General features: G+C 36.3%; 2 protein-coding genes, 1 non-coding gene and 2 pseudogenes across 3 annotated transcripts; 2 read left to right on the top strand and 3 right to left on the bottom strand.

The window, feature by feature from the left end:
* Positions 1 to 4,925: 4,925 nt before the first annotated feature.
* LOC149554311 (dnaJ protein ERDJ3A-like) lies at positions 4,926 to 70,729 on the bottom strand (annotated as a pseudogene).
* A 2,874-nt stretch (positions 70,730 to 73,603) lies between these two features.
* Positions 73,604 to 86,741, bottom strand: LOC149554312 (uncharacterized). The gene is made up of 3 exons (XM_089828420.1): positions 86,642 to 86,741; positions 73,847 to 73,939; positions 73,604 to 73,749 (listed from the first exon to the last, which is right to left on the bottom strand). Exons 1-3 carry the CDS (start codon positions 86,739 to 86,741, stop codon positions 73,604 to 73,606), a joined length of 339 nt encoding a protein of 112 aa, XP_089684546.1.
* Positions 86,742 to 87,281: 540 nt separating this feature from the next.
* Positions 87,282 to 89,300, bottom strand: LOC149554313 (serine/threonine-protein kinase Nek2-like; annotated as a pseudogene).
* A 1,570-nt stretch (positions 89,301 to 90,870) lies between these two features.
* Positions 90,871 to 90,944, top strand: TRNAR-UCG (transfer RNA arginine (anticodon UCG)). Its single transcript has one exon. It is a non-coding gene; the product is annotated as a tRNA-Arg (tRNA).
* Positions 90,945 to 96,491: 5,547 nt separating this feature from the next.
* On the top strand, positions 96,492 to 232,031 carry LOC149554315 (translocon-associated protein subunit alpha-like). The gene is made up of 8 exons (XM_089828430.1): positions 96,492 to 96,606; positions 133,169 to 133,339; positions 133,492 to 133,542; positions 133,892 to 133,980; positions 181,412 to 181,489; positions 181,676 to 181,879; positions 231,215 to 231,283; positions 231,538 to 232,031. The coding sequence occupies exons 1-8, from the start codon at positions 96,558 to 96,560 to the stop codon at positions 231,604 to 231,606; spliced, it is 780 nt and encodes a 259-aa protein (XP_089684556.1). The 5' UTR covers positions 96,492 to 96,557; the 3' UTR covers positions 231,607 to 232,031.
* Positions 232,032 to 288,358: the final 56,327 nt, after the last annotated feature.

Raw genomic sequence — 288,358 nt, forward strand, 5'->3', positions numbered from 1 at the left:
TTGCTCCATTTTTGGCCAATAGTAACCAGCTCTAATGAGTTTGCAAGCTAGTGTCAAACCATTCAAGTGGGATTCACAAATGCACTCATGAACATTAATTAATGTGCATTTGGACTCTTTAGATTCTAGACACCTAAGCAGTGTTCCATTCGAGACCTCTCCTAAATAAGTCAACAGCAATAATGACATACCGTGAATCATTACGAATAAGGTAACCTTTCTCATTCTGGGTTAGACCATCCAGAATGGTTTGATTATAGAGATAGGAGTAGATGTGATGGTAGTGAGATGAGTCTTGTCCTATAATAGAATAGATCATCCTAGAATCAGGAGTAGCATAGGCAGGGTATAGTAACGCTTCCACCAGGAACTCATGTCGGAGATCATGATTGGGTATCTATAGCAAGGAGGCCAGAGTAGCCATAGTATCAGCTACTTTGTTATCTGGTCAAGGAATTTGCTGGAAGGTAATGTGCACAAAATACTTCTTTAGGTCATCAACCATGCATTTGTAAGGGATCAATTTCTCATCCTTTTTCTACTACACATCATTAACCTAGTTGATTATGAGCTGAGAATCCCCAAAGATATCTAATTGATCCACTCTCCATTTAGCCACAATATTCATGCCATTAATCAAAGCCTCATATTCAACAATGATGTTTGTACAAGGAAACAAAATCTTGTATGCTTTGGGTAATGAATATCTCTGTGGCATTATGAAGAGTAATCCAGCACCAGATCCCTGTTGTGTGAAGGACCCATCGAAGAACATCACCCACATTTAGTGTGTGAGTGTCAAAATTGACTCATTAAGGAAATCAATGTTCATCGGGAGAAGACTCTACATAGGTGCATCTTCTAGCTGATCCACAATCACTTGTCCCTTGATAGCCTTTTGTTCAACATACTGAATGTCAAATTCACTAAGTATCATGATCCACTTAGCCAATCGTCCTATCAAAGCTGCTTTGTTGAGCAAGTACTTTAGTGGATCTATCTTAGCCACCAACCATGTAGTGTGGGCAAGCATGTACTGTCTCAACTTTTGGGAAGCAAAGACAACTGCCAAGAAAGCTTTCTCAATGATGTTGTAATTCATCTCATAAGAGATTAGCATGTGACTCAAATAATAAATAGCTCTCTCCTTGTTATCGTTGTCCTCTTGAGCTAATAAGATTCTGAGAGATGTTGCAGCTGTTGAAATTTACAAAATCAAAGGCTTCCCATAGATAGGAGGCATCAAGATTGGTGGATTAGCAAGATATTGTTTTATCTATGTCAAGCTTTACTCATAATCCTGACTCCAATTGAATTTCACACCCTTATGTAAAGTCTTTGTAAAAGGTTGTGATCTATTCGCCAACTATGAGATGAACCTGTGAATAGATTGGAGTCTTCCTTATAGACCTCTCATCTGGCTATTGTTATGGAGTGGAGGCATATCCATAATTTCTTGAACTTTCTCCAAATCCACCTTGATTCCTTTCACAGACACGATGTATCCTAGTAGTTTCCCTGATATGATGCCAAATGCGCATTTCTTAGGATTGAGCCTGAGATTGAACTTTTCTGTGCGATCTAGGATGGGTCCCAAATCTTGCAGATGAGTATTATGTTTTATGCTTTTAACCAAGGTATCATCCATGTAGTCCTCCATGGTCTTATGTATCATATCATGAAAAATTGTAGTGACTGCCCTTTGATAGCTCGCACCAGCATTTTTCAAGCCAAATGGCATTACATTCCAATAGAAGGTTCCCCTTGCACATGTAAAAGCAGTCTTTTCATGATCTTTTGGTGCAATTTTGATCTAATTATAACCAAAAAACCCATCCATGAGTGAGTACATCTCATATCCTATTGTCATGTCCACTATCATATCAATGTTGGGAAGTGGAAAGTCATCCTTAGGACATGCTAAGTTGAGATCACATAAGTCAGTACAAACTCTGATAGATTTATCATGCTTGGAGATTGGAACAATGTTGGATATCCACTCAACATAATCAATTGCACGGATGAATCTAGCTTTCAGAAGCTTTTCCAGTTTAGCTTTGATGAGCAATGCAACATGAGGATGCATTTTTCAAATTTTTTGTTTAACTGGTTTAATGCCTAGTGCAATGGACAAATTATGCATAATGAGATCAGGATCTAGTTCGGGCATGTCAGAATATGTCCAAGAAAAATTTATCTTGTTCTCTCAAAAGAAGGCAATGAATTCCTCCCTTTCTTCTGGAGACAGTGACTATGCTAGATGTATCATATGAGGATGTTCTTCGGATCCCAAGTTGATTGGTTGTGTCAGCTCTATCAACACTAATGATATTTGTTAAAATTGACTTGGAAGTGCATCAAATATCTCATCTATAAGCACCTCAAAGAGGTTTTCACCCTTGGATACATCTTTTGTTTTTACTTTTTTGGGTTTCAAAATTGCCACAAAGTGGTTTTTACCATCAAACCTTTTATGTTTTTTCTTTTTAATTGTATGACTGAGATATTTGATGTCAACTTCAATCATGTTGATTCTTTTTTCACTAGTGGAAGACGTTACTAGTTTGATAGCATTCAAGTAGCAGGCAAGAGCATAATCATTTTGGAATGTGGGGACTTCACTAAATGCATTAGGATTCTAGTCTATAAGCTCATGATATGTGAGTGAAAGAGTGGTGGTAGGTTCGATTGCATTCATGGTATGATCATTAAATGCTTGGACTAGCAATTCAAGACCTAGAGCGGCTTCATCCACAAGTGTGTTTGAATGCCTTTGAGTACTAACTGTTAAGTTTTGGGATTTGCACCCATTACTAAACTAAAAAAAATTCAGCAATCCTGACTTAACATGGGGATTACTTCACTACATGGGACATGCAAATGAAATGAGACCTCTAGGTTCTAGGCCAGCTCCTTTTGACATTTCAGTGAAATCCCTAAAATACTTAATTTAAACTTGCAAGGAAAAGGAGAGAAATTGCTGAAAGTAAACCTTAGACCTATAGCCTAAATTGAGAAAGAGGTGATACACCAAAAGTGATCATGGAAACTCGAATACACTTGATGGAGAGGATTACACAACTATTTGAAATGCAAGTAAAGCACATCTTCCTGTAAAGATTTTCACAAATAATTTATAATAAGGTTTTAAGAATGAAACAATAAAAGGAGGAAAATAGATACCTTACTTTAATCAATTTCACTTTTAAATACACATATTATAACTTGCAAATAAACTTACTTTCCTACAAACAGGTGCTGAAATGAGATAGAATGACAAGGATTAATGAAAATTTTCAAGTTATTCTATCAAATCACTCAAATACACACACTAAACTTGCAAAAAGAAAGAAGGCTTAAAAGTGAACACAAAATAGCATAATCGCACTGTTGTCACTTGTATTGTATCTCCAGAAAATGAATTACAGATTTTGCAACAAAGTTTAGAACTCAGAAAAGAAGTCACAAAACTCTCTCATAAAATTAGAACTCCCCAAAAATGAGTTGCAAAACTCATTAAGTACAAACCCAACACTTGGTTCGAATCCAAAAAGGAAGCCTCAAAATCAAGGCCTTAGAAACTTCTAAAACTGAAGTCTTTTTCTCATATGACTCCACTAACTCATTATGAAGCCCATGACTCATCTTAAACTGTCCAAAAAAGTCTTTAACTGGTCATCAAGACCCCCAAACTAGCTGGATAAAGACAAATCTGACCCAAAAAGCCCATATTTCCTCCTAGAAGAATTCCTAATGTTTGCATAATAACTTCTTCTTCAAAGGAATGAAATATGCATAAACTTTCTTTTTGCATTTTAAAATAGGAATTAACATTTAATGATTTATAATTTATCATTAAATATTAAACCTTTACAATATTGGATTATTACAAAAATAAAATAAAATCCCCTTATTTGCATTTTAAAATAAGAAAATAATAAAATGATTTATATGTATCATTTAATATTATTTCCTTACAATATTTACACTTATGCAAAAAAAACATTCCTTAACAAAAAAATCCCCCAAGTCATAATGTAAACTAAACCCTCTCTCAACAAGCATATAAAACTTCAAAGGGATTAAAATCCCATTTAAAAGCCACGAACTCCAAATAATATAGAAAAGAAAATAGGGCATACAAAGGCTCAAATACCCTAAGTTTCATTCATTGTTTGCATTCTGGAAGTTGTTTTGGAGCTGCAACTAGGAGGGTTTCTTAGAGTTTTTAGTGCCACCATGAATGAAGGAGATTTGTTGGTTCTTGTTTGTTGCCACAAAAAAGATGTGCTGAATTCTTTGAATTAGCCGCTATGGGTGAACTTGTTGTTTTTGTGTTTGAATCCGCCATGGAAAAGAGATTTATTGGTATGCTTTACTTGAAGCCGCCATGGAAAAAAATTGTATTTCCAATTTACATTTTGCATCTATATCTTTTGAGTATTTCTTATTAGATATCTAGATTTTACTAGAAATTCCATTTGCATATCACTTTTCGTTTGCAATGATTGGATTTTAAGAGCTTGAGGTAGACTATCGGCTCTTCACAAAGAGCAACTTCCTTTTCATTTACTTGTTGTCCATGAAATATATGTTGAGGGTTCTTTAAGTTTTTTCCATGCTAGCTTTTACCTAGCATCATTAGATGTTTTCAAGGCTGTATGAGGCTGAGGGTCTTAAAAACTTCATTGATGTATTTTCTCATTTGGGTTTGCTGAAGCAAAAAGAATTCTGGAACTTATATTCCATTCCCATAAGAACCCAAAATGGGTTTGCTTTCATACAAGTTTTAAATGAAGAAAATATGTTGATGTTGTTGTGTTTGTAAAGCTTATATCACTATTGAAATTAACAGAAACTTTGATGGTTTTCTTCCTTCATTTTTTATAGCTAAAATTTGGAACTCAAGTTTCCATTTGTTGTTTTCAAAAGCTGCATATATATTTGCTTATTTTTCCCTGGGATGACTTAAACACCCCAATAACACAAAGGGACATATATGTTCCACATAAAAAATTTGCTATTTCCTTTGTAAGTAGAGATATAGGTTCCTTTGAACCTTGATTTGATTGAGAGCTTCATTTTACAGGCCTAACTTTCAAATTTCTCCTCTCTAAATTTTCAATAAGTTTCCCAAGTTCTTGGACTTTATTTGGCCCTAACTGTTCAAAGCCAACTCCACTGCTCATCATAACTACTTCACTATTAGATAGGATTCCAATCATTGTTGGTATTATCAGGACTCCAAAAATTTTAGCAAGAATATGTGATTGATCAGAAACCTCTACATCATAGATCATCATATAATCTACTAAGAGCTCGCCAAATTTTTGGGATTCTCTTTCTTGTGGTTAGTAACAAAACTTTTGGTAGCTTGAGTGATGTCCTCACCAACTCATCAAGATCACCATTATCTATTCTCCTTGAAAACCTTGGCAGTAGATCTAAACAATAATTTTTTACATCCTTTGCATTCCAATCACCAATATATTCCAAAAATGATCCCTTCTCATTGCTCCTTTACTATTCCTTTCAATGTTTTGGCAACTTGATCCAGAATTGTTTCCAACTCTTGGTAGCCTTTTAATGATGGAGTATAAAACATCAACAACCAAGTCATTTTTTGATCTAATACTTTCTCTTTAAAAATTTTGGAATTGAGAACCAGAATCTGCTGAGGATTCTAAGAAGGACTACTTTTTGCTTGTCCCTGTGAACCAGAAAAGCCTCCAAATAGATTCCAATTTCTTTTGTCAGTTTTTTGGAGAGCCAAAAATGTTTGAGAACATATCTCCCATGAAGTTAGATCCACCAACATCATCTGTGAAAGAATGTCCACCTTCCAATGCAGATTTTAACCCCAAAAAATCCCACACAGAGCTTCAGATATAGTGCAGCCAAGCTTTATGAAAATGGGCCAAAAATTTTCAAACGCAACCTTCAGATTTGGTCAATGGTATGGCCCAGATATCAAATGGAGAGCAAGATATCTCCTTATCACAATTACTCAATGAAACTAAGCACTTCCATTCCAATACCAAATTAAACCCTTACCTATCAAATGCAATAGAAATGATAGTATAAGTAATCTTTTGATGTATACCTTGAGCTTTGATTCAAATCCTCCTAACTTTTTCCTTCAACAACAAGAAGAATGAATTCTTTGAAGAAAATGAATGCATTTCTTTCCAGCATAATACTACTTAGATAAATCTGAAACTCTCTCATAGATAACAATTTTTTTCATGGCCAATATCAAAGACAGTTCTTTTATGATTTTCTTTGTTTCTTTTGAATGCATTGTGAGTTATAGCAATGATAATGATGATTGTTTCATAAGGTTCAAGCATGGGCTCGTGACACTCATAAAACTACTCTTTCTATGATCTGCATTTAATCTTGATTATAATGAAAGGTTTCATACTAGAGTTAATATGTGACTTTAAAATTATATTTTCTACTTTTGCATTAAAGCACTTGGAATTCATTCTACTATTTATTTTTTATGTATTCAAAATAAGAGAAATATGACATGTGCGAGTATGGAGATGATAATCAGTCATTGCTTAGATCATAAAGATCTAACCCCACCATTTTCTCTTACAAGGGAATGAAGAACCAAGAGCTTTCCAGATTGAGAGCTAGACCAGGGGTGACAAGGCGACAATAGAGAACACCTAACCAGCCAAAGTCTGAAAGGAAATGACTAGTTATCTCTAACTTTCTCCCATTTGTTTTATTTTTCTTGTTCTTAGCACATATGAAAGACAGTACTTGTACTCATGATTTGTGTGAGATATGTCATTTCCAGTACCTTTCTATTCATTTCATACTTTGTAAACATCAAAATTGTACATCTCAATGATGATTTATACAATGAACATTATATCTCTTTTGCTCATGATTTTTATATGATTGCAAAATGATGGAATGTAAATGAATAGAAAATGAATGTTTTCCTTTTGCAATGTTACTTGAAGTAAAATTTTCAGCATGTGTAAAATTTTGGTAACACTAACGTCAGCAACTGACGACTCGAGGACACTAGTTGGATCAAACCCATCTAACCTAACCCTAGATGTTTCACCCACTTCAAGTTGGTTTTCATTGACATGAACTTGGTCAATGTCTTTATCTATAGTCACTTCTAAAAGGGATTCAAAATCATATTCCTTGGAATCAGTGTTGAATGGTGACAAACTATAGAATTCCCCAATAATGATAGGGACATACTTTCCTTCATCATCTATATTTTTACACAAGTACTCAATACGTAATGCCTAACTAGACTCCCCCATTTCTAAATGAGTGTTGTGGGGATTAGTGTTGTCCTCAGAAGAATCACTAGTACCATCCATAGTGTTAACATGTGGCACAAATTCATCAGGCTCAGCAAAGAATTTAGCAAGGTCATGAGGAATAGGATAAGGATAAGGATCCTCATCATCCAAATTATCATCTTGAGTATCTAACTCAGCTTGTGACTCATTTCTAGATGAACCCTCAGACTTTGGTCTAAATTTGTTAGCCCCTAAATGGAAAGACACCTTCTTAAAGCCTAGATGAGATGTATCTCTATTTCTTTTAAGCTATTGCTTTTATTATTGCACCCAATAGGACTAGTTCCCTTATAGCCAAAGTGCTTCATGAGTCGAAGACCAAGGCCATATTTCTCAAGAGTGATCTCACAAGCTTGTTCTATTAGGTCTATTGGAGTCTCTTCTTTGTAAAGCCATGCAGTAATGGCTCTGTTTTCACTGTCATCCTCTAAGGGAATTGTAGCCTTAACAAAAGTTCCATTATACTTGGTTTGAGATGTCAACGCAAAAGGCTTCTTTGCTTTAGATGGTCTCCCATAATGACAAGGAGACTCAAGAAGAGATGTCAATGATAGCACTAGTTCGATGTGGTATTCACCCATGCTAGTTTCTTTTAGCTTGAATGAATGGTGAATTTGTTTTAGCTTGTTGTCATGATAATCAATAGATTCCATATTAGTGGGGACAAAATTCTCAATAGCTTTGAGCATATTGCAGGTATAGCTAGTAGTGGCAGGAATAGTGACTTCGGAGCCATGAAACGTCAATTTGACACATCAGTGGTATGTGCATAGCATAGTGCACATCTCATGTATCCATGGCCATCCTAACAAAATGTTATAAGCCAAGGGAATGTCGAGGACTTGACAAGTGACATCCCTTTCTAAAGGACCGACGCGAAGGGGCAAGACCACAAGACCTAGAGACTTTTGTTCAACTTTTTCATATGCTTTGATAGTGATCTTGTGGTGAGGATCAATAGATTCCTTAGAATAATTTAATTTTCTAAGAAGAGTAGTAGAGACAATTTTTAGCCTAGTGTTATTATCGATGAGTACCCAACGAACATGTGTCTAATGTATTATAACCTCAATGTGTAGAGGTTGATTGTGTGGGTGACTCAATGAGTTATCATCCTCCTCAAAGAAGGACATAAAGTAAGGTGAGGTTAGGTGACCTACCATAGATTGAAATCACTCAAGATCAAGATCTTGAGGAACATTTACCTCAGTGAGGGCTTGGTCCAGAATCTGCCTATGAGCAGGCAAGATTTTAAGCAACTCAAAGATGGTGATTTGAGAATTAGTTCATTTTAATTGATTGAGAACACTATAGCTATTTGCTACTAAATTTTTTGCTAGTTGTGCACCTTTTCTAGATGGACCAACAAGGGTTTAATCTTATTTTGTTCAAGATCAGGAGTAGAAGGTGCAGGCCTTTGAGCACATACTTGGTGTGAGAGCATGTAACAGCATTGGCACAGTGTTGCGAAGATGTATTGTCATTTGTGTGGGAAGTAGGGCCCCTCAAGACAAATGGTGTCTTTGTTTTATTGTTATCTTACTTTCCCTTGATGGTTATAATGTCACAGTACTCAAAATCCATAGGTTCAACCATATGGACTATCTCATCATCATTGTTAGACTATGTATAGTTGACCTTATTGTTAGGCTTCAATTTTGAGCTCTCTCCTTTTTCATAAGATGGGAAGGGCTCCTTGTTTCTTTTGCTACTGATTTGTTCCTTCTTTCAGCAATCCCATCCTATTCAGGTGTTTTAGGTGAAGATAATTGTCTTTTGATTACATTCTCTTCAGAAAACAAGTTGAACTCTTTAGAAGTGAACTTTCCTCCTTTATCTAATCTTAAACACTTAATCTTAACACCAAATTCATTTTCAACTCTATTCTTAAATATCTTAAATTTCTCAAAAGTTTTAGACTTGTCTTTAAGAAATGCTACCCACATCATTCTAGTGAAATTATCAACAAAAATTATAAAGTACCTTTCACCATGGAATCCTCTAGTTCTTGCAGGAGCACTCAGATCTGTGTGAACAATCTCCAATTTTTCTATAGTAGAGAAATTCTTGCTAGAAAAAGACACTTTTCTCTATTTAGCCAAAATACATTCCTTGGAGACAAGATTAGTAGGCTTAATAATCTCAAGAAAATCTCTTACTGCAAATGTACTACTAACTTTCACAATGTTATCATAGTCTATACGACAAAACCTTTTATGCCATAACCAATTGTTATCAACCATTGCAACCAGACATGTTATTTTAGTAGGATTCAACTAAAATACATTACCTCTAGATCTAGTTGTAGTACCAATTAGCTTACCATCTTTTTCTTTGATAATGTAAGTCTTCCCTGTGAACTGCAATAGATATCCCTTGTCTGCCAATTGTCCAACACTTGACAAATTATGTTTCAAACCATCAACAAAGTAAACATCAAGAGTAATATATCCAATCCTATAACATGATAGGTTGCATTGTTACCAACTCTAACAATACCTCCATCATGATTTCTAAACTTAACAAATTTATTCATGTCACCAATCATGTGATGTAAACATCCACTATCAATTATCCAATCTAATTTCTTCTCAACTTGGATAACTAGAGCTCTCTCTTCTCTAATTTCTCTATCAAGGTTATCTTCCTTAATAGCCACAAATCCTAATTCATCATTACTTTGACTTTGATCTTTTTCATCAAATTCTTCATTCTCATTAGCATATAAATAATTTCTATCTTTATCTATTATGGGCTTAAATTTTCCTCTGAATTTTTTCTCTCTTTTAGGTCATTTAGATACAAAATGACCATATTCATCACAAGTCCAACACTTAAATATTTTCTTACCATATTTTTCTCTTCTTACCAAAAGGGCTATTCCTTCTTCAATCCTCTTATCTTCTTCAAATCTACTACTGCTGGCAAAGTCTTCTCTTGCACTTGTTCTTCTTGATAGATTAGGTTGAATGTGCATAGCACTGAAAGTTGTCTCAACTCTAGATAATTCCCTAGACTATCTCATTTTTGCTTCTATAGATTCTAATCTTCCAAGCAAAGTTTCCTTTGTGAAATCTTTGATGCAATGCATTACTAGTTAAATCATCTGAGTTGTTTTCTTGAATGGTGGTGATAAGCTTTTCAAGATCTTCCATATAACCTCATCATCATGTTTAGTTCCACCAAGAGATCAAATACCTACAATAATTTATGGTATTCTTCCTATATAATTTTTGATGGACTCATCTTCCATCATCTTAGCATCTTGAAATGTGCAAATCCAACTTTGTAATTTCATTCTTTTTACATGATCATCACCTTCAAAAGTAACTTCTAATGCTTTTCAAATTTCATGAGAAGTTTGAAATGTGTTTACTTGATTGTATTCATTTTCTAGAAGAGCTGATAGTAAGGCTTCTCTAGCTCTCATGTTACACATGAACAGATCTCTTTCTCCCTCACTACATTCCTCTATATTTTATTCTTCAACAATTGCCTTCTTAGCTTTTTTCAAAAGCCAATATCCTAGACCCATGCATAATAGATGAGTCTTCATCTTTTCCTTCCAACTATAATAGTTGGCCCCATCGAGTCTTGGACTATCTTTCCTGAATGTATTCACTATTGATATCCCAAAGCTATTAAATCTTATCTTTAAGCACCTAATGCTCTGATACCAATTGCTAGAATATATGGTCCTCTAGTATAACTAAGAGTGGGGGGGGGGGGAGGTGAATCAGTTATACAATTATCATAACAAATATTAACCTTAAACAAACTTAACCATGTGAGTAATATAAACTAAAACTACAACAACATACTCATGCATAATTAACACCAAGTATATTAACTAGGGAAATGCCTGATCAGAGGGAAAACCTTGATGGGGACGGTAGCCACAAAATTATGTACTAATATAAATATTCCTTGTTAGAGGATGGACCTTGTTAGGAGTCTATTACAACATTCAGTACATATGAGTCCCCATTAGAAGACTTTGAATTCCTGTTAGGAGATTCCAACCCTATTAGGAGTTGTATCAACCCTGTTAGGAGTTTTGGAAGATAGCTAGACCCATTGTTCAAATAGCTTCAAGGTTAAGATCAAAGAACCCACTATCCAAATGATCTCTGTATGATTCCTTGTAGACTAATAGAACTGAAATGTACCTCTTCCTTTGTCTCTATCACGTCAACTAGACTTCTACTCCTTTAGATCTTGTAACCAGATCTCATACTACACATCCAATGTTCCCTTGGATCACTTGCATACATTCAGTAAGCATTCTACTCCTTCTCTAGTTGTACACTAATACTTCACATTCCACTTGATCCTCTTAATCCAAGTCTCTTTACAAAAAAGTAAAATAACTTACCTTTATACAATATCTTCATAATAATTCCTTGAGTTGGCCTTAAGGCTTTCCCAACTAATTAACATAAGATAATTAATTAATTAACAATTACAACAATATTGTTGGCTCACAATCTATACAAAACTTTACATGTGTAAAACCATGTCTTGCGCACATGCTGGCATCACCATACAATCATCCTCTATCATTGTTATCCACGCATCACCTTCATTACATCTCAGATGAAAGATAGTGATAAATCATCAAAACTCTATTTTACAATGCTTTGTTTCTATACTGCTTCTAGCAAAATAGGTGTAACTTTTGTACAACATTAAATTAGACTTAGTCCTACCTCATCATTAGCAAAACCTCAGGAACATTTTTTCCATTGTGCATCATCTAAAACTTCATTATTTCCTATGTATACTAAGATTACTGACTACTATTTTTTTAGTCTTAATAGACTTACTTTTGTGTTGACATTAATGAAAAATGAAATCATGAATCCAACATATCAATAATCTTCAATGCTTAGGATACTCCCCCAATATAATATTATCAAAATTCATGATAATAATTTTATTATATGAAGTTACATGTGAATATCTTTAAAATCAAAGAAGTGTTTGGTAAAGTTGAGGTACAGTGGGCTTATAAGGAATTGTATCTAGCAAAGAAGTTGTTGTTGGACAATGTTTATTTACCATTGTATTATTTAGTGAGGATAGTACTAAAGGTCTTTGGACAATGGGTCCATATGTCTTCCTTTCAACTCCTAACAGGGTTGGAACTATTGACATTATAGTCATGTTTGTTATTGGTGATATACACTTATTTAGATTGTAAGTATCTAGCGAGCACATTGTATAGTTAACACTGTTAACCAAGCATTTCAGTATCTACATAGTTCTACAGTTGCTACTGAGTCCAAGGGAAAGTATTCAGTTTGTACCAAGAATTTACTACCAAGGTTTTGATCAGTAGTATAAATCGAGCATCTCAGTGTATGCTAAGTTTATCAATGCAAACTGAGTTGTGCAGTGCTTACCGATTTCATATTTACTATGATGTGAGTCTAGTGTTAACTAAGCTACTCAGCGTTAACCAAGTGACTTAGTTTATACTGAGATCATAGTGATAGCATTGACCAAGCTATGTAGTGTGAATCAAGTGATTCAGTTTATATGTTGAGTTTCACAATTTTCGTCAAGTCATCAGTGCAGACTGAGTCCAAGACTACTTGGAAGTGATCAATATGGACCAAGCTTCTATGTCTACCAAGTGTATGATGATGTCAAGTATTGATAGTGGATACCAAGTATCAGAACCTCACTGAGCCAGTCTTCAAAACCCAAGTTCCTATTGTTGGGCCAACTTTGGGGTTTTTGTGTAAACTTGTATTGTGGTTGACTTTATAATTTGTAAATTGGATTAGTATATATATAATGTATTATATCATAACCAATGTATAATATGGAAGTAATGTAATAAGAACAAGAGAGTAGAATAGTGAATTACAAAGGCTATAGCAGTATAAGGAGTAGCAAAGATTTATCTATCATAGCAAGGTGATTACTATACTCAAAGGAATCTCATTCAACAAACCAATTTGCAAATTAGAGATCAGCTACTATTTCATCCTAATAGGTGGATCGGTTAAATCCTTTCACAAGGTAGACTTAACAGTCTTATATAAATCTCTTTACTAAGTGTATACTTCATTGTATGTTTGTAAATCTTTTTGCAAGGTGGATCTAGTAGTCCTTATTGTGCCTAACAAGGTAGATCATCAGAAGTGATCATTATAAGCCTTAACGGGCCAACTTTATATTGCAATACTAAAGCTTGTAGGTATCATCCCCACCCTAGTTTTACTTTCTATTTGGAAATTTTTTGGGTCACCAAATTGTGTGTCAAAGTGTTATGAATTCTTTAATATTTTTAGTTTCTCATGCATGCTATTAGATCAGAATACTCATAAAGGATTAATTGCTAATTAAGGATTAAGTTTTATGGGTTACTGATTCACCCCTCCCCTTTTAGTAACTTAGCCTATCATAATATTTCCAACAATTGGTATCAGAGCTTTGTGGTTCTCAAGAAAGAAGTTTAACAGCTTGAGCAAAGATCAAAGGCTATAGAGATATTCAGACTTGACAAGGCTATTGATAATGAGAAGCTAGATTTGGAATTGGCTATTGGACAACTCAAGAAAGCAAAAGAGAAACTTTCTCAATCTCTGAAAAGAAGAAAAGATCTTGCAATCTGAATGAATGACCAACTCTACATTGAAGAAAGAAATGAAGACATCCATTCAAGCAATTTAGATGAAGCTGATAAAGCAATCAAAGAACTATTTGAAAAGAATAGTACTCTTCAAGAAGAAGTAAGAAAACTAAGAAGAGAGCAATAAATTTACTCAGTAAGATTGTGTGAAGTCATGGAAGAGAAAAACAAGATAAAAGAAGAGATACAAGGAAAGAATAATAAAATTTAGCATCTATCCCTTCAGTAGACATACTTCATTGATCAGCTCACCAATGCAAATGAAGAAATCATGAATCTAAGATTATAAAATGAAAAATTAAAAAATGATCTAAACATTGAAAGGAAAACCAATGAGAGGATGATGAAATCTCAAGAAAACCTGAACCAATTGAATGAGCAAATCCATTACAGACAAAAAGGAAAAGTAGGAATTGGATATACAGAAGAAGGTGAATCATCTAAGTAAGGAGCTCAAAAGAGTCAAAAATCTACTTGCAGTTACTATGGCAAGATAGGCCATACATCAAACAAGTTTTGGAGCAATGGAAAAGGTAAATTCAATGGAAAGTGCTACAATTACAATCAGCATGGTCATAGGGAAAACAAATGCAAAGAGAAACCTAAGTTTGAAGGAAAATGTCATAAATGTAAGAAGCATGGGCACAAATCCTCAAAATGCAAAACTAAGATATTGAACCTAGTAGAATATATTATGAAAGCTATATTTGGTTGGGACTATAACACTTGGTGCAGATGTCATTACTATGGAGAATTTGGACACATTGGAATGAATTATGTAATACATCGCATGAGGACAAGAGACACTACCAGAAGATGTTTCATTTGTACAGAATTTGGTCATCTTGCCAAAAACTGTATGAATACTGGAAGAATTGAAGATGAAAAGAAGGAAAAAGATGATAACATCAGAAAGCATATGAGATAACAATGGGTTCCAAAACCTTCTAAGAATACAAGTTTGAGCAATGATTATAAGGTCACTCAAGAATTGGGTGACTCCACCATTTCCACTTGATCTCTCATAGGAGAACTAGAAATAGGATTCTGAAGATATCTCACATTAGTTATAGTTAGCAGAATGAAAGATCCAAATCAGCATTCAAGATGCAAAGGGATCACCGAGTAAAAGATGCAAATAATTATCAAGCATGGTTGGGTTGAACACCTTACTAAGCAAGGTCGGGTTGTAGACATTACCAAGTGAGTTTAGGAGTAACTAAGTTCAGTGTGATTACTAAGTCATGGAAGACTCTGTCGAGCATTCAATGCAAGTGAAGTAGATAACAGTCTATCATTTGAGTGAAAAATAATACTAGGCATTTATGGCAAAATTTGATGAAAAAAGGAGAAATCAAAGTCATTTATCATCTGAATTTTTGAGAGCTATCTATGTAAGGCGATCTTTAGAGCATTCAAGTGATTTGAGTGAATCATTATTAAAGACTTCCTTCTCTCAAACCCTATCGAGTGAAGATGGCATCCACCTACAGCAAATCAAAGAAAGGTTCAAACATGTTAGTTTGAGGCATGGAGTGGAAGGCACCAAATTTTAAGCTAAGTCCTACCGTTGCAAAAACCCTAGATCCAAGTGGAGCACAGTTGTAAATTACACCAAAGTTATTGTTAATCAATGATATCCATTTGCATTTTAAATTTTCTTTTCAAGATATTAGAACATTTGAGATGGATGAATCATTGAAGGAATCATGTGTTAATGATGTGTTGAAACTGGAACATCAACATCTTGAAACTAAAGGTTTAACTCGCATTCTGCATATGCCACAGGATTTTCAAATAAAATGGATAAGATGTATTCTTAGTCATGTGCACAATGGTTTGCTATGGTTGGAACAATCTATTTTGATAACTAAGAAGATGATCCATAGGATCACTAGGCTTCCTATGTTGACAAAAGCAAAAATGACCAAAACCCTAAGTTAGGTTAAATTGGAGAAGAAAACCCTTACCGAGTGGGATGGAAGGGGAATGAAGATCAGTTGTGTCATAGAAATGGAACTCAACTTCAGAATACATGTCATCACGCACAAAATTTATAGCTCAAGCAAACTAAACAATGTGTCATGTGAAGCAGTGGATTTAGCATACAAAGTGGTCAAGAATAATCTATCACTTGACCTTGCCGAGTTGATGTTGAACCAGTTCAACAAGAACATGGAGAGTATAAGAAGTTCCAAGAACAATCCTTGTAAGTTCAGTTCACCTTTGACTTGTCTATTTTTCTATGTGCAAAATTTTTTCAATCTAAAGGAACAATAGTATGGAGGAAGGATGTACTTGTTCTTTATCAGATCAATGAGTATATAGCTGAAATGGGAGAGAACTATGTAAGTATTATGGACAACTACTTTGATGCATTCAAAGAGAAGATGAATAATAGATTCAAGATTCCCATGTTACTAGTTGATGATTACAAATATGATGTTTGTTTCATGGTTGATAGTAACAAAGTATATATTCAGGCAGTTAGACCAAGGACAGTATGGGTAAAACCTCTTGGTTATGAGGTAAACATAGATGAGATCAAGGACATTATTGAGGCATTGATTAATGAGCCTATTGACCCTAAAGATGCATACTGTGGCACTTATGATGAGGCAAAGGCTAGAATTGAACTTGAAATCAAACTCCCTCAGGTAGTCAACAAAGGGAAGAAGAGAATTGCCAAACTAAAAACTAGTTCCACTCTTTTGTTGACTGAAGGCAAAGGAGATGATATTGAGGATGAAGAAGTAGATGATGAAGAGAAATTAGAGGATGAAGAGCCACTAAAGAAGAAAGGTAAGGTAATTATTACCAAGCCTATCATGACATTTACTTTAGTGTTTACAATAAAATCATCCAGGAAGAAAGTGGATAAAGAAGGAGGAGATGTAATCTTTAAGAGGCCTCCACCTACTTTTAAGGAAAGGATGAAAGATGTAGAATCTAGATTTGAAATAACAAATTTTAAGGCACTAAAGTATGAGACTAGGATTGTAGAGGAGCAGAAAAAAAATAGAGGACTTGATAATATCTAAAATGGGTAAATGGAAGTATTCTCTAGACCAACTTGCTAAGTAGATTCCTAATATTCTAATGGAGAAGATCAAGCCAATATGGGGAAATTCCATGAAAGCTACAAAAGACATAAATGAGCAGACCCTAAGGCAACTCATGTCGAGTTTGGATGACAAGGAGATAAAGGAATCACTGAAGAAAAATGAAGAAAAGCCTAGTTTGAGATTCAACACTTGTCTTGTACTGTTGAAAGACATTGAACATGTAGTGAAGAATGCTACAAACACATGGAAGAACATTTATCTTCTTCATAAGTCGAGTGACTTTGTGGTTAGTGTTAGTGAAAAAGATGAAGATGATGATGAACAAGAAAAAGATGAGGAAATTGATAATGAAGAAGTTGTACATTTTGACAATGTAGATGATGATGAAGAGGATCAGGGGCAGGAAGCTAGCAAGGAAGATTTACCAAATGTAGAAGATACTAAGGAGACTAACCCAAAGAAAATTGTTGTAGTAGTCATAACCTCACTTTCTCATTCTCCAAGCAAAGCAGTGAAAACATCAAGCCCAGAGAAAGCTTCAGTAGGATTGATTGTGACTAACACTAAAAGTGCAAGCACTCAAACAATATTTGCACCCATCCAGCTCAGTACATCATTAACTAAAGTGGCAAGCACTTCATCTACCAAGTAGCCAGCACTTCCCTCTACATCAGTTTTGGTAAATCCAAGTATTTCTACTATAGGTACTTTGGCAATAAGTGCAGTATCTATAGCTAGTCCTACTATTTCTACAATTGCTTCCATTACTGGCATGCAATTAATAAGTACAAAGATAGTTGAGACCAAGTCTCAACCAAGTACAAGATTTTTTAGTAAAGGAAAAGAGAAGGAAGAAGACATAGATCTTGATGAGGAGATTGTAATTCCAAATTGGGACATCTCAAATCTCAATCTTGATCAGATCCATGTTTTTGGAGAAATTCTTTAGAAGAAAGCCAAGCAGTGGAGGCCTAGAGAAGAAAGGAACAAGGAATTCCAAATAATAGAAGATGCAAAGAATATCCTTGCAAAGGTATTAAATATAGAGGTTGATACTTCTCAACTAATTTTGAACCAATTAGCAGAGGTAGTCCAAAAATTCAATAATGATTTGAATGGACAAGAGAAATTGTTGCAAAGAGCTAAGAAGAATTTTGAGAATAAATTTTTGGAACTTATTGCTCAACAAATTGCTATCCATCAAGTAGAATTATCTACTATTCTAGGCTCACTAGAGACTTCTTGCAACAATGTGTCTTCACTATTCAATAAACTCTATGATATCTCAAATTTCACTAAGGAAATAAAAGATAAACTATCAAAGATTAGTGAAGATTTGAAGGCAAGTGCACAGTAGTCACAACTTGACCATAGCTACAGTTCTGCCCATTACAACAAGATCATATTTCTAACTGATATGCAGGCAAAATTGCTAAGAGAAGAGGCAAGAATAAGAGCTACATTGATAGATATGTAGGGCATGATTCTCCCAAACATGAATGCATTGCATAAACACATTGCACATGCTAAAACACTCATCCATGATAACAACTTCTCCATTATAGAGCACATGATAGAACTGTCAGTAGAAGTGCAAATTGCACTGTACACATGCAAGGTGTTGCAAGAGAATTGGGACAAGACATTAGTATTAATTATGAAGGTACATTCAAATTTCTTGTCACATTTTGGCATTATTGTATACTATATATAGCATACATCTTTGGCATTAATTTCAAAAAATAGGAGAAGATGTATATTGTAGAGAAAATGTATATTGTGTAAAGGGGAGAAGATTTATAGCAAAAAGAAGAAAATGTATATATTAGATGTGAAAAGATGTATAGTATACTGTATAATATATATGGAGGAGCATTATAATATTATTCATGTACAGATAATTAGAGGTAAATCTCTTACAAAACCAATTTTGGAAAATCTCAAAAACAATATACTCTACTGAGTTAGAGACATAAGGTGATGGATAAAAGATGTTCTTGAACATTTTGAATTCAATTTTGACTGATAAGTGTTTTTGTCACTAATGCCAAAGGAGGAGATTGTTGACATTACAGTCATGTTTGTTATAAGTGACATACACTTATTTAGATTGTAAGTATCTACCAAGTACATTGTACAGTTAACAGTGTTAACCAAGCATTTTAGTATCTACCAAGTTCTACAGTTGCCACCGAGTCCAAGGGATAGTATTCAATTTGCACTGAGCAGTTACTACCAAGGTGTTGGTCAATAGTATAAACTGAGCATCTCAATGTATGCTAAGTTTATCAATGCAAACCAAGTTGTGCAGTGCTTACCAAGTTTGTAGTTATTGTGATGTGATTCTAGTGTTAACCAAGCTACTCAATGTTAACCAAGTGACTCAATTTATACCGAGCTCATAGTGATAGCATTGACTGAGCTATGTAGTGTGAATCAAGTGATTCAGTTTATATGTCGAGTTCTATAGTATTCACTGAGTCACTAGTCCAGACCGAGTTCAAGACTACTTGGAAGTGATTAGTATGGACCAAAATTCTACATCTACCGAATGTATGATGATGTCGAGCATTAATAGTAGATGTCAAGTATTAGAACCTCACTGAGCCAATCTTTAAAACCTGAGTTCTTATAGTTGGGTTGACTTTGTGGTTTTCGTGTAAACTTGTATTATGGTTGACTTTGTAATTTGTAAATTAGATTGATATATATGTAACATATTGTATCACATCTAATGTATAAGATGGAGGTAACGTAGTAAGAAAAAGAGAGTAGAAGAGTGAACTACAAAGGCTACAACAGTATAAGGAGTAGCAAAGATTTATCTATCATAGCAAGGTGATTACTATACTCAAAGGAATCTCATTCAACAAACCAAGTTGTAGATCAGAGATCAACTACTATTTTATCCTAACAGGTGGATCAATCAAATCCTTTCACAAGGTAGACTTAATAGTCTTATGTAAATCTCTTTACCGAGTGCATACTTCATTGTATGTTAGTAAATCCTTTTGCAAGGTGGACCTAGTAGTCCTTATTTCTCCTAATAGGGAAGATCATCAGAAGTGATCATTGTAAGCCTTAACAAGCCAACTTTATACTACAATACTAAAGCTTGTGGGTATCATCCCCACCCTAGTTTTACTTTTATTTGGAAGGTTTCTGGGTCACCAAATTGTGTGTCAAAGTGTTATGAATGCTTTAATGTTTTTAATTTCTCATGCATGTAATTAGATTATAATACTCATAAAGGATTAATTTCTAATTAAGGATTAAGTTTTATTGGTCACTGATTCACCCCTCCCCTCTCAGAAGCTTAGCCTATCATAATATTTCCAACAGGAACAACTTCTAATAGGAATGGAATCTCTCAACAAGGATTCAAAGTCACCTAAAATGGACTAATATGTACAAAATATATTTTATTGACTCCTAACGAGGTCCATCCTTTCATAAGGAATACTTTTATATTATTATATCAATTTGTGGGTACCATCCCACAGGGTTTTCTAGTGTAGGGCACCTCCCTAAATTTGATTTTTGGTGTGATTAGAAATTAGTTTGGTATGTGAGTGTTTTAAATAATCTCCAAGAGTCCTTAGAGTGCAACTCATCCAAATGTAAGAGCCAAGTTGCTCACTAGGTCTTAGGTTGCTCAAAAGTTGCTCCTTAAGCCATAAGTTACTCAATAGGTCAAATAGGATTAAGGATGGGAAACTATGGGATTTTATGGTTTAAATAGGTCCTAGGTGTCTTATCTATGGTCCTAGGATGGTTCTATGTGAACTCATTTGACCAAAAGGGCCAAAGAGCAAAAGTTGCTCAAAAGTTGCAAAGTTGCTTGAGCAACTTTTGCAATTTTTACAAGAAATTGCAATTAGTAGTTTTGGAGGTTGTAACTACCCATGTTCAAGTATATGAGTAGTTTAGTTCATATTTTTAATGGTTGGAAAAATTACCATTAGTTTGTGCACTTGTGGGACTATTGTATGGGCATTTTGTAGAGCTTTCTATTATTTTATGGTGTAGTACGAAAGTGTACAGATTGGTTGTTTGTGCAAAAATGGTTCTAACCTAATCACCCATGGTGGAAAATGTATGAATCTTTGTGGGTGATAGGTTAGACTATGTATATAGTGTTTTTTTTTCTCCCTTTTATGGTAGGTTTCCAATCCATGGAATGAATCCCTAGGCTAACTGCTAGGAGTATGTGAGCCTAGACAATTTTGTAAAGGATGTTGTAAAGCACACCCATGATCATGTTGGGTCTAAAAAATGGAGTTCCTAGAAGCCCTAGGATGTCATCTTAAATTTTCAAGTGGAATTGAGGTTTTATTTTAAGTTTGTAGAGCTTGATAGGTTTTTAACTGCTAACTAGAATGGAGGCCTAAAATAAAGGCTAGAAACTAGGGTTTAAGAGTAAATAAGGTTATGGGTGTCTTCAAGCTCTAAAAATTTAGAATCTTGGAGTGTTAGGAGATAGCTACTAGATTCCTAGGGTTTTTTGTGGGATTTTTTGGAAGAATTTCAAGAATGGGAGAAAAATAGGGTTACTAGACCTAGAAACCATTAGGCCTAATTAGCCCTATGTGAAGAAATTGAGTTTTCTTTGGGTTTTATTGTGACTAGAAGTGTTGAATGAGGTTAGATAGGTTATGAAGGGTATCTAAATCATTAGTAAACTCCAAGGTAATGGAAGTGCAAGATCCTAAGAGAGGGTTAGGAATTTTAGGGGAAAGAAGGACTAGTAGGACTAGTGCCTAAGAAGGGAGATTAAGTCTACACCACACCAACTACACATGGAGGCATGTTGGAGGAGAAGTCTTGGAGGATTGGATTGGTGGAAAGACATGTAACAAGAATCATTAGATGATTCAAGATTGAAACCTTAGTTAAGAGTGATTATTGTATAGAACCTTGGGCCCTCTACATCAGAGTGTTATTAGAGCCTACTTTCAATTTGGTTTATGTCAAATGAGCAAGAAAGCCAAGAAGTTGATAGTATTCCACCCACGGTAATGAGCAAGGGTGCCATAGTGGAATTGGTCTAGGATCCATTGGCCAAATCCAATTAGGAAGAGATTAAGAGTAAGAAGAGGATCATAGATTCGAGAGATGAGTAATGAGGAAGATGAAAGCCTAATAGGTGAGACATTTGACAGTGAGGATCTTGAGGTGGATCAGGATTAAAAGGTGTTTTTGAATGCCTTTAATTCTCTTCATAAAGATGTTATGGAATACATCCCTTAATATAGTGGTAGTTTGAATGGGGAGGAATTCCTCGATTGGTTGAAAGCCATAGACAATCAGTTTGACTACAAGGAGGTACAAGAAGAAAAGAGAGTCAACTAGGCTCAAGGGATCAGCACTAGTATGGTGGAACATGATGCAAGATGACAAAGTAGCAGTAGGGAAGAAGAAGATAGTGACATGGGAGAGAATGAAAATCAGAATGAAAGTATAGTTATTTCCCAGTGATTATGAGATCCAAATGTATCAAAAGGTGTAGAATCTAAGACAAAGAGACCTGACAATAAGTGCCTATACTAAAGATTTTAATAGACTGAGTCTCAAAGCTAGAAGGAAAGAAGAAGAGCTAGAAAAGGTAGCAAGGTACCTTAATGGCCTAAGACAAGGGATCCAAGATGAGATCACCATGATGGCTCCTGATAATATGCATGAATTTTTTCAAATGGCATTGAGAGAAAAATATAAAGCTAAAAGGAATAATGAGTCATATTAGAGAGGGAGAGGCAATAACAAAGGTTTCATAGGTAGAGGTAGCTATGGAAGAGGATAAATTCCTAATAGGCTTGATGAAGCTCAATATTATGATAGTAGTGGAAACAATCAGTATAGGGTGTCATCTCAAAGAGAAGGATTTAGAGGAAGGGGATCACCTAGAGGCAAATTCCAGTCACAAGGTAGAGGTATTACTATTTTTACTGGAAAATCTTACAACTCTAACCAGGTGGGCCATATTATTGGCAAATGTCCTGAGAAGGATTCCTCTTCATCTATGGGAGAAAGAAGAACATATTTAGTGCAAGAAGATGGCACTCAAAGTGTCACATCACCCATTTCTAAAGCAGGACAAACACTAGCTGGTGAGAACATGATGTTAAGAAGGACTTTATTGAAGATGCCAAATGTGGTAGAACCACCTCATAGAAAGAGCATGTTTAGGACTACTTGTAGGTCACATGGAAAGATTTGCAAGGTGGTAGTAGATTCTAGTTCCACTAGAAACATAGTCTCAATTGAAATGGTGGAAAAGTTGAAGCTTAGGAGAATACCCCACACCACACCATACAAGGTGTCATGGTTGATCAACGGTCAAAAAGTCTTGTTGGATGAACAAGCCCTAGTGGAGTTTGAGATTTAGGAATACAAGGACAAGGTACTATGTGACATAATGCCTATGGATGCATGCAACCTCTTATTAGGGCATCCATGGAAATATGATGTAAAGGCCATCCATGATGGTGAGGAGAATAGTTGTATTATAACCAAGGAAGGGAAGAAGTATCAAATGGACCCTTTGGTAGAATCTAGTTGAGAGAAACATGTAGTAAATAGTTCTATGTTATTGAGTGGCAATGAATTATTAAAGGTCATGAAAAAGGAAAAAGGGTATGTTGTGCAGTAGTTGTGAAGCCATGGGAAGAAACCAAGGAAAAAGTTAGTATACCTTAAGAAGTGCAGTAGTTATTGGAAAAATACCATGAGACAGTGGATAATGGGATACAGTATGTGGACCCACAATAATGGGTTACACTTTTTTGCCTAAACTGACACTGAACTATGAATTTTCAAGAAAACTTTCACATTTAGATGCAAATTTCCATTTAATGGTAAGGAATTTGAAGATGAAGTAAATTAGAGACTTTTACGATTTTTGTTTAAATTATAAATTTATTTTTATTTTTTTTTAAATTTGATTTGATTGAATTAATTTTTCTCCCACAAAAATTGCTATGTTAACAAAAATGTGATTTTTAAAAAGTGACATTGTTTTTGACACACATAACTTTTTTTCTACAATAGATATCAATGTGGTTCTTTCAAATTTAGTTTGCTAACATCCATACCAAAATTGTAGAGGTGATATGATGTCTTTATCCTTACTATTTCATATTTTATCAGAGTTTAAATTTGACCTAACACTAATTTGGACATACATGGCTTTTGACACATGTAACTTATTATATATTTATCCAATTTCAAATTTTCTTTTTTTGATTGAAAGAGGACTCAAATATGGAGACCGAGGTTGTTTTTCAAAAAATTAATTCTCTTAGTTACTATTTTTCCATGAGCATTCAATATATAGGTTTATTTTTTATAATGAACCTCTATTCAATTAACGTAAAATATATATACTTAAACAATTCAAAATATATCAAATCCATAGTCATTAGAAAGCTAGTTTCGAGCACACGTGTCATGAAAAATGACATATCCTATGTGCTCCATCTGAACCTAGAAATAGATCTTGGAAACCATGAAAAAAAATAGGAAATATTATAGACTTTGAAAAATTCATCTACTTTACTAGTTTCGATAGAAACTAACTTTCTATTGAAAGTTTTTTAATAGTCTCAATAGAAACTATTTTTAGTTAGTTTCTATCAAAACTATTTAGGCCATATTTTTAATGTCTAATTAGTTTCTATAGAAACTATTTTTTAGTTCCTATGGAAAATTTAATTTCTATCGAAACTATTTAGGCCAAAAAAAAAATTTAGCTAGTTTTAATCGAAACTACCTTCAAAAGTAGTTTCAATTGAAACTATGTGAGGAGTTTCTATCGAAAGTTTTGGGGCAAAAAATTTGTCTTCTGCATTTCTTAATGAATTTCTTCCTCCAAAAAAGTGTAACCCACTATTGCCCAATGCACTACCTATGAGGGAGGTAAGTCATCAAATAGACTTAATACTAACGGTAAACCTACCTAATAAGGTAGTCTACAAGATGATACCAAGCCAAAATGTAGAGATAGGAAAGCAAATTCAAGATTTGTTGGAGAAAGGGCTCATAAGGAAAAGTTTGAGTCCTTATGCAGTCCCTATAGTCCTTGCACCTAAGAAAGTTTGTAAATGGAGGATGTGTATGGACTATAGGGAAATCAATAAGATTACTATCAGATATAGGTTCCCTATGCCAAGGATTGAAGATTTGCTAGATAATTTGGGGGGCTCTTACTACTTCTCCAAGGTGGACTTAAAGTCAAGGTATCATCAAATTAGAGTGGGGCCTGGTGATGAATGGAAGACAACCTTCGAGACAAATGAAGGGTTGTATGAATGGCTAGTAATGACCTTTGGACTAACAAATTCCCCAAGTACCTTCATGGGACTAATGAATGTAGTGCTAGTAGATTTCATAGGTCAATTTGTTATTTTTTATTTGGATGACATTTTAATCTTTAGCAAGTCCAAAGAGTAGCATATGAGGCACTTAGAGATGGTATTGAGGATGCTACACTAGGAGAAGTCGTTGATTAATAAAGAATAATGTGAGCTCCTAAAAACTAAACTAGTGTACTTTGGTTTTGTTGTTGCCAATGGATGTATCAAGATGGATCTTGAAAAGGTAAAATCCACATTGGAATAGCCAACTCCCAAATGTATAGGGTATGTTAGAATTTTTCATGGGTTGGCATCCTATGAGAGGAATTTTTTAAGAGGTTTCAGTCATATACATGCACCTATACTGAACACCATCAAGGGAGGGGTGAAATTTTAGTTCAAATGGACTAACAGTAGATAGGGGATTTTAAATGTTGATGAAGAGGATAGTAGAATTTCCTACCCTTGGGTTTCCTAATTTTAATTAGTTATTTGTAGTGGAGTGTGATGCTAGTAAGCTAGCCATTGGAGTAGTACTAAGCCAAGAAGGACATCCTGTGGCATTCTTTTCAAAGAAATTAAATGATGCCAAAGAAAAGTACTCAACCTATGATTTGGGGTTGTATGCAATGGTGCAAACATTGAAGAATTGGAGCCATTGCCTCCTTCCAAAAGAATTTGTGGTTTATATAGACAACCATGCCCTTAGTTTTTTGAATGGGAAGGAGAAACTAAATTAAAGACACCTCAAGTAGGTGGAATATTTGTAGTCATTCACCTTTGTGATCAAAGACAAGAAATGTGTAAGCAACAAGGTTTTTGATGCCCTCAGTAGAAGATTCATATCCATATATGAGATCCAATTACAAAGTGTAGGAATGGAGGATCTAAGAGACCTCTACAAGGAGGACAAAGAATTCAAAGAAGCCTATGAGGCATGTGTGAAATTTCAACAAGGCTTTAAAATTGATTTTAGTGAGTATATGTTGTAGAAGGCTTTGTTGTTTAAGGGACATCTATTATGCATTTCCCAATGTTCCATGAGGGAGAACATCATCAAGGAAAAATATCAAGGCAACTTGGGAGTATATTTTGGGGTAGACAAAACACTTGAGCAAGTTTCTAGGTACTATCATTGGCCTAGATTGTGGACTAGTGTATGGAAGTTTGTGGAGCAATGCCATGTGTGTCAGAGGGCTAAAGGACATAGCAGTAATGTAGGATTATACAACCACTCACCATACCAAAAAGGCCATGGGAGTTCTTGAGTATGGACTTTGTTTTACCCAAAAACACCTAGAGGGCATGATAGTGTGTTTGTGGCTGTAAACTATTTCAACAAGATGGCACACTTCATCCCATGCAAATAAACAAATGATACTTCACATATAGAAAGTATTTTCTTTAGGGATATAGTGAGGATCCATGGTTTTCCACTAAACATTATGAGTGATAGGGGTACTAAATTCATAGGACATTTTTGGAGGACCCTTTAGAATATGTTGGGAACTAATTTTTCCTTTTCTTCAACTTACCATCCTCAGTCTAATGGGAAAATAGAGGTAGTGAGAAAATCTTTGGGCAACCTATTGAGGTGTTTGACCAAGCAACATGGTCAATCATGGGATCACATTATAGGGTAGGCAGACTTTTCTTATAATGACTCCATTAATAGGAGCATTGGAAAGAGCCCATTTGAAATTGTGTGGCTCATCCTAGGGGGATCTTGGAGTTGAGGGATCTCTGCCTACATGAAAAAAGGAGTGCATAAGGAGACTCATTTGTAAAGTAGATGATAGAGTTGCATTAGTAAGTTAGGAAGACATTTTAGAACTAAGTGGAAAAGTATAAGACAAAGGTAGACAAGACCAGGAGAGACTTGCAATTTAAATTGGGATATTCAGTACTTACCCATCTCAAGAAAGAGAGGCTACCAAAAGGACATCCAACCAAGTTGTTGATGAAGAAGATAGGACCTCTAAAAATCCTACACAAATATGGAAAAAATTCATATGAATTTTAACTTCCTCCTAACTTAGGCATATTTCCTATTGTCAATGTGTGTGACTTGTTTCCCTACAATGGTACTCATGTTAATGTTGATCACCACACTCTTGCATATTTGATAGGGGATGACTAGGTACAAGACTTACCAACACCCCAACCTTTACAACTAGATAACATTGTGGATTCTAAGGTGATCAAGAAGACTAGGAATGGTACCTACAAGACCTAATTGGGGAAATTTAAAGGACTACCATAGTTTGAGGCCACTTGGATGGCTGAAGCAGACATACTGAAGCATGAGGTCACCATTGAAGACCTCCTAACTCAAGGGACTTGAGTTCTTGTCCCAGGGGAGTATGGTGTAGGGCATCTCTCTAAATTTTATTTTTAGAGTGATTATATATTAGTTAGTTGTGTGATTTTATTAAATAATCTCCAAGAGTCCTTGGAGTGCAACTCATCCAAATGTAAGAGCCAAGTTTCTCACTAGGTCTTAGGTTTCTCAAAAGTTGCTCCTTGAGCCAAAAGTTGCTCAATATGTCAAATAGGATTATGGATGGGAAAATAATGGCTTTGATGGTTGAAATAGGTCGTAGGTTTCTTATCTATGGTCCTAGGATGGTTCTAGGTGAACCCATTTGACCAAATTTCCAAAGAGAAAAAGTTGCTTGAGCAACTTTTGCAATTTTTGCAAGAAATTGTAATTAGTAGTTTTAAGGTTGTAACTACCCATTCTTAGTTGTAACTATCCAATGAGTGATAAGTTTTCCATTTATTCTCACAAGAGATGGATTCATGTTGAATCACTACTCATGAAGCATGGGTCAATGAGTTTGACTCAAAATCACACAGTTAAATCCTGATAGCGATATCACAATTTGACTTGCTATGAAAATTATCTCCTACTTATCAATTGGTGAGCTTAAGGTTCTTTCTAATGAATGGTTCATAAGGCACAACACTTGGTGAAGGTTTTACAAATGGGGTTGCAATCTTTGGGTTTAACCATGGAAGAAACTTTGTAGTTAAGCTCAAGCTAGAGTAGTACTGGGATGGGTGACCTCCCGAGAATTCTCGATGCTTCACCCCTGTGAGCATCACCTAGATCCAATGAGTGCTAAGTGTTCCATTTATTCTCATGAGAGATGGATTCATGTTGAATCACTACTTATGAAGCATGGGTCAATGAGTTTGACTCAAAATCACACAGTTAAATATTGGCAATATCACACTTTGAATTTATTATTTGTTGCATAAGCCAAGAATATTCTTGTTACTTTAATTCTGGTAACAAGTGCAAATGTCTCTTCATAGTCTATAACTTCTTTCTATGAATATCCTTTGCATACCAATCTTGCTTTTTTTCTCACAACTTCACCTTGTTCATTTATCTTATTTATGAAAACTCACTTAGTTCCTAGAACATTTTTGTCCTTAGATCTACGAACTAATTCCCATCTCTCCTTCTTGACAATTTGATCTAGTTCTTCCTTCATCACTTGAATCCAATGATCATCCTTGCAAAATTTATGTACACTCTTTGGTTTAACTTAAGAAATAAAATGTAGCTCTTCATGTACTTTATTTCTTGTCATAACTTTGTTGTCTTTTCTTCCAATAATCTTATCATCAGGGTGATTCTTTGTTAAAATCGTGTTTGCTCTTGGCATCACTATCTTAACTCTTATTTATGCTCTAGGTTCAGATCTTGGTTTCTCTCATTGTTCCACAACTTGAATGTCATTCTATAAATCATTCTTAGTTTCATAAAACAACTCAAAATTCTCGTGATTAATCTTAGGATTAACTTCTTCATATGAATCGTAGCCAAGTATTCTCTCTTGAACTCCATACTTCTCGTCCACTTTCACATTTGTGCTCTTAGCAATAGTTTTAGTCCTCTAATTAAAAAAATCTATAAGCTTTTCTTTTCAATGAAAAACCAAGGAACATACCTTCATCACTTCTTGAATAAAACTTACTAATGTCATCATCTCTCTTTATATAATGTTCCTTCCTAAAATTCTAAAATACTTGACTAATGGTGCATCTCCAAATCATAATTCATAAGGAGTCTTGTTTGTACATTTTCTAATATGCACTTTGTTCCTTGTATACATTGTTATATTAATTACTTCTCTCTAGAATGTCTTTGCTACATCATTTTCAAACATCATAGCTCTCGTTTCTTCTATTATAGACCATTCTGCTCAGTTGTCTTAGGGGCATAAAGTTGTCTCTTAATCTCATTTACTTCACAAAAAGTGTTAACCTTAAAAATTTAATCTTCAATCTAGATTCATCCTCAAATCTATTCTTAAACAACTTAAACTTCTCAAATGCTTCAAACTTTTCTCTAAGAAATGCACCCACATCATCCTAGTAAAGTCATCAACAAGAATCATAAAGTACCTTTCATCATAGAATCTTCTTATCTTTGTAGGACCACTCAAATCAATGTGAATAATCTCCAACTTTGTTTTTGTAGTGAACTTCTTGCTAGGGAAGGAATTTTTCTTCTTCTTACTCATAACACATTCCTTGCATACACCATAAAATAGGCTTTACAATTTTAGGAAAATCCCAAACAACAAATGTACTAATTTCTTTCACATTGTTATGAAAATTTAGATGCCAAAACCTTTTATGCCATAACTAGTTCTTATCAACTTTAGCAATCAAACATGTCATCTCCATAGGATTTAGCTTAAAAACCTTACCTTTGGATCGTGTGCTAGTTGCAATCATCTTACCATTCCTATCCTTGATGATACATGTCTTCTCTATGAATTATAATTTATATCCCTTGTCAACCAACTATCCAACTCTTAGAAGATCAATTTCAGTCCATCAATGAAATAAATAGCATCTGTGTTGGTTTTACCATCAAGAGTAATAGATCATATTCCCTTGATATGACAAATTGTATTGTTGCCAACTCTAAGAATTCCTCCATCACAACTATTGAAGTCAACAAATTTATTCATATCGCTAGTCATATGATATGAATAACCAATGTCTATTATCCAATCATATTTCTTCTCAACCTATGACACTAGGGTTTTCTTTTTAGCCAATTAGCTAAATACCTTAGTAATAAAGGATTGGAAATCCTTCTACATTGACTCCATGACTAGAAAAAATCATGTATTTTCCCAGGAATAACATATTGACTTCATTTTATTTGTCAACCCAGGAGCATGAGCTTGAGAGGGTGGTTGCAAAGTATATGCTCTAATTCTTCTTTAAGTTATTATAACTACAACAGGAAATTAGTGTTGAAGGAAACTAAGCTAGGAACTAAAACAATATTTGCCTTAAAACTTAGAGTAATGTTGTGAATAGTAAATCTACTTAAATACCTATGCTACAGGAATAGTTCAATGATTCTATTATCAATGGATGCAGGAACAATAGAAGCTTACTTTGCAAGGAAATAAACTAAGAAAAGAAATCTATTTTAACAAAGCAATTCACTCACCAAGTGGGCCCCCTTGGATGAGTGAACAAAAAATAATCAAGTTTGAAGGTGGAAACTTGAACTCTATAATATATTCATTCATAATAAGAAATTACATTTGAAAACAAGATTCTACTCTACTGAATAGAATAGTCTACTCTAGTTCCTTCCAGTCAAACTAGGAAAAGATCAAAATCCCCCTTTCAAGGTTACAGCAGAAATTATTTAAAGGAAAGTTTCAACAACTTCCGACTCCTATGATCACTCCATAAATGAGGATCAATTACAGATCATAAAGTCTACAACAAAAACACTTATAACTATGTTTTAACTCCCCTAAGAATATAGCAGGTTGAGGAAGTTATCTTCATGCGCCACCATAACAGAATTTGCACTATGACCTACTTATACAGTAATTCATCAATCATCTAGTCATCTTTGACTTTAGCACTGAAATTTTGTCTTTAATACATGTGGCAACACCTACAGAGTATTAAACACAATAATTTCTACGTACATGCATTCATTTCATCATCAATACTCTTGCATATCCTATGGCTAGAAGAAGGAACCTACCCAAACATAGCATAGATGAAGAAATATTTATCAGCATGTGATATCCTTCATTAAACCATAAAAAACCACAGATTTAAGAAAACATAGAGTAACTGATCAATCTATACTTCAATCTTTGTGTCTTAACATATAGATAGCATATTCATAAAACATAAGTTCTTTTGCTTAAACCATAGAGTCATAAATTTTTTCTTGCAAGATAATTGTAAAAAATAAGATAAAAAGTTCTTAAAACAATGGCCTTTTAAAGGCTCATCATTCCCCTCAACTGAACTATTGCTAGTCTCCAACAATCATGAAGTCCAAGATCCTAGCCTGCACTTTCCAGTCACTAGGTGTCCTTTCACCTAGCTCATTCCTCACATAGTCAAAATAACCATAATTCGACTTGGTCCTCTTCCAGTGCTGAACTTTAGCTATCATGTTGCATTGTCATTTACTAGTAGTAGTGGTTGCAGGAGAATTGAAGGCTGATACCTTAATGGTAACCAATGTTTGCACTGATTTCTCCCTAAGTCAATATACCAAGGAATCCTTATTGTAGCAAGAGTCAAATTTTGTGGAGGGTGGGGTTCTCTAATTTTTAAATTCTGTGGCATTCTAACTCATCATTGCCTTGAGGCAACAATCATTATTTCTACATTATGAGATAAATATTGTTCCTAGTCTATAAAAGCCTGCTCTATGACTATACTCACCTTACGAAGTTCTATAGGGTTGCCCAAAATAGAAACCCAATCCAGATATGTTCATCTAGAATATTAGACTTCTGACCTCATGAACAAAGGTATTGTCATCTCACTGTCCCTGTAGGTTACAAATTTATGTTCTTTGCTTATTTCATTTTGTATCCATGACATTTTTTCCCTTAAGTGTACATCCCCTGCATACAGGACTAGGTTCCATTCAATGTCATTAGGCACTGCCAGATTGTGAAGATACAATTCACACAGTAAATTTTTCAAGGCCATAGGAACAGATCAAAATGCATCATAAAATTCATGTGGGGTAGAGACAGAAGGGTTAAGACCCTCTAAATTTATAGTTAACTTATAATTTTCAAATTGCTCTTTAAGAAATTGGGCATATACTGGTGATGGCGACCTACATTCCATTAACTCAGGAATCAATCTTATAATTTCCTCAATTCTTCTCTTTAGAACTTCATTCTAATCTGAACTTTGTTTCAAATGGTAGCTTCGCTCATCAATAACATGCTTTAATTTCTTTTTCTCCAAATTCCTTTGAGCTCTCTCCCATAATAGTTGTTGAAACAAACTAACTCCTACAAACAAAAGTGTGGATAAATCTGGTGGTGGCAATGTTTCATGATGAAAAAGGTCTATCCATTCATGCACCAGTTGATGAGTTTTGTTGACATTCTATGGTGTCAAGCACCCACTTTTTCTTGTTGCAATTGTTGTTTCTTCTTTTTCCTCCTTAATGGATTATGTGGCTACTATAGCTAATGTATCCAACCCTTCTTGATCTAGCTTTTCCAATACCTCTTAAACAATTTCAGGTCTAAATTCTAGATAATTTTCTAAAGGGAGTTCTACAAAATTTCACTAATGTCTTGCATAGTAGGGTTTTATTTAAATTCCTTAAAATTTTCAATCTCCTCAGATTCCATGTCACTATCGATAAGGACATAATGAATACTACACTCTACTTCAAGTGGCAGATTTTGAGTTTTTCCCTCATTTCACTAGCTTCAGTTTGTGGCAATTTTTCCCCCGAAGAGGGCTCCTTTTCACTTTCAAACAATTTCAGAGTAATTGTGGGAATAGACGCCTCAAAAACCCTATTCTCATAGACTCTTTCATTTTGCCTCATGGGTCGTGTTGACAGGCATGAGGAACTCTTTCATTTTCGCCCTCTTATAAGTGTTTCTACCATAGGTGCTTTAGGAGATTTTTGTAGGTCTTCCTTCTCTTGAGAGTGCAAGGGTTCATTAGGGTTACTCTCCTCATCTTAATTATCCTAGACTTCCTACTTTAGGTTCTAAGATTTTACCTTTGTCCTTCTCAAAGGAGGACCTATTTTTAACAGATAATGGGGCTTTAGGAGCACTAGCAGTTTCTACCTTTGTGCTTTTCTTCTTGCTAACAATGGAGGGTTTAGCCTTATAAATCCATTTCTTAGTTGGTTTAAGACTAGAAGGAGAGGCTTCAAGAGTATTCTCAAATTTAGGGACAACTTTATGGAATCCTATGGACGTTCTTTCCCTTCATCCTACCTCCTAGCCTCTAGGGCCGACCATCCTAGGCTCTACTTCTTTTAACCTACAAGAATTCTTCCCATGACCCAATTGCTTGTTTATTTAACTCTCTTTCTATAATTAAATTTATCAAACCATGATGAGAGACTAATTGATCACTACTTGACTATACCAGAGAGGCTTGTTTCTTAATAATATTGAACAAGAAGTTTGGAAGGTTTACCTGTCTATAATCATGTCGTAGGTGAGCCAACAACTTTAAATGCAAAGCATGCAAATATTTGTATCATCCCTCACATGTGAAATATTGAAAGATAAATGCAATAGGTTGAATAAAATCCATTGTCAAGGATAGCCTCAAAGTTCCTTGTTTCTTATCAATTTCCAATGGCACATCCTGGAGCATGCTAAATTGTACCCTAATCGTCTTCAATTCAAACTCTTTCTCCCAGTTTTTGCCCTCCTGGGGGAACCCAACGAATTTGGCTATTACTTCCTCTGAGAACTCAATTCTTAATCCTTTAACCACTACAACTCCATCTCTTAAGGTGGTCATAAATTGAAGGGCTACTTCTTCATTAAATCTGCTCAAACTAAGGCAATAATCCAGCCATCCCCTTCTCCTAAACATTTCACAACTAGTTGCATCTCCCAAAAGAACTCAATGATAAATAGGCTCATTCCTCTGTATGCCTCTGCCCATGGTCAATTATAGTTGAATTCTAGAAAAAAAATTGATGTTCAAAGCTTAACAAATCAAGGCTTACAACACTGGCTCTAGTTTTTCAGAAAAAATAGCGTATACTTGAGAAGTTAAATGCACCATGTCTCATAATATCCTTTTGCATCAAATTTCATGATTTTTGCGTATGTACATGTTTGTCACCCAAACATGTTACAAATCATTATTAAAAGTTAAATAACCACTTTTAATGTCCTTAATTATATAGGGATGCAATCGAAGAAGGACAAGTCACCGACATATGATATTAAATATGCACTTATTTCTAGTCATCTCAATGCACTTTGAAGGTACATGTGATTCGTAAAATGATTTAAAAAATAAAATAAAACATCCATTTAAATATTCCCCTCCCCCAAACTAAATGAAGGCATGGGTCTACCAAGCCAGGATAAAAAAGAGTGAATAAACATAAACAATATCAAATCGCAACAAAGCATGAATAAAATAAAATGCATGCAGAGTTATGTAGAAGGTACATGGAAACTGTTGCAAGAAAAATGTTTTGAAATGATCATGGAAATTAATAGAGTGATGAGATGGAATGGTAAGATGGAAAAGAGAAAAGTGGAAGTGAAATGGATGCAAAGAAAGTACTTCAAAAAGAAGTTATTATGAATGTCTTGATTGGATTCAAGAACTAGCAGGAGTCAAGGTAGAAGACCCATACTCAGTGGCTACATGAATGACAATATCCTCATTGTGTTAGAATTACTGCAAGAACTCTTCATGGCTAGCTGGTTTATGGTAAATCTTGAGGTGATGCCCATTGATGAGCAGTTTGAAGTACATAGGATCAATGGTAGATAACTGACCTGCACCATTTGGAAATATGACATCAATTTCATAGGGTCCTAACCAACATGTTCGGAACTTCCCTAGATTATGTTGGTATCTTGAGTCATAAATAAGTGCCCAATTGCCTACAACAAAAAATTTTTATTTGATAAACTTATCATGTCACTATTTCCTTTGGTGTTGAATGAGCTCAATAGTGTTTAATGTACACTTCCTCCATTCATCAAGATTGTTTAAACTCAAGATTCTATCCTAGTGGGAAATATTGAGTTCTATCTAGAATTCCAAGGTAGTTTTCAATGTTTTATATTCAAACTCAATAGGCATTACGACTGACTTACCATAAATAAGCTCAAACAAAGTAAAACTAGTTGTGGATTTCCAAGTAGTTCTATAAGCCTAGAGAGCTTTAGGAAGGTGTGTTGCCCAATCCTTCCTATGGAGTGCTATAGTCTTGGTGAGAATAGATTCTAGCTCCTTATTAGTAATTTCAACTTGACCATTAGCCTAAGGATGATAAGGTGATGATTTTCATGCCTAATGGTATACTCCTTCATAAGAGCAGTTATCAAATTCTATGTAAACTAAGTCCCTTGATCAAATGTCAATTTCCTAGGAACACCAAACTATATAAAAGTGGATTCATATAAAAAAATTGCTACATTGATATTTCTTGGGTGTTTCATGGGTTTAGCTTATGCCCATTTGGTGACATAGTCAGTGCACACCAAAATATAGATTTTCCTTGTGAAGTAGGCTCAGTGGGTCATAAAAAGTCAATCCCCCATTTTTCAAAGGGTGTGACAACTACTTGAGGTTGCAAGGGCATTTCATCTAACTTAGTGGGTCTTCCTATTTGTTGACACTTGTCACATTTCTTTGTATATCTGGCTACATCCTTGTGCAGGCTTGGCCAATAATACTTAGTTGTTAAGATTTTGAAGGTTGTTCTTTTGGCTACAAAGTGACCTCCACAAGGTTCATTATGATAGGCCTTCAAGACATCATATGTTTCATCTTCTCTTAGACACCTATGCATGACTTGATCAGGACCAAGATAGAAAATAAACCCAACAATCCATGAATCATTAAAGCTCTTCTTTGTTAGTAGTTTTCTGGCTTGGGCAAAGAAACATACTAGCATTTTTCCTGTGGTGAGGTAATTAGCAATATCTGCATACCAAGGGTTTTGTGTGACTAATAGAAAAAGGGTTCTCATCTAGAAAACTATCATCAATGGCTATAGGATCATCAGGGAGATGCAATGGAGACAAAAGGTTTGCTACCACATTGGCCCTACTAGGTTTATCAACTATGGTGATGTCAAATTCTTGCATGAGCAATAAGCATCGAGCCAATCTTCCTAAAATTACAAGTTTGTTGACCAAATATTTTATAGCAAAATGGTTAGTGTGAACAAATATCTCATATCTAGTGATATAATGCCTAAATTTATTAAGAGCATAAATGACCACAAGTAATTCCTTTTCAATGAATGTGTAATTAAATTTTGCACCTTGCAAATTCTTACTAATGAAATAAATAACATGTTCGACAGAGTCTACTTTTCATTCCAACACAACACTGATAGCATAGTCTAAGTCATCTATATGAATATAAAAAGGTGAGCCCCAATTGGGTCCTCGTAAAATAGGTTTTGTGGTAAGTACTTCCTTAAGCTGCAGGAAGGATACTGCACAATCAGAATCCCAAACAAATTTAGATTCCTTCTTGAGAAGGTTTTAGAGAGGTGTTGCAAGTTGACTGAAGTTTTTAATAAATTTTTTGTAATATCCAGCATGTCCTAAAAAAAATTGTCTATCTTTTTGCTTTTCTGGTGTCGGCAAGGTACTAATAACTTCAATCTTTGTTGGATCTACTTGGATGCCCTTTGATGAAATGAAATGGCCTAGGACTACCCCTTCCTCCATCATCATAAAACATTTCTCACTATTTAAAGATAGGTTATAGTCCTGACATCTTTTAAGTATTGTTTCTAAATTTGCTTTTGCTTCTTCAAAAGTAACACCATAAACAATGAAATCATCCATATAGATTTCCCTACAATTAGCATAAATATCTTTAAAAATACTAATGATAGCTTGCTAGAATGTGGCTAGGGCATTGCACAAGCCAAAAGGTAATAGTGAATAGGAATGTTCCCCTTGGGCAAGTAAAAGTTGTTTTCTCTAGATCTTCTGGGGCTATTTGAATTTGATTGTAATCACTGAAACCATCTAGAAAAGAAAAATACTTTTTACTAGCTAAGTTGTCAAGGACTTGGTCTACAAATGGTAATGGAAAATGGTCTTTCTTAATGGCTGAATTAAGCTCCCTATAATGTACACAAACTTGCCATTTTCCTCCCTTCTTGGGTACTATTACCAAGGGTGAGGCCCAATAACTATCGGAGATGGGGTATATAAAACTAGCACTTAAGAGCTTTTGCAATTCATTCTTAACAATATCTTTTAAGACAGGATTAACTCTCCTCTAAGACTATCTAACAAGTTTGAAGTCAGGACTGATATAAATCTTGTATGTGTAGAGCATGGGATCTAATCCTTTCATTTCCATGTAATCCCAAGCAAATGCATTTTGATTTTCCTATAGTAACTGCAACATAGCTTCTTGTTGGGAGTGTGATAAGGCATTGTTTGCATTCAAATCCTTACCTAGACCAATTTCCATCTTAATAACCTTATCTACCATGAATAATTGAGCAATGGGGGAAGAATCCATCTCATGAGCTAATAATGAATGGAGAAACTATGAAACTTCTTGAATGATTGAATGAATTTAAAGGTGGTAAAATGGTTTCTAAAATGCATTTAGCTTGAGGACACATTAAAGATTGTCTTTCATATTCATTCTAAATAATGGATGAGATTATTTCATCCTCTGCTCAATCAACTATAAATGATTATCTTCCTACTATCATCAACTGATGGATGGAATTGGCTTCTAGATCATCATTACCTAAGTCTGGCCAAACTACTTGGTCATCTAGTAACAATGGTTGAGCAAGGGAGTATAAAGTCAGGTTCCTGGTATGAACTCCATTGGATATTGTCATCTTCCTAGATTGGCAAGTTATATAAGCATCTTTAGTGGCTAACCATAGCCTTCCTAGGATTAAAGGATACCCTCCCATATTAGTTTTTTGGGAGAGAATGATAAAATCAATCGAATACTCCCAGGAATTTAGGGTGACTATAACATCTTCTATCATCCCATCTTGTTTAACGGTGGAACTATCAGCAAGTTGAAGGATGGTGGGTATTTCTCTGAAGCCAATAATATGTAACTAAGACAATACCTCCTTTGTCATTACATTAATAGATGCTCCTAGGTCAACCAAAGCATTTTGAACTTGGATGCCATGAATAATAACTATAAGTAAAAGACTCTAAGGGTCAGATTATTTGGGTACAACTGATTTATCCAACATTAAGTCAAACAACTGTCCTAGGACATGAATGGTGTTTGGATCTTTCCTCTTCCTTCCTGGTTGCTTAGTGCATGCTTCCTTAATAACTTTAGTATAGGCAGGGACTTCTTTAATATCATCCAATAGTGGTATTTTTACTATCATTTGTTTCAGCCAATTAAGAAAAATCAATGACTATATGGTTCTACTTGGAGTAGCTTTGCTTTATCAACCTATGGGGAAATGGAGCTTCTTTGGCTACAAGAGAGGTATGCTAATTTCATTCATCTATATGCTTAATCAAAGGATCCTCAACTTCAATTATTATAGGTTCTTAGGGTGCAGGAAGAGTGGCACCTAATCTTAAGTGAATATCATTCAATGAGATGGCATAGCTTTGTTGTTGAGTTGGTTGTTTAGTATTGTTCAAGTTTGGGTTAGGTTGAACTGGTAGTTGGGTCTACTTGGAAGGAGTATTAATGGATATAAGAGGAGGCATTATAGTTTGCTACTGAGTTGGTGGCAACATGGTTGGTTGACTAGATTGGGGACTCCAATTCTGAGGTTGCTTCCAACCTTGTTGAGGTTGTTGCCAACCCAATTGGGATTTTTGTCAACCCTACTGAGGTTACTACCAATCCTACTGGGATTGTTGCCAACCCTATTAGTGTTGTTGCCAACTATGCTGGGGTTGTTGCCAACTATGATTTCCACTAAAACCAATATTTTGAAATTTTTTCCATTGATTATTATTATGATAACTTTGAAGAGGATGGTATACCTTATCTTTGAGCCCATGACCTTCTTTGAGTGACATAGAGCACCTCTCCATTTTTATCAAGGGCTTTGAACTCAATTGGCATTGATTGTGTCTCCATACTTGCAACAAACTTACATCTACAGTGCTTTTTCTCTTCTCTACAATGTGGACAATATTCAGTCAACATGGCATCAGCTTCATCTTTCTTCCTTTGGGCTTGCATGGTGTCTAGCTAAGTGGCTACATTGTTAATGATGTCTTGCTTGAAGTTTGAGAGCAAATTAGATAACTCCATCTTGGATACCCCTAAATTGTCATTGAACTTATGTGGTAGGTCTCTAAGTCCCCTATCCTTCTTCACAATAGCTCTAGAATAGTTTAGGCATATACTTTGTATCTCAGTCCAAGTCTTTTGAGTAATGTCTCTTCTTTCCATAATCTCTAGAGCTTCAATGCTTCCTTCATTTACACCTCTCAAAAAAAGATGTTTCTTTGACTCCTCATTCAATTGATATTGTGTGTTACACTACAGGTTACATAAACTGGGAAACATAGTCTTCCAATGTTTCATCATCTTTTTGGGACATTTTGAAAATGCCATCTCCCTTTAAATCCTTACCCCTACAATATTCCTTATACTTTGTGAGAAACAAATTGCTCATTGCAAGACAATCTACTATAGCAATTGCACCCAACCCCATGAACCATCTCAGAGCAGCTTCTTGGGAAGTGTAATAGTAGGTATATTTTTCAAATTTTGGTTACCTTGATGAGGAGGCATTGGAAAGGGAAATGTTGGTTGAGGCTGAGCCATTCCTAGAGGAGGTACTATTAATGGTGCTTGATATATGACAAGAGGAAGTAGACTATCTTGGTATTCAGGTTTAGCAAAGAGATCATTCAGATGCAAGGATTCGTCAAAGGATGAGGGTATTCATTCTTGAGTAGCAGCGAATGGATTTTCAAATGGCTCTTCTTCATTCTCACTATGTGGTTCCTCAAGCTCAAGATTAAAAATGTCTTCCTGAATATTATGGGGAAGAAATCTCCCAAAGGGGTCTCTTCTTCTATGTATGCAAAAAATTCAAAATCTAATCTAACATAATGACTTTAGCATTGAATTAGATTGACACCTTCCCCGACAATGACACCAAAAAAGGTCGGTCGGCTAAATACCTTAGTAATAAAGGATTGGACATCCTTCTACATTGACTTTATGACTAGACAAAATCATGTATTTTCTTAGGAATAACATACTGACTTCATTTTATTTGTCAACCCAAGAGCACAAGCTTGAGAGGGTGGTTGCAAAGTATATGCTCTAATTATTATTTAAGTTATCATAACTACAACAAGAAAGAAGTGCTAAAGGAAACTAAGCTAGGAACTAATTTTCCTTAAAGCTTAGAGTAATGCTACAACAAGTAAATCTACTTAAACACCTATGTTGAAGGAACAATTCAATGATTATTTTATCAATGGTTGTAGGAACAACATAAGTCTACTTCGCAAAAAATAACTAAGAAAGGAAATCTATTATAACAAAGTAGTTCACTCAAGTGGGCCCCCTTGGATAAGTGAACAGAAAACAATCAAGTTTGAAGGTGGAAACTTGAACTCTATATTTTATTCATTCATAATAGGAAATTACATTTGAAAACAAGATTCTACTCTACTGAATAGAATAGTCTACTCTATTTCCTTCCGGTCAAACTAGGAAAAGATCAAAATCTCGCTTTCAAGATTACAACAAAAATTATTTAAAAGAAATTTTCAACAATGTCCTACTCCTATGATCACTCAATCAATGAGGATCAATTATAGATCATAAATTCTACAACAGAAACACAAACTCTGTATTCTATTCATTCATAATAAGAAATTACATTTGAAAACAACATTCTACTTTACTGAATAGAACAGTCCACTCTATTTCCTTCTAGTCAAACCAAGAAAAGATCAAAATCCCCCTTTCAAGGTTACAGCAGAAATTATTTAAAAGAAAGTTTCAACAATGTCCTACTCCTACGATCACTCCATCAATAAGGATCAATTACATATCATAAAGTCTACAATAGAAACACTTATAACTGTGTTTTAACTCCCCCAGGAATATAGCAGGTTAAGGAATTTATCTTTGTGTGCCACCATAATAGAATTCATAACATGACCTGCTTACATAATGATTCATCAATCATCTGGTTAACTTTGACATCAATGCTAAAATGTTGTCTTTAATACACACAGCAACACTTGTAGAGCATTAAACTCAACAACTTCTACATACATGCATTCATTCCATCATCAATGTTAGAAAAGGTATAATGTTCAAATAATCACTCTTGCATATCCTACGGTTGTAGGAAGGAACCTACCCAAACATAGCATAGATAAGGAAATATTTATCAGCATGTAATATCCTTCATTAAACCATAAAAAACCATAGATTTAAGCAAAAATGATATAACTAACCAATCTATAGATACTTAAATCTTCATGTCTTAACATATAGATAGAATATTCATAAAACATAAGTTCTTTTGCTTAAACCATAGAGTCATAAACTATTTCTTGCAAGATAATTGTTAAAAACAAGATAAAAAGTTCTCAAAATAATGGCCTTTTAGAGGTTCACCACTCTTCTCTAACTTATTTTTCAGAATTTTCTTCTTTTATAGCAACAAATCCTAACTCATCATCACTTACACTCTTTTCCTCATATTCATCATCATCATCATTTGCATAAAAACATAATCTAGGCCTTCTAGACTTAAAACAAATTTTGTACTTCTTCATCTTTTAGGATATTTAGAAGCATAGTGACCAAATTCTTTACAAGTCCAACATTTAAAGATTTTCTTCCCATCTAGTTCTCTTTTCAGAAGAAATAAAATTCCTTCTTCAATATTTTTGTCTTCTTCAAATCTTGATCTATTGCTACTAGCATAATCTCCACTTGTTCTTGCACTCCTTGATAAGGAAGGATGAGCACTTAATACACTAAAGGCAGTCTCCACTCTAGGAAAAATTCCAAACTATTTCAAACTTATTTTTGCCACTTCCAATCTTCTAAGAAGAGTCTCTCTAGAAAATATCTTAGTACAAGGTATCACTTGCTCAATCATCTATGTTGTCTACTTGAATGGTGGTGTCAAATTATTCAAGTTCTTCCATATGATCTCATCCTTTTCTTCAGTTCCCTCACAATCCTTAATTCTTAAAACAATTTCTAATATTCTACCATTATAACTTCTTACATATTCATCTTCCATCATTTTAGCTTCTTGAAATGAAATTATCCAGTTTTGCAATTTGATTCTCTTAGCATGCTTATCACCTTCAAAAGTAGATTCCAAAGGTTTCCAAATTTCACTAGATAACCCCAAAGATTTTATGTGATTTTACTCATTTTTAGGAAGAGGTGACAAAAGTACTTCTCTTGCAAGCATGTTACACATGAACAAATCTTTTTCATCTTTTGTGCATTCTTCAAGTTTACTTTCTTCCACAATGTTATTCCCATTCTTTGTAATCAACCAATATCTTGGACCCATGCATAGCAGATGTGACTTCATCTTCTCTTTTTCACAGTCATAATCAGCTCCATCAAATGTAGGACTTTCTTTTCTAAAATGACCCACCATTGATCTGCTTAAGCTATTAAGCTTTTTCTTCAAGGACGTGATGCTCTAATACCTATTATTAGAAAATAAAGTCCACCAAGATAACTAAGAGGGTGAGGGGGTGAATTAGTTACTTGATCAATCTAACTTGTATCAACCTTATTAAATATTAAACATGTGATCAATATCAAAAACAACCATAAGAAGATACACATACACAATAAAACCAAATATGTTAACTAGGGAAACCCTTGATCAAAGGGAAAACCTTGGTGGGGATGGTACCCACTGTAGACACCTAAAAATCTTTTAGAAAATAAAGTATTTTTATTTTCTAAAAAAGTCCCTGATGACATCATCATTTATTAATTATTTATTTATTTTATTTATTTATTTATTTTTATGTCTTTAAATCCCTTTATCTTAATTAAAAATATTTAATTAAGGAATCCCTCCCAAAAATGTTTAAATCTTATTTAAACATTATATCCTTATTTATTAATTATTTAATCAATAAATTGACCAAAAATCTCAAAATAAATTATTTATTTATTTTTTGCCCAAAACTTGACCAATTTCCTTAAGACCACTAACCTCTTCCAAAATCTTCTAATCCTTCTTTAATTTCGATTAAAGGTTAATCCCATCATTTCCTACCCCTAATCCCAACTCAAAATATTTAATTAAGATTAAATATTAATCCTCATGTTTATTAAAAATATTTTAATAAATATCTCCTCAACCCAAACCCTTGAAATAAATAAAACTTTATTTATTTTCTAAAACCCTTTTTTATCCTCATCCTAGGAAGTTCTAGACTCTTCTAGAAAGTCTTCATCCTCATCCAAAGCCTAGACTCTTCTAGAAGATGTCAATCCTTATCTTTGACCCTAATCCTAATCCCCCCAGTAACCTTGTCACATTCCCTAAACATGGGTTAAGACTTGCTAACCCAAGCCAAAGCCAACAAATATCTCCTCCTTCACCCACCCTCATTTATTGCCATCCACTTGCCTATCCCTAAGCTAATCCTAAACCATCCTAATCCATCCTCTAATCATTTGCACAATCCTAAGCAAGCTTAAAACCTTCCTAATCCAACTCAAGTCAAAATTCCTCACCCTCCAACATAAATGACCCTCAAATATCTCTTACACTCTCCTTCAATGCTCTTACAAAGCACTTATGAAGGGTCTTTATGAAGATATTATCCCTTGAGCCTCCTTTCTTAACTCATCCTTGCCCTTTTCTCCATCCTCTCACCCTATGACATGTGTCACTTCCTGATTGGTTGTAAGGAAGCACAATCCATGTGCTCTCCTCTCATTCAATTTGAGCCCTCCATAAGCTTTCTCCTTTCCTTCCATCTTAGCCCTTCATCCCTCAAGCCTCTTGCCTATAAATTGGATCCTTCCCCTTTGCAAAAACAACACAATCTAGAAATTAAAGCCATAATGCCATTTTGAGAAGCCATTTTTACATCAAATTCATTCACCAAAATCTATCAAAAATCCTCCATTGAAGCCCATTTGAGCATTTGAGAATACATACATAATCAAGCCATCTTAGCTATTAGACACACCTCTATATCAAGTGATCATCCTCATTGAGAGAGCCTATCCATGGCTCATATTCTCATTTGAGGACTTCACTTTGTCTCTCATGAAGTTATGTTAAATTAGTATGAAAATACTTTTTTATTGTTTTAATTTAGTGTTTCTAACATACTAAAGTAGCATATACATTTTGGCACACCCGGTCGAACCCCACATGGGCCATCTTCATTAGCTTTTTTAGTCAAGTTTTGTATGTCATTTGCTAATTTTGGCTAATTTTGCTTGTTTTTGTGATTGGTAGGATTGTATAAATTGGTTTTGCAAGTCCACATGAGCATGAAGAAGACAAAGTAACTCATAGTCTATCTCATAGCGTTTGCAGATTTTTCAAGCTTATAGGTGGACGGAGCACTTGGAATTCTTCTTCCTCTTCTTGTCTATATTCTTCTTCTATTCCATCTACTTCTTCTTCTTCTTCTTGAGGGATCTTGGCCTTTTTTATAAAAAAAAAAGAAGCAAAATCATACACACTTTTTTTTAAGTGCTTAAAATGAACCCCCAAATCATACTTAAATCCATTAAAAACTAAAAATTTGCAAAAAAAAAAAAAAGATCTTTTAACAAGTGAAACTAAACCAATCCAATCATTTGCATCCTTGCAACATCAAAGTTTTAGATGCATTCATGCAAAGTTAGGAACACTTCATTTTTGGAAATTTAAAAAGAACTTCAAGTTTCCATTTCAAAAGGTTCAAAATCAACACTAAGTGCACACTAAAATCTAAATCAAACTCAAAGCATCAATCAAGGATAAAATGAACCTCATTTGCAAATATTTTAAAGTTCTTTTAAAAATCTCATGAAAACTAAGAGTCCTAAATGTTTGCCAAAATTGTCCTACAAGCTTTGTTATTTGTTCCAAACAAATGTCTTGTTGGAAAATCTTGAATGTTTCCTAGGTTTTTCATGCATCAAAACAATCTAGGAATATCATTTTTTAAGGCTTAAAACATGCAAACTAGAACACAAAATCTTGAATAAAAACCAAAGTCCAAAGAGTCATTTTCACTTTTGAGTCCAAAACAATCTTGAATGATCTAAGGTTAAAACAAAGCACTTCAAAGCTCTTAAAACAACACGCAAAATCTCAATCTTGAATGCTCAAAGGAAAAAACTTGAATGTTTAATCAATTGTCTTTGAATGCATGTTGCTAAAATCACTCTTGAGTGCCATGGATTAAAATCAAGTTTTTTTTTTTTAATGAATGCATGATTAAAACAACAAATCTAATCTTGAATGCCATAGATCAAATAATCATCTTTTGGGGCATAAACAGAATCCACATTTTAGAAACTTTTTAAGTTATAAAAACAAATAAAGACACTTTCAGTGAATTTGTTGTTGGAATCACCCTCTATAATCACCCATCATTCTAACCATTGGTTGCAATATCAGTGCCATATATGGGGATGGGTCTACCTAAGAAGGTGTTAAGTGCTCCACAAAAATCAAATTCCACTCACTTGAGTTTTTATTAGTTTTTCTAAGATAGAAAATTTCTTGAATGCACATTAGTCTTGCTAACACTTCATTTGGGCATAAAAATTGAACAAATCTTGACATGGAGGGCCTCCGGGTGTGCACTTGAAATCGAACTTTACACACATCTTTTTTTTGGGCTTAAAACAAACTCATACTCAATCTTGAATGCCTTAAAGAAAATCAATCGATACTTGACGTGGAGGACCTCCGGGCACCCAAGTTTACTTTTTATTGACCCTAAATCTTCTTGGTGTATTCATTCTTCGATCACTTCTCTTTTGTTGGTGCATTTCAAATTGAAAATGAACCTTTGCATCTTAAATCACGTGTGTTTTCAAAAGGTCTAGATCAGAAAACTTAAAGCATCAGTTGGAAAAGAACTTTGTCTTTTAGCGCCCCAAGATCATCCAAGTCTTCTCTCCCCTTGTCGTCTTTCGAAGCCATCTTGGGTGCATAAGATTAGGATCCAAAATCTTGTCTTAGCTTTTAGGAGGCCTGCTTGGGGATTTCATCACCCCTTGGGATGACCTCAACTCTAGCATTCCGGTGGAGTATAAAGATCGGGAGGTGAATCCAAAGACACCTCTCTTGGGATCAAAATTTTGTCACTCAGGCTAAGCCTCAAGGAACTTTATACCCTTGAGAAGTGAAAGAGGAGAAGTGGGTTACCACTCCTCTCGATTGTGTGACATTGTTTTGGTTTCATCTATGGATTTGGGCCTCACGTACCTTGGGTATATCGAGGACTCCCTAGCTAAACCAACTATCAGCCTTATAGACAACCATCTAGGATGTTAATGTGTTTGAAGTGACTGATCGAAACATTTGTAGAATATACACACTCCATAGTGTAGTTACTATCTTCTGAGAATCAAAACTTCTATCTGGTTGTTCCTATCTATTGCTTGATCTTTTACTTGTTGAATGAATGTTTGCCAAACTCGATCAATCCTAGCTTAGGGCACACTTAGTCACTGCCTGTTTCAGAAGTTGAACAAAGTTGAAGCAAAACAACCACGATCTCTCAAAGCCAAACAGATTCAAAAATTTATGTCATAACAACCCAAACCCAAATAGAAGTTTCACAAAGCCAAACTCAATCCATCTGAGGTATACCAAGAAATTTTAGCCAAGAGACAGGAAGTAACACCAAGCCCTCGAATTACCAAACTCCACAAAGCAGAAGACAAAGCTGCTGACGAAGCCCTTCAAGATGCCTGGTTAGATTGCACTATCAAATTTAGCAAACATCTAGGAGTTAACCCTACTTATGTCTTACCAACTAGGCATGATTTCTATGATGAGGCCCCCTTGTTTCTCTACATCTTCTTGCATAAGTTTCACTTTAGAGTCATCTTTTTAGGAAAGTCAGCCATTCTAGGTTATCCCTTTAAGCATTTTAGCTCATCCATCTCATCTAGTTCCTTGCCTTAGAACCAAACCATCTAGCCAGCAATCAAAAAGTTCACATCCAAGCCTTCAAAATTGTTGTCACATTGCCAGAACTTGTTTTTCCTATCATCTTGGAAATCCACTAGTCTCACCAAGGTTATCCCTCTGACAGAGATTTGTCTAGGGTAATCTAGCCTTGTCACTTGTCATCCCTCATCACCTTGAGCTAAAGGTTGGGATCCACAAGTGGTCAATCTCGTGTTCTTCCTAAGGGATCATTAGTCTATCCTTAAGTTGACACAATCACCACCAAGCTTGCACATAGGAAAGCAAACCTTTTGTGCTTTGGCAACATATCTTTGAAGTTAGAATCCTCAACCCAGTCTTCCTTAGGTTTGTCATATAGCTTTGCCTCAACCTAGGAAATCATTTGCATAGAAAAGCCTCCCCCCTTTGCATCCATCAACATTGTTGCACCTCATCCCTAGGAACATTTTCATGCCACATGTCACTTTCTTATCCAAGAAGAAGAAGGAAACAATGGAGCCCTATCATTTGGATCAGATAGCATTGCTCCCCTTGAGCACTCAACCATCCTTCAACCCAGACAATGCTATACCATCACCTACTGACATTGAAGCTTTCATGAACCAACCAGGAAATGCAGTACTGGTGAATGCCATTATAGACAAGAACAAAGAAATAATCATGGCAAACTTTCAGAGGGACACCGTAGGAGCCTTCGATTTTGGAAGACCTCCTCCCTTATTAGATCCTTCTCACCCTCTGTTTGGGCAGCTGCCACCACCCATAGGTTCTTACAATCCAAATCATCCTTTGTATATACCAAAAGAAGAGCCTTAACCCACCTCATATGATCCAACAGACCCAAACATATCAGCCTCCACTCAAGTTGAAATCTCCATTCCGCAAGCCAATCCAGCTACCACCACTCCACCATTGGTCCATACCACTCCATCCCAAACCCCCTTCACCCAAAACACCTCATCATTCACTCCCTTCACTATTGCTTCTGCTGCTCTCCAACCCAGCCTTCCAAATCCACCCATCTCCCAAATCAGTGCTAGCATCTTTGGCCAACCTCAGTAATATACAATTGGGATGCCACCCATGGGGCCAAGTAATCAACCTTTCATCACCCCCAACTTGTTTACCTCAGCTCAGAGCACAATTCCATCATTTTCACTAGGTCCTTGGAGCTTAGTGCCATCAGCCACAAATCCACAAGCTACTACCCTCACTCCACAAAGCTATCAAACCCCACAAGCTACTACCAATGTTCTGCCAAGCTCTCAAGTGACCCAAGCTCCTGCCACCACTCTACCAAGCTTTCAAATCCAACCACCAAGCTATCAAACCCCATCAGTTCCATTTCCAAGCTTTTAATTCCCACCACCTCCACCACCAACTAATCCATTACCTCCTGTTACTAACTATTTTTCTATGCCACTTCTAAGAGGAAATCCACCACCACCAACCACCAATTACTTGGCCTCTTTTTCCATGCAGATACCCTCCCAAATAAGGGCACAACCCATATATATTGGTCAAACTCCTCAAATCCAAAGTCAAGTTCCACAAGCTCCTCGATCCTTTCCCCAAGCTGCACAACCATCTTATACCTTACCTCCACAAAGCAATCCATTTATCCCATAGCCAGCTTATGTTCCTCAATCCCAACCTCAAATCCAATATCAATAGCAAGCCTCACAACACATGTAGCAATATGTGCCACCTCCACCTCAGCAACCCATCATCCACCATTCAGTTGCCCAAGCCATGTACAATCCCTACCAACCCATACCTCAAAGCCATCCATATTGAATTGCACCATTCAATGCATATCTCCCTCAGAGTGCTCCTACAGTGAAGGCACCATAACCATCACCCATTAATTTAGAATGGGAAGCTGTGAAGACAGCTTTGAAGAATATCTAGGAGGGAAATGACCCAAAAACCTTCAAGTTTGAGAATGTGTGTCCTTACCCATTTGATAGAGACATTACCATGACACTGTTTCCCAAACACTTTGAGATACCCAAGTTTGACAAATTTAGAGGAAAAGGAGACCCTGTCAGACATATCAAAGAATTTTACATGTACTGCCAAGAAGTGACATACAGTGACATCTTCCTTTTGTGCCTCTTCCCCAAAAGTTTGGCCGGACCAGCTCTTGAATGGTTTTATAGAATCCCATATGGCACAATCAAAAACTTTGTTGAATTGTCTAAGGAATTTGTAGTCCAATATGCCCATCTTGTTGAGATAGAATTATCGATGGTTGATCTTGTCCACATCAAGCAAAAAGGTGGAGAAAGTCTTGGTGAATATCTGCAAAGATGGCAAACCCTTACCACCCACATATCTTGCACCCTGCCAGAGCGCCATTTGGTGAAAATCTTTATTGATAATGCCCATCCTAGCTTAGCTCACCACATGACCATGAACTATTTGCAAACCTACAAAGATATCAAAGAAAAAGGAATGATCCTTGAGCAAGGACTCATTAAAGATGGTGTGGTCAAGATTTACAAGGAAGCCAACCAAAATCAAACACATTCAAATGACAAGTCTAGCTATTAGAACAAAAACAAGCACGTTGCAACAGATGGGGTCACTGACACCAGACATGTGAATATTGTTGGTCCTTCCCAAAATCAGTCCAACCCACCTTATCAACCAAACAATCAACAAGCTATCAACAACCAATAGCAGGATCAGCAAAGCTTTCAAAGCCACAATCCAAAGCCCAACTTTCAAGGGTCTAACAATCAAGCTAATGCCATCAATGTAGCTGCAGGACCAAAGCCCAAGTTCCAACCTGCACCTCGAAACTATACACCCCTTGGTGAACCATTGGATGTCATTTTTGAGAAATTAGTCAAGGAAAACCTCATCAAATTTCCTCCTACCCAGCAAATCGACCCAGGCCAATCCAAAGCTACATGGTATAGAGACAATGAGTATTGCAAGTTTCATAGGGTGAAAGGGTACACCGCCCTCAGATGCATGAAGCTAAAAGATTATGTGCAGGACCTCATTGATCGAAAAGAAATCACAATTGGAGCACAAACCTCTCCCAATGCAGGCTTACAAATCTATCAAAATGCTTTTCCTCCTCACAACAACCAAAATCTTAGAAAAGCACCCATCCAAACCAACAACAACAACACCAAAAACCACCAGCCATACCAACAGCATGGGAAGAACAATGACCACACTTCATCCTACAAAGACTAAGGTAGCCTCATAGGTTGTATATCTAAGAAAGAGCCTTTTGTCAATGTTATCAATATCCAAGGCCCAAAAAATGAGTGTGCAGTCACCTCTCGGAGAGCACAATTGAACATCGCAGCCCCATCAGTCCCATCAGCACTATCAACCCCAGCAACATCATCAGCTCCATCAAAAAGCTAGTACAATATCTTGGAACACCTTGGGAACATGCCACCCCAAATCTCCATTTTAGACCTTCTCCACACTAGTCCTGTGTACAAAGACATCCTTGATAGTGCTCTCATAGAATCTTGTGTCCCTTTGAATATTAATGCTACTAATTTTTGTAATCTTGTTGGACACCTTTCATCCTCATGTGCCTTATCATTCAAGCCCACTGACATACCCATGGTCGAGCCAGATCACACCCTTCCACTTCACATAGCCATTATGGTATCCAATTTCACCATAAAAAGAGTAATGATAGATAATGGATCAGCCTTGAATATTTGCACCCTAAAATTCATAAAACAAGCTGGGTATACTGAGGCAGATATCATCAATGTGGTTATCACCATTAAAGCTTATGATAATCTAGAGAGAACCACAGAGGGAACAGTTTTGCTACCCATCAAGGTTGGCTCGGTCATCCAGGAAACAATTTGCCATGTTGTTGATCTAAACCTACCATTTAACATCCTCCTTGGACGCCAATGGATCCATGCCATGAAGGTCGTTCCATCACATATCATCAGTGCCTCAAATTTCTGCATCAGGGCACTGAAGTGACCATCCATGCTGATCTAGAACCCTTTGCTTATTGCAATGTAGTTGAAGCCTCATATACAAACCATTTCCCTGGCATCAAAATCAACCAATCCATCGCCAATTCATCCAACACCTGTAATGACCCAAAAACCATCCTCGCCTCCACCCTGTCTACCCTAAAGATCAACAACAAAGGTTGTGGAGAGTATAGCTTGTCTGATGCATTTGCAGTTGGTGCATTGCCACTTGATCCACACACCCATGGACAGCCCACATATCATAGAGCCAAGGAGACTCCACCTCTTTGATACACACAGCTTGGCCCAACAACCTTTGTATCCCCGAGAATCCCTCTTCATGAGGACCTCACTCTAGATATCAACAATTGGTTATATAAGGATGCACCTCCAAGAAATCAAGCACACCTTGATCACTTCAGCTAGAAGTATCCCCAAGCACATAAGCTCATCACTAAAAAATGGAACTATCAAGGTGGTGATCTAGGACCAGAGGCAAGAGGCATGCAGTGTCCCATCGAAGCACACAAATAGGAAAAGAAGTTAGGTCTAGGCTTTGGCATACCCACAACTAGGGGCACCAATACGAATGGTCATGCTTTTTTGAACATCCACCGTGACCTTGTAGAAATCAAAGTTATTCCAAAGGAAGTTGAAAAGAGACCCTACAATGATATCCCAGACCAAATCTCCCTAGGAGACTCTGTTCTCCAAGAACTATCCATCCATTTCATCGACCTACCACTCACTCACCCTGAACTCATAGATTGGGACCAACCAAGCGTCATACACATTGATGAATTCATAAGAGGAAGCGCTTCTTAGATTCATGGGAGCTGAAACTCCTCACAAGAAAATAAAGCTAGATTTTTCTGATATCTATAAGCTAGATCCCAAGGGGTATTTTGGAGAAAATCCCCAACCTAGTTCTGATACACCCAAAACTGGAACTAAGGTGAAATAGGGACTAGCTAAAGCAGCGAAGAGGGCCCCTCAGCAAGAAAATCCAAAGTCACAAGTAGAACATGAGGATTTAGCATTGCCTCCTCAAGATAATCGACTAGAGGTGTCTTCTATTCTAATTGAGGATACTAGAGAAGTCAACATCGGTTCTTTAGAGATCCCCAGACTTGTTCACATTGTTGCATCCCTATCGCAAGACCAAGATGATCTCCTCTTTGAGGTCTTAAGAGAGAACATTGGCCAATTTACATGGTCATATCAAGACATGCCAAGACTTGATCCAAAGCTTGTAGTTCATCATCTTGCAGTCGATCCAAAGATCAGGCTCGTCAGACAAAAGCTTAGAAAAATGCACCCCAAGGTGGCATTACTAGTCAAAGCTGAATTAGAAAGACTGTTAGTTGCTAAGGTTATCTGACCTATTGACTACTCAGAGTGGATCTCCAACATGGTCCTCATCACTAAGCCTTCTGGTGACATCAAAATCTGCACTAATTTCAAAGATCTTAACAAAGCTTGTCCAAAATATGATTTTCCCTTACCCAACATAGATATGATTGTAGACCTTACAGTTGGACATGAAATTTTGTCCCTCATGGATGGATATTTTGGGTATAATCAAATCAAGATTGTAGAAGAGGATCAGCATAAGACAACATTCACTACCCCTTGGGGAACCTTTTGCTACAACATGATGGCTTTTGGCCTAAAGAATGTTGGGGCTACCTATCAAAGAGCTATGATAGCCATTTTCCATGATCTTATCCATAGCATTTTGGAGGATTATGTGGATGATATCTTGGTTAAATCTCACACCTTCATGGATCATCTTGCTGACCTAGAGAAAGTCTTTGATAGGTTAGCCAAATATCATCTCATTCTAAATCCCAAGAAATGTGTCTTTGGGATCACATCTAGAAAGCTTCTAGGCTTTATAGTTTCTAAATGAGGTATAGAGATCGACCCCAAGAAGGTCAAGGCTATCTTAGACATGCCTCCTCCCCAGACACTGCAACAGCTTTGTACTCTTAGGGGAAAGCTTCAATCTTTCTGGCGCTTCATCTCCCAGCTTGCAAATAAGTGTACGCCACTTGCACATCTACTAAAGAAAGATGAGAACTTCAAGTGGGATTCTTTATGTCAAAGCAGCTTTAATTAGCTCAAGTAGTATCTTGCTAATCCCCCTATCTTGGTTACACCAGTTCCTGGTCGTCCCTTCATCTTTTACATATCAGCAATGTCTATTGCTCTAGGGTCACTTCTAGCACAACATGATGACTACAACAGAGAAAGAGCCATCTACTATATCAGTAGAACCCTAGTTGGTTATGAACTCAATTACACTCCTATGGAAAAAGCTTGTTTGGCAGTTATTTTCTCAACTCAAAAGCTTCGCCACTACATGCTTAGTCATACCATCCAGCTAGTATCCAAAATTGATCCTCTCAAGTATATGCTCTCTAGAACAACACTTATAGGCTATTTGGCCAAATGGGTTATGCTCCTTAGCGAATTTGACATCCAGTATGTGGACAGAAAGGCAATCAAAGGGCAAGCTATAGTAAATCACCAAGCTGATGCACCTCTAGTAGATACATATCCTTTGATCACAAAATTTCTAGATAAACATATCTATCTAATTGAAGAATAGCCCCCATGGAAACTTTATTTTGATGGCTCATACACAACTCATGGATCAGGGGTAGGAATATTGTTGGTCACACCTCAAGGAGATTACATTCCAAAAGCTTTTAAGCTACAATTCCCTAGCACCAACAATATAGTTGAATATGAGGCTCTCACAGCAGGATTAAAGATAGTCGTAGAATGGAACATCACTGAGTTACAAATCTTTGGCGATTCTCAGCTCATCATCAAGTAAGTCCTAAATGAATATCAAACCAAAGATGAAAAGCTATTACCCTACAAAGAGCTAGTTGATCAGCTAACCCAGCATTTTACAAAGCTTCAGTTTATACAAGTGCCTCGAATGTAGAACAAAGTAGTGGACGCTATGGCTACTATCGACTTGCTCTTGGAAATTCCCCAAGTAGCTACATAGTATGAGTTTTTAGCCGAGCAACTCCTCACACCCGCCTATGTGAATGAAGATTCAAATCGTGTTTGCATCTTGGTTGGTCCCCAATCCCCTTAGTAACATGAAATCCACGCTTACCTTAAAGATGGTATCATATCCCCTCACCTTACATGAACCCAATGCCAAAACCTCATCCAAAAATCATCCCGTTATGTCATCATAGCCAATACCCTATATTGTCGAGGTTATCACGATACTCTCTCTAGGTGTTTAGACCAAAACGAGGCTGTGGTGGTGTTAAAAGAAGTACACTCCAAACTTTGCAGTGCCCACACGAGTGGCATTGTCCTAGCGTGACAAATCCTTAGAGCAGGCTATTATTGGCCTACCATCGAAGAAGACTCCTGTGACTTTGTTAGAAAATGTCTCCCATGTCAGCAGCACGACAATCTTGTGCACGCTCCAGCACAAGATCTACAGCCTATTGCACCACCTTGGCCCTTTGCATGTTGGGGCCTTGATCTAGTTGGAACTATCACACCTCTCTCATCTGATGGACATAAATGGATAATAACAGCTACAGACTATTTCACTAAATGGGTGGAAGTAGTCCCCCTAGTCTCAGCTACAGGAGTTCAGGTCTCCAAGTTCATCTTGTACCATATTGTTTGCCACTTCGGCATCCCATCCACCATCTTGATCGACCACGAAGGTAACTTTGAAAATCTCAACATGGAAGAATTATGCACTTCCCTCTGCATCCATCACCACTTTTCTAGCCCATATTTCCCACAAGGTAATGGCCAGGCAAAGGCAACTAACAAAACCCTCCTCAAAATCCTAAAAAAAGTTGTCAATGATTCCGGCCACAATTGGCACCTACAAATAAATCCAGCCCTATGGGCATATTGAACCTCCTTCTATACATCCACAGGAACAACTCCATACTCCCTAGTCTATGGTGTCGAAGCGGTACTACCCATAGAGGTTGAACTTCCCTCCTTGTGCATATCTTTGCAAGGGCAAATATCAGATGAAGAATACAGAGTAGCTCGGCTCACCCAGCTAGATCTCCTAGACAAGAAGCAACAACATGCCTATGATCACCTCACAGTCTATCAATCTTGTCTCAAAAGGAACTTCAATAAGAAGGTGCTTCCTTGACACTTTCAATCAGGCAACATGGTCCTTGAAGAAAATATGAAAGTCCAAGCCGATCGAGAAAAGAACAGCAAGTTTGAACCTACATGGCTTGGTCCTTATGTTGTCACTGCCTCCTTTGGCTCCAGAGCCTATCAACTATCTACACCGGAAGGAGAACTCTTGAATGATCCTACTAACATCATTTATCTCAAGAAGTTCTATGCTTGAAGATCCTTGGTATACCTAGCTTTTGAAAAATACAAAAAAAAACAGTAAAGAGAAATAAGTGTCCAATGGTGAAAACTTGGCAATTCAAGTGCCTTGGATAGGTACCTTGGTGAAAACCTGGTAATTCAGGTGCCTTGTGTACTAAGACTAATCCATTATCTATCACTATCCTATCCCTCATCCATCCACTCACCATCCCATAAAACACCTGCTTGTTCCCTTGGTGTTCCAACCAAATATACAACATCTAATGAAGCTTGTAAATACCTCTTGTACAGCTTGTAAATCTTGTACCAAAGCTTGTATCATACCTTGTAAATCTTGTATCATCCCTTGTATCATAGCTTGTATATCCAAATCTTGTCCAAAACTTGTACCATGTTCCAGCTTGTAAATAATCTTGTATCCTAGTTTGTATCCTATCACATGCACAAAAAGAATCCCATTTTTCTTAAGCTTTTCACAAAACCATCAAATTATCCAACTATCCATCCAACACACTCTAAAACATTTCCATCTCACAAAACCCAAACATGAACAACCTTGTACATTTGTAACATATCTTGGTTTGTCAGCTTGTACATCCTCTTTAGCTTAATACCATTGTATCTATCCAGCTTTCATGTTAGTTCATCCTTAATCATCATCTTGCACACATAGCACAACCCTTGGTTAGCTATTCCAATGCATCCTTTAGCTAGATCTCCTGTCACCAAAGTGTTATCCTTCTTAGTTCATCTTGCCAGATGCATCACTCATCTAGATCCATCAGCTTAGGTGCTCTCAATAGATTCTTGTAGGATATAGCTTTTCTCATGTCTGATCTTGGTCTGTTAGTACCTCGTCCTACCCATCTAATTGGCAAACGGTTCTCTTTTGGATTTTCGCTTTCTTTTGATTTGGAATCTTCCCTTTGGGTCTTGAAGTATCTTTTCCAAGCAATCTTTTTGTTCCTTCCTCGAGGTTGCCACGATCTTCCATATCATGGTATATTGCGAATGGGGCAATTTGAGCGTAAGGTTTTGATCAGGTCTTTTGTTTATTTTTCTTTTCTACTTGTGGGTTACCCAGTGTCAGTTCCACGCTGCTTCCTCTGGGATTCATGTGTGCTACTGGGGCAATCCTTGTGTGTTTTTTTTGAGTCAAGTCTGTCAGTCCTCTGGACAATTGATGAAAAGGCCTTGATGTTCTTGGTAACCTTGGCAATTAACCAACATTCCTATAGCAAATCTAGTGCTCAACTACATGGTGGTACTTCTCTTTGAAGTATCCCCCCGCTCAAAAAGCTCCAATGGAATCCCTTCATCTCCATTATTCCCCATCCATATCCAGCATCTATCTCTCCTACCCCGGCTTATGCATCAGTATCTCTTTGAATCAATCATCACTCTTATCTTTAGGGATCCACAATCCTAGTCTTAGGATCCACCAATCAAATCAATCCACCAAGCCTCATCTTTTGAGATCCACAATCCTAGTCCTAGGGATCTCCAAAACCCATCTCTCGCCAATTTAGCTCTTTAAAATCTTGTTGCCTCAGCTTTATCTCATCCCATCATCCCTTCCCTTATCCTAGATTCCTTTTTATGGCGCTCTGCTCCTTCATCCTCCATCTCCCCTGAAGTCTTAAGCTTATTTACTCTTGTGCCACTAATTTTCCCCTTTATCATTCTCCCATAGTGAGAGTTTGAGCTAACTAAACCTCTTCTCTTAAGCCACTCTTTGTCCTCCCACCCACCAAGATTCTTGTACTTTTCAAAAAGTTGTCGAGCCTCGCTTTCTCTCCCTACCGCCTTCTTGAGGGGGCATCTCGCAGTCCATTCTCTCCTCTTCTACTCTAGCCTTGGGCATCTTATTTTCTTATCTTTGATGCCATGCCACTTGCGGCATCACATCAAAGAGGGGCAAAATGTAGACACCTAAAAATCCTTTAGAAAATAAAGTATTTTTATTTTCTAAAAAAGTCCCTGATGATATCATCGTTTATTAATTAATTATTTATTTATTTAATTTATTTATTTTTATGTCATTAAATCCCTTTATCTTAATTAATTAAGGAATCCCTCCCAAAAATGTTTAAATCTTATTTAAACATTATTTCTTTATTTATTAATTATTTAATCAATAAATTGACCAAAAATCCCAAAAATAAATTATTTATTTATTTTTGCCCAAAACTTGGCCAATTTCCTTAAGACCACTAACCTCTTCCAAAATCTTCTAATCCTTCTTTAATTTTGATTAAAGGCTAATCCCATCATTTCCTATCCCTAATCCCAACTCAAAATATTTAATTAAGATTAAATATTAATCCTCATGTTTATTAAAAATATTTTAATAAATATCTCCTCAACCCAAACCCTTGAAATAAATAAAACTTTATTTATTTCCTAAAAACCTTTTTTACCCTCATCCTAGGAAGTTCTAGACTCTTCTAGAAAGTCTTCATCCTCATCCAAAGCCTAGACTCTTCTAGAAGATGTCAATCCTTATCTTTGAGCCTAACCCTAATCCCCCCCCCCCCCCCCCCCAACCTTGTCACATTCCCTAAACATGGGTTAAGACTTGCTAACCCAAGCCAAAGCCAACAAATATCTCCTCCTTCACCCACCCTCATTTATTGCCATCCACTTGCCTATCCTTAAGCTAATCCTAAACCACCATAATCCATCCTCTAATCATTTACACAATCCTAAGCAAGCTTAAAACCTTCCTAATCTGACCCAAGTCGAAATTCCTCACCCTCCAACATAAATGACCCTCAAATATCTCTTACACTCTCCTTCAATGCTCTTACAAAGCACTTATGAAGGGTCTTTATGAAGATATTATCCCTTGAGCCTCCTTTGTTGACTCATCCTTGCCCTTTCTTCCTCTCACCCTATGACATGTGTCACTCCCTAATTGGTTGTAAGGAAGCACAATCCATGTGCTCTCCTCTCATTCAATCTGAGCCCTCCATAAGCTTTCTCCTTTCCTTCCATCTTAGCCCTCCTGTAATGTCCCCATTTTAGTAGTTGACCAAGTGTGTGTGTGTTAGCCTTGTTCTACATGGTCCCGAGGGCTAACAAAGGGTTTAATGGGATCCTGGAGTGTTTTGGCCTAGTCATTTCCAGTTTGGGCCAAAATGAAGTTGATTTACTCAATTTCAGGCATACTTACTATTTTTAGTAAGTCGACAGGACACAGTGCAGGTCAATTTTGGTGATTGGATTTGATACTCCTCAGTGAGAGCTTTCTGATGAGCTATCACTTGCATTATTTAGAGTCTGATTGCTAATACATTTTAATGCCTGAAGTTTTATTGAAGTAACATCTAATTTAATTGTAAAATATTAAAGTGTTACTTTAATATTTATTTTATGGAAATGTGTACCCAAGGGAGACATAAGGAGTATTTTAATATAAGTTTTATATACTACATATCTTTTATCCCACATTGCTCATATGAGTTGAGCGAACCCTTGGAAATAGAATAAATGGAAGCATTTGTGGCTTCATTAGCCAGGTTGAATATGAGAAGAAATTGGTGTGTGAGTTGCAGCTCTGTTCTTGGCATTTGAGGATGTCTATCCTCTCTTGTAACATTCTAGACGTCATTCCCTTGGGGTTTGGCCTTTGGAATTCTTTGTTATTGGCTTCATTATTAGGCAATTTAGTTGCATTTCTAGCTATAGGCAGATTTGGTATTTTTCTCATATCTTCTTCACTAATTTTTTGACGCTTATGCTGCTTTGAGGGAATGATATTACGAAGGTAGTGGACTGATTGGAGGACAAAGCACTGTAGCAGCAAGTTTGAAAGCATGGGTTGGAGTATTATGTCAATACTGCTGAAGTAATTAGTGAGTTGATAAATCTGCCATGTATTTGGTTTTATGAATTCTAAAAATAACATTTTATTAGCAGCAGTTCATTTTCGCTTTACATATTATTGTAGTTTCTTTCTTGTTTATGTTGTATGATGAATTCCATGCACAAAAAACAAAAAATAAATAAACGTTTGATTTCTGGAGTTATAAGGGGTTTAAAACATTAAACGGAAGAATAAGAGGTTGAATGCAAACTGTTTGACAAAATTCCTTTCAGCGAATGGGTTTAGTTTTTTGGGACATCCAGGGGTGCCCCTTACACCTCCATCCCTCAAGCCTCTTGCCTATAAATTGGATCCTTCCCCTTTGCAAAAACAACACAATCTAGAAAGTAAAGCCATAATGCCATTTTGAGAAGCTATTTTTTACATCAAATCCATTCACTAAAATCTATCAAAAATCCTCCATTTAAGCCCATTTGAGCATTTGAGCATACATACATAATCAAGCCATCTTAGCTATTAGACACACCTCTACATCAAGTGATCATGCTCATTGAGAGAGCCTATCCATGGCTCATATTCTCATTTGAGGACTTCACTTTGTCTATCATGAAGTTATGTTAAATTAGTATGCAAATGCTTTTTGATTGTTTTAATTTAGTGTTTCTAACATACTAAAGTAGCATATACACCCACAAAATGATGTGCTAATGTACAAGTTCCTTTTAAGAGGATGGACTCTGTTAAGATTCATTGAAATACATTTAGTACATATCAGTCCCTATTAGGAGACTTTGAATTCCTATGAGGAGATTCCAACCCTGTTAGAAGTTGTAGAAGGTAGATGGACCCACTGTCTAAAAAACTTCAAGGGCAAGACCACCGAACTCACTATCCAATTGGCCTTTGTATTATTCCTTTCAGAATAATAGAAATGCAATTGATATTAGAAAATAAAACTCTTTCTCTATTCTCTTTCCTTGCCTCTACTGCACCAAAATACTTCTCCAATCTCAATACCAAGTTTACAAACTCCCATCACAATGATCGCTTACTCACATTTACCAATCTTCTTCACTCATCATATATACTTGATCAATTCCATACATTCCATACATCATCACAAGGAAAATAACTTTCCTTTATACCATGTCCTCAAAATTATTCATTGAGTCAGCCTTGAAGCTTTCCCAATTACAATTATAATAGGACCTCATTAAGATAATACAATACAATACATTTTTTCATAATTACAAAACACTGTTAGCTCATAGTCTTCACAATTTCTCACATGTGTGACCTTAGACTTTGTGCACTTTCTAACATCATTTTCAAGATTTCTTTTGTCTTTTTCTAACTGCACTTAGACAAGTTCTATCCTTGTTAGGAGATATAATCCAATTACAAGAAACCACTTCTCAGGAACTCTGTCTACAAATGATATTCTATAAATCACAAATAACTCTCACCAATCTTTGACTTTCTATGCACACACTTAACCAATGAATAAGGATACACTATAAAACATGTCCCTAACTATGCTTGACCTCATCTTTAATACTCGATCCATATGACCTCAATCTCTATTTGCTACTATGTCAGTATTCTCAATATGTTGACATCAATGGCAAACATAGTCATGAATGCAACATGTAATCATGTTGTTAATCTCTCCAATGATCCAACAATGCTAGGATACTCCCTCATAGGAATATCATCAGCATTCATGCTAACACCTCCAACATCATATTCCTTACAGTATCAAGGAATGCTTTATTCCTTTTCTTTGTTATCCCATTTTGTCAAGGGGTTCTAGGGGCATACATCTATCTTCTTGTTTTATGTTCTTCATGTACTATGTTTTGAATTCTCCTGTAGTAAACTCTCCACCATAACCCAATCTCAAATATTTCAGCTTCATTCTAGTCTCAATCTCAATTTTGGCTTTAAATATCTTAAATTTATTAAATGTATCTAACTTCCTTGAAAAATGCAACACACAACATTCCATAATTATCGTCAATGGATAAAATGAAATATCTCTCATCATACCAAGTCCTTGTCTTAGTCAAACCATATAGATTTGTATGAACCAAATCTAAATCCCAGTAGCAGTAAATGACTTGTTCTTGAAGGTAGTTCTGGTTTGCTTCCCTATAGTGCATTTCTTACATAATTATTAATAGACTTTATCAGCCTCGATAAATCTCCCACAACATTAATAGTATTGATCTTCACAATGTTATCAAAATTCACACAACAAAATATCTTATTCCATAACCAACTATCATCAATATTTGCAACCAAACATGTATTCTCTCATAAATCAAGATGAAATACATTACCTATTATCTTTTTTTCTAGATGTAATCTCAATTCTTGAATCATTTGTAATAGTGCACATTCCATCCTTGAATTGTAGATTATAATATTTATCAACTAGTTGTCCAACACTCAAAATATTATGCTTTAGTCCATCAAAAAATTAAAAATCATCATTGTAATTAGTACCACCAAAAGTAAATGAACCTCTACCTTTAATCAAACAAGGAGTGTCATTGTTGGAAACTACAATTGGAACAATTATCATGTTGTCATTGATTTTAAACCTATTGGAGAGACATTTACTAATAATGTAGAGTGTCATATTAGTTGATTAATGAAGAGGATTTGAAAAGAGAGATAACTAGATGAACCAGTCAAGTTGTTGAGTGAAGAGGAGCAGGTAAGTCAGAATTACAATGGGCACTTGATCAGTTAGTCTTTGACAATGATGCATTGTTTAATCAGTGTATGAACTATGGAAGTGTTGAGTTAAACACAAGAAAAGCTTAGTGAAATGTGGTCAATTAATGAAGGAGTTGAAGCAAAAGATTAAGGAACTTAAAGGTTAGATGAGTAAATAGTGTTAGCCAAGTGATAGTTCTGGTCTAGCAAGTTCAAGTAGCGATTGAGTGTGGTGAAGATCAAGCATGATAGTAAAAGCCAAGTGAGACAGAATAGTAGAGACAAAGTAACCCAATGATGACCAAGGAGAAGAATGCAATGATTACTGAGTGTCATCAAAACAATAATTTGTGAAATAATCAAGTTTGAAGCCAACACAATTAAATTTTTGGATTATTCAAAATGCATGGATGATAAGGATTGATGAGTTGGCCTATTTAATGCATGAATTCAATTCGTTATGCAATCAAAAACAATGATTTAAAGTGAAGTTTCTAGAAGTATAAAGAAAGGAGTAGAAGGACAAAATTATTGATAGATTCAATGGATATAACCAAACCCTAAGATCTACATGTTGGAAATGAAGAGAGTAACTGAGAGGGGAGGGGTGAATTAGTTATTGCAAAAATAATTCCTTTTCCCTAGATGTCAAATCAACTTTTCACTGATAATGCAATATTGTCCACCTCAATTAAAACTATGTTCTTACTATCACTCGTTTAACAAAGAAGTCTTATGAATATTAATCTGTTTTAACCTTTAGTAACTTAGTTGTAGACACATAAAGCATAAATCAAATAACATGAACACATATGCCACTAAGATTTAACGTGGAAACCCAATTTGGGAAAATCACTATGCAACTAGTTACGATATTTTTTGCTCTTATGAAGTGAACCCTATTAGGAGCCAACCCTATTAAAGGTTACAAAACATACTATTAAGTATGACCTTGTTAGAGGATTTAGATCACCCTATTAGGAGTGGTTTGCTTAGAGGTCTTCAAATACTTCAATCTGGAAATGTCACCTTGTTTGAGGATTTACAATATGACTATTAAGTCAACTCTGTTAAGATATTTCTTCACTACTACAATGGTTAGAAGGTAACAATCATTTGACTTGATTTACAAAGCATCTTTCTTTGCAAATTCAGATCTCTTTTTTGGCTTGACTTCTGGATCCTCACTGATTAGAATATTCTTTGTAGCTTATCTTCCACACTTTCCTACTTTGTCTTTTTCTTCACTCACATATCCATATTTTTCGTGTACATTACTTGTACATTTTATCCTTACTATTTGACCTTTCATATATATCATAAGCTTTGATAAGTCGGCTTGAATACCCTTTCAAATAATCATTTAACATCCAAGTAGTCGACCTCAAGTAGTTAATTATTAGACAATTGTATTATGATGTCATTCAGTCAGTACTCAAATTGAATGCTCGATTAACAGTGGGAGTCCTTTGCTGCCCAACCACTCAGTTAACATTTCAAGAAAGATATCTTTCATTAACTGACTACCTGGTTAACACTAAATATTTTTCACTACTCAACTACTCAATAAACAATGAATATGCTTGGTTAATACTGCAAGTTCTTCATTACTCGGTTAATACTAACAATTGTGTAACATTAATGGAAACATACAATTTGAAGAATTACTTCCAAAAAACTCCCTCTTTGGCATTGATGGAAACAAGACACGTCAACATAAAAATGATATGAATATGAGAAATTAGATAATAGCCTTGGTTCATTCTAATTTTCATCTGTAGCAACTCCCTTTGAGATTCTTCCTAGATTTTTCTTAGCTCGGTTAACACCAAATATTCTTCATTACCTAACTGCTCAGTCAACACTGAATATTCTTGGTTAATATTGCAATTTCTTCATTGCTCAGTTGATACTTTCATTTGTGTAACATCAATGACAACATACAATTTGAAGAATTGTTTCCAACAAACTCCCTCTTTGGCATGGATGGAAACACAACATGTCAACATAAACATGATAATAATATGAGCAATTAGATGATATCCTTAGTTCATTCTGATTCTCACCAATAGAAACTCCCTTTGAGACTTTGCCTGGATTTGTCTCGGCTACTTCTAGATGAATTCTCTCTCTTACAACTATCAACACTCTGTTGTGCACTTTTGTCATTTTCTCTCTCTTTTCTATTGATTCCATCATCTAAATACTTTCCTCCTAAGATACAAAACTCTCCCTCTTTCTCTTTGACAACATCAACTCTCCCTTGTTAACACTAAACTCTCCCTCTTTGACATCAAATACCAAAGGATACAAACTTTGAAGTTACTATGTGCCTTTTATACTTATTCATATGAAATATGCTCTACATTTCACAACTGAATGTGACAATATGCATCAACTTGGTAGATCTTCAATGGAACTCGGTTGATGCATCACTATATTTTTTCTTTAGTGAGTATCAGATAGGGGAATAAGCCCTAGTTTACCAAATAGATACATCAATGCATTTTTAAATAAATCCTTACTAAAAATATCTTCTATCAGCTCCTTGGTGTTCACATATTCCAATCTCACTTCTTTGTCTTGACCCAATTCCCTTGTGAAATGATATTTGATTGCAACATGTTTTGTCTTTTTGTGCATCATAGGGTTTTTGGATATATTGATTGCACTTGTTTTATCACGATAGAAAAATTGGTTCCTTGATTTCTTTTGTCATTCCTAACAATAATTTATTGATCCATATTATGCTAGAATAATTGACAGTTGTAGCAACATGCTCTACCTTTTTTGTTGATTGAGAAATATAATTCTACTTCTTGCTTGTCCAAGTTATTCATCTCTTTCCAAGAAAGAATGCTCCTCCACTTGTTCCTTTTCTATCATCAATGCTTCCTACCCAATCTACATTAGTAAAGATTATTAACTCAAGATTTCCTCCTTTCTTATACCATAAATCATATTCTTCAGTTCCTTTTAGGTACCTAAGAATTATTTTTACTACCATCATGTGATTTTCTTTAGGACTAGCAGAAAACCTTGTAGCTTTGCCAACTGCCAATGCAATACTAGGTCTGGTATGTACCACATATTGAAGTTTCCCAATTATTGATATGTAGGTAGAATGATTTACCTCCTTTGAATCATCATTCTTTGAGATTTTATGTCTAGTAGACATATTGTGTTCCAACTAGTTTGGAGTCTTCCATTCCAAATGCTCTTAATGTCTCCCTGATGTACTTTGACTGAGTGATGAATATTGTAGGAAATATTATGACAGGCTAAGTTACTGAGAGGTGAGGGGTAAATTAGTAACTTATAAAACTTAATCCTTAATTAGCTATCAATCCTTCATGTACATTTTGATCTAATTGCATGCATTAGAAACTAAAAACAATAAAGCATTCACAACACTTTTGACACACAATTTTGGTGACCCAAAAACCTTCCAAATAGAAAGTAAAATGGGGGTGGGGATGATACCCACAAGCTTTAGTATTGTAGTATAAAGTTGGCCTGTTAAGGCTTACAATGATCACTTCTGATGATCTGCCTTGTTAGGAGCAAGAAGGACTGCTAGGTCCACCTTGCAAAAGGATTTACAAACATAAAATGAAGTATGCACTCAGTAAAGAGATTTACACAAGACTATTAGGTCTACCTTGTTAAAGGATTTGACTAATTCACCTATTAGGATGAAGCAATAGCTGATCTCTGATCTGCAACTTGGTTTGCTAAATGAGATTCCTCTAAGTGTACAAATCACCTTGTTGTGATAGATAAATCTTTGTTGCTCCTTATATTGTCGTAGCCTTTGTAATTCACTCTTCTACTCTTCTCTAATGATTACATTATTTCTATACATGCATTTGGATGTGATACAATACATTACATATGTACCAATCCAGTTACACAATTACAAAGTCAGCCACAATACAAATTTACACAAATATTACAAAGTCGGCCAAAGTGTAGAAACTTGAGTTCTGAAGACTGACTCAATGAGGTTTTGATATTCGGAATCCACTATCAATGCTTGGTATCATCATGCATTTGGTAGACGTAGAAGCTCAGTCCATACTGATCACTTCCAAGTAGTCTTGAACTTAGTCTGCATTGGTGACTCAATGAATACTATGAAACTCGAGATATAAACTAAATCACTTGATTCACACTGCATAGCTCGATCAATGCTATCACTACAAGCTCGGTATAAACTGAGTCACTTGGTTAACATCGAGTAGCTCGATTAACACTAGACTCACATCAGATTAACTATGAACTCAGTAAGCACTACACAACTTGATTTACACTAGTAAACTCGACATACACTGAGATGCTTGATTTATAATGCTAATCACCACCATAGTAGTAACTACTCGATGCACACTAAAATCTATCCAAAGGACTCAGTAGCAACTATACAACTTAGTAAGAACTGAAATGCTTGGTTGACACTGTTAACTGTACAATAAGCTTGGTAGATACTTACAATTTGAATAAGTGTATGTCACTAATAACAAACATGACTGGAATGTCAACAATCTCTCCCTTTGGCATTAGTGACGAAAACACTTATCAATCAAAACTAAATTCAAGAATATTCAAGAACATCTTTATCCATCACCTTATGTCTCCAACTCGGTAGGGTATATTGTTTTTCAGATTTTTCAAAATTGGTTTTGTAAGAGATATATTTATGTACATGGCAATGCTCCCCCATACATAATATACAATATACTATACATCTGATATATGTTGGAATTATGATATATTTGTCATATATGTTGGAATTATGATATATTTGTCATCAGTGACAACACTTATTCGATTATGAATGCTTACCGAGCTCATCACCTAGTCTACAGTTCACACCGAGCATTCAGCGGTTACCTTATAAATTCCACAGGTAAACAATTGATACCGAGCATTCTTTTGGAAATCGAGCATATGGGCAATTCAGCAATGTTCTCCAAGCACTTAGTGTTTACCGAGTGATCAAGGTAAACAAAGAACTTAGTGTTTACCGAGTGATCAAGGTAAACAAAGAACTTAGTGTTTACCGAGTGACCAAGGTAAATGAAGGAATCGGTATTTACCAAGTAAAGAAGGTTATCAATGGATTTGGTTTTTACTGAGTGACAAAGTATTCACTAAGTTACCAATGGTTACCGAGTTCCAAGCTACTTAGAATGATTAGTATGGACCATGCCTCTACTCTTACCGAGTGCATGACGATGCAGTGTATTGTAGTGGATGTCGAGTGTCAAGAGGTCACCGAGTCAGTTTGTGGAACTCGAGTTCTCTACCATCTGGCTGACTCAATAATATTTGTTTACTTGTGTTTGGCCGACCTTGCCAGTGTAAATATTGGAACAATATATATCATTTGAAATAATGAAATATTGAATATAGTTGATTGTGATGTGTTGCAATAATTAGAGAAGAGGGAAAGCGAATCACTAGCAGAACAAAGAAATATAGCAAGGTCAACATTGACGCAAAAAAGATATATTTGTCACATCAGGTGATCAGAGCACAAGGATCTTATCAGCAATTAGTTGCAATCAGATTCACTGCTTCATCCTAACAGGTGAATCAGTTTTCTAAATCCTTTAACCAGGTAGACTTAACAGTCTTTTGTAAATCTCCTAACAGAGTGCATACTTCATTGTATGTTTGTAAATCCTTTAACAAGGTGGGTCTAGGAATCCTATTTGCTCCTAATAGGGTAGATTATCAGAAGTGATCATTGTAAGCCTTAACTGGCCAACTTTATACTATAGTATTGAAGTTTTGTGGGTATCATCCCCACCCCAGTTTTACTTTCCAATTGGAAGGTTTCTGGGTCACCAAATCTGTGTGTTCATGTGTTAGAGATATTTATCTTTTCATGCATACAGTAGATTAGATGGATGAATGGTAAAATATTATTATGCAAAAATTGAATTAAAGTTTAAGAGTTACTGATTCACCCCTCCCCTCTCAGTAACCTTGTTAGTCTTGATTATTTCCAACAGATATATACATTTAAATACATCTTCTCTACAATCTGCAATTTTCTCCAAATCTTATTTCAATCTTCTCCCCCTTTCTCCTTACATCTCTTCCAATATTCTCCCCCCTTTTCTCCTTATATCTTCTCCCCCTTTTTGACATTAATGCCAAAGATTTATGCAATATATATTTATATAGTAATGTCAAAATGTGGCAAGAAATCTGAATGTACCTTCAAGATAAGTGCCAAAGTCTTGTCCCAATTCTCTTGCAACACCTTGCATGTGTGCAATACAATATGCAATATTGTTGCCAATTCTATCATATGGTCTGCAATGGAGAAGTTGTTGTTATGGATGAGCATTTTTGAATGTGCAATGTGCTTCTACAGTGCATCTATGTTTGGGAGAATCATGTTCTAAATATCTATCACTGTAGATCTTATTCTTGCCTCTTCTTTCAACAATTCTACATACATATCTATCAAAAATATGATCTTATTGAAGTGGGCATAGCTTGAACTCAGGTCAAGCTGCAATTGCTATGCACTTGCCTTTGAATCCTTATCAATTTTTGACAATTTATCTCTTGCTTCTTTTGTGAAAATTGATTTATCACATAGTTTTCCAAAAAGTAAAGATACATTGATGCAAGAGGTCTCTAGAGAACCTAAAATAGCAGATAATTCTACTTGATGAATGGCAATTTGTTGAGCAATAAGTTCTAAAACTTTATTCTCAAATTTTTTCTCAACTTTTTGCAATAATTTGTCATGTCCATCCAAATCTTCATTATATTTATGGATTCCTCTACCAACTGATACAAAATGGGTTAAGAAGAATCAACCTCTATGCCTAGAGCCTCTAGTAGAATGTTTTTAGCATCATTAATTATTTTGAACTCCTTGTTTCTTTCCTCTCTAAGCCTTTCCTACTTAGCTTTCTTTTGAAGTATTTCACCAAAAAACTGCATTTGATTGGGATTTAGATTTGAGATGTCCCATTTAGGAATGATAATCTCCTCATCAAGATCTATATCCCCTTGCTTTTCTTTGCCTTCTCCCAAAAAATTTGTGCTCGGTTGAGGCTTGGTCTCAACTATCCTTACACTTATTACTTGCATACTAGGAATGGAAACAATTATTGAAATGGCAGGACACGCTACAAAAGTGGATACTGCACTCGTTGTTGAAATACCAGTAGAAGGAATACCTGTTGTAGCCAAAATTGATGTAGAGGGAAGATTTTTCTACTCGGTAGATGAAGTGCTTGGCACTACTATCAATGAAGTATTGAGCTCGACAGGTGCAAAGATTGATTGAGTGCTAGTGCTTTCAGTGCTGGTCACAATCAGTCCTATTGAAGTTGTCTCTGGGCTTGGAGTTATCAATGTCTTTCTTGGAGAATGAGGAAGTGAGGCTATCACTGGTACAACAATCTTTACTGGGTCAATCTCCTTAGTATCTTGTGCATCTTCCTCGGTAGCTTCTTGCCCTTGTTCTTCTTCATCATCTTTCTTTTCATCTTTCTCCTAATCATCATCATCATCCTTATCACTTACGCTAACTAAAAAATCACTCAGTTTGTGAAAAAGATAGACATTCTTCCATGTGTTTGTAGCATTCTTCACAACATTCTCAATATCTTTCAACAGTATAAGACAAGTGTTGAATCTCAAAGTTATCTTTTCTTCATTTTTCTTCAAAGATTCTTTCACCTCCTTGTCATCTAAATTTGGCATAAGTTGCCTCAAGGTTTGCTCATATATATCTTTTTCAGTTTGCATGGCATGCTCCCATCTTAGTTTAATCTTGTCCATCAAAGCATTAGAAATCTGCTGAGTAAGTTGGTCAAGTGAGTATTTCCACTTACCCATCTTGGATATTAATATATCTTCTATTTGCTTTTGCTCATCACACTAATACATTTGGCATCGATTTGCGACGACTAAGTGTTGCAATTGCGACGGCAATGTGTCGCCACTGCGACGATAGTAGACATCATTGTTTTTTAGTCACAAATTATGACGTCTATCCTTAAACGTCACAATTTCGATGCCTATCTGTTGCAATTTCACCATTCTAACCCGGCATGGCTCCCATCGCAATTCTGACGTCTTCCCCACGCATTGCGATGGGGTGGCGTCGACATCTGCCCACGGGTTCGCTGAGGTGAGAGCCTTTCCAGTTCTTCCATGGGTGTTGCACTTGTGACGACCTTGGAAAATTGCGACGGGGACATGATGGTGCTAGCGGTGCGGTAACGCCGCCACAGCGGCCCCGCCTCAAGCATGATGCATCATGATCTGCTGATGATCTAGATTTACTGCATGACTGGCCAGAACTTGTGTTCTTTTCTAGACTTTCTGAAATGAAATTGACATTTGACAAATTTTCTACCTATTGGGATATCTTGTTTACACCTGCAACACTAAAAGAGATTGCTGTCATTTGGAAAGAATGCATGTTTTCTGTCACCTGAGGGGCATATGAATCTTGTAAGTGGTTTTCCTTTGGATGTCCAATGTTCAATGACACCCTCTTCTTTAGTTTAGAGCCATTATACTGAGATTCAGACCCACCTACTGTTTGAATGCTAGTTTTCTTATCTCATATATAGAATAGCATGTAAGCTTTCTAGGAAAGCACACTTTTCTCACTGACTGAATAGACCTAGAGTACAAAATGTCATAAGAATAACTTCAATCAGTCTAAGCAACTTCAGTATAATTAGTGTTACCATATAAAGAAAAGGTTCTACATAAAATTGTAGCTCTTTTGTGTATCCTGTTATACACAAATTATAATGAGCTTGCTCCACAAAATTAAACATGTCTTCACAACTGTAGTAAATGTATACCCGATTATCATCTAAAGCATGCCAGATGCCTGTGGATGAATGAATAAAGCAGAAATAATGACCAGAATGTGTGCTCCAGCCATCATGAACAAGAACACCATAAAGAGTGTTCTTAAAATTGCCCTCCTGTGATTGATCAATAGACAGAGAAACTAGAATATCATTCAAATGTGCAATATTTATTAAAAAACCAGTAGATATTAAAAAAACTATATTATTAGATTCCACTGAAAATGTGATCCACTGGCAAATAATATTGTAAGGGCTACTTACATGTGAACTGCTAACAAATGGTTTGAGATCCAACGTACAACCAAAGTCTACTTTTTTGTCAATTTTTCCTCTAGATCCAACTACACTGAAGCGCTTGAGATGAATTGCAAGAACATGTGGTGCTTTATCAATTTTGAGTTGTTCTAGAGCCTTCACTTTTACTTTGCATCATTCACATTGATCTCTTTTCACACCCCCATCTAACTGCTCCACTGCCTTGTAATGGGATAATGCTTTCAACAAGGAATCTGCTTGAATGATCTCTAGGCTCAAATCTAAGAAAGGATCAAATTTATTTGAGCAATAAGAAAATTGTGTGCACTTCACCTACAAGCCAGATTAAAGCAATTGTTAATGAATAAAATACTTTTCTAAGACTATAACCTAGAGTTCCTAGCATAAAAATAATTTTGAAAGGTTTAAGTGACTCAAAAAAGTAGAAATAATGACCAGAATGTGTGCTCCCGCCATCATGAACAAGAACATCATAATCAATCATTTTCTAACATCTTTTTACCCATTGTGTACCCATTGCACATCAATGTAGTATTGCTAGTTTTTTATTCATGTTATGCATGGAAAAAGCATACAGTAAGGGTCACATCAAAGTTTTCATTGGTAAGGAGAAACCCAACAAATTACCCACCATATTACATGGGCCTAAGGAAAGCTTTATGCTTGACCAAAGGCAACGCACCTGCAGCTAAAAGTCAGGATGATCGAACTGGAGTGAACAATGACTTTACAGAAAACACTTTGAAAACTTGTTAAGAAAATCTATCAACCTGCAATAAGATTTTATTAAAACTAGAATTATACAGATCCATATCATTAAAACTTAAAATACCTGTCAGTATTAGGTGTTCAAAAAAGCACACGCCGGACACCTCTTGGAATGTTCAGGGCCTCCATAACCTTTGCTACAATAAGAAAGAAATCCAAATAATATTAAATCTTTGCTGAAACTCCAATTCACAAGGATGTATAGTTATGTTCTAATAATCAAACACTAACAGTAAAAAACACAAAGCTGAAATGGATATGTAGCTAGTTTTTCTCCATTCATTCATAAAACAAGCTTGATACTAAAATGTAAGTGTTTTCTCTTTAAATTATATCATGCTGATCACAAATACTAATCACAGATTAGTTATCCAAAAGGGTGGAATAATGACAGAGGAGCCAAATACTAAAAGATACAATGAAGAGTTGCAATTCTTCAAATGATATTAAAAAGGCATTAATAACCAGTCCAAGGACATTATTCAGACAGAAGATTACTTTATATTCTATATAGACAAAGAAAATTCACAAAGACAATGATGACTGAATCAGATAGAATAGCCACCAACCAGGAGTTGATATACCAATGCAAATGGCAAGGGTGTGAAGACATGTTGCAGACAGCAGTAGAGGTCTCAAGGTGCAAAGAGAAGGATGAGAAGACAATGGAGATGAAGAGCCAAGGGAAGGCTAAACAAGGTGACTATATTCCAAGCATGGAGAAGTATGAAAATATGAGTTATTTTTGGTTAGTTATTCTAATTTTATTGCAGGCATATGAGAATATGATGGAGATTCCTAGTGTGGGGAAGATAGCAATAATTGGGAAGAGTTATGTTCTAGAAGGAGCTTGTTATTGCTTCTTGTTTCTACCTATTGTTAGTATCTTATTGAGCTTCACTTTGTTTCAAGAATAGTTTAATATTCTCTACTAAATAGGGCCAACCACATGAAGGTGGAAGCTCATTTGGCCCCACACCCCTCCCCCTAACATCACTCTACATTCCCCGTTAACATCTAACATTCATTCATTCTTTCAACCATTAATAAAATGTAACATTCAATCAATATCACATGATAACATTCAATCAATATCACATGATAACATTCATTAACACATTAGATCCGTTAACATGCAACATTCATCAATATTCTACATTAACACATAATTCATGAACATTCATTAGCACATAATTAAATTCATTGAGACATAAAATTCAGTCATTATCAATTAAAGTATGTAGATGACAATCATTTCTTTTCTTTCTTTCTATTTCTTTTTTCTATGTAAGCTCTAAGAGGAGCATCAATGTCATCATCAATTCCCCCCTCATCAGTTGTTCTGTTCTCTGTTCTTGATGATCTCAAATTCCTATGTTGTTGCAAAGGGGGGTCCTCTGCAATAACAAATAAAAGAGTTAAATTAAAATTAATTTATTATAATTGTTACAAGTATTTAATTATTTTAAATAACATAACTGTGGCACTCTTTACCTGATCTGACCACATCATTTTGTCTGGACTCAACGTCAACACGGTCATGAACATCGACCCCTCGATCCTCTATAGCTGCTATACAAAATGTTACTTTAATCCAAACACCAATTGCAATTACATATAAAAAATTTAATAGCAAATGTATACCTCCACCACTGGGATGCACATCATGCAAACCTTCAGCATCCATAGATTGTGTAGAAGGATTGTCAGGCTGCATTCCAACATCCTACGCATTGTTATCATTGCTAGCTTAAAATAGATATACTCACTTTATATTGGAACTTAACATCAAATAGACTAATTGGTAAAGTATTCAATTTGAAATAAATTTCATTTAGCTTATTTACCTGTGGCTCAGATGCATCATTATTAGAACCTTCTACACTGATTTCAGCTCGTAGCTATTCAGCCACGGCTCTATAGCCTTGTTGGAAGCCAATTCTCTTATCCTCTTCTGTGAGGCATCTCTTGAACTCTGAGCCCTGCATTTTTGCATGGTATGGTGAATTTTACTTGCATTATTTCATCAACCAATGGAGGGTAGTTAAAATATCAATAGCAAATCATCTATATCCATCACAATATAAAAGGAGAAAAATCGAGCAGTTTCGATGGAGCAATCTACTATATAAATGTTGCGTGTTTGTATGCTTTGCTTGTACCAACATATTTTCTCCAAATTCTTAAGTTGGGTAAGAGTTAGTTCAGCTCTTTGGAAATAAAAATGGTTGCAAGTGCTGCTGCATTCCCTCATTCATCACTACCTTTATTCTCAACTATTGGAGGAAAATTCAGTCTCAACCATGGCCTCCATTTGTGAGATTTCTTCATATGAGAATTTTGTGAATGAAGAGAAAAGTAAAATATTAGTGATTGGAGCCACTAGTTATATTGGTCGCTTTGTTGCTCTTGCAGTTGTAAATGCAGGCCATTCTACCTATGCTCTCATTAGACCCATCACTGCCCATGATTCTGCCAAAGAAAAGTGCCTCCATGAATTGAAAGATTCTGTGTTAACATTGTCTATGTATGTCACTAACTCTATTCATAACTAAGATTTTGTGGTAGATATGTATGGCACAGTTGTAAAGTGTGTGTACTTGTTTAAAATATTGATTTTACAGATTGTAGATTTTTTTGATTGGTCATATAGGTTTAGAATATATGATTAAGCTTTGCTTGTTTGTTCATGGTAACTACTATTGCAGCTATTTGCTAAATTGTTAGATAGCGGTCATCTCACAAATAATCATGTTTGACTATCTTGTTGTGAAGTTGGGTATTTAGAAATTATGTTAAGAAGGGGTGTTCAGTCAGTGATCTCCTTATCAATGAGTCTAATTTGGTTGGGATCATGAGCTATATTATAGTTGTAAAAATTTGTGTTGTAATGGGTTTTATTAATGTCTACATGTTCTGTAATGGGTCTTATTAATGTGCATGTATATTATAATGGGTGTTCTGCAGGGAGATTTAAGTGATCATAATTCAATGGTAAAGGCCATGTAAGGCATTGATACTGTTATTTCAATTGTGGGCGATGGTCAACTTACATATCAGCTTAAGATTGTAGACGCCATTAAAGAAATTGGCACTATTAAGGTCAGAACATAGGACCCTAACATTATTACCATGAATGCTTGTTAACTGTAATAGACTTAAGAATTGTTGAACTTTGATGCAGAGGTTTCTTCCTTCAAAATTTGGGCATGATATAGACAGAGCCAATCCAGTAGAACCAGGGCTAAGCTTTTACAAAGAAAAGAGAGTTGTTATGAGGGCAATTGAGGCATCCAACATTCCATACACTTACATCTGCTGCAATTCTATTGCTGGGTGGCCTTACTTTTATCATACCCATCCCTCTAAGCTTGCTCCTCCCCAAGATTAGTTTGAAATCTATGGAGATGGAAACATCAAGGGTGAGATTTTAAATAATGTCATATTAGTAAATGAAGGAATCTTCACTAATCTAGATTGCAGAGTCTCACTTCAATTGTTGAATTGTTTATATTGAATATGAAAATCCACTACTGTTATTATATTCTATTGACCTATTTATAATTGATGAGCTAAATAAGGGAGTCCTAGCATTTCCCATCACATTATATAAAAAATTTGATACAAATTTTCATTTACTAATACTTACAACTCTTGCTTGAAGTTTCGAAAAACCACCAGAGCCGAGCTTGTGTGTCCTGTGCTTTTCTAGTCTTGCCTTTGTTGCCTTTGATGTGTCAGACAATCTATGAAAAGTTTGAAATATGTTAGATAGTATAAATATAGAGGTTAATTAGTACATAATTAGATTCTCAACAGTATCACGTACCTTGCTGTACTCTCCACTATTATAATATTATTTTTCTTGTCAGCTTTATACTTTCCATCCAAAATCAGAGCCTGCCACTCGGCCTCAGGAACATAGGGTGGACGCTTGTACCTAGGGTTATCCTGTAAGTTTTTTCTGTACTGGTCCCTAATATACTTCAAACATAAACCAACTTTTTCAAGGACCTTGTTTCTCTCGAATGCACGAGGTCCAAAGAGTTGGGTCATGCTCTCTATAAGATCATCCTTCAACGGTTTACGTTGGTTATTCCACCTTTTAAGTAAAAAAAAACATGTTAGACTCATAAATGAAGTGAAGCTACCTTTAATATAGTTCAAGAAATGGATGAAAAGGAAAACTATTATAGCAATGATATGAAATCAAAATAGTGGTTTGGGGTTTTAGTTAGGATGTGATGTTCCACCAGATATGCATGGTGGGCCCGAATATTTGCAAACACTCATCACCAAGTTTTCTCCAAAAAAGATCATTCCCTACAAAACAATCATGGGATCATTAGTCGATGAAGAGTGATCAAAAACTAAATTACTATTCTATCACTATAGAATAATAATAACTTTAAAGTACCTGGAACTTTGGCTACTTTTAATGGAATGCCTTCATCATCGTTGATGATCAATGTGACATCCTTCACCGTTCCCGTACTAGGAACATAGGAACATCCAGGAAATGATGTTGCGGCTCCTATTGCAAAAAGTTTCATAAGTCTTTGACACGAAGTATAAAAGAACAAATGATAATTGATGTTAAAAAGTTGTAAAAAAAAACTGTTTGTTGCTGTCATAAGAGAGAAAAGGAAGGATTTGTGTACCAGTAGATGGTGCAACAATCGATGCCTGTAAGTTGCGTGTTGCTAACTCAGCAGTCGAAAAGAGATTTGTGGTTGTCCTAGATGGAGGCAGCATCATCATAGGATTCAATTGATGTGAAGCTGAAGAATAAAATTGTTAGAGCATGCATAAATATAGAACGCGTGGACTAGCATGGACAAGATTGTTAGAGAATTAAAAAAAGGATTGTTCAAGCATGTATTGTCAATGATTATGATCATTCCTATATATATTCAATGGAAAATAGAAGTGGGGAATGGAACATGCGATCTACCTGAACCACTTGCAGCACCCTCATCATGGGAACGGGGCTCAAAATCACGCAAAAAACTCTGTAAAGACAACGCATCCATATTTTAATTAATGCCATAAAAAAACATAACATAAAAACCATTATTGAAATCTTGTTATAATTAAAAATTTCATTAATACTTACTTTTAAGGTTTCAGAGGTGTGCATCAATTCAGCTCCCCTTTCTCTTATTTCCTGAGTAGTAGGCTTTATGGTTGCCAAACGTAAAATTTCTCTGCCAATTTTCTTTAGCAACTTTTTAGTCGAACCGATCGGGTCATCGGTGTCTGCTAAATCAATATAAAAAGGGTCCTCCTCAGGGGGGGGGGGGGGGGGGGGGGGGGGGGGGGGCTGCTGATCAGGGACTGCAGGTTCCTTTCCCTCCCTCCAACCACTGGCCCTCTGTGACAACAATAGTATTAGTATTATCAAAATTACTCCAATACAATGAAGAAAACAACATTAAAAAAATAGCATTTTGCTTCTATCTAGTTTGCACAATTACAATGAGTTTTACCTGCTTGTGTGTAGATGAGTCGAGAACATCGCCAGCATCCCCTTCGGGCGGTTGCTCCATATTGTGCCCCTATGTCAAAGATCAAGTATAAAAATGTTAGCCAAAAATTTATTGACTAAATGGTATGTTGGAGTCACTGATTAGAAGTTGGTTTAATAGTATGTACCACCCCCATGATAGTAGCCTCGTTTGTATCTATGCGGTTCAAATTGTAATCAATAAGAAGCTCTTCCCCTGCACGTATTGATTTTATCGCACAGATGAATACACAATTTCCCTCGCGTGCCTCAAATATGCAATTGGGTTGCTTTATAGTTGACCCAGGTCGTGTACTATTTATAAAACCTGCAATATTCCCTGTTGGTTTTGGCCTTCCATCAATGTATATAGCCACACTTTTACTTTGATTATTGTCTTGTTGTTGTATATAATTTGCTGAGAGGGCATACCTACGCATACTTTTTTTATATTTAACAATATGCATCCAAATTTTGTAATCGTAACATGGTCCAACATACTTCATCAATTCAGAAACTTTTTTGTAAGACACCTTTATGTCGTCCATAGAAAATAGGCCCAAACCATGTAGTGATGATGGTGCTATGCGATATATCCTCTCGTTAACACAAAAATCAGTGTTTATTGGAGGAAGTTCCTTGGGTACCCAATGTTTTTGTAGATGTTGGTACCTCAAGGGCACCTCAATGTCGCCTTCCGTCTCATCATCATAAGAACATGACCCCCCTTGAGCAAGGAAAATTTTCATGCATTTATTGAATTTCCTTCTAGTCCTTTGACCTCTAGTTAATCTCCCTGTTCTAGATAAACTATATGTCTCACTTTCCTCTTCTATTCCTATATTTCCCTCACTCGAGGAAGACACTTTTGAAAAATACCTATTTGCTGGTACCTGCAAATGGGAGAGATCTTAGAAGACATCAATCTTACTATTGATAAGTGTATTAAATAGACTGTCTATAAGGAGTATTGACTTATACCTGTCGATCCATGAGACTGTGCAGGATGCTCCTGAAAGGGGTTTAGTTTCCTGCAAATGTAATTCAATTATCATGAGCATAATCACATCATAATCATAATCACATCCATCATTAGCATCACATAAAAATTAAAAACATTAAAAGGTACACAATAAAACACTTAAATCAGGCTCACATTATAAGCCTACTAGGGAAGTAGGCCTAATGAAGGGCTAAAACTGGGTTTTTGTATCAGCTGATGAGTTGAGGGCTTAGTCACCTTGGGGACATGCTATTTGAAGTTGTTTGAAACTTGTAGCTTTTAAATAGATAATGAATAAACTATGTAACCATATATATAAGACAAATATATTTCTATCAAGAAATGAATATTAAATAGATTAAGGATTGATGGCATACCTCTAAATTCCATCATCATCATCCTTGTCGTCATCATCATCATCATCCTCACCATCATCATCATCGTCGTTGTCATCATCATCATCGTCATCATCATCAACATCAACATCATCTTCATCATCATCATCAGTAGCAACATCATCGTTATCATCTTCTTCTTCTTCATAAAAATTTGTGTCAGGAACATCATCCAATAACTGTCGATCGTGATCACCATCTACATCATCTTCTACTTCTTCGGTATCTTCTTCTTCCATCGCATTATACTTTATTGGCCTTCCTCTCGGTTCATGTCTAACAACAAATGACCAACCTGGTTTATGTGGAACCTCTGAGTAAAATACCTGCTCACATTGGCTTGGAAGAACATAAGGCTTATCCCCAACTAGCTCAAACGGCCTTGTATTAACCATTGTAAATCCATTATCATGTTCAATAACAGTTCTATAAGGATCATTTGGATTAAGTCGTAGCCTGTACCATTTGACAACGAAGAGTACTAATTTGAAGGAACTAAAGTCACACTCAAGTATCTCATCCAAAATGCCATAGTATTGATTTTCAGACTCTTGAGGACGTAAGTCATTTCTAGATGAAATATTAGTCACTTGAAAGACTGCAGTTATTCCTGAATCACAAGTTTTCTTCGTGTCATCCAACACTTTGACGCAAAATTTCTGACCATTACAGAACATAGCCTTGTGGTGTTTAACCTGCAATAATATGTGAAACATATCAACATTATTGTATCGTGAGTTGATAAACATACGGGTGATTAATAAATTTGTATGTACCTAGAAATCTCTTGAACCACATGCTAAATCTATTTCCCTTTGCGTAACATTGGAATCTCCATTACGATGAGCTTCTTTAACCAATTAAGATACACCTTCCCATGTTAATGTGCGATCAAAATGTTGACATCGTTCAATCCATACCATCATCCAATCAAGATTGTTTGCAATATACAAATGTAGTGCATCCCACTCTCGAGCACCTATTAAAAAAAAAATAGACAACTTACAACCGATTTATTTTGAAGATTAAGAAATAATCTATTACAATAAAATCTTATAATTTATTACCTCTCACTTTCCTCAATGTACCTTTCCCCATCAAGTACTCCCCTTCTAATTTTTTAAAAGGCTCGAGATCCCAAATGCGATCTACATGGATATTTGATGCAAACTTAGGAAGATATTCAGTAACGTACACCATAGTCTGGTATACCATATATCCCTCTACCATAGAACCCTCAAGATGTGCTCTTTGTCGAACCAAAGCCTTCAAAGATTTCAAATGCCTCTCAACCATCCACATTGACCTAGTGTGTACAGGTCCACACAATTCAATCTCCTCAACTAGGTGTATGAGGTAGTGTTCCTGTGCATTGAAAAAAGTTGGAGGTAGACACTTTTGCATTTCACATAGTAAATGAGGAATTCTTATCTTCCAATAGTTTATATCTTCTTTATGGATTTCTTTATATGACAACCACCTTACATTAAGAGATTCAAGTCACAAAAAAATATAGATATGAGACTTTACAAAATAATATACAATAGATTACATAGCAAGAAAAACAAATCACGAATATAATAAATATATACAACAAATTGAACAGATATTACTGCTTACCTCATATATTTTCCAAGATCGTATATCACTTGTTTGATGTTATTTTTGAAGTGCTTTGGGAGAGATAGAGGAAGCACGTACTGCAATAATTATAAACCAATCATTTCATTGTTTTCTAACATAACATAACGAATAGTACATGTAGTTTATGAATATATTGTAAATATAGAAGAACATAAGTTACCTTGACGAAAGTATGCCAATCATGCATTTTGAGCCCTAGCCCAAATTCACTTTTTTTTGATATGAGATTGTTTATGTTCGCAGCAAATCTTGTGGGAAATCAAATTTTTCGTATGACTTCTTTTATGGCATCACTTTGCTGCTCCATTAATAACCATGGAAGGGCACTTATATTAATCTGATCTTTGTTGCTATTTGAGTGAATGAAATTTTTCAATGCATGATTGGATTCATGTATGTCATTACAAATTTTGACAATTTTCTCTTTGTCACGCCTTCCGTCCAATATTTTCCACAATGTCTTTGTTATATTCTTTCCAATATGCATAGTATCAAACAAATGCACAATTTGTAAGTGCTCATAGTAGGGCAACCTACTAAATTGTCTAGGATAGCTTTTTAGTCCCTTTGGAAGGTTGTCAGTATTGCCTTGACGACCTTCATGATCATCAATTACACAATTAGTCAACAAAAATCACAGTAAAAATATATAAATTACAAACATAAACCATTAGGTGGAATGGCATTACCTCAACAATTAATTCTATTATATTCCAACTTCCATAGGCGAGGTGTCATTCTTCGTGGCTTTGATGTAGTCTTTTCTTTCCCATTGAAAAGAGGTTTTTCCGTACTTCGATACTTATGATTCCTATGGAGGAAGTGTCTACACTCATCAAACACCTGCTTTCCTAAACTTTTTGAATGACGAGATTTCATCTTTGGACCACAAACTAGACATGCAAATTTTCCCTTTGTTTGAAGACCTACAAGATAATGATGTAATTGGATTATTAAATATGTTGATTTTTATAAGTAGAATTAGTGTGCACAACTTGAATTCACTATAACATACCACAAAAATGTGTTAGCCCTAGGGCATCATGTATTGTCCATGCAAGTATTGCATGGAATTGAAATTGTCTTTGTCCTATTGGTCTAGACACGTCATACATAGTGACACTGTTCCATAACTCCACCAATTCGTCGATAAGAGGCTCAATATATACATTCATATCTTTTACTTGATATTTACCTACTTGAATGAACAGTAACATTACATAATTATTATGACCGTTTTACTGCAAGATTTGTAAGTACATGTAAATTAATAACTATCAAATGATAAGATACCTGGAACAATCATTGCCAACATAATGTGCTCCCTTTTTATTGACATCCATGGAGGAATGTTATTGTTGATAACAAAAACAAGCCACACCGAGTAAACAGATCTCATCTCTCCAAATGGATTAACATCGTCCGTTGCCAATGAAAGCCTAAGATTACGAGGTTCTTCTTTGAAGTGTTGCCACTTTTCCTCTATGTGCATAAATGTCAAACCATCTGCAGGGATTTGAATAATGTCATCTCGACTTCTATTGCGTGCATGATAATCCATAAATTGAGCCAAGCTACTACACCTGAATAATTGTCGCATCCGTGGAATAATGGGGATGTAACGAAGAACCTTTTGAGGCACTTTTTTTGTTAGTCGATCTGTTTGATATCTACTTGTATGACATACAGGGCATTGTGTTGTAAATTCATGTTCTTTATAATATATAATATGATCATTGGGACAAGCATGTATTGCTTCATACTCCATTCCAATATCTTTCATAACAACAGTTAATTCTCGATATGAGCGAGGTAGAATATTTGATGATGGTAATAGAAACTCGCCTATCAATTTATAGCAAAAAATATAAGTTGTTAATATAAACAATATTAGTGGTACATTATTCACCCTTTGTTAACTATAAAGACATATATGACATACCTTCCGTGACATTGTTATGTTGGATAAACCATTCATAACCTTCAAGTTCAACAACAACAATACAACAGAGAGAAGAGTTGTTTGGGAGTCTTTGTATAGGGGATCGTATGCCTTCTGAAGTAGAGGTACATCGAGGCTATCATCATCATCATGATCAGATATGCTTGGACTAGATGTGTCATGGATCAATGTATTTATACCATCCTCTTCAATTGTGTTTTCTTGCGCATGATCGTCATCTTCCATGGGATCATTATCTTCACCTTGGATATTTGCACCTCCATATTCCTCCACTTTGAAAACCATATTCTTCGGATTGTTGTGGTTCATATCATGTACTTCCCTGAGAAGATCAACCTATATAAAATTGATTAACATAAGTAAACCATGATCATCAACTCATCATCAAGTGATTTCATATGTATATAAATTGTTAAAATGATATAATGAACGACTTACCAGTGGATGATAGTCATGCCCCCCTTCAATGTGACCATTCTCCCTACAATGTCTCTTAACTGTTTTGATTAGCAGTCTTCTACGGTTTAAGCCCTTACAAATATTGCAAGGACAATAACATTTTCCATCACCTTTTCTTTTCAAGTTAGACCACAATCTACCGATTGTCTCCCTATTTTGTTCTTCACTTATATTATCTAACATGATCGTTCTTTGCAGGAAGCAAAAATCGGGCTATGAAAACTTTGGTCTACAACTTTCACAAAGTAAGCAAAACTGTCGAAAGTACACAAATCTTCTTAGACCTAGCTAAATACTTTAATATTTTAAAAATACTTTCTTTGACTCTATTCCTAAGATTATTTGTAAAACTTAGACCAACCGCCAGAAGGTCTTATTTCAAGAGACCTTACAACATTAAGTCACTAAAAGCAATTTCAAAACATATAAGCTAAAAGTCTAGTTAAAATATACATTAGAATAATAATAATAATAATTCATACCCGAGTGCGTGGCTATAACTCGTGCAACGGCCTTCTTGCTTAGCTGTCAAAGCTCTCCAGCAATCAAATTATACAAACTACAAGGCCTAACAAAAATTTCAAAACATATAAGCTACAAGTCTAGTTAAAATATACATTAGATTAGATTCAACAATAGCAAGCAATGTTATTCAGAATTAGATTCAACAAACCTTAGCAGTGTAAATAGCCATCTCCTCTAAACTGGACTCCAGACACGAGGGGGCATTCACATACTCTTCCCCTAAAGGTATCCTGAAGAACAAAAGTCACTATTCTTGAGTTTGTGAATTGCACCTTGAGATGAATGAAGCTTAAAAGGAATGAAAATTGTTTTCATACATTTAAATCACGATGTAATATTTATTCATAAGTATATACCTTGCAAGCACTTAAAATTGTTGTTATATGTGATGCGGGAAAAGAAGAAGTTTATACTTATGTATATAGATGCACTTCCTGTATGCGATTCAAAGCTCGAATGTTATCAAGTGTGTCCAATGATGGGGAGAGACCTCTGCGCAAGCAGAAGATCTGCAATGAAACAAAAGAAAAGAAAATTTTCTTATAGTAAGAACAAGTTTGTTGTGTTGCACATGGTACCAAAAAAATAGTGTATAATATCTTTTTCTTTATCTGGCTTTCAATTCAGCATGAGAGCCTTTAATAGAAAAGTCAAGTTGATAACATATTTAACAAGAGCTGCAGGGCAACATAGTTCCTACATAAGTCCAAGAAAATGTGTGAGGATTGACATAGATTTGCGTAAGTCCAAGAAGATGTGTGAGCACTGACATAGATTTTGTGAACATTTTCTATGTAATGAAGATTTTACCGCAAATGGAATGAACCTAGGGGTCGATTGGTAAACTGATTATTTGTATCAAATGGTGTAAAATTGAAACTAAAACCATTTCAACTGGCCACGCCACTCATGGACTATTCCTCCATATGTTATAATACTTTCATCATATATCACAAATATGAAATAGAATATGTAGCACACTAAAATAAAGCATTAAAAGATAGTGTCTAAATGTAATTAAATATATGGAACTGGTTATAAGAATCTATACAAATCAATCAGAATGGGTTGAAATCAATGCATCTTACTTCAACATTTCATGTAACACAGCCAAATCCAAAAGAAATCTCACAGACAAACTACCTAAGATTTATAACCTTTATCTTCCAATATCCAATGGCTCCTTATAGGCGTTAATACAAAGAAGCCAACTGTCAAAAACTGTGGCAGTGATGAACATTTTGAAAAATAAAATTGTAGTAGGTATAAATAAAAAATAGTGAAGAATGGTGTAGACTTGTAGCCAGAAGATAACACAGTGAAAATTGATGAGCTCTTTGTTATCACCCACCTCAAAGAAACGTGCATATTGACTCCAAGTGTCAAATGTCAGTTGTAAGTGCAACAATGCAAGTTTTCATCTGTGTAACTTGTTTTTCTGCTACAGTCAATGTTGATACATCCTGCTTTAACATAAATAGAGTAGTCACCAAACAAATTATCAAGAGACCCTATGGTCATCGTCATGATTATTTGCTAAGCCAATTTCAACATCAAAGCCTCTAATATGAATATAGAGGATCATAATTACATCCCATATGATTGTCATAGAGTGAGATCTGAAACATTGTGATTCAAAAAACATATACAATCTCTTCTAGAAACAACATCAAGTAAAATCTTGGATAGCAGAAAAATTGTTATGTATAACAGAAAGTTGTTTTTAAATAAACTTAAGCAATTTTTAATTTACCAAAGTTTTTGCTAAGCCCACATTTGCCAACTGTGTAAGGAACTTCATATGATGCTATGAGGAATGTGTTGATGAAGCCAAAAAATGTGATTTTTTGATTAATCACTAGTTGCCAACGTTCATGATTATGTAATTGTGAAGGACATGTCTAAATTGTATCTACTCTGATTTACAATCAATTTTCATCCTATCACTGTGAAAAATGGTAGTGTGATGTTGCTTGTATTACAAAAGGGATGTTGCTTGCCAATCTTGTTGAGGGTACTAACCCCAAATCCCTATAAGGGACATTGCCTCTTGATCCTTTTAGGTGCTCCATCCCTAAACCTGTGCCAACGATTGTCCCCAAATCAACCCTTGCTAACCACCATCCCCAAATCAAGATCCTAGGTCCCACCCTTCCCAAGACTCTAAAGGAACATAGAATTTTTTGCAACTTTGTACTTAGTTTTTAGGTTGACTTCATACAAAGGAAATTGTAATTGAAAACTATCAACAATTAGTTATCATTTATGCAGTGTGTAGTATGTATTGTGCAATACAATTTAATCAAATATAATATGAACATAAATAAGAAAAAATGTATCTCATAGTTTATGGAATAAGCTTTCATTTTATTTTATTTTTGTATCTCTATTCTATAAAACCATGTTTTGTTAATTTTTTCATCTTTATTTTATGTGTGTTGAAAATATGATTTTTTCTTGATTGATTCGTGATAGTTCGATAATTTTTGAATCTTTTGGTTTGCCTTTTTTTACTAAGAAGATTTTTACTACTATGGTAGATAGTAGGAAACCACTGCAAACTTTCATTTACATAAAATATAATGCCATGATCAATAATGTTATAGGCTCTTTTAAAAAGAGAGAATTACAATTAACTCTTGAAATGAGCTGGCCTATTACAATTAACTTTATCAATGTGCTGGACTATTAAAATTTTGATTGGAATTACACGATATAACAATGCACTTGTAGTCTGGTCTATTGCAAATTGACCACTGTTTCCAAAAGAATATGTTGCATTTTATTCCATTACATAGAATATGATACTGCGAGCCTGCATTCCCTTCCAAAAACCGCACTGTATTATGGTTATGGCACACAACTCGGGAATTTGACTTCAATTCTTTTGGCATCTTTGTTGCTCTTGTAGAAAAAAATGATATTGCAAATATATAACCATGCAGCTCAAGACAAAATTGTAAACCTGCTATATTATAAAACCCGTTGCAACCATACAAACTCAACAAGAGAATCATCCATAGGACAATGCAGGGTTGTTGTGCCTCCTACCAACATTCCTCAGGGTGAACTAAAGCAATAACCAACTCAGATCACCTTGAAAAAAGAAGTGACTAGGTTAACCCCAAATTTTCTCAACAATTGGGTTGCTGCCATCAAGCAAACCCATAGTTAAAGAAAGCGGTCAGACCAACCATCGACCGAAAAGCATCCAGCAACACCATCAGCGACTACCCAAAAATTAGATCCTATATGGACAAACAGACATCATCCATCTATCTGCAAAAAGATGCTATAGATGAGATAGTGTAAGTCGGATATAAAGAGGAAATGTTCCACTTGGAGCCAAATTGAGGGCCAAGTAATATTTACACATCAGAAAACTAGATACAAAACATATATAAACAAGTGCCATGTTGAAATATCTATATTTCTCAACCCATGTAGTGAACATCACTCATTGCTCCTTTCAGGCTTTTTGTCAACCAAATGGTTGTTTCTCTTGGGGAGACTTTACCACGTCCAAAAGGCCTCAAAACTATGCCAAGTTCTTCTAGTCTCTGCTGTTGGAGTAATTGTGCACTAAGCTCTAGCAAGCCTTCAAGAGCTTCTGCTCTTTGTTGATATGATTTAAGATCTATTCCTCCTTTTACTCATTTTTGAGAATAATCAAAATCTCTACTGGAGGTTGAGGTTGTCTTAAGGTGTTGATCTGCAATATGATGGTCAGTAACAGTTGTCCCCATGGGAACTGATAGGACATCTAGATCATTATTGTCTGCATCTAAAAATGAATTCACATCTGTTCTTCCTTGCAGCAAGCTGCTTACAGTTCCTCTCTCTAACTCAGCTTGATCTGTACCAACTCAAAAAGCACTGTGTCTAATTACATGAATAACATCATTGAAGGTTGGTTTCACGTGAACAAAAGCAGGAGCTTTTGCATTGATCTAGATCGTGCACTTCTCCTGTGTTCTATCACAGTTTGCATCATCCCTATCTGAGCCTAAGCTTGATGAGGTGGACCTTTCTAAACGCAATCCATATGGTCTACTCTCTGCTCTCAAATGACAACTTTCTTCTCTAGGAATGTCTAAGCGAGTACCCTTAACACGTTGTTTTGCAGCGGGCAGCAAATTTTCAGAAGGGGCTATGGAGAACTCCGCAATTCGATTAAGTCTGGGTGCACTAACTGATACATTAGGAGACTGCATAGCTCGAAGCCCTGAATATTTTTTTTTCTGTCAAAATACCACAAAGTGGAAGCTTTAGAAACATAAGGTGACTCAGTAGTTGCATCTTCTGGAGTAAGGTTTGATCTCTCAGTGAGTGCTTCAATTCTTCCAAATGAAGATGCTGATGAGCGTGAAGTTAAAGAAGATTTTCATGGCCTAGGTGTTACAAATTCATTGTTAACAACTTTTACTTTAGGTGTTCCATTCTGAGGACTATTAGTAATGAATGTAGGCCGTGAAACTGATGGCTTTGTTGGTAGGGGCAGGGAGGCCCTATGACTAGAAATACCTAGAGTTGAACCTGGTACACAAGATGGACGTTGAGATTGTTTTGTGTGTGAATATTTACCATCCAATTTTGGTGTCAAGACAACTCGTGGTGAAGGTTCTCCATAAGGTAGCTGTCAAATTTATGACTCAAGTTAACATTACAGTTAGGATAACAAAAGAAAATTGTAGAAATAATAAGAATTTGGAACTTATAGATTGCTTGCCTTGAGTAAGATGTGCCTTCTTTACAGAATCTGTTTTTACTCTGGGAGTGGGAAAAACTTGATCAGGGGTCTGAGGGCTTCCCACTCCAACAATCTCTTTTGCAAGTTGCTTTGTTGCATTTGCAGGAGAGCTTTTCTTATGAACCATGGGGTGCTTTACTTCTTTATTTCTATCTACAAGACTTTTCGGATTTTTTGCAAGAAAGCTATGGCCATAATGCTTATCCAATGGAACATCCTCTGAACACAAATTTGATTCCTCTGGTTCCTGCACAGCTGAATATTTATTTAAAAAAACCTTCTTGGAAGATTTTGGTAATTCCTTTCCTGTGTATGACCATGTACCTTCACTTCCAATGTTATGCGAAAGGCTATCCTACAATGCACTATCTCTAGCATTCACATAATCACGAGGGGGCCTTACTGGACAAGTTAGATCACTATTACTGGAACCTTCTCTATCACAACTGTTGTTGCTTTCATCTATATTTTTTTGTTCAAGATGGTATCCACCCCTCAAGACCCTATCTGGGGTTGGACAGTGAACAAGGCCAAAATGTGTCCTGCCTTTAGCAATGTAAGGTTGAAAATGAGGATGCCTCAAGTTAGATACTATAGACCTTCGCAATGAGGGCCATAATTTCATAACTATGCCAGATATATAATACCACTGCATTTCTGTGTAAGATACATGCAACCAAATGTACTTTTTATTACTGGCCATTTTGTGGACATAGGGCCTTTCATTTCCAATGAAAATAATGTTCTATTATTACTTTTATACTTGAATTAATGAATATTGAGCAAGGATTTTTGAATTTTATTCATTATATGAACATTTAAACTTGAATCTTGATCTCATGTAATGGGATACTTGTAACAATTTTCCAACTTGTATCCCAAATTTTTAATATATAGTCGTAAATCTATTGCTACCATCCTACCATAATGGGCTTCGAGAGTGAGATCTTACCACCCAAGGCTATGCAAAATAAAATAAGCTTTGATGCATTGGACTATGAGGAACAACAAATTTTCATGGATTTCGCATGTCTTTTTATTGACAAATCCAAGCACACTGCCATGGAAGTACGAGAGGCATCAGCATGGAGCTCTCGGCATGCAATGGAAACACTTAAAAACAAGTGTCTTGTTCAAGAAATGAAAGGGCATTCATGAGAAACATTAATAGTTATAATGAGAATGCATGACCATCTTTGGGACATGGGAAGATAAATTGCAAATAGCTTCAGCCTAGTGAACCAGAATACAATTACCAAAATGAATTTATCTCATAAAGGTTGATATTTTGCAATTTTCTTTGGTCAAATGTAGATTGCCATATTGTTGTCAAGACCATAATGTCTTATGACGTTTAAACTAGAACCTGATGTTACTGAACGTTAATGTCTTATGATGTTACTGGAGAAGGATGTGCAAAAGACATGTAGAAGAATGCATAGAGCTCATTGGCAAGAGCCTCTCGCCAAACACAACAAAAGCTCACCAGCCCCAATTGCTAATGTGAGGAAAACAAAGGATTCATTAAGAACTGGTTTTATGGCCTCTTTCTTCTCTGTGTGTACCAAGGTTGAAGTATCTAAAATGAAGAGTGTGAATGCAAAATATGTTGATAATTCCTCACAGTGCAAATACATTCGCCCACCACGACGTCCACTAGGGGGTGATCATGACAAGTTAAAACATAAGGGAGCAACATCTTCTATCACTGTAAGATAAGCATCCAATTATGGTGCAACCGCATGGATTGTTGAAATAAAAGCAGTGGAAGAACTGTAATTTGTTGGCATTTAGATTGCTCTCCTGTTCATGGGAATTAAAATTTGTTTGCCCGTAAGTTGCTTTCTAATTCAAGTGTATTCCTACTACCATAGATATTTTGTGCCTATAAATTGAGAAATATACTGATTTGGGGCTAGCTTGTTTAATCAAAAAGTGTTTAAGATGGAGGAATTTAATGATCTCTAAGGTTTTCCAAGATTCTCAAATTACCAACAAAGTAAAATTCCCATTATCTAAGTAACCAAAAATGTGTCCTCCATCTTAAAGAGAATTATTGGTCACCAACTTCTAATCTCTATATTTTCAGCCTTAGGAATGAATTTGATGTTTCACTTTTCACAATTATTTGAAGAGAAGTAGTTCTATAAGCTTCATTATATACCTACAAAATGTTGAGAGCAATTGTGTCCCATAGAATTATAATAGGCATTGAAATGATAGTCAACATAAAATGTAACAAAAACTTAATTTGGCCACAACAATCATCACATGGCCGCATAGCACAGTGGATTAGCGCGTTTGACTTCGGATCAAAAGGTCATGGGTTCGACTCCCACTGTGGTCGAGTTTGTCAAAATGAATTTTATCATTTCATTTTTGACATGTTTCTCAAAGTTCGCTGCAAAATGCGAGCACTGCTCTGCTTTCTGTGAGTTTAAAGCTCTTCTTGTAGCATGGTCTTAGGTGACACTATCAATATGGCTCTTTCCTTATCTTTTGCAACTAGTTTTATGAATGACTAGAGGATTGTTTTAAAACGTTTATGTTACCATATATGCGAAGGTAGTGATAGTGAAATGCGTATTGATGTTTGTTCATCTGTACATATTCATAGATATATGCCATATCTTAATAGAACAATTGTTTACCCTAAATGTCTACTAAAAGGCCTCTTGTTTGCCTCTTTTGCTCTGCAGTCATTAAAATACTTGAAGGAGCTCAAACATTTGGACACTAAAATGAATGGGCATGCTTTTGATCCTGAAAACCATGGAGAACAAAGGAGTAATGGGTTTATTTGTCTTACACCTTGCCGATGTGCGTCTCTGCCCGACCCTCTGAATGCCTCGAGTTTGCCTCAATGCCCCTCTCAATGCTGCTGAAGTGATCTCCCGCGCACACGCCTTTCCTTTCAGAAGAACCCTATGTCACGCGATTTCATTCAAATGAGGGATTTTGGCTTTTTTTTTTCTCTTATATCCCGCTGGCGTCGCAATTGCAATGCCTGTCATCGCAATTGCGACGGCATCGAGCTAAAATTGAAAAAAAAAAAGCCAAAACCACATTACCTTTTCTTGCCGTCGCAAATTAACGTCACAAATTGACCCCTAATGTATTAGTGTCAGCAGTCCTAGGCTCATATTTTAGTGCCTTGAAATTTGCAATGCCAGATCTTGATTCTAACTCTTTCATTCTTTCCTCAAAGGTGGGTGGAGACCTCTTGAAGATTATGTCTCCTCCTTTATTTGCTTTCTTTCTTGATGTTCTCCTTGTGAACATAGCAATAGATGTCTTGGCAGGTTTGGTAATGCTTACCTTACCCTTCTTCTTCAGTAGCTCTTCTTCCTCTGGCTTTTTCTTCATCTTTTGCTTCTTCATCCTCTCCTTTTCCTTTAGTTAACAGAAGAGTGGAACTAGTTTTCAGTTTGGCAATCCTCTTCTTTCCCTTGTTAACTACCTAAGGGAGTTTGATTTCCAATTCTATTCTGGCCTTTGCCTCATCATAGCTGCCAAAATAAGCAGCCTTAGGGTCAACAAGCTCATTTATCAATGCCTCAATTATGTCTTTGGTTTCATCAATATTCACCTCATATCATAGAGGTTTTACCCATGCTATTCTAGGCCTAACTGCCTGAATGTACACTTTTGTCATTATCTACCATGAAACAAACATCATCTAATCTTCAACTAATTTCCTTGGAATCTAGAATCTATTGTTCATTTTCTCCTTAAATGCATCAAAATAGTTGTCCATAATGCTTGCATAATTCTCTCCCATTTTAGCACTATACTCATTAATCTGATAAAGGACTAGTGCATCTTTTCTCCAAACCACAATACCATTTGATGGGAAGAATTTTTGAACATAGAAAAATAAATAGGTCAAGAGTGAACTGAACTGTTTTTGGAAGTTCTGATGCTCTTCATGTTTTTGTTGAACTGGTGAAGAGAAAGGTTATTCTTGACCACCTTATACACTAAATCAAATGCTTCGCAAGATACATTGTTCAATCTGCTCCAATTGTAGATTTTGTGGGCGATGACATGAATGCCAAACTTCAATTCCATGCGAGTGACATAGCTTATCTTCATTCCCCTTCCATGCCACTCGATAAGGGTTTTCTTCTCCAGTTCAACCTGACCTAGGGTTTTAATCATTTTCGCCTTTGACAACATGGGAAGGCCAGTGATTGTGTGGAACATCTTCTTAGTTATCAAAATTGGTTGTTCCAACCACAACTGACTGTTGTGCACATGACTAAGGATAAATCTTATCCATTTTACTTGGAAATCCCGTGGCATATGAGGAATGTGAGTTACACCTTTTGCCTCGAGATGTTGATGTTCAGGTTTCAACACACCATCAATGCATAACTCCTTCAAACATTCATCCATCTCTAGTGTACCGATATCTTCACTAGCACATTTGAAATGAGAACAGATATCATTAACTAATAGTACCTTGGGAGGAATTTGTGATTGTGCTCCACTTAGATCTAGGGTTTCTGCAACTGTAAGAGTCAACTTGAAATTCAGTGCCTTCCATTCCACACCTCGAACATAACTAAACCTCTCTTTGACTTGCTTTTGGTGGATGCCATCTTTGCTTGATAAGGTTTGAGAAAATATGAAAACTTTTAGTAACAATTCACTCAAATCGCTTGAAAGCTCTAAAATTGCTTTGTAGAAATAGCTCTTGAAAATTCACGATGAGAAATGACTTCAATTTCACTCTTTTATCAAATTTTACCATAAATGCCTGGTACAATTGTTCGTTCAAATGACAAACTATCATCCACTTTATTTGCATTGAATACTTGGTAGAGTCTTTGATGCAGGGTGCTCCCCTTAATACCATAAACTCATAACATAAACAAAGAAACAACAACAAATGTGAGAAAAAAATATGGACTTCTTATTTGCACCACAAGTGCGAAATTAGAGAATTCATAAGTACAATATGCTAACCCACATGGGCACCTTCAGTACAATAATTTGCAAGACAATCTATGAACTATCAACCAGAGTTGTCATACACAATGTTCGAGCCTTTCTTAAGTAGGCAATTTTATGCCGTCCGAGAAGGTTCTAGATGCTCAAACTTAATACCTAGGGCCGACAGACCCTAACAAAACATATAGAGTCGGCCAAATACATCTTTGACAATTACTTTAGAAGTTTCAAGTAGCCCAACTTCAGAAGGCCATAACTCACGAACCGTTGCTTCGATTGGCTATTATAACCACTTTTCAGAAATGCCAGCTTCTGCTCTACAGGCTCAAAATGGTGCTAGCACCCTTCCGTTGAATTTTTGGACCTCATCCGGACACTCTAAGGCCTCCAATTGTGAGCTTGAAGATTTTTCTGCAAATTGTTCCACCGAAAATCTGCAATAACTTCTTTGATACTTAAGTTGGAGCAATGATAATTTTATGGTAGGCTTATATCTCTAAAATGAACCTTCCTATAGAAAATGAGAACATTCCGAGCTCATATGACAAACTTACTAAAAATAGAAAGCTCCCATACATAGTAACCACCATGTCTACTAGTCCTTGTTAAAATAGAAAAGACTGAAAATAAAATATTTATGGGTGATGCAAGATTGCCCTTACACCCAAGATGCTCCTGCATCAGACACCCAAGGTAATTTGATGTAAGTGGATTCAACATGTGGAGATTTTCTACTTTTTGAGCATACCCTTTACTTTTTAAGGGTCACCTATAAAGCTCTTGAATGTTATTCTTGCTTTGATTGGGAAGAAGTTATCATATTTGATTACCAAGCCTTTTCCCTTGGCTAGTTATTTCTACATTTGTTCAAAAGTGATGGTTGCTGCTCATGTCTAGTAGTCTTCTTCTTGGGCTCTATCAAAATCTTCCTTCAAAAAGCTTGAAAAACTCTTGAGAGATTTTCATTGAGCTTCTAGAGATGATCATCATGGTTTCCATAGAGTTTTCTAGGAGTACTATTGTCCCCCAAGGAGTTTGGAGGCCTTGGAATTCTATCTACCCAAAAACAAGGATGTACATGTGCTAAGTAGGTTATTTGAGCCATTTTTGGTGATGAAACCTGGTAAATTATTCTCAATCATTACATTTCGTTTGGCTTTCTTGTCAACAAACATACTTGGAAGGGGATTGACTTTCAAACCCTTTCGATTATAAGAGACCTAGTTTAGATTAAAGACACTTTCATTGCTAAAAGAATCTAGCATGCCTGGAGACTCTCAAACCTGGCTTAGATGGCTAGGGATGGCTTTCATGATGACCTTTCATTCAACCAACATAATCTCTAGCGATCTCCACTAATTTAATCTCAAGGACTTCTTGCTAAAATCTATGGAATTCAGGCTTAGTACTTTTATAAGCACAAAATTCTCACTCCTAAAAATATTTTTTAGAGTTACTATGAATCTCCAGGCATGAGATGGTCTTTAGGTCCAATTTCATCTTTCTCACCCAGGTTGAAAGCCTTTTGACCTGGTGGTTTCAGTACTCGCTTTGGACATGCTTCACAAGCTTGACATTCATTCTATCAAGTCTTGGTGGAAAGATTGGAAGACATATCCTTGTACTGCTCTTTGTAATTACAAGCTCACGATGGGCTACCATGCGTCGGTTCCCCCTTTGCCTACCGTCTCCATTTTTAACCAATGATGACATTTGCCATCCTCTTAGAAAGCTTGGAGATTTGAATTTCTTACATGTTGGTATGCTATTGCAGAGCCCAAAGTGGCCCACTTTTCTTAGTATATTCTTTTCCAAGGCTTGCCCTTGGGTTCTAGACTTCAACATCTAGGTATGTTGGATCCCCAGTGCCCTTTTTATAGGAAGCTAGAGTCTTTCAACCATATCTTCTGGTTTTCTAGAAGAACTCAACAATATTGGATTTGAATTCATGATTTTTTCTAGCCCTTTAGGTCTGAACCATTTTCTTGGCATATGGTTTTGTCAAGAGATTCCCCTAGGCTCTCCTTCAAATTTTTGCTAATATGACATGTTTTCAAGATGTAAATTCTCTTCACTCTCTAGAAGGATAGAAATGTGGTCCTCTTCACTCAATTTTTTTTGATATTAATGTTTTTATGCACCCTAGAACATGTACAATTAATAATGCTATCTTGTAGATTCAAGTGCAAGCAATAAAGTCATGTTAGAAATGACACACTTGCAAGAGTTACTTCAACATTACGACAATGCCCTTTGTATTGTTGCCAAATTGTTGTTAGATATTCATGCCTTTGGTGACAGATCTCCACCCCATGGGCACCATTGCGATCACAATTCCTTGACCCCTCATCGCTCCTCTAGTGGGGGAAGAGATTTTTGGAGGTACCTCTTGGTTTCCCCACTCTGTGCTGGTTCTACCTTAGCTTTATCATCTATTAGCCCTACTTTGATTGGTTTGATCGACTCTAGTTGGTCAGACACTAGCGAAGTTATTTTGTGGCCCACTTCCTCCAAGTGGCTCATGTGACTAACGCAGGGAACACATAGAAGAAGATAAAGCAGATGAGGGATGGTTCCTCCCAAACCAAACTTGAGACATTAATGTATGTGACAAAAAGGATGACCATAATCCTCTCCCTTAATCTTGCTATACTCATTTTTTAATGCTTTTGTTGATGTCCAAACTTTGCCTTTTGAAAACTTATAGAGTGATTTGATATCCCTCAAACTAATTTTTTCATATGAATATGTAGTTTACATATTCATTTATATACTTAGTGGCAAAGAAAAAAAAACTTAAAAAAAAAAAAACTTCTTACCTGACCTCGTATGCACTGACGGAATTACTAGAGCTCTGCTGTTTAATTAAATTAGCGGGGTAGGTGGTTACGTTTATGACTCTATATAAAATCCGAAGTATGTTCTACAAGCCAAATTTGCAGAACTACCTGAAGAAAGAAGAGAAATTGAATTAAAGGAGGGAGGGTTTTAGTTGATTTCGACCATGGCGACTCACCGACTTTTCATGTTGTTACTCATCTCGCTGCTGTTTGGTAAGATAAATATCATTTATGCAAAGCGATCTGGATTTTCCACTTTATTCAAATTTAACTTCGCTATCGTCGAGAATCATTGTTTTTAAATTTAGAATTTGACTTTATGAGATTTTTAAATTGTTCGAATTTTGGCCGATTTCATAAGGCGGAGCACAGTCTTCATAATAGTTACGAAATAATTCTTTGCGAGAAAGAATAAACAATTTAACAAATGGTTCTTAAATGCTATTTAATAAGTTATTTTTTACGTGGGTTTTACGTAGTAGCGATTTTTTACGGTACAAATTCTTTCAGCAGGTAAATCGCTTTCTCTAGAGAGGCAAGTAAGCCTTACAACGATTGATTTAACTATGCTCATGAGACAAACTGAAGTAGTAAATTATTACGGTTTTAATAGTCGATTTTTTTAATTCTGAAGACATATTATAGATGACCATGTATAATTGTTGAAGTTTAATCAAATCCACTTGCAAGTTCTTGTGTAAGTCTTCCTTAATCTGGAACGAAAATTATAGTGCTTTCTCTGGAAATGCAATTTAAGTCTTTCAATGATTGATTTAACTATGCTAATGGGACGAGCTCAAATTATTGTATTCTGAAGACATATTATAGACGAACATTTATAATTGTTGAAGTCTAATCAAATCTAGTCGCAATCTCTCAGTGTAAGTCTTCATCAATACGGACCGAAAACTATACTTTTTAGCGGACATCCATTAGGAGATGAAGTAACTAACATAGAAATAGTTCGGAAAATACTCTATGCAGTGGGTCAATACTCTATGCAGTAGGTCAGGTGGTGCACACTAAATTTAGGAGTAGTTCGCAGTCAAAATGGCACTAGAAAACTTTAGGCTCCGGTTCCAGTTGTTTGGAGATAAATACATTACCATCAGTTTTTATCTAACAAAGTTTAATTAAATTGTATTTTGTAGAAGCTGTCAAAGCTACCAGAATTGGGTCATTTCAAGTCCAACATCTGTAATACTCACTTGTATGTACTAAGAAGGTCTATCTAACATGTGTAATGAAAAAGTAAGCTTTATAAAGCAATCCAAAAGGTGAAAGCGCAATGATGAAAGTTTAAGAAAGCATTTTGGCTTGGTCTGATGATGACCTGCAATAATGGTTTATGTATAAATGACAAACAAGTGTAATGAATTTAATAATGCAATGATTAGCTTATCAAGGAATATGTGACTGATGTCTAGATGTAAAAATGAATCGCATCTAGTGTAGAGGTGACAAAAGGCAATGTCTAGGAGAAGGGTATGCTTAATTGGCAGGTAAGCAGGTTGATTGTCTTTGATAGATGCCGGAATATATCCCCTATAATGAGCCTTGCCGAAGCTGTTAAATTAAGTCTTTAAGCTGAAAATTTCTGCTTAAGTAGTTTGTAATTGTGTTAATGCATATTGCTCTTAAATGTAATATCCCCATTATTAAATGAAGTAAAATAATTATATTTGTATTTGGGGTCCCAATTGATTTATGTATATCTCGGGCCCATCTTTATTTTTGTCATAGGTGTTTGTTGCTGTGTTGGCACTTGTTATGCACCTCAGTAGTTTTCTTCTGATGGGTTCTTTATGACCGGCATGTAGGCAGTTTTCGACATGCATCTTGAATCATTTTATTGTACTGTGACTTCGAGTTGGAGTTCTTCTTTGATCACCATTTTGGAAGTCAAAGATCTTACCTATTTGGCTATGCAATTTCGGTGGGACTCATCCCTCACCCTATTCTGCTTTGTATTACTTTTGTTTTAAATTTGACAAATCTGAAGTGCCATTATTATTTGAATCTAAAATTATATTTGCGTTACCGACACTCCATTGACCATCTTTCCTAATAGCAAATTTTCAGCTTAAATACTTAATTTAACAGCTTCGGCAAGGGTCATTATAGGGGATATATTCCGGCATCTATCAAAGACAATCAACCTGTTTACTTGCCAATTAAGCATACCCTTCTCCTAGACATTGCCTTTTGTCACCTCTACACTAGATACGATTCATTTTTACATCTAGACGTCAATCACATATTCCTTGATAAGCAAATCATTGCATTATTAAATTCATTACACTTATTTGTCTTTTATACATAAATCATCATTGCAGGCCATCATCGGACCAAGCCAAAATGAGTGAATCCCATCTAGTGTAGAGGTGACAAAAGGCAATGTCTAGGAGAAGGGTATGCTTAATTGGCAGGTAAGCAGGTTGATTGTTGTTGATAGATGCCAAAATATATCCCCTATAATGAGCCTTGCCGAAGCTGTTAAATTAAGGCTGAAAATTTCAGCTTAAGTAGTTGGTCATTGTGTTAATGCATATTGCTCTTAAATGTAATATCCCCATTATTAAATGAAATAAAATAATGATATTTGTATTTGGGGTCCCAATTGAACACAATGACCAACTACTTAAGTAGAAATTTTTAGCTTAAAGACTTAATTTAATAGCTTCGGCAAGGCTCATTATAGGGGATATATTATGACATCTATCAAAGACAATCAACCTGCTTACTATTGATGTTTAAAGACGTTTATGCAAATGTAGAATCATGGCCATTGTTATTGATGATCTCCAAATGCAGATTTGGATCTCATATAAATATGAGAGTAGGAGACATGTCTCTTCATCTCATGAAGAGACATGTCTATATGGTGTAATCATCATTTAAATAATATTATATTAACATGAATTTATAATAATATATACAGTAATATATATATATTATACAATAATATATATGTGTGTGTGTGTGTGTGTGTGTGTGTGTGTGTGTGTGTGTGTGTAATATACAATAATAAATATTATTAACATGGATAAGTATATAGAGGAAATGATGATTACCAATAACAATAATGTATATTAGATTGAATCAATCTGACTAAAGCTACAACTTTAACACTCCCTCTTAGTTAGGGAAGATTGATATAGAACACATTATGCTCTTGACTATATGAAGAGATATCATCTTAGTATGATATTCTTAGAATGGCATATTTAAGGATATCAACATAAATCCATCAACACACACACACACACACACACACATATATATTAATATATATTACATATGAAATTTGCTTCAATTCACTACGAGGCTAAATTTCTCAACACTCCCTCTGAAGAAATTATAATACAAGATTTGAACACCACCTTAAGTATGGTCTGTGATAGATTCAAGTTATGGTGTCCGGCAAGATCCGGCTCGAAGAACTGTAACAAATTGATTTTCATTGTGTTTGGCAAGATCCGGCCCGAAGAACCATGATAACACTTGCGCCTAGACGTCTAACACATTTTTGTGCTATAGGTTAATGTAGCATATCTAGGAGATAGGTCAACCTATCAATAAGATCGTCACCTTACAATAGTTACCTTTTGTATGAAATGTTCATTATCATAACTTCCGGCACTCCAAGACAACAACTTAATGTAGTCTGTTTTGATAACAGGTCTAGCTATTGATAAGATCGTCACCTTTTAATAGCTTCCCTCTAAATATATACATCAATAAAAGATCATCACCTTTCGTGACATAATCACAACATCATGTAGTAACTCACATGATATCCATCATGAACCAAGTCAAAGGATGGATCCACCATAGCTGCCACTAGACAGTGGAACAAGGGTTTTCACCTCAGACTTCTCTCTCATAGAGGAGAGCACATTACAAAGAATTTCACTTAGAACTTCTCTTCATGGAGAAGATATCATCCACAACGGATTGCCTCTCAAAATTTCTCACTTTGAATAATGATCTGAGAAGTTAGGTCTTGTAGTTACTCCCTTTGAGAGTCTCTTCACCCAAGGATGCCTTTCAGACTCTCTCTGAATTTGATATTAATCTTTCAACCTTCAGGTGACAAATCATTACTTCCTCATGATGTATACTGGAGTAGGCCCATAAAAAATTATGCAATGACACACATGTATTTTTAGACTCCCTCTGAGTATCAATCTTCTAAGCTCTTCCATTGCCTTTGAAGAATGTCATACTCCCTCTTAATGTAGAAGAATGCTCATAATTTCAATCATCAAATTTATTTGCTTCAAGAGCCTCACTTTATCCAGTCTGGTCATCAGATGACTAATGAATTCTAGATCACAGCTTCTTTTGAGCTATTGTCATAAGATTGAGTCTACACAATATTTTGGTAGCATGTGTAAAGTACCAACCTTCTTTTCCTACAAGAACATCCTTAGAAATAAAGGAAAAGATCAAGGAAAATAGCTCTTAATAGTATGTATAGAAACAAAAATAGATAAATGTAATACTCAAAGATATGGAATACTTATCTGCACATAGATGAAACATCTCCCCTATAAGGATGGTTCAAGTGGGAATGGAACATTGTTTATTACTTTCCCTCCCCCCAATGTGAAGTTCCCACTCTAGATTTTCATGTGGCTATAAGAATGTTTTGGATCATCTCTTGATTAATTTAACTTTTTACGAGTCTTATCAATAACTGCACCATTTTGTCAAAGTAGGGAGTTGTGAGTTCTTATTATTTCCAATGCCTCTAGACTATATCTTCAAATGCCATTCTAAGCTCGTGTATTAGTGATATGCTTCCCTATCCTTTGAATGAAGGGCACTAAGTATGTAATTCACCAATTATAGTCTTCTGATTAAGGAATATAATCTCACAAGTGTTATCAAAACTTGAATTATTCAATATCTTCCTTTTGACACCCACAGTTTATGGTGGCCCACTTCATACATTGGATCAAGAGTTGCCTCATTAGTATCCGCAATAAAAAGTATTTCTTTTTACACTTCCATAATATTGAGTGCCTTTAGATGTTTAGCAACCCACTTAAGATCCGTCAACGATTTTGTCCATATGGATGCATAGATATGTATTACCCTAATACTCTGTTATTATTCATAAATTTGTGTTCTTATGTTGTTGTAGGAATCATTTTACGTTTGGTGAAGTTGCGACTATCCACGTCATTGCTCCTGACTTCGTACATCTCTGCTCTATCATGTTCGTGGTCTATGGAATGATGAGGATCCCTTCCACAAGAATGATTGAGATAGATCTCCTGGTAACTTCCAGACTTCATTGACCATATGAATTGTCGTTCATCTTGGAGCCCATATCATCTTTATGGTTGATGTATATAAACATGAATTGCGATCAATAGTAATGGCCTACGGATGGCATGCCAAGTATTGACCATTTATAATTCTGTTGGCACTTCATATGTATAAAGTCAAAAATTGATAATATCAACCAATTCTTATTAATATTTTGTTTTTGTTTTCCAGACTTGACGTGTATAATTATTTATTCTTGAATTGTGGGTATGGCTTTCACAAATGTCCCCTTAGCAATTTAATTGTTTTTGAGATTCAATTCTTGTATTTCAGTTACAAAGTTCTTATTTATATGTAATAGATATTGAATTCCTTATCTTCGAGAACCATAGGCTTTGATTAAATCCAATGCTTATTATAGTGTCTATAATCTGCAGATCTTATGAATCATATTATTATTATGTTCCTAACTGATTGGCTTGTAAACTTGGGATAATCACACTGAATTCTCTCTTCTTTCTAAACTCCAAGACCATCTCTAGACTTAAATGATTGTCAATCGATAAAGCTCCCAAAAAATAGTTGTTCTTATCAATGATATTATTATCTTTAATACCAGTGTGTTATATATGAGAATTGTTAGTTCAATGCTATGGATTTATCAGACTTAGCTACATGAGTTATCCTATAATCTCGTGAGATAGTGTGGAATGACATTTCTAAAGTGATTCACTTGGTTAAGCCAACCACCAATCTAATCTCTTGGTGAAATGGATATGTATTATTGGTGGGATGATGTCTTAGTCGATATTGTTTTGATAGTATTATACTGAAACGAATTTAATGTATTTGCCGCTTTAGAGGGATGTCTTCGCTTCCTGTTACTTGTCTTCTACTTTGTTCATATCTCTCTCTACTTGTTACCATTGTATAATCTTTGTGTAACAAACACTTTTTTTTGGGTGTTAACTAACAACTAACATATCAAAGATATACAGTTATTGCTTCATTTTCATAGGAAGACAATTATATCAGTTACGTTCGAGTGAATGAGATTAACGGTTACAGTTGGTTAAACAGAAATTTCATAACCAACGATTAAAAACACACCATCAATGAATTTACTATGGAAATTAAAATCCACATACTATGGAATTCAAAACCGAAATCAATCTAGGGATGCTTTTGCAAACACCTAAGTTAGTCCACAAAATACCACTTAGGATCAAATGACGATTACCATCCAATATCACTATATTAAAATCAAATGACGATTACCATCAAATTCCACTATATCAATATCAATTGACAATTACAATCAAATAGCACTATACCAATTAGGGCATCGATTGCCATTGGATCATTTAGGGCATCACATACCACTGTATCAATTGGGGCATCTATTATCATCGGATCATTTAGGGCATCACATACCACTGTGTTAATTAGGGCATCCATTACCATTGGACTATTTAGGGCATTAGATACCACTGTGTTAATTAGGGCATCCATTACCATTGGATCATTTAGGGCATTAGATACCATTATTTAGGGCATCAGATACTACTGTATCATTTACATCAGATATCACTGTGTCATTCCTTTTCTTTCTATTGCTAACTGTGGCAATAACATAAGATTAGAAGATATGCTCATAATCATTATTCTTATAAATGAAAGACTGTTAGAGGGATGTCTTCGCTTCCTGTTACTTGTCTTCTACTTTGTTCATATCTCTCTCTACTTGTTACCATTGTATAATCTTTGTGTAACAAACACTTTTTTTTGGGTGTTAACTAACAACTAACATATCAAAGATATACAGTTATTACTTCATTTTCATAGGAAGACAATTATATCAGTTACGTTCGAGTGAATGAGATTAACGGTTACAGTTGGTTAAACAGAAATTTCATAACCAACGATTAAAAACACACCATCAATGAATTTACTATGGAAATTAAAATCCACATACTATGGAATTCAAAACCGAAATCAATCTAGGGATGCTTTTGCAAACACCTAAGTTAGTCCACAAAATACCACTTAGGATCAAATGACGATTACCATCCAATATCACTATATTAAAATCAAATGACGATTACCATCAAATTCCACTATATCAATATCAATTGACAATTACAATCAAATAGCACTATACCAATTAGGGCATCGATTGCCATTGGATCATTTAGGGCATCACATACCACTGTATCAATTGGGGCATCTATTATCATCGGATCATTTAGGGCATCACATACCACTGTGTTAATTAGGGCATCCATTACCATTGGACTATTTAGGGCATTAGATACCACTGTGTTAATTAGGGCATCCATTACCATTGGATCATTTAGGGCATTAGATACCATTATTTAGGGCATCAGATACTACTGTATCATTTACATCAGATATCACTGTGTCATTCCTTTTCTTTCTATTGCTAACTGTGGCAATAACATAAGATTAGAAGATATGCTCATAATCATTATTCTTATAAATGAAAGACTGAAACAACAATCCTATAGATATATTCCATATTTAGTTAGAAGGTTAACTGTTCTAAATGGTTACCAATTACATTGACGATAAAGGTTGCTTTCATTAAAGGAAATAATTGAATTCAATGATATACATTAATTCATCATATCTTCTACTTGTATAAATATCCTAAAGGTAAAAATGCCTGTTACCAATAAATGTTTGAATGCTCATCTTTATTTGATGCATGTCTTGACATCTCGTGGAGAGGGGAAACATTGTCAGGGGCTTAATCTCCCAACCACAAACCTTAAACTTATCCCTACACTTGCTTTAACTAGAAAAGGCCCTCCCTATCCGAAATAGACATGGAACACCTTGTTAGCCACTGAGCATCCTCGTATTTAATCACACCACTCGACTTGACAACAGAGAATGAATTGGACATGCATGAGCTATTAAATGATTCTTTTTAAATAATAAATAATTGTTATGTGACATCTGATTCTATTTTCCATGCTTTTGTAGATTCCTCTCTTTCACCTCTTCACCATTTTCCTTGGCCATACAGCCGAGTGAGTTCCAGGTGTTTGAATCTCAGAGCAACCAACTCTTTTATTGATCCTTAACTGATATAAGAATATTTCATGTTTTCAGCATATCACATTTTTGTGACCTGAGAAATATAATCTTAAGACTTGCAAAATAAATACCATTTGATTCTGACTTTCAACAGTAGAATAAAGATTATGACATCATGCATGAATATTTGGTCTTGATTCATCATAAGAAGTTCTGACCTAAGGAGGAACTATCCAATGATATTATAACAAGGAAGATATACGGCATGTCTTGGAACTGTAACTTACTGCTGTAATTACAAATGCAGTAGTACCTGACAAAACACATTATAATCATTTGGATATGGGGAGGCATCCACATAACTTGGTAAATTTGGAAGGTAATTGAGTCTTGGTTGGACGCTATCAACCAGCTCCCTCACGGAAATAACTCCGAACACAATCTTAGTGTGATTACCAATCACGTATTTCAGCAAAAGTATAAATGAAATGGGAATATCGAGGCAAGAAAATATGCAGAGGGAAAGAACGTAAGGAAAATTGCAGAGAGATATATATCGTGAGGAATGAGACTCAATGGTCTTATATCATCTTGGTTTCATGGCTTCCATAATAAAAGGCTTCCCACAAAAGTGATCTTTATGCAATATCATAACGAGTTTGATTTCCACCTTCAACAAGGGTGTAGAAACAAGGAGTAAAATTGTGGAAAGAAAATGTAGGAGTAAAATTGCGTGGAGGCAAAAATACATATCCGACTTCTCTCGACTTCCAAATATATGTAAAGGCATTCGATTTCTCCAGGCTTCCAAGAAGCCATAACTCTTAAAGAAAATCTTTAGCCTTCTTGGACGCCAATATAATATGCCTTGTGTGCATTTGGGTTTCAAGTAAAGAATTGAATAATTAAAGAAAAGAATTTGAAGAATATGAATCAAAGAATATTATAATAAAATTTATTTACTTGCACGTAAATATATTTTATTAAGATGGTACATATTAAATGTTTATCCAAGGTCGTACCTTTTAAATATGTACATCTAAATATATGTTTCATCTTGGAAGATTTATTTTATCTTCTTGTACATGCATTTAGATGCACGTATTAAATAGATAAAATCTTATATAAAAATAATACTATGATGTCACCTTTAATTTATATCTATGTACGGACATAAATATGTATTATCATGATGTGGTGGAAAAGTCAACCAAAAGCCATTTGAGGTATGCATTAATTAAGTTAAAATGATTAATATTTTAAATGTTTACTTAATAGCTCATGCGTGTCTAATGTGTGTATCCTGTTATGCAGTCGCTAGGTCCTCGACCATGGTGTTTTATGATTCATACCCATTTTCTCAATGATGGTGATGCTCTTGTGCCTAATTCTTTTCTGACAATGCTTCCACCCCTTTGATGTGCTCTCTACAAGGAAAATCTCCGCAGTTAAATCATATTACCATAACAAGTTATTAATCATAAATAATCATAACGGCTAACCGCCTTTTCAATTCCATGAATTCATGATAAATAATCATTTAACATGTTATCTTCATATGAAATTATAACAACTAACCATCTTACCATTTTGCAGAATTATAACAAATTTAACTGTCAATTGACTTCGTGTGAACCTCAACGGCTATATGAACATTTTAAATTGGGTCGAAAATTGAGATTTAATACTTTGATTATAAAATCAATATCTTTTCTCCCTTTGATGAAGGTATCCCTGTTATTGATGCTGAACATATATCTCAGTGAATCCATCACGTTATGATATTGGTGTCTTCCTAATTGCCAAACCCATGATTGCGACCACTGCAACAATATTTTCTTACATCCCGCGAAAAGTCTTTCCTTTTTTTTCCTATCTCTCTCTTGCGTCGACTGTTTCTATCTTAATGATTATGTTCTAAACATCTTTTCTCCTCTTGCTGGCTAGGGGGCGCTCGTATAATGGCGAGTGTTTGTTTCTATCACCTCTACTGCTTATTGTCTTTATTGCTAATCTATTCATTTGGCCCAAATTGCAAATAGTATGGATTCCTTGGTTGTATCCTTTCATACGACTCCCAATGCTTCCTTTGCTCTTTCATGACTTCTATCTGCTTGATATATTTTCCTGGGATTGTATGTATTTTTCCCTTCCATTTATCAAATCATTTGTCTTTATTTCTCCAGTTACATTTGTAGTTTGGCTTTGATACCATGCTGATGTTTAAAGATCGTTTCTGCAAATGTAGAATCATGGCCATTGTTATTGATGATCTCCAAATGCAGATTTGGATCTCATATAAATATGAGAGAAGAGATGTCTCATGGAGAGACATGTCTCTATGGTGTAATAATCATTTAAATAATATTATATTAACATGAATGTGTGTGTGTGTGTGTATATATATATATATATATATATATATATATATATATATATATATATATTATATACGATAATATATATTATTAACATGGATAAGTATATATAGGAAATGATGATTACCAATAACATTGATGTATATCAGATCAAATCAATTCAACTGAAGCAACAACTTTAACACTGACCTGCCAATTAAGCATACCCTTCTTCTAGACATTGCCTTTTGTCACCTCTACACTAGATGTGATTCATTTTTACGTCTAGACGTCAATCATCAGATCAAGCCAAAATGCTTTCTTAAACTTTCATCTTTTGGATTGCTTTATAAAACTTGCTTTTTCATTACACATGTTAGATAGACCTGCAAGTTTGATACATGTATAAAGCTTATTTGGGTCAATGAGTTTGACTCAAAAACTACACAATTAAATCTTGATAGCAATATTATAACATCTTTCCTAAGTTTATATTGTGCCAAATTGTGTTAAGCAGTTTGCTAACAATCAATTTGGTGTTCTTCTGAATTAGTTCTTCCCGTGTCTTATATGCCTGGATGCTATTTGAATGGTTGTATGAAACAAAAGTGTTCTAATTTGCTCAAGTTAGAGGTTGTACATCTTGTACTAGCAGTTGACACTAGAGTGTACAGACTACCTGAAATAATACTCTGATTTCACCACTATATTCACATCATATAGAACTACCCCCAACTACAACCGTTCCACTGTATTGTCACCTCCATCGCCGTATGGGGCTTCTGCCTAGCCATACAACTCCCTCCTACACTGTCTAGACTACAAACTCAACTGTGCAATACTCTTGTTTGTTGTACACCTTGATATTGTACGCCCTTCTACTCTATTGTATGGTAGTAGATTTGTGGTTGTTTGAGCCTTTAGTGGTGTCCAACATTGCAAGCTTCGGGTCCACTAATAGTTGGTATGTTATAGTAGTATTAGAGTTGGTAGTTTTGCCAACCCGTGGGTGGTGAATGCGAGTTTATATCAGGAAGAGAAGGAGGTATCATTCTATTGGCAGGATGGTGAAACCATAAGACCCTGTTGCTAAAGTCATGACTTTGCTGAGAGAACTCACCATAAGACAAGCTTAGATCAATGACACTCAACAACTCATGGAGGAAACATTACACAAATTGGTTGAAGGAGAGATTCCAAAGAACAAATTGGGCATAATGACAACTCGGTCATGCGAAGGACGAATCCTCAACCCACATGTTTGTGACCCTCAATGCTAACTTTCCCTCCAAGAACCGAAGCACCTCATAGTAAATGGGATCCTACCTTTTAGGAAATGCAAGAATAACTACAAGAAGATTGGAGGAACGCGAATTTGGAAGGGGATATATCCTACAGAGATTATGCTGATCTAAGAATGAGGTACTTTAGTGACAATCGCGGTTATTTTAATGATGACCTCAAATGGAAGACCAACAAGGTGAACCTATCATCGTTCAATGAATTGGGATCAATCTTGACACATGCATGGGTGCTGAAGGCATAGACATATTTCTAGCTCAATCTAATGCCCAAAAGTAGAAGCAATCAAATTTGGAGTGCTCCACTTCGAAGTTGCACACAAATGGTGGCATCATGGCTTGGTTATTCTTAGTTATGACCAAGTAACCTCTTATGTGGAGTTTGTGGAGAGACTTCCTCTTTGACAAAAATAATTCAATGCCTAATTTAAAGAATTAGCACAACTAAAGCAAATTGGCTCACTCAATAGCTATATTACAAAGTTCTAAACACTATTTGTGTTTGTCACAGACATCTCAAAGAGATGATGGATTGTGCTGTTCATGGATGTGTTGAGGGAACCTTTGAGAGGTTGGGTCAATGAGTTCAACCCGTGCATGCTCAATGAAGCCATTAAAAAGGCGTGTGACATGACCACATCTTTTTCTTCCAAGAATTACACACCTACTCCACCACCTCTTCCACAGGAGGACAAAGACAGGGAGCTAACTTAGAAAAAGCCTTTGATGGATGAGGACTCTTGACAGGAGCTCTAGAGGAGGAAGCTTTGCTTTACTTGCAAGGAGCCTTGGGGACTGGGCCATTTTTGACTTGGGAAGGGGAAGATTCATTACATTGAGGTGTTACCTGACAATGGAAGAAAGTCAAGTATCCAAAGTGCAAGGTGAAGAAACTATCCACATAGAGAGAATTGCTACACTTGTGTAGAAAGGGGGTTCCATTGCTACACTTTCTGCAAGTTCTAGAAATGGTATATTTTGGGTCCGTGGCAGAGTTCATGGGGGGTGAGTTACAATCATGCTTGGCAGTGACACCACGCTCAATTTCATCAATTCATCATTGGTTGCTAGAAGGGCTTTGCACGCAATGAAGCATGGAGGACTCGAGGTTAAGGTGGCTCAAGGAACTTTGCTACCCTGCACTTACGTGGTTCCATGACTACGCATTGCCATGGAAAACTACATTGTGACAGATGATTTATTTGTTATAGATCTGGATGATATGGACATAATATTGGGCATCCAATGGATGGAGACCCTTGACCAATACACAAAGTTTCAAGAGTATAGAGTTTTCATTTAAGGTTGATGACAAGAAGGCGATGCTAAGAGGGATGCCAAATAGAGGACCGAGGGAAGTGACAATCAAGAAGATGGAGGCAATTTTCAAACAAAATATGACTTAGGCATGTAAATTCAACACTGCAGAGGTGAGGAAAATTGCGACATCCAAAACTTTACTTGAGGTGTCTAGCCTTGAATATCATGAGTGGAGAGCTCATCTTTTGGTTGAGTATTCAAAGAACAATTTTGCATGTTAGTTAATGGACGACTACATACAAGATGATAGATACAAAGTGGTTGATGATGTCATTCACTATGATGGTAAAATCTACTTGGCAACCGACTCCGAATTGAAGAAGTTGATTACAAGAGAAATTCATAACCCACCCTTAGGTGGATTCCCAGGATTAAGTTTGATTGCTTGAGGGTAAGCAATTTTCAGGATGGGAGGACTGTAAAGTCCTTGTTTTTAAATAATATAAAATAATACTATTTGTATTTGGGGTCTCAAATTATTTATATATATCTTGGGCCCAAGTGTTTGTTGTTGCATTGACACTTGTGCACCTTTGAAGTTTTCCTTCGATAGGGTATTTATGACTGGTGTGTAGTTAGTTTTTGACATGCAACTTGAATTATTTTATTGTACTATGAATTCTGGTTGGATGTAATGTCCTCGTTCCCCTCTGAGAGGAAATAATCTAAGGAAACAATAGTGTATAGTCCACTGGAGAGGGTAGTACAGATACCATACAGTGTCAAGGAGAATGGATGCTCAAGAAAGATGGTCGTACGGTGTAGACCATACAATGTGGGGCTTGGATGAAGAGTCCGTAGGGAGGCAGTTGTGTATGGTGGCCAAGTCTTTGCCTCCCGTGAGAGGCTTGTGGCTGTACGGTAGATTGGATGCAGAGGTCGTACGGTAGATAGGATGATGTCCATACAGTATCAAGAACAAGCTGTACGTTAGAATGATGCCAACCTTTGGTGATGTGGTGAGGTACGGTGTGAAGGTACAATTGTACGTGTGATAGGGAGGACGAATCCAGGGAAAAATGGGCTGTATAGTAGGGTAATGTAGCAATGCAGAAAAGACGTGCTTCGTGCTATGGGAAAGCGGATGGTGTACGGATGGAGAGGAAATGCTCAAGTATGCAATGAATAAACTTAGAGACCAGAATCCATCAAATGCAAACAAGAATAGAAATTGAACACATATAACCTTCAATTAATATTTGCCACAAGATGGTGCTCCAATTTGCTAGATCCGAGCGAAGTATTACAGGCAATGGAATAGGGTGAGGGTTGAATCGCACCGAAACCGTAATTAGCCAAGTAGGGAAGATCTTTCACTTCCGAAATGGCAAACAATAGAGAATCCCAATTGGAATTTGCAGTACAAAGAAATAATCCAAATTGCATACCTAATGACTACCTACAAGTCGTGCTTAAATACCCGTTGGAGAGAACTTTCCGAGGGCGTACAAAGGTAGCTGACGGCAACACAACTATAGAAACAAAAAAAAAAATGGGTCTGAGATATATTAAATCAATCGGCCCAATAACAATGGCGTAATTAAAATTATTTTATAACGGGAACATTACATTGGAGTTCTGCTTTGATCATTGTTTTGGAAGTGAAAGATCTTCCCTATTTGGCTAGCGCAATTTTAGTGGGATTCATTCCTCACCCTATTGTGCTATGTATTGCTTTGTTTCAAAACTGGCAAATTTGAAGCGTCATCATTATTTGAATCTAAAATTATCTTTGCGTTATCAACATTTTGCTGACCATCTTTCCTATGTAATGTGCCAAATTGTGTTAAGTCGTTTGGTAACAATCAATTTGGTGTTATTATGAATTAGTTGCTCCTTTGTCTTATATGCACAAATGCTATTTGAATGGTTGTATGAAATAGAGGTGTTCTAATTTGCTCAAGTTAGAGGTTGTATGACTTGCACCAATAGTCAACACTAGACCATACAAACTACCTGAAATGATATGCCGATTTCACCACCATACTCCCACCATACAACGCCACCCCTAGCCACGTTTCTCCTATCGTATAGTTACCTCCATTACCGTACGGGGTCCTACCTTGCTGTACGACTCCCTCCTACACCGTAAAGATTGCAGACTCAATTGTATAGTACTCTTGTTTACCATAAACCTTGACACAGTATGCCCATCTACTTTACCATATGGTAATAGATGACTTCAGTGGTGTCCAACATTGGAAGCTTTAGGTCCCATAACAGTCGGTACATTGCATTATATGTACCCGCTCCAAATTCGTTAAGCTGGATCCAAAAGGCTGTTGAGTTTGGAAACTCTTGAAAGCATCATATAAAGCCCATAAAGGTCTTAAAAATGGATGGATCCTTACTATCAAAGGGCTATGCAAGCTAATGTGACAGATTTGGCACATGCCTAACTCATTACAAAGGCATCTATTGGTCTGTTTGGATTATGTGCTGGTTGCTTACTTCAATGATCCCTATACTGTTGAGTTATTGGTAATGGGTGGACAAAGAGCAAAGAAAGACACCTAATGAACTTAAGGCATTTGGGATGGGCTTAGCTAAATGTGGTCCAACTTGAGTTTGTACCAATTTTAAAGACAACCAACATTGGAGTTCAATGTGTCTTTGTGATCATATTTATCTGTTACATCATCACATATTTTTTATCTTTGGGAAATGCACTATCAAGCTTAGATTGTTATTAGTCTTAGATGCCACTTTGGATGGGTTTCAATTCTGCAAAATTCACTCTAGATTTGCATCCAGTCTCATTCTTGTGTGGCTCACCACTAACTATGTTGATAGTACAACTTCAATAAGAGAATGCAACATATGGGTCTTGAACCTGGGTTATCATTGTGGAAATTATTCTGTCTTGCCTATGGACAATAATGTAAGATTAAAATATCAAAATAATAATGTATATAGTTATAATTATGATTATAAGTATAATGATAATCAAAATAAAATATTAATATTAATAAATAAATAATATAATTATAGTTAGTATGAGATTTGATAATAAACAAACATCATTAGTAATAATAAATAAATATAAATACAAATATAAATATAAGACCTTAATAATAATAATTAAAATTTAATAAATAAAGTCACTATGAAAAGACACAACCATTGAATATTGAAATATAATTAGAGGAATAAAGGGAGATATCTTTCCTTATGTTAGCCATTTGGGTCTGCTCAGATCGTACACCCAGCAAGGAAGAACAGAGAAGCACCAAATGTTAGAGGGGAAAAATGAGCTGAATACATGGGTTACTAAATCTGATGGCAGTTATACCAATTCATTTCGATTGAGACTGTAGAAGACATATCCATTCAAGCATTGACAATAACTGAGCCATAGCAGATTCGGGGTATAGGAGGGATTTATGGAATTGTTAGCAGAATCATCGTATGTGAGAAGAGCATTATTTTTGGGCAGATTACAATCATCTTAACACCTACGTTTAGAGTCTAAGAAGCAGCAAACAACTGACCATTTTCAGTGATATGTAATCACATCTGAAGATTCAGCAGAATATTCTGAGGGAGGATATATACGAACAGTGATCACATAGACTCAGCATGCCACTTTTCTACTAACATAGCATTCGAATACAAGTGGTAAGTGACAGGTATAAAAGAAATTGTTTGGCCCCATTTCAGCAACGATCACTTTAGTGAAGACTCAAAAGCTCTAGAAGAAGAGATAAGGCATGGATGGGTTGAGAGCTCCTATTCTATATGCTCAATTGTGCTGCAAGATAATCTTGTATTATGGAATGCATAATACAGAACCGTGAGGATCAGAAGAAGATATAAAATATATGCAGCAATCACAGAACAATAAGCAAATAAAATGAAGTAAAACACTGGTCAGCAACAAGTAATATGAAACAAGGACATTGGAGGATGGCTTGTAATCAATTATGAGTAGATTCTAAGGGAAGATATGGTTATGGTGCATCATGAAAGTTTGGGAATAAAGTCACAGCCCATGTTTTTGTTATTTACCTACACAGTGATGCATCTGGAATATGTTTGAACTTCCTAAATATCATGAAGTTGCATATGAAATGCTCATTCATAATTTATACTCCTTCCACCTTTGTGAAAAGTTATTGAAATATTCTATACATTAGTACATCAAGGATTCCATGATCAATTTATATATGCGATCTATGTGTACGAACTATGAGACAAATAGAGGAAAGTGAAGAATTGGATAAATATCTGAAGGGATATTACAGTTTGCTCTTTCCCAGACACTGTTTGGTGCTCTTGTAGCTTGTTGTTTCTTTGTTTGTACGCTCTCAGTCCCATAGACCCTTGGGCGGTCTTTTATCGGACGTTATTAAATTTATATTATCTAATCTTATCTAGTCTAAGAATAGCTTGCACATAAAGCCAGTTGGAGATATAATTTTGGCCCAATAAATACAGTGTAAAATCAAAAATAGAATTTTCATTAGATAATCACAATCGAAATAAATCTTCTGGAAAATGATCCAAAATATCACTTATCCTCAAATAAGAGATTTGGAAGTAGCAGTAAAGAAACCTCTAAACGGTTGTGCAATTAAATGTAGGTACTTGGCAACCCCTCCCAGTGGTCCTAGTAATAGTTACAAGAGAAAGACTAGGTTCAAATTGCGGGAGCTAATTTTTGACTTAGGCTCAGACTTTGTAATAATCCTTGCTTATTCTGATCAAAGAAAATCAAACCTGGACTCAGAATTTCGTCATACAGTTGGTGTGCAATCAAGGAGTCTTAAGCAAGTACTAATATAGCATCACTTTACTGATTCTCAATACAAATGCCATGGTGTAGTTGTATTATTAATGAAATAGTGCCTTCCAGATCGTACATTAATACTGAAATAATAACAACAATGTGAAATACCGATTCATGACAGTGACAATAAATTAACATCTGCTGTTTAAAACACCATTGACTGGATTCTCAATTTATGTGAAGATTAAATTAAACACACAACAACTGCACATGCGGTTTAGTTAGGATAGTACAGACCCATTTTCAACATTGGTGGATGCCGTAAAGGAGGTCTGGTTATGCTGCTGTATTTGTGCCGTGTCCACGTCCAGACCATTCTATATTCTGCCAAACGCTGCCCACAGTATGCTCGGCCCAGCTGCTACTAATCTGGCGTGAGTGGTGGCCTGCACTCCTACCGGTTTGCTTATAACATGGAGTCCTGTCTTCCCAATGCCACTGCCGCACTGTTTGAGGTTACGGGCTCTAACCCGACACAACACAAGTTGCTGCTGCTCCCATCTTCAGCAGATGCTTCCGTGGTGTATATCAGAGTGCCCACGTGGATGTTTCCAGATGCTATTACTGCCCAACTGAACTCACAGTGAACTCTCACAGTGCCAAATTAACTTCACTAAGCTGTACCTGTTGCAGTCACTGTCCAGATGTACGTGATAGATTTTTTTGCAATTTCTTCCCAAGATGAATCTCCTAGAACCAGCTGGGGCTATGTCCAACTCTTCCGCTTTCTATTAAGGGTTTGTGTCCTTAAAGCAATCAGTCACATTCAAGCAACCGCTTTCGAAACAATATTTTAATATATTTTCATGCCCCCAATCCCAATGCAAATGCTTTCTTTTATAACCTTGGAATGAGGAGAGATACAAACAACTTAGCAATGTGGGATAAGACTATTTCCTTTTTTAGTCACTTAAGTGACTTTATAACTTTATAACATTAAAATATTTAAATAAATCACTTAAGTCACTTGAACTTTATTATCTATTTAAATACTTGTCTGACTACCGTACCGTCTGAAATAGGAATCTCTCCTCATAATTCCCCATGTGACCAAATACACTAAAAATAGAAAAGGTCCATCTCTATTACCCCTGACTTACTATACATAGTAAGTATGACAAATGGAGTCCAAATGACATCAAATGAAGGCCAAATTCATAAATCATTGAATGTTGGAGATGAATCAATCCTCAGAAGACCCTCTAAACATCTTCATTAGCCTACGAGGATCCAATATTAGGCTAATCCCTGAAATTCTGATGCTGACAACCAATGGGGACATTATAGAATTGGTGCTCAAACTCTGCAAAGACTTGGCAGATATAAAATATCATGAAAGGTAAAGGTTTTTAAGGATTAATAATCCATAATGGCTTTATCATGTACCCCTCAATAAATTAAGTTCACAGTATACTTATTGAATATGAGGTACTTTGACTACATACACAACTATGCATCACTTATTACTATAAAAGTTGATTTCAGCTGGGTGGAAATATTTATTTAAACATCTACTGTTCATATTTCTTACTGTTGGAAATATTCAAGACTAAGTTAAGTTACTGAGAGGGGAGGGGTGAATCAGTAACTTCTAAAACTTTCAACAATTTCAATCTTTAATCCAACCATTCAATTGGCATTTATCCATTATATAAATTCTGATCTAATTGCATGAATAAGAAACTGAAAGCATTCATAACACTGAAACACAAAGATTTGGTGACGTAGAAACCTTCCAAATAGAAAGTAAAACTGGGGTGGGGATGGTACCCACAACTTTAGTACTGCAGTATAAAGTTAGCTTGTTAAAGCTTACATTGACCACTTCTGATGATTTTCTCTATTAGGAGCAATAAGGACTGCTAGGTCCACCTTGTGAAAGGATTTACAAACATACAATCAAGTATGCACACGGTAAAGAGATTTACAAAAGACTGTTAGGTTTACCTTGTGAAAGGATTTGACTAATCCACCTTTTAGGATGAAGTAGTAGTAGATCTCTGATCTGCAATTTACTTTGCTGAATGAGATTCTTTTGTGTACTGATCACCTTTCTGTGATAGATATGTCTTTGCTGCTCCTTATGCTGTTATGGCCTTTACAATTCACTCCTTTTCTCTGATGTAATTCGCATTCACATCTTCATATTTTTCACTCATTACATACATCCTTACATGCATACATGCATTGGATATGATACAATGCTTTACATATATATCAATCCAATTATACAAATTACAAAGTCGACCATCATACAAGTTACCACAAATGTTACAAAGTCGACCCACATGAAGACATTCGGGTTTTGAAGACTGACTCGGTGAGGTTTTGATACTCAGCATCCGTTGTCAATACTCGGCATCGTCATGCACTCAGTAGACGTAGAAGCTCGGTCCATACTGATCACTTCTAAGTAGTCCTGAACTCGGTCTGCACTGGTGACTTGGTAGACATAGTGAAACTCGCCATATATGTCGTCGGTAAATATTGTGTAGCCGACGGGAAGTATGTCGTCAGTAAATACTGTGTAGCTGACGGGCGTTTCGGAAAGGTTCTTGTTATGTAGCCGATGGCCCTTTGGGAAGCTTCTTAGGGAAGTATATATACACCCTCCAGGATCATTGTAATTATCATCATAAGCATAATGTAATGTTTTTAGCATAATGTAATGTCTTTGGCATATACGAATAATAAAAGGAGTACTGCTATTCTTGTCTATTGTCTGTGTGCGTTAATCTATTTACCCTAGGCGGTAAACATTTGGTGCCGAGTAGCAGTAAGTTTTCCACAGCCATCTCCTGTAGCAGAGTCGACAACCACGGAGGGAGGAGTCAGTCAGGGAGGTGCACAGGAGCGGTTCGTCTAGAGGTGATCGGGACAGATGCAGTAGTCACGATAGCTGACACCCTATTGGATGAGGCGGCGGATCAGGATGCTGATTTGAGCATGTCGGAAGCAGAACCCCAGATGCCAACAGTGGAACAGATTAGTTCAGCGAGTCGGGCGAGTGAGTACCTGAGGCGAAGACTACTTGCCCCTGTTGCCAGAGGTCCCTCCATTTAGTCTCCTATGCGAGAGGATCTTCAGTTAGAGGCAATTTGGTCGAACAGTGGGGTGGTCGAGGTCCCTACATCACCAGAAGCAAAAGATCAGAGTGCAGAGGCACCAGAAAAAGCAGAGAGGAGGGTACAGACACAGTATCCTATACCTGTAGCAGAGGATAAGGATATCCACTCATGCCTCAGTGACATTACCGGGAGAAGCAAGTTCCTGGCAGAGTTGGTGCTTACAGAGAGACGGCGGGCAGAGGCTGGGCAAGAAGCTCAGGAGGTCGTAGAGAAGGCTCAGGAGATGGCTAACCGACTTGCCACCCAGCAGTTGGCATGGGAAACAGAGCGGACAGCACTGTTAGCACAACTCGAGGAAATTAGACGAGGGAAGCAGGAGGCCGATCAACAACTTGCAGCAGTGCTACAGGAGAAGGAATCAGCAAGGAAAGCACATGATCAGAAAGAAGTGGAATGCCACGAGGTCACATTGATGCTGAAGGAGGTAGTGGAGGAGAAGTCACAAATCAGAGCTGATTTAAAGGTTCGGACGAAATAGGTCTATCAGCTACGACACAGCCGGTCTACACAGTAAGAGACACAGCCTTCTAGTTCATGATGTTTATGTTGTTTTTTAAATCTATGAATGAATGTAATTAGTTATTTTGAGTTTTGTTGTGTTGTCGTCCGGAGACGACTTTTCTCTTTGGGGGGATGATGTCGTCGGTAAATATTGTGTAGCCCACAGGATGTATGTCGTTGGTAAATACTGTAAAGCCGATGGGCCCTTCGAAAAGGTTCTTATTATGTAGCTGATGACCTTTCATGAAGGTTCTTAGGGAAGTATATATACACCCTCTGGGATCATTGTAATTATCATCATAAGAATAATGTAATATCTTTGGCATATGCGAATAATAAAAGGAGTACTGCTGTTTTTGTCTATTGTCTGTGTGCGTTAATTTATTTATCCCATTCGGTAAACAATATAAACCGAGTCTCTTGATTTACATTGTATGACTCGATAAACATTCTCACCTCGAGCTCGGTATAATCTGAGTCTCTTGGTTAACACTAGAAAGCTCAGTTAACATTGGACTCTCATCACATACACTGTGAACTCGGTGAACACTACACTGCTCGGTAACCATTGATAAACTCGGCATCAACTGAAACACACGGTTTACATTGCTGGTCTTCACATTAATTGAATCTGCTCGGTAACCATTGGGATGTGTCCAAAGGACTCGGTAGCAATTATAGAACTCGGTGACAACTAAAATACATAACAAACATTGTAAACTGTACAATGAGCTCAGTAGCTATATACAATATGAATAAGTGTGTGTTACTAATAACAAACTTGACTAATATGTCAACAATCTCCCCCTTTGGCATTAGTGACAAAAACACTTATCAGTCAAAACTGAATACCTTATATCCATCACCATGTGATACTGGCTCGGTAGAGTGTACTGTTTTTGGGATTTTCCAAAATTGATTTTGTAAGGTATATACAGTATAATATACATCTTCCTGCTATATACAACATGTCTTTCTTATTGCAAGTTCTTACCCATAGCATATTTCTCCTCATACTATGTGTCTCACTATGTACATGTCTTACTCCCCCATAACATATGGCTTTCTCCAATATAACTTTTCTCCCCCTTTTTGATAGTAGTGCCAAAGCTTTATTCTATTTATTTACATAGAAACACCAAAATGAGACAAAAAATTAAAAATGTACCTTAAGAATGATTGCCAAAGTTTTATCCCAATTTTCTTATAGGACCTTACATGTATGAAGTGCAATTTGTACTTCTGCTGACAATTCTATCATGTGGTCCGCAATAGAGAAGTTATTGTCATGGATTAGAGTTTTTGAATATGCAATATGTTTTTGTGGTGCATCCATGTTGGGAAGGATCATGTTCTGTATGCCAGTCAATGTAGATTTGATCCTTGCTTCTTCCCTTAGCAATTATGCTTGCATTTCTGATAAGAAACTTATTTTCTTGAAGTGTGCAGAGCTTGAACTGGGGTCATGTTGCGGCTGTTGAGCACTAGCCTTTAGATCTTCATCTATTTTGGACAATTTGTCCTTTATTTCCTTTGTAAAACCAGAAACATCACATAGCTTCCCAAAAAGTGATGACACATTTGAACATGATGTTTCTAAATGCCCAAAATTGTAGAGAGCTCTACTTGATTAATGGCAATTTGTTGAGCAATGTGCTCCAACACTTTATTGTTAAACTTCTTTTCAGCCTTCTCCACTAGCTTATCTTGTCCATCAGTGTCTTCATTGAATTTCTGGACTGCTTTTGCTAGCTGATACAAAATAGGTTGAGAAGAATCAATCTCAATTCCTATAGGCTCTGCCAAAATGTTCTTAGCATCTTCAATTATCTTATACTCTTTATCTCTCTCCTCTCTTAGCCTTTGTTGCTTAGCCTTCTTTTGGAGGAGTTCACCAAATGTCTGCATTTGGTCTGGAGTAAGCTTGTATATATCCCAATTGGGGATTACTATTTCCTCATCTAAATCAATGTCTTCCTCTATCTCCTTTCCTTTTCCCAAAAATTTTGTGCTCGGTTGAACCTTGGGCTCAACTGTCTTTGCACTTATTGCTTTTGTATCTAGAATAGAAACAATGGTAGAGATGCTAGGGCTTGCAGTAAAAACTGATATTGTACTAACTGAAGGAATACTTATAGAAATGCCCGAGGAAACCAAAATTGATGTGCTCAAAATTTTAGAACCCAAAACTGGTGTGCTTACAACTAAAGAAGTCAAAACTGAAGTACTTGACTCGGTAGATGAAGGAAGAATTTGCAACTCGGTGGATGAAGTGGAAGTCACTTATCTCAGTGATGTGCTGAGCTGAGTGGGAACAAAGAGTGATTGGACATTTGATATATCACTAGTGGTCACAATCAAACTTGCTGATGTTGTCTCCACACTTGATGTTGACACTGGCTTGCTTGGAGAGTGAGGAAGTGAGGCAATGATTGCTGCAACTATCTTGACTGGGTCAGTCTCTTCATCATCTTGCTTTTCTTCCTCAGCAGCCTCTTGTCCTTGATCCTCTTCATCTTCTTCATTGTCAAAGTGAGTTACTTCTTCAACATTCTCTTCATCTTTCTCCTTATCTTCATCTTCATCATCACGTTTGACATTGACTGGAAAATCACTTGGTTTATGTAACAATTATATATTCTTGCAAGTGTTTGTTGCATTCCTAACAACATGCTCAATGTCCTCGATCAAAACTAGACAAGTGTTAAACTCTAGAGTCAATTTTCATTCTTTCATTTTCAAATCTTAGGCTCATGATTTCTTTATTTGCATTGGAGAGCTGATTAATAAGGTTTGCTTGCTGAAGGGATTGGTTCTAGATTTCATTGTTCCTTCCATCCATCTCTTCTTTTATCTTTTTTTTTTCTATTCGAAGACTTCACATAATCTTACTGATTGAATTTCTTGTTCTCTTCTTGGCTTTCTTACTTCTTCTTGTAGGGAACCATTCTTTTCTAGGAGTTCTTTGATTGCTTCATTGGCTACATCTGAATTGCTTGAATGAAGGTCTTCAATTCTTTCTTCAATATATAGTCGATCATTGATTTGAATTGCAAGTTCTTTTCTTTTTTTTAGGGATTGAGAGAGTTGTTCCTTTGCTTTCTTGAGTTGGGCAATGGCCATTTCTAAATCCAACTTTTCATTGTCAATGGCTTTTTCAAGTCTGAGTATCTCCATGGCCTTGATCTTTGCTTAAGCTGTTAAGCTTTCTCCTGAGAACCAAAAAAGCTCTGATACCAATTGTTGGAAATATTCAAGACTAAGCTAAGTTACTGAGAAAGGAGGGGTGAATCAGTAACTTATAGAACTTTCAACAATTTCAATCTTTAATCCAACCATTCAAATAGCATTTATCCATTATATAAATTCTGATCTAATTACATGCATAAGAAACTGAAAGCATTCATAACATTGAAACACAGATTTGGTGACCCAGAAACCTTCCAAATAGAAAGTAAAACTGGGGTGGGGATGATACCCACAACTTTAGTACTGTAGTATAAAGTTAGCTTGTTAAAGCTTACATTGACCACTTTTAATGATTTGTCCTGTTAGGAGCAATATGGACTGCTAAGTCCACCTTGTGAAAGGATTTACAAACATACAATCAAGTATGCACTCGGTAAGAGATTTACAAAAGACTGTTAGGTCTACCTTGTGAAAGGATTTGATTGATCCACCTTTTAGGATGAAGCAGTAGTAGATCTCTGATCTGCAACTTAGTTTGCTAAATGAGATTCCTTTGTGTACTGATCACCTTTCTGTGATAGATACGTATCTGCTGCTCCTTATTCTGTTATGGCCTTTACAATTTGCTCCTTTTGCTTTTCTTTGATGTAATTTGCATTCACATCTTCATATTTTTCACTCATTACATACATCCTTACATGCATACATGCATTGGATATGATACAATGCTTTACATATATATCAGTCCAATTATACAAATTACAAAATTTGCCATCATACAAGTTACCACAAATGTTACAAAATCGACCCACATGAAGACGTTTGGGTTTTGAAGACTGACTCAGTGAGGTTCTGATACTCGACATACACTGTCAATACTTGGCATCGTCATGCACTCGGTAGACGTAGAAGCTCGGTCCATACTGATCACTTCTAAGTAGCTCTGAACTCGGTCTACACTAGTGACTCGGTAGACATTGTGAAACTCGTCATATAAACCAAGTCTCTTGGTTTACATTGTATGACCCGGTAAACATTCTCACCTCAAGCTCGGTATAAACTGAGTCTCTTGGTTAACATTGGAAAGCTCGGTTAACATTGGACTCTCATCACATACATTGCGAACTCGGTGAACACTGCACTGCTCAGTAACAATTGATAAAATCGGCATCAACTGAAATGCACGGTTTACGCTGCTAGTCTTTACATTAATTGAATTTGCTCGGTAACCACTAGGATGTGTACAAAAGACTCGGTAGCAATTGTAGAACTCGATGACAACTGAAATACATTGCAAACACTGTAAACTATACAATGAGTTCGGTAGCTATATACAATTTGAATAAGTGTGTGTCACTAATAAAAAACTTCATTGATATGTCAACACTTACCTCATCAAATTATAAACTTTTTCTTGTTCATTACACTGCTAATATATTCATGTTTTTGTTTCTTTGGCGAGTTGGTCAAATGGGAAACATGATTGGCTTTGGAAGAAAACAACCAATCATGCCTATGTAAAGGATCTAAAGTTAGGTGACCTTTGGCCCGGTACAATTATTCCGTACAAGACAATGGGAATTGTGTTTACCATACTAGGTAAAGAAATCAATGCATACAGACAATAGATCAAAATAGTAGAACTTCTTATATTATTCGCATACGCCAAAGATATTACATTATGCTATGGTGATGAATACAATGATCCTGAAGGGGGTATATATACATCTCAAGGAACCTTCTCGAAGGTGTCCGTCGGCTACATACAACATGTTGGCTACAGAATAAGAACCTTCCCGATATCGATGACATACATCTTGACATGAACCTTCTCGATATCGATGACATACATCTTGACACGAATCTTCCCGATATCGACTACATACATCCTGACATGAACCTTCCTGATACTGACGACATACATCCTGACACAAACCTCCCCGATACTGACGACATACATCTTGACATGAACCTTCTCGATACGGACGACATACATCATGACACGAACCTTCCTGATACCGACGACATACATCTTGACATGAACCTTCCCGATACCGACAACATACATCCTGACACGCACCTTCCCGATACCGACAACATACATCTTGACACACATCTTGTCGGTTACAATATTTACTAACGACATCATCCCCCCCAAAAAGAAAAGTCGTCTCCGGACAACAACACAATAAAACTCAAAATAACTAATTGCATTTATTCATAAAAGAACATAGACTTAGACATCATGAACCAGAAGGCTGTGTCTCAAACTGTGAAGATCGGCCGCGTCGAAGCTGATACACTTGTTCCGTCCACACCTTCAAATCAGCTCTGCTCTGAGAGTTTTCCTCCACTACTTTCAGCATCAATGCAACCTCTTGGCACTTGGCTTCTTTCTGATCATGAGCCCTCTTTGCTGAGTCCTTCTTGGGAAGTGCTGCTACCAAACGTTGCTCCGCTGATGCTAGTTGCTATTTTGCCTACTGCTTCCCTCGTGCACTTTCCTCGAGTTGTGCTAATAGGGCTGTCTGCTCTGCTTCCCATGCAATCTGTTGGGTGGCAAGTTGGTCGGTCATCTCCCGAGCGTTCTTCGCTGTATCCTGAGCTTCCTGCCCAGCCTTTGCCCGTCTTCTCTCTGTAAGCACCAACTCTGCCAGAGACTTGCTCTGCTTTGTGATGATAGCAAGACGAGAACAAACATTCTTATCCTTATCTTCTGCTAATGGTAGAGGGTTTGACATCTGCACCCCTCCATCTACTTTCTCTGCTGCTGCTGCACTCTGATCCTCCCCCCCTGGTGATGCCGATACCTCGACTACCTAACTATTCGACCAAATGGACTCCAATTGCATGTGCTCTCTCATGGGCGACTGAACGGAAGGACCTTTGGCAATAGGGGCAAGTAGCCTTCGCCTCAAGTACTCACTCGCCCGACTCGCTGAGCTCATCGGTTCCACTGCTGACACCTGGGGTTCCACTTTTGGAATGCTCAAGTCAGCATCCTGATCCATCGCCTCATCTAACAAAGTGTTGGCTATGGTGACTATTGCATCCGTCCCAATCACCTCTAGACGAACCTGCTCCCGCATGCCTCCTTGATTGACTCCTCCCTCTACTGCTGGCTCTGCTATATCTGTGGTTCGAAGTAACACTTTCCTTTTGTGCGATCGTACGGTGGAATCTTTCCTTCTTCTGGGTTCATTCTGTATGTTCTTCCCTTCAGCTTCAGCCATAACTGCCTTTCCTTCTTCCGCTTCTCTGTATTCCTTCGGACATTCATTTTCCTCTTTTTTCTCACCTCCGTCGACCCTTAACATATTACAACTTGGAAAGAGTTCCTAGTCTTCTATCTGCCAATGGAAAAGGCCATTCATCGAGTCTAGGTCATCGTCACTCGACCCTCCTTCCAGTCTCAATACTCCTTCATCAGGTTTTATTCTCTTCTTCCCTTCGTCATCCTCTTCACCTTTGCCTTCGGAATTCGACGATGCTGCCTCTTCACCTACCATTTGTGTGTGCAGGTCAATTATGAATCTTCTGCCTCCGCGCTCCATTGATAGGGTATCTTTCTTCCAATCATGCTTAACCTTTGCTTGTATGAGCCATCCTCGACCTAGAATAGCGTCATATCCTCTCCTCTTCAACGGGATGACGACGAAGGCGAGCAGGAACGACTGTGTTCCAATAGTGACTGGTTGTGCCATTAGGAGTCCCAATGGTTTGATCCCTTGCTGGTCCGCCGTTAATAATTGGAACATAGGTGGCCACAACATCGGCTGTCCCAACCTCTTTCAGGTGTCTTCTGGTAACACATTCACACTAGACCCTCCATCCACAATTGTGTCCGTCAAAACAGTCCCGAGAATTTCCATTTTGATGACTGCCAGATGGCGTCCGGATGAGAGGGCTAACAACATCGGATCTTTTGCACTTGTGTCACCTTTTTCCTCCCTTCCTTGCTTTGTTGGTAACTTAGGAGTTGGAGCTATGTTCGTGAGTGCTATACAGAGTTGAGGCATAGTGAGCAACAAATCATATATTTTGATGGGTACCTCGGTTTGTAATATTTTCCGTACGATGTTTTGTTCTGCGCAGTTCCGTGTGGAGGTACTAGTAGTGTCCTTGAGGTGTGCCTTCTCTGCCTGCGTTGCTTTTTGGATTTTTGCCCTCGCTTCCTCTAGTCTTCTTTTCCTCCGTCAGGTCAGGATATACTCTCGCTTACTTCCGTGTGATGGCTAGAACCTCCTCTTTGTTCGTCCCGATGGTAATCAAATTTGCTCCCGACTTCAGGCACTTAGCATCTTCATGATCACCGGGTCACACCATCTGCATAACAATTTTGGTATGTTCGCTGTTGTACAGTCACGGGCAAAGTGACCCCACAAATTACATGCTTGACATTGAACAATGGGTCTGCTGTTTGCATCGTACTGAATTCGACTCTTGCTACCATTATTGTTGTTGCCGTTGTTATTTTGACCTCGTTGATTATTTTTGTATCCTCCGGACGTGGCACCCTCTGTACTGGTGTTCCCGCTTCCTCTTGATGCAGAAGCCTCCTGTGTCAGGAACACTTGTTGAGGACCTCATGTTTTTAGATTGAATGGGCATTCCTTTGTGGAATGTCCCATGATCTGACAAATCTTGCAAAATTGGTCCTTCGGACAAGATCCCTTTGTATGGCCTTCTTTCTTGCATTCGGTGCACCCTAGCTCATTTCCTTTGGTCTCCTTCTGCATGTTCTTGAATTCTTTCATAATCTAAATCATATCCTTTTGAAGGGCGCTGACCTTCTTGCTGTCCTTTTCGTCATCACTACTCTCCTCTTCTGAAGATGCGTCGTCATCTGAATCAGACGAACTACTCTTCTTCTTCTTCTTCGTCTTCTACTCACTTTTTAGGTTCATTGCCTGGTTGTACGCTTCAGTGTATGACAATGGCGGCACGATCTTCATCTTCTTTGACAATTTCGGGTGTAGGCCTTCAATGAACCATCTTCTCTGTAACCCATCAACCGGCTTATTCTCCATTTTGTTGATCAAGTCCTTCAACTTCCTAGCATAGACTCTGACTGTTTCATTTTACCCTTGTTTTGTGTTGTATATTTCGGCTACAATTTCATTGTCGTCGCGGAGTAGTTGAAATTCGGCAGTAAACTCCTTAAGGTTGTCCCAAGTGTTTAATTTTTGAGGATCTGCATCGGCAAACCAATCAATTGCAACACCCTGTAGGGTGGCCAGAAACTGCCGGATCCATTCATTTGTATCTGTTGTGCCATTTGCCCTCCAAATCGTTTCACATGTTTTACAATGTCGGATCCGATTGGCTGCTCCATCACTATCGAATTTTGACAATTTTTCTTTTGGTCCTGCCATTACTATTGGATGTGTAGGAACATTGTCGTTCTGTATTCCGACACCAATGCTTTGTATCTCGATACCAACGGTTTGCACTCCGGCACCAATGCTTCGTATCTCGACACCTACGCTTTGTACTCCAACAGCTGTGCTTTTTGGTGAAGAAGGGTCTTCGTTAAGCGAATCTGTCCATTCTGGAAGTGTATCGTGGACGAAGAGTTCACTCCACGCTCTTGCTCCCTCGGCACTCTGAGCCGTGCGAGTTAATTCTCTTCCGTCTGGATTCCCTTCCCTCGACAATACAGGTTCAAAAACTCCTCCCTTGCTTCTTCCACCAACTCCACCCGCTGTCGAGTTTCTTCCAACAATTCCTCCACGGTTCTGTGTTCGTTGGCAATCTTCTGAAACCTCCTTCTGCGTTCAGCTTGCTGTGCCAAAATTAGATTTCCTTGTGCTGTGCGTATTTTGTCCTTTTCCTTCAACTTCTTTTCATTCTTATTCAGCTGATTTGGCATTAGTCATCAGTCTCCTGCCTTTTCAGGTCCATTAGGCGACGGTGCCAAATGTTTACCATATTGGGTAAAGAAATCAATGCATACAGACAATGGATCAGAATAGTAGAACTTCTTATATTATTCGCATACGCCAAAGATATTACATTATGCTATGATGATGAATACAATGATCTCGAAGGGGGTATATATACATCTCGAGGAACCTTTTCGAAGGTGTTCGTCGGCTACATACAACATGCTAGCTATAGAACAAGAACCTTCCCGATACTGATGACATACATCTTGACACTAACCTTCCCGATACCGACGACATACATCTTGACATGAACCTTCTCGATACCGACGACATACATTTTGACACGAATCTTCTCGATACCGACGACATACATTCTGACACGAACCTTCCCAATATCGACGACATACATCCTGACACGAACCTTCTCGATACCAACAACATACATCCTGACACAAACCTTCCTGATATTGACGACATACACCTTGACACACACCTGTCGGCTACAATATTTACTGACGACAAATTGTGTCCCAATACTAGGGTATTGCCTATAGTCCTCAAGCGCTAGAAGAAATCCTTGAGCAATTAAATGAATGCAAAATGAATACGGTGAGTGCCCAACCTAGAGCCAATTGCATTGACATCAATCTTGGATCCGCTTATCCCATGTGAGAAAAGTTAACTTACAATTAGGATCTATGCTCAATTGAATACTCTATACAAAGAAAAGTACAAAACTATCCACATGGTGTTGTGAACCATTCAACATCATAGAAAAGAGGGTAAGCTAACATATATGCTAGAAGTATCACTCCATGCAACTCTTAAATAAAGCCTTCACAAGCTATGAGATGATTCATCTACCTTGTTGATTAGTCTGTAATGTTTGATGGATTTCGATCAATTTCTGTAAATAAAACAATAGATGGGGGCAGTTAAAGTTTATCATTGTATTTGTCACAGGAAAATGTTCCAACGTCTAAGCATTTGATAAGTTGGAACAATTTAATATGACTGATTATGTCATTTTAGTTTTGTTAATGTTATAATTCTGTCAGATAAATTATATTACATATATGAGATATATAATATATGACAAATATTATAAATGGAATAGTTAACTTATATTAAGAGTGATATATATATATATATATATATATATATATATATATATATATATATATATATATTGTTATATAATAATTATAATATATATATTGAGGATATATTACTTGTGTTATAACTAATGTAAGTTAATATGTTAAAGAGACATGTCTCTTCAGGAGACATGCCTCCTTATTTTACATATATATTCATTCATATTGTAACTTGAAAAACACATAAAATATTCACAAATGCTATTACAAGTTACAGATCCTATTTCACTAACATGGTATCAGAGCACGTTTCAATCTTGGGAGAGAAATTTGATAATAGAGCTTAGAAATCGGTATTCATGATATCTCAAGCAGTTCTTCAGATTGACCAATAAATAGTGATATGAGTTGTCATGCAATTTATATTTCCTAATGACTGGCCAAAGAATAAAAAGCATAATCTTGTGGAGAATGTTTGAAAACACATACAGATCTGTGAAAGCCCTTACACCCTATTTTGTGCGAGATGAAGACGATCTGTGATAATGTTATAGTCATTAGCAAGAAAACAAAGAAGGTTTTGAAGAATATATCTTGTCCATGATATAAAGACTAATCTACCCTGGTCTCACACGATTGAACATATAAAAGCGATGGAAACATAAGATGGGATACTCTAATGTAGCAATTAGTAAGAGGAAGTTCAAGATGATTTGGTTAAACCATGATCTGTGATATATGCTACATAGTTTGAATATTGCAGAATGGCTAGTATCATAAATTCCATATACAGAGAAAAGGATCGCATGAACTATCTAAACACGATATAATTTAAGCCATGGCAATGAAAGAATGAAGCTGACCTAGAAAATGCTCTGACGGAAGTCCTTGTAGCGATAACCATTTTCAAAGATCAAAATTACAAAGTGCGATTAATGGCACGTAGGATATTTTGAGACAATTCCATGGATGATTATTGGAAGTAGTTTCTATCAAAGAATGATTTATTTAAAAAACAACAAAGGCTTGATAATATAATATTGTCCCAACTCACATATCACAATATATGGAGCAAATAAGGCTTTAAGAAAAATGATTATATGGAAATCATGAAATTGTCTGCAATGCTATTATGAGCCTTAAACATTTGGAGTCAACGCATTAAATATGCTCAGAGCCAAATTCTATTGAAATGACAAAGTTCCATGGTGGCAGAGTTGTCATTGGTGTTTATAAACTTGCCAGATCACGTGATTTGCTCTATAGTTTAGAATGTGCAAAGATCTAAAGTTGTTGATGTTTCTTAGATAAGATGTCGGAAGCTCAACGTCAATGCCAAAATGTAGGTCGATCTTGAATGAAGTCTGAGTGCATTGGATCTATGCTCTGCTCTGCTCTCTAATTTGATCGTAACTCAAGCTCTTGCAAAAAAAAAAAAAATCAAGTTGACACCTATCGACAGTCAATGCTTGTGTGTAGATTTGTGATAAGAGTGTAGCATGCAAATCGAGTTGGGGATAGGCTACTTTGGTCTGCCAATACACTAGGTAGATCATTCACAGTTCCGTAGTTAAATCTTTGTGAGGATGACCCGCGTGGGGTTTGACCTTTTGAATCGATGAGGTGACTTGCAATGTGGATGGTGTACTCACATTAATGCTTTACTCGAGGTGTCCAGTGCATAGGGGTCAATAATAAATGGGGAGTAAAAGATGATTGACAATTCTAAGTCCATGATAATTCTGAAGTAACTAAAGCATTGATCATCATCTTTTGTGAATCCAAGACTCTTCTTCTACATAGTTTCATCCTTCTTGAGACTCATTGGGCGTGGACACTATACTCGGTTGATCCCTAAACCTCAACACTTGCAATTACAATGACAAGCTATTTCAAGATGTATGAGAAGCTACTCCAGTCACAGTTTTGAGGGTGCAACATAATGAGAAAATGATTCATACACTTTTGATAAGGAAGCGAGTCATAGAAAGATCCCCAAATTGGCAAAGTTTTCAAAACAAATTGATGGCATGAAATAAAAGCAGTGACTACTATACATATTGAATTATTCATGATGTTGGTTGACACATATGTTTAATGAAAAGTTTATGGAACATACACTTCAAGCCTTGGTAAGTAGTGACTAGCAATAACAACTTTTGATATCAACAATGACAAGGGTAAATGAAATATAAAAGAAATTAAGTAGATGTGATGATAACTATGTTCTTGGATGAGGTGATTATTGAACCATTGAAGTCTTTATTCAACATTTTCTATCAAGGAGAGATGGCTTAAGATCATTATAGAACAACGGGTCTTCACATATAGCCAAGATTTTTCTCGCGTGTTGCATACAGGCTACATATATATCTTCATGTATAGACATGTTTTTTTTTTTCTTTCTTTGGAAATGGGTACTCCCCTTCTAGCTATTAAAGGACAATGAGGAATTATTTAAAAATACATTACAAAAGGGAAAGAAGAAAGATACAAACTGCATTAGGAAGGATGTTAATGAGCATCTTGAGATAAGTATTGAATACTAATCTTATTTTCATATCGTAGTCAATCTCTTAACTATATTCATGCATAAGAGTTATTTTCTTTATTATGCTCTTGTTCTTTTCCTTGATCCCCAGGGATGATTCCTTGTAGAGAAGAAAAAGAAGAACAGAAAGGAGCCTATCATATTTGATGTGAAAATAAAAATAAAAATAAAATTGTTTGATGGCATAACAGTGAGAATTTTACATTGTGGAGGGAAATATAATAAACAATGTTCCATTGCCACGTGAACCATCTTTAAGGAAATGTTTCATTCTTGAATAATCTAAGGAGGAAAAGAAGTTCATTAGAGACAACTTTGGACAAAGAGAGGGAGCAGATATAAGATATTCTTTGGTTAAACTTTTGACAATCTTCATTGTATTGATTCAGAGGGAGTAAACCATGGTGAGATGGATTCTCTAGCTTCATGTATGTAGATTGCAAGGCCTTATGCTATTAGGATAACCATTGAACTAAGGAAGCATGACATGACTCGCTACCAAGAGGTTAGAAGGATGATAATAGATTTAGAGGAAGTTTGATACTTCATTAGAGAGAACCTTGTGCTAAGAGGTTAGAAAAGTTGATATCAAACTAAGAGGGAGAAACCTTATTCTCTGATATGTTTTATGGTGAATGTTGTGACAACACCACATGACAGTATTCATGGAGACTTCATGTGAAATTTTTATGTCATTCATGTATGAGCCTGTCCCCTATGTACATCATGAAGAAGTGACGACTTCTAAATGATTATCACTTATATTAGGAGAAGTTGTTGTAAAGTGACGTCCTTACAATAACTTGTAGCATGATTCATTTTTTCGAAATTGTTTCATGTAAAGGCTTTATCTTATAAATCAACAACTAGGCGGTTGATATCATTAATTTGATTATCTACAAGTTGCTTGTATAGATATATTTTCGGTACTTGGTGTATATCTTGCCTTGATATTTTGATAGGCCAATACCACATTGAGTACTTGGTGGATATCATTTAGTTGATGTTCGAATAGGCCATTACTCAGAGTATTTGGTGAATATCATTTGATTGATATTCTGATAGGCCAATGCTCATGTTACCAGATATGATATCAAATAGTAATTGGTGAATATCATATGCTGATATTTTGATAGGCCAATACTTACATGATATCATATTCTAGGAATCTTCTGATCAAAGATTTCCTATATGTGTTATTTTTGAAATATTAACTATGGTGTAATATCTATGTGTTTTATCCTTTTTCATTAAGAGAGAGTGTTAATGTTATAATTCTGTCGGATAAATTATATTACATATATGAGATATATAATATATGACAAATATTATAAATGGAATAGTTAACTTATATTAAGAGTGATATATATATATATATATATCTTATTATATATATTGTTATATAATAATTATAATATATATATTAAGGATATATTACTTGTGTTATAACTATAACTAATGTAAGTTAATATGTTAAAGAGACATGCCTCTTTATTTTACATATATATTCATTCATATAGTAACTTGAAAAACACATAAAATATTCACAAGTGCTATTACAAGTTACAGATCCTATTTCACTAACATGGTATCAGAGCTTTGGGTTTAACCATGGAGGAAACTTTGTAGTTAAGCGCACTCAGGCTGGAGTACTACTGGGATGGGTGACCTCTTCACCCCTGTGAGCATCACCTAGATCCAATGAGTGCTAAGTGTTCCATTTATTAAAAAAAACAATACTTACATGATATCATATTCTAGGAATCTTCTGATCAAAGATTTCCTATATGTGTTATTTTTGAAATATTAACTATGGTGTAATATCTATGTGTTTTATCCTTTTTCATTAAGAGGGAGTGTTAATGTTATAATTCTGTTGGATAAATTATATTACATATATGGATATATAATATATGACAAATATTATAAATGGAATAGTTAACTTATATTAAGAGTGATATATATATATATATATATATATATATATATATATATATATATATATTGAGGATATATTACTTGTGTTATAACTATAACTAATGTGAGTTAATATGTTAAAGAGACATGTCTCTTCAAGAGACATGTCTCTTCGAGAGACATGCCTCTTTATTTTACATATATATTCATTCATATAGTAGCTTGAAAAACACATAAAATATTCACAAGTGCTATTACAAGTTACAGATCCTATTTCACTAACAAGTTTCAATGGACAAAAATATTATTTTTTGATTTTGTTACTTAGTTGTCCAGATAGTCTATAAACTTTGATCTTGTTCTATAACATCTGAGCTAACTTTTGCATGTATAGTTGGCATATGGCAGGTAGCATCATCTAGTGAAGTAGAAGGGACTGATGTCATAGAAGACGGAGGGGAGCTTGGGATTGTTGGAGATGGTGTCCAAGACTTTGGGGATACAGTCCTTGGAACAGCGCCTGGAGTAGTTACAGTTTGTTTTTTCCCAAAGAGCTCTGATAAATGTACCTTGATAAATGGATCTTTCTGGACACACCACTTTTTTCCAATATTTTATTTAAATTTGAATTAATATATGTGCTGTACGTTCATAAAACTTATATTTTGTATCACTGTCACTTATAAAAAAACCCTGAGGTCCAAGTCTGTCTTGCAGCAATTCCAGCAGGAGAAGAAACAGAGTTACTTGTTGGTGTAAATAATGATGGTAAGCTGGCTTCACAAATGGTGGTTGTTTTAACTTTTCTTTCGTAACTGATGAACATATATTCCTTTTTTGTTTACTATGTTTATGTTGCTCAAGTTTTTATTTTATATGTTTTCTCCTCGTGGTCAAGAGATTAATAATTTACCTGTCTGATATTTTTTATCCTAAATCCCTTTGTATATTTTTAAAATTTCACATAGAAGGAAATGGCTTTGCAATCATATCAGGCTTGTGGAGACACCTTTACATACTTTAGATAGCTGCTCAGTTAGCTTGATTGTACTCTTAGTAATTTGTTTTGTATTTGTGGAAATATCAAAACTATCTTTTCTTTTGTTAAAAAATACAGCTGAAGTGCCATTAAAGGTGCATTCCATGAAAGCTAGCATTCATTGGCCATTTGATCACAAGCTATTCGTTCAGAACCTTACACTGAAGGTAAATTCCTGTTCTTGTGAACTACATTATTTTTTCTATCACATCTTACCATATTTTCTGTCCATGAATTCTGTTTTACTTGTTTGCTTGTAGTTTTATTTATAGATTCTTAATAGAAATATGTGTTTCTGTGCAGATTACAATCCTTGTTATCCTATTTCCATTGCATCTTTAAGAAAGCAATTGATTTTTTTGTTTCAATTTTAACCAGTATTATTTAATGACACACTCTAAGGGTCGGGAACATATTTCATCATTTCTATAGGGATGTGGACATCGAGATGAATTAGAGTGTAAGCACTTCTGATCTACGACAAGTTGTTACTTGTGCAATATCTTCTTGTCGGGAAATTGGGTAGTTAGGCAATTGGTTTGTCTGAGGGAGTTACACGGATGCGATGGTTCACCTTGCATCCCCTTGGACACTATATGTATGCATTATGCCTTTGGATTGGGGCACGACGTACACCATTTTGAGTGCTTCCTTTTCTATTGTACTATAATATTTTTCGGCTTTTGACAGTAGCTGACTAGCAAAATAAACGAGGTGATCTAACCCATGGTCACTCGTTTGTGCCAGAGTTGCCCTGATTGCAAAGTTCGATGCGTCCACGTGCACATGAAATTCTTTATCCCAGTTCGGGTAGGTAGGATAGGTGCTCGTACCAGTCTCACTTGCAGTTCTCCGAATGCCTCGTCTTGTTCTATTTCCCATATGTAGGGCTTGAAGAACACACAAATATGTTGAGAGTGGGGGTGAATCAGTATATTAACAACTTTTGCAATTTTAAACTTTATTCCAAACAATTAACTTTAAATGTTGAAATGAACAATTATGCACATGAACACATTAACACAATGATTTACGTGGAAACCCAATGTGGAACAAAACCACGGCTATTAAATGCTTTTTATATAAATTTAATCTTTTACAATGTTTTGTAGGCTACGACCTACTAGAGGCTCCAACCCCTATGTTTATGAGCACTGACTCACTGGAAGCTCCAACTCCCACACTTTGCAGGCACCGACCTATTGGAAGCACCGACCCCTTATACTTGTCTTCGCAAGCACTGACCCACAACACAAAAACTTCTTTTCCACTTGTTAAAGTTGCTTGCTCAACTGATGATGGATACTTTGATTATTACACGCTTCTTTTCTTCTTATCTTTGGATATATATATACACACACACACACACACACTCTCTTTTCTTCAGAAGTCATCCTTAAATGAAGATATATATAAATAATCTTTATCCTCACTACTTATATACATATACAAATGAGATTTTACAATCTAACTATATATATTCTTTTTACCCCTTCTTAATACTTTGTATTCCTCTCTGTGATAGGTATATAAATTAGATGAAAGATCTAATTATGTATATGTGTTTCTATACATACATATATATATATATATTGCCATTCCACTTCCTTTGCTCGCTCTTCACTTCTATGAAGAATATATAAATTATAAATATTTTTATTTCTTATCATTTCCAGACTACTGACTTCTAATCTCATTCTTTTTCTTTTTATTATACTTTATTTTCAATCTGCTCTCTTCTCATTCTCTGACTCTCAAATCTGACTGCTGTTTATTCTCATCACAAATTTTCTGGTCCACTTTCTATTTTCTTGCAAAATTAAATAATTTATATTTATATCTCACACATTTGTAGTTATGAGTTTTCAATGAAAGTAATATCTCCTCTTTTAAAAATAAATTAAACCTTGTTCTTTAATGGTAATCGCAACTCTTCAATTTGAATTCTCTTAATCATATTATTATGTTTGTGTATAGAAACTTTCATCTTTTATTAATATGTATTTATCGAGAGGCTGCTTAATAATAGAACTCTTTTGTGTTTCCGTATGCATAGGTTTTATCTTACTTCAATAGCATACTGTTTTTTGAATGCCCGAATAATCTGTCATTCACAGTCTAAGTGTTAATTTAGGATCGAGTTTATTGACTGCCATAACCATAAAATCCACCGCATACTCCCTATTTTCAAACTGTCGACACTTCTAGAAACTCGACAACACTGCATATGGATGGAATTCAATTCAGACTGGCACCATGTCTTTCATTGTTGTCATTACTCTAAATACTGTCATTTTTTTCCTCAGCGTGGATACTGTCATTTCTTTAATATATCAATCAATAGAATAATCCATTCTCAGGCTCCTGCAATACTTTATGATTGTCTGTGTATGTTTGCTTTATGGAAAACTCCTTGATGTTTCAATGTGGATAATTCTTATGCATTTCCTTATTAACTGTGTAGTCAGCATTATTAATTTCTCATCATGATTCAATGAAGCTTTTGCCCTTTGTGGTTTATTGTAGATCTTCAAGACGATGACACCCTCTGTCGAGTGAATCCTTTTGCAATTTGTAATCATGATGTGGAGTCCTCCTTATAGATTTCCTATGCGTATATGCTCAGAAAAACTAATTGCTTGCCACTTGACGGGTTCTGGCTACATTCCATGTGATATTGTAAATCTGGAAGTTCTCAATGCAAATATATATGTCCATTTGTCTTTTATGAACCATGGCGTATATGCTTTCACATTGTTTGCCCTTACTTCTATCAGTGATCTCAATCTTTCACACCAGTTCTGTTATATCTAAGACCATCGTGGCTCTGTTGACTTATTGCATAATTGAATGTAAATGCTGGAACTACAGTCATCATGTCGTTGCATATACAAATGTTATTTTTTCTTCATCGCACCTTCATTCCTTTTTATAATCTATGCACTTGCGGATTATATTATAATTAATATATGCCGTTTACGATATAAGTTTATCTTCAGGATCGCTTCTTTGATAGCCTTTGAATGGCCATCACATTTTTGTCTATCACTGCTCTCCATAGGTGTCGAGTTTGTCTTTATAACAATCATCGATGACATCTTATCATGATACCGCAGGTACATATGTTCATCACTGACCATTATCCCTAAACTCTGCATCTTTGTACACTCATTGTGACTACCTTTATCTCAAATTTGTCGTGATGTATGCTTCTTTCTTCCCTGACTGTTGTTTCTTCATCATCACTTGTGATAAATGGTATCGGTAGCACAATATATGAAGCCAATCATTGTTCTAAAGTAGTATTTGTAAACACTTCATATAGATGTATCGTTCTCAATATTTTAATATTATAATCAAATGCATTGCTATCAATTATACATTCCAGCCAATGTAAAGAACTCCATAAACCTGAACTTATTGCTTGATGCTAATCTTGAATATGACCAAGCTATGCCACTTATTTGTTGTAGCTCTTCACAAAGTCGTTCCTTCATGACTATGACTTTAATGACTGCTCAATATGATCTAGAAGTCACTGTTTATAATTAGTAGCTTACATTGACTTCTCCAAACTATGTCCTTTCTTCATCATGTAAATATGCAGTCTCAGTTTCATTTTCTTTCGGCTGAATATGATATGTTGCTGCACATCTCAGACTTCATTGTCTTGTAATCTCCAGTGAGTCAAGTGTCTTATCAGAATACTTCTTTCCATATTAAACTCATTATTCTTTTCTTAATATGTATTTATCTACAATGGAAAATTCTGCTTTTTATCCATTCCATTCTATGCCAGATTTATAAAAGGTACATGTTCATATGATCACTATAATTCCAATGTCTTGTAATATATGTATTCTCATATGTAAGTGCATCTCCTGGTTGTCTTTGACTTTGAGATCAATGACATATATTTGAAGACCTTTGACATTGTTGAAGCTAACCTTGGTAGTTTTATTCATTCTCATGAAATCCTTTGACATTAGTGACAATACATTCATCAGGGCTCCCCCTTCCGAGTTAGTTTGTCCAGTGGGTAGGACACCTGAGCAGATTAAAAAAAAAATCTTCTATAGTATCCAATGTGTCCCAGAAAAGACTTTATTCCGGTTACGTTTGTGGGAGGTTCCATTCTTAAAATTACTCGGACTTTATCTATATTTGTCTTCAATCCCGTTTTGCATACTATATGCCCCAGTAGTTTCCCTTGAGGGACCACGAATTTGCACTTTTTAGGGTTCAGTGCTAACCTGGCCCATCGACATCTTTCCATGCACTCCCTTAGGGATACCAAATGTGTGTCCTCTGCGTTGAATATGGACCAATCGTCTAGGAATGCCTTAAAGTTCCCAATTGACATCTTGTTGAAGATGTGGAAAATGATCCTTTGGAATGTTTTCTGGAGCGTTACATAGTTCGAAAGGCATCTGATTGTACATAGTCTCCATCTTCTACCACGAAGGGTTTTTAACTTATCCTCTTCTGCAATGGATATCTGTTTGTAGCCAAAAATCCATCCATGAATGAGTAGATCTCGTGTCCAACAACTTCCTTTAGAATACTATAGGTGAATAGTATGGGGAATGGGTCTTTAATGGTTACTACATTTAGGTAGCGAAAATCCACACATCTATATTTGGTTGGTATCCTTTTTCAGTGAGATTACAATAGGAGACACCTATTCGCTTGTTTGTACACAGAATATGATACTCGCTTGAGCATTCGTGCAATCTCCTCATTGACCCGTACGACATAATTCTTGCTCCTTCGGTATGGTCACTTTCGTAGAGGCATGACTCCTTATATGAGTGAAATCCAATAGACCTATAATTCAGGCAGAACTCCTTTGAGATCCTTATACGTCCAAGCAAATACGTCCTTGTATTCCAGAAATATCTTAGATGTCACTGCTTTAACATAGGGTTCCAGTCATCACCGACAAAGATGTTCTTAGTATTGGCTTCGTCCCCTAGATTTATTGCCTTTACCAAAGGTTCTTCATATTTGATGGGTTTTTCTTTATCAAATGCATAGCCGGTGTTTAATCCATCGGTGCCTCCCCTTATATTCTTCATACTCTTTTGGGAAGGAATTATTTTCTTCCTCATTTCCGTCATCTACCTCTAACATGTTGCAACTCAGAAACACCTATAGTCTTCCATTTGCCAATGGAAGTGCCCATTTAATGAATCCACATCATCATCAGGGCATCCCTCTAGTTCAAGAACCCCCTCCTTATTAAGTTCCATGCTTTTCTTCCTTTCATCATCTTCTTCTTCCACTTCACAATCAAACGAGGATGCCAAGTCTTCACTCACTATCTATGTTCGCAAGTCAATTGTGAACTTGCAACCTCCTATCTCCGCAGAGAAAATATTTTGTTTCCAATCATGATTCACCCTCGTTTGTACCAACTTGTTAGCATGAATGCTGATGGTATCCTCTTGGGGGAGTATCCTAAGCATTGGATAGACGGATAGCATGATTAACATGTTGCATTCATGACCGTGTTTGTCATTGATGTCAACATAGTATTGTTTCTATGAAGATTGGCAGAGTAGCAGACGAAGGAGGTCATATGGATTTTATATTGATGACTAGGTCATGTGTAGTTGAGAACATATTCTACATTGTGTTTTCATGAAGTGGACAAGTGCGTGTATAGAGAGTCGAAGACATGCGAGAGTTATTCATGAATTATAGAGGACAGTGTGCAAACTGAGTACCAAAGAAGTGGTTTCTGATGTTTGGATTGTATCTCTTAATAGGGATAGAATTGTGATGAGCGAAGTTAGACAGTGACAGAAGACAACCTGATGATGATGTCAGTGAGTACGTGAGGTCAGAGGTCGCACGCGTGAGAAGTCATAAAGTCTGTGAGCTGACAATTTTGTGTAATTGTAAGATGATTGTTTATCTTAATGAGGTCCACTTATAATTAATTGGGAAAGCCTCAAGGTTGACTCAAGGAATTATTTTGAGGATATGGTATAAAGGAAGATTATTTTCCTTGTGTGTGTGAATGCCATTGTATTAAGCATGTGATATGCGAAGTACTTGGTAAATGCGATTAAGTGATCCAAGGGATTATTTGTATGTGAAGCGAAAGATTTGGTATTAAGATTTGGAAGAGGTTTGGTTTGGTCAAGAGGACAGAGGAGTTCAAGTTATTCATTTCTATTATTTTGCAAGGAATAATACAAAGATTAGATGGACAGTGAGTCCGGTGGTCTTGTCATAGTGGGTCCTTCTACCTTCTACCACTCCTAAAAGGGTTGTCACCACTCCTAACAGGGATTCAAAGTCTCCTAACAAGAATTGATATGTACTGAATGTATTTCATTGGCTCCTAACAGAGTCCATCCTCTTACAAGTAACTTTTATATTAATACATCATTTTGTGGGTACCATCCCCACTAGGGTTTTCCCTCTAATCAAGGGTTTTCCTTGTTAACATATCTGGTGTTATTGTGTATGTGTATCTTCTTATGGTTGCTGATTATATTGTTCACATGGTTAAGGATTAATAAGGTTGATAAATGTTTTAATAGCTGGATAACTAGTTCCCCCCTCCCCCTCTCTGTTATCTTGGTAGATTTTACTTTCTAACAATTGGTATCAGAGCATCAAGTACTTGAAGGAAAATCTTAACAACTTAAGGAGATCAATGGCAGGTCACTGCAGAAAAGAAAGTCCTAAATTCGATGGAGTTAACTATGACAGTTGGAAAGATAAGGTGAAAACTCATTTGCTAGGTATGGGTCCAGGGTATTGGCCGATGACAAAGAATAGAAACAAGATTGTGGAGGAAAGCAAACTTGAGGATTGTCGTGAAGCTGAAAGAGATCTATTTATGTGCAATATGCTTGCCAGAGAAGTATTATTGTTAGCTCTTCTTGAAAATGAATATATTCAGGTAAAAATCCTTAGAAACATCTCATGGAATTTGGAAAGCTTTAGAAACTACATTTGAAGGTGATGTGCATGCTAAAAGAATCACATTACAAAATTGGATATGTTTATTTCAAGATGCTAAGATGATGGAAGATGAATTTGTAAGAAGCTATATTGGTAGAATCTCAAATTTTTTAAAAGAAATTAAGTCTTGCAATGGATCTAAAACTGAAGATGAGATTATTTGGAAAATCCTAAACATCATCATTCAAGCAAATAGTGTAGATGATGGAGCTAGTTATACCTTGCACTAAGAAGTTTACTAGAGAGATACTACTTGGAAGATTGGAAGTAGCAGAAGCAAGCTTAAAGCAATCTGGAGATTTGCCTAGAGTGGAAACAACCTTTAGTGCATTAAGTGTTCATCCTTCTTTATCAAGAAGTGCAAGCACTAGTGGAGACTATGCTAGTAGCAACAGATTTAGAATTTGAGGAGTATAGAAGAATTGAAGAAGGAATTGCCTTGCTTGTAAGGAGAGAACCAGATGGTAAGAGAATTTTTAAATGGTGGTCATGTAATCAATTTGGTCATTATGCTTCTAATTGTTAAGTTCAATAATAGTGGTTGTTCGCATCATATGACTGGAGACATGAATAAGTTTGTTAGGTTCAGTAATCATGATGGAGGGATTGTCAGAGTTGGTAACCATGCAACTTGTCATATCAAGGGAATAGGATGTATTACTCTTGATGGAAAGACTAACACTGATGATGTCTATTTTGTTGATGAATTGAAGCATAGCCTATTGAGTGTTGGACAGTTGGTTGATAAAGGTTATTAGTTACAATTCATAGAGAAGACATGCATTATCAAGGATAGCGATGGTAAGTTGATTGGCACTGGTACAAGTTCCAGAGGTAATGTTTTTCAATTGAACCCTACAGAGATGACTTGTTTGATTGCAAAGGTGGATAACAATTGGTTATGGCATAGAAAATTTTGTCATATAAACTTTGATAATATTGTGAAGGCTAGTAGGACATTTGTTGTCACAGATTTACTTAGAATTATGAAGCCTACTAATGTTGTGTGCAAAGAATGTGTTATGGCTAAGAAGAAGATAGTTTCCTTTCCTAGCAAGAAGTTTAGTACCATGGAAATATTGGAGATTGTTCATACAGATTTGAGTGGTCCTACCAGAACAAGAGGATTCTATGGTGAAAGGTACTTTATGATTTTTGTTGATGATTTCACTAGGATGATGTGGGTAGCATTTCTTAAAGGAAAGTCTGAGGCATTTGAAAAGTTCAAGTTGTTTAAGAACAGAGTTGAGAATGAATCTGGAGTAAAGATAAAATGTTTAAGATCAGATAGAGGTGGAGAGTTCACCTCAAATGAGTTTAACACCTTTTGTGAAGTAAATGGCATCAAGAGACAACTGTCAGCACCTAAGACCTTTGAGCAAAATGGGATTATTGAAAGAAGAAACAAGTCTGTAATAGAACCAACAAGAGCCATGATGTTTGAGAATGACGTATCCAAGACATTTTGGAGAGAAGCAGTCAATACAGTAGTATACACAATGAACACAGTGCAGATTAGAAAAGGTACAAATAAGACTACCTATGAATTATGGTTTGGACATGCACTCTTAATAAAGTATTTCAGAATTTTTGAAAGTAAATGTTACATAAAAAGAGATCATGATATTGGTAAGTTTGATGCAAGAAGTGATGAAGCTATGTTCCTTGGTTATTCATTGAAAAAAAAGCTTATGGATGTTTTAATCAAAGAACTAAGAGTATTGTTGAGTGCACAAATGTAAAAGTGAATGAAAAGTTTGGAGTTAAAGAAAGAATGTTGGATTATAACTTTGATGAAGAAGAAGATAATCCCAAACTTGTTATAGAAAATGTTGAAGTTTTAATTGAGAATAACAATGATTTGCAAAATGATGTTCAAATTGTTGAACAAAGAGAAGAACCAAGATTTGAACCTAGAGAAGTAAAAGTTGAGACAATAACGCTTACACCTAACAGGAATTTGACAAATAATCACCCTGCTAATCAGATCATTGGAAGCAAAGAAAAAAGAGTTATGAGAAGAAACAAAGTATGTGAAGAACTGTGTTTAATTTCTCAAGTTGAACCAAAGAGTGCAGATGAGTCATGCAAGGATGAGCATCGGATTCAAGCAATGAAGGAAGAACTAGATCAGATTGTGAAGAATGAGACATGGGAATTGGTTCCTTGACCTAAAGACAAGAATGTTATAGGAACTAAATGGGTTTTCAGAAACAAGATGAACGAACAAGGTGAGGTTGTAAGAAATAAATCAAGATTGGTATGCAAGGGATATTCATGGCAAAAAGGTATAGATTATGAAGAGACATTTGCCCTTGTTGCCAGAATTGAAGCAATAGGAATGTTCTTGGCTTATGCAACAAGTAAGAAGTTCAAAGTGTATTAGATGGATGTAAAGTTAATGTTTTTGAATGGAGAACTTGAAGCAGTTTACATTGAGCAGCCTGAAGGATTTCCTTTCATAGAAGATAATGACATGGTATGCAAATTAAAGAAAGCATTGTATGGTTAAATAAGCACCTAAACCCTGGTATGTGAGATTGGACAAGTATTTGGCAAAGTTGGGATTTGCTAAAGGTACGACAAATAGTAATTTGTATTTGAAAGAGATTGAGAATGGATTATTGATTATTGTGATATTTGTGGATGACATAATCTTTGGGGGAAATGATGAAGCAAGTGACAAATTTGCTAATGAGATAAAGAGTGAATTTGAGATGAGTATGATTGGTTAGATGAAATTCTTCTTAGGTCTACAGATTGTGCAGAACAATGATGGTATCTTTCTATCACAGACTAAGTATTTAAAAGACTTGTTGAAAAGTTTTGTCCTGGAAAGTTGTAAGCCTGTTGGTACAACTATGATAACTGGTCACACGTTATCTAGCAAAGATGAGACACCTGTAGTTGAGTAGAAGAAGTATAGATCCATGATTGGAGGTTTGCAAATATCTAACTCACACTAGACCAGATATAGAAAATGCAGTTGGTATGTTAGAAAGATTTCAAGCAGATCCTAGAGAAGCACATTATGTAATAGTAAAGAGAATATTCAGATTATTGAAGGGTAGACCTGATTTTGGTTTGTGGTATGACAGATCAAGCGATTTTACTTTATGTGCATATACTGACGCAAATTGGGTAGGCAGTATGGATGACAGAAAGAGCACCAACGGTGGAGCATTTTTTCTTGGAGGAAGACTAGTTTCTTGGCTGAGCAAGAAACAAGACAGTATCTCATAGAGTACAGCAGATGCTGACGATGTAGCAGCAACAAAGAATTGTAATCAGATTATGTGGATGAACAAATGCTGAAGGACATTGGGATAGAGTTTTTAGAACTTGTTATCATACATTGTGATAACACAAGTACAGTATGTCTAAGAATCTTGTGTTGCATTCTAAGACTAAGCATATATCCATTATCATATTTTGAGAGAGAGTTTTAGAGAAAGAAATCAGACTAAAGTATGTGAATACAGAGGAGTAGATTGCAAACATCTTTACGAAGCCTTTGCCAAAAAATACATTTGAGCATTTGCTAGGTATGCATGGGGTTATGCCCCTGCCTACTTTTCAGTAGATGATGCAAAAAAGTGCATCAGTCCAGTGATACAAAGCACTTTTGTTTATTTGAACTGAATGTTGATGCTTCTTGGATGGGGGAGTATCTATGATGAGCAAAGTCATCAAGGACTTTTGATAGATGGTATAAAATAGTGTCTCTGGACACTTGAGCTGGTTGAAGACTAAAGAAAATGATTGACATAATAAAGCCTTTGTCATTGATGTCAATGGGGGAGAGATTGTATGAACAACATATCCTATATATGGGGGGAAAATGTTGTAGATGGAGAATGAGGCAAAACATCCTCTAGCACACTGGGGGAGAGAATTGGTATTGAGAGTAATTGATGTCAATAAGGGAGAAGTTGTGAACAATTGATTTCCATGCATGTACAAAATGAGAAAACACGAACAGAGAGTTGTTCTAGTGAGTTACAAGTATGAACAATTGATGTCGATCCTAAGAATGCGGAAGCACAAACATAACAATGTTCTTGTGAGTTTCAGATTTGATTGATGAAGAGGATTTGAAAAGAAGAGAGCAACAACAACAGAGTTTGATTTGGTATTTTCAGAACTTAGATGTTTCTCATCTATGTTGTCATCAATACCAAAGAGGGAGATTGTTAGCATGAATGTTGATGGTGTTCCCTTGGAGGAGTATTCTAAAGATTGGATAAGATGGATAGCATGATTAACATGTTGCATTCATGACTGTGTTTGTCATTGATGTCAACATAGTATTGTTTCTATAAAGATTGGTAGAGTAGCAGACAGAGAACGAGGTCTTACAGATTGTATATTGATGATCAAGTCATGTGCAGTTGAGAACATATTCTACATTGTATCCTGATGAAGTGGACAAGTGTGCGTATAAAGAGTCAAAGATGTGCGAGAGTTATTCATGAATTACAAAAGACAGTGTGGAGACAGAGTGCCTGAGAAGTGGTTTCTAATGTTTGGATTGTATCTCTTAACAAGGATAGAATTGTGATGAGCAAAGTTAGACAGTGACAAAAAACAACTTGATGATGATGTCAGTGAGTGCACAAGGTCAGAGGTCGCACATGTGAGAACTTGTAAAGTTTGTGAGCCGATAGTGTTGTGTAATTGTAAAATGATTGTTTATCTTAATAAGGTCTTATTATAATTAATTGGGAAAGCCTCAAGCCCGACTCAAGGAATTATTTTGAGGATATGGTATAAAAGAAGGTTATTTTCCTTGTAAGTGTGTGCGAATTCCCTTGTATTAAGCAAGAGATATGCAAAATACTTGGTTAATGCAAGTAAGCAATCCAAGGAATTATTTGGATGCGAAGCTAAAGATTTGGTATTGAGATCTGGAAGAGGCTTGGTCCAGTCAAGGGGATAGAGGAGTTCAAGTTATTCATTTCTATTATTCTGCAAGGAATAATACAAAGGTCAGTTGAACAGTGAGTTCGGTGGCCTTGCCCCTGAAGATGTTGGGACAGTGGGTCCTTTTGCCTTTTATGACTCTTAATAGGGTTGACACAACTCCTAACGGGGATTCAAAGTCTCCTAACAGGGATTGTTATGTACTGAATGTATTTCATTGGCTCCTAACAGAGTCCATCCTCTTAGAAGGAAATTTTATATTAGTACATCATTTTGTGGGTACCATCCCCACTGGGGTTTTCCCTTTGATCAAGGGTTTCCCTAGTTAACATATTTGGTGTTATTGTGCATGTGTATCTTCTTATGGTTGTCGATTTTATTGTTCACATGGTTAAGGACTAATAATGTTTATAAATGTTTTAATTTTTGGATAACTGATTCACCCACCCCCTCTTAGTTATCTTGGTGGACTTTACTTTTTAACATAACCAACTTCTTCCCAGGATTGCGTCATATCCTTTTCTCGTCTATGGAATTACTACAAAGTTCGGCACGAAGGGTTGCGTTTTGATCGTCACTCTTTGCACCATCAAAGTCCCAATAGGTTAATACCATGTTGGTCAGTGCCTACTAGTTGAAATATTGGCGGCCACAAGATTGGTTGCCCTAGTTTCTTCCATGTTTCCTCCAGTAACACGTTCACACTAGAACCTCCATCAACAATGGTGTCTGTTAGAATGGTCTTAAGGATGCCCATCTCCACCGCTGCAGGGTGTCTACTTGTGTTCACTGCAAGTAACATCCAATCCTTTTCTGTCTCGAGGGGATTGTTCTCTCCAAGGGAGGTTTCGTTTTCACCGTGATTACTCTTTGTTGGTCCGTTTGATGCCATCCAGATGGTTTCACATGTCTTACAGTGCCATATGGGGTCCTTTGTACCATCGCCCATGAACTTAGGGCCCGTTTGGTTACAAGCATAGGAATATGAAATTAGAATGGAAAATGGGAATGGGGAATGGGAATGGAAAATGACAATCCCATTCCTGGTTGGTTCACCTAAAATTTAATTGGGAAGGTGTTTTAATTTTCAAAGATGCGGACATTAACAAAAAAATTGATTAAGGCACTCAATAATTTGAGAGTGCGCTAGGAGTATGCTACCGAATGCTTTTAGATAGTATGCCTTCGAAAAGTGACGATGTGAATCTGATGAAATCAAACAACATAGGAAAGGTGAGAATATACGAAGCAAATTGAGACACCTTGCAGGCACTCAAAGGTTCTAGACTAGAAGTGATTGTAGGAGTGGGCAACAACAAACTTTAGAAGATTGCAATCGATCAATCTTTTGTGCTTTGATATTTCAATCTTATCCTTCTATCACAAGCATAGGAATAGAAAATATTCGCGAACATGTTGACGATGGACAATACAACCAACAAATAAAAATATTTGTCGATAGGAGATGCATGTGTCGAACAGGAATAGAATTGCATAATTAGGAACATAGGATTAATAAAACCAAAGTTGAGTAACACAGCCAACAGTATCTTCATTAGGAAAAGACCATCATAGACGGAACCACCATAGATATCTGATCTCTTTCGCATCTATAGTCTCAACAACAATTGTGTCATACCATTTTATGTAAGATTTCAAATGACAATATTCGCCCAATTTATCCTTCTATCACCATCAAATACATTTCTGTTGAAAAAAATGTCTACTCAAATTCAGACCTAGTTCAATATCTCCTGCCTGTGATGAACATCCAGACAACAATTCGAACCCCCAATCTGCAACAACAACAAAGTGGCTTGTCCAAGAAAGAAGTATTCCTATTTTCCATTTCAATAATAGGTATTTTTGGGAATGGACCTATGCTCATTTTGGGGCTAAATGGGAATACGTATTCCTATTCCCCATTCCCATTCCATGCACCAAACGAAGAATACAATTGGATATTCTAATTTTCAATGACTAGTCTAGTTGTATTCCAGCAACGAAACATGCCCTTAGCAGTTTCTGCTTCTGGCCTGCCATCACTGTTTTCCATTGCCTTGGTATAGTTGGCTGTGATGGCTGTGTTTGTTGTGTTCTGTGCGGGTTCTAGTTCTGCGCTTGTGCCTGCGCACCCGTGTTACACTACGATGTGAAAGATTCTGAAAAGAGGGTTGTTCGATTATCAAAATGTACTCATTTGTACGGTGTGTGAGGGGCAAAGTGGTCACCCCGTGCTTGTGCTCCTTTGGAACCTTGAGATGCATTGGTTTCTTCTTCACCTTTGTTTGGATTCTCTACTCGTGGTGTACGCAAATTTAGAAATTCTTCCGTCGTTTCCTCGATCAGATTCAACCTTTGTCATGTCTGTTCTAGTAAATCCTCTGTACTTCTTGGTTGCGGGTGGTTGGGCAAACCGTGCTCTTTGTTCAGTGCACCTCCTGTGGCAACCTCCGTGATTGCATTGTGGTAACTATCAGCGAGTTGCCTGAACCTATGCGTCCGCTCAACTTGTTGTGCGAGGATCAAAGTCTGCCGTGTGTGTGGACATCATCGTCATTTTGTTCTGTTTTATTTCTATTTTGTTCAATTGATTTGACATCAATTCTTGCAAATACATTATAAATAACAAGAACACTTTTATTTATATATAGTCTCTATACATCATCATGGGTTGTCTTACGCGAATATCACAGAGTTTCAGTGCTCTTTTCAACTTACACTCCGTTTACATTCCCACGGCCTAGGGCTGATGGGTTAGACCTCCGTTGGGTTTCATTGTGATCCTCTGATTCCTGACGGTTACGTTCCAGGAAGTTGCTGATTTGTTGTCTGTATTGCTTCCTTCCCGTTTCCTCCTTTTGCCTTGCCTGTGCCTAAAACACTTATGCAAATAGTCGAGGAAATTAATGCAACAATTAGTTTGAAGCGAGACTCAAGTTCAGTGCGTCCAAAACGGTGTCTTCGGGGACTTCTTCACATGCAGCTTCTCTCCGTACGAAAGTTTCAATACTTGCTCTGAACAAAATGTAGAAATTCGCCATCAATTCATGCTCCCCTTCATACAACTTGGACATTCCATTGTCATTCGTTCTCACCGTCTTCGAGATAGGTATTTCCATTTATTCTGTACTTTGTATTGCATTTTTTGCATTACTCTTCCTAGAATTAGAATTGGCAATGGTGCCAAATGTTTATCGTACAGGGTAAATCAGATTAATGCATGTCACAGTAACATGAATAAGATAGAAATACAATGCTTCAGGAATCAGGCATATACTTTATTAATATTTACATGCTTTAGTACATCATACGCAAGTACAAGATAAAACATGAATGGATAATACTGAATGGCTCCACTTGAGGGAGAGTGTCATAATGGAACACCCTTCGGGTACTAACTAACTGACACCTTAACTAATCCCAACAGCAACGCTTTTTCTGATAATAGTTTGCAGAATATTTGAATTAATGTTGAACTTATTAGTTATTACGTATGAAATAGTGCAAAAAAGAAACATCAAAGATTTGGTCCAAATTTTATGCTAAAAAATAATGCCGAAAGCAAACCAATCATTCACATTACTTATAAAGAACATAAAACAAGTATATGTTTCACTGCCAAAGAATTTCATTTAGTCAAACTAACTAGTTAGTGCTAATATCAATGCTTGCTAAAGGATTTTTTTTTGGTTTTGGGTAGTGTATAGAATAAGAAGGCAATTTAACATCTTAAATGGAGTAGTACAGGGATGGTGTGTAGAGAGAATGAGAAGGAAATCTAATCAAATACACCAAAGGCTATATATGAGAAGTATATATATTAAAATTATTAGAGGGAAAAAGAAATATAAAAGAATACATATTATTTTATTTGGTGAAGTAATAAAATGGTGGTGAGAAAATTATTATGGGCAATAAGTATTAATCCAAGGATGAGAATGACAAAATTATGTTATAAACCAACAAGAACCAATAGACAAAATATAATACATTCTTGAAGGACATTCTTGGCGAGTTTCCAAACATGGTTTCAACATTCTTGGTGAACATCAGAGCTTGATCAAGGACATTCTTGGTGTGTCAGATCTTGATTAGGAGACACTCTTGGTGAGTGTCAAAGGATGGTTAGACATCCTTGGTGAGCGTCAAGGCTTGATGTGATATTCTTGGTGAGTGTCAAAACATGGTTTAGGCATTCTTGGTGGTGAGCATCAAAGCTTGACCGAGAGGCATTCTTGGTGAGTGTCAAACTTGATTATGATATTTTTGCAGCAAAGCAACTGTTGGCTCCTGATTTGACAGGATTTTAATTACAAGGAAGCTGAAACAAAATGCATTTAAGGATAGCTAACTCCCATAATCAATACACCTTGGATAGAACCTAAACCAACTAACAAGGAAAAACTCTTTCTACATTTCAGGCTCTGCAAAACCTAGATGGGTAGACCTTTAGATTCATCAATGTGACCTGTGCCAAGAACACAATCCAACTCCTTTATTCCTCTGCCAACTTCTTCAGTCCTCTGCCAACATCACACAATCAATGAGTCACTGAAAACTTCTAGAGTCCTTTGCCAAGAACACAACCCAACTCCAATCTGCCTCCTTCTGACTGTTAGAACCTCATAAAATCATTCATAAAATGCACTGGTCTAGAGATTTACAATTAGAGTCGCCACTCACACTTAGTGAGAAAGAATTCGATCAACTTGAAAGAAGGTATAAGCTGCTCCAAATTTACAGCAGGTTTTCTTTCTTGATATTTTGGAATTTAACACTCTTGACATGGCTGAAACATCACAAATCTTGACTCTATATTCTGGAAACAAGAGTTTGCAATAGGTATAAACACATGGAAAATTCACATATGAATTTATGAACGCAATTAATTTCAGATCTACAAAGTCACTGCTGTCATAAACAAGGCACAAAGCTGAGAAACAAAATGGAAATAAGATAATGGAATAAACATCAAACCTCTACAGCTGCAAGCAATTTTCTTAAGCTTTCCCCAGCAGAGTCGCCATTTTGTTGGCTCGTAATTGTTAATATTTGGTAGCTTTAGTTGGATAAACTATATTGCAAATATATATTATATATTTATAAGTGTGAGATATAATATATATATTAATTTATTAAATATATGAGATATTTATTTGTCATTATATTAATTACATTCTAATTAATAGACATGTCTCGTGAAGAGACATGTCTATCCATACTTCATCATATATTAGAGAGATCGCTGACATTTGGAAAGAACATACCAAATATAATGGCAGTGCTATTGCATTTGCAGCAGATTTGGGAAACACTAACATGGTATCAGAGCCATACTTGCAAATGTAAGTAAAATATGCCATCAAATGGAGAACACTTGTAATAATCCAACACAAGCAATTTTTTACCTCTTCTGCAGCAGCGAATTTTTTTAAGAATTGGCAGCAAAATAAATCCTTGAAAAAGCAGCACGATATCTCTTCATTTGACAGTGGTGATTTTTGACAAGTTCATCTTGAGGGGCTTTAGAAACAGCGATCTTGCATGTGAAGGGGCAGATTTCTTCAAAATCTGAAGGAAAATGGCAAGAAGAAAGAAAAATCTGGGCATGCCTGTTGATGTCATTGATGTCAAACATATTGATGTGAAGATAGAAGATTTGTGTGCAGAGAACTATTTGAAATAATAGACATTGACATTCATCTGGTCATTTTTAGTTGGTTTCAAGGCACTGTATCTTGGTTCAATCTCCAACAAATCTCCAGTAATAGGTGTTGAGTATGGTATAAATTTGCATTAACATTTAATACAGATTTGTATATGCAAACGCATGTAAAAGGAATCAAATGGTTTTCAGAATATAAAAGTGATCACACATATTCTTTTTGTCTTATCAGACACACACTCAGGCTGGATACTTACAAAGGAGGACCCGATAATATATCATTTGTCTCATCTGACACACAACCAGGAAGCTCTTTGTTAATATCATTTGTCTCATCTATGACACAACCAGGCTGGTTAATCTATTGGGCATAGATCCTAGCATGTCAATGATTTGGAAGGATTTCCAAAGAAAAACTTTTTGCTTTTGTTTTTGTTTTTGTCTTTTTGTGTGAATAAGCTGCCTGTCTGCTAGCCCAATAGATATTGGGTATATATGAGCACATAAAAATAAAATAAAAAAATAGAGCATTGTTTCAAAAAAAAACTTTATCGGAAGATAATAAAGACAAAAGTAAGAAAAGACAAATAAAGGTTTATGGGTGCTGTCTATGTGGCAGCCCGACAGAAATCATAAAGCAATCTTATTAAAGTTTTTGGTTGTCCTTATCAGGGGAAACATATTACACAGTTATCATCAGATTCAATAAAGTATTGAAACGGTGTCGTCAATTCATATTTTTGATGACTCAAACATTCAACGTCAGGCATGAGAAACGAAATGTTTAAGCATCGTGTCCGTTGGATTGAAATTGTCAGTTCCTTAAGCATATTTGTTAGTATTAATATAATTGGTCTGCCAACTGTTCATAGCTGAATTGAGTCTGATAGGTAATTATAAATATAATTTTGGAATAAGATGAAATGAATGCTTCACTGACATGTGTAAGAAAAACTCTGAGTCAGATGGAAATGAAAACATGGTTCAAGGTGATGTAAAAGCAAAGGAGGAATCAATGATACAAAATTATGAATGATGTTGAACTTAGTGATTTGAAGATAGATAAGTTATATCTTAACAATTTAGTGTCTTATTGCTTATACATAGAAAATCTCTTCTAGAATTAGATCTGCATATAAAGATAATCAGTCTGCAATTTCAGAGTCCTCATTTTATTCTGATTGAAACAATTATGATTCTGGAATTTAATATTGTAATGAGATTTGATTCAGCTTAAAAGTTTATATGAATTAAGCTCCAGCCTTGAAAAGGATATCAGTATATAGAGTTGGGATAATTTACTGAATGATTATCAAGTCTGTTTTATCAGAAGTAACAATATACAAAATTGGAGAATTTTTGCTGATTGTTTATCAGATCTATTAGATGTTTGTTTCTGTGTGATACAAAAGGATATGAACTATAATGGACCTTCAAAGTATTTGAAAGCTGTAACTGGTTAGATGCTCAAAACTTGTTGAGTTGTTGCTCAAATTGAAAGAGTTGTAGCTTTGAAAGTAGGGGAAAGTAGGGGTTGTTGCTCCTTGGGTTGAAGCTCTTAAAGTGTAAGTGACAAGTTGATTGAGACTGGATAAAGATAGTAGATCCTAGTAGTCTTTGTATTGGTGGTTTTTCTCGAGTTGGGTTTCCACGTTATATTTGGTGCATAGTATTTTGTCAATGCTTCTGTATTTACTTGAATTACCCACAAACGAAATCAATCAGTAAATCAAATTGATTAAAGATTTTCCACACTACTAATTCACCCCCCTCTTAGTAGTGTAATTGTGTTCTTCAATGCTCGAGGATGAAAATTGATTCATGCGTTATATTTCCTATATGGGCTCACCTTAGGAAATATTTGAAACAAAGGACGAAAGCATATGGAATTCAGATTTAGAGGGAGTTTGACATCTTCAGAGGTCTAAATGTCGATGAACTCAAGCTTCAGAGGGAGCGGATGGGTTCAGTCATCGTGTGAAATCTCAATCATAGTGATTGAGAGGGAGTTTCACTATTGAAGGTAAAACACTTATGAGATAAACTTGATTTAATTGGTTATTATACTAATCATATCATTTTAATGCCTTATACTAATGATACTAATGATACTAATGATTGGTTATTATACTAATAATGTTCCTATGGTAAGTGCACATGGCCTTTGAACAATTTTGAGTTATGGTAAATATCATGAAACTTGATATTCTTGGTCAAACCATATCTCTAATATCATATTGAGATGATATCTAAAATTGGGTATCACGTGTTAGGTGATTCCTCATGTCACGAGTTAGGTTGATATGTAAAACTAGGCATCACATGTTAAGTGATTCCTCATATCTCGAGCTAGGTAATATGTAAAACTGAGTATCATGTGTTAGGGGATTCCTCATATCACGAGTTAGGTGATATGTAAAACTGGGTATCATATGTTATATGATACTTCATATCATGTGTTATGTGATCACAAGATATGTAATATGATTATACCATTTATCTTCCCTAGCTAAGAGGGAGTGTTGATGTTTGTAGCATCGATCATATGTCATATGAGTTGACATTCTAGAAACCATTAACTACGTTGAGGTAATATGTTATTCATATTGTGTATGAATCTTGTTTATCCTCTCTAAGCTAATAGGGAGTGTTAATATTTGATAGCTTTTGTTGGATAAACTATAGTGCAAATATATATTATATATATTTATAAATGTGAGATTATATATATATATATATATATATTAAATATATGAGATATTTATTTGTCATTATATTAATTACATTCTAATGAATAGACATGTCTCTTAAAGAGACATGTCTATCCATACTTCATCATATATTAGAGAGATGCCTGGCATTTGGACAGTACATACTGAATATAATGGTAGTGCTATTACATTTGCAATAGATCTGGGAAACACTAACACTAATTTGACAGGATTTTAACTACTAAGAAGCTGAAACAAAGTGCATCTAAGGATAGCTAATTCCCATAATCAATACACCTTGGATAGAACCTGGACCAACTAACAAGGCAAAACTCCTACACTTTAGGCTTTGCAAAACCTAGGCGGGTAGACCTTTAGATTCATCAATGTGACCCGTGCTAAAACATAAATCTGAATCTAAAAAATCAAATATAACTCTTGATTCTTCTACACTTATGCAATTAAATCGGTATGAAATAGCTAGTAACATAACTTATGAATCCACAAGCTAAGTGAGGGTCAACTTTCAGCTCTTAAACATGAAAGGGAAATAGATTTTTGATTTAAATTGATTTCAGCAAGATCCAGATATAAAACAATAAGAACATGCAATATCCAAACTAAGATCAGTGCCTTATCCACATTGGGCCATTGAGTTATGAAACCCTTCTCATAGCATATCAGATTTTATCAAATAGCTTAGATCTAGGAAACAATGCTTTGCAACATTCCTATATCATATATCTTGAATCAACCTTCTTATCAAAATCCTTGTCCAAGCCTGATTTATCTGCAAATCCTATTAAGCATTTAATTGATTCATTGAATCAGAGCATAAACAAAATGTGCATATCTCACAAGAAGATAACAAATGGGCTAAACCCTTGGTTCATCCACTTGAAATAAAATCAGGAAACGCATAGGAGAGATCTGAAACAAGACTTTATTTCCATTAATCTCTTTGCTATCTTTGGTATAAAATGCAATAAAATGGTTCAATGAATTCAAGAGACTAACATAGATTCAACATAGGTCCATGAATCTGCTCAAAGAAGTATACAATATGTTGTTCCAAACAAGAAAATGCTGAAGGATGGTGGAAAACCAGGTTGAGAACTTGCTCAAACAATTGGGAACCAACCCTTTACAATGAAAAAGAATGAGAAGATATAGAAGAATGAAGAGGGTTGGATTTGATTTGATAGTGCCAAATGTTATCTTCATTTTTCATCTGATGTTGTAAAGTTTCTCTCATCTCTCCTCTTTCAACTGAAAATCAAATCTTCATCATTTGCCTCAACAAACTGATCAAAATATCTCCAAATGATGAGAAAATCCCTTTGAAGCAAAAAGCACTATGTTGATAAAATCTCTGCTAAAATGCCCATCAAAAGAATTAGAAAGCAAAATAGCACTAGTGACAAGACCCTCTCCAAGTTTGGAGGCAACCCATATCATTATTTGCTCACAACTGAATCTGAACTGACATGGGAAAGCCATCAAAAAAGAGTTTGAAAATACCCGTGGTAACAAATCTGAGAATTACTCCCACCTTATAGCACTTGCACATGTTTGGCCTCAAAAAACGAATCGTTTGTTCCGAGACCTTTCCCTTGATATATAATAGTCCTATGTTTGGACTCCATTCATGCCTTGGGCGCTCATTTGAAGTTACAGACCATGGATGATAAACAAACCTCTTTTCACTGAAAAAATTCAGTTTACTGTATAGTTGAAACTATATAATAAAGTGTAGGTTTATTTAAAAGGTATGCATATCTTTGATTGGTTCAATTCAATAGGTGGGCCCCATTTTCCTTTTAATGATTTCATTTCAACTATGTGTGTGTTCAATTTGAAAACCAACATTTGAAGAATATCTTATTTGAAATTTACAATACCTTCTGCCTTTTGTCAAACCTGGTCAACTGTATGCAAGTGCCATGTGTCACATCTGGATTGGTCTAATTTTCTACCTCATTGCCTAATCAGTGCCACTTGTCTCCATTTTGTAGCTTCGCAACTTCCTCGGTGGGACCTGCTCGAAGAGTAGAGAAGTCGCGCTCAAGAGAGAATTGTAGGGTGCAACCCTCAGCCTCAGCCTTCACTTAACCGTTGCAACGTTGCGACAACAATGTCCCCATTAGCAAGGACAATAATACTTGCAAAACCAATGTTATAATTTATACAATAATAAAATATATTTCATTATTCTACCCTCTATCCTAACCCAACCTTAAAGACATCTCCACATCGGGATCAATAACCCTCATGAGGACCCTTAGATCTCCGGTTACTTCTCCGTCTTCCATGAAGTGCTCCCTTTAAGGTCCTTTCTAGAAGAGACATTCTCTATTCAGGGCCTTTGACACATATGCATATGTTAACATTTACAGAATATTCCGGCCTTATAACCATATTAAAATCACTCTCTTCCCAATGGGACTCTCTTGATCGTAAGTTATTAAGATCACTCTCTTCCCAAAAGGACTCTCTTGATCTTATCATATTAAAGCATGTTTATAATTCTCTTATAACTCCATAAGTACATATACATATATACTTTTGTATATATGTATAAGTATAAATTATCCATAAAAATATATTCATAACTACAAAAGAGTTATATTCATAATTGCAATAAACCATTAGAATCTTACCTTCCTTACCTTTACTCGATCTCCTGGTCGGCCACACATAATTAGAAATTCTTCCTCGTAGTGTGCTCCTTTATTTATTAAGTGCCTTCTTTCAAATCTTTGTTTGTTCTAAATACTTGTTTTGATCCAAAATGAATCCCTCTTGCTTTCTCACCCAAGGTCTTAATTTTGATTTCTCATTATACTTAACTTATTACTTGATGCTTACCCTTGTGTTCATCCTAATGTAATCTTGTCAATGAATCATAATCTTCGTAGTTAATCTCACCCTGCTGACGTGAATAATCGTGATTGGTGAATGAATCCTTTATGGTGTGTATGGGAGCTGATGCCTTAAGTCCTTGTTATAGCCCACCTTCATTTGTTGGTCGTTGATTACATCGTTAAATGGACTCCTAATTAGCCAAGTCTTCTTTACATTGGTTCCTTATTTTGTACGTGGCGTTTGCAGTTTGTAGATGGAATTCAAAGTGTTCCCTGTCCTATTCATACATTACCAGCCTTTCCCCTAGATGTTGATTGTTCTCCCATTTAATATTGTTTCCTTCTGTGGTTGGGGGTCATGACCCGTTAACTCCTGACTTATATTATTGTATTATAAGAATGTTATCATTTATAAATAAGCATACCATATGTTACATATGACAATAATTTATTATTAAATATTGTTATATTATGATAAGCATACTATCATAAAAATGATTATTCATTTATCGAATATTATCATTTACTAATATTTCATATTTTATATATTAATTCAATATTATATTTATATTATGTTAATACAAATGACCGACATTATAATGATGGAATACAATGATTCACTAATGATGAAATGAATACATATATTTATATTTAAAATAATGTTGAGATTTCCATTAGTTATATGTCATTATGGGGTTATGACAGTTTACCTCTCTCGAATTTTCTTGTCCTCAAGCAATAGAATTTTGATTTTATTCAGTCAATACAATCGATTATATTTTATGAGTGATTTCAATCTGATTTCTTTTAAGCTGATTAGATTAGTGAAAATAAGATCGATCCTAGTTAATTAATTGTGTACAATTGTGATCACTTTATCAATTGATTTGTGTATAACATAGGATGTTCGATTGAATCATAATGTCAAGGTTGGTAGGTTACCTTAAATGGCTCAAAACATTCTCCATATCTTTATGAAAGATATGGTTTGATTAATCTTCAAAGTTTGAAAGTCTTTTTGTCGTAGTTGATAACTCACTTAATAGTCTCTTTGTGGATCAGTAGTTTGGGCTTAATCGTTTTTCCTCTTACATAGCCTCTTTAGGTGATGGAAGTTTCATTGTTGTAGGGAGGTAGATACTCCTCTACGAGTAGGCTCCCTCAAAGCATTGGGACTACATGTTCGTACCCATCTTGGATTCTTTCCTTAGGGACTTTTTTGGAATCATGTTCTTACCTATCTTGGACTCTTTCCTTGAGGTATTCAAAACCATGCCCTCGCCCATCTTGGACCCTTTACTCAAGGCATTGGAACCCATATACTTGCCTATCTTGGAATCTACCTATCTCGAGTGGATTTACTCTACCTCTCCCATCTTGACAATAAATCACTTGAATGAACTTAGATTCATCATTTACTTAAACATATTTCCAAACTTCTTTAACAATTGTATTCAAGAATTTTATTTGTTTTTATTGATTGAATTATTTATAATCTTCACCCTATAGGATGGCAAGATCATGCTCTGATACCACTGTAATGTCCCTACTAGCAAGGACAATAATATCTGCAAAACGAATATTATAATTTATACAATAATAAAATATATTTCATTATTCTACCCTCTATCCTAACCCAACCTTAAAGACGTCTCCATATTAGGATCAATAACCCTCGAGGATCCTTAGATCTTCGGTTACTTCTTTGTCTTCTATGAAGTGCTCCCTTTAAGGTCCTTCCTAGAAGAGACATTCTCTATCCAGGGCCCTTGACACATATGCATATATTAACATCTACGGAATATTCTGACCTTATAACCATATTAAGCTCACTCTCTTCCCAGTGGGACTCTCTTGATCTTAAGTTATTAAGATCACTTTCTTCCCAAAAGGACTCTCTTGATCTTATCATATTAAAGCATGTGTATAATTCTCTTAGAACTCCATAAGTACATATACATTATACTTTTGTATATATGTATAAGATTTATATCCATAAAATTATATTCATAACTACAAAAGAGATATATTCATGATTACAATAAACCATTAGAATCTTACCTTCCTTATTTTTACTTGATCTCTTGGCCGACCATGCATAATTAGAAATTCTTCCTCTTAGTGTGCTCCTTTATTTATTAAGTGCCTTCTTTCAAATCTTTGTTTGTTCTAAATACTTGTTTTGATATAAAATGAATCCCTCTTGCTTTCTCACCCAAGGTCTTAATTTTGATTTCTCATCATACTTACCTTATTACTTGATGCTTACCGTTGTGTTCGTCCTAATGTAATCTTGTCAATGAATCATAATCTTCGTAGTTAATCTCACCCTCGCTGATGTGGATAATCGCAATTGGTGAATGAATCCTTTATGGTGTGTATGGGATTTATGCCTTAAATTCTTGTTATGGCCCACCTTCATTTGTTGGTTGTTGAATATATATTTAAATGGACTCCTAATTAGCCAAGTCTTCTTTACATTGGTTCCTTACTCTGCACATTGTGTCCGTAGTTTGTAGCTGGAATTCAAAGTGTTCCTTGTCTTATTCGTACATTTTCAGCCCTTCCCCTAGATGTTGATTGTTCCCCCATTTAATATTCTTTCCTTCTATGGTTGGGGATCGTGACCCTTTAACTCCTGACTATATTATTGTATTATAAGAATGCTATCATTTATAAATAAGCATACCATATGTTACATATGACAATAATTTATTATTAAATATTGCTATATTATGATAAACATACTATCATAAAAATGATTATTCATTTATCGAGTATTATCATTTACTAATATTTCATATTTTATAGATTAATTCAATATAATATTTATATTATGTTAATACAAATGGCCGACATTATAATGATGGAATACGATGATTCACTAACGATGAAATGAATACATATATTTATATTTAAAATAATGTTGAGATTTCCATTAGTTATATGTCATTATGGGGTTATGACAGCAACTAACCGCTAGTGGTTAGCGCAACGTTAGGACCTCTAATTATTGACTGCCAAGAACCGTGGAGAAGTCATGCTCTTATCGAGACTTTGCAACCTTAGCCACTAACTGCACCATTAACCTTGCCAACTTGCAATCATTGCAAAGTCACAATTGACCTCCTCTTGCACAATTTTGCGACCATTTCATTTAACTGTGGAGTTATCCTTGCGAAGTCGCGCAAATGCACTGTTAAAGTTAACTAAGATCGTTTCTGCAAATGTATAATCATGGTCATTGTTATTGATGATTTTCAAATGCAGATTTGGATCTCATATAAACATGAGAGGAGACATGTCTCTACAAGAGACATTTTCCTATAGTTAATCATCATTTAGTTAATAAATAACTATATGTATAACTCACCTTTCAGCATATATATAATATTAATATATTAACCATATATGTAATTTATTATTATATTATTATATAATAATAGATTATGCATAATATATATAATATATATAAGAGATTTATCTTAAAGATAATTTCCATCAACGACGTATCTCATGATAAAATCAATCCAACAGAAGCTACGACAAAGTCATGTCCCGTAGAGACATGATTGTACTTGGCCAAAGGCCACATAGGGTCATGTCCCTACTTGATCACCGTCAGTGTATAAGCAAATACAAATAGTTTGCTTCTCAATTGACAATCATGTGGTGGTAAAACAAGTACATTCAGGAACTTTGTAACATAATAGTCTGTTCTGATTATAAGAGTTCGATTAGTTAAGTCATTTATAAATAAATAAATATATATATACTTATCAATAATATGAGACATAAAATAATGTTCATCTAAATCATGAATACAAATACTCAATGTAATGAGTATATATCTTCGACTGATGCAATGCTTCAACATGCACCACCTGTCTTTGCTGGCATCATCATCCACCTCATCGTCAAAATTTATCTTATCCCTGCCACTGGCCTAGGGCCCCACCAATTGCACGAGCCTTCTTTTCCATAAGAGTGGAACACAAGACATTCAATTGTCTTGTGTCGCTATATAAAAATCACTAAAAGAAACATGCACACTCAATGTGGGACAAACATTCTTATGTATCTCTGCATTTTACGGCGCTATAACTATGATTAAAACAGCTCACCGCTATTTTCCATCATGGGAAATCATTTAGCACAGTATTACTGGTTTCTGGCAAATTAAAGCAAGCTTCCCTTCTTTTAAAACAATGAAAATGGTCCATCTCATTCATTTTCGCAGGTCTATGGATCAACGCCTACGTTTGAAAGCTCCTCAGACCTCTGCTCACACATGTACCTGATCGGATTTAGCAATAGACTAAAGTGCGCATCTGGCAGAATAGTGTGGCTTGCTCTGGGTTATATGGTCCAGTTAAAAGTAAATATTGAGTAGTTAACTAATGTTATCTAAATCAACAAAGTGACTTAAAATTGGTGCCTAAAGAGTTATAAGGTGTTGATTTTGAATATTTTTAAGTGACTTTCTTTTGGGTGCTTAGGGAGACATAAGATGAATTTATACTTAAATGAAGCAAACCCAAATTAGGGCATTGGGCTTGGAGTAATTTATATGAAGGCATTCTAGAGCTTATTTGCACTGTGTTGTTTTTGAGATTTATCTTTGAGAAAATCTTGTGTAGTTTTGGAGATCTGTATTTGGTCCATCTCAACCTTCTTAGCCTTTAGGATAAAATCTCTCTTGAAGAAGGTTATCTCCAGTGGTGAAAAATCCACACTAGAAAATTTGTTAGAGACACCTTATAGACAGTACATTTAGTTTAGATTTTGTGTGGTTTCTTTCAGTGTCAGCATTGCAGGAGATTTCACTGTCAGTGCTTGGAGGATTCAGAATTAACATATTTGTTTGGTTTGCACTACAACTTGCTTGGCATGGATGTATCACTTCTTGGCTTGGGCATATCACTCCTAGTGTGGAATCTTATTATTTTTGTGCGAGTGTTTTGTCACTAATTTTTGGCATGTTTATTTTCTTTTTTGCTTGGTGTTGGGTGGTTCACCTTTATTGATGTGGCTTGTTCTGTGTGCTTGGGTGTGTGGGTTTATAGTAAGTTGGCACAATTCTTGGCATTGAGGATTCCCTTATTCTGGTCTGGAGATTTGCTAACCTTTCTTTGGCGATTTGGTTTCAATAACTTCACTTTGGTGCTGCCTTTATTGCAATGTTTTGGTTTGAGCATGTAATCTGGAATTCACATTTATAGATGAAAAGCTTGACATATTTTTGAAGGCAGTGCTTGCTTCTTGGCATGGAATTCTAGGGTGCAATGCTTGGCATGATACTTCATTCTTTTGGAGTGGGTTTCACACTTTGCATGCAATGTATATACCTTTTTACTTAGCATGGTATTCATCCCAATTTCTTCGTGTGGATTGGACTGCTACTGTTTAGCTTCTTTTTATTGGCTTTTTGGTTCACTGCTGACATTATGGACTGCTATATGATGAAGATTTCTAGTTTCATAACTTCTGTTAAAGTAAGGTAATCAGTATCTTCTGGCTGAATATTACTGCAAGAGGTCAGATTCCTACTTAAGTCTGCTCTATTGCAATTTCATATATTCTTTAATTTCAGATTATTATTGTTGCATTTAAGATCAAAAGTTATTTTCGAAATCTGTTATTGCTGAATGATTAAAGTACTTATTCAAGTTGCATGATTGCTCTCTGATATGAATCGATGCATTGAGCATATACAATATTCCAAACATGCAGCAAACTGTCTGACAAAATCACAGTGAGTTGCAAAAAGTAAAAATTAGCAGCAAACATGGTGAAGTACTTCATATTTTATTCAGTATATGCTGTTATTTCAGTTTGCCTTTAAGGACGTAGTCCCTATCTATCTATCTATCTATCTATCTATATATCTTGGGGAACATGAATGTATGTCTTGCAGCCATGTTTTAGCGCACTTTCAAAATTTCAGAGCTCCACTAGAACAACGAGGAGCAAATGCAAATACTCAAGTCTCCCTTTGATTTCATTGCTGCTATAATGTCATTTGTTTGGAGAATGTTATGGAGCCATTGATTTTTACCATGAATGTTCTGGTTGTCATTTTACTTGGATATTATATTTGATCCTCAGAAGCTCATCATATTTCTTGAGAGACCTACTGTTGTGAGGTTTTCACACATCGCCCCAAATCTTGGGGACCCCCTTTTTTATTTAATCGCCTCGGCAAATTTTTGGATTGCCCAAAATTTTTGAGTTTTGAAAATGTCATGCCTTGGCACCTTCAGGACAGATATGGGGAGGCTTAGCTTATTTTCACCCGGTTTTCTTAACTTGATTTTCCAGAGCTATCAATTTTATCCTTAGGCCGAATAATTTTCTAAGTTAATTTCAACTTGGTAGGATAAAGTTGTGAATTTTGTACTTAGACATTTTGTTTTGAAAATTTTGTTTTAACTCTGTAAATTTGGATAATTTTCAAAAGAGAAATTTTTTAAACTTAAGTTTTTGGAAAATCTCAAATTTTTCTTTGGTGAAATTTTTTAATTTTGTTGAAATGAGTAAAAGTGCAAAGAAATTGATTTTTGGTTCTAAATGCAATTTTATTTTATTTTTATTTTAGCTTGGCAAAATTGATTTGGTAGAAAATTGCAAAAAATTGGCTTTAATTAGATTAATTGCCTTGAAAACTTATAAGTTTTTAATGAATTTAGTAATTTAATATTGAAAAAATGGCTTTTGGTTAGCCAAAATCCAAATTTAAGGACGTATTAATTACTAAACCCTCATTAAATGAAAATATTTAACACCTTCAAGGCCATTTAATTTCGTTTTGCAATTTGGAGCTAATTGGTAAATTTAAAAGTGCAATTTCTTTTGGCAAAATTAATTTTTTTGAGCTAAGTATTTAATTGTGGGCCTTAACTTGAATTTAATTTTTGTTTTTTGTTTTCTCCTAGACCATGTAGGCCAGCTTTATGGAGAAAGAAAATTGGCTATAAAGGGAGTCTCCTCTCCATCTCATTTTCACAAATCATTTTTTCCTCTCCATGTGGGCGAATTTTGTGGAGGAGCAAAGTTTTTCCAGACTTGGGCAAATTTTGTGGAGGAGCAGATTTTTTTTCAGACTTGGGCGAATTTTGTGGAGGAGCAGATTTTTTCCAGACTTGGGCGAATTTTATGAAGGCAAATTTAGTGGAGGGTAGTTTTTTGCATGCTTGGGCAATTTTTGCTTGCATCCCTCCATTTTCAGGCCTTGGCGATTTTTCTTGTGGGCAGATTTTTGCAGATTTTGGTGATTTTCTCCTCCATTTGTGGGCTGCGATTTGTGCCTTAGGTAGATTTTTGGGCAGATTTCAGACTTCATGCTTGGGCGAATTTGAGGCAAAGGCAAAATTTTCCATTCGTGGCATTTTATTGAGGTAGATCTGATTCTGAGTTTTGGGCAATTCATGGTGAAGGTCTGATGATTTTTTCCCACTTAGGACTACATATTTATACCAGATTTTGGCAATTTTGTTGGGAGAAGAGATACATATGAAAGTTTGATTTTTGCATAGAAGGCAAGTGTTGGATAGTTTTAGGAGTGTAAATTTCTAATTTGCAAAGGGATTTGAACTACTTGAAAGTCATATCTTAGGTTCCAAATAGTCGCTGTAAGTTTATCGGTTAAGGTGAATTTTCATCATCTAGAGTTGCAAGGAGTGCTTAAAGCTGATCCATCTTTCGTTCTAGTCTAAGGATTGCTCCACTTGGTTCTTCTTGCTTTTTGGACCACCACTCTACCATCCCGTAATAGGGCGACGAGCATGGAGTATGATAGTGCAAGTAAGAATCCCAAGCAGGCGAACACTAAGAAAGACAAAGAGGATATAATACCCAATATTTCCTCCTTCTTGAAAATGAAGAGAATAACCGACACCAATATCTGTACAGTGGACATGATATGGATGAGGGACAGACTGAAGGAAGGACAATCCCCCTTGGCAAAAAGGATTTACAAAAGTGGAATTGTACACACAGCGGCTTTTCCTCCCACATTGCCTTGTCCAGAATTGATTATGGAATGTGCATCCAGATTTGATCTAAACAGTAATTTGTAATGTCCCCTCTTTAGTTCGACATGGCATTGATCATGGATTTGCCTATTCCAGACTCTCGTAGGCAAATGGTGTGGAAAGAGAGTCAATTCTGCGGATCAGATAGTCATATCTTGCTCTTGAAGAAGTGTTAAGAGGTTATATTTTATCATTATGTGATATTGGGGCCAACATGTTATAATTTTAATTTGAGTTGCACTTTTTATTTTATAAAATTACTTTATTATAAAAAAGTGCATTATAATGAGAAATTATAAAGGATGTTTCTAGAAGCTCTAGCAACTTCTTAGAAAAGTGAATAAATAGAGGGCTGGGCCTCTCATTTGGACATGCTTGGATTGGAGAACTCTTCTACTTCTTCATCGTGAAGACATTTGTGGACTTTGGATCTGCAAATTATTCGATCTTTGGGAACGAATCACTCCCTTGGATTGGCGACTTTGAGGGTGTGAAATATCACCTGAATTGTTGCATAATTGGAGTTGGTATTCAACCATCTCATTGGAGCTTATTGAGAATTCGTTGTTAGGGTTTGTTTTTGGTTGGAATAAGGATTTCAGATTTGCCCTATCATTGGAGAAGCATTTGACAAGAGTTTGAAGACAGAATAAGTGCATTTTCAGAATTGGCAAAGCAGGGTTCGGAACCACATAATTGCTCATATCTCCTCAACCCCTTGGAGTTATTTTTTATGGTTTTACAGGGTTACTACCTAACCCTAGGCGCCCATTTTCCTTGCATTTGGGGGTCCCAAAACCCTAATATTATTTTATTTCAGCAGCTGTACAGGTACGGCCTGGTACGGCCCTGCTAGTTTGGGCAGCAGCAGCAAATTTAGGACAGTTTGGGGGTGCGGTTGGAGGTCTTCATCAACGATCTGCAGCAAAATGTGGTGTTCTTCCATAGTTCTTCAAACCAGGTTCTTGCATTCTGAAATATATGTCAATTTTTGGGTAAATTTGCTGTCATACAGTCATTGTAATAATCAGTCCAGAATTGGTAATAAAATAATTTCAGAATTTATTGCATTGTAATTGAAATATAGTTCAATGGCTTTATATATATTGTAATTCTGTGGTTATATTCTGAAAGTATCAAATCTGAAATTACCATATTCTGAATATTGTTACTGTTACACGCCAAGTGTTTGACAAAATTCCTAAGTTCAGATTGAGGGTTTCTGTGGCCTTTATAGTGAGGGTCATTACAGTGGTATCAGAGCTATAAGTCCTGCCATCCTGTGGAGGTCTTATAGGGAATTTGGAACAGCTGGATAGGAGGGAAAGTGTTTGACGAAATGTCAAAACACTAAAAATCAGAGCATGCGACAAAGGCCTTATAATTTTCGCAATACCAAAGCAAGACAAGATAGGATTTCTGACCTGCAGAGCGAACAGTCTAGCTCATCTATCCAGGTGGACATAGAATCCAGTCATACAGACACAGGGGAGGTATTTTTTGATCAAGACTACGACTACAATATGGATAGAGGCGGGAATGCCGGTCCAGATCCGCAAGAGGAAAGATTTTTACAGTTATTAGACACCCTGGCACAGGGACAGCGATTAGCCGAACAAAGAGCACAAGAACAAAATCAGAGAATGGAGCTTATGATGCAGATGATGGCTCGACAAATGGGGTTGAACGCTAACATAGGTGGAGGAAATAATCAGAATGGGAATAATCAGGATGAGAGACATAATGGAGGCGAACAAATTGGGAACAATTTCGGTCATGCCCCCCAGCAAGCTCGGACAGTAAGTTCGAGGCCTATGATTCCTACGTTCCTTCCTAGAACTCCAGAGCAGCCGGTACCAGAACCCCAGATCACTGACATACAGGATCAGCTGAGGAGAGATTGGGAAGCAGGAGGACCAGATTTTATAGCTGCAATCACCTTTAGAGAGTATATGGATGTGCGGATGAAGCATATGCCCCGTGGACAAGACAGGACTCAGAACTATGAGCTACGAAAGAAAGTAGGAAAACTACAGTTACCATATTATGATGGCTCGGGGAAGTCTACAGCAAGAGCTTGGGTTCAAAAGCTTGACACATACTTTCAATTGAATCCTATGTCTGAGGAAGAAGCTATTAAGTATGCAGCAATTCACCTGGATGGGTTAGCACACGAATGGTGGCATCATGGTATGATCACTATGGGTCATGCACACATTACCTCATATGTGGAGTTTACGGAGAGACTGATTGAACGTTTTGATAAGAAAGATCCAGAACTCCATTTCAAGGAATTAGCCCAGCTTAAACAGTGGGGCTCATTGGAAACATACATTTCAGAGTTTCAGAAACTTGCAGTGTTAGTAACAGATGTATCTGAACGAAGGCTATTGGTTTTATTTATGGATGGGTTAGTTGATCCGTTGAGAGGGTGGATTAAAGCTCTCAACCCTCCCACTTTGTAGGAAGCCATTAAGAAAGCTCGTGACATGGATTCCTCTTCAGCTTCTAAAAATAAATTTCAGGCAAAGAGTTTCCCTTCAGGAAAAGATAAGGACAGGAAACCCTTTCATAGAGAGGCACAGCTACCTAAGGAAGAAAGTAAGAGGCTGGACAAGGAGACACTTAATGACTTGCGTAGAAAGAAGCTATGCTTCTATTGCAAAGGCCCGTATGAGTACGGCCATGACTGTCCTATGAGGCCAAAAGGGAAGGCCAACCGGGCAATGTGGGCTTATTACGAAGGCTCAGATTCAGATGGTTCAGAACATCATGATGAGGATCCTGATGAAGCAGAGGGAGAGCAGGAGATAGACAGTGCAGGGCAAAGGCAGGAAACAGAGCTACATTTACAGGAAGCACGACTGTCTAGTATCCAGAGAGAGGGATCTTTCAGACTTCGGGGAGTCTTGGCTGGACAGAAGGTTATTACATTGTTGGACACAGGTGCTACGCATAATTTCATTGATGCACGATTTGTAGAGAAGCGTGGACTCATTACTGAGGAGTTCGAAGGACTAAGAGTCAAGGTAGCTGATGGATACACTCTTCGTTGTGACAGGATGGTACGAGACTTACCTTTGCGCTTGAACAACTATGAGTTTAAGGCGGATTATCATGTGGTCAACATGGGTGACATGGACATAGTACTTGGGATGCAGTGGCTACATTCATTGAAGGTGGTTACCCTGAGATTAGAGGATATGGAGATACAATTCGAAATGAATGGTAGGATTCATGTGCTAAAGGCTATCCGTAATGGAGACATTAGGACTATCTCATTTAGGCGGCTGGAGAGATTAACTAGGCATAATGATATAGAGTGGGTAGCAGTTTGTACTTTGATACCTACACAGGAGGAGCAACATAAGGCGAAATATCATCCTGATATTCAGAAGTTGAGGATTAAGTACGAAAAGGTATTCAGTGAGATTCCACCAGGCAGGCCACCGGACAGAGGTATTGAGCATATTATTGAACTGGAGGAAGGTGCTAAACCTATCATGATCACACCATATCGACATCCAAAGCGACTCAAGGATGATATCGAAAGGACCATTGAGGAGTTGCTAGCTATGGGGCACATCCGACCTAGTAAGTCACCTTTTGCATCTTCTGTTGTTTTGGTAAAAAAGAATGATGGAACGCTTCGGATGTGTATTGATTACAGGGCATTAAATAAGAGAACCATTAAGAACAGGTATCCTATTCCTCGCATTGATGAGTTGATAGATGAATTGCATGGGGCCTGTTATTTCACAAAAATTGATTTGAGATCAGGATATCACCAGATCAGAGTCCGTGAACAGGATATTGAGAAAACCGCTTTCAGATGTCATTGTGGGCACTTTGAGTTTGTAGTCATGCCTTTCGGTCTGACCAATGCACCTGCTACTTTCCAGTCCACTATGAACAGAGTTTTGCACCATCAGTTGAGGAAATTCGTGCTGGTGTTTTTTGATGACATTTTGATCTATAGCCGATCATGGCAGGAGCATCTAGAGCATTTGGAGACGGTGTTGAGCATTCTACAGAAGGAGTCCTTGTATGCAAAGGAGTCCAAATGTGACTTAGGGATGACCGAGCTGTTATATTTAGGACACATCATTAGTGCAGAGGGAGTGCGGATGGATCCTGAAAAAATTCGCGCTATTGTTGATTGGCCTCCACCAGAGAACCTTACACAGTTGAGGGGGTTCCTTGGTTTATGTGGTTTTTATCGCAGGTTTGTCAGTGGCTACTCACGACATGCAGCTCCCATGATAGATTTACTGAAAAAAGGGGAATTTGTGTGGACTCAGAAGGCACAGGACTGTTTTATGAGATTTAAGGAGATAATGACTACGTGCCCAGTTCTAGCATTACCTGATTTCACGAAGCCATTTGAGCTTCAATGTGATGCATCTGGAGAGGGAGTAGGTGCTGTACTTATGCAGAATAAGCACCCCATAGCTTATGAGAGCAGGAAGCTCAGAGGCCCTGAGCGTTCATTCAGTATATATGATAAGGAGATGTTGGCCATCATGCATGCTTTGGCCAAATTCAGACAATATCTTGTGGGTAGCAAGTTTTGTATTAAAACTGATCATAACAGTCTGAGGCATTTCTTGGGACAGCAGGACCTGAATGATCGCCAACAAAAGTGGGTAAGTAAGTTGCAGGCATATGATTTTGACATCTCATATGTCAAGGGAACTCAGAATGTTGTTGCAGATGCTCTATCTCGAAGGCCACACCTCACTCTTATGGTTCAGATATCAGAGGATTGGCGACACTTGATTATAGCAGAGTATGCCAGGGATACATGGGCCTCCGATATAGTAGAGGGAACAGTGATTGATACCAGATACACACTTGTGGATGATTTGATCATTTACAAGAACAGGATTTACCTGGTCCCAGGATCGAAGGTTAAGCAACTGATTATGAGAGCACTTCACGACTCACCGACAGCAGGCCATCCCGGGTACTTCAAGACTTACAAGTCAGTTCGAGAGCGGTTCACTTGGAAGGGGCTGAAAGCTGATGTTTTGCAGTATGTTCGAGAGTGTCTTGTTTGCCAGCAAAACAAACAAGAACATAGCTATCCGGCAGGGCTCCTACAGCCACTTCCGATTCCCGACAGGAAGTGGGAATGCATCTCCATGGACTTTATCACAGGTTTGCCCAAGGTACAAGGACGAGATTGTATTTATGTGGTGGTAGATAGATTAACGAAATATGCTCATTTCTTTCCTATCACCACTACACATTCAGCAGCTCAGGTGGCAGAGGTTTTCTTTCGGGAGGTTTTCAGATTGCACGGCTTGCCTCAGAACATTGTGAGTGATAGGGATAGCCGTTTCATGAGTCACTTTTGGCAGGAGGTATTCCGGTTATGTGGCACGGAGCTTACACCCAGCACTAGCTATCACCCACAAACCGATGGTCAGACAGAAATTGTGAACAAATGGGTGGAAGGGTATTTAAGGAATTATGTGGCAGCTCAGCAGCGAGCTTGGGTCAGATGGATATATCTCTGCGAGTATTGTTACAATACTACATATCATATGACTATACAGATGACACCCTTCATGGCACTTTACGGTTATGAAGCACCTAGTTTCTTGGATTTGTTGTTGAGCGACAGCCGGGTACCCAGTGCAGGTGAATTATTACAGGAGAGTAAGGATATAGTTGCTACCCTCAAAGACAATATTGCAAGAGCTCAGAACCAGCAAAAGCAGTATGCAGACCAGAAGAGAACTGAGCGTAGTTTTGAGGTAGATGACATGGTTTACCTCATGTTGCAGCCATACAGGCAATCTACTCTTAAGAAGAGTGGGGCAGAGAAACTTAAGCCACGCTATTTTGGACCATTCAGGATTATCAGGCGAGTTGGTGAAGTGGCTTATGAGTTGGAGCTTCCCGCAGACAGCAGAGTGCACAATGTGTTTCATGTGTCACGCCTCAAGAAGGCGTTGGGTCAGAATGTGGTGCCTTCTGCAGTATTACCTCCTTTAGACGATGAGGGAAAATTGATTTTAGTACCAGAATCCATCCTGGAGAGCAGAGAAAAGCAGCTTCGTAGAAGGGTGATCAAAAAATACTTGGTTAAGTGGAAAGATTTACCTGTTGAGGATGCTACTTGGGAGGGGGAGGCTATTTTGCAGCACCCGACGTTGAGATTGCTTGAGGCCAAGCAATTTCAGGAGGGGCGGACTGTAATGTCCCCTCTTTAGTTCGACATGGCATTGATCATGGATTTGCCTATTCCAGACTCTCGTAGGCAAATGGTGTGGAAAGAGAGTCAATTCTGCGGATCAGATAGTCATATCTTGCTCTTGAAGAAGTGTTAAGAGGTTATATTTTATCATTATGTGATATTGGGGCCCACATGTTATAATTTTAATTTGAGTTGCACTTTTTATTTTATAAAATTACTTTATTATAAAAAAGTGCATTATAATGAGAAATTATAAAGGATGTTTCTAGAAGCTCTAGCAACTTCTTAGAAAAGTGAATAAATAGAGGGCTGGGCCTCTCATTTGGACATGCTTGGATTGGAGAACTCTTCTACTTCTTCATCGTGAAGACATTTGTGGACTTTGGATCTGCAAATTATTCGATCTTTGGGAACGAATCACTCCCTTGGATTGGCGACTTTGAGGGTGTGAAATATCACCTGAATTGTTGCATAATTGGAGTTGGTATTCAGCCATCTCATTGGAGCTTATTGAGAATTCGTTGTTAGGGTTTGTTTTTGGTTGGAATAAGGATTTCAGATTTGCCCTATCATTGGAGAAGCATTTGACAAGAGTTTGGAGACAGAATAAGTGCATTTTCAGAATTGGCAAAGCAGGGTTCGGAACCACATAATTGCTCATATCTCCTCAACCCCTTGGAGTTATTTTTTATGGTTTTACAGGGTTACTACCTAACCCTAGGCGCCCATTTTCCTTGCATTTGGGGGTCCCAAAACCCTAATATTATTTTATTTCAGCAGCCGTACAGGTACGGCCTCGTACGGCCCTGCTAGTTTGGGCAGCAACAGCAAATTTAGGACAGTTTGGGGGTGCGGTTGGAGGTCTTCATCAACAATCTGCAGCAAAACGTGGTGTTCTTCCATAGTTCTTCAAACCAGGTTCTTGCATTCTGAAATATATGTCAATTTTTGGGTAAATTTGCTGTCATACAGTCATTGTAATAATCAGTCCAGAATTGGTAATAAAATAATTTCAGAATTTATTGCATTGTAATTGAAATATAGTTCAATGGCTTTATATATATTGTAATTCTGTGGTTATATTCTGAAAGTATCAAATCTGAAATTACCATATTCTGAATATTGTTACTGTTACACGCCAAGTGTTTGACAAAATTCCTAAGTTCAGATTGAGGGTTTCTGTGGCCTTTATAGTGAGGGTCATTACATAATTCCATCATTTTTGATGAAGGGAAGAGAGTGTTGGCCAACATTGGCGAACAAGCAATTGAAGAAACATTTAACATTCCCCAGTACAAGGGCATGACAATTGTAATGATGGACCAAGCAACTAAATCATTTCAAGATAACCAAGAGGCTTATTACACGCATCTAAAACAGAATTGGATACTTGAGGGAAGGAAAGGAGTTAACAGATCATCGAGGCTTACAATAGCAGATTTCAAACTAGAATATGGTGATCTCGTCATTCTACTCAGTTGGATCATGGGCCTAGCTCAAGGAACGAGATTTGAAAACTGGATGTACTTCTTCATTGATGAGATTGAGAAAGGGAAAAGAAGGTTCGATTGGGCCAAGATCACAAGCGAGAACTTAGAATTGCAACTCAGAATTGTGCAAAACCAAAGGCAATTCTACATGGGCTCCTATCTGTTCTACCTAATTGCTAGATTATACAAAAGCCCGCAACTTAAGGCCTTAGGAGAAGTTGGTAGTGGACCGGGGCAATATTTGGTACATGAATGCTATTTGCAGCTCCATTTGCACAATAATAAGGATTACAAGATATTTTGCGATGCCTTCGCCATGAAGACAGTAAGGGTATTACAAGGGACACCTGCTAAGAGACTTTCATCGGAAGCAGAAGCAAGAATTAAGAAGTTTGGGAGTTGGTCCATCCAATTTCCACAATTTACATACATTAGAGCACCAGGAAGTACAATTTGTCCCAAGAGGCTTTCAAGGTACCCACCCGACAAGGTAGTTTTGTTAGAATTGGCTAGACAACTTGAGCACTATGATAGAATATTGAGAAATGAAGAGAAAAAAGGCATTTCATTCTCAATCATAATTGGCAATGATAGTTGCCCAAATCGAGCCTCCATTGAAGCCGCAGAAAAGGAATTTGATTGGTATCATCTAGGATGGTACAGAGCAAGGCAAGGGTTAGACCCTAATGGTCTTATAAAGGCATCTAATGGAAACGAATTCAAGCATGTTCCCACCATAGAAGACTTTTGGGCCAACGCCAAAGATAACTTTCATGTGAGAAAGCTAGCTTTCTCAAGGTTGACGGTGAACATGATGAGGGCTATTAGATGGAGAGGCCTTGATATTTCGGATCAACTAGAGGATGATGGAAATGTGTTGAGAGAAGACTATGATATAGTAGAAGGAACAGAATTGAATCCAGTAGATTGGGATGACCATCAGGATCCTTCCTTGGAAGCACTTACAAGGGTAGTGGATTTACATACCGAATCATGGTATAATGAAGGACTAAGGAAGCTACAAAGACAAAGGATTCCCCTTACCTATGAGATGATGAAGCCAAAAGAAAGACAAGCAGAATCAGTTGGGCAAGTGAATGAAAGAAATAGCCTGCAACAAGAAATAATTAGAAATGGCAAGAAGAAGATTTTGGAGGTAGAGAAAGGCAAAGAACATCTAGAGCTTCCAGCCAAGAGACAACATGCAGCACCATCAAGAGAAAGTATAATTGAGGCTAGAGGCCAAGAGGTCAAATTTATAACACTTGAGGAGATACATAATGAGATTGCATGACATAGTCCAAACGTCGACACTTCCATTTCAACCATGATGAGTGACGTTGGGGTGGCACTTGATTTTGAGGATATCAGAGAAGAGGATGTCAATGAAACAGATTTCGGATCGAGATTGGATAAGTTGGGAAAGGTTGCTATCAAGAAGAAGCATTTGGGCACCCTTTCCTCTCTCAACGCTTTTATTGGATTTGCAAAGGAATATGAGAAGGATCACGAAAAGATACTATAAGCAGCGAACAGTGTGGCGAAATTAGGGGAACTCAAAGCGAAGCACACACCTTGTCCTCCTATGGAAGAAGTTAATGAAAGGCTGGCTAAGTTCATTTTCTTAGCTAAGAAGATGAAAGAAAAGGGAAGAATTATATTAGAAGATCATTTGATGTAAGCCCAAGAGGCAAAATTCCCTTTCTTCTAGAATAGGACACGTGTCTATTTCTGATTGGCCACCATTTTGGTGCCTTCTCATTGGTTGCCACTTTTTGCACTTTTTTCATTGGTCCATTGATGAGGTGGCGTCTTCTCATTGGCCAATGGGGTGGCAACCCTAATTAGGGTTTTGAGGATCCAATCTGGATTGTTGATCTTGTTTTGATCTCCACCGTTCGTTGTATTTCTGGCCTCTATAAAAGGCCATTTGCTCTCATTTGTAAAGTGTTGGAGAAATTGTTGCGAAAATAATACCAAAATTGCTCTCTTTTTCATTGTTGCGATTGACATGTTGATCAAGAACATTGGGTGTTGTTGCATGTTTTCTACTTCCACTTAGATTTTCTTTCAAGTTGTTAAAGTTGGTTGCATTTGAAGTTGTTTAAGTGAAGTTAAAGTAGATGAATAGTTGTATGGTAGCATTGGTAAATGTTTGATAGGGATCAATACTAGGACACTAGCATCCTAGCGGCTGGTTGGGAAGCTTTGTGTGGTAAACTAGTCTATTATTCCTTCGAATCATTGCACCTGTGGAAGTGAGGCTGCTGGTTAGCTCTCATTAGATTCGATCCCCGTCCATTTGCTAACCTTCCATTCATAGGAGTAGGAGTAGAACAACGAGTAGTTGGGTAGTTGAAGTTTAGAGAGAAGAAAGTTAGAGTAGATCAAGTGATAGAACTCATCCATTCACCTTCCACAACCATCGCTTTCCCATCAACATCATCATCAGCAGACACACCCTCCATCATCGTGACCATCAACATTATCTGCTTCCACACATTTCACAAATCGAGCCACCATCACCTTCATCCCATCAAAGGCCAAGTCATCCTCAACAATTTATGTAAGGCCGCCTACGTGATTATCAGCGAATCACATTGATAAAACTAAGTGAGTATCCAACAGTGTAAGGAACATTAGAGTTATGTCTCATGAGCATTAACTTTTCAAGAGAGAAATTGTATGTTTGATACTCCGTATCAAATGTTCAATTGCTAATATGTTATGTAAGTGATACAAAACTCGCATCAACACCTACCTGTTTATTTTGTTTACTCCATTTAGGTTTATTATCCTGAATTGTCAACACATGCTGAATTTTTTTTTTGGGCTCTTAATTAAACCTTGTACTCAAAGCTCTAAAGGCAAACAATACTTGCTTTTGAGAGTCTTTAGTTAGCTTTTGTTTCTTTCAACTTTTTGATCTGTCGTGGTTGTGTGCAAGCCAAATCAAGATTTTTTCTATGTTCATTTTGTTGTTCTGCATTTTGTCACCACAAAATGTAGGTAACAATACAAAACTTTTTCAAACTAGTTTCGCATTTCTATAAGCTTATTTCATTATTTAATTGGTTTGTATTGATCAATCAAACAACACGAATTGATTGACCCATGTTTCACTATTTAATTGGTTTGTATTGATCAATCAAACAACACCAATTTATTGACCCATGTTGAATCACTATTCATGAAACATGGGTCAATGAGTTTGACTCAAAATAACACAATTAAATCTTGATAGCAATATCACAATTTGACTTGCTGTGGAAATTATCTCCTACTTATCAATTGATGAGCTTAGGGGGCTTTCTAATGAATGGTTCATAAGGCAAAACACTTAGTGAAGGTTTTGCAAATGGGGTTGCAAGCTTTGGGTTTAACCATGGAGGAAACTCCGTAGTTAAGCGCGCTTAGGCTGGAGTAGCATTGGGATGGGTGACCTCTTGGGAAGTCCCGATGCTTCACCCCTGTGAGCATCACCTAGATCCAATGAGTGCTAAGTGTTCCATTTATTCTCATGAGAGATGGATTCTTGTTGAATCACTACTCATGAAACATGGGTCAATGAGTTTGACTCAAAATAACAGTTAAATCCTGATAGCAATATCACAATTTGATTTTCTGTGGAAATTATCTCCTACTTATCAACACCAATTGATATAATGAATCCTTTTAATGAAGGCTGTCGTCAAGTCTTTTTCGTTTTGCTTTTTGTCGAGCCTTTGCTTGATTTTTAAAGCCTTCATTGTCCGTTCTTTTCTTTTGAGTTTGCGTTTGTTTTTAGTCCTTTGGTTTTGCTCATGTCATGCCTTTCGGTTTCCCCTTCATTTCGGTCTAACCTAGAGGTCAATTGGAGTTGTCAATCAAAAGATATGTCCATTTTAGTGCTTCAAGAGTGGACCTTTTAGATTCAACAACATGAGTTAAAAATATGATGTCATGTTTTCAATTTGACTCACTTTTTGAAAAATATAACTTATATTCACTTTTTGTTATGTTTTTAAGTTACTTTAACTTTAAATTTTTAACTTAAAGTGACTATAGTGCACTTTATGTTATAATTTGAAGTTGAGTTATTTTTTAGTTTTTCACTTAAAGTAACTATATAACTATATAGTTTCAGTTTAATATTTGGTTTTAAAAATCAAATGTTTATTTAAATGTTACTTTTAAATGATGTTTATATGTTATATTTCTAAATATGATAAATAAATATTGTTTATGGCCCATTTTGTAACATTTTTATAATTTTAAGTGAATTAAATGACTTAAAGTCTTCATAAGTAGACATTTTATATGCAATAACATGTAAAATCCATCAAAATTGAACATTTTACATGTCACTACATATAAAGTTTGCTTTGGTGGACCTTTTTGATGTCATTACATCAAAAGTTCATCATAAGTGGACCTTTTTGATGCTATTACATCAAAAGTGAAGTTTTCATGGTTAAACGTTTAAAAGGTGAGTTGGATTTTAAAATATGCGTCCTCCCCTAAAAGGTCCATTTTTGCCTATGAGCACATATTAAAACATGTAATGACACCTAAAAAGTGTGATTTTGGAGAGATGCATGTTTTAAAATGTGTAAGTGACCCAAAAAGGTCCAATTTTGGAGAAAGACATGTTTTAATATATGCATTGACACTTCAAAAGTCCGTTTTTGAAGAACATGCTCTTGCCCTCCAAGAACCCGATTTTGATCATAACTTGAGATTTTCTCAATGGATTTGCATGAGATTTCTTCCATTAGGGTCGTTTTTGCTTCGCAATGGATTTTCTAACATAAAAAATGAATTTATTTTGCTAAAAAACAATTTTTCAAACTCCTTCCAAGGGCACGTTTTTGGAAAAATCTTAAAATAAATCCATTTTGAGTGATTTAAATCACGTTTTTGCAAGGAAAAGAGGAGTTTTGGCATCTTCAATCATTTGCAATACATCTTGGCTCACATTTTTGCATTTAGAAGCCAAAAATGTTTCCATTTCATGCCTTTTATGAATAATGTTTTTGCTAAAAACGCACAAAAAATTGGGGTTTTTATCCACTTTTTTGCATTTTGGAGTCACGTTTTTGCATTTTGATCCATGTATATGCATTTGGGGAAGTCTTTTTTGCATTCACAAGTCAAAAATGACTCAAAAACATGCATTTTTTGGCCACGTTTTTACAAAAACGGCTCAGATTTTCGCATAAAAAGTCATGTTTTTGTTCAAAAAACTCAAAAAAATGCATTTCCAGCCCATACCTTTGATCAAGAGGGATTGTTTTTGAGTTTTAAATGCATGATATTGTCTTTCGAGACCATGTATTTGGCACTTTCATGTCAAATTCGACCCTTCATTGCTCATTAATTTTTTTTAAATGCAAGTACGGATTAAGTAAAATTATTGTTTGAGAATCTGGATTTTGAGGAGAATTTGTCTTCAAACTCTATGATTCTTGCTATTTTGGCTCACAACCTCGAAGTAAGTGGACATTTTCAAACTTTCTCATCAATTCATGCTTATCTTTCTATTTCCATGCATATTATGGCTTGTTGTTGCACACTTGTCCATATATATGCCATGAAAAGTGCATTTTGCCTTTAAAAATGATGAAAACTCTCATTTTCACACTTTTGAAATTTTCCCAAATTCCAAATTCAAATTCGCACTTGAAAGCAATTTGCATATTGACATGTTTGAGGTTAAGACCAAAGGCATGTGTTTGTTTTTCGTTGTTTGTTTGCTTCCTTTTTCGTTTTACTTCTTTTGGAAGAAATTGCAAGTTCTTTCTCAAGAACTTGAGCACGTTTCACTTCACTCCACATTTCATTTCCATCTTTCCATGTCATAACACTTCTCATCTCATCTGACAAATGCAATTACATGTTTTCCATCTCATTCACTATCCGCACATGCATTTAATCCTATTTTCCATTTCCATCCCTCCATATGCATTCGTGCCTCCATGAGCAAATGCATGTTTCCACATCTTTCCATGCTTTGTGCCTCATCCTCCATTCATATTTGCATTTAAAGTGCATCTTCAATCTGCCTTTGTATTCCATCTCATTCTTCTATCCCTTGTTACATGTTGCACTTAAATGTAATCATTTTTCATGCAATAACATCTTGAAGACCCTAAGTCACATTTTGGAAATCAACAATCTCCATTTGCATGCATTCCCATGCGCCAAACACTTTACTTCAAAAAAAAGAAAAAAAGTTACATCTTGACATCGTTAAGAAGGTTTTCAAAGTTGTTCTGAGTTTACATCCGGACATCGTCAATAAGGTTTTCAAAGTGTCAGAGACTCCACTTTCTACTGATCTAGAAAGGAGAATTCAAGACAACATGAGCAAGAAAAGTTGGATCACATCAAGTTTCCACATGACAACGGACAATTCATCAAAGTCGGAGGTTATCAAAAGACACAACACCATGGTTATCAAGGTGAATGCAGAAGCACAAAGTACAGGAACTTCCGATCCTGTGATCATCCAAGATTGCATCGTTAGGACAATCCCTAAAATTGTTTCAATTCTCTTCTGTCTTCTTTCTTCTTCCTTCATGTTTGTAGTTGAAGAGGATGCATTACATGAAGATGTGTAATTACAAGTAATGCGAGTTACATGTGTATGTAAAAGATGTAATGTGAGTTGCATGTGCAGTTGCATTTAACCCTATATTTTCTCTTGTAGTTAGACTAGGTCAAATTTGGTTGAGTTGCTCCCACTTTTTCCTCCACCTTTTTCTCAATTCTTGTGCCTATATAAAGGAGTGCCCCCTCATTGTAAAATCATCATTATCTTTATGCAAGAGAGCTTTGAAGAAATTATGCCAGCAAAACTTTGTTTGTGTAAGCACTATTTTGAGAGAAAGTGAATACAAAGGGGCCTTTGAGACTTAACTTTGATTAAGTGAGATTGTTATTTTTGTGAATTGTAAGCTTTGTCTATAATTCATCCAAGTTGTCTTTGATTCATGTTATCTTGTGTTATTGGTAATTGTATCTCGTGAATTGAATAGAAAAGAGTTAAGAAGCAATTGAAGCCAGAGCTTTGACCAGGAGCAATTGTGAAAGTGTATAGCTAGAAGCTTTGCTTGTAGCTTATATTTTTTTCTTAATTTGCAAAATAGCTAAGTATTCTTACTTTTAGGAGTCTCTGTGCCCCAAGTGTAAAGTTTTTCCATATAGAAGTACGACCGGACTTAGAGCCAAACCTGTACATTTTTAGCTAGCCTTTGAGTTAGTAAAGGTTTATCGGTATCATTGTTTCTAGCTCTTGATAGAAGTGTAGTTAGAGATTCGCCTTGCCAATTACTCGCTCCACGAGTAAGTGGATTTTTTCTTGAAAGATAAGAAGAAAGGCTATTGGTAACACCCATTTTATAAAATCTCTTGACTTCTTGCTTACCTTGAGTTGATCCAAAGAACGGTGAGATGGGAGAGCCTTCCCTTTAAGGTAGGAGAGACTTTGTCTCACACATTGTGGCTGATCATCCTATTTTGCGATTGGATTTTTACCCAAAATTGTCAGTTGCAAAATATCCACCCAACACATTTCAAATCACCTTATGTGGTCATAAGGCATGAAAATAGGATAATCTTTTGTTGAAGGGCTTTTTTAGTTTTCCCTCAACTTTAGAAAAAATCCCTTCATTCTCCTGGTTTGAAGTAGCCGCCCTTTTGCCATAGAAATGTTGTCCTGATGAGACTCTTAGAGTCTCAAATATCTAGAAGACCTTATCAAGTAGGAAGGAAAATGGCCTGTACCATTGGTTGCTGTTTTTGTTTTTTCCATTTGCTTTACTTCTTCATCTGAATGATGTATCTATGCAAATCATATCATCAATTTCCTGTTTACAAAACCATTGCACCTCTAATGGTGCTAGTACTAGTTTATGCTAGGGTTTTTTTTTTTGGTTAAAAAAATGGTACTAACTGCGTGTTGTCGTCGGTAAATATTGTGTAGCCGACGGGTTGCTGTCGTCGGTAGAAACTGTGTCAACCGACTTGATTGTCTTCGGTTAAAATTTTGTAGCCGATGGGTAAATAGTTTGTAGCGGACATAATGTTTGTGGCCGACGGACTCCTTTAGGAAGGTTCGACAGAGAGTATTAATACCCCGTCTGAGATCATTGTAAATCATCTTATCTTATCACGAGTTATGTAATCTGTTGGCATATGCGAATAATCTAAGGAGTTCTGCTATTCGTGTTCATTATTTGTGTGCATTTCTTAATTAACCTATGCGGTAAACACGTGTTGTCTTTTACTTGTCAAAATATAAATGACAGTTTTAACAGAATACAAAATATACTCTGTAGGATTTGCCAACACTGTAGATTTGGTTGATGAATTAAGTTATGTAGAGATTTTCCTTCTCTTTAGTTTCTGTACTACTGCACAATTAAATGGAAACTTAAACAGTTTGAAGAACTCATGTTGTTAAGACTTTTTCACATGATATATGCATTTTATATCTCGGCTAGTAATTGTCTCCTTTGCCTATAGTACATATATTATCATTTAATGTTTTTTATTGTTCATGAGTGCAGTCATCATCTGATTAATGATGGCTGTAAGAATTGTACTGTAGCCTGTAGGCATTGTCTGGTTATATTTTGTTCTCTTAATACTCATATAACAACATAACCACATTTTGAGTTAGAAATTACAATAAAATGATACTGATTACACGTGCTGATCCCTAATATTGTATTTTGCAGGAGCTTAAAAATGACACTGTACCTCAGTCTGCACAAGCAACATTCCTGTATTCCTTTTCCGTGAGCAAGTTTTTGCAGGTTGTGGTTGCCAATAATTTTGTTTTCCCAAAATGAAGTTTTTTCTTCTCTATGTGTAGTTGGTTCAATTTTCTTAATTATGAGTCGAGACAAATATATCAAACTTTATAGTTTTTTGGGAAAAAAGGCTGTACTAAAATGTTTCTCATTTCATCTAAAGTTGTGGTTATCCAATTTTCATTACAGCCAGGCTCGTTTGACCTTGTTGGTAGCATCTCATATGAGGTAGATGAACAGCTATTTCAGACTGTATTCTACAATGGTACTATTGAAGTAGTTGAGGCTAGCGGCATCATCAGCATTGAGACTCTATTTCTATTTACTCTTGGAATTTCACTAATTGGTCTTTTTGGTATATGGGTACATGGACAAATACAACGCATTTCTCAGGTACTTTTATTTGATTGATACATGAGATTAAGCTTGGTTTGATTCATGATAAGTTTTTGTGTATATATTTTATATATGTGGGTTTGTGTTACACACGCAAACAAACACATGGGTACATATTGTAGTTACTTGGAGGCTGGAGATGTCTTTATAAAAGAGAAGGGGACTGGAACGGGAACACCATTTTTTGCATGGGGACAGGGGTACTTGGGTACTTAGGGTATGGCTGTGGCTAATTTTCAAAATAGGAGATGGGGGTACTTGGGCATGTCAAACTTCTTTTTATAATATAATTTAATGTTCACAGAAAAATCCGAAATTATGAGTTGTGACAATGGTTTTTCAAAACAAGAACAGTGATAAAGTTTGGAAATGTATTGTTTTCAGTTTCAGATTTGCAATTTGTTTGTAATAATAATATATGATAAAAGTTTAGATGCATTACAGAGAAGGAAAACTTTAAACATGAACAAGAAGATCATAAATCTTACAACAATGACATATTACAAATGATAAGCTTCTGACTTCAATAGTTGAAGTTTATTGTTAATCAGTATTATATCAAAGTTTCGAACTGATTACGTATTGAATTAAGCTTGATAAACAAGAAGTTGATATGCAAACAAAAATTTCTTAATCAAAGTCCTTAGCTATGATGCTCTCCACTGAGTACCCAGTACTTGGGGCACGTGTGCTCGGTACTTGGGTATGTGGGTACGCGTCCTAGGGGTGTGGGTATGCGTACCCATGAAACCTAGTTTTAAGGACATGTTATGGTGGTACTTAAACATGGCTATATGCATAATTGTTGATGTTTGTTTGATGACTGCATAAAAATAGCGTAAAACATTGAAGTAACTTATCCTCTCTTGATCAATTTCTGCATATGCTAAGATTGGAAATGAGGTCACGCGCGTAACTCCCTAGGTTCCTTCTAGGTTGGATAAGCTCTGCGGTTATGTGATATTCTGGTATCATGAGGATCCTTGCATTATATTCCTCAAGTCAACTTCAAACAATGTTGGATATGGGAGCTTTCAAATGATGTTGCAATCAGATTACCTTTTTGGGTTTTCGCAATATACACAAAGTAAATGAGGATAGGGTTGAGGAATCTTATTCTAATCCTAATAGTTTGAAAGATAAACATTGCTACAATGATTTCTACTAATTGTTTCACCAAATTCAACAACTATTCAAGCTGGAGCAATCTTCAAGGGTTGTGTAAATAGTTTTCATATCCCAATGAACACCATCAAAACAAACAATGCGCAAAAGATAGAAGTAAAGCTATTAGACTATTTTAGTATTTTAGGTTCTTGCTATTTTTAGCTTCTTATTTTAGAATCTTAGTTAATGGTCATTTAGGTTCGATTTTTCAGTTGTCTTAATTAGTTTACTTCTAGTTATCTATATTTAGATGTCTGTTCTTTTTCATTAAAAGCTTTTGTAAGCTCTATATATTTGTGTATTTGGTTAATACAAGTATTCTGTTTTTAGAGCTTCATGCTACCAGAGTAGTGCAATTTTTGTTAAGAATGTTAGCTCTTAGTGTATTGAAACATCTATTGTTTAATCTTAGTAGATGACATATATATATATATATATATGACTGTCATATACTTAAATTGCAGATTACTGGTTATGTGAGTCTTGATTCGTCACTCTTGCATGTGATACAAGGTCTCGATCTTCTATATTGAAGATATGAATTACGTCTCATATATATATATATATATGACTGTCATACACTTACATTGCAGATTACCGGTTATGTGAGAGTCTTGATTCGTCACTCTTGCATGTGATAACAAGGTCTCGATCTTCTATATTGAAGATATGAATTACGTCTGAGATAATTTTCTCTACCACTGATAAGCATTGGGTGTTATTATGTCTACATACTGACTGTTAATCGGTTGTTATTATGCTTCATACCGATTGATAATATCGGGTGTCTTTATTATTATATACACCGCTTGGTTATTGGTTATCAGACTTGTTTTATCATCACCGATTAGTATTGGATGAGTTGTGATTAATTCTGAAAAGTTGCAATTATATATATATAGATGTTGAAGCATGACCACGTAGGGTCATGCCCCTGCATGGTTATGTTTCAACATATATATACTTGTTCTATTTTCTATCTGCAGATAATATCAATCACATTGGCATATTGATCTCAGGTTATATCAGAATCCTACTTCAATATATATATTGAATATATATTGGATTTACAGAAATCTTTAAGCACACATAAGAAGACGTCAAGCATTCACATAAGAAACTCAAAGATCTTCAGGATTAAATAATCTCAAGACTGAAAATATAATTACTTAGTCTCCACCAATAAAAATCTATTAAACTTTACAATTTTTGGGGTAATTTTTTTGTTGTGGAATTCAAACTAAGATTTCACCTTTTTTTGCAGTCTGCTTCAAACTTGAACTAGGGTTTACTAAAAATCTGTGAGCTTGTGCAATGTTTAAACATCACGTGTGTTCTTATCTGATTCAAAATACATGCTGTTTTACTCAGTTTTGCACGGTTTTTTTGTGTGCCAAGAATGCTTGTTTCACATCTTCTATGACACAGTTTTTGCATTTTAAAAAAGTGTAATTTTTGATACTATCTTCCCATGATTTTTGACTATCAAAAAAACAAAAGAAACCTGCCCGAATTCATATCTGTAACACTATTTTTCATCTTTGCAACTGCTGAAAAATCACACATTTTTTCTAACACGATTTATTTCTATAAACGTCAAAAATTATATGTTCTATTTCTGTGATTTGACAGCATTTTCACGTGCAATTTTCAGTGAATTTGTTTCGAAGCAACCTGCATTTTCTAGTTGTTTTCGGCTGCCATTTCTTAGCGCTATGCCACCTGGGGTTTTCTGGGAAATCTTTGCAAATTCAGCCCAAGTTTTGTTTGGCCATAAAAAACCTAATCCAAATGGTTGTTTTAGGGGATTTCGGAAATTGGGCTTTGACCAATAAACCCATTTAGTGTTTTGTGGCCATTTAAAAAAAGGATTTTTTTGACAAACATTTTTTTAGGTTCATTATAGTCATTTTCTTTGCTTCAATTTTTCTAGTGTCTTCAACTTTGGAAAATTTTCTGATTCATCGTTAGTGTTTGCTTGATTTCTATGCCTTCACAGGGTTGACTGAAAACCTCAGATTTTGTGATGGCATCTTTGACCAACATTATGTTGGAGGCAAATGAATGCTCTAATGACCTACTACAACACTTGGAAGCGATGCATGATGGAAATGTTTGACTGTTGGTGTCTTGACAAATTGTTCTAGGTAAAGAAATACATCATACTGAAGCTGGGTCAGATCTAGACAAATTTGATGAGTTTAACTGGGAAGCTATCATGCTCATAAAACTTTTTGTTACTGATGATCAATTCCTTCAAGTGCCTTCTGGCAAAATAGCTAAAGAGTTCTAGGATCTCTTGAAGCATCTTCATGAGAAATTCGACGAGAGCCACTCTAAAATATGTTGTGTTTTATCATGATGGATGAGAAAATATCTCTTTAAACATATCTGTCAAAGATCAATGACATCTGTGACCATCTCGAGGCTATTGGCTGCAAGATGGAATGAGATATGGTAGCGATCATGCCAAAAACCCTATCCCAATCCTATGAGCATTTCGTGATGCGCAATATCATTTCTACTAGTTTTAATATGAAGTTTCCTTATCTCTGCAACAAGCTTTTGCAGCAGGATAGATGGAGGCCTCAGGCAACAATTCAAACACAATGCTAGTTTTTCCTCTTCTTAACGTACAACCTTCAGAGCCAAAGCCTTGGACAGAAACCAAACTAAACCTCAACCCTCCTAGCAGAAAGCACCAGGTAAACCTCAAGCATCTTCAAAGAAGAGTGTTCAGTGCAATTATTGTTACAAGTTTTCTCACATGAAGTAGATTGCAAGAAACAAATGGTACTTGCGTAGTCTTCATAGGGATACTACCTGTGGCTTCTTGCTGGTCCATGTGATTACATTTTTGCCCAAATTGAAAACATACCCACAAGTAGATTTTCATTCGAACCTGCCCTATCTGAGTCTGTAAATCCAACAAGCCATGGATTCGTGTTCCCACTTTGGTATGCCCTTAGCCTTTGGATATGTCTAGGGCTCAAATATACCATGAATATTGGCCATAAGAGAAAAATTGATTGTGGGATGCTGTTTGCTCTTATGCCTTGCTGATCTATCCTCAACAAGCTCATCATCATGAAGATCACTAATGGCCTTGGTCCACCACTTAGGCTGGAGAGTAGAAGAATCAACATCCTCAGCAGGAGGAACAACATTGACTGGAATTGCTCAAGGTGGAGCATTTGAATGCCTCTCAGTGTTGAATTGAGTGGAAGGTAAACATCCATGTTTGTAGTTTGTAGAGGCTGATCCTCAGGATTCGAAACTGGAGAAGGCTGAAATGGACCTCGTCCTTCATCGAACACCACATCTCGACTGAATATGAGACGATCAATATCAACATCAATCAACTGATAAGCCTTGTGTGTATCAGTATACCCTGTGGTACCTCGTTCTTCATCAGACACCACAGCTAGACTGAATATGAGACAATCAATATCAACATCAATCAACCAATAAGCCTCATGTGTATCACTATACCTTGTGAATATCAATTTCCGAGTCTTGGAATCCAGTTTGGTGTGCTTGGCATCTGGAATCCAAATATAAGCTGTAGACCCCAAAACCTTTAAATGACTGATTTTGGGTTTCTGTCTAGACCAAGCTTCCTCTGAATTCATCTTCTTAATGATCTGTGTGGGAGACTGATTCAGAAGACTGCTTCAAATCAAAACATCTTTGCAACATGTCTATGCTTCAACATAGATCAAGCCATATCAGTGACTACTGACTGTACAATTCCTGCGCTGAACAACACCGTTTTTCTGTGGGGTGTAATTTGTAGTGTGTTTGCCATTGATGTCATAGCATATCACAGATCATCTCAGTAATAACTAAAGCATGTCATAAAAATGATATCATTATTCTGTAATGATGATGCCTTTCAGGACATCTGACGATTCCAATAGTCTATGGTTTTATGACATTCTGGAAATACAAATACTTGCTGCCTCAATCTACAAGGCACTAGTTTCATGCCATCATAATCTGCAAGTATAATTAGCAGGGGTTCTCAGAGTTTAATTTTTCGGACTTGTATTTCTGAGAGAATGGAAGCTGCTATTTACAAGATTTAGATTCTCAGATTTGCATCTGAAAAAACAGAGAGAGTAGATCTATCTGCATTTGAAACATATATGAAACAAAAATAATTTATCCCCCACTGTAATACTTATAGCGTCTTGCATACGTTTGCTGTCATTCAGGCTCGTATCAATTGTGCCACGTTGAAAACAGTTGCAGTTGTCCGTGCTAGTAAAAACTATGGAAGAAGTCAATATTGAGATATGAATATCAGAATTTAACTGTGTGATTTTGAGTCAAACTTGATGACCCATGTTTCATGAGTAGTGATTCAACATGAATCCATCTCTCATGAGAATAATTGGAACACTTAGCACTCATTGGATGTAGGTGATGCTCACAGGGGTGAAGCACCGGGACTTCCTGGGAGGTCACCCATCCCAGTACTACTCCAGCCTGAGCGCGCTTAACTACGGAGTTTCCTCCATAGTTAAACCTAAAGCTTGCAACCCCATTTGCAAAACCTTCACCAAGTGTCGTGCCTTATGAACCATTCATTAGAAAGCCCCTTAAGCTCATCAATTGATAAGTAGGAGATAATTTCCACAGCTAGTCAAATTGTGATAGGAATATCAGGATTTAATTGTGTGATTTTGAGTCAAACTTGATGACCCATGTTTCATGAGTAGTGATTCAACATGAATTCATATCACAATTTGACTAGCTGTGGAAATTATCTCCTACTTATCAAGAAGTCAATAGTTAATATGTTAAGACCTGATTATTTTTATCAGGCTTCCACTTGCCAGCATATTGTTCATATTATTTATTTTGATGGAGAAGCTTAAAGGCAGAAAATGATGTGCCTTATTATAATATTGAATATAGTCAAGATTTTAGTAGAAAGGTGACTGGCTACGTCCTCTTGGAAAAATGTTTGAACTGGTGGAAACTTCATAAACACTATATAAAAATGGTTATGTCATTTGTTTCAGTTGGTCCAAATTATATATCTGACACGTTCATCATTTATATTAAATAACTCTTTCCAGACTATATGTGTTTTGACAGTTTGAAAACCAACGCAGAGTTGGTTTTGAAACTATCTCAGTGGTTCTAACTTCTCATTCAGTGAAAAATATTACTATAAGTATAAACATGTGTTGCTTTGAGTTGAAAGTGGGGTTCTTTCTACTGAGAAAGAAAAAACATCACGATATAACAGTTTGATTCTATGTGAAATGATTTATATCTCAAGCATGGGAAGATGTGAGTCATTATAAATGTAACACAATGCAGATTGTAAACTCTGATGCTCTATGTGGTTCTGTGAAAATGAAAATCTTTGAATGATTATTATACTAGAGGTGACATGAACTGAAACTAACATTTTATAAACAAGATGATAGGATTAATTTATTAATGTCCAACAAGAGACCACAAAGGGTCTAAGGGTCTGAAAGCATACAAAGAGGGCAACAACCAGCAGCAGGAACATCAAACGGTGAGTGGGAAAGGAACAAAACAAGAAAGCAAAAGACCCACGAAGGAAGACTAGAGGTCCTTCCTAGGTGGGGAAAAGTCCTTTATGACTATGATGAGATTATCAGGTATATTCCAAACTTTGCTCTGTTTCAGTATGTTAGATCTCCCGCAAGAGTCTGATATTTGGCTAGTAAGACTCTTGAACAATTTGTGATTTAGAGAGCAGTAACAATGTCTCTATAACAGTATAGGAGTATTTCTGTTCGTTTTGGGTTCAGACATGAAAGTTCTGTTAAATAATACTTGCAGAGATTGTTACTCAGTTTATGCCCAGAAAATATATTGATAACAGGGATTTCTGTAAGATATGTGTGCAGATCATTGTTTCATTGAATATATACAGTTTACAGAACAGTGGTGATTGATTTGTTTCAGACTGGACTCAACTTGCAAAAATTATATTTTGAAATTGTCTACTTGAATTCAGAGTTGTGCCATAAAGAGAATATCTTTTTTTTAATCAAATTCTTACATTTCAAAGAGAGTATATGTCTTCATTCTTTTATATTCTGAGTTAATTCTCGGATTGATGAACTATATTTGTAAAAGTTGGTGCTTGAGAAATGTTGAGTAGAATCTCATATTTATAAGAGTTAGTGTTCTAGAATAGGGGTTTGGAGAATCCTTAGGGGTGGTGACCATACAAATTGTAATTTAAACTTCTTTGTTAGGCTGGATTTGGACAGTAGATCCTAGTAGCAATTCTCACCTTGGTTTTTCCCCTTCTTGCTTTTCCACGTCACATCTTTGTGCATTTTTCCCATTATCTTTCTATATTTGTTTGGAGCTTTCATTTCAATATTTAGTTAGAAGAGATTGATTAAAGGAATTCGACTGGATAAGAATTAAGATTTATTTAATTCTGATTCAATCCCCCCACCCCAGCAGTAAAACTGTCTTCTTTAGTAGTAAGTTGATGCTTAATCTCATATGAGGCACAAGTTCAATCACATGGACCGGCGAGAAGCAATAGGCAATATCCCTCTCCTCTACCGCAACTGAATATCGCGGTACCTTTAAGGCATCTTGTGAGGCATTTTGGCTTAGATGGATACTTGTACACATGCACATGTCTCAAACAGGCCCTACTCCCCTTTATTGTGAAAATTCGGAAGTTGTGAAGTTAGCAAAAAATTTAGTCTACCATGAGCGGACAAAGCATGTTGACCTTCATTGATATTAACTTATTACAACTGCCAGCTTGATGAAGACGAATCGGCTATGTTGCATTATGTTCAAGGACTATATTATAAATATTCTCACCAGGTCTCTCAGTCCAGAAAAGATTGTCAAGTTTAAGAGGCAAATGTGTTAAGAAGTAAAGTACACCATAGCACATTGATTTTTGTTTTCGAGAAAAACCCTTGATCAGAGAGAAAAACCTTAGTGGAGATGGCACCTAGGAAATAGTGTACTAATATATAAGCTCCTTGTGAAAGTATGTTTCCCTGTTAGGAGTCAAATACGGTGCAATAGTCCCTGCTAAAGGACAAATTCTTGTTATGAGACCTTGAACCCTTGTTAGAAGGTTCAAACCCTATTAGGAGTTAATGAGAACAAAAAGGCACACTGCTCGAGCTCACTGCATAAAGGATGAAAGGTTAAGCCACCTTTACAAGAGGATAAAAATCCAACAATGTGAATTGACTGATTTGCAACTTGCTAAAACTATTCCTTTGAAGTCCACTAAGAATGATAGATTCCACTCATACCTCTTCACAAAGTATAAAACAACTTCTCAACTCTACTCTGATAATCCAACATTAAGGCTTGCATCAATACTTATCATTCCATACCATGAGGAAAATATCTTTTCTTTATACCTTTTACAAATAATTAATTAGGTCGGCTTATTAGGGCTTCCCCAATTAATAATTAATTACAAAGGACCTTATTTAGGCATACTAGCCTTCTCAAGCAAGTGTACAACCATTACATGAAGTGTTCCACAGGCTACAATAAGAATATAATAATTGCCAATAATAATCCACACGCTACAGTGATCCAGTCGGCTGCTAGTAAAATGCATTGCACGTTACACATCAACGACATCCCCATAGTAAGCCAAATCATAGATGTACTACTGGCAAAGCACTAGCCAAGTTGCAAAAACTGTCCAAGTTTTTTGGCCGGGCAAGCTTCTAAGATTTTTACTGACACCAAAAAATCTCCGTAGTTTTGGTAAAAACTAGTTGATTACTAATCGAGTGCGACGAGTTTTTGTTAAAAACTGGGTCGTAGTTTTATAATAGCACTTAAGGCAAAAAATGACCCAAATAAATTTCATTTCTCATTTTTTCACTTGTATTTTGCCATGAGGGGGAAAATAGTTTTCCAAAACCTTGGTACTTCAAACACTTGCAAACTGATTTCTATCAATTTGAGGCAGATTTGAGGTGAATTTGTGGTGATTTTTGAAGAAGATGACGTCAATGATTTGGAGAGGGAGGCTATGGAGAGGGCAATGGATTTAGTTTCACATTGGATAACATTGAGTTGAATTAGTAGTCATTGCTCGTGCTAGGAGAAGCTAGAGGTAGGGCTACATTTAGGATGGGGGACAAGCCACGGACTAAGTTAGACATACTACGTGAGGACACACAGTCATGCCCATTACAGACTTCTAGGACTAGACCCTCTACTTCTATCTCTCCCTTAGTTTTACTAGAGATGGGAAGAGGATTTATACACATGTAACATTTAAGTTATATTTGTATAAATATTGTCAAGATGTTTGAGATAGGTTTCTACTTCATAGGAGTTAAAATACAAATTCAAGATTTTGGGGGTTTTCAAGAAGTTCCAGGCTTAGCCAAATTTTAGGACTCAACATGCCTTCAGTAGTGTAATCTCCCACAACCTATCCTAGTGGTTTGAGGTCAACTTGAAGCTGGAAAAAGAATTTTCTAATGATTCTAACTCATTTTCTCAAATATCGTTTGGTTTAGTCCTAACAGACTTTGCTCAACCACTTGCTCACACCCAAGACAAGAATTACTTTCTAGTAGGCCAAAAATTGCTCAAACTCACTCTTGGAATGTAATGTCCCCCCTTGTTGGATAACTTACAGTTGGGACAATCTCTTATTTTCTCACACTTACTCTTCAAATTCTTGTACATGAACTAATTAATAGAGGATATGCACAAGATCACTTCTTCAACTCAATCAATAATATATGTGGGAAAATGATTTCCGCTATCAATTGTTCTTTGTTAATGATAATAGTTTCCCATATGAGTAACAATATGTGATGATCCTTTCTTGGCTATCTTGATTAAAAATTTAGTATCACTTTGCACAAATATTTCGTTGTACCATACCCCTGTAATTTGAATAATAGAATGCTTTTTTTGTTGCCTTCCATGACGGTTTGAATCTTTATCTCTTTCTAAACTATATCCTAACTTTTCTCAATTCTCTCTTATCTCTACCTTTTCTTTTATGCATCCAATATTGGTGCTGCATAAATCTGTGACTGTCTGCAATAAATTCCTTTGAGCACTATCAGTAAAAGTTGTAAGTATCAATTTTATTTTTGTTTTTCTACTGACCAATGATTCTTCCCAAATCTATACGTATCGTGATTCAATGATTGGACCAAATCATGTGAGGTTGTCTACTGATTCCAATCATGCATGTAGTATGAGCTACTAAATAGAGAGCTGCGGTGAAATCTTTAACATTCAAATAATACTGCAGCAGTTACTCGATGTACATATTATTGTTGCCATCTTTCTCCAACAATATCCCATTACTCTTCCATGAAACTTGCGGTGATAGTTATCTTTGATATTATCTTGTTACTCCTTCGTAGTTTCTCCTGGCAGTGCATGATGAGTCTACGTTCCTAATATCCTCCAATGATATTGCTTTTTATCAATCTCTCCCTTGTACTGGATATCGTTCATAACTCTACAGGAGCCACCTGAAGGATTACTATCCAGTTAGGTAATTGTCAGATATAATACTCTCAAATGGGAGACAACACTCCGTTGCTTTCCTCCCTTGAACAACTCTTATGGTTTCCACTCGATGCTTTGGAACTTTTGGTGTACTCCTGGACTTGGCTGGGATTGACCTTTTTCTTGAGGCTATCCATTAATCTTCCTATATTAATGTTGTCGAGTTGTGATTCTGTTCTGTGCTTGCCGTAGGTGCCTGCTTCTTATATCTCAATGTTGGACATGCAGCTACTCTTCACTGTGGCTCCTCTATTCCTTCCTCCCTCTTGATTGTGATGGTCGGACGATGTGGAGGCTTTTGTAGGCTCAAGGTAGAGTCTATGACATATGTATTGATTTCGTCCGCTCCTCCAAGGCAATCGTATATTTTCTTCCCTTTTGTGTTGTTATGACTATCCTGAGATTTGCTCAGACTGTGCGATTGATGTTATTAGTTCTTGCATTTGCTCACGTACATGGTATTCGATTTTCTTCTTGTACTCATCCACTGTCATTCGCAATTGAACTCCCCTCCCCATTGCTCAGGTGCGAAAACTCTTCTTATATCTTTCTTGGTCGAATAAAGAGTTTTCCCTATAAGAGACGTGTCCCATGGAGGCCATATCCTTTTGTTAAATATCTTAATCCTCTTTCTTAATCACATGTGATGAGAGTTTTTGGCCATTATCATTGGGAGATTAAGCACTGGAGAGTATTTAAGATATTATTGTCGGTGGTCAAACTCTACATGCAAAACAATCCTTTGATTGTATGTCACTGCAATATTTCTAGAGCTTTAAGTATTTCATCTTGTAACATGGTCATTTTCATTTATGGGATACAAGCATGTCTTTTAGATGGATTTGACTCTCAAGTCTACCTATGGTTGCCTTAACATATATTTCTTTTGATATTGTAATATATATTATTTGTACTAATAGTTAATTATATTTTAATAATTTATTTATGTTATTATTATATTAACTCAAAGAATATATTCTTTTGTTATTATAATAATAATTTTATAATTATTATTATAATATATTATTATGTATTGTATTTAATCAATGTGTATTTATATCTGTGCTTATTATTAAATTATTTAATCTTAGTTTAAACCTTTCTATCATTAAATCCCATTCTAGAAAGGGGACATTACATGGAAAATTTATCTAGGATGTATTTACTTCTAGTTTTATAGAAACTATTTACTATGATGTATTTACTTCTAGTTTTATAGAAACTAATTGCAATGATGTATTTACTTCTAGTTTTATAGAAACTGTAATATCCCCGTCACAAAATAAATGTAATTAATTAAGCCTTGTTATTGGGCCGATTGAGTTAATATATCTCGGACCCATTTTTAGTGGTTTTTGTAGGTAGTTTGGCCGTTGGCTATCTTTGTACACCCTCAGAAGGTTTTCACGATGGGTATTTAAGCACAACATGTAGGTAGTAGTAGGTATGCATTTTGGATTATTTCTTTATACTGCGAATTCCTGTTGGAGTTCTAGATTGTTCGCTATTTCGGAAGTGAGAGATCTTCCCTATTTGGCTTGTTTCTAGTTTCAGTGAGATTCAACTCTCACCCTATTCCGTTGCTTATAATACTTCGCTCGGATCTAGCAAATCAAAGCACCATCATATTGCAAATTGGAGAAATCATTGTATTTATGTAATCTAACTCTCTTGGTGTTAAGTGAATGAAATCTGTGGCAAACGTTTTATGCGTTTTCTTTGCATATTCCATACATCCTGTTGCACGCATTCTCCGTACACTTCAAACCTCGTACATCACCTAGTGAAATCTCCCATTCGACAAACAACATAGTTTCTAATTGTACGACCTCCAATTCTCAATTGTACGACCATCAATTCTCCATCGTATGGCGTCCACCTTTCCACCGTATGGCTACCCCATCTACCATCCATAAGGCCTTGTGGGCTTCCCACCGCACAGCCCCACTGCTCCACCATACGGCCATACTCCTGCACCCCTTCATCACCGTACGAACACCTAGTATGTGCATCCTTCTGGGCCATTGTACGGCCTCCACATTGCTTGTGCCTTTGCATTTGGCTTCCGTACGCCATTTCCACCTAATCGTATTGCCCTCCAAGATACCCTACTGATTGTCATCTAATTTCCATTTTGGAGAAAGATTGTGTAAGGGTAGTTGCGTAAGACGAATCATCACAATGGAAGTTGCGTAAGATGAATCATCACAGTGGTATCAGAGCCTTTGATTCTGCCAGCCTGTGGAAGTGGATGCAAGTTTATACTCGAAGGAGGAGGCGAAATAACCTCATTGATAGAATGGTAGATCATCAGGATCCTACGACAGAACTCATGAATCTTTTAAGAGAGCTCAACATAAACCAAATACAAATCAACGAAACCCAAAGGCTAATGCAGGAAACATTACAGAAATTATCTGAGGAAAGACAACAGGAGAAGAAAATGGGCATAGTGATGACTCAGTTTCTGGAAGGCTAAACTTTCAACCCTCTTGCTCTTGATCCTCGATACCCATCTTCCTTCCAAGGACGGAAGCAACACGCAAAGAAAGAGAGCCCGCTTTTCAGGAAATGCAAGAAAAACTTCGGGAAGATTGGTAGAATGCAAATATGGAAGGTGATATATCTTACAGCGACTATGTTGATCTAAGCATGAGATATTCTGGCGGGGGAAATCATGGTTATTTTAATGATGATCTCAGGAGAAAGATCGGAAAGGTAAACTTATCGCCATTTGATGGATTTGGAGCCATTATTGCACAATCATGGGTTTTGAAGGTTGATACTTATTTCCAACTCAGTCTGATGCTCGAAGAGGAAGCAATCAAGTTCGTAGCACTTCATTTGGAAGGAGTGGCGCATGAGTGGTGGCATCGTGGACTGGTCACTCTCGGACATGACCAAGTAACCTTATGTCGAGTTCATTGAGAGACTCATTGACCGTTTCGATGGAAAGGATCCTGAGCTAAACTTCAAAGAATCTAGCTCAACTAAAGCAAAAGGGCACGGTGGACAACTACATCATTGAGTTCCAAAGGCTGTTAGTATTAGTCATAGATATCTTTGAAAGACGTCGAATTGTGTTATTCATGGATGGGCTAAGAGAGCCTTTGAGAGGCGAGATCAAAGGGTTCAACCCGTGTGCAGTCAACAAAGCTATTAATCAACCCGTGTGCAGTCCACAAAGCTATTAAGAAGGTGCGTGACATGGCTGCATCTTCCTCCAAAACTCACGCAGCTACACCAACACCATCCCCACAAGAAGACAAAGACAAGGAGCCAATTCAGAAAAAACCTCAGTTTGATGAAGATTCTCGGCAAGAGCTCCAGAGAAAAAAGCTTTGTCTCACGTGCAAAGAACCATGGGGTCCTAGTCATTGCTGCCTTGGGAAGGGAAAGATTCATTACATTGAGGTGATGCCTGATGATGACGAATAACAAATTCCTTTAGCAGCTAATGAAGAAATTGCCCAGCAGGAGTGCCTTGACACAAAAAGGGGGTTCCATTGCTACCCTCACTACAGCGACTGAAAGTGGTATCTTCAGGGTTCGTGGCACACTTCATGGAAAATGAGTCCCAATCATGATTGATAGTGGTGCCACACTCATTTTCATCAATTCATCTTTGGTCACTAGTAAAGGCTTGCACGCAGTTGAGCATGGAGGATTTGAGCTTAAGGTTGCAGGAGGAACTTTGTTACCTTGCACTCATGTGATCCCACGCCTACAAATTTCCATGAGAAACTATACCATGACAGATGAATTCTTTGTCATTGATTTGGTTGATACTAACATCATTTTGGGCATCCAGTGGTTGTAAACTCTGGACCAATACATCCAAAGATTCAAAAGGATGGACTTCTCATTCGAGACGAATGGTAAGAAGGTGTTTCTAAGAAGAATGTCAAATAAAGGATCGAGGGAAGTCACAATCAAGAAGATGGAGGTTTTTTTTAATCATGATTGGACCCTAGACACTGCAAGTAAAAACACGATAGTCAATGCCTTACCCCATTCCTTGGATAATTGGCGGGCCCATCTATTGGTCGAGTACTCCAAAAACACTTTTGCATGTCAGTTGATGGATGGCTATGTACGCAATGAAAGATACAAAATTATTGATGACATCATTTACTTTGGCGAGAAGATCTACTTAGTACCTGACTCAGGACTGAAGAAGTTGATTACGGAAGGTTTCCTACAGCCGGATTTGCATTTGCTTGAGGACAAGACATTTTTGGGACAGGAGGATTGTTATATCCTTGTCATAAAATAAATGTAATTAATTCAGACTTGTTATTGGGCCGATTGAGTTAATATATCTCAGACCCATTTTTAATTGTTTCCATAGGTAGTTTGGCCATCAGCTATCTTTGTACACCCTCAGAAGGTTTTCCTGATGGGTATTTAAGCACGGCATGTAGGTAGTAGTAGGTTTGCATTTTGGATTATTTCGTTATACTGTGAATTCTGTTGGAGTTCTAGATTGTTCGCCATTTCGGAAGTGAGAGATCTTCCCTAGTTGGCTTGTTTCCGATTTTGGTGGGATTCAACCCTCACCCTATTCTGTCGCTTGTAATACTTTGCTCGGATCTGCAAATCAGAGCACCACCATATTGCGAATTGGAGAAATCATTGTATTTATGTAATCTAACTCTCTTGGTGTTAAGTGAATGAAATCTGTAGCAAACGTTTTTTGTGTTTTCTCTGCATATTCCATACATCCCATTGCATGCATTTTCCATACACTTCAAACCTCGTACATCACCCAACGAAATCTCCTATTCGGCAAACAACATAGCTTTTAACTATATAGCCTCCAATTCTCAACTGTATGACCTCCACCTTTCCACCGTACAGCTACCCCATCTACCATCCATATGGCCTTGTGGGCCTCCCACTGTACGACCCCATTGCTCCACCGTACGACCATACTTCTGCACCCCTTCGTCATCGTACGGACACGTAGTACACACATCCTTCTGGCCCACCATACGGTCTCCACATTGCCTGTGCGTTTGCATTTGGCTTCTGTATGCCATTTCCACCTAACCGTACTGCCCTCTAGGATACCGTACGGATTGTCATCTGACTTCCATTTTGGGGAAAGATTGTGTAAGTATAGTTGCGTAGGATGGATCATCACAGTGGAAGTTGCATAAGACGGATCATCACAGAAACTATCTACTATTTTGCTTCTAGCCATCGACATTTTGCATGAGAATGTGATTTTGTACCCACATTGCATTTATATATATATATCTAAACTATGGTCGTTTCTTTTGTGTTCCCATTAGCTAACTCATTGATGTGTCTTCTCATTGAATTTTTCAAAAAAAATGTATTTTTAATTAAACTTATGTTGTTTTTTAGGTTGCCGAGTTTTTTAAAAAACTCTTGAATTTTTCTTGCTTTTTTTGGGGGGGATTGACAAGTTTTTGCTGGGTGAGTTATCCATCTATGAGCCAAATGACTCAAAAAATCCAAACATACGTGCATGAACAAGTCTTCAATCATCTCCCTTGCTTGCTAGCATTAATTCTTGCTCCCCATCAAGATATGAAAAAAATACTACAACTATTGTTGGCATATTTTCTTGCTCACTGGTCTACTACCTATCTTCACAAAACAAATTGGAACTCATCCAAAATATCACATAAAGTACAATCAACATAAACATATTTATACTCATTCTTCTATACAAAATGTAAGCTCGCATATTCAAATCTGGCAACTATTGTCTGCACTAAACTGATCAATGACTTGCAATATATAGAATTTGAGTCTGTCATAAACCAAAGAGCATATGTTAACATCAATGACAAAACCTATCGATAATACAACATGTCTACAAAACTCCAAGTTCCAACTATATCTCCTATTTCCATGAATCTTCCCCATTGGCATTGATGACAACATATGGTGAAAACTAGTTTTTATGTGGAGCCTAATTGGACTTGTAGGTTAATTTTTTTCCACTTCATTTGGCATGGTTTCCTCCCAGGTTTCTTCTATGGGGTTTTAGTGGTAGCAACCCCATGATAGGGGTCAAGGAGTAGCACTACTTATGGGGTCCAGGGGCAACGCTCAAGGCAGGATCCTGGGGTCGGTGCCCAAGCCAAGCCAAAAAATGAATTTACTATTGTAAAAGGTGTTAGGAGTTGTTTTTCTATTGGACAAAATATTCTAGCCCTAATTTTGCAACCGTCATAAGTCTTATATAAAATGGCTTAGGGTTAGGGATTTTATGATGTATGATGATTTAGTAGCTTCTTGCCAGGGTATTAAGTTGTAAGGGATTACAAATTGTAATCAGGTTGAAATCATTGGATATTAATATTGGACTTGTTTGGTGGACGTAGCCCAAGGGTTGGTGAACCACGTTAAATCTTTGTCTTATTTTAATTTATGCTTGCTTTATTCCCTTTTTCTGATATTGGTTATATTTGCATGTAATTGTTATTTGTGTCTCTCTAATTGTAACAAAAACCAGCAATCCAAGAGTAATCATTGAAGTATAATTTTTTGAATATCCTCGACATATACAGTCTTTAATCTTCACATACATATACCTTTCCTGATGAAAGTTTTTTCATAGATTCTCTCCCCCTTTGACATCAATGTCAAAGGTGCCAAAATAATGTCAAAAAACAACTTTATCAATAATCTCTCCCCCTAAGGAAGGCCGCTTTCTATCAAACTGATTTCTTTCCTTAAGAAAGGCATGCAACTCTAGTCAAAATACCTATATTTGATCAATCCAATCTACAAGAAAAAACCAAGGTTAAGTTCCAACAGACATTGTTATAAGAATCTCATCAAACAAGAGCTCTAGGACTAGCTCTGTACCATGCGAGCACTCCCCCTAAGGAGTAGTACCAAGCATCGCGTCCAGATGAATAAATGTGCTCTGAACACATTGGATTCATGCATCCCTGTATCAATTACTCTTCAGGGCCATCACCCCAAGCATGCCTTTGAGATGTTCAAAGGTGTCCTTAGGCAAAGACTTAGTAAAGATATCTGTTGCTTGCTCTTTTTGTGATAACCCTATATTGACATAATTAGTTCTCTAAATATTTTAGTCAATGATATCAAACCAAATAAATATAATTGATGAAAGTATCAATCGATATTGTTAAAGGATAATAATCAATGATAACTCAATATTCAATAATATAAAAATATAAGTCAATCTTAAAATTCATCAATTTTACACCAATACTTGATTTTATATTTATATATTAATAAGTTATGAAACATATAATTGATCAATACATAATAAATAAATAGAAATTGATTAATTAAGAATATTTTGACCGCTAGACCAAAAGGTCATGACTGTTGGTTAGTGACTCATAGATTCACCTCGCTCATATAAGAGTAAGAGCGAGGAAGAGGAATAGGGCACCAATAGGGGGAGACAAGGAGAAAACATGGTTGAAAGAAGCAAATGATGAGTGGAGACATGAAGTTGAAGAATAGACAAATCGATTTGCAGAAAGGAATTATCATTGCATTAAAGAAGATGACAAAGAACTTTCACATACCATGGACGTGACTTGGAGGGGGGAGAAAGGATAGAGAAAATCACCGAACAATCCAAGCGAAAGGTTTCTATCTGCCAAATTACCCCTAGACACATCGATGCTAAGTATTGGAAGGACATCATATACAAACATGAGCAGATACAGGGAAGATACGAATACAAGAAGTGAGCCCAAGGTGGGGCAGAACATGTAGACGAAATAAATGAATAGGTAAGAATGAAAGATGTAGTGAGAGATATGAGATATTGATCAAACATTGAAATATAGAATTGATTGCCTTTGTTTGAGAAGGAATTGACCAGAGGCTAGAATAAGGAATAACTGCATTTATGGGTATCGTCACCTCACCATCAGACACTACACATTGACGGGATTCATTACACGCAAGTTAAGAGGATATCTCAGAGTTCAGGAACATAGGAAGACAAACATTGACTACATAGGACAGAGCCACAACCCTATTATCATCAATGTGGATAATGAATGTGGCAAGCACGAACTAACATATAGATACCAACAGGCTCAAATTACGCACATTCTCAGAAAAAACATAATGTGGATATTCAGACTATGCAACATGCTCTAGACGTAAGCTAGAATAAGTACAACCACCTCCTAGAAGGCAACGAAATCAGAGAAGTGACAAGTCTAGTGATACCTTATAAATCGATGGTAATCACAATTTGAGAGACAAAGGTATATAAGGTACCATTCAACAAATGCGTCAGCAAGTCAGAGCATTATAAGAAACAATAAAAACATCATTCATATTATTAAATTGAGAGAAGGTGATCACCAAACCCCTATGGAGAAACGACAATCCTTTATTACATATGTCATAAAGAGATTAGAGCAAGTAGTAGTTTGTACATACTTGATTGCTACTATGATAATCTTAGGCTTAGCAAATATTTGTAAGAAATGAGAATTAAAAGCAACACAATAGCTATAGAGTAAAAGTGCAACTTAAATGGGATGAAGGAATATGAATTATGGTGGATAAGAATGACCAAGTTAATCTTGTAGAGGGCATCTAATTATAGATGTCAAGTTTCTCTAATAGGGAACTCAAAGAATAGAAGGCATTTGCTTAGAATGTCGAGTTGAGGGCATTCTAAGTAGAATGTCGGATTCCCAAATTGGGATCCACAGAGGGATCTTTAGAGGATCCATTAGAGGCAATATATATTGTAGTGGTCAAACATATGCATATGTCAGAGATGAGAGACTTGGTAGAGGTGGGATCTCTACCAAGTAATGCTAACAGAGACTCTGAGAGAGGCCTTAGGAAGATGCTCTTTATATGACAATTGCCTAATCGAGGAGAAATTCTCACTAGAGGGTTAGGTGATTTGAGAAGAGTTTCTTCCTAGGGATTAGGAAGGGTTAGAGGGGATAGTATTTATACTATTAGTTCAATATTTCTATCATATGTTTATACATGTTTTTCTATTGTATTGACGATTTGTTGTAGGTTCCAACATTCCATTCCGGATCTAGATGAGGGGACATTACACTTTTGTACTCTCATTTTCCAATCTAATTTTCTTCTTTTTGTGACTTTCTCTCTCAAAAAATGGTATTCGATAGCAATATGTTTAGCAATATGATATTTCTCTCTTCGAAAAGAAACCGACATCATTATAGTGTAATCATCATCAAAAAGAATAAAATACTTTTCACCAGAAAATGTTCTCGTCTTTGTAGGACCACATAGATTTGTCTGCACCAATTTCAACTTTTCAATGGTAGTAAATGCTTTCCTATGAAATGTATTCCTTGATTGCTTTGCTATCACACACTTCTTACACATCATGTTAGTAGTTGTCATAATCATAGTTAGGTCTTTGACTGCATTGGAATTGTTCATCATTAGTATGCTATCAAAGTTTATATGTCAAAACCTTCTATGCCACAAACAATTGTCATCAGCTTTTGCAACAGAACAACTTACTTCAGAAGGATTTAAGTGAAATACATTACCTCTGGTCTTAGCACCGGTTGCTATCTCATTCCCTGATTTATCTCTAAGTGAACATTTTCCATCTTTGAATTGTACATGATAACCCCTCTCTACAAGCTGTTCAACACTTAGCAAATTATGTTTCAAGCCATCAACAAATAAGATATGATCTGTGTTACTCTTACCATCAAGTGTTATGGATCCATTTCCTTTTATTAAGCAAGGCGTATTGTCACCAAATCTAACAACACCTCCATAAACCTGTCTTTTTCACCTGTCATATGATGTGAACATCCACTGTGTATAGTCCAGTCTGATTTCTTCTTCTTTAGAAATCCTATCTCATCTTCATTATCATTGTCTTCAAAGTTTATCTCCTTAATTTCAATCTCATCATCGCTAACATAAAGACATTCCATAGGAAATTTTGACTTGTAAGGTCTAGGATTTACCTTTGGTTTTCTGGTAGGAGTCTAGGACATTGTTTTACAAAAGGGCCAATTTTCTCACATGAATAATAGATTAAAGGTAACTTGCCTTCAAATATTCTTTTACCTCTTTATTCTCTCTTTGCGATCAAAGCTTCAAGTTCATCCATCTTTGTTAGTACCTTTTTATCCTTGTGTACACTAGCCGTAAATGCAGTTTCAAATTTAGGTAAAGAATATTTCAATTTAGGAATCTCAAAAGCTTGTAATTTACCAATTAACATCTCCTATTGAATCCCATGAAATAGCATTGACTTTGTTCTCATAAGATGGTGTTAAAGATCTGAGGATTTTCTATGCTACCTCATTTTCAGGTATTGTTCCTCTTGTGCTCGTTATCACTGTTACAATCTTTGTGCTCTTTCTATAGAGCATTCTCCAATCTTGTTTTTCAATTCTGCAAGTTCACCTTCTTTGTGTACTCATTACCTTCATACAACTTCTCTAATTTAATCCAATTATCATGAGCAGAATCAATTTCTTTTACCTCTGCAAACCCTACTTTATGTAGTGCGCTAATGAGGGATTCTCTTGCAATCATGTTGCATTGAAATGCCTTCTTTTCCTCATGTGTGCATGAAGATAGCTTTCTCTTTGTGTTGATATCAGTTTCATTCTTTGTGAATATCCAATAATCAATTCCCATATAGATATGAGGTTTCTCATCTTGTTCTTCCAAGTGTCATAATTATATCCATCAAATTTAGGACTCCCCTTGTATGCCATTGTAGATCTCCTTAAGTTGCTAAGCTTCCTTCTCAAAGAGGACCTCATGGTTTGATACTAATTGTTAAGAAGTAAAGTCCACACCACAACTTGGGGGGGAGGGGGTTTTGAGTGAATTAGTTGCGAGCAAATATAATTAATTCCAAACTTACAAAACTGATCACCAACAATTAAAACAATAATATGTAGCAATAAGAAACATCACACCATAACACACTGATTTTTGTTCGTAAGGAAAACCTTTGATTAGAGGGGATTACCTTGGTGTGGATGATCCCCACAAAATAGTGTATTGATTTATAGGTTACTTTTGAAAGGATGTGATGGTGTTAGGAGTCAAATACAATACATTTAGTATACTAGTCCTTGTTAAAGGACAAATCCTTGTTAGGAAACCTTGAACCCTTGTTAGAAGGTTCTAACCCTATTAGGAGTTGATGGAAACAAAAGGCACACTGCCCAAGCTCATTGCTTAAAGGATGAAAGGTTAAAACTCCTTTACACAAGCATAAAAAATCCAACAACATGAACTGACTGATATCCAACTTACTTGCCAAAACGGTTCCTTTAAAGTCCATTAGGAATGATAGATTCCACTCATACCTCTTCACAAAACATTCAAAAAAATTTCAGCTATGCTTTGATAAGCCAATATCAAGGCTTGCATCTATACTTATCATTCCATACCATACAATGAGGAAAATATCTTGCCTTAATACCTTTTGCAAATAATTAATTGGGTCGGCCTATTAGGGCTTTCCCAATGTACAATTAATTACATAGGACCATGCTAAGGCATAAACGCCTTCTCAAGCAACTATACAACCATTACATGAAGTGTTCCATGCGCTACAATAAGAATAGAATAATTGCCAATAGCAATTCGCACACTACAATGATCTTGTCGACTATCAGCAAAATGCATTGCACATTACACATCAACAACCTTCCCAGAGTAAACCAAATGACTCACAAATCCAAACATATGTGCATGAACAAGTCCTTAATCATCTTCCATACTCACCAATATTAATTCATGCTTACCATCAAGCTATGGCAAAAATAGTACAATTGCATATGACATATTTTCCTCCTCACTGGTCTACTATCAATCTTACAAAAATAACTATAACTCACCCAGAATATCACATAAAGTACAACAAACATAGACATGATGTCTACATTCATTCTTCTACGCAAATGTAAGCTCGCATATCCAAATCTGTCAACCATTGTTTGCATTGAACTAATCAATGACCTGCAATACAAAATCCAAGTTTGACATAAAGCAATGAACATATGTTGACATCAATGAGAAAACCCGTGATTAATACATCTCTGCGAAACTCCAAGTTCCAACAATCTCTCCTATTTCCAACAACTTGGTGTAGTTGATAGAATGACCATAAAGGAGGGTATTAGACTTTTTTTAGTATCCCAAGTTCTTGCTAGTTTTAGCTCTGTTTGAGACTCTTAGTTGATGATCATTGAGGTTCTATTTTTGAGTTGTCTTAATTTATTTATTTTTAGTCATCTTGTTGCGACCTAACCACATATCACCCTTAAAAGGTGGGATCACTATCTTTTCATGTCATTTGGCCTCATTTGTTATCTTGTGTTAGTAGCTCTATTGTTGATCCCCTAAGATTCCTTCCATTCTAGCTGAAAGTGATGCATTGTGACCGAGTCTTGAGTTGTGATTAGTTTCCTACCTTTTGGGGTTTAAATTTTGAGGCACTTCCTTATCTTGAGTTTTGAAGTTGAATCCTTCCTTGAAAATAAGTAAGATTTTTTAAAGCCCACATTCTAACATTTCAAGTTGTTGATGAATGTGGAGAAGTTTTTAGTCTTGAAGATCCCTCTGCACCAAATGAAAAGGGATTTGAATCTAGTGACTAGATAACAAATAAGACAACAAAATTTCTTGAAAAGGCATGAAGCACAATGTATATGGATGGTGTTAAGGAACACAATGGAATATCCAAATTTGATGATAATTGAAAACTGTAGCACAAAACTCCTTCGGGAATGTTGATGAATGTAAAAGAGAAATAGGGTTCTTGAAAACAACACCCAGAGTGGAACAACAAACTCGCTAGATGGTAGAGAAAGAAACTTAAAACTTGGGATTTAATGAAAATTATTCAAACCCTCGTAAAAGGATGTGGAATGACTATAATCTCCGATGGAGAAAATAATGGAGGGCACTGGTTTACCATTGTCTTCAATATCCATTGCAGAACCTTTAAAGGGAGCCTATGAACACACTTCCTATTAGTCAAAAGGGTCAAAAGCGCTCTCCATTGTAAGCAACTAGGAGTTTGAATCAGCCTACCTCCAATCATTAACCTTATATTGGGTGATTAGCTCAAAGGAAAGACTTTTTTGGAGAAAGGAATCTAGCTTGTATCCAAAATTTGTTGTCGTGCTTGAACTATGTCTAAGGGATTTGCCATATTTCGCCTTATTTACATCTGCTAAGCTAAGAAATTGTGATTGCTACAATCAAATCATGCACAACAAAGAAAACGAGCTAGACATTTTGTTGAAACAATGCCAAAATCAGGGGAGCCCATTTGAAAGAAGAATCATATATGCTCTAGGTTCAAATCCGTCATTGAGCCTCCAACATGCCTGCAAACATTGCCCATACATTGCAAAAGTTTTCCTTGTATTATTTGATGCTCAGTAATCCCACTCCCTTCAAATTAAAAAAAGCTCCCTTGTGGGCCTCAAAGAAATAGTGAAAAGGATAGTTTGTGGGAGATGCAAAAATGCGCTCAAAGCACAAAAGCCATTGTGCTGAGGATGATGCAAGAGGAGTTCACTGTGAATGCTAAAATACGCTCGACACATTTCAATGATCTTTGTTGAATAAAAGTTTGGATAAGAAAGAAGGCCTGCCATGAAAGACCTCGACCAAGAAAAGTTTGCACCAAAGCCTTGATGTGCACCCAATAAACTGCAAAGAAAACAGTCCACGGAGGGAAACAAAATTGCACAAATAGAAAATTTGCTATGATTAATGCAAAACGGTGAGATTCCTCCATATTCCTCCACATTCCTCCATATTTGCGTGCTCTTGATAAAAGGGGGAGAAAATGACGTGTATAGCTGGGGTTTGAAGTAGAGAATTTGAGCCTCTTGAGAATCAAATTAGGAAGAAGATTTTCTCATGTTCATGGAGAGAATTTGTTCGCAACGTCATTATCAAGGAATGAAAGGTATTGAAAATGCATTAACAATCTTAATGTGCACTATGGATACTCGAAGGCTATTCTTGTTACAAAGGCCAGGTTTGTCGTTGCACCAAAAGATCAACTTGTTAATGCCTGATACGACCAATAGTCTTATAGAACAAAAGGAGGCGATTAAGCCATATCGCGAATCCTACGAGGGACGTTGGCCCACTGCCAACAATCTCTCTCCCAACGTCACTTGTTGTGGCCTATGAGATTTGAACTTGTGACCAAGCTTTGATACCAACTGTTACAAAGGCTAGGGTTGCCATTGCACCAAAAGATCGACTTGTCAATGCCCGATACAACCAATAGTCTTATAGAACGACATGAGGCGGTTAAGCCATGTTGCGAATCCTGCCTAGGACGCTGGCCCATTGCCAACAATTCTTGGGTATCAAGAAGAGCACGATGACAACAGGTAAGCATTTGGATTTCAAAGTATGTTGTAGTGCCATCCATTGTGGAGACATGTACATGCCAAGCATGCCAAGGTTGGCCTACAGGGCACATTACAATGCAAGCCCATGAACAATATCAATTAAAGACTCCACCAACATCCCCCTGTTTGTGCCCAAGCGCAAAATAAACTCGCTTAGGGAATTTTTAACAATTGGAAATATCCACCATGGACCCAAAAATGCGTTCAACGCGTTTTCCACTTAGTTATGGCAAATTGCAAAGTTTGAAGTTGTTTGCCTTGATGCCTAAACCTTGCTTGAGCACGGAATACCTTTGTTGAAGGAAACATTGCAAGTAAAAAGTCTGATTGCAGTCCTAAAATGTGCTTGAGCACATATTCTCTGGTGACAAGGAAGTTAATTAATAAAACAAATCCTTAATTCATTTTGAAACATGCTCTAAGCGCATTTTCCACTAGGTGATGAAATTTTTGAACATAAAATCCACGAGCAGAAGGTAAATAAATGTTGGGTAGTGGAGGAAATCTCAACTTAGAAAAGCCTTTATATGAGGTTAAGTGTACTTATGCCCATAATTCATTATATGATGGGGGCTTTGTAAAGTTTAAAAACTAATAAAATCCTTGATATTGCCCCACATGTTCCATTGACCATGCAACAGTAAATCCTTCGATTCAATCAAATGTGCTCAGAATGAGGAAATGTTGAAATGATAATATAATTTTGATGAGGGAGAAGTTGAAATCCATCAAGATTGAATGAGTAAAAAATGGATAATTTTTGGAGGAAATACATCATGCTCCCCTATGGAGAAATCATGGGGTATGATCAAAATGGAAGAAATATTTTAACCTTGTTGTGACCATCATATACATCTATGGGGTGATGTTAATGATTTCACGAGGTGAAATATGGACAAAATCTTTTGATGGAATTGTGATGGACTCTAGGGAATTAAATTGCAATAATGGATCAAGGGGGAAAATTGAAGTTGATATAAAACTCATAGAAGGCAGAATTGAAGTCAAGTAGAAAAGAAAGAATTCAATTTTTGAATCAAATTGAAAATTAAATTGTAAATTTATATTTAATATTTAGTTATTAAACTTCTGAAAATTTAAAAGGGTAACAAAGAATGTGAAATAGCAAAAGTGAATAAAATTGTTTTTTTGGATTTAAATCTGAAGTTAATTGAATATTAAATCATATTTAACTTTTAATTAATTAATTTTGAAGAAATCTTTGAGCAAGGAAAGGAGTGTGTGAGAAATTAAAAGAGAGAATGTTGGAGAGAGAAATTTTCTTTCAAAAGAGGTGAATTTGTAGAGAGAAAAATTAAAAAGAACCTGGAAGGAGAGTAATTCCAAATTAAATTGGAAATGAGGGAGAAAGGATCTTTAGAAGGGGAAAAAAATGTAAAAGTTTTTTGTGTTGTAGATATCATGCACGGTTCTTATGTGGATTATTTTATTTTGTAGGAGGACGAATTCCAATTCCAATGATGAGGACATTCAAGTACCAAGTGATCTAGTTGAAGGCATTCAAAGTCCAAAGAGCAAGAATCAATTGCAAATCTACAAAGGTAAAGATTGCATGTCCCGAATTTCCTCCAAAGTACAAGACCAAAATCAAGCAGTTCTATGTGAAGAAATTTTGGAATGACTGAATTGTCAATGAGGGAGTTCAAAATCCATTTTCAGAAGATGAAGTCTCAAGAAAGTACATGGACGGTGGAAAATGATCAAAGGGAGATAATTTCAAAAGATGTAATCAAAGTTGGAACCAAGTTACAAAAGTATGCAATCAAAAATATTGCCCAACACCTAGCATCCTAGCACAAGATCTAGTCATCTCCATCAACTAGTCCATGATCTCCAATTCAAACTTCACTCATTCAAGGAACAAATTCAAACACATGCTATTTTGGACATAGATGCATTTAATGCATAGTGGACATTCATTTCACCCCTCTTCTTGAATGGGGATGCATAGTGGGCATTTATTACCTAAGATGGTGGCTTCTTTCTAATTGGTCCTTGTGGATACATAAATTAACTATAGATTTTCTCTCTTTGCCCTAACCCTAATTAGGGCTCAGGTGGAATGCTCTGAGCCATATGTTATTGTTTCAATTTGGGTCATCCATTGTAATCGAGGACCTATAAGGCCTCATTTCTCATTTGTAGGCAATGGTGTTTTGAAATTATTGCTAAGAGCTATTGAGAAAGTAGAATTTGCGTTGAATTTTTGTGATCATTCGATGCATCTTAAGGCTTGCTTTTTCTCTTATTCCCTTATTTCCATTAGATTGGTTGGATAAAGTGTTGCAATTTCAATGGAGAATGCAATGGTATTTTGATGAATTTTGCGGTTCATACTTTTGATAGTTTACTAGTTTTAAGTCGTTGTGCAAAGTTAGCTTGGAGCCACTTTTATGTATGCTTAACTTCTGTCATTCAACGTGCATTGTTCATTTTGATGGTATTCATTGTGATATGAAAATAATCTGCATAACCCCCTCAAGATTGTACCAGTTCTTGCATAGTTGTAGTTTAACTTGGCTAATCACAGTGTAGTTATTTTGGAATTTGTCCATCAAAGTAGTATCCATTGTTATCATTGCCTTTAGGAGTAGGTTAGAATAAAGTTTCTAAACCCTTTCTCATTTTATTTTTGCATATTTTTGAAAATCCCCCAAAAACACACTCTATTGTCACATCTTTCAATGGCTCCCCATTTGGTATGGTTTGCAATCAAATTCACTACCCAAACGCAAGGCCCCTCATGATTAATGGCAAATCACATCAGCCATTGAACTTATCCATGATCAAGACCTTACACAAAAGGTCTATGGGATTGAGAGTTTACAACAAGATTGCTGACAATAGCAGGAGTACCAAACTATGCCCAAGAAAGAGCAAACAAAAATAAACAAGAAGAAGAGAGAGAGGCGTAGAGGGAGGCCAAGGCAAAGACTAGGAGTCCTTTTGTTGCCAAAAGAAATCAGTCACAAAAGGATAAGATTGCGAAGGAACAGGAACTTTGAATTGTCTCTGTGAGCTCTTGGTGGAGTGTCACTGACGTAAGAGACCGTCTTTGCGAGGTCTGACAGACCTGGAATGGCCAGTATAACTGGTAGAACTAGACAACCATTTCATACCCTGCAAAGGAGATAAGCGTGCGAAAAAGCAGTAATGAGTTGATTAGAGGTATGCTGGTGAGGATGTAGTGAATGTAAAGTACTATCACGAAGTAGGGTGGCCTCCTGAAGATAGAGCGCGAGGCACCATTGGTCACTATAACTAAAGAAAACTGAAAGAGAGAAATAGGACAGACAATAAAATCTTCCTTTGATCTCATAGAAGATAGGGCAATGGAAAATAAAGTACTATTGATCTGATCTCATAAGATAACTATCAATTTCATTCATCTAAGTACTGTTAATGTCAGTTTTGTTCCACTACAACATACAAAATCAAATACCTAATGTTTCGGGATGAAACACTAAACACTCAATCCTTTCTTGATATAAGGTCATCTCTCATGCTAAGCTTGCAAAGTAAGATCATGCAATGACTTAAACTTTCCGCTAACTGTGGACACTCAGTTGAAATGATCTGATAATGTTTTTAAACACATGGGGACCTCGATATTAATTCAATGGATATCAACTTTTGCATTTTGAAAGATTTAGCTTCATAATGTGCAATGGAAATATAGTTTTTGACTTCCAACTTCCACTTAAACTTAAACTTATGCTACTTCTAACTATGAATCATGGATGACTTGGACTTTACTAGATGTAGCTTGATCAACGACTCCACCCACCTAGTGCATGCTTCTAAGGAACATTCGAATGGTTTAGAAATCAATATCCCCTCTTCAATCCCTATGTTACCCTGAGTTTCCAAGATAGGGGGATGAGGAAACGGGTTTGCAGGATGGATTTTGTTTTGGCTGAAATAGGGGGTGGCAAGGGACAACTCTATATATATATATATATATTCATGAATTTTAGAATTACATAACATTGTCACATTCATCATAGCAACATAACTTAAAATTATCAATTTCATTCATCGAATCAGCATAAAACATAGCATCAAATCGAATCATCGTCTAAGAATACTAAAGTCTAAGAATTGGAACATATGAAGAGATCAACTGAGAGAATCAATCTGCCATAGATGGGCAATATGTTTAGAGTTTAGAGCCCTTTCTTGTGGGTTTTGGAGGAAAACTAAATTTGTTGTGCCAAATCTTCCTAGACGGGTAGCAGCCATCTTGTTTGGGCAATAATCAGCTACAACAATTTATTTCTGGACAATTATTGTTGTTATCAGAGCATTATCAAAGCTGAAAACAATCTGAGTATTCCTCAACCCAGCAACAATCATTTCCAGGTCTGCAATATGAATATCAAATAGAAGTCTGATTTACAATCATTTTCGGGTTTGGTTTGTTGAACAAAAGTTGAAGATTGAATTTTCAGTCACAGTTGGATGCTAAATTTGTAATGGCTTCCAAAAAATAAATTTCAACATATTTTATTATTTTTATGCGGGACCTGCGAATAGGCTGAAAATCACCATTTATTAATGCATTTTGAGTTAAATTATATTTTAAAATTGGAAACTTAAAGCAGTCCCCAGGACGGACAGGAAACAGCTACGGAGTCCCCGGGATGGACAAAACCATCTGGAAACACGTTGATCGCTTCCAAAGTTTCGGGGATGGGTTTCCAATTTTCTTGCTTGAGTGGGGACGAATTGGAAATGTTTCTGACTATCCCTAAGTCCCTGAAACGGGGACAATTTTCGAAACTCAAGGCTTAGGGCTGGAAACGTGTTACCAGGTAACATAGTTCAATCCCATCAAATGGATGTAAACTAAAGATTGAATATCAATTGAAGTTAAGTGCTTTCAGTCATCAACTTAACACGTAAGGTACTCTTCCCATCAATAAGAGGCTAGTGGCCCAAATTTGTTTGGGTCAAGTAAGTAGACATCCGCAATTTTTCCATTCAATTAAACTACTTAAACATGAAAAAAAATCTAATCCAAGTGAAAGATTGAGGAAATTGTGCAACACATCAAAGCAATATTAAGTAATTCACCATTAAGAACTTGTTGGTTCCCAAGACCGCAGATTGGAAATCCAAGAGCCTGCCACTTCTTTGGTAGGACTTCTCAATCAGTTCTGGCCAACGAATGGGAATACTTCTCGATTCTCCTGCACTTTAGGCTCTGCTACACCTAGGCGGGTAGACCTTCTCGAACCTGATCATTTGGTTCAAAGTTTTTCTAAAGCGAATTTAAGCTTTGGAGTTCTTCCGCTGGCAAGGTCCTCGAACTCGATCAAAATGAAATTGGATGCTGAATAATGGTTGGATGTTTTGTATAATTGAATAATAATTAATTGGATGCTTGCAGGAAGGAAATCATAGATTTTCTGACTTCAATAATAAAAAGACCAATGCCTCTGTGCATCTGGGCAATAGAGTCAACTTCAGTGAATTTTCAGATACAACTTCATAATGTTTTACACACTTTACTGCCAACAATTAAATAATCAAGATGCAATAGATCAATTATTACACAATCTTTAAATTAGTCCAGATTGAATTTTAACTCCTCTGGGAGACAAATTGGACACAGATATAGAAACAATTAAATATTTCACAATATCTGTGATGATCGAATTTTAAATGCTAAATGACCTTGTTCACTTATCCGATATTTAAATTGTATACATAATTCCAAAAAATAATTACAAAGGACAATTCACCTATAGTTTCTCCATGCCTTTAATAATAAACAAAAAACATTTTATTTTATTATTAAAATAAAATAATAGAATTTGTATTACAAAATCATAATGAGCCCCTTATTCCTCCATACAATAATAAAAAATATGAAATACTTTCTGGTGAGAGAATATAAAATGTTTGATATGTCTTGCTTTTTCTCATAAATAACTTACCCCTTATATACTTTAGTTATAAGGGTAGATGTGACCTTTCAAATGAAAAGTCATTTCCTTTTATTAATAATTCACATATTTTAATCAAATCTTATTTTAATGTTAACAAATAACATAAATCACACCCCTTCAAATGTAATTCTTCCTGTGCTTGGACATCTTATGTTTCTCTTGTCGTTTGGGTTTGCGAATGTTTGGGGTTGTCATTGCTACAGTTCTTTCGCATCGACTTTGCCTTGCTCCTTGCTCATTCATTGGGTACTCCTGACAATGTATGCATTTATCAAAAATAAGAGGGAGAACGAATCATGCCATGAAATAGAGACAAATTATATCCAAACATTTCTGGAAAATCACTTCCCAACACCTAACACTCTTATCGTTTCCCATTTCTATGGTCTCACACCTTTTACATCATCATTCTTCTTCATCGCAAGGGAGTCAAATCATTGTGCAGCGAAAACAACCAAATTCTTCTACGGGTGTTCATTCAACACTGTCTTCACCAGATGCGAAGAAATATCGCAAGTCAATTTATCCATTCCAGAATTGCGTCAGAGAAATGTCAATTGATCATGCACAAAGCACTGGGATTGGTTTGGTGGATGTGATACTATAATATTTTCAAGATGTGTCTTTACTATATTCGGTGTAGAAACTATCATCCATGTTGGAATCTTTTTTGAATATACACGGTTATTCCTCTATCAAACTAGTTTTAGAGATCTTTGTAGAAGGTGCTCTCTCGGTTATGCTTTTCAAGTTCTCCATAATTGTGTGCTTTCTCGTTTGCTATCAATAACATGCTTTTGGTAATCGTTCAAATGAAAATTTTGCATGTCTTCATTGTCTAAATATATATTTTTGAGTCTACAATAACATCTTTCCTCATGTTTTGGGTTTGCAACTGCGATCTATTACAATACTTCATGAAGTCTCTACATTATTTCACAAATGGAGATCATAAAAAATTTAAAATTTTGAGCTCCATTAGAACCAACAATGAATTCTCCATTACTTCAAAAGCATCATAGCAACAATTTGATCAAGTCTCCCCCTTAGCCAACCTTCTCTACTTCTACTACCAACTTTTCTAGCTTCTACTTCCTCCATTACTCTCTATTGCATTGCAAATGTGAAGGCCTTGGCCTTTTGTAGATGCCCAATTAGAACGAAGGGACAAGATTAATTCAAGATCAAGGGACAAGATTAATCCCTACAAACCCTAATTAGGGTTGCCAATTTTACAACCAATTACAAGAGGGCACCACATCGTGGGCCAATAAGAAAATTACAAAGCTCTTTCCAACCAATGAGAAGTTTTTACACTTGATGTGATGGCTTGTGCTTGGACCTGAGATTTTCTGATTGGAATAGACAACCAATTGGAAACTCACCATCCTTATCTTGTAGACTTATTTAATCCTTTGAGCGAGAGAGAATGTCTCTTGATAGGAAAAATTTCTAACTTTGATTAACTCTTCCAAAAATCAATTCCTTGAAGATGATTATGATGTCTCATGTTCCCGAATTGCTTCCTCTTCTCAACTCTTCTTCGTCTTGCACACTTTAAAATCTTCTCATGTCATGACTTGAACTTACACTTGAATCTTCCAATAGCTGGTCTGGAATCTTACATATTAAATTTGTAGACTTGATTGCATTTAGGAACTTGGTTGCATTGGTCAACTTGATTTGTTCTTCGAATGTGAAATTGCATTTGAATTTAATCTTGAACTCCACTTGATCTTGCCTCCCATCTTCCCATCTGAAAGCCATGAGCAAGAAGCCTTGAACTTGGTCTAGCTTGAATCTGCCCCTTTGCCTCCAACTTGAGCGTTACCTTTCCAAACAAAAGATATGAAAGGCATTAAACTTCACAAAGTTAATGAGTATTACAGTGAGAAGAAATCCGAAAGCATTTCATGACATAATGCATTAACATCAAAGAAAAATGAAATGGAATTCTTGTTATTCACAAAAAAATCCTTCCAAATTTGAGAATCCTTTCCTTGCGATCTAAAACAAAATAAAACCGTATAGAAATCTGGAAAATAAGCAGACTTTCCAATACACATCGCCTAGATTTTGACTTCCTTATTCACACTCTCTGACTTTCTTGGAAGAAGCCTTTTTCTACTTGCAAAAATGTCATTGCTTTACCACGAATTCACTTCCTTAATGATGAGAAACTCGCTGGGTTTGGGGTCTGCAGTTTTATAACCATGTTCTCTGCCCAATTCTGAGATAAAAACAGCTGCCTAATCAGAGGAATTTACTGCCTTGCAGAGCAGACAAGAAATGGTTTGAATCGGTGGAGAAATGAATTAGTTTGACCTTGTTATATATGTGATTTTGGGGCCAAAAGGCACATCCTCAAAGAGGGCACGGGGCCCTTTAACAATGAAAGTAAATAATTTAAATCCAATTCTCAGTGCTGGTTGGAAATGGCAACATTTCGGGCAAAAATGCACAGAAATAGTTGGAGTCCGAGCTGTCTTGGGCAATCACAGCCACAATCAGGAAAAATCTTCCATAAAACCCCTAAAAACCTCATTCGTTCAAGTCATTTCGAGCAGATTTGCTAAACACTTAATGTTTCTTGGCCTTAGTCAAAGAATTATTCAAAATGAAAGAGTTGGAAAACTCCAGACTTTTGGGCAAAAATGCCCGAAAAGGTCCAATTTTGACATGTTCTGAGCATTTCCAGCCTAACACAAAAAAATTGAAGTCCTCAAGCCCCCAAAACATTCACATTTACTCCTCACAGTATCATTCTTTCTGAGTTTGGTGCCCATCCCTTTAGTCTTGCAGCTATTTTTGATCTGATTTGGTTCCTTCATCGTTTGCGTGGTTTTGCGTATTCAGTCAGTGACCGTGATGGATATTCGTATCTGGCTAATTGTTCTTCCATAGCTATTGCTAGTTCCAATACTAGCTCTCGTGTTCATTGCTGGTATGCATAGGCATCTTCTTTACTAAGCTCGATTGGGATAGATATTGATCATCTCCCTCCTTATTAGTTTTCTTTGGATGCCCTTGCTCATCTCCTCCCTTTTAGACAAAAGTTAAATGAGCATGTTAGACTTGATATTTATAGACAGTATATTATTACTACTTGGACTAACCCACATGGTGGCTTACATCCGAGGATGGCTTTTTATGCAGAGCACTTCCTGGAGATTAGTGAGGGGATTATTGTACGTTCTAGTTACCTTTCTCGACGGTGGAGTCATACCCGTCGTATCTCTCTAGGGTCTTTCTGAGTTGGTTCTCACCGTCTTCGTGCTCAGACAGACCATCATATTGACAGAGAAGAGCGGATTTGTAAGTTGTGTACTTTAGCTGAGTTTGAGATGGAGACACCTTATTTTCCAGTGCCCTATCTTTTATGAGATCCGAGGAAGATATTATTGTCTATTTTGGGTCTGCCATTCTCTCTTTGCTTTCTTCAGTTATTATGACTAGCGGTGTCTAGCTCTCTATCTTCAGGGGGCCACTCTGCTTCGCAATAGTACTTTGTAGTCACTACTTCCTCAGTGACATTGTTCTGATCAGCCTATCACCGCCTTTTTTGCACCCTTATCTCCTTTGCGGGGTGTGAAAAGGCCGGCTTGTTCCTACCAATTTAGTTGGTCATTCCAGATCTGTCAGACCTTGCAGGGGTTTTCTATGCTAGCGATGCTCCTCCACGGGTTCTTAGTTTCAATTCATGGCTCCTGTTCACTCACAACCTTATCCTTCTGTGGCTGATTTCTTTTTGCTAAGAAAGGACTCTTAGTCTTTTTCTTGCCCTCTCTCTTCTTGTTTCTTGTGTTTTTGGTTGTTTTGCTTTTCTCAGACACCGTTTGGTGCTCCTGTTGCTGTTAGTTGTCTGTTTGTAAACTCTCAGTCCCATAGACCTCTTCTGGTCATTTGTTGGACATTAATAATTTTATCTTATCTTATCTCACCAAATTCGCCAAGATAAAGGCAATTTTCCAAAAGAGATTAATGTTTTAGGCTATAAAGGGAGTTCACCAATTTCCGATTTTTGGGCAGTAATGCCCAAATTAGGTTGGATTCCGACCTTATTTGGGCATTCTTAGTCCTATACAAGGTTGTATGGGTATGCGAACGCATATACCTGGTAAGTGTACTGGTAGTACGCATATGCCGTACCAAGTACTTGCTTGGGTACGTACCTTGCAGCCGAAAGCACTATGTCACCTCACAAATTTTTCCCCCGTCGAAAATGTTAAAAAAATTGCCACGTAGATTAAGATGTCTGATTTTAGTCTCAGTTTTTCATTTGCATATCAGCTTGTTGTTTATCAAGCTTAATTCAATATGTAATCAATTTAAACTTCGAAACAATATTGATTAACAGTAAACTACTAAACTGTTTATGATTTTCACTGTTCAAGTTAGAACTAGAAGTTTATTATTTGCTATATGTTGTTATAAGATTTATGATCTTGTTCATATTTAAAGTTTGTCTTCTTCGTTATGCATCTAATTTTAAACAGTCAACATATATATTGTTACTCATGACTCATATTTTCAGATTTCTTGTTTTGAAAGCTCAATATCATGACTCATGACTCATATATTCAGATTTTATATAAAATATCAAAATTATCTTAAAAAAATTAGGCATACCCTCGTACCCTGTTTTCAAAAACAGCTGTACCTGTAACCATACCCAAAGTACGTCTTATTCCCATATTTTGGGCATTAATGCCCAAACAAGTCAGATTCCAACATGTTTTGGGCAATCTCAGTCAAAACTCTATCAAACCCACCCAAAATTTCATTCCTGCAAGGCATTTTCTCACCAAATTTGCTAAGTTGTAAAGGTAGATCTGAAAGGCACTAATGATTTAAGCCCAAATGGAAGGTCGAAAATTTAGGAATTTTGGCAAAAAAGACCAAAAAGTCAGATTCCAACTTGTTTTGGGCATTCACAGTCAGCAACATAAAATTTGTAAGTCCGAAAAACTCCCAAATTTCATCCCTCTCAAATCATTTTCAATTAAAGTAGCTAAGTTTTCAACCCAAAAATTTCAAAGTGTTAAAATGATTAGATCTCCCCTTACTCCACATTATTCTTGATCCAAATTGGAAATTTTTCATCATGTCACGTGTTGGAGGCTTGATTGAAGGAGGTGGAAGTTTGCCCTCCATCTTGGGGAATAATGCCTGAAGAGGGTCGGATTCCTACCCTACTTAGGGAATCTCAGCCAACCCAAAATTTTCAAAGTGTTAAAACGATTAGATCTCCCCTTCCTCCACATTATTCTCGATCCAAATCAGAAAGTTTTCATCATGTCACACATTGGAGGTTTGATTGAAGGGGGTGGAAGTTTGCCCATCTTGGGGAATAATGCCCGAAGAGGGTCAGATCCTGACCTAGCTTGGGCAATTTGCATGCAAGTTTACTCTGCAATTCAACACTTAGTCATTTCCTGCTCAGGGGTGAGAGGTTTATACAAATATAACAAGTATAGGAAATTTCTTATAATTTAAGTTATAGTTGTATAAATATTGTCTGAATGTTTGAGATAGGTTTCAATCTCATAGGAGTTAAGATGCAAGATCTTGATTTTGGGGTTTTCCAAAAAATTGCAGACTCAACCAATTTTCAGGATTCAGTATGCCTTCAACAGTCTTACCCTGCATAACCTATCTTGGCTTTCTAAGGTCAAATTTTAGCTAGAACAAGGATTTTCTAAAGGTTTTAACTCATTTGATCCCAAATCCTTAGGTTTTAATTCCATGTTCTTGACAGACTTAGCTCAAATATTGCTCACACTTCGAAAAAAACTATTTCCCAGCGGAACAAAATTGCACGAACTCACTTCCTAGACTAGGAGACTTGAAAATTGTTGCCAACTTAAACCACCTAAGACAACTACTATTGCTGCTAAAGAAAAAAGAGGGGGCCCCCATTTGCAATGGTGCGATGGTGTGAAAACCTCACAAGTACTTGTAAACAAATCTCCTTTAAGTGAGTGAACAAAAATAAATCACTAAACTTCATTGGCAACTCTATTATCTCGGTAGCTCATGAACAACAATCTCCAAATTTTGTCATTTATAAATGAGAAGTGAGGGCTTTGTATAGGTTTGAGATTACAATGAGTGGTTTGGATGGAAACAAAACTGGTGACTCACATTTGACCGCTTCAAACGTAAATAGGATCCGGGCAAGGAAAGATAATTATGAAAAAGAAAAAGGAAAAAGGGGAAATTCAAAGGAAAGAAATATGACAAAAGGAAAAAGAGGAAATTCAAAGGAAAGGAAAGGAAACAATCATTACAAAAGAAACAACTTCTCCAAAGTTCAATGTTACAAGTGCGAGAAATTTGGACATACTTTCAGAAATTGTCCAGAAAGGGAAAAAATCTTAGCTTCCTTAGCCGAAACAAAAAAGGTTGAACATTTGTTATTCTACTTTGCCCTATCAAGTGAGATGAAATCCAATGAAAATGTGTGGATAATAGAGATTGGTGCTTCCCGACATATAATATGATTCAAAGATAAGTTTGAAACTTTTGGAAATTATCTCACTGAAGGAGTCACCATTGGAGACAACTCCACCTATCCAGTAAAAGGAATTGGGACCTATTCTATACAACTAAGAATTGGGGTTACACTAAAATTAAAGGATGTTCTTTTTGTACCAAGCATAAAAAGAAATCTTGTATTAATCTTTGGACTTGCTGATGAAGGGTTTCAAGTCACCTTCAATGAATACAAAGTATTGTACTAGGCTAAAAACATAATCTCAAGAATGCTATCACCACAGGGACTAGAGATGGGACCCTATATAAACATGCAACATTCAAAAGCAAGCCCTAAGCCACGAAGTGACAAATTCTAATGAAGCATGGCATAGAAGTCTCAGACATATTTGATTTAGTTCACTTCCAAATGTGAAAAAAAGCACCACTGGAACACCTAGCTTAAATTCAAAACATATAGGCACTTGTAAAGGATGTGCTCTAGGATAGAATATAAGAAGACCTTTTCCTCCTAGTGAACACAAATCTAAATCAGTTCTGGAACTAGTGCACTCTAATTAATGTGAACCTATGCAAACACTTTCCCTAGGAGGATTCTCTTACTACATAATATTCATCGATGATTTCTCTAGGAAAACTTGGATCTATTTTCTATAGGTCAAAGAATCAAATGAGGTCCTATCATAATTTAAAGAGATCAAAGAAATTGTGAAAAATCAAACTTAAAAAAGAATTAAAACTCTAAGATCAAACAATCGAGGAGAATATACCTCTGAAAATTTAAATTTTTTGTACCTCTATTGGGATTAAGAGGGAATATACAGTACCATATAATCCTCAACAAAATGGGGTAGCAGAAAGAAAAAATAAAACCATTGTTGAAACAGCAAAAGCCATGCTTCATGATCAAAATTTACACTTCTTGTTTTGGGCGGAGGCCACCAATAATGTTGTATACATTCAAAACAGATGCCCACACTCAATACTAGAAAACATAACACCTGAAGAAGTCTTTACAGGAACTAAACTTGACTTAAGTCATCTTAGAATATTTGGTTGCCTTCTTTACATTCACATACCTAATGATAAAAGAACTAAGTTAGAACCATCTGTGAAGAACAAAATATTTGTTGGGTACAGTGAGAACTCCAAAGGGTATAGAGTCTATGTACTTGGACAAAGATCAGTTGAAGTGAGTGGAGATGTTATATTTGGAGAAAACATTGCTTTAAAACTATCAACAAGTACAGAGGATGAGCCCATCACAGACTTAGATGAAAATCTACAGACTGAAATTTAGAGGGAGAACTTATCAGAAGAGAATGGATCATTACTAGATACAAAAAATAGACATCTCTAATATCAAGAAAATGCCAGTATGGGCAAGGGAAATGATTGAAGAAAGTAATGTTGAGCCAAATGAAATTTTCAGGGAAAGCAAGAAAACTAAAAACAAATCTTGTTACACTGTGTTAGTAATTGAGCTTACTAAATCTGAACCACTGACTGTTGAAGAAGCCCTAACTTATCAAGCTTGAAAAGATGCTATGGTTGAAGAATATCAATCCATATTACAAAATGATGTTTGAGATATTGTACCTAGACCAAAAGACAAATCAATTGTTTCATCAAAGTGGTTATACAAAATCAAATATGCTTCAGATGGCAGTATTGAAAAATATAAAGCAAGGTTTCTCTCAGAAGGCAGGAATTCATTATGAGGAAACTTTTGCTCCAGTTGCTCGATACACTTCGGTGAGAACAATTATTGCAATTGCAACATCCAAAGAATGGAAGATACATCAAATGGATGCCAAGACCACATTCCTGAATGGTGTCATTAATGAAGAAGTAGATATTGAACAACTTAACGGTTTTGCTATAAAAGATAAGGATCTATATGTATGTAAACTCAAGAAAGCTCTCTATGGCCTCAAACAAGCACCTCGAGCTTGGTATGAAATGATAGATAGCTACCTCACCAAATTGGGATACTCAAAGAATGAAACTGATCGTAACATATACTTCAAAATTTCTGATGATGACATGTTAATACTTGTTTTATATGTTTGTGATCTATTGATAACAAGTAATGATCACTTAAGTGAAAGATGCAAACAAAGTCTTATAGCTGAATTTGAAATGAAAGATCTAGGCCTACTACACTACTTTTTGGTCCTAGAGGTTTGTAACATCATATTTTTCTAAATCAAGGGAAGTACACTCGGGACATCTTGACTAGATTTGGAATGATGGACACCAAACCTCTAACAACTCCAATGGAAACTAATCTACACAAACTAAAAGAAGAAGCAGTGAATTTAGAGTGTATTGATCCCACTCTTTACAGATAGATCATTGGATCACTTACGTATCTAGTAAATACTAGAGTTGATAGCTGCTATGCCACAAATGTTTTAAGTTATTTCATGTGTGAACCAAAGAAGATTCATTTGATGGCTGGTAAACATATCTTGAGATATCTACGTGGCACTATTGGTCTTGGTTTGAAATACAAAAAAGTTGAGATTAAACTTGAAGGATATACTGATTCTGATTGGGTTGGTTGTTCCATAAACCACAAGAGTACTACAAAGTGTTGCATCAGTCTTGGATCAGCAATGATATCTCGGTTCAGCAGAAAACAACCAACAATTGCCTTGAGTTCCACCAAAGCCGAGTATATGACAGCCTCCATGGGAGCACGCGAAGCAGTATGGCTGAGAAAACTATTATTTGGACTCTTTAGAAAGCAACTAAGTCCTACTGTGATTCATTGTGATAACCAGAGCTGCATCAAACTTTTTGCTAATCTTGTTTTTCACAATCGATCGAAGCACATTGAGAGTCCTTACCATTACATAAGAGACATGGTTTACAGAAATATTATCAAGCTGATTTATATCAGCACTAATGAGCAAAATGCTGACATTTTTACCAAGCCTCTTGCAAAATTGACAATAGAGTACTTCAGAGGTAAACTTGGTATGACAAATTTGTAAATACATTTGTAAGTTAATATATTCACGAATAAAATTAGATGTTTGCAAACTTGTGTTATGAAAGGTGACGACCTTACTTATGTGTAAGGTCACTATTGTAAGGTGACGACCTTATTTATAGTTGATCTATCTTCTAACACTAAAAGTGTTGAAGTGTTATCATTGTTGTTTGGGTTGGATTTTGCCGGACACATTGATAACCATCATGGTTCTTCGGGCTGAATTTTACCGAACATCATAATTTGGTTGACCACATTTTAAGTGGTGTATAACTTGTAATGTTTTTGTTATAAAATAAATTATTAATCAAACTATTGTTAATGGGCCGATTGATTTAGTATATTTTGGACCCATTTTTTTTTTGTTTCCTTAGGTTTGGGTAGCCATCGGCTATCTTTGTACACCCTTGGAAAGTTTTCCCCGATGACTATTTAAGCATGGCTTGTAGGTAGTCGTTAGGTATGCATTTTGGATTATTTCTTTGTATTGCGAACTCCTGTTGGGATTCTCTGTTGTTCACCATTTCGGAAGTGAAAGATCTTCCCTATTTGGCTTTCCGGTTTCAGTGGGATTCATCTCTTACCCTATTCTGTCACCTATAATACTTTGTAATGGGCACCCTTGGATGTCCCAAAAAACTAAACCAATTTGCTGAAAGGAATTTTGTCAAACAGTTTGCATTCAACCTCTTATTCTTCCGTTTAATGTTTTAAACTCCTTATAACTCCGGAAATCAAACGTTTATTTGTTTGTTGTGTTTTGTGCATGGAATTGGTATCATACAACATAAACAAGAAAGAAACTACAATAATATGCAAAGTGGAAATGAACTGTTGCTAATAAAATGTTATTTTCAGAATTCATAAAACCAAATACATGGCAGATTTATCAACTCACTAATTACTTCAGCAGTATTGACATAATACTCCAGCCCATGCTTTCGAACTTGCTGCTACAGTGCTTTGTCCTTCAATCAGTTCACTACCTTCGTAATATCATTCCCTGAAAGCGGCATAAGCGTCGGAAAAGTAGTGAAGAAGATATGAGCAAAATACCAAATCTGCCTGTAGCTGGAAATGCAACTAAATTGCCTGATAATGAAGCCAATAACAAAGAATTCCAAAGGCCAAACTCCAAGGGAATGACGTCTCGAATGTTACAAGAGATGATAGACGTCCTCAAATGCCAAGAACGGAGCTGCAACTCACACACCAATTTCTTCTCATATTCAACTTGGCTAATGGAGCTTCTTTTTATTCTATTTCCAAGGGTCCGCTAAACTCATATGGGCAATGTGGGATAAAAGATGTGTAGTATATAAAACATATATTAAAATACCCCTTATGTCTCCCTTGGGTACACATCCCCATAAAATAAATATTAAAGTAACATTTTAATATTTTACAATTAAATTAGACGTTACTTTAATAAAACTTCAGGCATTAAAATGTATTAGCAATTGGACTCCGAATAATGTGAGTGATAGCTCATCGGAAAGCTCTCACCGAGGAGTATCAAATCCAATCACCAAAATTGACCTGCACTGTGTCCTGCCGACTTACTAAAAATAGTAAGTATGCTTGAAACTGAGTAAATCAACTTCCTTTTGGCCCAAACTGGAAATGACTAGGCCAAAACACTCCAGGATCCCATTAAACCCTTCGTTAGCCCTTGGGACCATGTAGAACAAGGCTAACGCACACACACTTGGTCAACTGCTAAAATGGGGACATTACATACTTTGCTCGGATCTAGCAAATTGGAGCACCATCATATTGCGAATTGGAGAAGTCATTATGTTTAATTCGATCAAGCTCTCTTTGTGTTGAATGAATAAAATCTTTGGCAAAACGTTGTGTTTTTCTTTGCATATTCCGTACATTTTGTTGTCTGCACTTCATTCACCCCAAGCTTTGTCCATTGCCTTGTATGGCCTCCATTGCAATCTACAGTACGACCTCCATTACAAACCTACCTTAGAGCCTCCATTACTACCACCATATGGCCTCCATAGCTACGCTACCAGATGGCTACTTTGCATATCGTACGGCCTTTAACCATCTTCTGTATGACATCCTTGTTTGTCACCGTACAAAACAATATTACTACTCAACCAAATAGAGTTTATCAACCTCGTACAAATCCCCCTTTGCTTGCACTACCGTACGACCCCCAATGATTCATTACCATATGACCACATTGTATTTGCATACCGTACAGTGTTGTGTAGCTTGAGGTCAGATAGTCGCCAACTACAGAGGTCAGGAACATTACAGTGGTATCAGAGCTTCGATCCTGCCAGCTTGTGGATAGTGAATGAGAGTTTATAGCCAAAAGAGAACACATTCCATTGATAGAATGGCTACAGAACCGAAACTCACAGCTGTCGAACACTACTAAGAAAACTTGCAAGGAATCAGACACAGATCAATGATACTCAGCAACTCATGGAAGAAACTCTCAAGAAATTAGCAGATAATAAAATATTTGGTGAACAAAATGGTCACAGCGCGGACTCAGTGTTAGGTAAAGGAAACCCTCATCTAGCACGCTCTCAACCATTCATGCTGTCTTTTCCTCCACAGACGGAGGCACTACACGGAGGGAAGCAGCCAACCCTTGAAGAAATGCAAGAACAGTTGAGAGAAGGTTGGAAGAATGCGAATTTGGAGGAAGACATAACCTACAAAGATTATGTAGATCTGAGAATGAGATATTCGGGAGGTAGAAATCGAGGATATTTTAACGATGATCTTAGAAGGAAGTTGAGTAAACTTGTCTCCATTTGGAAGATTCAGATTCCTATCTGTGCAAGCGTGGGTAATGAAGGTTGATACTTCCAACTTAATCCTATGCCAGAAGAAGAAGCAATTAAATTTGCGGCATTACACTTGGAGGGAGTAGCGCATGAATGGTGGCATCACAACACCATCACACTGGTGCATGATCAAATAAATTCTTATGCGGAATTCATTGAGAGATTGATAGATCGATTTGATGGTAAAGATTTGGAACTCAATTTCAAAGATTTGGCACAGCTAAGGAAAATTGCATTGGTCGACCAGTACATTGTGGTATTTTAGAAACTTTGTTTTGGTCACGGACATTTTTGAAAGAAGACGGATATTGCTCTTCGTGGATGGATCGACAAAACCACTGAAGGGTTGGGTAAAATGGTTCAACCCTGTCACCTTGTTGGAGGCCATTAAGAAGGCACAAAGTATGGCATCATCATCGGCGTCATCCTCTCGAAGTTACTCACGTTCCAAACCACTAGTGTTCCCAAGGGAAAAAGATAATAAACCTCTGCCTAGGAAGCCGTCATTGGACGAAGCTACCAGATGGAAGCTCCGAAGGAAGAAATTGTCTTTCAACTGCAAGGGACCATTGGAACTTGGGCATAGATGCCTCGGGAAAGGAAAAATCCACCACATTGAGGTCCTGTCCAATGATGAGGATGGACAAGAAGATATACCCTACGAAGACAACCAACACTACGAGGACACCAAAATGGTTAATTTGAACCATATGGAAAGAATTGCAACTTTGGTATGATGCGGAGGAACTATCACCCTAGTTGGTAGCCTGAGGTGCAAGGTGTTTTGTGTATGGGGAACCCTTCAAGGACAAAGGGTTATGGTGATGCTTGATAGCGGAGCTACTCTAAACTTCATAAACTCATCTTTGGTAAAGCGAAGAGGTTTAGCTATGGGGACGCTTGCAGGATTTTAGGTCATGGTTGTTGGAGGGACCCTGCTGCCTTGCACACACCTTATTCTTCAGCTAAGTATCACAATGGCGAATCACATGGTGACAAAGGATTTCTTCATAGTGGTCCTAGATGATATGGAGGTTATTCTGGGCATACAATGGATTGAGACACTTGATGAATACACTTAGAGATTCAAACAAATTGACTTCACTTTTGTTGTTGATGGGAAGAAGGTTGTTCTCCACGGAATGGCCAATGAAGGACCAAAGGAAGTTTCTGCACATTGGATGAAGGCAATTTTTCGGCGTGATGATGTTGCTTGGGTTGTACACTGTTTTGTCTCAGCAGAACCCATAAAAGGGCAACGTGCACCTCCCCAAGATGATTTCCAAAATATCGTGAGTGATTATGATGAAGTTTTTGTAGACATTCCTCTTGGCATACATCCCGATCGTGGGTTTATACATACTATCGAATTGGAAGAAGGTGCCAAGCCGGTGATAACCACACCCTACTGCCATCCCAAGAAATTCAAAGATGAGATCGAAAAGATGATCTTGGAGCTTCTTGAGAAATGATGGATTCGTCTTAGTTTTAATCCTTTTGCGTCATCAGTGGTATTGGTTAAAAAGGACAGAACGATGTGCATGTGTATGGACTACTGTGCTTTGAATAAAAAGATAATAAAGAATAGGTATCCTATTCTGAGGATCGATGAGTTGTTGGATGAATTACATGGTGTGGTTTATTTTTCAAAAATTGATATCAGTTCCGGATATCATTAGATTCGCATGAGGGAAGAAGACGTGTAGATAGCCTTTCATTGTCACTATGGGCATTATAAATTCCTGGTCATGCTGTTCGGATTAATGAATGCACCCGCTACATTCTAGTCATGCATGAATCTCATCTTCAACAAACAATTGTGTATCTATTGGTATTCTTTGATGGTATTCTTATTTATAGCAAGACATGGGAAGAACAATTGAAGCATCTGGATGAAGTACTAAGGATTATGAAGGATCAATCCTTGTTCGCCAAGCGATCCAAGTGTGAATTTGGTATGATAGAGATATTGTACCTGGGGCACATTGTCAGTAAATATGGAGTTCAAGTTCATTAGGAGAAGATTTAGGCTATCCTTGATTGGCCTCCTCCAAAATCACTCTCTAAGTTATGAGGGTTTTTCGGACTATGTAGTTATTACCGGAGGTTTGTAAAAGGATTCTCTCAGCGTGGCGCTCCATTAACAGGTCTAACAAGAAAGGGCTCCTTTCAGTGGAATGAAAAGGTGCAATTCACTTTTGATAAATTGAAAGAAGTAATGAGCCCTTGTCTCGTACTCGCCTTACTTGATTTCACTCGACCTTTCATTTTGGAGTGTGACGCATTCGAAGAAGGCATTGATGCGGTATTGATGTAAGATAGACATCCCATAGCCTATGAGAGTCGGAAGCTTACATAAATCGAGCGCTTATATTCCATTTATGACAAAGAGATGTTGGCGATCATACATGCATTGACCAAGTTTCGATAGTATTTGGTGGGTGCTAAGTTTGTCGTTCATACGGATCACAATAGTCTAAGATTTTTTGGAGCAACATGACTTGAATGAAAGGCAACAAAAATAGGTAAGGTTCAGGCTTTTGATTTTGACATTGAATATGTGAAGGGAAAGAACAATGTGGTTGCAGATGCTTTATCAGGAAACCTGCCATCTGCTTACTAGCCTAGATTTCAGCTGACTGGAAAGCACATTTGTTGGTGGAACATTCCAAAAACACATTTTCCTTTGAGCTAATGGACGACAACACCCAAGATGATCGGTACAAAGTGGTGGATGACATCATTTACTACAAAAGTCGGATATATTTAGTGCTGGAATCCAAACCGAAGTAGAAAATCTTGAAGGAGGTACATGACTCACCCATGGGCAGGACACCTGGGCTTCCTCAAACTTACAGACATCTCAAGGAGAGGTTTTCATGGAAAGGTCTTAAAGGAGACGTATTGCAGTATGTAAGAGAGTGTGTGTTCTGCCAACAGACAAAATCCGAACATACTATACCTGCTGGGTTACTGCAACCCCTACCAATTCTAGAATAGAAGTGGGAAAGTATCTCGATGGATTTCATTACCGGACTTCCCAAGGTGAATAGAAAGGATTGTATTTTCATGGTGGTTGACATATTGACGAAGTACACACATTTCTTCGCCATCCCCTCAGATTTTCAGGCCACACAGGTAGCCAATCTGTTTTTTAGAGAAGTCTTTCGTTTATACGGGTTACCCAGAACATTGTCAGTGATTGGGATGGGTGATTTATTAGTATCTTCTGGACAACTTTTTCGGCTGGCAGGAACATAATTGTCACCAAGTACTAGTTACCATCCTCAGACAGACGGACAAATGAAGATTGTAAACAAGTGTCTCGAAGGCTACCTTCAGAACTACATTTTGGCACAACGGATGTGGGTCAAATGGATGCACCTAGGGGAGTATTGCTAAAATACCACTTACCAGATGTCCATCGGGATGACACCTTTCAAAACACTGTACGAGTACGAATCCCTTTCCTTCATCGACATAGTTTTGATTGATACTCGTGCACCAAGGGCAAGGGACTGGCTTTAGGAGGGACAGGACATCCTGAGATGCCTAAAGGAAAACTTACAATGGGCATAGAATCAACAAAAGATGTACACCGATAGACACCGAATCGAGAGAAGTTTTGAAGTGGTAGACTTGGTCTATCTCAGACTTCAATCATACCAGCAATCCTCATTGAAGGAAAAGGGGAAAGAAAAAATGAAGCTATGATTTTATGGCCCTTATCAGGGAGTTAGCCGCATAGGTGAAGTTGCCTATGAGTTGGAACTTCCAAAGGGGAGCTGTATTCATAACATTTTTCATGTCTCCAGCCTTAAGAAAGCTGTGGGACAAAACGTCACGTAGCTGCAAATCTTCCGTTGCTCAATGAAGAAGGAAAGCTCATATTGGAACCGACCGAGATCATCGAAGTACGTGAGAAGACCTTGCAAAACCGCACGATGAAGGAATATTTGGTACGTTGGAAAAACTTGTTGTTGGATGATGCAATGTGGGAGGGTGAGCACATTCTACAACATCCGGCATTGCTTTTGCTTGAGGACAAGCAAAATTTGGGACAGGAGGACTATAATGGTCCTATTATAAAATAAATTATTGATCAAACTATTGTTTATGGCCCAACTGATTTAGTATATCTTGGACCCATTTTTGTTTTGTTTCCATAGGTTTGTGTAGCCATCCACTATCTTTGTACACCTTTGGAAAGTTTTCCCTGACGGATATCTAAGCATGGCTTGTAGGTAGTCGTTAGGTATGCATTCTGGATTATTTCTTTGTACTGTGAATTCCCGTTGGGATTCTCTGTTGTTGTCATTTTGGAAGTGAAAGAACTTCCCTATTTGACTTTTCGGTTTCAGTGGGATTCATCCCTCACCCTATTCCGTTGCCTGTAATACTTCGCTCGGATATGACAAATCGAAGCACCATCATATTGCGAGTTGGAGAAGTCATTATGTTTAATTCGATCAAGCTCTCTTTGTGTTGAATGAATAAAATCTTTGGCAAAACGTTTTGTGTTTTTCTTTGCATATTCCGTATATTCTGTTGTTTGCACTTCCGTTCACCCCAAGCTCTGCCCATTGCCCTGTACGACCTCCATTGCAATCTATTGTACGACCTCCATTACAAACCTACCGTATGGCCTCCATTACTACCACCACATGGCCTCCATAGCAACCTTACCATATGGCTACCTTGCATACTATATGGCCATGTTTCCAATCTACCGTAGGACCATCAAATTCCACTGTACGGCCTTCAACCATCTTTTGTACGACATCCTTGTTTGTCACCGTACAGGAAAATATCACTGAACCAACGAATAGAGTTTATCAACCCCGTACAAATCCCCCTTTGCTTGCACTACCATACGGCCCCTAGTCATTCATTACCGTACAGCCAAATTGTATTTGCATACTATACAGTGTTGTGTAGCTTGAGGTTAGATAGTCGCCGACTACGGAGGTCAAGAACATTACATAACCTTGTATTATATTTCCTTCAATTCCCTCATTGCTAAAGAGGGAGTGTTACACACACACACACACACCTATATATATAATAACATTATAAATCTAAATGCAAACCAAGTTATATATCCATCAGATCAAATTACTAGTATTGGGCTTTATGCATGAACTGGTACCATGATCGGATGCAAGCCTTAGTTAAGGCTGAGGATTATGTAATGTGTATCGGTAGCATCTGATTGGTGTTTGTTAAAGGATATTATTTATGTATTGAGGTATGATCACGTAGGATCATACCCCTATGTAAACATATCTCAATGCATATATATATAGTATGAATTTGTGAATTCTGGAGTATATCAATAACAAGGCATTACATTCTCAGTCATATTCAGATCTGCATATTTTATATATGTGCGCATATAACAACAAATCTTATGCAATTCGGAGTTTCCAGGTTAAATTTAAGATTATAATTGGGGTGCTATGAAACAAAAATAATTTTGTATTAGTTGATGCCTTTGCTAATATATTTGGTATGAATCAAGTTCTCTTCTTCTTATGTAGTGCACCTATTTATAGTTCACAACTTCAATGACAATCTATTCATATGGATTCATACTGAGTAACCAGATACCAGAGTAATTTTACGTACACATCCTGGCAGGGAACCAGATCTGATACCATCCTTGGGTACTATACATGACAAAATAGTTCCCAACAAAAAGGATGGGTTTTCGTTATCTGCTAAATTTTAATCTTCTGCTAAATAGTAGCATTCAGTGTTCTTCCTTTCTCGTAATGATTGCTTTACTGTGGTTGAAGTTATCATCTAAATTTATCTTTATTGGAAGCTAAGATTAATGAAAATATACTTGCTATTTCTTAGGTGACTTAAGGATCCAATATATTACATGTGGCTAATCATTTGATGCTAATATATTCATGTAGAAAACCAAGAAGACATCAAAAGTAGAAGTTGGGACCAGAAATTCTGATGTAGCAAATGAATGGTTAAAGGTACATTTCTATCTGTTTTTCAATCTGAAGGAAACTGTAATAGTATTCTGAGATGAAGCTTTTCAGTCTTGTTTCTATTTTTTGATATTCTTTGAGCACAATATTTGGGACGTGCACCTAGTTACCCACAAATTGCAGTTGTTTCCTGTTTTTCGCTTGCATTATTTACACAGGAAGATGCACACCTGGTTGCCTGCAAAATGCAGTTGTTTCCAGCTCCTTAATCTTCCTCTTGCTTTGTTGAATGCTTACAGGGAACTGCATTTACACAAAAGCCTGCAAGTAATTTATCTGCCTCACACAGGTCAAAGAAAAAGAAATAGATGCTATTCGCAATTAGCTTTCTAAGTAAAAGAGAAAGAATAGGAGCTAGTCGTTTGACGTAGTGGCAACTCCAGGGTGCAAAAGGTATATTTTGCAGTTTAGAGAGTCAAGAAATTTTATGCAAGGAGATATATGTTTTGAGTTAGATTACAAAGCTGCTTACATTTACATTTTGATGCAATGGTAGGGAGTAAAGAGATTTATTACATTCCAACAGAAGATTCTTGTAACATTATGCCGTCTGAATTTTCATAGAAATCTCTTCTGATCTGGTCCCAATGAATTTTGTTGACATTGAGTGGAAAGGGCCCTTATTGTATTGTGTTATTGAGTTGCCTTCGAAGAATTTTGCTTCTTTAAATTGACCATTAACTGGGATGGTACCTATTTATGGCTTAAGAAAACACTAGTTTCATTGAGTAAATTACATGGTAGGCTGCTTAACTAAACTATTGGATAGTCCATATTTTTGTGGGTGCAATGCAAATCACAAATGATATTTGAATAGTGATGTCAAGAGTTACAGTAAACATGTAAAGTTATAGCAGCTGATACAGCTACTAGTTCTAGTTTTTACAATAAAATAAACTTGGGTAGAAAGTTGTGGACTTATTGTGCAGCAGGTTATTTTCTTCTGGATCCTGGTAAGTTGGTAACTATACATCGAGGGATCACAGCTGAACCATTGTAGATCAACCAGTTGAAATGCTTAATTTGATATTTGCATACAAGACACTTTTTCTGATGTTTGCTTCTTGTCTTTACTCTTTCACTTATATAAAGCAGAATCCACATGGATTATCATATATTTTATGATTTGGTGGGCTTGGCCTGGACTTGGGAAGGCTATCTTTCAGGAATCACGTAATGCCCCCTCCTTCCCAACGTTTCATTAATGATTATCTTGCTAGCCTTTACTTTTATTCCCAAAGGCCAAGGCAAATTTAATAAGGGAATAAGATGATAATTAAATAGAAGGGGTGAAAAAGCTATGGTAGTTGTTAATAAGAAATTAATTACTTATTGGCAACTCTTTTTAATTTTTTTGCTCGATAAGAGGCCGAAGCCAATTATTATTATTATTATTTATTAAGCTCAAGCAGACTTGAACCCATGACCTCCCATATAAGAGGCTCACAATTTACTGTTGTATTGTAGGCTCTTGCCTTACTTATTGACAACTTTTGAAAAGGGGCCAATTTAAGTTATAACGTAAGTCTTTCCTAGGCCATGAGGGTGAATTATTTAATGTGAGACAAATATTATTATTTGCCCAGGTTGCTAAATAAAAGAAATAGAAGGAGGAAGCTGATGGCTTTTTAAAGTCTCTATAAAGAGGTTCAACGGGGAATAATTATTCATTTTTTGGTGATTGAAATGTCTTTCTGCAGATTTTTTCCAAAGAGAACTTCCCAAGATGCAAACCCGGAAAAGGAGCTCTTCTGGACACAACCCCAAGAGACTCAATAGTATTGTAACAACAAACATAGGCCTCAAATAGCAGTTAATACAGTAAGCTGGTGGCGAATTTATATAGTAAGGGCCTATGGATATGTATGACACAGGTTGAGGGGTTTAGGAACAATCTGTAAGAGTATGAGGCCCCATTCTTGATCTGAAACCACATGCTAGCTTCTGATAATGAAATCACTGCACATAGAGAAGGAATCCCAGCCTGTAATAATTGAATTTGCATGCAGCAATGTGATACCAACAGTTGTTTCAGAAGCACAATGATTAAGGGTTTCATAACAATGAGATCTGGCATGTAGCATCAGATTAATCCTCTATAACTCTCACTGCTGTGAATAATAATAAGGTAAACCTAGCAAATCTGTTTTAGCTACATATTGTAATTGAGTTAAAATAAGGAAATCTTAGTTATGTTGGTTTGAAATTCAAATTTCTTATATTCTTTTGTGATTTGAATATATATATATATATATATATTTAACTCTCATATTCCTCTTAAGAATTGCCAGTTAGAATATTTCAGTGGTATTAGAGTCCCAAATCATGCCAAACTGGGGGTTTATCGGTGCATGACAGAGATTTCAGTTGCATGTGAGTTAGCTGCTCTTGGATGTCAGTTTACAAGCAGTTTATTAAGAGAATTACCATTGTATGGTATTTTCAAGTAATCTTGGTTAGTGTATTTGCCTTGCATGTCAGTTTAGTGGATATTCACAGGGTTTGCATGGCACTTTTGATCAGTTTGTGAAAGTGAGTCAGTTTGAATTGATTTAATGCACCCTAGAGTGGTAGGACCACACAAATGTTACACTAGAAGCAGGTCAGGACGATGAACAAATGAACTTAGGGATAATCCTATTGTTGAAGAAATGGGTTAGAGAAGAGATGAAAGCCCACCAAAAGATTTAAATAACTAGTTGAATTATTTCTTGACCACCTTTGCCCAACAACAGCAACATATCTTACAAAAATTTCAAGATCATATGATCACAACCATGGGTCAACCGCGAATGGGCTGTACTAGATCAAGGTCCAGTAGCGAGCAAAGTAGAACTGATGTTCAGTGTGGAAATCAGGATTGAACAACTTCTAATGCTGATAGGACAGCGACTACAAGGTCTGATCGACTACCATGTCCTACATTTTTGCCACAACAAATTGAAAGAGAACCAATTTCAGAGGTAGAGGAAGAAGAAATAGATATTGTAGTTGATGTTATGATAGCCCATGATGAGTACAGGAGGCTTGCAGATGAGATAAGATGATGAATTTACATCAATTTATGAATTAGCAGAAAGACAAGGCTAGGTACCATTTGGAAAGGCAAGATAGGAGACCTAGTGGGCAAGTTAGGCAAGACACTCAACTGGTGGAACACAAGAATGCATTAAACAGTGTCTCTTTATTGACTTTTGATAGAAGCAGAAAGGTAACAGCTAGATCATGAATACATAAATTAGATACATTCTTAGCTGTCAAACCTATGGAGGAAGATAAGCGTGTACAGTTTGCTGCAATGCACTTGGAGGGAGTGGTTTATGACTGGTGGCACCCTTTATCAGTATCCCAAGTTCATGCCATGATACACTCATATGAAACATTTTTGTTGACAAGCTGATTACTTGGTTTGACAGGAAAGATATGGAGGTTTAGTTCAGGGAATTAGCTCAACTAAACAGGTGGGACATGTGGAATAATATATTAATGAGTTCCAAAAGACATCTGTCATGGTTTCTGATATGTCACAAGGAGGGTCATGCTACTGTTTATAGGATTGAGTGAGGGACAGACTGAAAGGGTTAGTCAAGGCTCACAGCCCTAATGTGATCATGCCATTAGATTAGCTCTTCATCTTGAGGTCACACCTTATCAACTACACTATAACTTAAAGAATCAAAAGTCAGATGATGAATCAGGTGGGAAGACTCCTAATCAACCCAAGGCTATGTCTTGCAAGGTAGAAAAAGAGTCAAGAAATGAGTTAAGAAGGTGTCGTTGATAAATATTGTGTAGCCAACGGGTTAATGTCGGTAATTGTTATGTAGCTGACGGACCCCTTCGGGAAGGTTCTTCGGGATGGTATATGTACAACTTTGGATCATTGTTTAATCATCATTGTAAGCACTATGTAATATCTTTAGCATATGTGAATAATAAAAGGAATACTGCTATTACATGTTCTTGTTTCATTGTCTATATGCATTAATTCATTTACCCCATACAGTAAACATTTGGTGCCATTGCCCATGGACCTAGAACGAAGGCAGAGGAATGAAGACTAATGCCAAATCAGCTTAACAAGGATAGAAATAAGATAAAGGGAAAAGATGGAATACGCACTGCACAAGAAAATTTAATTTTGGCACAACAGGCCAAGCGTAGATGGAGGTTTCAATAGATTGCCAACGGACACTGAAGCACCGAGGAATTGTTGGAAGAGACTTGACAACGGTTGGATTTGGTGGAAGAAACAAGGGAGGAATTTCTGAACCTGTATACACGAAGGGAAGAGAATCCAGACGGAAGGAAATTAACTCGCACAGCTCGGAGTGTCGAGGGAGCATGAGTGTGGAGTGAACTTTTCGTCTGCGATACACTTCCGAAACGGACAAATTCGCTTAATGACAATCCTTCTTCACCAAAGAATGCAGCTGTTGATAAGATGATTGTCCAAAATAGCGTTGTTGTCGGAGTGCAAACCGTTGGGATACAGAGCGTTGGTGTTGGAGTACAAATGTTAGGATAGAGAATGTTGGCGTCGGAGTACAAATTGCCGAGATACAGAGTGTAGGTGTCAGAGTGCAGAACAACGCTAGTGTTGTAGTGTTGAACGCCGCTGGTGGAGCAGTACTAAACAACGCTCGTACACAAAATCAAGTAACAATGGCAGGACCAAAGGAGAAGTTGCCAAAGTTTGATGGTGATGGAACAACCGATCCAATCATGCACTGTAAGACATGCGAAACAATTTGGACGATGAATGGCGTAACTGACACAAATGAATGGGTGTGACAATTTCTAGCAACCCTAAGGGGTGTAGCAGTTGATTGGTTTGCCGACACGGATCCCCAGAAATTAACTACATGGGCGGACGTTAAAAAGGAGTTTATCACCGAGTTTGAATTGCTGTGTGACGACAATGAAATCGTAGCAGAAATCTACACCACAAAGCAAGGGAAGAATGAAACCGTCCGTGTATATGCCAGAAAGCTCAAAGAATTAATAACTAAAATGGAAAGTAAGCCGGCAGATGGGCTGAAAAAGCGATGGTTCATTGAGGGACTACGCCCGAAGTTAAGGAAGAAAATGAAGATTGTGCCATCATCATCATACACCGAACCATACAATCAAGCGATGGACTTAGAGAGTGAACGAAAAACGAAAAAGAAGAAAAGTAGCTCATACGACTCAGATGACGTGTCTTCAAAAGAAGATAGTAGTGATGACGAAAATGACATCAAGAAGGTTTGAGCTCTCCAGAAGGATATGTTCAGAATGATGAAGGAATTTAAGAATATGCAGAAAGAGACGAAGGGAAATGAGCAATGGTGTACAGAATGCAAGACAGAAGGCCACACGAAAGGATCCTGTCCGAAGAACTAGTTCTGTGAGATTTGCCAAATTATGGGACATTCTACAAAGGAATGCCTGTTCAATATAAAGACAAGAGGGCATCAACAAGTGCTCCTGACACAGGCAGCTTACACGTCAGGAGGGAATGGAAGCACAATGATGGTGCCACTTCGGGTGGGTATAGAAATAATAGCAGAGGGCAAAGCAACAATACCAACAATAATAATGAGGGCCGCAACTGAATTCAATGTGATGCGAATGGCTGCTCGATGGTTTAATGCTGAGCGTGCAATTTGTGGGGCCACTTTGCACGGAACTATACATCAACAAACGCACCAAAGCTGTTATGCAGATGGTGTGGTCTTAGAGATCATGAAGATGCCAAGTGCTCGAAATCAGGAGTGAATTTGATCAACATCGGTGCCAACGAAGAATTCGTCTTGGCAATCACCCGTAAACAAGCAAAATTGTACCCCGATCCAATGGAAGAAAAGAAGAGACTGGAAGAAGCATGGGCAAAAATTGAGAAAGCAACGTAGGCAGAGAAATCACAATTGAAGAACACTACTGGTACCTCAACGAGGAATTGCGCTTAGCAAAATATAATAAGGCAAGTGATGCAAATGGAAGTCCCGATCAAATTGACCTCACAATGCCCCAGTTATGGACAGCCATTCTGAATGACATCGTTTTCGAAAGTGACGGAGGAAATAGGAAGGGACAGTAGTGGAACGAAGGCAACAAATCCAATGCTTTTGGCACTCACAATGAGAAGGCATCTGACAGTAGTCGAGATGGGCATTCTTGGAACTGTTTTGATAGACACAATTGTGGATGGAGGGTTAGGCGTGAATGTGTTACTAGAAGATGTATGGAAAAAAATTAAGACAACCTATGCTGTGGCCACCAGCATTCTAGTTGCTCACGGTAGACTAGCACAGGATCAAATTGTTGAGAACCTTGATGGCGCAACTGATAACTATTGGAACGAAGCCATTTTTATTGGATTTCGTGGTCATTCCACTAAAAAGAAGAGGGTATGACGCTATTCTTGGACGGAGTTGGTTGGTACAAGCAAAAGTAAAACATGATTGGGAACGAAATACCCTATCCATGGAGCACGGAGGCAGAAGATTCATAATTGACTTGCACACAAATGGTAGGTGAGGAGGCAACGTCGTCGGATTCCGAAGGTGAAGGTGGAGGTGATGACAAGGGGAAAAAGAGAATGGAACCTGATGAAGAGGGAGTATTGAGACTAGGAGGGTCAAATGAGGACGACCTAGATTTAGTGAATGGACTATTTCATTGGTAGATGGAGAATTACGAACTCTTCCTGAGCTGCAACATGTTGGCCGTTGAAGAAGAAAAAGGAAGAAATGAGTTCCCGGAGGAATATAGTGAACTAAAGGAAGGAGAAGCCTAGGTGGATGAAACACTAGCCCATACGTTGAGTGAAGATAAGCCGATAAAATATGAAGAGGCCACAATACAAACCATGAAGCTTGGAGATGATATTGAACCAAAAAACATACTAGTGGGAGAAGAGAGAGCTTTGACCCACGCGAAAAAGAGAAGAATACACCGTATGGCTGGAAATTTGCAGGAAGAGACCTGGAGGTGCACCATACGGCAAGCACAAGGCAAGGGAAAAATATCGTTCAGACTAGAAGCTCTATACGGACAAGGAGCTCTCACCGTACGACCTTCTGGAAGTAGGTAAGGAAGTACTTTATGGCCTAGACAAAGCAACCGTACGGATTTAGGGAAGGACCGTATGAACCAGTTAGGATACTGTATGATACTGTACGGCCATGTAAATGCCTACCGTACGACCAAAGAGGTGTACCATACGGCCAAAGAGGTGTATCGTACGGCAGCACGACAAATAGATGAAGGGGAAGCCATGTTTAAGCATTACACCGTATGGAAGCCGTACTTGTACAGCTTAAGTAGAAAGGAAGGTATGTCGTATGACTATCGAGTGCAGGGTATGTTGTACGGACTTGGAGCATAGGGGAATAAATCAGGACACACCGTACGGCCATGGCTGGGAAAGTTGCAGAAACTAGATTGCTTGGAGGTTGGGTGATTGTACAGCGAAGGAGAACGACCGTACGACTTACTTGTACGAACATTGGTAGTAGGAGAACCATACCGTACGGCAGCAACAGTTGGAGTGGGGAGGTCGTACAGTAGCAGGAAGATGGTATAGCTATGATAGAAGCAATCCATTGTGTAGCTGTACATTGGCAGCGAGGTTGTAACATAACAAAGATAGACCACCGTATTCACACAGAAGAAGGGTGACAAGAGGTTTTCAAAAAAAAAAAAAGAAAAAACGACAGATTGAAATAGTTCTTAATGAGTAACGCATGATGCCAAAGGGAAGGGAAAGACAAAAACAGGTAGTAAAACATATGCAGTTGCCAAAAAGTGTGGAATCGGAAGAAAATGACAAAAATGGTGTGTTCCATGGACTTTTGTGTGGCTTTGAGAGTGCTAATTTGGTCTTGGCAGTGGGGGTGCTGCCCCTCGACCTCACTAGGGGCGATGGCTCCTAGACCCCCAGTCGGTGTGGTTATCAGTTGTGGGAAGTGTGACTAGTTGATGAGACTTGGAGTTGCTACAGGCATAGTGTTTGTATACGAGAGGTAGAAAGAGCACCAGAGCAAGCCTTTCGAGGGGGTGATACGTTTTGAGGCACTCGGAGTAGGTGTTGGACATGAGGCTATCTTGGTGGATGCATAGAGAGCTCGGGAGAAGTTGATCATCTAGTTGAAGGCAGTACCGTGACACTTGGCTCAGTGTATCTAGGAGTTGGAAGCAAAGAAAGCAGCACGGGTGGCTATCAAGGTTAGCTTGATTAAGGAGATAGTATTGTGTTAGCAGAGGCTATAGATGCAACGTGGTTTGGAGACCAGTTTGGTACAGGCACAGGACGAATGTGAAAGTGGTGTGATAGAAACAGATCTATTTTGTTGTAGTTAGTCAATTAATGTATTCCGTTTTGTTGATTTGTCTCGGATATTTTATAATTGTTGTCCGGAGACAACTTTTTCTTTTGGGGGGGGGGGGGGGGGGATGATGTTTGTAAATATTGTGTAGCTGATAGGTTGTTGTCGTTGGTAAATATTGTGTAGCTGAGGGGTTGATGTCGTCGGTAATTGTTATGTAGCCGATGGGTCGAACCTTCGGGATGGTATATGTACAACTTTGGGTCATTGTTGTGATCATCATTGTAAGCACTATGTAATGTCTTTGGCATATGCGAATAATAAAAGGAGTACTGCTGTTACATGTTCTTGTTTCATTGTCCATATGCATTAATTTGTTTACCCCATACGGTAAACAGAAGGAACCTTTGTTTCTTTAGCAAAAACCTTGGGAACCAAGACAAGTGTCTTGGTAAAGGTAAGACATATCTTGTTGAGGTGATTTTTGATGTGGACAGTGATGATGATAGTAAACATGATGAGAAGGCACATGGAACCTTGCATCCCTATTTGGGGGTTCTAGACATCATCTTCTCGTACTAAAAGGGGTTGTCGAAGGATTGGGATTTGTGTGTATTGTTGACAGCAGTACCACACACAACCTTATTGATGAGAACTTTGCAATCAAGGGAGGACTACAAGTGGAAGATAATCTCGGATTTTGTATCACATTGGCAGATGGATCCAAAATTAGTTGCACAAGAAAAATACCAATAATGGGCCTATAATTAGATGATTGCAAATTTGATACTAAGTACTGTGTGGTTGGTATTGGTGGGAGCAAAATAGTGTTGAGAGTACCATGGTTATAGTCCCCTGGAAGACACATTAATGATTTTAACATGGAGCTTGAGATTACTCATGGAGGTAAACAAATTGTGTTGAAGGGCACCAAAAATGATAACCCAAAAGTTGTGGCAGCCAAATGTATGCAAGCTTACCTTGATGATGAAAATAACATTGAGAGGCATGTGGATAAATCATATTATCTTTTTATATTCATGATATGGCAACCTTGGTGCAGAGTGCTAACAACGATATACAGTCTTCAGAAAAAAATACTTCATGCTTAACAATGGGACTTAATAAAGATTCATCTGACTATATGGATGCTCATATGGGATAATATATGAGTATTGCATCTCATGGAGAAGGGCTTATAAATGTTGTTATTGGGTTGCAGCTGAGTAGTGATGCATAGGGCGATGACTTGAAGAGAAGCAATTGGCTTTTTGAAGGCTATAAAGTGGTTTGGTGGGGAATAAATATTCATTCTTTGGTTGTCAAAATTTATTTCTGAAAGATTTTTCATGAGAGAACTTTCCAGGACAAACACTGTGAAGGAGCTCTTGTGGACACAATCCCAGGAGACTTAGTAGTACTGTAATAGTTGTTTACCGCATAGATTAAATGATTCAATGATTAATGCACATAGATAATGAACACGAACAACAACAGTACTCCTTTATTCGCATATGCCAACAGGCTACATACAGAGCATAAGATAAGATCAGGTAAGATGATTTACAATGATCCTAGACAGGGTATAAATGCTTTCCATCGAACCTTCCCGAAGGAGTTCGTCGGCCACATACAATGTCTGTTACAAACTATTTACCGACGATGTCGGCTACAAAGTACAAAATCACCGACGACAATCAAGTCGGCTGACATCATCCCCTCCAAAAAGAAAAGTCGTCTCCGGACGACAATTACAAAATATTTGAGACAGATTAACAAAACAAAATACATTGACTGACTAACAAGATAGATCTGTTTCTGTGACACAAGTATCACATTCGTCCCAAGCCTGCACCGAACTAGTCTCCAACCCATGTTGCATTAGTAGCCTCTGGCCCTCTGCTAAGACAATACTGTCTCCTTAATCAAGTTGACCTTGATAGGCACTTGTGCTGCTTTCTCTGTTTCCAACTCTTCGGTACCCTGAGCCAAGTGTCACTGCACTGCCTCCAACTGGATGATTAGCTCCTCCCGAGCTCTCTATGCATCCACCAAGACAGCCTCATGTCCAACACCTACTCCAAGTGCCTTTAGTACACAGACACTCCATGCCTGCAACAACTCCAAGTCTTCATCAATTGGTCATACTTCCCACGATATCCGCAACAACTGGGGGTCCAGGGGCAGCGCCCCTCGACCCCATGGGGTCTTGGGGCAGCGCCCCTCGCTGCCAAGACCAAATTAGCACTTTTGAAGCCACACGAAACACCATTTTTGTGATTTTTTCGATCCCACACTCTTTCTAGCAACTGCTTGAATTTTCCACCTGTTTATGTCTTTCCCTTCCCCTTGGCATCATGCGTTACTCATTTTGAACTGTTTCAATCTGTCGTCTTTTTTTTTTGCTCCTCTGCTCGTCTGCTGTTGAGCCTCTTTCCTTTGATCTGTCTCTCTATCACTCCTAACTGCTCTGATGCTTTTGCCTTTATAATGCAGGGTTCTTATCACTTTTGCCTTCCCGCGGAGAATATGCCTCAAAAATATGTTTCCCCGTTTTTTGCTTCTTTCTTGATGGTTCCCTTCCAACAATGAAAATAATATTGACTCCTCCGTGTTCTAGTGATGATGACTCCAATTGTGTGCAAGAAATTTAAGGGTGAAATATTCTCCGGTGGTTTGAAAGTGGGGCTGAAAATAAGTTGTTATTGAAGAAAGAAATGCTGCTACCCACGAAATGGAAAATGTTCGCGGAGAAGGAGGTAAGCCGCGGGGTGTAAGAAGAAAACCGCGTTCGAGGGGAGGGAGTTTAGATCGCGGCTAGGAAGATGAAATCGCAACTCAAGGAAGGAGATAACCCGTGGGAGAATACGGCTTGTTGCGGGAGAACATAACCATTCGTTGGAGAAACAAGGGTATCCGCGGGAGAACACATCGTGGAGAATGAGCTAGGCCGCAGAGGAAAAAACCTGCGGAAAGGGAAAAAAAAGCCGTGGAGATAACAGCTTAGCTAATTGCCGCAGAGCATAAAGACATGCCGCCCGCGGGCATCAAAGCCAATCGCAGGAGTTTGTTCGTGGGACACTACCCGCGGGAAACAAGACACCCACGAGGTGTTCGCGGGACCACCCGCGACACATATTGCCCGTGGAGCAGCAGTCCACGGGTGCGCCCGTGGGCACACTTTCGTTCTTGGTCAATTTTCCCTCCCAACCTCGCCAACCTGCGACAACGAGGGAGACTGTCGGACTTGGTCATTTTGCAACGACGACGAGCTTTTCTTTGCATGGTACATCTTCAATTCCGACCCGTTGACTACTTGAGGCACTCCTTGCCCGTCCAAAGTCCACAATTTTATTGCTCCATTGTCGCCTACCTCTTGGATTTGATATTGTCCGATCCATCTGACCTTAAACTTTCTTTGTTTAATTTTATTCCGACCGTCGTACTTGAGTATCAACTGCCCCGGCTGAAACCTTTTGAGTTTGAGATGCTTATCATGCCATGCCCGCCTTATGTTTTGTGTCACCTCCGTGGCCCACTATGCCTGCGGTCATCGCTTATCTAGATTATTTCCTTGCTGTCGGCTCCCTTCAATTAATTTTATGGTGCGGTGTATTCTTTTCTTTTTGTGCGGTCCATTCACCATGTACTGGATAGTGGGATCTTTCTTTTTTCTGGGTTTGGACTATATGTTCTTCCACTCAGTTTCAGCCGTAACCACCTTTCCTTCTTCTGCTTCTCTGTATTGTTTCGGACATTCATTTTTCTCTATTTTCTCACCTTCGTCGACCCTTAACATATTACAACTCAGAAATAGTTCGTAGTCTTCTATCTGCTAGTGGAAAAGGCCATTCAGCGAGTCTAGGTGGTCGTTATTCGATCCTCCTAGTCTCAATACTCCTTCGTCTGGTTCCATTCTCCTCTTTCCTTCGTTGTCACTTTCGCCTTCACCTTCTGAATCTAATGATGTTGCCTCCTCACCTACCATTTGTGTGTGCAGGTCAATTATGAATCTTTTGCCTCCGCGCTCGATTGATAGGGTATTTTGTTTCCAATCATGTTTTACTTTTTGTTACACCAACCAATTCCGTCCCAGAATAGCATCATATCCTTTTATTTTCAATGGAATGACCACAAAGTCCAATAAAAATGGTTGCGTTCCAATAGTTACCAGTTGTGCCGTCAAGGTTCCCAACGGTTTGATCCTGTGCTGGTCTGCCGTGAGCAACTGGAATGTAAGTGGCCACAACGTCGGCTTTCCCAACTTCTTCTAGGTATTCTCTGCTAACACATTCATGCTGGACCCTCCGTCGACAATTGTGTCTGTCAGAACATTTTCCAAAATCCCCATCTCAATGACCGCTGGATGCCTTCTCGTTGTGAGTGCTAGAAGCATTGGGTTTGTTGCCGTTGTTCTACTACTGTCCCTTCTTGTTTCCTTTCTTGCTTTCAGAAATGGTGTATAATTCAAAATGGCCATTTGTAACTGGGGCATTGTGAGAAGGTCACTTATCTTGACCGGTACCTCAGTTTGTAAGATCTGCCATACAATGTTTTGTTCCGCGGAGTTCCTTGTCGAGGTGCCGGTGGTGTCCTTCAACTGAGATGTCTCCGCTTGTGATGCCTTTTCAAATTCCGCCTGCGCTTCCCCCAATTTCCTCTTTTCTTCCACCGGGTTCGGGTACACCTTTGCTTGCCTTCGTGTAATTGCAGAACCTCCTCTTCGTCTGTTCCTCGACAGTGATCAAATTTACCCTGGATTTTGGGCACTTGTCATCTTCATGGTCGCTAGGTCCGCACCATCTACATAATAATTTCGATGTGTTTGCCATTGTACAATCCCGCACAAAATGACCCAACAAATTACATGCTCGACATTGAATGATCGACCGTCTGTTTGCATCATACTGGATTCAACTTCGGTTGCCATTGTTATTGTTATTGCTCGCATTGTTATTGTTGTTTTGCCCTCTGCTATTATTCCTGTACCCACCCGAAGTGGCACCATCAATGTTTGCATTTCCGTTCCCTCTTGACATGGAAGCTGCTTGTGCCAGAAACACCTGTTGAGGTCCTCTGGTTTTCATGTTGAAGGGACATTCTTTTGTGGAATATCCCATGATTTGACAAATATCGAAGAACTGGTTCTTTGGACAGGACCCTTTAGTATGACCTTCCATCTTACATTCCGTTCACCACAACTCGCTTCCCTTTGTCTCCTTTTGCATGTTTTTAAATTCCTTCATCATACGGATCATGTCCTTCTGTAGGGCGCGGACCTTCTTGCTACTGTTTTCATCATCACTGCTATCCTCTCCCGAGGACGTGTCGTCATCTGAGTCGAAGGAACTATTCTTCTTCTTCTTTTTTGTCCTCTATTTGCTTTCCAAGTTCATCGCTCTGTTGTATGCTTCTGTGTATGACGACGGCGGCACAATTTTCATTTTCTTCCGCAACTTTGGGCGTAGGCCTTCCAAGAACCATCTTTTCTGTAGTCCATCTGCCGGCTTATTTTCCATTTTACTTATCAAATCTTTTAATTTCCTGGCGTAGACGCGGACAGTTTCATTCTTCCCTTGCTTCGTATTGGATATTTCTGCTACAATTTCATTGTCGTCGCGGAGTAGTTGAAATTCCGCTGTAAACTTCTTAAGGTCATCCCAAGTGATTAAGTTCTGGGGATCTACATTGGCAAACCAATCAATTGCAACAACCCATAGGGTTGCCGGAAACTGCCGAACCCATTCGTTTGTATTTGTTATGCCATTTGCCCTCCAAATCGTCTCACATGTCTTGCAATGTGGGATGGGATTGGCTGTACCATCACCATCGAATTTCAGCAACTTTTTCTTTGGTCCTGCCATCACTACTGGATTTTGTGCACGGGTGTTGTTCGGTCTTGCGACACTGGCGCTGTTCACTCCCCCAACGTGGCTTTGCACTCCCACACTGGCGATCTGCAATCCCACACCGACAGACTGTTCTCCCACACTAGCGGACTATACTCACACACCGGTAGACTGTTCTCCCACACTAGCGGATTGTTCTCCCACACTGGCGGTCTACACTCCCACACCGGCGGTTTGCACTCCCACACCGGTGGTCTGCACTTCTACACTGGCGATCTCAACAGCTATGAAGCTTGGTGAAGAAGAATCTTCGGCAGAAGTGTATCTTGGATGAAGAGTTCACTCCATGCTTGTGCTCCCTCGGCACTTTGAGTCGTGCGAGTCGATGCTCTTCCGTCTGGATTCTCTTCCCTCGGCAAATACAAATTCAAAAACTCCTCCTGTGTTTCTTCCACCAATTCCACCCGCTGTCGAGTATCCTCCAACAATTCTTCCGTGCCCCTGTTTTTGTCGGCAATCTTCTGGCATCTCCTTCGGCGCTTTGCCTACTGTGCCAGAATTAAATTACCCTGAGCTGTGCGAATTTCATCTTTCTCATTCACTTTGTTCTTATTTTTATTCAGCTGATTCGGCATTAGTCTTCATTCCAGCCCTTGTTCTAGGTCCATTGGGCAACAGCGCCAAATGTTTACTGCATAGATTAAATGATTCAATGATTAATGCACACAGATAATGAACACGAACAGCAACAGTACTCCTTTATTCGCATATGCCAACAGGGTACATACAGAGCATAAGATAAGATCAGGTAAGATGATTTACAATGATCCTAGATAGGGTATAAATACTTTCCGTTGAACCTTTTCGAAGGAGTCTGTCGGCCACATACAATATGTCCGCTACAAACTATTTATCGACGACGTCGCCTACAAAGTACAAAATCACCGACGACAATCAAGTCGGCTGACAACAGTGAACAAAGGCCTTAAATTGTGGTTAATACAGTGAGCTGGTCGCAAGTTTATATAGTAAGGACATATGTATCTATCTTAAGCAGTTCAACGGGTTGAGGAGTGATGTATAAGAATACAAGGTCCCATTTTTCGATCTCAAACCACATGCCAGCATCTGATAATGAAATTGCTACACATAGAGAAGGAACAGCAGTCTGTAATAATCGAATTTGCATGCAGCAGTCTGATACCAACAGTTTTTCTATAAAGCACGATGATTAATGGTTTCATATCAATGCGATCTGGTATGTAGCATCAGATCTCTGTAGCTCCCATTGCTGCATATAATAAGTGGGAAACCTATCAAATCTATTCTAGCTACGTATTGTTATTAAGTTTATTGCAAATAAGGAAACCTTAGTAATGTTTGTTTGAAATTGAATTTTCTCATATTCTGTTGTGATTTGGTTGGCTCCAGTTTGGGTATCACGAGGGGTTTGAGGTGGCCATTGTCAGGCCTTGTTCATTAAACATGATTGTTACTTGTTTGTGTAAAATTGACACACTTACTATTTATGGTAAGCAATCATTTTGGGGAAGTCAAGAGTTAATAATTTTAGCTGGGGGCACCTGAACAGTTTGCTGGTGGTACGGGCTTTGACTGCCATTAGCGGAGCTCATTTTCAAGGACTTCTATTTATCGGAAGTCATTTTGTGGTTAGATACTATTTGTGGCAGGACATTTCGACATAGACTCTATCTGAGAGTTGTGGAGTTGACTTGGTTATTAGGTACTTGGATGGTTAGTGGTTTAATGTTAATTAATTAAGTCTAACTTAATTAACGATAAGGTTTAAAACTATATTATTGACTGAGTCATTAAAGACCTTATAATATGATGCCAACACAATGTGGAAGGTTATAATTGTTTATGTATTTCAAATATTTGAAATACCAATGTTTTTGCAAAGTCCAATTATTTCAAGTTATGCAGGGAGTATACTTGACGCTACTGGTTTGATAGTCATGGAGAAATATATATATGTTTGTGAAAGGAATTCGAACAATCATTTTTGTCATGAAATGCCATTGTTATTTGGGAGAACTTGTCAAGGGTTTGGAGAACAGTTTCAATCTGATAGAATTGTAAATTCTATGCAGATCATTTAATGCTTTGAATCAGTGTCCTATCACTGGTGAAATTGTGCCAACTCAGTGGCTGAACATCATCAGTCAAGTGTGCTTTCTTAGGTTGAGGAATTGTCAATATTGTGTGAGAATTTTGTGTATTGTGGGCTCATTACCATATTAGCATGGATTTGGACATTGATTGCATAGAAGTATATGGTGTTTGATGCAGCGCAAATATTCAAGCAGGCTGCATTAGAAACTACTGGCATGCCGTGGTCAATGTACAGGATCAAATCTCAGTATCCAGTGGCAGTGTTATCATACTGGGTCTGCATGTAAAGGAAAGGGGCTTGATTCTGTCTCTTGATGTCGTCAAATCAATTCCAAGGTCTCAGTTTCAAAGAATTCTAACATTTCATGCCATACAAAACACATATTTATTCATGAAATAGTCAGTGTGGATGCTAAATCATTTCCAGGTTCTTAGAACTTAGAAGTGTTGCTTTCATATCTGGTTGTCATAAAGGAAGATTGTGAAACAAGATAGGTTGCACAGTTCAAGGTTACAATTTCAGTTTTGCATTGTAATCCCTATACAATAGTACAGTGAGTTGAGCTTAGTGTGAAGAGTTTGGAATTGTTTCTCACTTCACTGTATTGTAATGATTTTATCGTTCAAATTCCACATAGGGATTACAAATTATCAAAACATATTCCACATATTGCAAAAATTACAAACTATCAAAACATAGCGAGCAAATTCACTTCAAACAGTGAGATTAGAACTGGCATGGTTCTTACAGAATTGCCTGTTGGAATATTTCAGATTAGCCAGACATAGCCAAGGCTGATCAATGTTGAAGAAACGTGTCTGATTAACTTGTATCAAGAATTATTTAAATAACCATGATGAAGATCAATTATTAAGCAATTTAAAACTGAATTAAGTAGAAAATGGGCAATCAACCCCAAATGTTGACATTTGAGATCCAGATTCAACAGGTTAGAGCACTTTGACAAAGTTTGTAAGCCTTCTGAGGAACAAGTAAGGATTTGTATTTTGGAAAATAACTGAATTTATTAACAATAAGCTTATCTAAAATTAAGTAGGAAATTGCTAAATGTATCTTGTATTTACGGAATGTTAATTTTAAAGACAAATAGAGAACACATAAGTAGAGACCAGAAACAAGATTTATTGTGGTTCACTGCAATTTGTGGCTATGTCCACGCTTAGAGTAGGGCTAATAATTTATTCAGTCATTACAGCTTACATACACAGGCCTTTGCCCTTATGTTTATACAATAGTCTTCAAAAGATGAAGCGCCCAACAAGAAATAAATAGTCAGCAAAGATGGAATGAAGAGTTGGACTTCACATCCAACAATCTCCCACTTGAAGTTCAACTCATGCTGCAACCTCATATCTAAACAACATCCCACTTAAACTCTGCTTTCCCTTGCCAAATTCCAGTGTAAGAAATTGCCAATAGACAATCATCATAGCTGGAATAGTGACCACGGCTAGTTGTTAATCACATCCAACCAACCATAAAACATCAGTAGATTTATGCTGAAATATCCAACTCATACAACAATGAGCAATGTCAACGAAAAAATTGACTCAATCTACCAATCAGCACATTAATGGTGTGCCACTAACTTGAGTTAATCTGCAAACTGCAACCAACCTTCTACAAAATATCATGACCTCTTCTGAAAGATCCCTGATGGATCTCTTCCGCTGATCTGCTGTAATTTTATATTTTTAAATCTGTTTTCTTGTTTATTTATGCTTTCTTGCAGAACTAGACAGAAGTGCAGAAAGGTTTGTTTGTTTTTTATGGTTTTATAACATCACTGACTGAAATAAATAAGATATTCAGTAAAAATCAGAATTATTGCAAACCGTACCAGGCAGATTTGTCTGAATTATAGAGCCAAGCAATAAATACAATGCATTTCCGAAAGCTCACATACAAATTTGATGTCAAATTGGAAGTTGAAGATTGTTATCGAATCCAACATACATTTGGAGGTAAATACAAGCAATACTCTATACAACACGTGGTGTATTTGCTGCAAATGGCGTCCCACAGGATGTAATGAACCACGTCCCAATTGGAAAGATGATATGCCATGCTGAAACCCCAATGAGAATTGATGCCTCTGTCCTTAATCACCACGCACAATGCCAAAAAGATTCGGTGCCAAAGATTACTGAGGGCTACGTCCCAACAAATCATTACCCTGGGGTTTGCGTCCTAGGCTAGAAATCACACATTCAGAGCAAATTCATAAACAAGTTGTCAAATATGCAAAAGATGATATTAGAATGAAGCTTCTATTTCCTTATAACCCCCCTCAATTGCAAATTGAACCCTAAGTGTCTCCAAGTGGCATTGGGTAGTGAAAGTGTTATAATTTCTTATTTTAAAGTGGTCATGTTACTAGAAAATAACTTTTTTCCTCATAGATAGAAATTTGTTCACTGAATTGCTCTAAGACCAAAGAGAAAGATTTAGATAATTTCGAGACCTTTCCAACGAACTATCACTAATAGGATGCGCATCCAGATGAGGCCAAAAAACTCCTTATTACTCCAAAATGGCTAATAACTTAGCCTTATTTAATTATTAAATGCTAACTTAGGAAATATAAAAAATATAACTCAAATAGCCACAAAATGCCCAACTGACATCACAAACCATAAAATCATCCTGTCACCTGTTTGTGACTGAAGTTGGAAGTCAAGGATCCACTGGCAGTCTCATCCCTAAAATCTAGGGATGCTCCTAAAATTTAGGAAACAAGCCCTATCCCTTTGAAATTGAATCCAAAGAGTAATCTCATGGAAACCCAACCCTGGGCAAGATCATACCTCCTAAAAAGTAGGAACTGCCTCCTAAAAACAAGGAACATCTCCCAACTGATCAATAATTGCTAGAACATCAAGTCCCTAACATTGAATAACCATATTGGGCCTCTATCCAACCCTGTCAGCCTACAAGACCCCATAATAAGCTGACTCACATGTCTCTGCTAGACTGAGTTAAAAGAAGGGACATGATAGTCCTCCCCTCTTGGAGATGCTTGCCCACGAGCAATACAACACTAATCCTCCACTATCCTAAGCAATCCAAATAACGAGCACTGATCGACCCCAAACCTGAAGTGTCTCGTCAAGACAAACATACTCCCCACTGTAAGGTGTAGAAGTGAAGTAGATCACATCGTCACAGTAGAGTATCCAACCCTAAATACCCTCGCGCCCAAGAATCCAAACAAATGGCCATCCTGTCTTGTCAAAATTTAGACTAGTAGCCGGTCCGAAAACAATCCTGTTATGCAACCCGTCCCAAACCTCATACAATCTCCGTGGCAAATCTAAGGTACCCGTTCCTGTGTGTTGAGATATTGAGGGACATGGGGTTATGATCAAATCACTGCTACTATTTGAGTCCTGATTAGTAATTATACTCCTAGCTGATCCACCCTGAGACGGAAGTGGGCATGCCTCGAGCACGATCTTCCTTCTCCCAACCATAAACTTCAATTGTCTCGCCCTGAAATCTTGGCTGTATCTCCCCAAGTATTACAACCACTATACACCCAAAACTACATCCGTGCCCCCTAGATCACACGTAAAAGTCATCTATCAAGGTGTATCCCTTCATGCCTATGCTCAATTGTGGGATACCCTTTACGCATTGTAGAGTAAGACCATTGGCCACAGTCACATTGATTCTTGGAAAATTTCGTGTTTGCAGACCACATTAGTCCACCATTCTTGTAGTAATAAAATTATGTGTAGACCCACTGTCCACCAAACAATACACAATATGCCCATGGATCATACTTGCGATGTAGAAGAGGTGAATCATTAGTGCACTTGACAACGTAGCCATAGTCCCCTGTGTTGCGACTGCTACCTCAACATCTTCGAGCTCAATTTGGATACCATCATCTTTGTCATTTATATCCCTAACCTCCTCATCGTCCACATCTGATATGACCTCAATAAGATGTGCCTTTCCCTGCCCAAGGTACCTATGTCCCGGTACCCATGGCTCCTTACAAGAAAAACATAATTTCCTTCTCCTTAGTTCATTTCTAGAATCTAGGTCTACTTTGGGAGGTGGAGGTGGCGTGTCCTTAGCCTGTAAAGGAGGTCTTTGTGGTGCTTGTATAGTCCCCGATAGTTTCTTATTAGTCTGATAAGAGGTAGGAGTGGTGTCCAATCTCAATGTCACATCAATAACATCCTTAAGAGTGGCTGGCTGGAAAGCACAAACCAGTCCCTTAAGCCTGTCTTGCAATCCCTCAATGAATAGCATCACACTATGCTTTTGTGTCATATTAGGTACCATAACTGCAATGCGCTGGAACTCATTAATATAAGCTTTCGCATGACCAGTTTGTCTCGGATGAGCCAACTCTCTATAGTAAAGTTATGTATCCTTACGGTCAATCCGTGTAATGAGACGCCCAGTGAACTTAGCATAGGAATGTACTAAGGCATGATCTTGTGTAACCAATCCATGGTGCCACCAATCATAGGCAATCCCCTCTAGACGCAACACAACAAACTGAATAGCCTCACGCTCAGGCATGAGCCGTAATGAAAGATATATATCTAGCTTGCGAACCCAAGCTCGTGCACTCGTATCTCTTGAGCCATTATATGTAGCTAATGTGATCTTCCGAGTAGCTCTATTGAGGTCATAGTTCTATTGCTGCTGTGGTGGTCTATAACCATGATCTCCCTTGAACCTAGCTGTATCTCTACACTGTGCACAATACTGGGAAAGAGGGAAGACATCCCTAACCTCAGGGGGTAGAGCTCTCCACTTAGCTGTGGTTGCCAAAACTAACTCTTGGAACCCTACCTCTGGTGGTTCCACCTGTGTTGGCCGTTCACCTGGTATGAATTGAGGAAGCAATGGTCTATTCATAGTAGGTGTATGATGGTGATGCCACCTAGAGGAATGAAGGGAGCTCCCAATTGAAGAATGGGATTGATGGTTGCACTGACTACCAGCCATTGAAATTGATCTACTTTGCCCACCTCTGTGTCCACCCATCTCCAAACACTCCAAGGTATCCTGTAATCTGTCTAAAGCCTGAGCGATCCTGGGTTGAGTAGTGAATAGGGTCCGCACCATCTCTCTCTCTTCATCATCCTGATTCCCTGTGCCGCCCACCTGTTCTTCTGCCATAATTGGTTCCTGGTCTATTCCAAACCCTTGCTCAAGTTGAGCTCTCCTGCGCGTATAAAATCTATGTATCTCAGCTCTTGGATGCATAGATTTGTATTCAATCCACCAACTAGTGACTACCCAAATGCTAATATGAATTATCAAAACTTTTGATCCAATACCCAAATGCCAAAATGAATTATCAAAACTTTTTCGCTAGTACCCAGATGCTGAAATGAATTATCAAAACTTTTTATCCAATACCCAGATGCCAAAATGAATTATCAAAACTTTTTAGCCAGTACCCAGATGTTGAAATGAGTTATCAAAACTTTTGCTGAAATCTGTTGTGACAATTCCTCACAAACTCTATTGGCTGGCAGGATGTAGGCTCTGATGCCTTCGAAAGATCTCTGATGGATCTCTTTTGCTGATCTATTGTAATTTTATATTTTTAAATTTGTTTTCCTATTTATTTATGTTTTCTTGCAGAACTAGACAAAAGTGCAGAAAGGTTTGTTTTTGATGGTTTTATAACATAGAAAGAAATAGGGAACAACAACCATGAAACAAAACTGAAATAAATAAGGTATTCAGTAAAAATCAGAATTATTGCAAATCGTACCAGGTAGATTTGTTTGAATTATAGAGCCAAGCAATAAATCCAATACATTTTCCAAAGCTCACATACAAATTTGATGTCAAAATGAAAGGTGAAGATTGTTCTTGAATTCAACATACATTTGGAGGTGAATACAAGCAATACTCTATACGCCACGTGGTGTATTTGCTGCAAGTGGCATCCCAGAGGTTGCAATGAACCACGTCCCAACTAGAAAGATGATATGCCACGTTGAAACCCCAATGAGAATTGATGCCTCTGTCCTTAATCACCACGCACAATGCCAAAGAGATTCGGTGTCAAAGATTGCTGAGGGCTACATCCTAGCAAATCACTAACTTGGGGTTTGCGTCCCATACTAGAAATCGCTCATTCAGAGCAAATTCATAAACAAGTTGTCAAATATGCAAAAGATGATCTTAGAATGAAGCTTCTATCTCCTTAGAACCCCTCTCAATTGCACATCGAACCCTAAGTGTCTCCAAGTGGCGTTGGGTAGTGAAAGTGTTATAATTTCTTATTTTAAAGTGGTCATGTTACTAGAAAATGACCTTTTTCCTCGGACAAAAATTTGTTCATTGAATTGCTCTGAGACCAAAGAGAAAGATTTAGAGAATTTCGAGACCTTTCCAATGAGCTATCATACCATAGGATGTGCATCCAGATAAGGCCAAAACACCCCTTATTACTCCAAAATGGCTAATAACTTAACCTTATTTAATTATTAAATGCTAACTTAGGAAATATTAAAAATATAACCCAAATAGCCACAAAATGCCCAACTGACATCAAAAACCATAAAATCATCCTGTCACCTGTCGGTGACTGAAGTCGAAAATCAATGATCCACTGGCAATCTCATCCCTAAAATCCAGGGATGCTCCTAAAATTCAGGAAACAAGCCCTATCCCTCTTAAAGTGAACCCAAAGAGTAATCTCATGGAGACCCAACCCTGGACAAGATCATACCTCCTAAAAAGTAGGAATTGCCTCCTAAAAACAAGGAACATCTCCCAATTGATCAACAACTACCAGAACATCAAGTCCCCAACACTGAATAACCATATTGGGCCTCTATCCAGCGCTGTCAGCCTACAAGACCCCATAATAAACTGACTCACATGTCTCTGCTAGACTGAGCTAAAAGAGGGGACGTGACATCTTCCAAGTCCTTTCTTGAGAGGAATACTCGTGCAAACTATAACTTATCCTTATACCAACACCACAAAGTGCTTAGCTGTGTCAAACATGATCTCCTTTACCTCCCCACATGAGAGCATCTACAACATCTAAACACCATGGATGATAGCCCATATAAGAAGATCAAACTCCAAACATTCCAAAGCTAGGAACCATCTTAAACCATATCCTAAACTCAAACACACAAGGAGATAAATCTGCCGAGTAGACCAAGGGTGGGGAGTGAATGCTCTTCTAGGATACACCAAGTCACAATGACTCCTCTCCAAGAACAATCTCCACTAGGTCCATTATGAACTTCCGTCCATCCATAGGTGTAGGGTCGTTAGACTTCATGCTGAAACCTCTATAAGAAACTGTCTCAATAAATGTTCTTTAATCCAAGAGAATTATAGCCTCACCCAAACTATTGTTATCAATCCATACCAAGCTTCAAAACCAAATGTGTACCATCATGAAGCTCTCCAACCCAATGATCAATATACTCAATACTTCTATCAAAAATGCCCATTGCATGTCTATAATCCTAGGACACAACATGACAACATATTCTAACATCTCCACAAAGGAAGACCACATGCTCCAAAGAGCACAACCTGTCAAGAGAACTTGTTTCATGCCAACACTCTCATCTAGACTCGAGCCCAACATGGCACAATTAAAAACATCTTCATATCACATGAAGATAACTATCTCATGACAGCATAACTTTCACTAGCAAATAAAAAAAGAACCCTCCATGGTATAAAAAATAAAATCAGAAACCATATCAAATATCATATTGAATAGCTATATCTCAAACTGCAGTTTCTCCATAAACTTGAGAAGTGGAACCAAAACTAACACCTCCCAATAAACTTGACAAGTTTCATGTTACTACCTTTATTATCATTCTTTGTCTACTCTATACAATCAATGCCTTTGTCTCCTGAATTCTGTGTTCTCAAGATTCTATCCTCAACATCACGCTCATCCATATCAATAAATGGATATCATAATTTCATGTCTACTTGCTCAACCTTGGCCAGTAGCTTTCCTAGCTCCTCTTCGTTCCTCACAACCAGCTAGACATGGTAAGGAATGATATGCAATTTCTTGTTATCATGGACAAGATTATTAGATAATACAAGCACCTTCCAACCAAAAATAACCCTCATCGTTGCTTTTTGTATTGCTATATTTTAAAACACCACAAAATGATGCTTGCAGTTGATGCCACCAATCAACTCCTTTGATTAAATGGATCTCAATTAAAATAAATTTCTTTCCTTCTCATGATCTCTAGAATATTTTCTAAAATGAGGGCAACCAATTCTTTGTTTTGTCTTCATAGAAACAAATAATAAAATGAATGATCTCTTTCAAGAGAGAGGTAACATTAAATACTTAGATGTCCACTCTGAAAATTAATGCCCTCTTTAGCAATGCCTCTTGAGAGTTTTTCCATACTTCACTTACCTAGTGACAAACCACTTCAATGAAAAATTAAAATTAAAAAAAAAAACTTCTAATGAAATTCTGACAATTAATAGCCCAAACCCAGAGCCACACCACCATGAAAATTCTTCTTAAAACAAGCACCTCAATTATTTTGACACAGAAGATTATTATGAAAGGAAACAACAGAAATAACAAGAGTTGTTTCCAACTTGTAGTTTCATTATGAAAACCCCACCCGAGCCATAAAAAAATATTTACTGAATTCTTTAATTCTTTAATTTCTTTCTAAACAACTTCACGAGTGGCAACTTCCATCTACATCATCTCCACTGTACAGAAAACCAGGCCGAACGTTCTCTACTTCTCCAAATACTTGGAGCTCTCTTTGCTCTGCCTCTCCACACAGCTATTCATGTCCACATCATTTCCCAACTTCTCTATGCACTCTAATATGACTCTGCGGTGGACGAATACATTTTCCTAGCCTTTTCTTGTATGACTTCTTCCTAGTTTGGTCCTACAATTCATTGCTCTGCTTTCTTGGATCTTATTTGCCCTGATACCAATTGTTAAAAATAGAGACCAGAAACAAGATTCACCACAATTTGTGGCTACATCCACCTTGAGTGCAGAGCTAATAATTTATTCAGTCATTGTGGCTTACATACACAGGGCTTTGCAAATATATTTATATAATAGTCTTCAATAGAAGACTAGTCAAACAAGAAATAAATAGCTAGGGAACATGAAATGAATAGTTGGACTTCACATCCAACATGCAATTTCAAAGACATCAAACAATGTTGACATGTGTTCTATTTCATAGATCAAAGCACCTGGGCATTGGAGTCTTGAGGAACAATTGACGAATTTTTATTTAGCACATAAACAATAATTGAATACCAAAAAAAAGTAAATTTATCTCAAATTTAATAGAAAATGCTAGAAGTATCTCATATTTATAAAATTTCAATAACATTAAATAATGGTCATCTGTTTTGCATTGATTTAACATTTAATTTACACCTTTTCATTTCTCTCGAGATGATTGTCCTACATTGTTTAATATGTAATCAAATAGTTGTGCACCATATCTTTGCTTGCCCAGTTTTGAACTTGGGTTGCCATCTGATCATGATGAAATTTCTCTTGGTAGCTTGATGTGAATGATTATAGTGTGCTAATTATAGGTGTTGTAATTCAAATACAAAAGATGAATTTGTTCTTGGCAGTGGATACAAATATTTAACTAATCCGAAATACTCCAATTCATATGCAAATGTAGCTTTTTAGGTTGGATTCTATGAAGTTTATGCATACTTTGTTGGGCCCAATCACCACCTGCCTCAAAAAAATGACATAAGAGGATAGATTTTTGTCGTAGTATGTAGAAATCTCACCTAGTTTTTTTATTTTTAAATTTTTTATTTTATTTTAAATTTATTAATTTAATATTCTTGTTGTTATATTTAAAGGGGTAAATGCTTTGACTTGGAGCTATGAACCAGTGAGGCCACAAACAAGGGACCTCATCCCCATTAGATTTGAACCTTGATGGCAAAGACAACAACTTAACAACTTAACCATCACAACATGCCACTATTGGCAGAAATCTCACCTAGTTGATAAATTGTTTATAACTAGCAGTTGCACGTTTTTGTGCTTGCAATGATAATCTAATATATGCTAGACAATAAATTTATTTTTAAAAATATAATCTTATGTGTATTAATTAGATTATTAATAAATTCTAATATTAATAACATAATATTCAAACCAATCTTTTAAATAGATTAATAAGTAGCAGTCACATGCTATGAGTCAATAGGATTTGTTTTTAAAATTTAATACAATAAGGGACTTGATTATTTATTCTTTTAGCCATATAACAAATATGGACTTGTTTATCATTCATTTGACACACTTAAATTTGACACCTCAATTTAGTCATGGACTAATTATAAACAATGAATAAATTGTATTTATAAAAATATAAAAATTTAAGTGTCTAGAAATATCTTACATGAGGAGAAATTTTACATGCAATTCATGAGGTTGGATATAATCATCAATTTTCTTGTGATTAACTGTATTCCTAGTAGGACTGGAGTCCTCCAAGTTAAATGTAAGTTGCAAATATGTATCACAAATATGTTACTATTTGTAGGGTTTGGTTACATGTGGTTGTTGAGTGAATATTAAGTTAAAGAGTTGAAGTTGTTTTTCTTGTAAACTATCTACCAAGGTCGATGGTGCATCCTCACATTAGAGATTAAAGATTTACAAAATCATATTGAAATCTGAATTTTAAATCAATAGAAGGAAATTATAGAATGCCACATTTTTTTGTTAACTTTGCAATCAAAGTAAAGATGAAATCAAAATAACTAGTAAGATAAGAAAAATTTAAAACCTTCAATAAATCCCTTGCCTAAATTGAATTATATAATTATAAAGTAATATAACCAAACTTGGATTTTAATTGACATTAATTACATAACCCCTTAAAACACTATACGATAGAACTTTACAATTTTTTTCCCAATATTTTAAAGATATTATTTAGTAAAGTTTATGCAAATATATTCCACGTAGGTATCTATTACACCAAATTCACCTAGGGCACGATATTGACCTCACCCCTTTTAAATGTTGGAGGACTTACACTCATCCAGACTTTATCTTTGGTGGGCTCTCTTTTGAGCCTTTCAACTTCACCAGTAGATCGAGGGCCCTTTGACAATGTTAAGCATTTTATACTTCATATAAAAAGAAACAATGAATGAATTAAACATATAGTTTTGTTTTGAAATAGATATTTTTAAAAATCTATTTAACATATTATATCACAAAATAAAATAAAGATATATCATCATCATTTTATTTAATTGAATTTATGATATATTTTATTTATAGCATGTTGCAACATATAATATATTACATACTAAAATTAAATTACCAAAAATAATCATTATGTAAATTTATTTAAGATAGATCTATTATATATCTAAAATTTATTAAATTATTAATGAATTAAATATATTATAATTGATTCTATTATAGTAATTATTATTATATCATATTGTGCTATACATGATATATATTTTTAAAATGCTTCCAAGTTTTTGTCACATGTCTTTTTCGATAGCAATTCTATTCACTAAAAAAATTGTCGATTTAAAGAAATAAATTAAAAAGAATTGATAAAAATAAGCATTATTTTATTTTAGAAATAAATCAATGAATAAAATATTACATTAAAATTCTTAAATGTTACAGCTAGAAATAATATTTAAGTCAAATAAATAGAAAAAAAATGAGTTAAAGATTGAGATAATAACTAATTGATTTTTTAAGTAAATAGAAAAACATAACGAGTTAAAAGTAGAGATAACAACTAATCAAATTTCTAAATAAATAGAAAAGAGAGAGTTAAAAGTGGAGTTAAAAATAAATAAATGAGATAAAAATATGAGTTCAAAGTGGAGATAATAATTGATTAAGCTAATTAAATATGAGAAAAAAAAGAGCTACAAAGTAGTACGAGATAAAAATGGCCCTGAAGGAAGGGCTGGCAAATTTCAATAAAAAAAGGTAACTTTACATAAACATTGACAACTTTTACGTCGAATTGGGAGCAAAGCTCATACAAAATGTTTATCACCTTAAATATTATTTATTTAAATTTAATTTATCATATTAAAAAAAAAAATCATTTAAAAGAAATCCATCAAAAATCTATTATAAAATGTTAATATAAGAATTAAAAAAAAAAAAAAAAATTAAATAATTGATAGTTCAAAAAGATAGGTACAAAATCAAGAAATTTAAAAAAATAATATGAAAAAAATAACTAACTCTTATAAATATCCTATTGGCTAAAAAAATTATAGAAATTAAAAATTAATATTTAAAGTAAAAAATTAAAATAAGGTACAAAATAAATTAAAATGATTTAAAAACTAAAACCTAAATCAATCTTAAAAATCAAAAGTTAAATAAATAGATTAAAGAACATGAGAAAAGTGGAGATAACAAGGAACTGAGTTTTTAAATAAATAGAAAAAGACAGAGTTAAAAGTGGAGATAACAACTAATAAATAAGAAAAAAAAGAGAGTTAAAAGTGAAGTGGAATCTGGTTAGATATCATGGGATACCCTTTTCAATATCCCCAAACCTTAAATACCATGTGGAAGTAGGACAAGTGCAAGATACAAAATAAATAGTGGAAATGTAGCAAGAATTACCTATCCCGTGTTGGTAGGTTTCAAGTGTGTCAAAAGATCTTGACAGCTTATACTGTTTACTACTCTTCAGCTCGGCTCTTCACTCAAGCCCATATCGACTATGTACAAAAGGTCATTAGGAATTTTATGTAGTTGGATGGCAAAGGCAAAAAGAAGGGACACATTGTCAAATGGATTGGCATGTTAGGATGACATATATTGGAGGTTTGGGTTTGAAAGACCTTAGATGGCAAGGTTGTGCATTAGCAGTCAAGTGGGTAACCAAAGAAATTTCAGGGAGAAGAACCTTGGAAATTTTTGGTTAGAATTAATATTGCTAGATGGGTGCCTTAATTAGGAAAGTCCTAGAAGAACATGCACATTCATGATCTCCTTTCTGGTAAGTGGAAAGTTAGAGTAGGTGGATCTCAAGTTTTCAAGGCTATTTGGAAAGGTTGGGAGCAAGTCAGACAATGAGTTTTAGGAACAAGGTTAACTAATGACTCCTTTGAACTTTGTGGTGAAAGATCCCCCTAATGGAATTTGGAGAGAAATGTTTAACCCTTAGCCCTGTTGCAAGTATGTTCAACAAGATAATGGTGCAAACTAGGCATTTCTATGTTTAGCGACCTTACCATGAATGGATGTTTGATTCCTTGGGAGGAGCTTTCCCTCAAATTCTTGTCGCCCTTCACCCAAAAGAGTACCTATTCCGTTCTCAAGGAGGCCTGAACTAAAGCTAAACTTCCCTTTGTTGTGGAGACACCATTGATAGATGACCATCATCCATGAAATAGTGATGCAGCCAAAATTCCTCAAAAAATTAAAAGAAACATAAGAAAGAAAGAACACAAAAATAAAAATTAGAACACCAAATTCTTCTTTATTATTTTTTGAAGTCCTCACAATTTTAAATACAAATCAGAAATTACCATTTTTGACTGTTTTTTTTAAGAAAACTTTGTTTTGCCATTTTTTGGTAATTTTAAAAACAACTCGAAAAAAGCTGTTTTTTTTCATTAAGCTTCCTAAAACTGAGATAAGATGAACTTCCAACTTACATTCGAAATTGGAAGTAATATTTTGAGGTTATTAATAAAAACCAACTTTCTAAAAATAAAAATAAAAACATTAAAAACTTTTAAAAACTACTAAAGGATTCTACTTAGAAAGGCACTAAAAGCTCTTACATCATTCTCCTTTGGTTGAAAGAACGTAGCTCCTGCAAGTCGTTTTTGAATGTGTAATAGTTTCTTTTGTAGAACTTTTCATTCCATTGTATGAAACATTGATTTTATTGACTTAGAGGAATGCAAGTTTATTCCTTCTTCTTAGTCTTTCATTTTTTTGACATCTTATTCAACTTTGCAACTGTGAATGGATCCCTCTTCCTCTTAATTTTCTTTACCCATATTCTATTTAGCACCCTCTTGGCCTGTAGAACCCAAGATTTTGTTTCTTTTGCATATGCTTTTGTATCATCACCACTTATGTCTTCAACATATAATATATCAACATATCCAACATTGTCACAATTAACATAATACCTTTGGAAACATTCATATACCTCATTAACAAAAAATTATGAAACATCTTCATTAGAAATGTCATTATAAACAACCATTTTTGTTTGCTCATTTTGAACATAAGGCTGAAAATGACAAAAAGACTATTCCACGACTATGTTTATCTTGGCTTCAATTATTGATGTCAAAATAGTCATTGATATACTCACCATTTCATTTTTGGATCTTCCTTTATTTTTTGTGTCTCTTCTTTCCTTTTCTTCTTCTGAATAATCTTTTGAATAGGCCATGTGATCTTCTTCTTGACTGATAGGTACCATTTTTGCAATTCTAATTCCATTGGCTTTCTTAATTGTTGTCAACTTTCTTGTAAATATCTTAACATTTCTTTCAACTCTAATCGCCTTTTCTCTTCCTCTTTCCTCTTCCTCTCTTTATCTTTTATTTTATTTTATTTTCTCCTCTTATGCAAATACTTTATCAATAAATCTAGTTCTTCAAACGAGTCCATTAACTTTGCTTCTGCTTTGCCTTTGCTTAAACCTAGGTATTTTATCTTTTCTACCTAGTCTTCAGGAAATTGGTTCCTCTTCTCAACCTACATAAACATAAATTCAAAACCACACAACCACAAAATCTCATTTTCATAGACCTTATGTGCTCTGATACCAAATGATGCAGCCAAAACTCCTCAAAAATTTAAAAGAAACATAAGAAAGAAAGAACACAAAAATAAATATTAGAACACCAAATTCTTCCTTATTATTCTTCCAAGTCCTCCTACAATGAGATAAATTACAATTTTAAATACAAATTCAAAATTACCATTTTTGGCAATTTTTCATAAAACTATTTTTTGCCATTTTTGGTAATTTAAAACAACTCAAAAAAAGCTGATTTTTTTTCATGAAGCTTCCTAAAATTGAGATAAGATGAATTGCCAATTAACATTCGAAATTGGAAGTAATATTTTGAGGTTATTAATAAAAACCAACTTTCTAAAAACTAAGAAAAATATTTAAAAGCTTTAAAAAACTACTAAAACCTCCTGCTTAGAAAGCCACCAAAAGCTCTTGCATCAAATAGTCGAATGACTCCCCCTTAGCCATAACTAAAGATCAATATGTATACAACATGTTGTTTGATTAAGATGTCATTAGTAATCACCTCAATGAAAATGGAATTTTGACTTTGACCAACCATTTTGGACTAAATGCCTGCAATCTCTACAAACCTGTGGAACCTAAAATTCTCTATTTTATTTGGCAAACCTTGTTGCATAAGCTCCTCATTGCTATGCCTGGTGGTAACCCTTATCTCTTTTCTATCTGTCAGCTCCTTGAATCTATTGCCCATATCTTTTCTAAATGCTATTTTGCCAAAGGGGTGTGGAGCTTGTTTGGGATACTATTAGTCAACACCTCTCTTCCATATTATCTTTGGTTTTATACCCGATTTATCTAAGAATTTTAACACGCTTTGGGCCACATTCTCTTCTTTATTGGTTTGACATTTGTGGATACTTAGATATGAGGATATATTTAAGAATATAAATAGGATTCTTGTTGGGTCTATGCAAAGACTCATTGTTAAATACATGTGCTTGTAGGTCTCCGTTAGCTTCAAAGTTAAGGAGCAAAAATTTAACAAAGTGATTAGGGAATGCACTAATATTCTCAAGAGTGAAGATCTGACATTTGATATCTAGTTTGAGGAGAATAGAGGGAAGATGCAAACTGTACATTGAAAGAGATGCTCAACCAAAATATTAGGAAGAAAGAGTTGCAAGTCTTGTAACCCTTGTTGTCGATGCTCCAAGTGGGTCTAGAGCCAATGAGTAGTTCACCCTTCTTGATCATCTGGAGCGCATGATGTATAGCAACTCCCATACTTATTGTGCCAAGTCAAGATACCATGGCCGTAGACAATGGGGATCATAACAAATTTTCTGTCGGAGAGGATATCAATATAATGATCTCCAATAATAGGGTTGAGAAAATAATTGTCGTTGTTTAGAATTCCTCTGAGCTCAGGGATGGAAGACACCCTATTGTAATAGTTAGCATGATTCCTAGGCCTCCTACAATTCCTATGGCTATAATTCTCAATAACCCATAATATCATCAGAGAAGGAGGTTTGAGTTTCAGATGGGCAGATAGACACTTAGCATGGACTGCCTAGATGGTAGAGTAATATTTTATGTCATTTTCATTCAATATTTTCTTTTTTGATGACCTAATGTTTAAGTGTTGAGATATAAATAGGCTCAAATCTGAGTATCACTGGCCTCTATTGTTGTTATCTTTTCTTTGGTATACTTTCTGAGTTGCTTATATTGCAATTTTGTGACTTATATTTAATAGAAATAAAGTGAAATGAAAAATGACAGAATAAATAATGGGAATAGCTACAAATTTTTAGCCGAAAAAATGTAATTTTACAAGAGCACTGACAAGTTTTTGTCACAAATTCAATTTCTGAGAGCAAAGCTCCCACATAAAGCCTATTAACTTAATTAGAAACTAATTATGTGGCATGATAACACTCACTAGTTAGGTAAGGTCCAAAAAACATGTTTTGATGTTTCCAAGTGATTATTAAGACTTGAATGCAAAGACATAGGTCACATTCCCATATTGTTTTAGTGCATTTTCTGATTAAATTTAAGTAGTTACAATGTTTCTATTGAGAATTAAAATTGTGGAAAAGGGATCATAAAATATTATCTTACTCTTGTTGAGAAATAGTATTTAAAATATGAAAATAGGATGTGAAAAAATGGGGAGTTTAAAATAAACATAAATTATGGTGTCTTTATAAAATTTATTTCCCTCTATTAGTTTCCATGGAATCCTCTCTCATTTGTTTATCACCAAATTCATTGTAGAAAGTCAATGAATATATTTTTAAATACAAGCTACAAAATGTTAAGCTTCAATGGGGCCACTAGTTGCACAAATTACTTGTTAAAATTCAAGCAATGATTGTTAGCAAAGATAAGCTAAGGAGTTGTTTTGGGCCTTACTCTTACACTCCAAACACGGTTCAAAATTGCTAAATCTATAGAACTTTATAAACCACCTAATTTTGGAGTTACTATTATAAGAGTTTTATGTTTTAACTATTAACTAGCACTTGTTCTAGGAGGTCCAAGGGTATATTGATAAAACTTATAAGTGGTCTACTTGGTTTGGATAACAAATTATAAATTAACTTGGATGAGATAAATAAAGGAGTTAATAAAATAAACCAAACTCCAAAAAGTCATGATACTCCACCTAAGCCATCTCTCACCCATTCAGACACAATATTTGTTAATAGGTAGGAGTTTCCACAAGTAAAATTGTGATATTGTAATTAATATTTAGCTCTGTAGTTTTTTGAGTCAAACTCATTGACCCATGTTTCATGAGTAGTGGTTCATAAAAACCCATCTATCATTAGAATGAATAGAGCACTTAATACTCATTACATCTCATTGATGTTCTCAAGGGTGAAGCAACAAGCCTTTTGAGGAAGTCACCCATCCTAGTTCGACTCCAACTCAAGTGCACTTAACTATGAAAGCTTCTTCTAAGATTAGCTTCCCTTAGCTTGCTAATCAATTTACAAGATCTTTAGAGTAAGTGTTGAGCCTTATTAATCACTCTTTACAGAGCCTTTTTAGCTCATAAATTGATAATTAGAAATTTCCCAATAAGTGAAATTGTGATATTGCTATTAGGATTCAATTGTGTAGCTTTTGAGTCAAACCCATTGACCTATGTTTCATGAGTAGTGGTTCACAAGAATTTGGATGGTACATGATAACAAATGGAATGCTTAACACTTATTACATCTAGGTGATGCTCACAGGGGTGAAACATCAATTTTTTCATGGAGTGTACACGCTCCAATTAGATTCCAATTCATTCGTTCTTAATTATGAAGTTTGTGTTACAAGCTAGGGTTATCGTTGCACCAAAAGATTGACCAGTTAATGCCTGATACAACCACTAGAATTATAGAACACAGGAGGTGGTTAAGCCATGTCACAAATTCCATAGGGAATGTTGGTGGCTAGTCTAACAACACCCCCACTTAGTGTTACCCTAGGCATTTTGAACCTATAACCAAACTCTGATACCACTTTTTACAAGCAAGGGTTTTTGCTGCACCAAACTATTAACCCATTAATGCTCGATACAACTATGAGACTTATAGAACACAAGAGGCGGTTAAGCCATGCCATGAATCCCAAACAGAAACATTGCCAATTAGTCCAAAATTTTTATCCAAGGTTAAGCCCACCTAGCTAAATACCCCATTTATAAAAATTTCAGAAAGTGTTGTGCATTATGAACTAATCATCACAAAGGCCCTTAAGCTCATCAACTAATAAGTAGGAGTTTCCACAATAAGTCAAAGGCGATATTGCTATCAAGTTTCAACTGTGTATTTTTTGAGTCAAATTCATTAAGCCATGTTTAATGGGTAATGGTTCGCAACAACCTATATTTCATGTGAATAAATGGAGCCCTTAGTGCACTCATTGCATGAAGCAAAGGGGTGAAGCATCAAGCCTTCTTGGGAGGTCACCCATCATAGTTAAATTTCAACTCATGTGTGCTTAATCATGAAGTTTTTTCCAAGGTCAAGCTCACTTAGCTTGCTACCTGATTTGCAAAATATTTAGCAAGTGTTGTGCTTTATGACCACTCATTGTAGAACCCTTTTAGCTCATCAATTGATAAGTAGGAATTTTCATAGAAAGTGAAATCATATTGTTGTTATTAAGATTAAACTATGTAGCTTGAGTCAAACTTATTTGCCCATGTCTCATGAATAATTATTCACAATTACCCATCTTTTATGAGAATGAATAGAACTTTTAGCACTTGTCCTAGGTGGATTCTCACAAGGTGAAGCATTGGGCCTTCATGGAAAGTCACTCATTTTTAGTTGGCCTCTAACTAAAGTGCATTTACCTATGAAGTTTCCTCCAAGGTTAAGTCCACTTAGCTTGTTACTCCATTTACAAAAAATTCAAGGAGTGTTTGTGCATTATGAATGAGTATTTAAATTTTGTTTAAAAAAAAAAAAATAGATAAATAAATAAATGTGTGTGTGTGTGTGTGTGTGTGTGTACCTTTGATAAAATCACAACCAAGCATATATTATTTAGTAATAATAAATAAATTCTTATATTCTAAACCAATTTTAGAATATATATTAACTTAATTTTAAAAGATGTACCAAATGTGCAAATGTAGCATAGTACATAAATTATATGTATGGAAGAAAATATAATTTAAAATACATACCAATTTATTTTCGAAAACTTGCCAAATCTTCAAAATCATTCACACTTTTGGCTATATTCTTATATGTTGGTGTTGAATGTAGAAGGCATGTGATAAAACCAGACAATTAGCATCATTTATAGCATACCACAATTTATGCATAGTGTGGTGAATTGCTTGCCATGGTCTGAACAAGAATTTTATGTGCATGGTTAGACTAAATTATATTATGTTGCATTTTTAAAATGAAGGTATTGGTTTTGTGGTTTTAGCTATGGCTATTTCATATTGTTAAAGGCTTTCATTGAAGCCCTCTAGAAGGAACTTGCAAGCAAAAACAATCTACTATTTCTCACACTGTTTCCTAGTTGATGTTAGTTGTTATTTTCTCACTATAAGAAAATAATGCAAAATTGCTCCTCATCAAAATTATTATACCTTTCATCTTGGTATATCTCCTTAAGACTTTTAGTCTTTCTTGGTAGAAGGGAGGTAAGAGTAGGATCAAAACTCTCACTATTGTTGTTGTGTTGTGTAGGCTGAATCCAAAGCTATCTGAAACTATCAAAAAATCTCTGTGTTATTCTAAAGCTTTCCGGACCTATTCGGAGCTGATTGCCTTATTGTCTCTAGTTGCTTTCCTTTCAGCCTATTTTTGTCAGGAGCAATCCAGAGCCTTCTATTTCTGTTGCTACTTCATCTTGTTGATCATCCAGCTCATCATATTCATCAATAATAGGCACTTTACTCAGTGCTAGATAATGCATCCACCGAGCCATCCCATGTCTCATTCTCTAAAAACTAAACATCTCATGAAATGATGATCTTCTTGGTAAGAGGGTTATACAATCAACATGCTTTAGACTCTGAACCATAACCCATAAAAATACACTTCTCATCTGTACCATCAAACTTTTGTCTTTTCTCTCTTGATACATGTGCATATGCTACACCCCTGAACACTCTCAAGTGTTCAACTATCCATCTATTCCTTGCCCATGTTGCATGAGGTATCTTATCATAGACTACTTTTGTAGGACTTTCATTAATCAAGTAAACTATTGTTGCTTCAACTTCTCCCCAATATTCAATCAAGAGACATTTTTCTTTAAACATACTTCTTTCTATCTCAATGATAGCTCTATTCTTTCTTTCACCCACTCCAATTTTTTGTGGAGTATAACCGACTGTTAGCTCCTTCCTTATACCATTTTACCTGCAAAATTTCACAAAAATATTGGAGGTATACTCTCCTCCTCTATGTGACCTTAGGACTTTGATGCCATGTCCACTTTCCTTTTCAGCCAAAGCTTTAAACTCTAAAAACTTGTTAAAAGCTTTAGATTTACTTTTAAGAAAATGCACCGATGTTCTATGGCTGAAATCATCAATAAAGGTCATAAAATAAGTACTCCCTCCTATGGAAGTAACTTGCATAGGACCCACCAAATCATTATGCACCAACTCCAATGATTCTCTAGCCCCTATGGAATTACCAGATTTAAAAGGGTAGCCTATGTTGCTTTGAAATGTCCCTTTACTGATTTTGTATGATATTTCCAACCTCTAATCAGATTTTCAAGATCAAACAACTAATATCACAAAGATCTACCAAATTTCTCAAGAAACCCCAAATCGGGTATCCTAGAAATTGTGCCAAAAGCTTCATAGCTTCACCTATTATTAATAAATCTGAAAGTGGACATTTTTACAGAAATTTTAGCATCATAACAGCCTACAAAATAAAATTTCCAGATCCGTATAGCCTTTACACAATAGTTCTCAAATGTAGGACAAAAACTATGCTCATCGGGCTCCCGAAATTAACACAAAAATGCCCGAAAACACCACAAAAACACTAATAATCTATCTCAGAAGTTTAATCACGTACCAATACATATATTCAGCTCTGTTTTAACACCTTAAAGTCTGAAATACAGCAGCAACCCAAACTGATATGAAATACTCAACTGAAAACACCAAACTCATACAAAAAACACACCCGAAAACCCACAAATCTGCACTGTTCAGTACAAAGGCAAACTTTGTATGAGCATGCACATGGAATGGCTTCAAACTCCCATCCTTAGCCTTCCTGGAAACCTAAAAACTCCCATTCTTGGGTCTCCTTGGAAACCTGTAAACTCCCGTTCTTGGGTCTCCTTCTCCACAGGTTTGGCAGCCTCTGAAGAATAACAAAGAATGAGCAAAAATCAAGTTCTAGAATCAGCCCAAAATGCGTCCAAACCCCTTAAAAGAGGGCATAACCGTAACTCACGTCCAAGAGAGGTTAATGAAACATATTTTAATAATAATTTTCATTTATCAGTCCAACGGTTTCCAAAGATTACCCCCCCTTTTTCCGAAACTTCACTTTCTTGGGCCTGCCTGCCTTAGCAAAGATTATTATTTTTTAATTATTTGAAAAAGGGACATGACATGCTTACTCGAAATGCAAGCCTTACACTTGCTACTGGACTCTCCAACACTTGGCAAATCATCCACCATTCTTTTGTTGGATAACAAATTCAAACCAACATAGCCAAGATGTCCATATCTTAGATTCCATAGCTTGAAGGGGTCTTCAATCATACTTTTAAAAGCTGATTGCTTTTGTATGGATGCACATACTTTCTTGGGAGGTGCATCAATAGATTGAGAGCTTAAACATGTCTCAATCTTGAATGAAAACATCTGATTCTTTTGCATTTGGACTACTGCAACAACTTTCTTTCTCCCATCTTTCTCATGAATGACACACTGGTCATTTTCTAACAACACTTTGTATCCATTCTAAATGAGTTGTCCAATAGTCATTAGATTGTGCTTTACACCAGGGGAAAAATAAACATTCTAAATTTCTTTTTTTTCTCCTTGCTTGGTATGGATCATTACAGATCGTTTGCCCACCACAAGAATAGTTACATTGTTCCCCATCTTGATTCCAGATTTGTAGTTCTTATCAATGAAAGAAAACATACTTTCATTACCACTCGTGGTTACTACAACCATTTTCGAAGTACCAAACTTCAGGGCTGCGTTCTTCACCACTATTGCACATGATGAAGATGGTATTGTTCTTTATTTCTCCAATATTTTCATCAGCAACATTAATATGTTTCTGTGGTTGGTCACTTTGTTTCTTCCAACATTCATTTTCATAATGCCCAAACTTGTGGCAATAATAGCATTTCAACATTGCTCTTATTAGAGTTATTATTTCTTCTTCCTCCTTGGAGACTATTCTAAGAGCTACTTGCTAAGCTTTCTCCTCTAAAATTTCTTTGTCTAGAGCTACCACGTCCTCTTCCTTTAGAACCACATCCAGAGTTGTTCCTTTCTCTCCCCTTTCCTCTTGCATTGGCTTGAGCTCTAAAATAGATCTCTTGAGAAGAATTTGTTGATCTATTAATGTGATGCTCATGAGTATGGAAGGATCCCATCAACTCATCAAAAATCAACTTGGACAAGTCTTTTGACTCTTTAATGGCAATCACAAGCATATCAAACTTTTGACGTAAACTCCTTAAGATTTTCTCCACAACTCTTTGTTCTTAAATCTCTTCTCCATTAGCTTTCAACTAGTTTATCAAAGTGGAGACTCTAGTGCTGAACATTGAAACAAATTCATTTTCTTTCATAAGAAGAGACTCAAACTCTTTTTGAAGCATTTGCAACTTCACAACACAGACTTGATCAGTCCCTTTAAATGTAGTCTCAAGAATATCCCAAGCTTCTTTGGAACAACTAGCTGTTGTTATTCTAAAAAATAACACTTCTATCAAGGTTGCTTCAATCATGCTCATTGCCTTAGCATCTTTCCTTGTCATCTCTCTCAACCAATTCTTTTGATTATTTGTGAGGGCAACGAACTGAGCAGGGTCTATGGTTTCTGTGAAACCACTTATCACAAGATCCCACAAAACATTTTCTATTATGATGGTCTTCATTTTTTGGTCTTTTGGTCCAAACATGAGAGTTATGTCCATTAAAGGATGTTGATTTCTACTACACCTTTCTCTCATCTCCAGCCATGTCTCCTGCACAATAACTTCAAACACCAAGCGAATACAAATGCCCAAATTCTCTCCGATCAAGGGCTCTATAGCTCTGATACCATGTTTAGATTTTAGAAGCAAAACAAAATAGTGGATATCCAAATAATGCTTCCAAATTCAAATTATTTTCACCCAAACTAGGTAGAGCGGTGGAACAAAGACATGGATGCTTTGTTTCCAAATACACAGCGGAATAAACAATATAATAATAGATATGGAGACAATGGAAGTGCAATAGATTATATCACTTTCTGTATTCAACAATGGAAACTAAAAAAAAACTTTGATAAACATCTACAATTAGTACTTTATTGTTGTTACTAATCAAAAACTACAATATTGAATATCTTTGCCTAGAGAAATCATTGCTCTACATGGCAATACAATAATGGACTTATGCTAAGTCCTCTTTGTGCTATAAATAGAGTACAAAAGAAACAATTTAAACTATAGGTACAATTTTTTGTTGTCTTGTTTCATATGCTTTATTCCAAGATTTGTCTCAGATTACATACACATCACTCTCTACATATGTCTTCAAAACTAAAAACATTCTATTCCTTTTATAAAATAAGAAACTTCATTGCTAAGTTAACTTGTCCTGCTTAAAAAAGGAACTTCACCGTGAAGTTACTAGAAGGAGAAAGAGATTAGATTTTTGAATAACAATAAAGATTGACCGTCTTACATGCTCAAGCTCATGAAAGATACTAAATAGTTAATAAGATTATCAGGGAAGAGCTTGATGGATCTAGGCAAGATTTGGTTAATAAAATCAATGATTCCAATACTCCCCCTTTGTCTTGATCTGTCAAAACAAACAAAAAACTAGATCATGCTTGATCCAAAATAACAATGCCTAAATCTTTTCTTAATCACTGAATATTTCCAATGCTTAAAGGCTTGGTGAAGATATATGCTAGCTCTTGCTCAGACTTGCAAAGCTTCATATGTATTTCACCATTCTCAACCTGTTTGCAAATAAAATGATATTTGATTTCTATATGTTTACTTTTACCATGAAATAGAATATTTTTGTTAAAGCTATGGAAGACATATTATTACAAAATATGGTGGTTGCTTCCACTTGTTCTTCCTTCAAATTAACTAAGATCCTTCTTAGCCAAACCACTTGACAGACTATTGGATTTGTTGCAATTTACTCAGCATAAGCTATAGATCAGGAAACTATGCGTTGCTTTTTGGAAGACCAATAAATCAAACCGAAACCCATGTGAAAAACATAACCAGAAGTACTTTTTCTATCATTCAAGCCTAGTTGTTGTTAAGTACATCAAACTTCCAACCAAACTTTTAAAAATGGTTGGATCCACATTGCTGCTACAATCTTCCTTACTCAACTTAAGACCTACTATTGCTGGTGTTGGGACTACCTTGTTGTTCAACATTCTGAACCTTTCTAAAATATGATGTGCATACTTCTCTTGAGAAATAAAAATACCACCATCCATTTTCTTAATTTCTATGCCTAGAAAGTATCTCAAGATTCCTAAGTCTGTCATTTCAAACTCATCCTTCATAGCTTGTTTCAAATTAGCAATAAGGCAATCATCATCCCTATTAAAAGCCAGATCATCAACACATAAGCCAACAATTAAAATCTTATCATCTATTTCCTTAATGTAAAGAGTAGGTTCACCATTGTTTTTTTATGAAATCATTGCTCAACAAATATGAGTCAATCTGACTGTACCATGCTCTTGGTGCTTGCTTCAGCCCATAAATAGCTCTCTTCATCCTATACACTTTATCTTCTTTACTCGGAACCTCATAACCAAGTGGGTGAAAAAATAAAGAGTCAATTATAATTGATATAATTGTTTGAACATACAAGGGAAATGAAAGTAGATCTTGAATTCATTACACTTTCCCAATCCATGTTAATGAGTTTAAAAGATTCTTCATTTATCCACATGTATATTTTCTGTATCAAGATTTCAAATCTACCACTTTTGATGCAGGAGCATCATCGCTGTAAGGGCAATCTTGCATCACCCAAAAATATTTTTGTTTGGTCATTTTTCAGTAAGGGCTATCTCATTGTAGAGTTTTATTTCTAGAAGCTTCCTATTTTTATTAAGTTGGTAATTGAGCTCAAAATCTTCTAATTTCTTCCCTAGGGGGTATACAAATGTTGAACTCAATTTTGAAGGACTTAGAGGCTTCAAAAAGTGGTCAAACATATTTTTTATAGAGTGCTTTATGATATTTTTGAAATGGGTTCATAATAGTCAATCAGATCAATTGGTGATGAGTTATGGTCTTCAGAAGTTGCACCGCATAAAATTTTGAAAATTGTTGGGGTCTACTCTAATGTAATAAAATATGAATAGTAATAATATTTTAGGGTTGGTCTGCCTTAAGGTCTAGGGTTAAATTTCTAGAACCTTCTTGGGCAGTGAAAATTGTCTATGTAAAGAAGACCCATAGGGTTGTCTAGGATAGTTTAGCAGATGTTTGTGGTGGCTCTAACTCATAGAATATTAGAAGGAAAATGCCCAAATACCTAATCTCAACATGGAATTTGAAAAGTTTACATGTTGGGTTAAGCATAACGAGGCAATGGGTTCAATTGCAATCCAATGGAAGACATATTTTTACAAAATATGGTGGTTGCTTCCACTTGTTCTTCCTTCAAATTAACTAAGATCCTTCTTAGCCAAACCACTTGATAGATTGTTGCATTTGCTGCAATATACTCAGCCTAAGCTATAGATTAGGAAACTATGTGTTGTTTCTTGGAAGACCAATAAATCACACTGGAACCCATGTGAAAAACATAACCAAAAGTACTTTTTCTATCATTCAGGTCTACTTGTTGTTAAGTACATCAAACTTCCAACCAAAATTTTAAACATGGTTGGATCCACATAACTACTGCAATCTTCCTTACTCAACTTAAGACCTACCGTGGTTGGTGTTGGGGCTACCTTGTTGTTCAATATTCTGAACCTTTCTAAAATATGATGTGCATACTTCTCTTCAGAAATAAAAATACCACCATCCATTTTCTTAACTTCTATGCCTAGAAAGTATCTCAAGATTCCTAAGTCTGTCATTTCAAACTCATCCTTCATAGCTTGTTTCAAATTAGCAATAAGGCAATTATCATCCCCAGTAAAAATCAGATTATCAACACATAAGACAAGAAGTAAAAACTTATCATCTATTTCCTTAATGTAAAGAGTAGGTTTGCCATCTCTTTATCTAAAATTGTTGCTCAACAAATATGAGTCAATTCGATTGTACCATGCTCTTGGTGCTTGCTTTAGCCCATAAAGAGCTCTCTTCATCCTATACACTTTATCTTCTTTACTCAGAACCTCATAATCAAGTGGGTGAAAAATAAAGAGTCAATTATAATTGATATAATTGTTTGAACATACAAGGGAAATGAAAGTAGAGCTTGAATTCATTACACTTTCACAATCCATGTTAATGAGTTTGAAAGCTTCTTGATTTATCCACATGTATATTTTTTGTATCAACATTTCAAATCTACCACTTTTGATGCAGGAGCATCATCACTGTAAGGGCAATCTTGCACATCACAAATAAATATTTTTGTTTGGTCATTTTTTAGTAAGGGTTATCTAATTGTAGAGTTTTATTTCTAGAAGCTTCCTATTTTTTAGTAAGTTGGTAATTGAGCTCAAAATATTCTAATTTCTTCCCTAGGGGGTATACAAATGTTGAACTCAATTTTGAAGGATTTAGAGGCTTCAAAAAGTGGTCAAACATAGTTGTTATAAAGTGCTTTATGATATTTTTGAAATGGGGTCATAATAGTCAATCAGATCAATTGGTGATGAGTTATGGTCTTGGGAAGTTGCACTCCCTAAAGTTTTGAAAATTGTTGGGGTCTACTCTAATGTAATAAAATATGAATAGTATTTTAGGCTTGGTCTGCCTTAAGGTCTAGGACTAAATTTCTAGAACCTTCTTGGGTAGTGAAAATTGTCTAGATAAAGAAGATCCATAGGGTTGTGTAGGATAGTTCAACAGATGTTTGTGGTGGCTCTAACTCACAGAATATTAGAAGGAAAATGTCCAAATATCTTGTTTTGTTTCTAAAAATTGTAACTCCATACTTTTGGAGATAATAAGAAGCCAATTTTCTATTCTTTCAACAACATTATTAAATGTTACCCAATTAAGGGATTTCCCTTTAAGACCTATTAGAGTCTTTACCCTGCTAAGAGTAACTTGGTTAGAGGATTTTGAACACTCTTTAGAATTACACCTCGTTAGAGGAATTTACAATAGTACTGTTAGGATCCATTGAATTAAGGGATTTTTTTACTAAAATGATTAGAGAGTAATAGACAAAAAATTATTTTGAATTTGTGCTACCTCTGCTAGATTAGTTTCAGTTAGGCTATGTAACTCAACAACATATTGTGTTCTGTAGTTTGGCTGGATCACACTTGATTATGTAACTTATGTTAGCACCAATTGATGATGTAACTGAAAATGCTATGAATGTATGTAAAAGATTCATATCAGTTGTTATGTGGTCATTAATGTTGAGTCTTGGTTGATTAGAGATTGTGTTAATCCAATAGAGCACCATATTATTTTGTTGATGAAGAGGATTTGAAGAAAGTATATTGATGAAAGAGTTGTTAAGTATGGTATTTAATGGGCACTTGAATCAGCTGGATAGTGATAATGTAATATTGGTTTGATTATTTTAAAATCATGTAATCTTGTAATGTAAAATGATCTACACAAACTACACTAAGTAACAAGATGAAAGAAGGAAGACAGTGTTCACTAAGTGAATATAGTTGTCATCGAGTTGTTAGAAAAGAAAGTTAAAAGATTGGTGTTAACTAAGTAATCAATTATTGACCAAGTGAAATGGTATTTTCATTGAGTAACAACTATAAAAACAAGTTTGTAAATATGTAATCCAAGGCCAACTTTTGGTGAAAATATAAAATGCGAGAAATTCAAAGCCATGAGTAAGAGTTTGTTACAAAATCTACAGTGTGAAAAAAGAATGAAGATTTGATAATGGAGATTTAAGAAGGATAAGGATGAGCACCAAGTTTTATTTTTTGGGTGACTAAGTACAATGAATCTAAAATTGATGATTTTTTTAAAGTGGCAAAACCTAGAAGAATCTGGAAGCAAAGAGACTGCTATTTAAGGAGAAGTTAGACCAAGTTTTGGTTGTTGGTTTGATGTTGAATGGGTGTGAATTTTTGTTGAATTTGTTGAAAGAAAGAATCAAGTAGACTGAACAGAGTAGAGAGAAGGACAAAGAAAATTGAAGTGAAAAGTGAAAGTGAGAAGGTGTGAATTGTCTGGTAAGATATCAAAGGAAAGAGATAAAAAAGAGATGAAATGGAAAACAAATATGAGCAAGAAAGGTAGTGTTAAACCTAACAGATCATTTGTACCATTACTTTCTTAACACTATAGAAGAAAAATCTTTTAACTGAGTGGACCTAACAAGTCTATGAAATCTTGGATAGTAACATTGATTAGTGATGTTTATAAGTCTGTTATAGTAGACCACTGTTTAGAAAAGATCAAGGAGTGATAAGGTCTAGATGATATTTTGGTGTAAATCCTCTAACAAGGTCACATTAAAAATATGTATGTAAACTTTTAACATGGCTGGCTACTAGCGGAGCTCACTTCAGAAGAGTAAAATTATTTGGGTTTCCGGTCCTAGGTGGTTTTTCCCTTTATAAGGTTTCCATGTTAAAAATATTGGTGTCAAATATATAATTGTTGTTATGTTACAAATCAATTTTTATGATATTTACTTTTTACTACAACTTAGTAACAACTAGGTAATAGTAAAGTTATATTAATGACAATTGGTAAAGTAATGAACAATGAATTAACAGTTTAGAGTAAATTGATTATAAGAATTAGTTTTGAAGTAGAATGAGATCACTGAGTAATTTATTTTGATGTCGATGAAGTTTGATTTGGTACTAAAGTGTTTGAAGGGATTGTAGGATAATTAGACATAATGGATTCACCCTACTCTACTCTTAGTTATCTAACAATTGGTATTAGAGCATAGTGCTTCAAGAAAGAAGTTTAAAGGAACTAAAGCTAAAGATGAGAAGATGTATACAAGAGAGGTGCCAAAGTTGAACAAGGAGAATTTATCATCACAACAAGACAAAATGAAGCTACATCTATATGGAATTGGAGCTAATGTTACACACTGGTTGGACAATGAACACACTACACATGCTACTCCTATGACTATAGAACAAATGAATGAGAAGAGGAATCATAATAGTTTGATGATTGAGATTGCATATTTCCTTAATGATGTCGAGTTTGATGATATCAAGAATTGTGCAAATGGTAAATAGATGTGGGACAAATTGGCACCTGTACATTGTGGAGATCCAAATGTACTAAGAGCTAGCTAAAAGTTTTAGAGTTGAGTATAATGACATGAGAATGAAAGGTGAGAATGTTACACAATATGTGAACCGAATCAAAGAAGTTGTGAGTGTAATCAAAGATGTTGGAGGTATTATCACTGATAGTAAAATTGTAAGTAAAGTTCTTAGAACTATCCTACCTTTCTATGCTATTAAAGTTTCTGCAATTCAAGAAGTAAGAGTTATGCCTTGAGATGTTTTGGCACTCCACAATTTAGTTGGTTGGTTGACTACATTTGAATTGAGAAATTTTGATAACAATATGGTTACACTTGGAAATGAATTTAAAGTTTTCACTAACCATTGGAAGTTCCAAGAAAGAGAAGAAAATTAAGAAAGAAAGTGAGTCTAAATATTACGATGACTTGGATGACACTGAAGCATTGCTTGTAAGAAGGTTATCAAGAGGTGAACGAAAACTCAAAGGTAAACTACCCTTGATTTTTTTTAAGTGCAATGAAGTTAGTCATTTTTCTTCTAAGTGCCCTAACAAAAGTAAGAGTGATGTAAATGAAAATAAACATTACAAGCATAAGAAGAATAAGGATTGTCAAGATTAAGTAAATAAATTATGCTACTTTTCTAAAGAAGAGTTGTGCACCGAGTCCAATACTAATGAAGAAAATGAAGTAGTTGAGATGGTATATATTTCTATCAAGGAAGATCCCAATGGAGAAAAGCATGAGAGAAAAACTGCCCTTATTTCACATGTTAGAAAGAATGACTAATTGATTATAGATAGTGGATGCTCACATCACATAATTGGTGACTTAAGTAAGTTTGACAATTTTGAGGAAATTGATGATGGTGGAACTATTAAGTTAGGTAATGATATTCCATGTCCAGTAGAAGGCAGAGGATCTCTAATGTTGGATGATAAAATCAGATGTGATGATGCTTACTAGGTACAATGACTAAAGTATAATCTTTGGAGTCTTGCTTAGCTGAACAATATAGGTCGCAAGCTAAAATTTTAGAAAATTAAAGTCAAGATCTATGATGATGAAGGAAATTTAATTGTAACTAGAATGCAAATAAAAGGTAACTTATTTTATTGTGATCCTACTATTTAGGCATTCTTATTTTCTAAATTTGAGGGTGTATGGTTGTGGCATAAAAGGTTGTGTCATGTGAACTTTGAGAACATGGTGATGGTGAATTAGAGGCTTATTGAATTTGCATAAACGAGGGAATGCTGTGTAAAGAATGTCAACTTGGTAAGATGACAAAGTCAAGTTTTTTGAGCAAGACATGTCACACTTCTAATGATATTTTGAAACTAGTTCATAATGATCAATGTGGATCAATGGGTACATAAAGTTATTATGGTGATAATTATTCTATCTTGCTTATTGATGATTAATCTAGAATGATGAGTGTCATATTCATGAAGTTGAAATCACATGCTTTTGATATATTCAAGTGGTATAAAGCTAGAGTTGAGAAAGAGACTAGTGAATCATTGAAATGTTTAAGGTCTGATAGAGATGGTGAGTTTATGTTTATTGAATTCACTAAATGTTCTGTTGAGTATGGTATTAAGAGATAATTATCTTCATTGAGGACACTACAAAAAAATAGAATTGTTGAGAGAAGAAATAGATCAATTATGGATTGTGCAAGGAAATTGCTTATTGAAAAAGATATTGCACAAATATTCTAGAGTGAAGCTATAAGTATTTCTATTTATACTCTCAATTGAGTTTAGTTGAAGAAAACAACAAATAAGACACCCTATGAGCTCTGGTATGGTCATATAGCTAATGTAAGTTATTGCAAAATCTTTGGAAGTAGGTTTTATATTCATAAGGCTATAAGAAATGGTAAATTTGATTGAAAAGGAGGTGAAGGTATATTACTTGGTTGTTCATCTAAAATAAAATCTTATAAATGTTTGAACAAAACTATTAACAAAATGATTAAAAGTGAAAATGTGAGAATTGATGAGTTTCTAAAAAAGAAGAATGTGGAAAACAAGAAGGAACCATAATATTACAAGAAGTTTGTATATGTGTATTAAGAGGCACCTGACACAATACCCACATTATAATAGAGCGATATCAAGCATCAGACAATATTACCCAAGTTATAGAATGACTTACCTAAGCATTAGACTGTACAACCCATGTAGGAAGTTGAACCTCAATTGAGTGAAGAAAATGTCGAGAATCAAAGATTGGGACCTATATTATCCAAATATGCAAGAAAAAATTAATCACTTGAACAAATCATTGGAGACAAAAGACTGAAGTGTTGAGAATATGTAAGTTAAGAGACAATACCTATTTGATAGCTGAATTTGAACCTATAATAGTTAAGGTTGCACTAGAAAATGAAGATTGGATAAACACTATGAATGAAGAGATTGATCAGATAGAGAAGAACAACACATGGTCATTAGTACTAAGACCTGAAAACAAGAATGTGATAGGAACAAAATGAATTTTCATAAATAAGATGAATGAAAATGGAGTAGTGAGGAACAAGGAAAGCCTAGTTCAAACAAAGGTTATGCATAAGAAGAAGGAATCGACTATGGTGAGACTTTTGTATGTATAGAAAAATTAGAAGGTGTAAGAATATTGTTGGCCTATTCTTCCTACAGGAAGTTCAATGTTTATCAAATGGGAATCAAATATGCATTTTTGAATAGAATACTTTAAGAAGTCTACATAGAACAACTAGAAGGATTTATTGAATGTGATTAGTAGAACATGGTTTGAAAATTTAATAAGGCATTGTATGGACTGAAACAAGCACTAAGAGCATGGTATGAAAGGTTACATTCTTATTTGATTAAGATTGGATTTGATAGAACACGTGAGAATAATATTATGTATTTGAAATGTGAATCTGAAAGTATGGTGTTGATTACTGAAATATTTTTGGGTGACATTATATTTGGAGAAAATAAGATGTTATGTAAGACATTTGTTGACCAAATGTGTAAGAAATTTGAGATGTCTATGTTTGGTGAGATCAAGTATTTTACTGGCTTACAATTTCATCAAACAAAGAATGGTATATAAGTAAATCATTCTAATTATGTAAAGGAAATCTTAAAAACTTTTGGAATGGGTAAGTCTAGAATAATTTGTACACCTATGGTGTTTGGAGTAAAATTATCAAAGGAGCATACTATTGCAGAAGCAAATAAAACACAACATAGATCAATGATTGGTAAAATATATGTTGTGTGCAATACACTATATATTTCACATGTTGTTGGTATTGTTTCAAAGCTCTCACCTAATCCAAAGGAAACACACATTATTGTTGTGAAGAGGATATTCATATATCTAAAAGGAATTGAAGATTTTAGACTATGGTATAAAGAAGATGGTGAATTTACTCTTAAAGTCTATACTGACATTGATTGGATTGGTAATGTTGATGATAGAAAAAGCAAAAGTGATGGAGCTTTTTTTTTAAGGAAAAAGATTGATTACATGGTTAAGAAAGAAATTAATTTGCATTTCACAATCTACTATTGAAGTTGAGTATGTTGTTGCTACAATCAATTGTTCAAATATTGTTTGGATTAAACAATTGTTGGGAGGTATGCAAGAAGAGATAACAAAGCCTATTATTTTTTATTGTGATGACACTAGGACAATAAATATATCAAGGAATCTAGTAATGCATGCAAAGACAAAGCATAAATCAATCAAGTATCACTACTTGAGAGAGAAAGTACAAGATAAAAATGTTAGGCTTGAATATGTGAAGTATAAAGAGAAAATTGTAGACATATTTAGTATTTCATTACCCAAGGATGATTTTGAGCATCTAAGAGGTAAGGTTGGGGTTCTACTCCTCTCCAAAATTCATGAAGTGAAGATGCCTGTTGCATCAATTCATGGATGAATAAAAATATCTTTGTGGAGTTGTGCAACAATTCGCTCTTTAGGAGTTTCTTGAAGTTGTGAAGATGCCTATGATGGAATTGACATAAACTATACATGAAAGGTACATGGATAACTCAGTTAAAAAGATTATGCCCAAAGGGGGAGAAGAATAAGAAAAGGAGGAGTGAATGACCAAGAGGAAGAGAATTTGTAAGAATTAGTAAAAAGGGAGTGAAATGACAATTTTGGAGAGAATATGTACAAATAATACAAGATGATGCTGCTAAATAGAAGAAGATCATATCCTAAGGGGGTGAAATATAGAAGATTGATGTTGTTGAAGATACATATTGAGTACACCTAATGATGATTTTTTTTGCAAAGAACCTGAATAAAATCAAGGAGCTGAATAGTTGTATTGTTTTCAATGCATACATTTGATTATCTTATGTAATATTTTTTAATGCAAAATTATATGTTATGTGTTTCCATCAATTCCAAAGGGGGAGATCATTAGCCCCAAATGATGATGTAACTGAGAATGCTATGAATGTATGTAATAATTATATCATTTTTATGTTGTCATTGATGTCAAGTCTTAGTTGATTAAACATTATGCTAATTTAGTAGAGTGCCATATCATTTGATTGATGAAGAGAATCTAAATAAAGTATGTTGATGAAAAGGTTGATAAGTATGGTATTTAATGGGCACTTGAATGAGTTGGATAGTGATAATGTAATATTGGTTTGATTTTTTTACAATCATATAATCTTGTAATGTAACGTGATCAATATAAGCTACATTGAATGACAAGGTGAAAAAGAAAGACAATTTTCACTGAGTGACTATAGTTGTCACCAAACTATTGGCAAATCAAGTTAAATGATTAGTGTTTACCACATAACCATGTATTGATTGAGTGATATATTGCCCAAGAAAAATGGTATGTTCATCGATTAATATCTATAAAAACAATTTTGTAAAATGGAATCTGAGGCTAACTTTTGGTGGAAATAAATAATGTTTGAGAAGTTCAAAGGCACGCGTCAAAGTTTGTTACAAGATCTATGAATAGAAAAACAAAATGAAGATTTGATGATGAAGATTGAAGAAGGACAAGGATGAGCACAAAGTTCTATGAAAGTTCAAGTGATTAAGTACAATGAATTTGAAGTTGATGATTTTTCTCAAGCAACAAAACCTAGAAGAATCTAGAAGCAAAGAGACTATTATTTAAGGAGAAGTTGGAGGAGGTTTTGGTTTTTAGTTGAGTGTTGAATGTATGCAATTTTTTTTTGAAGTTATTGAAGGAAAGAAACAAGGAGAAGAAAGAAAAGAAGAGAGAAGGTCAAAGTAGAGTGAAGTGAAAAGCAAAAGTGAGAAGGTGTGAATCAGCCGATAAGAGATCAAATGAAAGAGATAAGAAAGATATTGAGAATAAGATAGATCTGAAGAAGCATGTTAAGTCTAAAACTACTAGATCATTTGTATTTTTATTTTCTTAAAATTGTATTATAAAAATAATCTTAATCGAGTGGACCTTACAAGTATGTGAAATCCTATATGGTAACTGTTGTCAGAAAACCTTGGACCCTTGTCCAAAGTTTTTACCTAAGGACAACCTTATAAAACATGGAAACAACCACCAAGATATGGGACTTGAATTATGAGGTTGAGTCTCCAGAGAAGGCTAGCTTCCTTTGCTATCAAGATGCACCTAACTACTCTTGGAGAGGAAAAGGGAGAAGGAATGCAAGAAAGAAAATTTACCTATTTTAACCTAAGGGATGATGCACCAAAATAGAGTGTTTGATCTTATCTTTTCCCATAAATGCACCGTTAACTAGTTATAACCTCAAAAAATATCTATTTAGACCTTGCTTAATCTAATAACCACATGTAGATCAGACAAAAAAAGAATGTTATAGAAAGAAACTTCACTCAATATCATTCAAATTCCAAAAATAGATACAATCATGCAAATTGTAGAATATAGACAAGAACATTAACTAGAGGCAAAGAAGTCTTGCATTGTATGTTAATGGCTAAGAGAGATACAACAAATAATTACAATGGCTCAGAGGCACAAGAAATTACAGTAGCATGCATGAGAAGCAATACTAGAGAATCAAAGAAAGATCAACCCTTTAAAAGGGTATAGAACTTGGTTTTATAGTTCAAGAATAATTGAGAAACTGGAAGCCAAGAAATCAACCACTATTATCAAGTTGTAGAGAGACATCAATGCTGATACAGAAGGATTTTCTTAGGTGCGCACCCATATACAAAAAATCTGATTTCCATATGCATTTTCAACTTTGGAAAGGACAAAACGATGACCATAACTAAAGATTGGGTAGATGGATAACCCACATCTACAAGAAGCTAGAAAATCCATTCACTAGGCCTAGAGAAAGTAAAAAGTAGTTGCAAGTGATCAAAATATTGATCAGAGCATTAAGAGCCATTTTTTTGTTCTTGACGCTTGCCAACTTAGATATATTAGTAAGTCAATCATATTCAACCTTCATCCTGTAATCTCATTGGTCGAAGATCCCTTTATGACCTCTATGATCTTATGATCGTCAACTTATCTTAACATCGGGCCCTCCTTTTACCCTTCTTATGATCTTACGACACATCAATATTTTGTAGCATTGGAAGCCTGCTAATCCACCCCTATGATCTTACAATCTACCTTGTTGTCAGGTCGTACGACCCTCAATCTTTCCTTGTGATATTACGATATAGCTAATTGACCCTATGATATCATGATTGCAGTCTGGTGTAACATCGAAACCTAAACACTTGATCCTTACAATTCTACGATAAAGATTAACTTAGCCCTTTTTTGTGACTTCAACGATCCCATTGGTTGCAGCTATGATCTTATGGAATTACTTTGTCATAAGATCAGAACACTTCATCTAACTAACTTTTCCCTTAATTATGATTGTTAACTATGTTATTACCTTCCAAATTGGGCCTGTCATGTACACATGTCCACTCGTCACTTTCTCACATTATCTAAAGATTGTGCTTCTTGGTAAGCGAGATTGCAACAACCATAGATTTGGGAAGATCAGATAGTAGGGAAAGTTGCGAGCCCACAGAAAAATTAAAGTACACGATTACTTTAGGAAATGAGATATAACTTAAAGCCTTAAAGATATACTTTTGCATGTCCCAACTTGAATACTTCAAATATATGAATGTTACTACATTTGAATTCAAATATGGCAATTTTGGCAGGAAGGAAAAAATGACCAACAATTATGACAACTTAGGGGGGATGCGAGCCTACTATGCATGGACCAGTGGCCTGTGCATCCATTGGAAAATAAAGTCACCCTCTGTAACTAAAATGAGAAACCAAAATCCTTTGTAACCTCTGCAAAAAATACATGCACTCGTACACTTCTTGGAAAACAAGAAAAGGATGAAAGCAACTAGCTAACTGTATACATGAACGCTCATCCTTCATCAGAAGTAGGACTTAAGATATATTCCATTAACTAGAATAGGTAGAATTTTACCATTAGGCCTGTTTAACTAGAAAGCATTTGCCTGCTTGTAGCTGATAACCACATAGGGACCGCACCATAATGTATCAAATTTTGAGTGCTTCCCTAGTTTTGCTCTATTTGTGTCCCATTTCAAAACAAGATCACCCTCTTTGAAAGTTTTGACCTTAGCCTTCCTATCAAAGGGCTTCTTGACTTGCTATTGATGTGCTTCTAGGGTTTGTACAACCTGATTTCTTTTCTCTTCTAGCTCCATTAGTTATGCCATTCTTATAGACATAGCATCATTTTCAATTAGCTCTAACTGATGAGCGAGATCAAGAGTAGGAAACTCCAATGAAATATGAAGTCTAGCTTCTCTGCCATTTACCAACATGAAAGGAGAATTTCCCATGGCTCTCTTAGGTGTTATTCTATTACCCCACAATGTTGTTTTCAACTTTCAATGCTAATACATTTGGTTATCCTCTATAGTCTTTTTCATAATCTTGATTAGGTTCTTGTTCGATGACTCAGCCAATCCATTGCCCCAAGGATAGTAGTTTGAGGATGTGCCCAAGTAGACATTATGATCAACCGCCCATGCACAAATTTGAGCTCCTACAAAAGATTTTGCATTATCTGAAATAATGGTTGAAGGAGCACCAAACCTAGTTACAATTCCATCAAGGAATTCAATAATTGAATATTTCGTGGCATCCTTCAAGGCAATTGCCTCTATCCATCCGATAAAGTAATCTGTAGCAGCTAGAATCTATTTGTGACTAGATTTGGAAGGTGGATTGATAGGGCCTATGAAATCCAATCCCCATTGAGAAAAAGACTGCTCAACCTGAAGAAGATGAAATGGAAGAGGTGCAAGCCTCTGCTTACCATAAAAGAAAGCACATTTTTTACACTTTCTCACATACCTATGACAATCATGGAACAATGATGGCCAGCACTAACCAGCCCTCATGATCTTCATTGTAGTTGTCCTTGTTGAAAAGTGGCCACCATCAGGACCATCATGAATCTCTTTGATCATTCTTTCAGCTTGATCTATATCAATACATCTTAGCAAAGCTCCATTGAAATCCCTCCTAAAAAGGATACCATCAACTATGGCATAAGGAATTGATTGTAATCTAAACTGTCTTCTTTTTTCCCTGTCCAATCCTTGAGGATATCCATTTCCTACTAAGAAGGTCATCATGTCATCTATCCAATTTCTTGGATTCTCATTTATTGCTTCTTGTTGTTTTGTTAGTATCAAAGCAACTTCCTCATCTGACTCCTGAGATGATATCATCGATTTGCACAATCATTTCCCTCTTACCAACTCATTAATTCGAATGTCCACTTCATACCCCCTTCCTTAGTGACCCACCCAACTCTCTTCTCATTAATATCTTTTCTCAAAAGAAAGTCCTTCACATGTGCATGAGGTACTAGCAAATGGATCTTGTTGTGTGATAGAAGGTCTTGAACTTCTTCAAAGATCTTATAACTGCAAGGGCTTGCTTCTCTACGTAATTGTACTTGTCTTCATATTCCTTAAGCCCTTAACTAAAGAAGGCTATAGTCTACTCTTCATTCTTATCATTTTCTTGAGTCAAGGCAACAGAAATGCTTGACTCACCACCTGAGGTATAAAGAGTGAAATCCTTCTCAAAATTCAGATTGATGAGAGTAGGGGTTGAAGCTATGGCTGCCTTGATCTCTTCAAAACTTGTCTTCCCTTCGTTGGTCCATGAAAGGACCATTTTTTTTTAGCATAATTGTAAGAGTTTTCACCATGGTAGCTAAATTAGGAATAAATCTCCTTATAAAATTTATTCTACCAAGAAAATTTTGTAGCCTTTTTTTGTGACTAGGAAGAGAGAGAGAGCAAGTATTTCCTTTGTTCATTCTAGATCAATTGTCAGACCATCCTTAGATACAATGTGTCCTAAAAATTTTCCTTTATCAATAGCAAAGTCACACTTGCTTGGATTCAGTGACACCCCAAACTCTCTACATCTTATGAACACTTGTCTAAGATGGCCCAAATGATCTGCTATATTCTTTGAATACACTGTGATATAATCAAGGTATACCAACACAAACCTTTCAATCATGATCTTGAAAGCCATCTCTATTGCCTTTTGAAATGTGGCATCTACATTTGTTAGCCCAAAAGGAATTTTATTGTAAGCATAGGTGCCCCATTTGGTGGTGAATTTAGTCTTATATCTATCAGCCTCTTTGACCAGCACTTGATTGTGACTAGAGAATCCATCAAGGAATAAAAACCTCTCTTAACGACTGACCTTAGACTACATTTTTTCCATAGAAGGGAGAGGATGATGGTCTTTAAGGGAGGCCTGGTTAATGTCCCTAAAGTCCACACATAATTTGATTTCTCTATTCTTCTTCCTCATAGGGACAAGGTTGCTACCCATAATGAGTGCTTCATAGGGAAAATTATATTAGCCTCAACTAGCTTTGATAGCTCTTTTCTCATTAATGGCTCAATCTTAGGATTCACTGGTCTCTTTTTCTACCTTATAGGTTTTGCATTATTAATTAAATCTATGTTATGCTAAAACAAACTTGGGTCAAAACCCTTCAAATTATCATATGTCCAAGAAAATACATCATTAAATTCTTGACATAGATGAATGAAATTCTCTTGCTTAGTTTCAACACATACCTTCCCCATGTTTAAGGTCTTTCCATTAGCAACCACAACTGGTATATGATCATCCTTTCTTACAGAAAAGTTCATACCTCTATCTCTTTCCTAGTCATCAGGATTGAAGATGCGCTGTAAGGTAATGAGACCCTTAGGCAACTTGTTGGAACTGAGATTGATGATTTGATCACCATACTGGCCATGCAACCTTGATTGATTTCTATCTAAGAATTCTACCTCATTCTATAAGAAACTTACAATTTGTGTATCATATTAAAACACTTGCCAATTGGTGTTGTTGTTAGGAATAATAGGCCTAACTACCACTTTAATTTGCTGCTGCATTGAAGCTTTTAGGCAAATCCCATACTCTATGTTTATAAGACTTGAGAAAACCATTATAATGACATTTTGATTTCTCACTTGATTAACCACCAACTCACTATCTCCATATACACTTGATGCTCGAATTCCTCTTTTTTGAGAAAGTAGGAGACCCTAAATTAATGTCTCATAATCGACCACATTATTGATACAACTAAATTGAAGCCTAAATTAGAAGTAGTACCTTTCTAGTGTAGGAGAAATCAACATCACACCAGTTCAAGTCCCATAGCTTGGAGGTTGTTTCCATGTTTCACAAGGTTCTCCTTAGGTAGAAACTTTGGACAAGGGTGCAAGCTTTTGTGGCAACAATAACATTGATTAGTAGTGTGTATAAGTCCTTTAGAGAAGGCACACCATTTTACAATCAAGGAAAACATCTTTCCTTTATACCATATCTTCA

This window comes from Cupressus sempervirens, chromosome 5 (genome assembly GCF_028749045.1).
Source record: "Cupressus sempervirens isolate cs-2001-9-10 chromosome 5, ASM2874904v1, whole genome shotgun sequence".
NCBI lineage: Eukaryota > Viridiplantae > Streptophyta > Pinopsida > Cupressales > Cupressaceae > Cupressus > Cupressus sempervirens.

Bases quoted from the DNA above. Each gene is read 5' to 3' on its own strand.
- LOC149554312 (XM_089828420.1), bottom strand. From the start codon at position 86,741: ATGCCAAAAGAATTGAAGTCAAATTCCCGAGTTGTGTGCCATAACCAT. The intron at 73,940-86,641 runs GTAATGGAATAA...TTTGGATTAAAG, and splicing joins CTCGCAGTATCATATTCTAT to TAACATTTTGTATAGCAGCT. The intron at 73,750-73,846 runs GTAAAGAGTGCC...TTGTTATTGCAG, and splicing joins AAATGATGTGGTCAGATCAG to AGGACCCCCCTTTGCAACAA.
- LOC149554315 (XM_089828430.1), top strand. From the start codon at position 96,558: ATGGCGACTCACCGACTTTTCATGTTGTTACTCATCTCGCTGCTGTTT. The intron at 181,880-231,214 runs GTACTTTTATTT...ATATTCATGTAG, and splicing joins AAATACAACGCATTTCTCAG to AAAACCAAGAAGACATCAAA. The intron at 231,284-231,537 runs GTACATTTCTAT...GAATGCTTACAG, and splicing joins TAGCAAATGAATGGTTAAAG to GGAACTGCATTTACACAAAA.